Raw genomic sequence first — 230676 nt, forward strand, 5'->3', positions numbered from 1 at the left:
CCAATCCTGCGTACCTGGTATAAATCCCACTTGGCAATGGTGAATTATTTTTTTGATATGTTAGATTCTCTTGGATAGAACTTTGTTGAGGATTTTTGCATCTAAGTTCATGAAGGATGTATATAGTTTTCTTTTTTTGTGGTGTCTTTAGCTGGTTTTGGTATGAGGGATATTCTGGCTTCCTAGAATGAGTTAGGGAGTGTTCTGTCCTTTTCTATGCTCTGAAATACCTTTAGTAATAGTGGTGTTACTGCTTCTCTGAATGTCTGGTAGTATTCTGCAGTGAAGCCATCTGGGCCAGGGCTTTTTTTTTTGTTAGGAGTTTTTTGATTACCTTTTCAATCTCTTTTTTGTTATGGGTCTATTTAGTTGTTCTACCTCTGTTTGTGCGGCCAGAATGCCCCTTACAGGCAAGGATGGCGAGACTGCGTCTTACATACTTTGGACATGTTGTCAGGAGGGATCAGTCCCTGGAGAAGGACCTCATGCTTGGCAGAGTACAGGGTCAGCGGAAAAGAGGAAGACCCTCAATGAGGTGGATTGACACAGTGGCTGCAACAATGAGCTCAAGCATAACAATGATTGTAAGGATGGTGCAGACTAGGCAGTGTTTTGTTCTGTAGTGCATAGGGTTGCTATGAGTTAGAACTGACTCGACAGCACCTAACAACAACACCACCTCTCTTTGTGTTAGTTTAGGTAGGTAGTCTGTTTCTAGGAATTCGTCTATTTCTTCTAGGTTTTGAAATTTGTTAGAGTACAATTTTTCATAGTAATCTGATACGTTTCTTTTAATTTCAGTTGGGTCTGTTGTGATTATCGCCCATCTCATTTCTTATTTGGATTGTTTGTTTCCTTTCCTGTTTTTCTTTTGTCATTCTGGCCAATGGTTTATCAATTCTGTTAATTTTTTCAAAGAACCAGCTTTTGGTCTTGTTAACTCTTTCAATTTTTTTTCTGTTCTCTAATTTACTTAATTCTGCTCTAATTTTTATTATTTGTTTTCTTTTGGTGTTTGAGGGTTCCTTTTGTTGCTCTCTATTTGTTAAAGTTGTGGGGACAGTTCCTTGATTTTGGCCCTTTCTTATTTTTGTATTTGTGCATTTATTGACATAAATTGACCTCTGAGCACTGCTTTCGCTGTGTCCTAAAGGTTCTGATATGAAGTGTTTTCATTCTCATTGGATTTTATGAATTTCTTTATTCCCTCCTTAATGTCTTCTGTAACCCAGTCTTTTTTGAGCAAGGTATTGTTCAGTTTCCAAGTATTTGATTTCTTTTCCCTGGTTTTTCTGTTACTGATTTCTACTTTTATGGCCTTATGAGAAGATACTTTGTAATATTCTGATGTTTTGGATTCTGCAAAGGCTTGCTTTATGACCTAATATGTGGTCTATTGTAGAGAGTGTTCCATGTGCACTAGAAAAAAAAGTATACTTTGTAGCTATTGGGTGGAGTGTTCTGTATATGACTGTGAGGTCAAGTTGATTGATTGTGGCATTTACATATTCCGTATCTTTATTGAGCTTCTTACTGGATGTCTTGTCTCTCCCAAAAGTGCTTAGTTGAAGCTTCCGACTGTAATTGTGGAGCTGTCTATCTCACTTTTCAGTGCTGTTAAAGATTTTTTAATGTATGTTGCAGCCCTCTCATTGGGTGCATAAATATTTAATATGGTCATATCTTACTGGTAATTTGTCCCTTTAATCATTATATAGTGTCCTTCTTTATCCTTTGTGGTGGATTTAAGTTTAGTCTGTTTTGTCAGAAATTAATACTGCCACTCCTGCTCGTTTTTGATTGTTCTTTGCTTGATATATTTTTTTCTATCCTTTGAGTTTTTGTGTCTCTAAGTGTAAGGTGTGTCTCTTGTAGTCAGCATATAGCTGGATTATGTTTTTTAATCCAATCTGCAACTCTCTGTCTCTTGATTGGTGCATTTAGTCCATTTACATTCAGCTTTTTTATAGATAGATATGAGTTTAGTGCTGTCATTTTGATGCCTTTGTGTGTTGTTGAAAATTTCATTTTTTCTATTAACTTTTCTGTGGTGATAGGTTTTTCCTTGTTAATTGTGTGTTCTATTTTTCATTGTAGTTGAATTTGTTTTTGCTGAGTCTTTATCTTGGTCTTCATTTTGAAGTATGGGATTGTTAGTTTTCTTTGTGGTTACCTTAATATTTATCCCTATTTTTCTAAGTATAAACCTAACTTATATCTCCCTATATTCCCTTGATTTCCTCTCCATATGGAGGATCTATGCCTCCTGTATTTAGTCCCTCTTTATTATTTTCATCTTTTACATAATGACATCAGTGATTCCCTGTTTTGAGCGTGTTTTTTTTTTAATCTTATTTTATTTTTGTGATTTCCCTGAGTTGATATGAGGATGCTGTGTTCTGTGTCTTTGTGTTGTGCTGATATCTGATATTACCGATTTTCTGACCAAAGAATTTCCTTTAGTAATTCCTGTAGCTTTGATTTGGTTTTTGCAAATTCTCCAAGCTTGTGTTTATCTGTAAATGACTTAATTTCACCTTCATATTTGAGAGAGGTTTTGCTGGATACATGATTCTTGGCTGGCAATTTTTTTCCTTCAATGCTCTATATATGTTATCCCATTGCCTCCTTCCCTGCATGGTTTCTGCCGAGCAGTCCGAACTTATTGATTCTCCTTTGTAGGTGACTTTTCGTTTATCCCTGGCTGCTTTTAAAATTTTCTCTTTACCTTTGGTTTTGAGAAGTTTCATGATAATATGCCTTGGTGATTTTCTTTTGGGATCTATCTTGTATGGTGTTCGATGAGCATCTTGGATAGATATCCTTTCATCCTTTATGATGCCAGGGAAGTTTTCTGCCACTGTATTTTGTGTTATCCCTCCCTGTTCTAGAATTCCAATCACATGCAAGTTATCCTCCTTGATAGAGTCCCACATGATTCTTAGGGTTTCTTCATTTTTTAAAATTCTTTTATCTGATTTGTCTTCAAATATATTGGTGCCAATTGCCTTATCCTCCATCTCCCCCATTCTGCATTCCCATTTCTCAGTTCTGCTCCTCTGACTTCCTATTCAGTTGTCTAATTCTGTAATTTTATTGTTAATCTTATGAATTTCTGGATGCTGTCTTGCTCTGGATTCTTGCAGCTCATTAAATTTTTTCATTATGTTCTTGAATATTTTTAATTTTTTCAACTGCTTTATCTGTTTGTTCCTGGGCTTTTTCTGTACACTGCCTGATTTCATCTCTGATGTTGTCCCTGATATCTTGAAGCATTCTGTATATTAATCTTTTGTATTCTACATCTGGCAATTCCAGGAATTCATCTTCATCTGGGAAAGATCTTGATTTTCTGTTTTGGGGGTTTGTAGAAGCAATCATGGTCTGCTTCTTTATGTGATTGGATATTGACTGCTGTCTCTGAGCCATCTATAAGTTATTGTAATAATTTATATTTGCTCACTGTGTCTTATCTTCTTGTTTTGTTTCAGTATATCCAGATGGGCCACTGGAATGCACTAACTTGATTATCAGAGCCTTTGAAGCACTAATGACCTGTTACCAGATGGTTAGAGCTGTTACCATGTATATAAGCCTATGAGTCCATTCACTATTCTTGAATAGAATCAGCTCAGGTGTCTTGACAGTTGGTCACCTAGTGTGTGGTGTAGGCTCTCACCTACTATCTCAGAGGAGTAGTGGTGATGGTTGTATGCACTGGTTCCTCATAGCAGCAGGGGTCACACTCTGAGGAGGGCAGGGTGTTGACAGCCTTCCCTCAAGTGCCAGTGAGGAAGGAACATCTCTGTTCTCTAGAGCGCTCTGGTGGGTGGGTTCTGTAGCTGTACCTTAGGCATGCAATGCTTGTACGTGTAAAGACTGGTAGGCATCACTATCCTCAGACCCCTTTTGTGGTTGGCTAGGTGGTGTGGATGTAGCCTCAGCCCTCAGGTCCCTGCTGTGGATAGGTGAGGGCTCTTTAATAAGAGTCATATCAGATCTCCAACACCTGCCTCTCCACCACTCAGCTGAAACAATTATAGTCAGACCTCTAACAGATTTGCCTTTGCATTATAATAGCCACCTGGTTCCATGTAGGGGTGAAAGCCAAAGTCTGTGGATCTCTTATGCCCGGACTGGAGCTGCTTCTGCTCTGATTTTCCAGTTTAGGGGAGTCAGGGAAGTATTTTTCCCCTGATTGTTTATCCCAGGCCATGAGAATGGGTCAGAAAAAGGCAGGGCACTCCTATCTCAGACCCAGGGAATTCAAATGTTAATGAAGCCAGCTGGGGCAGGGAGAGGGCTCAGTTAGATAGGAGGGAGTACCACAGTAAAATAGACAAAATCGCTTATCTTGTTTTATCTCAGATTCCAGAGGCCTGTGTAGCCTGTGTTTGCTGGCTGGGTCCCACTGAGATTGCCCCAGGGGGTTAGGGCTGTGTCCCCTGCTTGCTGTGTCTCAAGAAACTACCATCAGCCCCACCACATTCATACCAAAGAACAGCACCAAGGAATAGGAGCTGGGGCACTGCGCTGGCTCGGCCACTAGTCGCTGCTTCTGTGTGGTCTCTCGCTTCCCTGTCACTCAGGTCGATTCCTTAGTTCTGTGTTTCATGGTCAGAGTTCATACACTGTCATATATGTACTTGATTCACTTGTTTTTTTGAGTCTTTGTTGCAAGAGGGTTCAGCAGAAGCTTCTGCCATCTCAGCCCCGCCTCTCCATTTCTTCTTGCATGTATCTTCTTTGTTTTCTTTTCAGTAAATGTTTTAAAGAATAGTTTTAGATTTACAGAAAAATTGCAAAGACAATCCAGAGAGCTCCCATACACCCCAAACTAGTTTACCCTATTAATATCTTATGTTAATATGGTACATTTGTTATGAGAAATGAGCCAATACTGATATATCATTGTTAAGTAAAATCCATAGTTTATTCATATTTCCTTAGTTTTTACCAATGTTTCTTTTCTGTTCCAGGATCCAGTCTGTTCCTTTTCTGTTCCAGTTGTCATATCTCCTTAGGCACCTCTTGACTGAGGCACTTTCTCAGACTTTCCTTACCTTGAGAGTTTTGAGGAGTACTGGTCAGATGTTTTGTAGAGTATCCCTCAGTTGGAAACAGTTTTTTTTTTCCTCATTATTAGACTGGAGTTGTGGGCTTTTGTGAGGAAAACCATGGAGGTAAAGTACTATTCTCATCACATCATATCAAGTATACTACTACCAACATGACTTCTCATAGTTGATGTTGACCTTGATCACCTGCCTAAGGAAGAGTTTTTCAGAACGTTTCCCACTGTAAAGTTACTCTTTTTCTTCTCTTTCTAAACTGTACTCTTTGGCAGGAAGTCACTATGCACATCCCGCACTCAAGGTGTAGGGAGTTATGCTCCCCTGCCCTGAGGCTAAAGGAGCTACATCCATTATTTGGATATCTGAAGGAGAATTGTGTCTCTTCTCCCTATTCATTCAATCAGTATCCCACTGCCATCCAGTCAACTCCGACTCATAGCCACCCTGTAGGACAGAGCAGAACTGCCCCATAAGGTTTCCAAGGCTGTAAATCTTTTCTGAAGCAGACTGCCACATCCTTCTCCTGTGGACCCGTTGGCAGGTATGAACCACTGCCATTCTGACTAGCAGATGAGCGCTTTAACCACTGTGCCACCAGGGCTCCTCTATATCAATCAAGACTCATGAGTATTTATTTTATATTTTGAGTTATAAGTCTAGTTTGTTGCTCAAATTGTTCCAGCTTTGGCCACTCTTTCAGTAGTACGTCCCTTTGACATACCGCATCATTTTTTTTTTTCCAACATTTCCTTACTTTTTCACACTACAAAATGCTCCAGGCTCATTGTGTATATTTCCTGCCCTAGTCCTAGAATTAGCCATTTCTCCAAGGAGCCCTGGTTCCTTTTACTGGGGTACGAGACTGGAAACCAAGATCTATATATGTACTTTGCTACTGGGGTGTTCGAATCCCCCAGCCACTCCTTGGACAGCCTATGGGGCAATTCTACCCTGTCCTATAGGGCCGCTATGAGTCAGAATCGACTTGACGGCAGCAGGGCTTTTATTTGTTTGTTTGTTTTTACTGGGGTGTTGTTGCTTCTAGGCCCTCTCAGCTGACAGAGCAGCAAAAAATATCCATACAATGAAATATTACTCAGCAATTAAAAAATGAGCTATCAAGCCATGAAAAGACATGGATAAATCTTAAATGCACAGTGCTGAGTAAGAGAAACTACTCTGAAAATGCAACATTCTGTATAATTCTAATTATATGACACTCTGGAAAAGGCAAAACTACAGGGACAATATGGAGATCAGTGGTTTCCAGGAGTTCAGGGGGTGGGAGGTGAACAAGTGTAGAACTGGGGATTTTTTAGGGTGGCAAAACTATTCTGTATAATACTGTAAATACGGATATATGATATTATGCATCTGTCAAAACCCACTGAACTTTAAAGCACAAAGAAATTAACTTCATGCAAATTAAAAAAAAAAAAAATTAGGAGGCTGGGGGAATCCCAGAATGGAATGTAGAATGTGATAAAATAATCTAACCATATGTCTTAGTTATTTAGTGCTGCTACAAGAGATATATCACAAGTAGATGGCTTCAACAAACAAAAATTTATTCTCTCACAGTCTAAGAGGCTAGAAGTCCAAATTCAGATGGCCAGTTCCAGAAGAAGGCTTTTTCTCTCTGTCGGCTCTGGGAGAAGGTCCTTGTCATCAATCTTCCTCTGGTCTAGGAGATTCTCAGTGCAGGGACCACAGGTCTAATGGACACGCTCCCCTCCTGGTTCTTCATTCTTGGTGGTAGGAGGTCCCCCTGTCTCTCTGCTTGTTTCTCTCTTTTACATCAAAAGAGATTGACTCGAGATACAACCTAACCTTGTAGATAGAGTGCTGCCTCATTAACATAACTGCTTTTTTTCTCTAATCCTGCCTCATTAACATCATAGAGGTAGGATTCACAACACAGGAAAATCACATCAGATGGCAAAATGGTGGACAATCACATGATACTGGGAATCATGGCTTAGCCAAGTTGACACACATTTCTGGGGTACACAATGCAATCCATAACACCACACTACAAATGTATGAAACAACCTGTTAAAAAGGTTGGGGGTAAAGGTGCTGACCTAAGTAACTCTGGAAATGAATGGAGTCTGCAAAACTAAGACAAAGAAAACTGTACATAAGGACTGTAGTTTATAAAGTTGTTTCTGACATGGTCACAGGTTAACGATTCTAGTAAATATATCCCGAGAGTGAACGATAAGTAAATGGACAGTCGATGGTGGGAGCCAGATTTCTCAATGTTGGAGTTTACAGATAACCAAGGGGAAGAGGCCAAAATGATCCACCAGTCACCAGATTAGAATTGGCAACATCAGTGTGAACTCAGGTTTAGTTTAATGTAGAAACAAATGGTTACATATAGAAATATTGAGGGGTCTGTGGGAGGGCACACAGTGTGCAGTCAGCTGTTAACCTAAAGATTGGTGGCTAAACCCACCTAGCAGCTGGGTGGAAGAAATGTACTGACACAGTGGCTGCAGCAATGGGTTCAAGCGTAGCAACAATTGTGAGGATGGCACAGGTCCAGGCAGTGATTTGTTGTACATAGGGTCACTATGAGTAGGAACTGACTCGACGACACCTAACAACAACAAATAATGAAGTGTTAGGGATGTGACTGTAACAAAACAATATCCTGTAGTCTAAAATGTCGACCTTATTCCTCGTCTTCCAGTCTCTGAATAGAATAAAATGTTTGATCCCCTTCTTGGCATGTTGAATATGTGCTTTTGGGCTGATCAGGTGTCCCTGCATTCTCTTTGTTAGTATTTTGTTCTTTACATTTTCCTCTGTCCCAACAAATCTTAAATTCTCATCTCCTTTAGTATCTAATGCTTTTATGGCAGATACTGTAACTAGCTGACCCAACTCAATCTCCATTTCCAACCTCCTTTTCCCTGCTGAAACTGCTATAATAGAATGGCTAGAACCTTGATCTCCTGGCTACCCTTGTAACAGTGTTCTGGTTAATGAAATACAGGCTGAAGTCCCTGAGCAGGGCATCATTCCCTGAATAAAGAGGTAAAGCCCCACTAGGAAAAAAACCCTTTTGAAAACACAGGGTTACGACTTAGGGAAAACTCCTACTTGCCCTTTAATGCTATGTAAATTTGCCCTCACTTTGAAACGACTGAACCAACCGCTACTTGCAATAAATTTTCATCACAATCACCTTCACTTGCTGCATGTACAGCTTTTACATCACGGAAAGGGTCTTGGGCCTTTTCTTGCACTAAAGGAAGGCTAAGTAAGAACCTTATGCACCTGTTCTGACTTACCTCCAAATCGACTTAAAAGACAGAGCTAGGAATGGATTTCATTCACAACCCGGGGACTGCCTGTATTTATTTATTCACTCACTCACTCACTCTTAGGCCTCTCCGCTACCACCTCCCCCTCTTCCTAGCCAACTCTCACTTACCACTCTTTGAGAGATTTCAACTTAGAATCTTGGATTAGGTCAGGTGTGTCTATTGCATACTTTCGTAGCTCCATGTATTTCTCCTTTACAATATTTATCAGAATTAAATACTTACATGGTTAGTTGTTTAAAATCTGAACTGCAATGTAAACTCTACCTCTGTTTAGTTCACTACTATATTCCAAACATCTAATGTAGTCCCTTGCACATAGGAGGCACTCAATAAATGTTTAAATGAATGAATTTGCAAAAGAGAATGACCTAATAAAGCACAAGTCAAGTACATATAAATTAAGCAGTACTACTTTTCTCTATAGCCCCTACCCACACTAATCAGTCACATTCTTGCTACATAGCTATATACAGAATCACCAGATTAAGACTGACAAAGAATCCGAGAGACAATTGAAAAACCGCTAAAAAACAAAAATTTTAGTTTCCAGAAATAGGACTGAGTAGGTTATCTGAGCCACCCCTAAAGCCTAAAATGCTTGGATAAAATTTTTTAAAATAGATATTCTTAAAGAACAAACTGGAAAAAAAAAAAAAAAAAAGAACTGGCAAGTTCTAAAGAATCACTGGGCTAAAATCTAAGCGAAGGGATGCATCCAGAGAGGTAAGTGGAGCACTAAAGTACTGTACTAAGTGCTTATGCCAAAGTGGGCAGATGGGAGCTTTGGTCCTTATGGCCTCCCAGGGCCAAGTAGACAGAAGTCAAAGCTCAATGTCGCCCAAGGGAGATACCCTCTCTTCCTCAAAACTGAGGCCCCCTCCAGCTCCCCAACCCCCAAGGCTACAAAGAAAGGTACCTTAGAGTTTGTGGGAAAGGAGTTTGAAGAGGATGTGAGAAGTTGTAAACAAAAGCCAGTCACCAGAATGACTAAAGTAGAGCTACTAAGCATTGGTCAGGATGTGAAGCAGAAGGGAACTCTCAAATTGTTGAGTGCAGAGATAGAAATGGGTAAAGTGGCTTTGGACAATTGTTTAGCATTATTTAATAGGCTGAACAAATAAATATCATCCCATGATCCAGCAATTCTACTCTTAGGTGTAGACTCAAAAGAAGCAACATGCACATGTACTCCAAGAGACACACCTGCGACTGTTCACAGCAGCATTGTCTGTAATAGCCCAAAGCGAGAATCAACACAAACGTCCATCAACAGTACAACTGATTAATGAATTATGACAAATTCACACAGTAGAAGACAATACCACAATACAACTATATGCAACATAAACCTCACAATAAACACTGAAAAAAGTCAGATGAAGAATATATGCCATACAATTTCACTATGTAAAGGGTTTTGTTTTTATGAGGCAAACCTGCAAGGATACGTGCTTAGGTGGTAAAACCATAAAGGAAAGCAAGAAAATGATTTCCATATAAAGTCATGAAGATGATTACCTTTCTTCATTTCTCAGTTCTAGTCAGTCTGTAATTACCTTCTTTTCCAATCTCCTGAATACCTGGTACTGTGTGACATCTGGGAACCCTGGTGCTGTAGTGGTTAAGAGCTATGGCTGCTAACCAAAAGGCTGGCAGTTTGAAACCACCAGGCGCTCCTTGCAAACTCTGTGGGGCAGTTCTACTCTGTCCTATAGTTTACATACAAAAAGAAACCACCTTTGATGGTTATGAGGGAGGGGAATGGTGGGGATGGAAAAACACTTAATAGACAACAGATTAGTGGAAACTTTGGTGAAGGGTAAGGCAGTACACAATACTGGGGAAACCAGCACAACCTAAACAAGGCCAGATCATGGTAGCTCCACAGACACATCCAAACTCCCTGAGGGACTGAATTGCTGGGCCGAGGACTGTGGGAACCATGATCTTGGGGAACATCCAGCTCATTTAGCATAACATAGTTTATAAAGAATATGTTCTACCCTCTACTTTGGTGAGTAGCGTCTGAGGTCTTAAAAGCCTGTGAGTGGCCATCTAGGATACTCTGCTGATCTCACCCCTTCCAGAGCAAGGAAGAATGAAGAAAACTAATGACACTAGGGAAAGATTAGTCCAAAGGACTAATGGACCACATCTTCCACAGCCTTCATCAGACTGAGTCCAGTAGGAGGTGGTGCCTGGCTACAGTCACTGACTGCTCTGACAGGGATCACAATAGAGGGTCCCAGACACAGCTGGAGAAAAATGTAGAACAAAATTCTAACTCAGAAAGAAAGACCAGACTTGCTGGCCTGACAGAGACCGGAGAAACCTTTAGAGTATGGCCCCCAACACCCTTTCAGATCAGTAATGAGGTCACTCCTGAGGTTCATCCTTCAGCCAAAGACTAAACAGGCCCATAGAACGAAACAAAACTAAAGGGGCACACCAGCCCTGGGACAGGGACTGGAAGGCAGGAGATAACAGGGAAGCTGGTAATAGGGAACCCAGGATTGAGAAGGGAAGAGTGTTGACATGTTGTGGCGTTGTTAACCAATGTCATACAACAATATGTGTAACTGTTTGATGAGAAGCTAGCTTGTTCTATAAACCTTCATCTAAAGTACAATTAAAAAAAATATGTTACAATTTTGAGAATTGAAGGAATTAAAACGGAAATCCATTTTACCTCTATATTTAGAATATAATAATCCTTTGCCTATCAGATTTTTGTTGTTGTTAGTTGTCATCAAGTTGATTCCAACTCATGGTGACCCCGTGTGTGCAGAGTAGAACCGCTCCATAGGGTTTTCAATGCTCTGACCTTTTGGAAACAGATCACCAGGCCTGTCTTCCAAGGTGCTTCTGGGTGGGTCTGAGCTGCCAACCTTTTGGCACCACCAAATTTTCGGCTACTAGTTGAACAAGCACTTTATCATTTATGCCCCCCAGGGACTCATCCTATCCTGTTTAGTGACACTGAATTTTAGAAAATATCATATTCTCATACTATTTGGATCATCAGTGAACAATATTTCTAGAGATACATTTCAACTTATTTATTGGTTTTAACTTATAAATCCATCTAAAAACAAGGCAGAAAAGGCTATAGTTTAACATAGTTTATACCATATCATAAACTTTGAGGTCTAACAGATATCACTGAAGGTTGATAAAAGACTATCGGCTTAGTACAATCTTAAAGCTTTTTCATTAATTCAAAAGTGCTTATTAAGGGTTTATCACATGCAATGCACTGGCACTGTGATGGTGGATGCAGTGCTTGGGAGAAAGGACAGGTAGATAGACAGGAGGGCAATTCCTGCTTTCATGGGCTTGCCATCTTGTGCAATTCAAAGGTTCACACAAATGTCAAATTAAAACTAGATAGATTCCATGAAGGCAAAGTACATGATGCTAAGAGAAAAACTCCTGACCTGTTATTGTGTGCCATCGAGTAGACTGACTTACAGTGACCCTAAAGAACAGAGTAGAACTGCTTCATAGGGTTTCCTAGGCTGTTAGCTTTACAGAAGCAGACTGCCACATCTTTCTTCTGCAGAGGGGCTCGTGGGTTTGAGATGCCCACCTTCCAGTTAGCAGCTGAGCGCTTAACCACTGCACCACCAGGGCTTCTTGGTAGTGATCTAGACAAGGGTATATCAGGGAAACCGTCCTTAAGGAAAGAATGATGGAGTTGACATCTGAAAGAGAAGCAGGAGTTAACAAGGTCAAGCAAGCCGGAGTGAGTTGGAAAGCCTAAAAAAATTGGTGTGGACAAATCACAGAAAGCATAGGGGAAACACAGTGCAGTATGAGGCTGGGGAGTAGGTGGGAGCCAAACCACAGGGGCCTTACTAGGAAGATAAGGATTTGGGTCTTTATCCAAAGAATAAAGGAAGTCACTAAAATATTTCAAGCACGGACATGCTCAAATATTCATTTCTAAATGCTCACTCTAGAACAAACAGGTTGGGATGCACGGAGAACTAATTCGAGGAGCCCAGTTAGGAAGCTATCATAGCGTTGTTGTTAGGTGCCATCTAGTCGGTTCTGACTAATAGCGACCCTATGCACAACAGACCAAAACACTGCCCGATCCTGCGCCATCCTCACAATCGTTATGCTTGAGTCCGTTGTTGCAGCCACTGTGTCAGTCCACCTCGTTGAGAGTCTTCCTCTTTTCCGCTGACCCTGTACTTTGCCAAGCATGATGTCCTTCTCCAAGGACTGATCCCTCCTGACAACATGTACCAAGCACATAAGACGCAGTCTCGCCATCCTTGCTTCTAAGGAGCATTCTGGTTGTACTTCTTCCAAGACAGATTAATTTGTACCTCTGGCAGTCCACGGTATATTCAATATTCTCCGCCAACACCACAATTCAAAGGCATCGATTCTTCAGTCTTCCTTATTCATTGTCCAGGTTTCACATGCATATGATTTGCTTGAAAATACCATGGCTTGGGTCAGGTGCACCTTAGTCTTCAAGGTGACATCTTTGCTCTTCAACACTTTAAAGAGGTCCTTTGCAGCAGATTTACCCAATCCAATGCATCTTTTGATTTCTTGACTGCTGCTTCCATGGCTGTTGATTGTGGATCCAAGTAAAATGAAATCCTTGACAACTTCAATCTTTTCTCTGTTTATCATGATGTTGCTCATTGGTCCAGTTGTGAGGATTTTTGTTTTCTTTATCTTAAGGTGTGATCCACACTGAAGGCTGTGGTCTTTGATCTTCATTAGTAAGTGCTTCAAGTCCTTTTCACTTTCAGCAAGCAAGGTTGTGTCATCTGCATGATGCAGGTTGTTAATGAGTCTTCCTCCAATCCTGACGCCCTGTTCTTCATATAGTCCAGCTTCTTGAATTATTTGCTCAGCATACAGATTGAATAGGTATGGTGGAAGAATACAACCCTGGTGCACACCTTTCCTGACTTTAAACCAATTACTCTACTATTGTAGTAGTTCAGGTGAAAGCTACGGTAACATGGACTCAGGTAACTGCAATCAAATGAGTGAATCTGAAATAACTATCACTTCTTTTTTTTTTTTAATCACTAAGATGGGAAACCCTGGTGGCATAGTGGTTAAGTGCTACAGCTGCTAACCATAAAGGTCGGCAGTTCAAATCCACCAAGCGCTCCTTGGCAGCTCTATAGAACAGTTGTACTCCGTCCTATAGAGTTGCTACGAGTCGGCATCGACTCGACGGCACTGGGTTTGGGTTTGGTTTTGGTTTTGGTTTTTCACTAAAAGGAGCCCTCGTGGTGCAATGGTTAAGCATTTGGATGCTAACAGAAAGGTCAGCTGTTCAAATCCACCAGTTACTCTATGGGAGAAAAGCTGCTGATCTGCTCCTGTAAACATTATAATCTAAGAAACCCTATGCAGCAGTTCTACTCTCCCCTGTAGGGTCTCTATGAGTCGGAATTGACTCGGCAGCACATAACACTATCACTACAAGTAATTGACAGAAACTGGAAAGAAAAACATTAAGGTATTGTGTGATTAGGCTAAATTCCTCGTCTTTAATAATGGTGTGCCAAAAAGCAACGTCTAAAATATACAGACTAGTGTTAGATGGTAATTACTAGAAAACTAATACAGAAATGATTACAAGAGGTTGGGATGGTCTACGGTGAAACTGCACTTTTCGTTTTTTACTCATATAGTTTTTGAAAAATCTATATATTACTTTCATCAAACATCTTAAAAGTTTAACATAATTTTCAAAAAGTAAAAGAATTTTACCTTCGTTTCCTAAATTTCAGTCCTTCAAGCTCACTTTTTTTTCTTTTTTATTTTTATAATTTTTACTGTGCCTTAGGTGAAAGTTTACAAATCAAATCAGTCTCTCACACAAAAACTTGTATATACCTTGCAACATACTCCCAGTTACTCTCCCCCTAATGAGACAGCCCGCTCTCTCCCTCCACTCTCTCTTTCCGTGTCCATTTCGCCAGCTTCTAACCCCCTTTACCCTCTCATCTCCCCACGAGGAAGGAGATGCCAACATAATCTCGTCTCCACCTGATCCAAAAAGCTCACTACTTACCAGCATAGCTCTCCAGCCCATTGTCCAGTCCAATCCGTGTCTAAACAGTTGCCTTCAGGAATGGTTCCTCTCCTAAGCCAGCAGAAGGTCTGAGGGCCATGACCACCGGTGTCCTTCTAGTCTCAGACACACCATTAAGTCTGGCTTTTAATGAGAATTTCGGGTCTGCATAACACTGCTCTCCGGCTCCCTCAGGGGTTCTCTGTTGTGTTCCCTGTCAGGGCAGTCATCAGTTGTAGCCGGGCAGCATCTAGTTCTTCTGCTCTCAGGATGATGTGGTCTCTTAGGCTTGAAGTTACCTTGTGTCCTTGGTGTTCTTCATTCTCCTTTGATCCAGGTGGATTGAGACCAATTGATGCATCTTACATGGCTGCTTGCTAGTGTTTAAGACCCCAGACGCCACTCTTCAAAGTGGGATGCAGAATGTTTTCTTAGTAGATTTTATTATGCCAATTGACTTAGATGTCCCCTGAAACCATGCCCCAGAACCCTGCCCCTGCTACGCTGGCCTTCGAAGCATTCAGTTTATTCAGGAAACTTCTTTGCTTTTGGTTTCGTCCAATTGTGCCGACCTCCCCGGTATTGTGTGCTGTCTTTCCCTTCACCTAAAGTAGTTCTTATCTACTATCTAATTAGTGAATGCCCCTCTCTTCTGCATTCTTAATGTTTTGTATACAGTTTATGCCATGTATTAGGGTTTCAAAAGTTGTCCCTATTTTTTCTCCCATGATCTTTATCGTTTTAGATTTTACATTTAGATCATTGATCCATTTTGAGCTTGTTGTTGTGCACGGAGTGAGGTATGGGTCTTGTTTCATTTTTTTGCAGATGAATATCCAGTTATGCCAGCACCATTTGTTAAAAAGACTGTCTTTTCCCCATTTAGCTGTGTTTTTTTTTTGGGGGGGGGCTTTGTCAAATTTTCTTTTTTTTTTTTAGTGTGGATGGATTTATGCCTGGATTCTCAATTCTGTTCCATTGGTCTATGTATCTATTGTTGTACCAGTATCAGGCTGTTTTGACTACTGTGGCGATATAATCAGGTAAAGTAAGGCCTCCTACTTTCTTCTTCTTTTTCAGGAATGCCTTATTTATCCGGGGCCTCTTTCCCTTCCATATGAAGTTGGTGATTTGTTTCCCCATCTCCTTAAATAATGTCATTGGGATCTGGATCAGAATTGCATTACATGTATAGATCACCTTTGGTAGAATAGAAGTTTTTATAATGTTAAGTCTTCCTAACCATGAGCAAGGTATGTTTTTACACTCATGTTAAGTCTCTTGGTTTCTTGCAGAAGTGTACTATAGTTTCCTTTGTATAAGTCTTTTACATCTCCGGTGAGATTTATTCCTAAGTATTTTATCTTCTTGGGGGCTACTGTAAATGGTACTGATTTGGTGATTTCCTCTTCGATGTTCTTTTTGTTGGTGTAGAGGAATCCAACTGATTTTTGTATATTTATCTTATATCTCAATACTCTCCTGAACTCTTCTATTAGTTTCAGTAGTTTTCTTGATGATTCCTTAGGGTTTTCTGTGTATAAGATCATGTCATCTGCAAATAGAGATACTGTTACTTCTTCCTTTCCAATCTGGATGCCCTTTGTTTCTTTATCTAGCCTAATTGCCCTGGCTAGGAACTCCGGCACAATGTTGAATAAGAGTGGTGATAAAGGGCATCCTTGTCTGGTTCCTGATCTCAGTGGGAATGCTTTCAGGCTCTCTCCATTAAGGGTGATATTGGCTGTTGGCTTTGTATAAATGCCCTTTATTATGTTGAGGAATTTTCGTTCTATTCCTATTTTGCTGAGAGTTTTTATCATGAATGGGTGTTAACTTTGTCAAATGCCTTTTCTGCATCAACTGATAAAATCATGTGATTCTTGTCTTTTGTTTTATTTATGTGGTGGATTACATTGTTTTTCTAATGTTGTACCAGCCCTGCATACGTGTTATGAATCCCACTTAGTCATGGTGAATTATTGTCTTGATATGTTGTTGAATTCTATTGGCTAGAATTTTGTTGAGGATTTTTGCATCTACGTTCATGAGGGATAAAAAGGATATGGGTCTATAATTTTCTTTTCTTGTGGTGCCTTTACCTGGTTTTGGCATCAGGGATATGGTGGCTTCATAGAGTGAGTTTGGGAGTATTCTGTCCTTTTCTATGCTCTGAAATACCTTTAGTATTAGTAGTGTTAACTCTTCTCTGAAAGTTTGGTAGAACTCTGTAGTGAAGCCCTCTGGAACAGGGCTTTTCTTAATTGGGAGTTTTTTGATTACCTTTTCAACCTCTTCTTTTGTTATGGGTCTATTTAGTTGTTCTACCTCTGTTTGTGTTAGTTTAGGTAGGTAGTGTATTTCTAGGAATTCATCCATTTCTTCTAGGTTTTCAAATTTGTTTGAGTACAATTTTTTGTAGTAATCTGATGTGATTCTTTTAATTTCAGTTGGGTCTGTTGTAATATCGCCCATCTCATTTCTTATTCAGGTTATTTGCTTCCTCTCCTGTTTTTCTTTGTCAGTTTGGCCAGTGGTTTATCAATTTTGTTGATTTTTCCAAAAAACCAACTTTTGGTCTTGTTAATTCTTTCAATCATCTTTTCTGTTTTCTATTTCATTTAGCTCAGCTCTAATTGTTACTATTTGTTTTCTTCTGGTGCCTGTGGGTTTCTTCTGTTGCTCTCTATTTGTTCAAGTTGTGGAGATAATTCTTTGATTTTGGCCCTTTCTTCTTTTTGGATGTTTGCATTCATTGATGTAAACCGCCCTTTCAACACCGCTTTTGCTGTGTCCCAAAGGTTGATAGGAAGTGTTTTCATTCTCATTGGATTCTATGAATTTATTTTATTCTTGATGTCTTCTATAATCCAGTCTTTTTTGAGCAGGGTATTGTTCAGTTTCCAAGTGTTTGATTTCTTTTCCCTGCTTTTCCTGTTATTGATTTCCACTTTTATGGCCTTATGGTCAGAGAAGATGCTTTGTAATATTTTCAATGTTTTGGTACTAAGGCTTGCTTTATGACCTAAGATGTGGTCTATTCTAGAGAATGTTCCATGTGCACTAGAAAAGAAAGTATACTTGGTTGGTGTTGGGTGGAGTGTTCTGTATATGTCTGCGAGGTCAAGTCGGTTCACTGCAGCATTTAGATCTTCCATGTCGTTACTGAGCTTCTTTCTGGATGTCCTGTCCTTCACCGAAAGTGGCGTGTTGAAGTTTCCTACTATTATTGTGGAGCTGTCTATCTCACTTTTCGATGCTGAGTTTGTTTTATGTATCTTGCAGCCCTGTCACTGGTTGCATATTTAATATGGTTATATCTTCTTGGTGTATTGTCCCTTTAATCATTATATAGTGTCCTTCCTTATCCTTTGTGATGGATTTAACTTTAAAGTCTATTTTGTCAGAAATTAATATTACCACTCCTGCTCTTTTTTGATTGTTGTTTGCTTGATATATTTTTTCTATCCTTTGAGTTTTAGTTTGTTTGTGTCTCTAAGTCTAAAGTGTGTCTCTTGTAGGCAACGTATAGACGGATCTTGTTTTTTAATCCATTCTGCCACTCTCTGTCTCTTTATTGGTGCATTTAGTCCATTTAAATTCAGTGTAATTATGGATAGGTATGAATTTAGTGCTATCTTTTTGATGTCTTTTTTTCTGTGTTGTTGACACTTTCTTTTTCCCACTTAATTTTATGTGCTGAGTAGATCATCTTTATATATTGTATTTCCTCATATTTGTTGTTGTTGATTTTGTTTTGCTGAGTCTCTATTTTTTTCTTGTATTTTATTTTGCTGAGTAGGATAGTTTGTCTCCTTTATGGTTACTTTATTATTTACTGCTATTTTTCTAAATTTAAACTTAACTTTTATTTCTTTGTATCACCATAACTTCCTCTCCATACGGAAGCTGTATGATTACATTACTTAGTCCCTCTTTATTATTTTAATATTGTTCTGTTTTATATAATAACTTCATTGTTATCCTGTTTTGACCTTTTTTTCTTCTTTTTTTTAATAATCTTGCTTTTTTTTTTTTTTGGATTTCCCTGTCTGGGTTGACTTCTGGTTGCTCTGCCCAGTGTTCTGGTCTGGGTTGACACCTGATATTGATTTTCTAACCAAAGAACTCCCTTTAGTATTTCCTGTAGTTTTGGTTTGGTTTTTAGGAATTCCCTAGTGTTTATCTGAAAGTGTCTTAATTTCAATCTCAAATTTAAGAGACAGTTTTGTTGGAGATATGATTCTTGGCAGGGAATTTTTTTCCTTTGATTTTTTAAATATGTCATCCCATTGCTTTCTTGCCTGCATGGTTTCTCCCCAGTAGTCCAAGCTTATTCTTACTGGCTCTCCTTTGTAGGTGACTTTTCGTTTATCCCTCACTGCTCTTACAATTCTCTCTTTATCTTTGGTTTTGGCAAATTTGATTATAATATATTTTCGTAACTTTCTTTTAGTATCTACCTTATGTGGAGTTCGATGAGCATCTTGGATAGATATCTTCTCATCTTTCACGATATCAGGGAAGTTTTCTGTAAACAAATCTTTAACAGTTCTCTCTGTATTTTCTTTTATCCCTTCCTGTTCTGGTACTCCAATCACTCGTAGGTTATTTCTCTTGATAGGGTCCCACGTGATTCTTAAGGTTTCTTTTTTTAAAATTGTTTTATCTGATTTTTCTTCAAATATATTAGTGTCAAGTGATTTATCTTCGAGTTCAGAAATTCTACCTTCTACTTGCTCAATTCTGCTCCTTTGACTTTCTATTGAGTTGTCTACTTCTGTAATTTAATTGTTAATCTTCTGAATTTCTGATTGCTGTCTATGGATTTTTCCAGCATATAAAACTTTTCATTATGTTCCTGAATTATCTTTCTAATTCCTTCAATTGCTTTATCTGTGTGTTCCTTGGCTTGTTTTGCACATTGCCTCATTTCCTTCCTGATGTCTTGAAGTGTTCTGTATATTAAACTTTTGTATTCTGGCTCTGGTAATTCCAGAAATGCACTTTCATCTAGAAGATCCCTGGATTCTTTTTTTTGAGAGCCTGTTGAGGTGATCATGGTCACCTTTATGTGACTAGATATTGACTACTGTCTCCGAGCCATCTATAAGTTATTTTTAGTTTACACTTGCTTACTGTGTCGTAGCTTCTTGCTTTGTTTTGTTTTGGTATACCACTATGGGTTGCTTGAGTGAGCTTGCTTGATTATTTTCACCTTTGGAACTCTGACGTCCTATCTGCTGATGGCTAGAGCTGTTATCAGGTATATCAGCCTAGGAGTCCATTCAGTTTTCTTGTATGAATTCAGCTCAGGTTTCCAGGTAGCTGGTATCAAGTGTGTGGTACAGGCTCTGTCCTACAGTCTTAGAGGGGCAGGGGTGATTGGCGTATATACCAGTATCTGATTGCAGCAGGGGGTCACGCTCTGAACAAGGCAGGGGGCTTAGAACCGACCCCCAAGTGTCCCTGAGGAAAGCACGTCCCTGTTCCCTAGAGCATGCAGGTGGTTGGATTCTGCAGATGGGCCATGGGCACCCAAAGTTTTTTGGTTGTAAGGACTGGGAAGTACTGGTTTTCTTTGGACCCCTGTTGCAGGTGGCTGGGTGACCTGAGTGGAGCTACCAGTCCTTAGGTCCCTGATGTGGGTAGGTGAAGACTTTGTTTAATATGCAAAGAAATATCAAACATTAAACACCCACCTCTCCACCACACAGCTGTAATGGTTGGAGTCTGCCAACAAGGGCCTATTCTCCCAAAATAGGCCCACACGGGTCCATGCAGAAGGGAAAGGTGTTCAAAGTCCATGGATGGTTTATGCACAGACAGGAGCTGCTTCTGTCCTGAGCTCCCCGGTTAGTGGAGCTGGCAAATTATCTTTTACCCCAGTTGCAAATTTTTTTCTTCCCCAAGGCCAAGAGGATGGCTCTAGGTGCTCAACAGCGTCTAGCTCAGGCCCAGGGAATTCAGCTGCTGAAGCCGGCCTGGGGGTCGGGGCAGGGGGGCAGGCGGTAAAATATACGCAAGTACTTAGCTTTTGCCAGGAGCGCTGTTCTTCTCTGGTTCCCGAGGTGTGAGCAGGCTGTGTGGCTGGCTGCTTCTTCCTGAGGAACCTGCGGCCGAACGCTAGTAGCAGCCTGTCACCACCGCCACTCCAGCAATGGTGCCTGAGGGTTCCCCGCGATTCAGGTCCGGTAACTCCTCTCCGCTTCTGAATGGTGTCTTCCTCCCTCTTACCCTCAGTTCGTTTTGTAAGCTTGTCTTTGAAGCTCAGGGCTCCTAGCTTGTCACAAACATACTCGTTTCATTTGTTTTTTCGGGTCTTTGTTGTAAAGAGGGCTTGCTGGAAGCTTCTGTCTATTCTGCCGTCTTGGCTCCGCCTCCCCTCAGGTTCACTTTTAGGATTTTTGTTATATGTCGTATTGTCAATTCTCAATCAAGCTTGTTTTAACCTAAATTGATTTATTTTATGTTATTTTCAACTTAAGCTACTTGTATTTTATAACACATGTTAAAAATACAGCTATTTAAAATAAAAATGTTCAACCATGTACTACCTAAAATCATCTCATGTTCCTACAGTGGTACACAGGTCACACTTTTGGAAACACTGCCAGATAAAAGATTTGATTATTTGTCATGATGGCTTAAAGCCATATTGAACACATACTAGAAAATTAATTTGACTTTTTTTTTTTTCAATTAAATCCCTCCAAAAGTTACACCACTGATAAAATTTTAAAAAATGAGTATTTGAACTTTCCACATTGGACTGATTAAAATACACAAAACAATATGAAAATATTTCACATAGCTAAATATTAAAAATTTTAAGATACACTTTTAATGTTGCTAAATCAAATGCTTACTGATAAAAAGAAAAAAAATAATCTGGAAACTCAATTTTTCCATATAAAATTTTGCTTAAATAAAACAATATAAATTCTTTGCTTTTAATTATGGCTAAGTTGTCCAAACACAAAAATTAATTTATTTAACTAATGTTAAGCAGTGCCTATAAGCAAGGCACTCTGCTAATTACTGGGAACGTGCAGATTCGAGAGCTCTAATAATTGCTTCTTTATGCGAATTCAAAACACAAAGAAATGCCTCCCAATAATGATATTAACTTCTAAATTAAAGTGGTTCATTTCCCAATGATTTTAGTAAATAAAATAATCATAATTTCTGATATGGCTATAGAATTAAAGCTGAAAATTAGGAAAAGAGTCAACTTTGCCCAAAATCTTTGGTAAAACTTAAAACAAGATTTGTACTTATAGACTTGGTTTAAAAACCATAGTACACTAAGCCTATTTCACTGCATGCCCTAAGCATCCACAAGTATGTATGTATGCATGCATGTTTTGGTCCATATTCCAGCAGTCTATCCATGTAATAGAACTCTTAGATGTTAAACGTCTGAAGTAAACATTTTCTTAACAAGGGAGGAAAACTGAACTATTCATTAACACAAATGGACATATTTTTTATTAACCTATATAGAAGGCCACTATGAGTTGGAACTGACTCAATGGCAAGGGTTTGCTTTTGTTTGTTATTCCCCCCTTAAGATACATTCCTTCAACCCCCAATTGCTTCAATCCTCCACTCATTTCTTGCCATCCCCTCTAAGTCTTGTAAACATATTTCCCTCCAGCATCTTTCTCTATTCAGCATTCTATCTCTCACTGGAGTTAGGGGAAGGGTAGCAAACTCTCCTGTTCATGTGGCTTTAGGTGGAGAAAGAAGTCATGTGGGGAGAAAGAAGTCTCTGAAGCCTTCTCTCAAATGTGTATCAAGCACATGAAAAAGCAAAAAGTCAATAAAAAAATTCTACTGTGGAGTTGCTTTTCAAAACAGGATGAAATATTTTGGGATCAACTCACTAATGAGACATTTCCTAGTCTAATAATCTAACATAATGATCTATAAACACTCACCCAACAGAAAAGGCAGCCAAAGAGCTGCAGAGTCCACTTGGGCTGCCTGCTGGCTGTTTACCAGGGCTCAGCATCACCCTCAGCTGAGCCTCTGTAGAGCAAGTGGCTTCCCAAAAGCCTGAATGGTATTTTGGTTCCATCTGGGAAACAGGGCCTTTACTCCCTAAAACAATGTCTTTATAATGACACTTATTTTTTCAAAGTAGAGTACATCAGATTTATTTAACATTAAATGGTTTTATAAAAGAAAAGTTACTGTAAATAATCAAATAATCTCATAATGAAACTGAATATTTATTTGAATTTCTCCTGGTAATAGCACTCAACACATAAGAAAAACAAACCAAGCTGTGAGGTTTAGTTTTAAACATAGCCATTTCTTAAAAGGTGAAAAGTTGGTTTCCGTATTCAACAACAACAAGTGGGATATCTTCTATTTTAAAACTATTCAAAAAGTAGTATTTGAAGAAATATACACTATGATTAAGATGATATGTTTCATAGAATGGACACACATATCTGAGTGCCAGCCTGAATACGGAAGAGATAGATGTGTGCTAAAAACCATACTGGAAAACGAAATGTCCTTTTTAGAAATAGTGGCTTGAAATAAAAAGGAACTTCCTAGTAAACTCAATAAACATTCACACATGGGATTTAAAAAAAATATCCCCACCTTCCCAACGCCCATACCCGCCCTCGCCCCCCCACCAAAAAAAAACCATGTGGTAGACTCAAGTAGAGCCATTACATGACCCTCATTTCTGTACTGCATGTGTGGAGGCCTGGTTACACAGTCAATATTAACTTCCTAAAGTGCTTTTTTTGAAGACTTGTCTAGTGAAATTGCAATATTAAATATAAAACACTTAACACAAGACATGCAATAACAAAGCTAACATCATCATAGTGTAAAATTTTTAAAACTACTTTTAAGACTTTCAATTCACCAAAGAATAAAGATGTCCACTACAGTAGTATTGTCATTCTCCAACAGTATACACTGTACGCTTTTGTGATTTGGCAAATCTTTTGGAGTCGAACAAAAATAATGCAGTCTAAACAATATTTCTTCTGTCATTATAATACAATTCCTTGGGCAGAACAGTTCTGTGCAGAGTAAGAGTTATATTTTTGGAAGCTTTGGTGCATTAACAACAGGGTTTGCCTCCTGCAAGTGTCTCCTCCCTGCACTCTTGTAATCATAGGTGCAGCCGTGGGTTTCTGCATAGCGATGAGAGGCACAGAAGTTGTTTCCACATCTGAAGCACAAAAAAAGTTTACATGAATGGTCACATGTCTACAAAAGGCCCACTTCACTGGGAGATCTGAACTCGACTTCAGGTAGTCCAACGGGAGCCCTCTGGTTCTCTTTAGCAATTTCAGAGCTGACACTTCCCTTCCACTCACAAACAAGCACGAGCACCCTCCAAAAGAACAAGTTAATTATCTGTGAGCATGACAGTTTATAATAAAAAATTCCCTATGGGATAAAACAGAATATAGACTTTTAGGAAGTACCAAAATTGTAAAAACCGATAAACATGTCTACCATTTCTCTTTTACCTAAGAAACCTGGAAGAACGTCTAATAAATTCAGTGTCATGAGAAAATTAAATTATGTAAAATCTACCTATGACATAAAAAGTTTTAAAAAATATTTCTAGCAACAAGAAAAGTAGTTTTCATTTGAATAGAGTACAATCTAAAGAACAGCAGTTATTTTCAAGGCCTGGCCCCAACCTATGGGCAGATACCATCCTTGGAGCAAATCAATCCAATGGTAATGAACGAAATAATTATGGGTAGGAAAAAGTCAGCAATTTTTTCATTATTTCTTAAGTATGTATTATCCATCTGTTGAAATAAAAGTACAATTGTTGAAATTTATAGTACATTAACTTTAAACTTTTTTTTTTTTAAACTTTAAAGTTAGTCCTTTTTTATGTAATTTAAAATAGATTCTTGGGGAAGTGGGTTCCCAAGCTACATTAAAATAAAAACCAAGTATATCTATTGTAAGAGAAAGAATGTCTGTTCTCCTGTTGGTTTAAATCTCCTAATTTAAAGAGCAGGAGAGGCTCTGCCTTCACTTTTTGGAAACTCATGGTACTGTCTACTTGTTCTTTACTTCAGCCAGTTAGGAGTTCTACTGAGGGCTGCTGTTTGAGCGTCACCTTAATGATGGTATTATGAATAGCCAATTTAAAGAATGTTTTATTTTGCATAATCCCCACACTGGGTCACCACACAGAAAGCATTTCAGCTTCTCCCGCTGGCCAACCTGCCTGCATTCGTAGCTAGTAGCCAGTCCTGTTTTCTTCCCACAAAGAAAACACTGCTTTGCTGTTCTCTTCTTTGTTTGAACAGGGGCTTTCACAGGTGGCAGGTGATGAGTACATTCCCCTGTTTGGAGAAAGGGCATCTTGATTAACGCAGGCGTAAATTCTAAATGTAAAATACCACGCAGCAAAACACATTCCTGTCATAGTAAACTTCTTTGCCATAAAAATTAATTTGTGCTATTTTCATATCTAAAATTATTTACATACTCTGCAAGTGAAGTTGCAATAGTATTTACTGTTATATTTTTAAAGATGTGGTCTCCTACTGATTAGAATGTGTGTTTCTAAGACTTTTTGTACACACCACCACCTTTCTGATTATTTCTAAGGATAATCAGTTTATGTAAATTATACCAAATTTTGACAGAGTCCTGAAAAATGTGTAGGTCAAAGCCCTATTTGATGAGGCCTTCGAGGAACCACATAATGTGTTATACAATCACCAAGAAGGAGCACCAAAGTACTAGGAGACTGGTCTCTTAGCTCTGATCATACCACAGAAAGTAAATTCATTGAACCTTGAACAAGTTATTTATTCTCTCAAAAATTCAGTTTGTTCATTTTTTAAGATAACAGAACACATATTTTTCTCCCCAGGTTACTAAGTGTTTTAGGTCAAATCAGTTCATATACGAAAAAGCATTCCAGATTTTAAGTGTTATAATAATATAAAATATATTATCAGTAGTACAACCTATGGCATACAGCTCAATGTCTACTAAATTCTGTACTACTGTAACAACTTGATTTTTTGCCTTTAAAATAAGAGCACATCCGATATTACATAAAAAATAATTAATCCAGTTTCTTTAATTACTACGGGAAATAAATCGCTTTTAGAACTGACCAAAATTCCAACGAACCCACTCAAGCAGGGAAGCTCAAAGTCACCCTTTTAGTTATCAAAGTCCACAGCTGTTACAGTGACTGTACAGGTCCACAAGTGTGTAATGGCACCCAAAGGCCTAGCAACAAGAGGCAAACAAGGAAACAGGAAAAACGGAAGGAAAAGGCAGAAAAATGGCAGAGTGTGTATGCTACCGGCACCGCTTCTCCACTACTGGGAAGGATTTGCAATAATTGGTGTTATGCTTTTTCTACAACCCCGATTGGGTGCTGAGGGGTACACAAGCCTAATACAATTAAGACTGCTTTACAGTCTAAAATATACTCCCAGGTCTTCCACAAAAGTAGAAACAAAATTTGACTTGACTAACTGAATGCCTCCTAATGGTACCAGGGCATCAACTTAGTGCCCTTTAGTTACCAAGTTTTTATTTAAAAAAAAAAAAAAAAATTTTTGATGGTATATGTTTTCAGCACTGGAATGCATGCTTACTGTGTTTAAATATTTGGTTGGTAATATGGATTTTGAGAAATATGATCTGGTAATACAAGCCACAAATAAGGCAAGTGGCACTGTGGTGCCACCAATCTGTGGTATGACAATACACCAACAAGAACTAAATAGAGAATTTATTGTGGGTGCCTTTTTTTTTTTTTCCATTAGGTTACATGGGGAAACCTCTGGTTTTCCAAACATGACACAGAAAAATCAAAACAAACCATCAGATCCCCCTAACTATCACACAGGAAACCCATAATTATGCTTGCAAGTCTTATATCATAGACATAAAGGGAAAAAAGGCAAAAGTTTATGGAACTAACATATCCAGGAAGCATCACCTAATAGAATGCTCAACCTACACGGTGATGCTCCAACTCTGATTGCTGAGCTCCATGCGTTTCAGAAGGGACCCGCCTTGGTGCTAAATGCATTAGGGCCAGACTAACGTAGTACCTAGGAGGTCCGGAGGCATTAGGGCCAGACTAACGCAGTACCTAGGAGGTCTGGAGGCATTAAGGCCAGACTAACGTAGTACCTAGGAGGTCCGGAGGCGTTAGGGCCAGACTAACGAAGTACCTAGGAGGTCCGGAGGCGTTAGGGCCAGACTAACATAGTACCTAGGAGGCCCGGAGGCATTAGGGCCAGACTAACGTAGTACCTAGGAGGTCCGGAGGCATTAGGGCCAGACTAACGAAGTACCTAGGAGGTCTGGAGGCATTAAGGCCAGACTAACGTAGTACCTAGGAGGTCCGGAGGCATTAGGGCCAGAGTAACTTAGTACCTAGGAGGCCCGGAGGCATTAGGGCCAGACTAACGTAGTACCTAGGAGGCCCGGAGGCATGAAAAGTGGCTGCTGGTACACCATCAAACCAATATTAGCTAAAAGGTTTTAATAAGAGCTTTCTTCTTCCTCAAGTATACTTAGAAGTACCAAGAACACTTCACAAAGATAATGGGGGTACTTCGCACTTAAGAAAAATAAAAATAAGCATTTGCTCAGAATGCCGGAGGAAGGCATATACTATATCCTCTGGAAGCTCTTCCAATTGCAACTATCTTTGAAATTCAGGCTTAGGATATCCTCCCTTAAATAATGGTCAAAGAATCTGTTGATGATAATTTAGTTCAATGTAGCCACATTTTTACTTTTTTTCTTTCTTTTAGGGGTGTTTAACTTGATGTTTTCCAAACATTTTTCATTTAGGAACACAGAATGAGGGGGCACAAAAACATAACTGCAGTCTTCCCCTTATGAGAACAGTCTCCGTAAGTCCTTCCACCCATTCAGAGAAAATCACACATTAGTCATCTATCCATGCTAGCAAGGCTTCTCCCCATCAAGAACCTATAACTGCCCTGCCACCAATTGGAAAAATCCAAATTCCTTGGACTGACTTTCAAGGTTTTACATATTCAACAGGATACCTGCCTAACTTTCCAGAGTCATTTCTTGCCATTGACCACATCACATCCAACCTAAATGATGCACCAGGCCATTCACATCTGAAGTCTCTTCTTCTAAAGTGTTCTACTCCACCTTGTCAACCTGGCAGAATTCTACTTATCCTGTAAGACATCATCAATCAGCAACTCCTCTCTGAAGCCTTCTCTCAAATGTGTATCAAGCACATGAAAAAGCAAAAAGTCAATATAAAAATTCTACTGTGGAGTTGCTTTTCAGAACAGGATGAAATATTTTGGGATTAACGCACTTAGGAGACATTTCCTAGTCTAATAATCTAACACAATGATCTATAAGCACTCACCCAACAGAAAAGGCAGCCAAAGAAGTAATTGATTATTAGTGTTCTAGATGCAAGTTTGGTAGTCATCTGTAAAAAAATGAAGGCTGAAACTATCACAAATGGATAAGAATGGATAATGTTACCCAGGGAGACTCTACAGTGGAAAAAACAAGAGGACCAGTGGGGGAACTTAATAAGTCAATTAATCAAACTTACACCAAGTAGGACAGACTCTTCTAGGTAATTCAGAAGCAAGAGAAAAAAAGACATAGTTATTACTATAAGAGGAAATGGCAGAAAATTAAACAGCTCTAGTTTGGGCAATCATCAGTACAGGTGACAGCTGATGCCTTAAGCCTAAATGAATTCAACCAAACTGAGGATATATCTGGGGACAAGCAGACTGCTGGTAAAATGAGAAAACTGAAGTTAAAAAACCAAAACAAGCCAAAAATCTATAATAATCTGATAGCCCAGAGCTTAAAAAAAAAAAAAAAACTCAAAAGTATTTCCAGGAGGGCCACACAATCAAGTAAGATAAGGGTACAGAAGCGTGCACTGTATTTAAAAATATGGAGATCTTTGGTGACCTCAGAATGGCAATTTCAGAGGAGCAGTAAGAGTGGAAGTACAGAAAGCAGTGAAGGCCTGAATTAGAGCTAAGAGAGTAGAGACAGGTGAATGCAAACTTCCAAGAGGCTTAGGCATGAGTTAGGATGGGAGAGACTTCAGTGTAAGTCAAGGAAAAATAACAACTATGACATTAAAAGTGGGTATATTAAGACGTCATAATTTTGGAGCCTTACATAAGAATGAACACAAACATTAAGTATTTCTTTAAAAACATAAAACTCACAAGAAAGCCACATTATGTAAAAGCACCCTTTAACACTTTGGGCTACCAAGGTGGTACATGTTTGGAAATGAGTTTCCTGTTCCCGGCCTGGGTATTAAAAATCAGAAGATGACAGCAATGACTCCTTCCACCTCAGGAATAATGACCAGGTGGTGCACATTTAAGGTGCTATTACTGGTAGAAGAAGTGCTAAAGTTATACTCATTTCTGCTACTGTGCCTTGGAAAGAGCTAGTTCTTTCTCTGATACAGAAATAACCAGTTCATCAAAAAGAGCTTCTTTCCACCACGCAGGTATTGGACCTTTCTAGGGTAACTCCTCAAAGCCCATTCAACAGCCCATTGTGGCTCAACAGCTCAATAGCTCAGTAGTAACTATGGGTTGGGAACTACCTGTTGTTCATTTTTCATGTCTTTTCACATAGGCCATACCTCTTCTAGGAAACAGAAACCTCAGTTTCTATCTTTGTTTTATTTTCCATGTATCTCCTATGGCTAGTTCCCATAATCATTTGCTTAAGTGGAAAAAGTTTAGGGAGAACATTTACTCTGTACATACCACAAAGAATGTTCTCCCACTTTCTCTTTGAAAATTCAACAGTATGTGTAATGATGTGATTAGCCTTATGCCATTTTCAAAATACCTGTTGCTTACCTACTTTTTTTCCTGCTGCTGCATTATTTCCACTTATTCCAATACCACGGGCTGACTACAATGAAAACACAAAACATCTGCAGAGGTGAGTCAATGAAGAATAGAAGAAGAGATCACCAAATAAGAAATTTGTATTATTTTATTACCAAAATATGATCAGGCTTTCATTTAAAATTATTTAATCTAATTTGTTTAATTAACTTGGAACCTGATTCTGACATCTAGCAATATTGTGCTTATATATCTTTAAGAGAATAAAATTTGATGGCTCAAATAAAAGTTCTTATTTGGGAAAAACAGCAACAAAAATCTTTAGCATTTAAAAATATAATGACAAATTGTTTAATGAAATTATTTTCCAAATTACAGTTCTCAATTTAGGACTAAAATATTATTTACAAGTCAACTGTTAAAATATCTTTTCTACAAACTGCATAATTTTAAGAGACATTTATAAGAATGAAAAAAAATTCAACCCTCAGCCTCCTTATTTATATAAACAAAAAGGAACTTTAAATATGCTGAATCAATATAATGGTAAGTGGTGAAGCATGCTGAAAAGGAAGTACTTACTAGAAAGAAATCTGTGGGCTCTAACTGGGGAGAGCTTTTCCTAAGGCTTTCTTCCTGAAAATGCTGGAGGTTTGTAGATAGCCCAATTCCAGAAGCTCGAAGCCTGCCTGCCCCACACGTGCTCTGTAAACTGTCTCTGCTTGCGCTCCGGGCCAGCGAAGCAAGAAAACCTATATTATTTACACAACCAACGGGCTCTTTGGAAGCCTTGTTGGCCATTTCTGTAATATCCCGAGCCTCAACTTTAGAAATAATATCAGACCTTTTCCCAGGTGAATCAACTTTAACACCTCGAAAGCGAGTAGTCCTAGAGAAAGAACAATCAGTTATATTTCGAACATCCAGTGAACGGAGCACATTTTGTGAAGCAGAAGACTGGAGGTTCCCAGATTCTAAACATTTGGGCTGTCTTTGTGGTTTCACCAGAGAATTATGCAGCGACATTGGTGCAGAACAGCGAAGAGGTGACAAGAGTCTATTCTTGTGAGGGCTTAATTCACGGTGGTTAAGAACTGTAGTTTCTACTGACTCACCACTCAACACTCTTGCAACATGTTTAAGGTGTTGTTCTGTAGCTGTCAGTCCTTTATCACCATTAGTGAGTAGGAGCTCTGGATTTACCTTCCATAGACCTTCTAAGCCACTGCTCTGTTGTTCATTAGAGTTTCCTTCTGTTAACGAAGCAAATGAACCCACTTTAGGTAGAAGGGATTCTTCAGTAACACATGGTTCTGTAGTTGGAAATAAGACAGTGTCATCCTCATTATTAGATGGCAAGCTTCCTGAAAAGTGTTCTGTTCGCCTAGACAGGGATGACCCAAGATGGAGGACAGAATCAGTAAACTCTTTGTCATTTTTGAATTCCACATGAGGTATCTGAGGTGGTAGTTTGATGCTACCATTGGAATGAGACAGTGTGTTACTCTCCCAGTTATCATCTTCCTTAAGAAAATCACTAGTGATAGATGATATGGGTTTATCAGCAGGGAGCAGAGTCGCCAAACTTGAAAGCGCATTCTTGGAAGTTTCAGGTAGATATGTATTCCCAGGAGAAGGTAAGCAAGACTGTCCGATGTGGGGGAGAACCCTCAACAATCTACGGCGAGCTGCTGCCGTGGAACCACTAGAAGGTCGAGGAGCTAGAGGCGGACGAGGTTTTACCTTAACAGCTTTCTTAGGCTAAAAGAAAAGAGTGAATACATAATTCCTTTTCTTTTACATAAGTCATTTTCTCTGCCCATTAAAAATAAAAATGAAGAAAGAAAATGTTACTTACCATATTAGCATTGTGATTACTTCAATTTGAAATGTTTTAAAAAATGAAAACCTTAAGCTTATGACTGAAAATAATTTTACTATCTCCCTTATTGGGTCTCATTTTCCAAGAATGTTAAAGACAAATAATATTTTTGTTTTCCTCACTACAAATTATCTGTTAGAGTTTTACTGAGAAGAAAACTGATTATCTTAGGTATGACACTGCAAACCTATTTTAAGTCCTTAAAAACACTTCCTAGTAGGGTGAACAAGTGTATGGCTAGGTAGTTGTTCAGAAGAGTTAACAGGCGTAAACTGCTAACCTTGAAAAGGCTTACTTGCAAGGTTGGCCCTTGGCTGGCTTATAGGGACTTGGATTTGGGGAAGGTTCTCACTGCCCTGATAAGAGTGACTCACTAAGCTAGGCTATTTGTACAAATAATGTGGTTCATGTTGAACAGCAGCTTTTCTTCTGGGAGTCTAGAATGTTGATATGTGCTTAGCAGAGACTGCCTGTGTGACCGGTCTCCAGTACAAATCCTAGATACTAATGAGCTTCCCTGGTAGACAATACTTCACACATTTTGTCACAACTCATTGATGGAGGAATTAGGCATATCCTGTGGAAATCCAATGGGATAGGACTCTTGGAAGCTTGTGCCTGGCTTCCTTCGGACCCCACCTCATAAGTCTTTTCCCTTTGCTGATTTTTCTTTGTATCTTTCTGCTGTAATAAATTTTAGCCATGAATATGATTATACGCTAGTCTTTGGAGAACTCCAGTGAACCATCAAACCCAGGGGTGGTCTTGGAGAGCCCCAACATAGCAGGCTTTGATAAAGGTATCAAAAATTAATTATATTATGGATAAAGTTGAGAAGCCTTAGCTCTTAAAAACAACCAAAATGATAACCAGCAGGCATCAGGGTAGGATGAGATACCTGATGACAAACCAACACTCCCAGCTAGCACAATAAGAAAAGCTAGACAATTCAGTGCACAGCTGTTAAGGTAGGGAGAACTGGAGGAGCTAGGATTCCAAGGAGGAAAGAACCATGGAGAGATGAGCTGACTGCTTTTATTCTTAGGCCATTGTCTTGCCAACATGAAATTTTATGCCCAAGAAAAATATTCTTCAAACATGAAGGTAATGGCTTTTGGGTTACCAGAGACTAATGACAGTTGCCTAAATCTGAATTTCTTCATGCATCCTCCAAAAAACCACACAGATCAACAAAAAAAGCAAAGATAATCACACATACCCTGTGCCTTCAGCAAATCCAGGAGCAAACTTTGAAGTTTCACAAATACTTCACAGTACCTGAAAGTGGGAAAATACCCAAATCTTGCAGACTCAACTACAAAGTCTATGCCTGTAGTGAGAGACAAGCAGGAGTGTGGAGCCCCCAAAAGAGAAAATTCCACTTGATTATGAAAATACTGAAAAGAGATCTAAGATCTATCAAACACTGGCTATTAGGAAATCAAAAGAAAGTGACTTGAAATTCTTCAGGACCTGAGGAAGTAAGTTCAAGAAGGTATCACTTCTTGGGGAAAAAAGGGACAAGTTGGAAGATGATGCTTCTTGGGCACCTGATAGTGAAGGCAAAGAGAGAAGTTCAGAGGGGGGAAAGAAAGGGTCCTAGAGAAACAAAAGGGAATCACAAAATCAGAAAGCACACCAACCTCTCTCTCCTCAAAAAGGGTGCCACTGATTTAAACAGCTGCATGCCACTCTACCAACAAAAGAGGGTACTTTTTAAGTAAGAAACTTGTTTTCCCACCCAATATCCTCACTCTGTCTACATACAACTACCAATGTTTGCTCAAGAAAATTAAAAAAAAAAAAGAACCGAAAATAAACAGAAAAAGGCAGAACAAATCCATACAAAGCCACTGTACAAGTAAGAAATACAAAAACTCAAGACAAAATGGACAAAAAAATAGATATAAAATGAGACCTGACAAAACCCAGAAAATAATCTAAAGGAAACAACTAAATCATTTTAGAATCAAAGACTAAATGACAAGATACCCAAGGAAGACTAGCTCCTGGTGAACATTTAATAGAGGACACTGAGGAAAGGCAAGAAAACAGCCAAGAAAAGGAAAATAAAATAATTTAAAAGGATAAGAGAGGAAGTGGTTGTACAGCAGACAAAGAAGGTCCCATATAAAGTCCCTAAAAAAGAATATAAACAATAAAACAAACAAATTTAATACATAAACTATAATACAAAAAAAAAAAAATCCTGCAACAACAGCTGACTTGAATCTTCATATTGAAAAGGCTCAAGTGTAAAATGAAAATTGACCCAAATGGTTAACTCCAAAACATACCCCGTAAAATCATTAGGCTTAAAAAAAGACCAAAAAAAAAAAAAAAAAAATCCTCACATCCTCCAGACAAAAGACCAAGCCATTCACAAACTAAATAAAGTCAGACTGGCAATTAGATTTCTCAATGACGATATACAAAGCAAGGAACAGCTGAGGAATGTTTTAAAAAAACTTGTAGAAAAGAAGTGTGAACCAATGATTTCGTATCCAAACTCTCCTTTAAGCATTAAGACTAAAGAAAAATTTTTGAACATTCAATAACCAGGAATTATTCTATTTACAAACCTTTCTTGAGGCATTTACTAGACATGAGCTTCTTCTAACCACAAAAATATGGAGAAACTTCAGTAAAAAGACTGGTGGTACGTATGGAATATATAGATAATTCTCATTATTTGCAGTAGATACGTCCTATAAGGCTGCCACAAACACTGAGCTAACAAATATTGAGCCATTACTCCCAGGGTGTCACCTAGGGTTAGGGTTAGGTTCCTGAGAGCTGCTGGTTACAACATTTTCATCAACTGACCAGTACATAACCTTGTTCTATGTGTGCTTCTGTTTAAAGACTGCTTATTTAATATGCATTGGTGATTCACTAACATCGAACTCATGGCAAACATACTATAACTTATGCCTGAAAGAAGCTTATCTCCACAAGGTACATCACAGTCTTCTTGCACTTAGGAACACTAGACAGCACGTCAGCATTATACTTGGGGGCCATTTTAAATAGTAAAACTACCAATATACAAAAATGCAAAAAAACATGGCACTAAATAGGTTGTAAAAAGACACTTGTTTACAGCATGAGAGCTGAAAAAAAGAAGGCAGACTGCTTGCTCCCTTGTTTGACCTCAACTGGGAACACATATGTTGAATAATTCAAATTTTTTGTCACTCTGCAAAAAAAATCTTTAAATATTGAAAACTATGGAAGTACTGACTTTGAGGTTATAAATAAATTTTAGTGAGCCTGCGAATCTTAGAAGTCCTTGTGGGACAGTGGTTAAGAGCTCAGCTGCTAACCAAAAGGTCAGCAGTTTGAATCCACCAGCCGCTCCTTGGAAACCATATAGGGCAGTTCTAGTCTGTCCTATAGGGTTACTACAGGGTCAGAATCGGCTTGATGGTAACAGGTTTGGTTTTGGTTTAGGCAGTTTTGCAAATATATAATTGCAAACAGTGAGGATCAGCTATATTTCATTAAATATCTAAAATTATAATGGGGTAAGGACAAGGGAAGAAAATGATTTATAAATGTTATATTTTCTAAAAAAAAAAAAAGTAGAAATAATGCCATTTTAAAATGGAGGAAAAAGAAGAGAGAAGGGAGAGACTAAAATCAGTTTATTGACTGACAATTAGTTAAGAGGTGGGAATCAGAAGCCATCATTTAAAGTTGGCAAATATAAGAGGAAAAGGGTAAGAAGGAAAAGGTGAACCAAGGACATGACGTACACAACACAATCAGTAAAATCTTATATTTATCAAACTTTATCCCAATAATAGAGAATAAAACACCTTCTCAAGCACACAAAGAACACTCACAAAAAGTAATATTAGATCTCAAAAAATCAAACTCTATAAAGTGGAAATGAAAACAACATTCTCTGATCTCTAGGCAATAAAACTAGAAATTACAAATAAGGAAAAAACCAAAAAGTCTCTTTCATGAGAAATTTTGCAAATTCTATTAAACAACTCTTGAACAAAAAGGAACATATCAACTACAACTGCAAAATTTCTTTAAAGAAATTAATAATGAAAATACTAGAAATTGACATTATGTGGCTCCTCGTGTACTGCACTGAGGATACTGCATCATCATCTACATATTATTCCTGCCAAAAACGTTTGATCTGCATCTACTCTACTCAAGAAGAAATGATCAGGCAAAGCCAAACTGAGGGATGTTCTTCAAAAAAACTGGCCTACACGCCTCAAAACTTTCTGACATGGATGTCCAAGCTAAGAAATTGTATAAAAGGAGACTAAGAAAACGTTACAACTAAATGCAATGTTTGATTTTTTATTTGATCCCAGATTTAAAGAAAAATGATAGCAAGGGCATTATTAAGATATGGAAAAATGTGAAAACAGATGACATAATGTGCATAAATGATAAACAATGTGAGCATGACAACTATTGTAATTATACAGGAGAAGCCCTTGTTATTAGGAGGTACATGCTGAAGTATTTAGGGGGAAAGCATCATGATGTCTGCAACTAACTCTCAAGTGGATTAGAAAAAAACGTAGGAAGAGCAAATGTGGGAAAACATAACACTTGGTGAATCTAGGTAAAATGTATGTGGGTATTCAGTTCACTGTAGTACTAGTCTTATAACATTTTTTGGAGGATTGAACATGTTTCAAAATAAAAATATATAAGTTTTCAGACAGACACAGAGAGATCTCACTGCCAGGGACCCTAAATAAAAAAGAAATAATTCAGACATAAGGAAAATGATCCTTGAGAGAAACACATAAAGAAAGAAAGAAAAGGAACAGAAAAGGTAAAACGTGGGTAAATGGAAATAACAACTGAATACTGGTGTCTTAGTTATCTAGTGCTGCTATAACAGAAATACCACAAGTGGATGGCTTTAACAAAGAGAAATTTATTCTCTTACAGTCTAGTAAGTAACAAGTCCAAATTCAGGGTGTCAGCTCCAGCGGAAGGCTTTCTCTCTCTGTCAACTCTGGAGGAATATTCCTTGTCATCAATCTTCCCCTGGTCAAGTTAGGCCATGATTTCCAGTATTCTGTGGTTGTCCTCCATCTTGTGATTATGATTTTATGTTAAAGAGGATTAGGGTGGGATTGTAACACCCTTACCACGTCACATCCCTGATCTGACAAACACAGGCGAAATCAAGGAAAACACAAAGCAATGGAAGAATTCAGGAAAATAATTAAAGAACAAAATGTCAAAATAATAAGCAATCAGAAATCATAGAAAAACAGCAATTAGAAATCCAAAAGAATTTCAGAAATGGACAACACAATAGCAGGTTTTAGGAGCAAATTTGAAAAAGTGGAAGAGTTAATCGGAGAAATTGGAGACAAATCCATGTATGCCACTTTGTCTGAGGAAAAATCAGAGAAAAGAATGAAGAAAATCTAAAAACTATGTGGGATACCATAAAGAGCAAAAATTTGCACATGCTCAGGGTGCAGAACGGGGGATAAAATGGGAAACACAGAGAGGACCATTGAAGATTTGCTGACAGAAAACTTCCCTAATATCATGAAGATGAAAAGCTGACCACCCAAGAAGCTCAATGAATTCCATATAAGATAGACCCCAAAAGAAAGTCACCAAAAAAAAAGAAAAGGCATATCATAATCATACTTGCCAAAACCAAAAACAAAGAAAGAATTGTGAGAAGCAGCTTGAGAAAAATGAAAAGTAACATACAAAGGGGAAACAGTAAGACTAAGCTCTGATTACTCAACAGAAACCATGCAGGCAAGTAAACAATGGGATGACATATTTAAAACACCAAAAGAAAAAAACTGCCAACCAAGAATAATAGATCCTGCAAAACTCTCTCTCACATATGATGGAGAAGTTAGGACATTTTCAGATAAAAAGAAATTAAGGGAATTTGTAAAAATCAAACCAAACTTAAACAAGCATTATTAAAGAGAGTCCTTCAGTTATACAACCAACAACTCAGAAAACAACCTGAATCTAAGACACAAGCCAGTATCAGCCAGATACCAACTGAGATAATGAACTCTCCAAGATAAAATAAAACTAAAAAATTAAAACACGGAACTAGAGACGTCAATCTGTAAATGATGATAACATTAGAACAACAAAAGGGGAATACATAACATAGGTATAAAATTTTCAAACGGAAAGGAAGTCACGATGATATCAAGTAATAAAAAAAGACTGGATCAAACTTAGGAAGATACAGGAAAATTTCAAGGTAACACAAAGAAAGTTAAGAAATCTACTCGTGAAAATAAAGAAGAAAAACATAAAGTCTCGGTACACACAAATTCTACATTGATGAAAGGAAGAAAAACAAATTCCACAAACAAAAGGAATCCAGCACCGGAGAGTAAGAAGAACAAAGAAATCCTGAGCACCACAAAAAAAGCACTAAAAAATGACAGCAATAAACTCAAGCATACCAATAATCACACTGAATGCAAATAGTTCAAATGTACCTATAAAGAGACAAAGAGTGACAGAAAGGATAAAAAAAAATGACCCATCAATCTGCTGTCTACAAGACACAATGACAGAAGTATACTAAAAATTAAAGGATGGGGAAAAAAAAATCAAGCAAACCACAACCAAAAAAGCACCAGAGGCAATCCTAATCTCAGATAAAATGGACTTTAAAACAAAATCTACCATAAAAAACAAGGAAGGACATAATGATTAAAGGGACAATCCACCACAAGGACATAACTGTAATAAATATCTATACACCCAATGACAGGGCCCAAGATACGTAAAACAAACTAACATCACTGAAAAGAGAAATTCACGGTTCCACAATAATAGTAGGACGCTTCGACACACCACTCTTGTTAAAAGACAGAACACGCAGAAAGAAACTCAGTGAAGATACATAGGATCTTAAGGCCACAATCAACTATCTTGATCTCACAGACATATATAGAACATTCCACCCAACAACAGCAAAGTATACATTCTTTTCCGATGCATATGGTACATTCTCCACAACAGACTACATCTTAGTACACAAAGCAACCCTCAACAAAATCCGAAACAATGAAATAATACAAAGCACCTTCTCAGATCACAATGCCATTACAGCAGAAATTAGTAACAGGAAGAGCAAGGAAACAAAATCAAATACGTGGAAGCTGAATAACACCCTGCTTAAAAACCACTGGGCAACAGAAGAAATCAAAGACAGAATCAAACAATTTCTAGAATAAAATAAGAATGAAAACACATCAGACCAAAACCTATGAGACACAGCTAAGGCAATGCTCAGAGGTCAATTCACAGCATTAGGTGCAAGCATCAAAAAAGAAAAAGGGACAAAATCAAAATGTTAGTCCTACAACTCAAACAAATAGAGAAAAGCAAAAGAAGCCCACAGCCACCAGAATAAATAACAAAGACCAGAGCAGAAATAAATGAAATAGAGAACAGAAAAACAATTGAAAGAGTTAACAAGACCAAAAGCTGGTTCTCTGAAAAGATTAACAAAATCGATAAACCACTGACCAGAATGACAAAAGAAAAACAGGAGAGGAAGCAAATGAATAAGAAATGAGATGGGCAATATCACAACAGACCCAACTGACACTAAGAGAATCATAACAATATTATGAAAAACTGTACTCTAACAAATTTGAAAAGCTAGAGGAAATGGACAAATTTCTAAAAACATACTACCTACCTAAACTAACACAAACTGAGGCAGAAAATCCTAACAGACCCATAACGAAACAAGAGATTGAAAACGTAATAACAAAAAACTCCCAACAAAAAAAGTCCTGGCCAAGATGGCTTCACTAGAGAATTCTAACAAACATTCAGAGAAGGGCTCACACCAGTACTACTCAAACTGCTTCAGAATATAGGAAAGGAAGGAATACTTCTGAATTCTTTCCATGAATCCAACATAATCCTGATACCAAAACCAGGCAAAGATGCCACAAAAAAATAAAATTACATACCAGTATCTTTCATAAATATAGATGCAAAAATTCTCAACAAAATTCTAGCCAATACAATTCAGCATTTTATATTTAAAAAAAAAATCACAACCAAGTGGGACTTATACCATGTATGAAAGGATGGCTCCACGTTAGAAAATCAATTAACATAATCCAACACATAAATTTTAAAAAATCACATGATCACCTCAATCAATGCAGAAAAGGCATTTGATAAAGGCCAACATCTATTCCTGACAAAAACTATCAATAAAATAGGAATAGAAAGAAAATCTTCAACATAATAAAGGGCATCTATACAAAACCAGGAAACCCTGGTGGTGTGGTGGTTAAGTGCTACGGCTGCTAACCAAAGGGTTGGCAGTTCAAATCCACCAGGTGCTCCTTGGAAACTCTATGGGGCAGCTCTACTCTGTCCTATAGGGTCACTATGAGTCAGAATTGACCCAACAGCACTGGGTTTGGTTTTTTTTTTTTTTTTTGGATACAAAACCAACAACCAACATCATTTTCAATGGAGAGAGGCTGAAAACATTCCCCTTGAGAACAAGAACAAAGCAGGGATGCCCTTTATCTCCACTCATGTTTAACATTGTGCTGCAAGTCCTAGCTAGACTAATAAGGCAAGAAAAAGAAATAAAGGGCACCCAAATTAGTAAGGAAGAAGTAAAACTATTCCTATTCACAGATGATATGATACTATACATAGAGAACACTAAAGACTCCACAAGAAAACCACTGGAACTAATAGATTCAGCACTGTAGAAGGACAAAAGATCGACATACAAAAACTAGTTGGATTTCTACATCAATAAAGGGAACTACAAAAAGGAAAATCAGGAAAGCAATACCATTTATAATCGCCCCTAAAAAAAAAAAAAAAAAACTTAGAAATAAATCTAACTGGGGACATAAAAGGCCTATACAAAGAAAACTACAAAACACTACTGTAATAAACCAAAAGAGATCTACGTAAATGAAAAAAACATACCATGCTCATGGATAGGCAGACTCGACATTGTGAAAATGTCAATTATACCCAAAGCAATCTACGAATACAATCCAATCCCAATGCAAATACCAACAGCATTCTTTAACAAGACAGAAAAACTAATCATTAACTTTATATGGAAAGGAAAGTAGATCTGGATAAGTAAAACATTACCGAAGAAGAACAAAATAGGAGTCCTCGCACTACCTGGCCTCAGAACCTACTATACAGCTATGGTAGTCAAAACAGCCTGGTGCTGGTATAACAGACACATTAACCAATGGAACAGAATCAAGAACCCAAGTAGATCCATCTACCTACAGCCACTTGATCTTTGACAAAGCCCAAAGTCCATTAAATGAGGAAACGACAGTCTTTTTCACAAATGGTGCTGGCAGCACTGGATGTCCATCTGTGTGTAAATAAAACAGGACCCATACCTCACACCATACACAAAAACTAATTCAAAATGGATCAAAGACATAAATATAAAACCAGAAACTATAAAGATCATGGAAAGACAAATAAGGTCAACGATAGGCACCCTAATATATGACATAAATCAGATACAAACCATAAATAACAATACATAAACAACAGAAGATAAGCTAGGTATCTGGGATCTTCTAAAAATTAAACACTTATGCTCATCAAAAGACTTCACCAAGACAGTAAAAAGAGAACATCCACATTGGGGAAAAAAATGTTGGCTACAACATATCCAGCAAACTTCTAATCTAAAAGCTATAGGAAAATCCAACACCTCTATAACAAAAAGACAAATAAACCAATCGAAAAAGGGGCAAAGGATATGAAAAGACACTTCACCAAAGAAGACATTCAGGTGGCTAAGAGACACATGAGGAAATGCTCATGATCACTGGCCATTAGAGGAATGCAAACCAAAACTACAATAAGATGCCATCTCACCCCAGCAATACTGGCATGAATCAAAAAAACAGGAAATAACAAGTGTTGGAGAGGTTGTGGGGAGATTGAAATTTTTATGCACTACTGGTGGGAATGCAAAATGATACAACCATTTTGGAAGACGATATGGCACTGCCTTAGAAAGCTAGAAACAGACCATATGATCCAGTAATCCCACTCCTAGGAATATATCCAAGAGAAAGAAGAGCCGTCACACGAATAAACACATGCACACCCATGTTCACTGCAACATTATTCAGAATAGCAAAAAGATGGAAACAACCGAAGTGCCCATCAACAGATGAATGGATAAACAAACTATAGTGCACACACACAATGGAACACTATGCAACAATAAAGAACAATAATGACTCTGCAAAACACCTCACAACATGGATGAATCAGGAGGGCATTATGTAAGTGAATCACAGACAAATACCGTAAAGAGATCACTCTTATGAAAATTCAAGAAAATGTTTACACACAGAAGAAACAATCTTTGTTTGTTTACGAGGGAAGGGAGGGATGGTGAGGGAAAAACACTAACTAGATGGTAGATAAGTGGTAACTTTGGTGAAGGGTAAGACAGTACACAATACCAGGGAAGTCAGAACAACTTGGCCAAGGCAAAGTCATAGAAGCTTCACAGACACACCCAAACTCCCTGAGGGACAGAGTTACTGGGCTGAAGGTTGGGGACCATGGTCTAGGGAACATCTAGCTCAACTAGCATAACATAGGTTATAAAGAAAATGTTAATCTCCATGGAGGAATCTGGAAGGCATTATACTGAGTGAAATTAGTCAGTTGCAAAAAGACAAATATTGTACGAGACCACTATTATAAGAACTCGAGAAATAGTTTAAACAGAGTAGAAAATATTCTTTGATGGTTACGAGAGGAGGGAGGGAGGGAGGGAGGGAGGGGGTATTCACTAATAAGATAGTAGACAAGAACTGTTTTAGGTGCAAGGAAAGACAACACACAATACAGGAGAAGTCAGCACAATTGGACAAGACCAAAAGCAAAGCAATTTCCTGAATAAACCGAACGATTCAAAGCCCAGCATAGCCGGGGCAGGGGTTTGGGGATCATGGTTTCGGGGACATCTAGGTCAATTGGCACAATAAAATCTATTAAGAAAACATTCTGCATCCCACTTTGAATAGTGGCATCTGAGGTCTTAAATGCTAGCAAGTGGTCATCTAAGATACATCAATTGGTCTCAACCCACCTGGAGCAAAGGAGAATGAAGAACACCAAAGACACAAGGTAACTATGAGCCCAAGAAACAGAAAGGGCCACATAAATCAAAGACAACATGAGCCTAAGACCAGAAGAACTAGATGGTGCCCAGCTACAACCAACGACTGCCCTGAGAGGGAACACAACAGAGAACCCCTGAGGGAGCACGGCAGCAGTGGGATGCAGACCTCAAATTCTCGTAAAAGGACCAGACTTAATGGTGTTACTGAGGCTAGAAGGACGCCGGAGGTCGTGGTCCCCATACCTTCTGTTAGCCCGAGACAGGAATCATTTCCAAAACCAGCCCTTCAGACAGGGATTAGACTGGACTATAGGATAGAAAATGACACTGGTGAGGACTGAGCTTCTTGAATCAAGTAGACACATGAGACTATGTGGGCAGCTCCTGTCTGGAGGGGAGATGAGAAGGCAGAGGAGGTCAGAAGCTGGCTGAATGGACGTGAAAACAGAGGGTGGAGAGAAGGAGTGTGCTGTCTCATTAGGGGGAGAGCAACTAGGAGTATACAGCAAGGTGTATATAAATTTTTGTATGAGAGACTGACTTGATTTGTAAACTTTCACTTAAAGCACAATGAAAATAAAAAAAAAAAAAAGGAAATGTTAATCTGGAGGGCATTATGGTGAGTAAAATAAGTCAACCACAAAAGGACACATACTGTATGATACTACTATTATACAAACACATGAAAATGTTTCTACACAGAAACAATCTTTGGTGGTTATGAGTGAGGGGAGGGGTGGAAAAGGAAAAACACTAAATAGTACAAAAGTGAATTCTTCCAAATATTTCAGAAAGAAATAACACCAGTATTATACAAATTCTTCTACAGAATAATGAAGACGGAACACTTCTCAATTCTTGTAGGAGACCAGCTAAGCATGATGACAAAACACAATAAGGACATTACAAGAAAGGAAAACTATAGGCCAACCTCTCTCATGAACAAAAATCCCAAATAGAATATTCAAATTAAATCTAAAGATATAAAAAGGAAAATACATCACAACAAAGAGAGTTTCATTCAAAAAATTCAAGAGTCATTTCATATTTTTAAAAAAATTATTCACCACATTATCAGAATATTTTTATTCAGTACAAAATACTTTTTAAATTCCCTTTGGATTTCTTCTTTGACTCATGGGCTACATAAAAGTGTGTTATTTTCAAATATTATATTTACCAAATATATTTCCATTATGAGTTCTAATTTTATTCCATTGAGAGCATATTTTGTGTAAGTGAATTTTTAAAAAACATATGGGAACTTGTTCTATGACCCACAATATGGTTTATTTTGATAAATATTTCCTGTGCACTTGAAATAATATATATGCTGCTGTTCTGTAATTTTATAAAGGTCAGTGTGGTCAGTAGGCTGATAGTGTTGTTATAGTCTTCTTATATTCTTTCTGATTTTCAGTGTATCTTTTGTATAAAATGAAGAGCATGGGGTGTTGAAATCTTCAATATAAGCATGGATTTGTTTATTTCTCTTTGCAGTTTTTGCTTCATGTATTTTAAAGTTCTGTATTGGGTACCTAAATATTTGGGATTGTAGGAATAAGATATATATATTTTTAAACAGTGTTGGATCAACTGTTCTCTAGGGGGGAGGGGCACAGATATTTTGATCATACTTCACACTGTACCAAAAAAAAAAAGGGACTGTAAATCTAAATGAGAAAAGTACACTAATAAAGCTTTTGGAAGGAAAAAAAAAGGAGAATGCCTTCAGTACGTTGTTTTAAGAAAAGACTTCATTAAGTTGGTTATTTAAAAAAAGCACTAATCATAAGGAAAATATTATAATTTGAATTATGTACTAAAATTAAAATCATACATTCATCAAGAGGTACCATTAAGAGTAAGAGTAAGCCACTGAATGGTAGAAGATATCTGCAAGTCATATATCTGACAAAGAACTTGTATCCACGTATATACAAATATCCACAAATCAATAAGCAAAAGGTAGAAAAACCAATAGGAAAATGAGCAAAAGACCTGAACAGGCACTTCAGAAGAGAAGATATCCTAATATACAAATAAGCATATGAAAAGCTCAACATCATTCTTCACCAAAGAAATGTAAAATTTTTTATTTTTCTTTTTTTATTGTACTTAAGATGAAGGTTTACAGAACAAACTAGTTTCTCAACAGTCAGTATACACATTGTTCTATGACATTGGTTGACAACCCCATGACATGTCAACACTCTCCCTTCTCAACCCTGGGTTCCCTATTACCAGCTTTCCTGTTCCCTCCTGCCTTCCAATCTCTGCCCCAGGACTGGTGTGCCCCTTTAGTCTTGTTTTGTTCCATGGGCCTGTTCAGTCTTTGGCTGAAGGGTGAACCTCAGGAGTGACCTCATTACTGAGCTGAAAGGGTGTCCAGGAGCTATACTGTCAGGGTTTCTCCAGTCTCTGTCAGGCCAGCAAGTCCGGTCTTTCTTTTTGAATTAGAATTTTGTTCTACATTTTTCTCCAGCTCTGTCTGGGACCCTGTATTGTGATCCCTGTCAAAGAAGTCAGTGGTGGTAGCCAGACACCACCTCATACTGGACTCAGGCTGATGAAGGCTGTGGAAGATGCAGTCCATTAGTCCTTCAGACTATCCTTCCCTTGTGTCTTTAGTTTTCTTCATTCTTCCTTGCTCCCAAAGAGGTGAGACCAGTGGAGTATCCTAGATGGCTGTTCACAGGCTTTTAAGACCCCAGATGCTACTCACCAAAGTAGAATGTAGAACATATTCTTTATAAACTATGTTATGCCAATTGAGCTAGATATTCCCTGAGATCGGGTCCCCACAGCCCTCAGCCCAGCAATTTGGTCCCTCAGGGAGTTTGGATGTGTCTATGGGGCTACCATGACCTTGCCTTGTATAGGTTGTGCTGCCTTCCCCAGTATTGTGTACTGTATAACCCTTCACCAAAGTTTCCCATCTATCTATTGAGTGTTTTTCCACCCCCACCCCTCCCTCATAACCATCAAAGATTTTTCCTTTTTCTGTGTAAACCTTTTCATGAATATTTACAGTAGTGGTCCCATACAATATTTCTCCTTTTGTGGTTGACTTATTTCACTCAGCATAATGCCCTCCATATTCATCCATGTCATGAGATGCTTCACAGATTCATTGCTGTTCTTTATTGTTGTGTAATACTCAGTTGTGTGTATGTACCACAGTTTGTTTATCCATTCATCTGTTGATCGGCATCTAGGTTGTTTCCATTTTTCGCTATTGTGAACAATGCTGCAATGAACATGGGTGTGCATACGTCTGTCCGTGTGATGACTCCTGTTTCTCTAGGATGTACTCCTAGGAGTGGGGTTGCTGGATCATATAGTATTTCTATTTCTAGCTTTCTAAAGAAGCACCATATTGTTTTCCAAAACGGTTGAATCATTTTGCATTCCCACCAGTGGTGCATAAGAGTTCCGATCTCCCCACAGCCTCTCCAATGCTTATTATTTCCTATTTTATTGATTTGTGCCAGTAATGTCAGAGTGAGATGGTATCTCATTGTGGTTTTGATCTGCATTTCTCCAATGGCTAGAGATCTTGAGCATTTCCTCATGTGTCTGTTGGCCGCTTTAATGTCTTCTTTGTAGAAGTGTCTGTTCATTTTCTTTGCCCATCTTTTAATTGGATTGTTTGTCTTTATTGTAGAGGTGTTGGATTTTCTTTTAGATTTTAGAGATTAGGCCTTTGTCTGACATGTAATAGCCAAATTTATTTTCCCAGTCTGTAGGTTCTCTTTTTACTCTTTTGGTGACATCTTTTGATGATCATAATTGTTTAATTTTTAGAAGATTCCAGTTATCTAGCTTATCCTCTAGAGCTTGTGTGTTGTTGGTTGTGGTTTGTATCCTGTTAATGCTGTGTATTATCCCCTCTAGTGTTGATTCTTTTTTTCTTCTATGAACTTCATGGTTTTTGGCTTTATATGGTCTTTGATCCATTTTGAGTTAGTTTTTGTATGTGGTGTAAAGTATGGGTCATGTTTTATTTTTATGAAGATGGACATCCAGTTTTGCCAGCACCATTTGTTAAAAAGACTATCTTTTCCCCAACTGATGGTCACTGGGCCCTTGTATAAGCTCAGGTGACCATAGGTGAATGGATTTACATCAGTGTTCTCAACTCTGTTCCATTGGTCAATGTATCTGTTGTTGTACCAGTACCAGGCTGCTCTGACTACCGTAGCTGTATAGTAGGTTCTGAGGTCAGGTAGTGCAAGTCCTCCTACTTTATTCTTCTTCTTCAATAGTGCTTTATTTATCCAGGACTTCTTCCCCTCCCATATATAATGATAAGTTTTTCCATCTCCTTAAAGAATGTTGTTGGTATTTAGATCGGTATCACATTGTATTTGTAAATCGCTTTGGGTAGAATTATCATTTTCACAATGTTGAGTCTACCAATCCATGAACATGGTATGTTTTTCCATTTATGTAGATCTCTTTTGATTTCTTGCAGTACTGATTTGTAGTTTTCTTTGTATGGGTCCTTTACGTCCCTGGTTAGATTTATTCCCAAGTATTTTCTTTTCTTAGGGGTGATTAGAAATGATATTGTTTTCCTGACTTCCTTTTCATCATTCTCTTTATTGCTGTATAGGAATCCAACTGATTTTTTAATGTTGATCTTGTATCCCGCTACTCTGCTGAATCTTTCTATTAGTTCCAGTAGTTTTCTCTGGAGTCTTTTGGGTTTTCTGTATATAGTATCATATCACCTACAAATAAGGACAATTTAACTTCTTCATTACAAATATTCTTCTCCTTGCCTTACTGCTCTAGCTAGGACTTCCAACACAACGTTAAATAGGCCCACAAAAAACCCAGTGTAGGAGTGGTGATAAAGGGCATCCTTGTCTTGTTCCTGTTCTCAAGGGGGAATGTTTTCAGCCTCTCTCCATTACGAATGATGTTGGCCATTGGTTTTGCATATGTGCTCTTTATTATGTTGAGAAAATTTCAATATATACCTATTTTATTGAGAGTTTTTATCAGAAATAGGTGTTGGTCAAATGCCTTTTCTGCATCGATTGAGATGATCATGTGATTCTTTTTTTTTATTTATGTGGTGGATTATGTTGATTGATTTTCTAATGTTAAACCATCCTTGCATACCTGGTATGAATCCTACTTGGTTGTGGGTTTTTTTTTTTTTTTTAAATATGCTGCTGAATTCTATTGGCTAGAATTTTGAGAGTTTTTGCATCTACATTCATGAGAAATATCGGTCTGTAATTTTCTTTTTTTCTGGTTTCTTTGCCTGGTTTTGGTATCAGGGTTATGGTGGCTTCATAGAATGAATTCGAAGTATCACTTCCTTTTCTAAGTTCTGAAATAGTTTGAGTAGCACTGGTGTAAGCTCTTCTCTGAATGTTTGGTAGAATTCTACAGTAAAGCCATTGGGCCAGGGCTTTTTTTTGTTGGGAGTTTTTTTTTTTTAATTACCTTTTCTATCTCTTCTGTTGTTATGAGTCTGTTCAGATTTTCAACATCATTTTGTGTTCATTTGGGTTGGCAGTGCATTTCTAGAAATTCGTCCATCTACTCTAGGTTTTCAAATTTGTTGCAGTAGAGTTTTTCATAATACTCTGTTATGATCCTCTTTATTTCAGTTGTGTCTGTAGTAACGTCCCATTTCATTTCTTATTTGGGTTATTTGTGTCCTCTCCTGGTTTTCTTTTGTCTGTTTGGGTGGTGATTTGTTGATTTTGTGGATCCTTTCAAAGAACCAACTTTTGGTTTTGTTGATTCTTTCTATTGCTTTTCTATTCTCTGTTTCATTTATTTCTGCTCAGATCTTTACCATTTCCTTTCTTCTCGACTGTGGGCTTCTTTTTGTTCTATTTGTTTCTATTTGTTCAAGTACTGTAGCTAATGTTTTGATTTTATCCCTTTCTTCTTTTTTGATGTGTGCATCTATTGCTATAAATTGAGCTCTGAGGACTGCCTTTGCTGTGTCCCAAAGGTTTTGGTATGATGTGTTTTCATTCTTATTTGATACCAGGAATTTTTTTATTCCATCTGTGATTTCTTCTATTACCCAGTGGTTTTTAAGCAGGGTGTTATTCAGTTGCCATGTAATTGACTTTTTTTCCTTGCTCTTGCTGTCATTAATTTCTACTTTGATGGCATTGTGGTCCAAAAAGATACTTTGTATTATCTCAGTGTTTTGGATTTTGCCGAGGGTTGCCCAGTGGCCTAAGATGTGGTCTATTCTGGAGAATGTTCCATGTGCATTGGAAAAGAATGTGTACTTTGCAGCTGTTGGGTGGAGTGTTCTACATATGTCTGTGAGGTCAAGTTGGCTGACTGTGCGCTTTAGCTCTTCTGTATCTTTGATAAGCTTCTTTCTAGATGTTCTGTCCTTTACCGAGAGTGATGTGTTAGAGTCTCCTACTATTATTGTGGAACTGTCAATTTCTCTTTTCAGTGCTGTTAGAGTTTGTTTTATGTATTTTGGAGGCCTGTCACTGGGTGTGTAGATGTTTACTATGGCTATGTCTTCCTGATGGATTGTCCCCTTAATCATTATACAATGCCCTTCTTTGTCTTTTATGGTGGATTTTGTTTTAAAGTCTATTTTATCTGAGATTAGTTTTGCCACTACTGTTCTTTGCTGGTAGTTATTTGCTTGATGTATTTTTTTCCATCCTTTAATTTTTAATAAATTTCCATCTTTATTTCTAAAGTGTGTCTCTTGTACACAGCATATTGATGGATCTTGTTTTTTTATCCATTCTGTCACTTTCTGTCTCTTTATGGGTGCATTTAGGCCATTTACATTCAGTGTAATTATTGATAGGTGTGGGTTTATTGCTGTCATTTGTAGTGCTTTTTTGTGTGGTGCTAACGTTTTCTTTGTTCCTCTTGACTCTCCTGCGTTGTTTCTTTTGTTTGTGGATTACTTTTGTTTTTGTAGATTTTATTTTTATCAAGACTTTATGTTTTTCTTCTTTATTTTGATGAGTCGGTTTGTTAACTTCCTTCGTGTTTTCCTTGAAATTTACCCTTATCTTCCTCGGTTTGAACCAGTCGATTATCACTTGGTATCACCTTGCCTTCTTTTCCCTTAGAAAGTTCTATACCTACACCGTTTATTCCCTCTTTTATTGTTCTGACACTGTTGTCATTTACAGATTAACCTCTCTGGTTCCCTGTTGCAAATGTTTTGGTTTTGGATAGTCCTTGAGAGATCATTTCCTATGCTGGTATCTGGCTGGTACAATCTGGCATCCTAGATTCAGGCTGTGGTCTGATTTTATTTGTTCTCAGACTGAAGGACTCATTTTAATAATTCTTGCGGGTTTGGTTTGGTTTTTACATATTGGCTTAATTTCTGTTTATCTGGAAATGTCCTAATTTCACCATCATATCTGAATGAAAGTTTTGCAGGATATATTATTCGTGGTTGGCAATGTTTTCCTTTCAAGTTTTATATATATCATCCCATTGCATTCTTGCTTGTATGGTTCCTGCAGAATAATCAGAGCTCAGTCTTATTGTTTCTCCTCTGTATGTGAATTTTTGTTGTTCTCGAGCTGCTTTAAGGTTTTTTCTTTGTCTTTGGTTTCAGCGAGTGCGATTATGATATGCCTTGATGTTTTTCTTTCAGGGTCCATCCTATTTGGGGTTCGTTGAGCTTCTTGGATAGTCAGCTTTTCATCATTCATATTAGGGAAGTTTTCTGTCAGCAATTCTTTAATGATCCTGTCTGTGTTTTCCGTCTTCTCTCCCTGTTCTGGAACTCTGATCACTCGCAAAGTTTTGCTTTTGATTGTGTCCCATATAGTTCTCAGAGTTTCCTCATTTTTCTTCGTTTTTTTTTTTTTTTTTTCTGATTTTTCCTCAAACAGTTGTATCCAAGTGTTTGTCTTCAATTTCACTGATCCTGTCTTCCATCGTTTGAAGCCTGCTCCTCAGTCCTTCTCTAACACTATCCATTTCTGAAATCCTGTTTATCTTTCAGATTTCTAATTGTTGTTTTTGTATTATTTCTAGTTATGAATTTATTTTGACATTTTGTTCCTGTATTATTTTCCTGAATTCTTCCACCTTCTTGCCTTATTTTCCATGAATTTATCTGACTTTTCTATAAATTTGTCTATTTTTTTCCTCATTTTTGTCTGCTTTTTGCTTCAACTCTTGGATAGTTCTGGATATTAGAGACTTGAATTCCCTGTCAGGTAATTCTAGTGCATTTTCTTCTACTAGAAAGTCATCTGGTGTTTTATTTTGGACACCTACTGGAACCATCCTGTCCTATTTTATATGTTTTGACATATATTGTCTACTGTCTTTGAGGGATTCAGTAGTTATTTTCTTCATTTACTGATTGTAGATTTTTTTGTTCCATCCTGGTTTTTTGTTTCATTTGTTATGTCCGAGAAGGCAGGCTGTGCGTTCTTTGTTTTTTACTTGTCCTTAGTCATGATCTTTTTCATCTCCTTGTCCAATGGGTGGTACTGGTCACTCAGCTATGGTGCAGGAGGGCAGGTCCAGTTGTTTGTGGCACATACTAGGGCTAACAGGGCAGACCAGGAATCAGTGCCAGGCAAGTTCTGGTAGGCTGTCCCTGTGCTGCTCGGAGGTGTGATGTTCAGCATATGGTACAGGTAGGCAGGAAAGAGAAGGGAGGTTGTGATGTATGGAGCTAGTATGGGTATGGGAAAGAGAAAAGAGAAACATGAGCCAAAAACAAACAAAGGAAAAATAAAAACACACAGTGCCAAAAGGGAAAAAGCACAAAGAGAGCTTACCTTTGGAGTAGAGATGAGAACCCAAGAAATAGAGAGAACAAAAAGAAAAAAAAAAGGAAAAAAAAACTAGATAAATATTTGGAAAAGAAAAAAAAAAAGTAGAAAATAAAAGCCTCCAGGCATCCCACCAGTGAGGCTGCGAAGACTGGGGAAGTCTTCCAGGTTGCATGGTATAGCCTGGCTAGAGGGGGTACAGATGTCCCATAGCACCAGGCATTCAGGAGACTGGAAAACAAGGTAAGTATAGACAGACGAGAACTGAGAAGTGAAGAAGGACAAAAAGGGAAAAAGAGAGAAGGAAAAAATAAAAAGAAAGAAAAAAAAAGAAAAGAAATGCTCCCAGGGATTCAGCTTACACATCTGTGCAGTGCAGTCCGGCTAGAAGGGGATCCCAAGTGCGAAAAGAGAAAGAAAACAAGCAAACAAATCAAAACAGAACAAAGCAAAGCAAAAAAAAAAAAAAAAAAGCCCCAGGGATCCCAGAAACGTTGTGTCGTGTGCCAGGGGAGTGGACCCCCCCCGGTCAAGCAGAGCTTCACAGCCTTTCAAGAAGCAAAGATGGCACACGGAGCCAGGTGTTAAAGAGAAAGGAGGCAGAGCTGGTGGGAGGCACGGAAGAAATCAAAAGAGGCCGAAAGAAGCTACAGCAAGCAGCTCAGTGACCCAGCCAGTGTGGATAGGGCAAATCCAAGTGGCCTGGGGTGGAAACTGTTGCCTCCTGGCCAAGAGACTGTGGCTGGTGGAAAGCAGAGGAGGCTGAAGGGGTAGGGAGATAAGGGTGGAGATTAGGAAAGTGTGTATCTCTTCTTACTGGGTTCTCTGTCTCCTGCTGGGAACATCATGAAGCTGCTTTTCCATACTCCCTGTCCACCAATCTGTGATGTAGTGGGGGCAAATCCAAGCAACAAGGATGCTGCACTTCCTGGATGGTCGAGCCACTGTAACCAGCCAGGAAGCTCAGAGGTAGAGCAGCAGGAAGAGGACGGGGGTAAGAAAGCATTTATCAACAGTTACTGGGTGCTCTGTTTCCTGCTGCAAGCTCCAAGAAGGTACTTTCCCATGCTCCCTGTCAGCTGGTCTCTGACAGGGATCCAAGATGGTGAATCCATGCTCTGTTAGCTGAAAAGGAACCTTGACAAATATCTCTCCTTGCTCTCAGTCTTCTGTCAGTTTCTTATTGTATTTGGTGTTTGGCTGAGTTCTTTATCTCTTCATTTGACACTTCAGGTTCCAGGAATGACGTTTTTCTCTGTTTTACTTAGTTTTTCAGGTCTTTATTGTGGAGGGACAGCATAGTGCTTCCTTCTATGGCGCCATGTTGGCCGGAAGTCAGGAATGTAATTAAAGCTACCACACACTGGAGTTGCTGGGAAGATGGCGACATAAACAAATCATTGTTCCAACCTTCTGCCACAAGTAAAACAAAAAATACAAGGAAACAGTGCTCAGTGTTGAGCAACTCTGAACTTGGGAATAGAGGACAGCAGTGGGGTACTGCAGACAGGCAAGAATCAATGAATCAACAAGTGTATACAGTAGGAAAATCTCTTCTTCCATTGTCCCTGTCCCCCCAGTCACACGGTCTGCCGGATACTGTGAACTACAAAAGCAACCACTGCAAAAAGCCTGCTTCTCTAACCACCACACCCCCTGCGTGTACAAAGAGAAGAGACCTCATGTTTCTTCTCTAAAATCAACAAGGCAGACCTCCTTTGGGGCATGACAGCACCTCTACCACCCAGACACTGTCAGCTATCAGGTTTCTACAAACCTTTGATGTCCACACATCTATGGAACACCAAATAATGAAAAGAATGGAAGAATATAATACAACATTAAACATAATTAAAGACGTAAGGGAAAACACAGACAACATATAAAAGAAATAAGAAAAACAATGCATGAACGAAATGAAAATCTAAAAAAAGAGATAAAAGGAAACCAAACAAAAATATTTCAACTGCAAGGGATAATAACTGAAATGAGAACACAATGGCATAACTTAACAATAGATTTGATCAGACAGAAGAAATAATCAACAAATTAGAGGATGAGATAGTCAAAACTATGGAGTCTGAGGAGCAAGAAGAATGAAGGCTCAAGAAGGCTGAGCACAGTTTACCGGAATTATCTGAGAACATCAAGTGACCAGATAATAGTCATCATGGAAATTTCAGAAGGAGATGAGAGGAAGGGACAGAAAGAATATTTGAAGAAATAATGACAGAAAATTTCCCCAATCTGATGAAGAACATGAATCTACAAATCCAAGAAACTCAAAGAACTCCAACCAGGAAAAAGCCAAAAAGATCTACACTGAGACACACCATAGTCAGGCTCTCAAAAAGTAAAGATAAAGAGAGAATCCTGGCAGCACTGAGAGAGAAGCAAACAGAAACATAAAGGTTCCCCAATAAGATTAAATGCCAATTTCTCCTCAGAAACACTGGGGCTAGAAAGCAATGGAAAGACATATTTAAAGTAATAAAAGAAAATAACTGTCAACGAAGAATACCATACCCAGTGAAACTGTCCTTCAAGAATGAGGGTGAAATTAAAACATTCCCAAACAAGCTGAGGGAGTTCATACCCATCAAACTGACACTACCAAAAAATATTAACAGGAGTTCTGCAGATGGAAAGGACATCAGAAAGTAATTCAAAGCCATACATGAAAACAAAGATCCCTAAGTAAAGGGAATTGCACAGACAAGTATAAGAGTTAGAAATAATGTATTCATGCTTGATAATTCTAATTCTTTTGTCCCTCAGGCTTTTTAATGACAAATGTATAAAAATCAAGAATAAAATTACATTGCAGAGTACATGGAATATAAAGATGTAATTAGCAACAACAACAACAAAATGTGGGGGGAAAGAGGGCATAGGTATAGAATTTCTTGAATGTTACTGAAGTTAAGGTGGTACCAACTTATCTTAGGATGCTATAAATACAAGACGTTAAATTTAATATTCACGGTAATTACCATGAAAATAAAAAACATACATAAAAGGAAAGGAGAAGAGAACTTAAATGGCTCACTGCAGTAAACCAACAAAAGACAAAAGCAAGCAGTAGTAAAGGACAAAGGCAAAGAAGGTTTAAGACATAAGAAAAATAAGTAATAAAATGGTATAAGTAAGTCACTTCTTATTGGTAATTACAGTGAATATAAATGGACTAAATGCTTCAATCAAAAGGCAGAGAGAGTGGCAGGATGGATAAAAAACATGTTCCAACTACGTGCTGTTTACAGGAAATGCACTTAGACCCAAGGACACAAATTGGTTGAAAGTGAAAGGATGGGGAAAAAAATATTCCATGCAAACAACCAAAAGAGAGCTGGTATGGCAATCTTAATATCAGACAAAGTAGACTGTAAAACAAAATCTGTTAGAAGAAATAAAGAAGGACACTATATACTAATAAAAGGGTCAATTTATAAAGAAAGTTTAACAATCATAAATATATGAGGGTAAGTCAAAAAGTATTGCTACTAGTGTCCCAGTTCATACATGCAGGAGTTTATTCCAAACAAAACATGTTTAAACATGTCTCTGCAATCAGTGGATGGCTACAGACAAGTTCTCACTCAGTAAGTACACTTAGTTTCCTTACGGTGCCTTCAAAGAAATGAATATTTTTTGTGCCATGGAAAAAAGTAATTTTGACGTCAAGGATAATACCAAATTTTTAACAAAACTCAAATGGACATCTTCCCAAACCACTGAAGCCTTACAACAAGTTTATGGGAATGCTGCCCCACATAAAAAAGACAGGTTTTTAGATGGCTCAAGCATTCTAAGGAAGGTCAGGAAAACCTCAAAGAGGAGCCAACAGAGGGAAGACTACTCAGAAGGTTATTCTGGCTGTTTTTTTTGGGATTCTAAAAGGGTAATCTTGATAGATATTCTCAAAGGGCACAGGACAGTCACGGGGGCATTTTATGAGGAAATTTTAAGAAAACTGAAAACTGGTGATAAAAAGGCCAGGGAAGTTGTGCTGAGGAATTTTTTTTCCATCATGACAATGCACCTGCTCATCCTTTGAGGGTGGCAAAGGCTGTCCTATGAGAATTTCATTAGGAAACCCTACCCCATCTACCCTACACCCCTGATCTTGCCCTTCAGACTTCTTTTTTTCCCCAAAACTCAAAGAACATTTAAAAGGAACATACTCTGAGTCACTTGAGGATGCCAACACTGCCACTTTGACATGGTATAAATTGAAGAGTCCAGAATTCTTCAGGGAAGGATTAGAGAGATGGAAAAACTGCCCTCAGAAGTCTACAGACTTAGACGGAGGATATGTCGAGAAACAGCTTCACATTTTGATATTTTTTGTTTAATAAAGTTCCTACGATTTTGTAGCAATACTTTTTGACCTACCCTCATATATGCACCGAACAATGGAGTATCGAAATACATAAAGAAAACACTACAGAATTATAGGGAGAAATAGATAGCACACAGTAATACGTGGAGAATTCAATACACCATTTTCAACACTGGACAGAACATCTAGAAAGAAGATCAACAAGGCAACAGAGGACCTGAATGACAGTATAAATCAACCAGACTTAACAGACATATACAGAACACTCCACCCAACAACAGCACAATATATATTCTACTCCAGTGCACATGGATCATTCTCCAGGATATACCACATGATTAGGTCACAAGGCAAGTCTTGATAAATTTAAAAAGATTGAAATCATACAAATTATTTTCTCTGACCACAACAGAGTGAAGTTACAAATCAGTAACAGAAAAAAAAAAAAAAGGAAAATACACAACCCTATGGAAATTAAACAATGCACTATTAAACTATCAATGGGTCAAGGAAGAAGTCAAAAGAGAAACCACAAATTTCTTAGACTTAAATGAAAAGGACAGCACGGCATATCAAAACTTATGGGAGGAAACGAAGGAGGAACTCAGAGGGAAACTTACAGCAATAAATGGCTTCATGAAGAAAGAACAAAGATCTCAAATCAACAGCCTAACCTGACAACTCCAGGAACAAGAAAGAGAAGAACAAACCAAGGTTAAATCTATCAGAAGAAAAGAAACAACAAAGATCAAAGAAATATATGAAATTAAAAATAGAAAATGAAAAAATAATAGAAAAAATCAACAAAATCAAAAGTTGGTTCTTTGAAAAGATCAATGAAATTGACAAACCTTTAGGTAGGCTGACAAAGAAACAAGTAAGGAAAGATGCAAAGAACCAAAATAAGAAATAAAAGAGGGAACACTACAACTGATCTGAAGGGAATAAGAAAATTACGACAGAATATTACGAACAACTGCTTAACAACAAACTGGATAACCTAGATGAAATGGACAAATTCTTAGAAATCTACCCAAACTGATACAACAAAAGGAACTAGAAAATCTCAACAGACCCATAACTAGCAAAAAGATTGAATCAGTGATCAAAAACCTCCCAACGCAAAGGATATTAACAGGCACTTCACTAAAGAAGACATTCAGGTAACTAACAGATACATGAGGAAATGCTCACAATCATTAGCCATTAGAGAAATGCAAATCAAAACTACAATGAGATTCCATCTCACTCCAACAAGGCTGGCATTAATTAAAAAAAAACACAAAATAATAAATGTTGGAGAGGTTGCGGAGAGACTGGAACACTTATATACTGCTGGTGGCAATGTAAAATGGTACAACCATTTCGGCACTTCCTTAAAAAGTCAGAAATAGAAGTACCATATGATCCAGTGATCCCACTCCTTGGAATATAGCCTAGAGAAATAAGAGCCTTTACACGAACAGATATATGCACACCCATGTTCATTCCAGCACTGTTTACAATAGCAAAAAGCTGGAAACCACCAAGGTGCCCATCAAGGGATGAATGGATAAATAAATTTTGGTATATTCATATAATGGAATACTATGCATTGATAAAGACCAATGATGAATCCGTGAAACATTTCATAACATGGAGGAATCTGGAAGGCATTATGCTGAGTGAAATTAGTCAGTTGCAAAAGGACAAATATTATATGACTATTATAACAACTCAAAAAATAGTTTAAAACAGAGAAGGAAATATTCTTTGATGGTTATGAGAACAGGGAAGGAGGGAGGGAGAGGTGTTACTAGACAAGAACTATTTTATGTGAAGAGAAAGACAATACACAATACGGGAGAGGTCAGCACAATTGGACTAAACCAAAAGCCAAGAAGCTTCCTGAATAAACCGAATGCTTTGAAGGCCAGAGTAGCAGGGGTGGGGGTTTGGGAGCCATGGTTTCAGGGGACATCTAAGTCAACTGGCATAATAAAATCTATTAAATAGACATTCTGCATCCCACCTTGGCGAGTGGCCTGTGGTCTTAAACGCTACCAAGCGGCCATCTAAGGTGCATCAATTGGTCTCAACCTACCTGGAGCAAAGGAAAATGAAGAACACCAAGATTCAAGGTAATTATGAGCCCGAGAGACAGAAAGGGTCACATAAATCAGAGATTACATCAGCCTGAGACCAAAAGAACTACATGGTGCCTGGCTACAACCGATGACTGCCCTGACAGAGAACCCCTGACGGAGCAGAAGGACAGTGGGATGCAGACCTCAAATTGTCGTAAAAAGACCAGACTTAATGGTCTGAGACTAGAAGAACCCCGGAGGTCATGGTCCCCGGACCTTCTGTTAGCCCAAAGACTGGAAACATTCCCAAAGTCAACTCTTCAGACAGGGATTGGGCTGGACTATAAGACAGAAAATGATATTGGTGAAGAGTGAGCTTCTTGGGTCAAGTAGACACATAAGACTATGTGGGCAGCTCCTGGAGAGGAGATGAGAAGGCAGGGGGGGACAGGAGCTGGCTGAATGGACATGGGGAATAGAGGGTAGAGAGGAGGAGTGTGCTGTCTCATTAGGAGGAGAGCAACTAGGAGTATATAGCAACGTGTATATGAATTTTTGTATGAGAGACTGACTTGATTAGTAAGCTTTCATTTAAACCAAAAAAAATAAAAAAAAAAACCTCCCGAGAAAAAACAGTCCTGAACCAGATGGCTTCACTGATGCATCCTAATGAACATTTAGGGACTAACTGACACCAATCCTGTTTAAACTCTTCCAAAAGATAGAGATGAAAAGAATACTCCCTAACCCTAATTCACTCTATAAAGCTAACATAACCCTGATACCAAAACAAGACAAAAACACAAGAAAAGGAATCTACATGTCAATATCCCTTAGGAATATAGATGCAAAAATCTCAGCAACAAACTAGCAAACAGAATCCAACAGTATCTTAAAAGAGTCATATAACATGACCAAGTCGGATTTATTCCAGGAATGCAAGGACAGTTCAACAGTAGAAAATCAAAAACAAAGGAAAAGAACCACATGATTATCTCTGCAGGTGCAGAAAATTGCTTGATAAAATCCAACACCCTTTCTTGATAAAAATCCTAAAGAACAATGGAACAGAAGGGAAATCCCTCAATATGATTCAGGGCATATATGAAAAGACAACAGTCAACATTATACTTAATGCAGAAAGACTGACAGCCTCCCCCTTTAAACCAGCAACACGACAAGGGTGCCCACTTCTATTCAATTTTGTATTAGAAGTCCTAGCCAGAGCAGTAAGACATGAAAAAGAAATAAAAGGCATCAAGATTATAAAAGAAGTAGTAAAATTATCTCTATTACCAGATGGTATGATTCTCTATATAGAAGATTCCAAAATTTCTGCAAGAAAACGTCTAGAGCTAATAGAAGAATTTGGCGAAGTTGCAGAGTACAAGGTCAACAAGAACAGAAATCAGCTGGGTTTTCTTACACCAACAGTGAGAAATCTGAAAGTGAAATTAGGGCAACTATTCCATTTACAATAGCATCTAAGAGAATCAACACCTAGGAATAAACGTAACCAGGGACATGAAGTAGTTATACAATAAAAATTATAAAACACTGCTGAAGGCAAATAAAGACTTATATAAATGGAAAGATATCCCATGTTCATGGATTGGAAGACTTAACATTGTTAAGATGTCAGTACTACCCAAAGCAATCTATAGATTCAATACAATCCCAATCAAAATTCCAACAACCTTCTTTACAGAAATGGAAAAACCAATCTCAACTTTATATGGAATGGCAAGAGGCCCCAAATAGCTAAAGCAATGTTGAAAGAAAAGAACAAAGTAGGAGAACTCACAATACCTGATTCTAAAACATACTATACAGCTATAGTAATTAAAACAGCCTGAGAGTCCAGAGAGAGTCCAGAAATAAACCCACACATTTATGGTCAACTGATTTTTGATAAGGGTGCTAAGTCCATCCCATAGGGGAAAGAAGAGTCTCTTCAATAAATGGTATTGGGAAAATTGGATTTCCACAAGCAGAAAAATGGAACAGGATCTATGCTTCACACCAAACACAAAAACAAATTCAAATTGGATTAAGGACCTAAATGTACAAACCAAAAACATAAAATGCTTAGAAGAAAATGCAGGGATGATACTGTCGGTCCCAGCTTTTGACAATGGATTATCTAATACAATAACAAAAGCACAAACAGAAAAAAGGCAAAATAAATAAATGGAACCTCATAAAAATTAAAAATTTTGTTCACCAAAAGACTTTACCAAAAAAGTAAAAAGACAAGATACTGACTGGGAGAGTATCTTATGAAACCATATATCTGATAAGAACCTAACTACCAAAATATATATAAAACTGAAAACTTAACAACAGAAAGAGAAATAAACCAATCACGAAAATGGGCAAAGGACTTGATAGACATTTCATCAAAGAGGACATTTAAAAGGCCACCAAAAACATGAAGGATACGCAACATCATTAGGCACCAGAGAGATTCAAATCCAAACCACAATGAGATAACATTTCACTCCCAGTAGGAGAGCTAAGATTTAAAAAAGGAAAAAAAAAAAAAGCAAAAACCCAGAAAATAACAAATGTTGACGAGGATGTGCGAAAATGGCACCTTTATCCACTGCTGGTGGGAATACAAAATGGTATAGCCACTGGGTAAAACAGTGTGGCATTTCCTAGAAAAACAAATGACCTGGCAATTCCACTCCTGGTATACACCCAAAAGGCTTGAAAGCAGAGATTCAAACAGAGACTTCTACACCAATGTTCACTGCAGCACTATTCACAATAGCTAAAAGGTAGAAACAATCTAAAAGCCCATCAACAGATGAATGGATAAACTAAAGGTGATACATACATACAATGGAACACTACTCAGCCAACAGAAGAAATGAAGTCTTGATACATGCTACAATATGAATGGAGCTGGAAGACATTACGCTTGGTGATATAAGTCAGTTACAAAAGGACAAATATTGCATGACCTCACTTATATAAAAAGACAAAAAAGGCATGTATAGAGACCAAATTTTATTAATGGTTACCAGCAGAGAGAGGGAGGTGTAAAGGAGAAGTTATTGCTTATGCAGTACTGAGTTCTGGCTTACGGTGATGGAAAAAATCACACCAATTAAGGGTAGGATTGCACAAGTGATCATTTAAGTGCTGTCAATTAGTTGTACACCTGCTTAAAAGTTGAACCGGAAAAGTTGTGTGATAGACATTTACAACAATGACAGAAAAAGAGTAGCAGCTGAGACTGGTTTTGTACAACCAAACACCTCAAGGGATTTGGTTCCTTCGTTTGCAGGTTTAGGGTCATAGTTTCATGGAACAACCTGGTTAATTGGCCTAATAACGTGTTTAATGCTTCTATTCTACCTCCTATTCCACTGCATATGCCTGAGGTCCTAAAAACTTGCAAATGGACATCCAAGGAACAACAATTGGTCCCTACTCGCCTGGTGCAACAGAGGAAGGAGGACAGTCAGGAATAGGAGGAGGATATGCAATGTGTGGCTAATTGCCTCCATGAACAATTACCTCCTTTGCCGTGAGACCAGAAGAACTGGATGGTACCCGGGTACCATTACTGAACATTTCAATCATAGATTCTATAGAAGAATCCTGATGAAAAGGGGCAAAATACAAAACGGAATTTCAAATTCTCATGGAATCCAGAGTTTCTAGAGCCATGGAGGCTGGATATAGCCCCGAAACTACTGCCCTGAGATAATGTTTAAATCTGAAATCCGAAATATTCCCTGAAGTCTTCTCAAAACCAAACAATAGTTTTGCTTAACTAGTACACAGTATCTGCCTTCAGCATTATGCTCTTTTAAGAACTATCTATATGGGATTAAACTGACAACAGCAACTCAAAAAGATTGGATAGGAAGCTTAGGGGATACTATGTTTATGTTAATGGGGGAGGAACAACCCAGAAAAGGAGTGTGAGAATGGCTGCACAACTCGAAGAATGTAATCACTGTCACTGAATTATACACGTAGAAACTGTTGAATTGGTATATGCTTCGCTGTGTATATTCTCAGTAACAACAACAAAAAATTAAATAAAAAATTTTTAAAACAATGTATATTGGTTCAATCACTCTGGAAAACTGACACTATCTCATAAAGCTGAGTATGCATACATGCATGTAAACACCAGCAAAGGGAAGAGGGAATAGCCATAATGAATAAATACTAACAAGGCATTTTAAAGGTAATTATTGTATGATTAAAGTTTAGGCTACCTTTTATTATCCTTCTTATCTCTAAGGTTGTGAAATTTTTAAAAAAATCAAACTATTTTAAATTAAATTTAGTCACCTTAGATGTGTTGCTGGCCTAAATAAAATCAATTTATCACTTTTAATATCTCAATAAATAACTGAGGCCAGAAGCTTGAAATACATTTTACGGATCTTTTTTTTTTTTTTTTTCCTACAGTTACTGACAGGCCTCATTGCTGTGAGCCCTACAGGGATAAAGGAAGCTAGAGAAAGGTCGGCAGCTTCACCTTTTTGCTGAGATTCATGTTCTCCATCTTTGCCTTCAGCAGCTTCATCTTATTCATAGTTATTGAATTTTCAATTATCTGTTGCCCAGAAGGAGAAGGCTCAGTTTCTTCATCTTCATCTGTATACAAATTATACACAGAGCCTCCACTGCAAAGGAAGCAATGACCACTCGTGAAACGTGCTTGATGCCTGCATAGTGACGACTAACATACGTGCAACAGGAACCTCAGATGCTGCTAATGATAAAACCAAAATGCAAGGAAAATGTATTTCAAAAATATATCTCTAGAAGAAAAAATTAAGTGGAGATAAATACCATGATATAGCATTACTCTGAATTCAGTGCACCATCAGTCAAGATCTTTTGGCAGCCACTGTGGTGCAGTAGTTAAGAGCTCAGCTGGTAGCCCAGATTAATGGTCAGCAGTTCAAATCCACTAGTTGCTCCTCAGAAACCTTACAGGGTAGTTCTACTCTGTTGTACTGAGTTACAAGCACTGGAATTGACTCACAGCAATGGGTTTAAATTTTATATCATCACCACAGGTCAAAATATACTTCCACAAGAATGCTCTGACTTCACTTTACTCGCCAAAGCTGATAACTATGAAACCCAGACAACAGGCTGATCGATTTCCATTAACCAGACACTGGCACAGAAGTCCAGATTTTTATTCATCCTGAGGGTATTCTCACTCATATACAGGTGATGTCAGAACATTTTCTGTTCTTAAAGAACAACAACAAAAAAAAAAAAATAGGAATAACAGGGTTTCTCTAAGTTAATCTGGAAATAGAACTACTTGGAATAGCATAGATATTCACATGAAAAAAGATGCCAAGTCAAGGCATGACACAAATTTCTGAACCTGTTTGCTGAACATTTCCATTACCATTCAACCATCATGACATTTATTTACAAAGTAATTAAACTAACACTGGGATTCCCTCCTCTTTGATTGCATAACATCACGGTATTTATCACACTATCCTCATATTTATACTTGTATGTTTTTCTTTTCCCTAAACTCCCCCATAGTTAAGCAAGTTGAAAGCAGGTATTAGCTTTATTCATCTTCCTAGTTCTAGCACCTGGCACAGTGCTGAGCTGATGAACTGATCACAAACATTATTGAAATTTCATTTAGCTTTTTCAATAACGTGAAAATTAGAATGGCAAGGGTTTAAAAAAACAGCTCAGCATATTTGGTGAATGACTAAAATTTTAAATACTGCAGAAGAGAAATGAGTATTAATCACCATGCTTGATTTACTTATAGAAAAACGAAAGGATGCATCTATGCTACAGAAGTATGAGGGTTAAAACATCCTGTTCTACATGGCTGTAAGAAACGGAAACAACTTAGAAGGATAATCTTAACAGGGCATATGACACCTGGCACGCATACTACCACCAAGGGCAAAGTAGAAAGTGGATAGCCCCATTCCCAAAGTTCATATGGTGAAACTGGTGACCTTTTGACATTGCGGGCTAATTGCACGCAGAGCAGGCAGGCATGGGTATCCGAGGGAAGAATGTTAGGAACTGGTCTCCACATGATTACCACTGTTACCTACTGCCGGTGCCTCCTGGTGGATGTCGCCTGACACAACAGGCACACACTAATGTAATGCCATTGCTGCTGTGTAGCTGATGCCTACTCTGCCAGGCACTTCCTGTGCATCATTTCAAAAGTTCACATAAACTATATAAGGGAGGCATTACATCCCATTTTAGAAAAGAAGAAACTGCGGTTGAGAGAGGTAAAGCTATTTTGGTCAAGACCAAAGAGCTAGCAGATGATGGACCTAAGATTCAAATCCCCCATCTGTCTGGTTCCAAAGCCTATTCCTTCTTCTCTTGCTTCCTCAGGGACCAAGCAACAGGCTTCACTGCATCATGCCTGTGCGCCCAAATGAGAGACAGAACGTATACTATGCGAAGGTTCTTCTCTTAAGGTCAGCTAAACCTGTAAAGGAGGGCTAAGTGAAGACTTTAACCACTTCACCCTGTAGAGTTGGAAGGGATGACTTAAGTATACTCTATTTTTGGTTACCTTGTAGTATTTTAACTGTAAGTACTACTCTGTTACCTTGTAGTGTTTTAACTTTGTTGTTATTAGATGTCGTTAAGTTGTTTTTGACTCATAACGAACCCACGTGACAGAGTAGAACCATCCCACAAATTTTCTACACTGTAACCTTCACAGAAGCAGACTGCCATGTCTTTCTCCCGAAGAACAGCTGGTGGGTCAAACTACCAACCTTTTGGTTAGTAGGTGAGTGCTTAACCATTGTACCACCAGGGCTCCTTTAAATACCCATACTGAATACTGAAAGAGGTTTCTGGCTCAGCCTTCCTCTTATAAAAACCCAGTCCTTTATACACAAATAAGAAAGTACAGTCATAAATATTTCATTGAACGCATTTCAGAATATAAAACATTTTAAATTCATGTATTTTTTTCAAAGAACCACATTATTGTATTTTCCCTCACAAACCATAAATTCTTCAGATCAGTTAGAAGCCAATCACAAATTTTTTCTAAGTAAAAAATGCGATAACCAGACCAGGATAACACAGTAATTTACAAACTTAACCCCAAAACATCTTTCTCAATTTTCTTGAATGCTAAATATGTTTTCTAAATCTTTAATCTAATAATATGATCAAAGAATAAGAAGTGGATAAATGGCAATATTTATTTCAAACTAAATATTGATTATAGCATCCCAAAGTCAAGTACTCATGCGAATTTCACAGACAAGTTATCATTTAAGTCTTGCTCTATCTCCTTGTATTACGTTTCTACTTAGAAAAACAGTAAGGAGATATAATTCACTAAAAAGTTTGAGACTAAAAATGACCAATGATGAATTCTGCATCAGAATGGATCAAATAAACACCCAATTCTTCCTATTCCTTCTAGAGCAGAAGTCAACAAACTACAGCCATGGGTCAAATCTGGCCCACCATGGTTTTTTTGTGGCCCACAAGCTAAGAATGGTTTTTATACTTTTAAATGGTTGGGGAAAAAAAAATCAAAAGAATAATATTTTGTAACACAAGAAAATTATATGAAATTCAAAGTTCAGTGCTCATAAATAGTTTTCTTGGGATGCAGCCATGTTAGCTGGACCACCTACTATGTCTGCTTTCCTGCTACAACGGCAAAGTTGAGGAGCTGCGACAGAGGCTTCTGCGATGCTCTGATTGCTTTGCACTGTGACTCAGCATACCACAAATCACAGTGGCACGGTCATAAGTCCACAGCATTTTGAGTGCCATTTTTGAAAATTATCAGTGCATACCCAGCATGTCAAAACAAGAGAAGTGGACTTCAAATGTTGCAATTTTAAGCCACAGTCAATAGTAAATTATTTTGTTATCAAACTAGATAGCAAAGCATTGTGTTTATATAAGTTATACTAAAAAGAATATATCATACTTCAACATTGCCAGACTAAGCACTCACCACAGTATTCCCAACTCACAGGAAAGCAAGAGTCAGGAAATTTAAAATGAAATATCTCATCACAAAAATAAAAAAATGAAAATGAGGCTGTTATCAGTTTCCAAGTCGCTCATTTGTTAACCAAGCAAAGACAGCTGTTTACCAATAGTGAATTAATTAAACTGTGTTTGGTTGCAGCAGGGGAGGAATTGTGTCCAGAGGGGGTTAAAAGCTGTTTAAGACTACTAGCCTTTTAGCAAGAACAACTGCTCAAAGAGTTGACAACACCGGAAGTGACATCAACAGACAATTAAAAAACAGGGCAACTGATTTTGAGCTGTTTCCTTGGCTCTTGCTATGTCAACACTTGTTAACAATACTGCTCGGTCGCTATTGTTTACTCAGGGTGTCAATGCGAAGTTTGAAGTGACTAAAGAATTTGCTTCTATGAATAGTCTGTATAGAACACCTGTAAGAATATTTTCAAAGAAGTTGCTAAAACACTAATTTGCTACAACTTGAAGTGATTCTGCTGACTTATGGTGATAAAAACATATGTTAAACAGAAAAAGGCTTAGTCAGACAGACTGACAAAGCTAGTGAAGATATACGATGTACTACTCATCAGCAGGAACTGCGTAGTAAACATGTCAACCGATCATGTATTACTGAACCAGTAGTGTCAAATTCTGTTGTGATGAGATATTTCATTTTAAATGAACTTCACTTGTTCTCACGGACTTAGCCATCATCAGTTCAATGGCTTGTGGACAGTAAAATTTTACTGTGAGCTTTTTAGTTCACGGCCAAGACTGAAACTTTTCTGAATGTGAAAAACCACCCTCAACCACTATTCTCAAACACTAAAAGCCTCTGGAAATTAGTTTCTACTGTGAACTTGATAATGTTTCTTAAGGAATTCAACCTACAATCATTATGCAAAACAATCCTTATATATGAGATTTATACTGTAGTTCTGAAGTACGGCCAGAATGCTCCTTAGAAGCAAGGATGGCAAGGCTTCATCTCACACACTTTGGACACGTTATCAGGTGGGACCAGTCCCTGGAGAAAGACATCATGCTTAGTAAAGCATCAGTGAAAAAGAGGAAGACTGACAACAAGATAGACTGACACAGTGGCCGCAACAATGGGCTCAAGCATAACAATGATTGTGAGGATGACACAGGACCGGGCAGTGTTTTGTTCTGTTGTACATAGGGTCACTATGAGTCGGAATTGATTTGATGGCACCTAACAACAACAACGTAGTAAAGTCATTTTGATGACAACTAGCATTGTGATGGCGAGTTGCAACATTCCTGTATCCATGACTTTATGTCTTGACCCAAAAGTCTAAAATATTTACTATCTGGCCTTTGACAGAAAAGGTTTGCTGATCCCTGTTCTAGAGTAAGAAGGCCTCTTCTGGAATAGGTGAGACAAGTGTCCTTCAATTGATAAGCAGATAAAGTTTTATACTTCCCTTTGCCATTTACCTCATCCTATCCTTGCCCGCAAATACTTGGGCCTATTCTGCTGGGTGCATGGAAAAGATGAGAAAATAAAAAATTATCTGGAGAGAAAGAATACAATTTTAATTAAAATTCATGGCAACATTTGGGCTATGCTTTAAACACAAACATAAGTTGGCTGGGGGAAGACTAGGGCAAGAGGAGGAAATGGCGTTTCAAGCAAAGAGAAAAACGTGTTAAAAATAGGGCATAATGGAGAGACCCAAACAATCGATGATGGCAGGTCATGGATTGCCTTACAGGCTAAACTAAGGAGCTTAGATTTTATCCTTTAGGAAAGACACCAAGAGAAGGATATTAAGCAAATTTATTCTAAGAAAGAAAACCCTAACAACAGTGAGCCAGCATGTGGAGAGTTGAACGTGAAGAAGTTCTAAGGTGACAGAGACACAGGTAGCCTTCACTGCTTGTCGTTCTTTACTTTTAGCCCATGTGTTTACGCCACTTTTGTACTGTGAACTGGATCCTGACCCATTCTAGTCAACTATCAGTACTCAGCTGTCACAGGTCTGCTCTCTGCAGCCACACATGTGCGCATGAACACACAAACACACACACGCACACACAGCGTACCTTTCTTCCACACACACAGCATCTATGGTAGGCAGAATTCTGAGAAGGGCCCCATGATTCCTGATCCTTGATGTACACATACTAGATAATCTCCTCCCCTTAAGTGTGGGCAGGACTAACAGGATTTTGTAGACATAATTAAGGCCCTAAATTAGTTTTGAGTTCATCAAAAGGGAGCTGAAGGCAGCCTCTAGCCAACAGCCAGCAAAAAGCCAGGACTCTCAGTCATACAGCTGCAAGGCAATGAATTATGCCAATATTATGAATGAGCTTGAAGGTAGATTCTTCCCCAGTCAAGCTTTCAGGTAAGAAAAGACCTTGACTGCAGCCTTGTAACACTATGAATAGGGGGTCCAGCTAAGCCATGCCTAGACATCTGACCCACAGAGACTCTTCTTCAGACTACAAGCTGTTTTTTTTTCTGGGGGTAGTTTTACGACTAGATTTTTATTTTGTGGGGTTAAATTTAGTTACCTGTAATACCTTTCTTTCCTTTGTTTGGCAAACTCCTATTCCTCTTTTAAGATTACTTCCTCTCAGAGGTTGTCCCTAACTCCCCACCTCTCAGACAAAATGAAGGCCCTCTCATCTGTTTTCAGGTCTTGATATCTTTTTATAGACTCAGAAACATAATATCATAGCTACTATTTATAGTAGATTTACATTCTCCATGAAGATAGGAACAATCGTCTTTATAACCCTAGTGCCTCACTTGGTGACTTGCTATAATAGTTCAATAAATGTTTAGTGACCGATAGTGAAAGAAGACAAAGAGTCATAATAAGTCAGAGTACACAGAATCTTAGCGATTACCTAGTCTAATTTCCTAATTTTTCTACGGCCTACTAAAACATCTTAGGTTTTTTTCCTTCTAATTTTAGAAGTATTACAAATCTCCCAACCCCCACTTTATAGGTTATGAAAACAAGGTCACAGAAGTAGAGATTTATCCACTTTTAAGCAGCAGAGTTGAATTTTGAAAAGAGATCCTAACTTTAGCGTCAACCTTTTCTATTACGTCAAGACTGTAAAGACTCTGTAACCTAGTACACATCTTAGAGTTTCATAAAGTATCCTAAACAAATCTTTGTCATAGTTTATATAGGTAGAAAAAATCCTGCCCCATAAAGAAATTTCAGTTCTAGAAATTACTCTCTTGGTATCAATAAAATGAAGGACAATGTCAGAATTATATGCTCAGGGCAAGGCAAGTATGAAATTTAGACTTGGGAATAAACTAAGATTATTTTAACAGAAGGTAAATAACAATGGTTAATATAGTATACCATATGATATTCTTGTCTAAGGAAGACATGCAAATAAAAACCTGTTTACCTTAAAGATTCAGATAATGGTGTTAAAGTGCCATCTCCCCTATCTACTACACGAAAGAAATTCAATTGATCTCCTTCTCGGTATACCAAAAATGTAACTTGTTTGTTGCAGGAAGTCTTCTCCCAGACCTCCTCTCGACTGGAATCCAGGTACTCAGCCATCTCCCTAAGTGGGTCTTCCACAGGAACTACAAATGACAAAATTGATAAATAAACTTCCATATCATTTGATGCATCTTGGTACAGCGACAGAACATCATGTACTGAATCTGAACAACAGTGCTGTACATACATGATATTCTTCAAATAAATCTCTGAACTTTTTACAGTTAATATAGCACACCCTACATTACATGAGAGAAATTAAACACACTATTATATTGTTATGTCCAAATATGTGAGTATTTTCCTATGTCAGTACAGTTGGTGTATTTGCTGATTCTATGGAATTATTATATACCTATGATTATTTTCATTGCACACCTTCTGCTTCCCACACTTTCAAATACTGGCTCTAATAATAAATAATTAAAAAACAACATAAAACTTCCCACATACGTTAGATTACCAAAATACACATACACGACTAGGAGGTATATGTATGAAATTAGAAGCCAGTGAACCCCTATTTTTCTTTCTACTTTTATCAAAAGGCTGATTACCCTTAACATGAAGTTAGGTAATTAAAAATGCACTGTCGTCCAGTCAATTACAACACATAGTGACCTATAGGACAAAGTAGGACTGCCTCATAGGGTTTTCAAGGAACAGATAGTGTATTTGAGCAGCCACGCTCTTAACCACTGTGCCACCAGGGCTCCTTTTAATTACCTAACTCAGAACACAAGTGGGCCACTAGTGTACTAAAACTGCAACATGTGAAATGGTTGGTAAGTCATTTGCTGAAAGTATTCTCCCCCTAATGTCCTGGTATACAGTGAGGTGTCCAGTCAAAGCACATGAAGGTACACAGGCTGACTGGGGTCACTCCAAAGCCCCATACAGCTCCAGCGGCCCAGAGAGGTGCTCAGGACTCGAATTTTACTACAGCCATCATTGCAACACAAAGGCACAAGGGAAAAATCAGTCCAAAGGACAAATGGACCATATGTACCACAGCCTCCATTAGACTGAGTCCAGCACAACTAGATGGTGCCTGGCCACCACCACTGACTGCTCTGACAAGGAACACAACAGAGGGTCCCTGACAGAGCTGGAGAAAAATGTAGAACAAAATTCTAACTCACAAAAAAAGACCAGACTTATTGGCCTGACAGAGACTGGAGAAACCCCTAGAGTATGGCCCCTGGACACCCTCTTAGCTCAGTAATGAAGTCATTCCTGAGGTTCACCCTTCAACAAAAGATTATACAGGCCCATAAAACAAAACGAGACTAAAGGGACACATCAGCCCAGGGGCAAGTACTAGAAGGTGGGAGGAGACAGGAAAGCTGGTAATAGGAAACCCAAGGCTGTCAAGGGAAGAGTGTTAACATGTTGTGGGGTTGTTAACCTATGTCATAAAACAATATGTGGACTACTTGTTTAAGGAAAGCTCGTTTGTTTTGTAAACCTTCATCAAAAGTACAATTTAAAAAAAAGGAATGTCATCTTCACTGATCAATGGAAGAGTAATGTACAGAACCATTCTTACTGATAAACTTTGATGAGAAATGTTTGTTTTTACTTTTGCCATTGTAATTATATATGCTTTGTGATCTTATTTGGCTACTACACTGATCTTCACTTTTGCATTCAATATTAGTGGGTAACCAGTGGCAAGTGGGTAACAAAAGAGAAGTTCAGAAATATGAAGGCTGGAATAAAAAGATCTAACACATATCTAATCCAAGTCCCAGAACTGATGAACAAGTGAAGCCATGATGCAGGAAACAATAACATGTCCAAGAGGATAAGTGAAAAGAAATACATGCCTATACACACTGCAGTACAACTGAAGAATGTTAAAGACAAAGAGAAATACTAAAAGGAATCAAAGAAAAAGAGATCACCTTAAAAGTTAATTAGTAACAAGATTTCCCAACAGCAACAGGGAAAGACCAATGAGAGTGGAATTCAAAGTGTCAAGAGAAAGCAACTGAGTACCCTGTAAAATTTCAAAAATGAGGGCGAAATGATTATGTTTACAGATTAAAAAAAAAAAAAAGAATTTATACCAAAAGGTTTTGCTACAGAAAATTCTGAAGAATGTACTTCAGAAAGAAGAAAAGTAATTCCAAAAGAACAGCCCGAGCTGTTAGAACGAATGTGAGCAAATTAAAATTTATATAAACTGTCAAAAAAAAAAAAAGAGAGAGAGTGATCACCGGCTCATAGGGTAAATGTTCCAGCAGCCCCTGAACCCTGAACTTGGGAGTCTAAGTAACGGATCCAGGAAAAAAAAAAGAAGCTTGCTTCCAAAGCCATTCTCATGTTATGCTGCAGAAGCATTTGTTCTGTCCTAAAAGGTACAACAATTTCCCAAGCCGCATAACTTTCACTCAAAGAGCTTATTTACTAAAAGAATCACAGTGCTGTATTACCCTTAAAAATAAAAATAATAAAAAAAAATAGCTTCACAGAAAACTACTTGAGTTTAATAGGAAAATATTAAACTCTGAAAGTAATAAGGTAAAAACATTAAATTGTTCCCATATCCTAAATTCATTACTAAAACCCAAAAACCAAACACTGCTGTCAATTCTGAGTCACAGCAACCCTGTAAGACAGAGCAGAACTGCCTCATATGGTTTCCTAGGCTAAAATCTTTACGGAAGCAGACTATCATGTCTTGCTCCCATGGAGTAGCTGGTGGGTTCGAACCGCAGACCTTTCAAGTTAGCAGCTGAGCACTTAACCACTCTTCCACCAGGGCTCCTTAAATACAATACTACCACTAGTAAAAAACTCTTAAAGGATTTTAAAAAATAAACTTAGAAATATGACAAGATTTTGTCTTATTTTATAAACATAATTATTTGGATATTTTGATTGACTCTGTCCTACGCACAAAACGTAAATATCAAGATATTTTCAACAAAATTTTTGTTATTTTTAAGTTAATGCTACATTTTCCACATTATATTAATGGGAAAGAAATAAGAACTATCATACCAATTTACCAGCTGCTGCTACCGCCAAAAGGAGGGACTTTACTAAAATATTAAAAGAAGATTCATCCATATAGATAAGTCCTAGCTGCTGATTTTTCAATTCACAAACCAGGCATTTAAAGTTGTAGGAAAAAAATTATGGTTACAAAGCTTCAACTACTAGAGGGCACAAACAAAAAACCCGTTGCTGTCGAGCTGATTCTGAATTGCAGCAACCCTATAGGAAGAGCAGAACTGCCCCATAGGGTGCCCAAGGAACAGCTGGTGGATTCAAACTGCTGACCTTTAGGCTAGCAGCCAAGCTCTGAACCACTGTGTCACTAGAGGGTAGGGATGCCTTTAATGTTCATTTTTAAAAAATAGTAAAAATATACGTACGCTATTTAACTTAGAATCTGTAGTAGTTATAGTCCTTCTCATAAACGTACAAAATAATTTTAATCCTAGTCAGAAAATGAGGTGTTCTGATTAAATACTCTGGTTTAAAGACTGTACTATTCACAAATAACCAACTTTCAGAATATAATACAATGGAATTCACATGTCATTAAACACTTTGTAATTCAATGTAAATTTAATGGTTCTGTAAACACTTAGGGTTCTTTGACTATACTCAGAGTGGTTACTATACACATTACCTTATGTCATACAGGAAAACTTCATGAAAGCCAGTTAGCAGAAAGTCCACCATACCAGGAATGCTAGGTAACCATCTCTAACACTACCTTTTTTCCTTCCAACCTGTGCAAAACAGTTCAGCAACCTAGTAACACAGCTCACAAAATTCTCTTGAGTTAGCTAGGAAAAAGATGGTAATAACGCTATTTTCTCATCAAAGTTATGAAGCATACAGACATAATTTGACTTGAGGAATTAAGCCAACAATGGAATCAATACTTAACCTTAAGTTTTCTGGTTGGTGAAGGGTCAAACAAATTGAAGGCCTTCCCCAAAATGAGACCGACAAAGCAGGAATCTGAGCAGTCTAGGGACTCCTGTGTTTGGTTTGGATTCATGTCACATAAATGAATTATGGAACAATATGAATGCTCCGGGCTTACCACGTGGTTACAGCCATCTTGTCAATCAAGTCTCTGCTCACATGTCATCTCTGAGAGCCCCTTCGCAGTCATCTTCCTACGACCTTACTTTCACAGACACTATCACATTACCCTATTTCCTCCATAGCACTTATGACTACCTGAAATTATGTAATTTCTTTACATGTTTATTATTGTCAGCATCATACAAGCAGAGACTCTGTCTACCATGTTTACTGCACTTGAAACATTATACTGAGCAATCTAGTAAAAGCTCAATGTGTATTTGCTGAATGGATGAACAGATTCCCAGAGACTACGCACATTCTGGGAAAGGATGCAACAGGGCCGTGGCAATATCCATGAAACCCAGATGCATCCCAAACCAAACCAACATGCACCTTTGGAGTTTCCCAAAACAATCATTATTCCACAGTCTGAAGATCTAGTGGATTCAATAAGCAACAAGACTGGTATAAACCTAAACACAATGATAGCATAATATTTATACATGGCATCCTATTTCCCTTCCCTGTACTAAAACCCAGTGCCGTACACTAGTGAGGCTTATTTTGAAATCCTCCTGGGTTGAATCAGGAATCCTGAGATATTCCGAGTCTTCTAAGACCTAACAGCAGAGAGAGACCTGACTAAAACCCGAGGCTATAAAAACACTTATTGGCTTGAAGGTTATCATTAGTGAAATTGTTTGAATATATATGATTTTAAAATATGCCTACCTTTTCTAGTATTTATAGGTCCGCCACGCATAGCCAATACCAGCTTCAAGGTACAACCTTCCGAAATGCTGTGGATAGTTAACACAAGAATAAACCATAACCATCAAAATGCACTCAGTGTCAAATATACACATATTAATATGCTGGTTTATCAGGCATAGCGCCTACCCTCTCAAATATAAAAAAGATACAGCAATGTGAATAAATGTAATGTGAACTTATTTACCTGTCTAAATAATGAAAAAGTGAAAAAGTTCTCAATAGCCTTAAATCTGATATAAAATCCCCGAATAAAAATACTGGAAAGGACCTCTATAATCACTTCCCATGTAAGAAAAAAGAGGCCCAGAGAAGAAAGGAATCTTGCCTCAGATCCAAAGTGTTAGAAAAAGGTAGAGCCAAATCTACAGCGTCCTGACTCCCAGGGCTCTTCCATCTATTTTCCACACTGCCTCTCACCCCTCTGCTCTTTCCTTAAGTAAAGACTTACTCACTATGTGAGAAGGGAGAAAGACAAGTTGGCGGATATGACAATCTGCAATCGCTGGTACACGAAGTGCCAAGGAGTGCTTAAATGAAAAATGAAAGACTTACTGGAGACTAAATTCCTCTTACCCAAGACTCTGTGAAAATGGAAAGAAACGGCATTGAACCAAGTGGGAATAGATCATATTCAGAGAAGATAAAAGAAGGCAGCAAGAATAGCAAGACATAAAAAGGCAGGGGACAAACAGCCTAGCATGATAAAATGAAAAGGAAAAACAGAGTACAAGAAGGTAAGGATCAGGTAGTCTGGGGTAGCCAGCCAACAAATCTTAAAGGTCAGGATTTATATTGAACTTAAGGGATCAAAAAACTATTCAGAAGAAGAAGAGACATGATCCAAGGATTCAGAAGAAAAACACTGTGTTTGGGGCTGTTGTTGTATAATACTGAGAGTCTATAACATAGCTAATATGCAATTACACTCACTTGTAATCATTCAAGCAATAATCGTCTTCAAGTTCCATGTTATTCCAAATTAAGTGCTGCTGACAGATGGGAATACCTTAGGGAAGGTTATAAAAAAAGTTATTAAAAAGTTCAATAGAATCTACAAAAGAATCTGATATAAAGCTATTTTATTAAAGAACTAAGAGTACTAATAAACACATTTCTAAATTGGACGCTAAGTGCTTAGTTAAATTTAAAAAACCATAGGAAGAAGGCATGGCTAAAAATAGATATAGCGCAATCCACTCACTTCAGAAAAGAGGCAATTGAGGCTTAGAGCAGTGTTGTTTCGGTAACTCTCTGGCTCTGAGATAAAGTATAAGATTAGGGATTTCTTGAGGAGCCTTAAGGAGTTTCCCACAGCTCTCATGCTGCACAGACAGCAGTCTTTCCTCAGCTACAGCCACTGGTGAGGTACATCATGAACGAACCATGCACACGACAGTTTCTGTCTTTACATTTCTGTGATGTTAAATATTAAGGCAGATTCTACACTCGAGCAAAATTAAGCTTTTAATTTTTGATGAACTGCACATTTAAATGCCCAAAGAAAATTTGGACTACATTACAAGGGCATGAACGTTATTTACACAACAGAACATTTAATGGATACTGATTTTGAGAAAAATGTTTTACAAATATCTTGAATACTGGCTTCTCAAACTACTTTTGCTTCTAATGTTATAAGTCTTGAATAATAAGTACTATATGTATTACCCTTTGGAAACCCTGATGGCGTAGTGGTTAAATGCTATGGCTGCTAACCAAACGGTCAGCAGTTCAAATCCACCAGCCTCTCCCTGGAAACTCTACGGGGCAGTTCTACTCGGTCCTATAGGGTCGCTGAGCCAAAATCGACTTGACGGCAGTGGGTTTTTTTTTTTTTTTTGGTATTACCCTTTATTATCATAAGCCAGGCAATATTCTAAGTGCTTAACCTATATTTTCGCAACTTAAGCCCAACAACCTTAATAAGTGGATACCAATATTATCACCATTTCACAGGTGTTAAAATGGAAGCACAGAGAAATTACGTCACACACAGCAAGTATGTGATGGCCCAGAGGTGGGAAGCCCCGGCAGGCTGACTGCAGAGACTTCACTCTTTACGCTACTCAGTCTCTAGAAAATCAGCCTCCATAAAGCGGAAGTAGCTGCTGGGCGATACGTAGTGCTGGCTGTGAGTCGACTTGAGTGTCTGCTAAACGTTCACCAAATGTCCCAAACGACCGTCATGGAATAAAGCCCGTGGGGGTAGGGTGTAGGTACACATATCTCTCCCAAATGGAAAAATCCATGTCCTTTGCTTCCAGCTAAAAGAGAATACCAGTAAGGGAAGGTTTATAAAGCTGGAATTTATTTCACTTTAAAAGTATTTTAAATGTAAATGTACCAAGGTTATCTTTTCAAACAAACTGAGATTTCACCAGCCTAGCTTGATAAAGCAATTTGAGAAGATGACCCACGTTTACATTTAAACAACACGATATAGTATTATTTTGGAATGGCAACTTCAGAGCCGGCATGGAGACGATAACAGAACTGTTTGAACACGACTCTCTAATCACTTTTAATACACTTAGCCATCATTTAGTTGGCTAAAAAAAACAGACAGAAGGTTGGCAGGCAACACAAGTAGGTGTAAACCATCTAAGACAGAGCTGTGGTCCGGACGGCTGCTGGAGCTGCTGGATGACTTTGAGAACTTCGTCAGCCTCTTTGAACCAGGGCTCTTTAGACCACTAACACTTTTGGAATCTCGAACATAAAAGATGAGCCAACTTTGCTTTAAGGCAGGATTACCAAATTTAGCAAAGAAAATTTGGCAATCCAATTTAAGAGTGGCCCTTTGACTTTTAAACTCAACTCTTATTTCTTGTACAACTAAATCTAGATAAATTAATTTCTATAAAACAAACATGTCTCCTCCCCCAAAACATACTACTTGTATATAAATTTTTTATTTGGTGTTTTTAAACTTTTTTCAAATAAAAACATCTACTTCTTATTATAAAAATAAGTCACTCATGAAAAAAATAGACAACACAGAAATACATAAAAACTTTATGTAATCCTAACACCTGGCAGAATCTACTCGTAACATTTTTTGGTATGTATCCCTTTGAATTTTGTTTTTTTAATAAAGTTGGAACATATTTTGATAGCTGTTTAATAAGCTGCTTTTTTCACGTAATATACTGTTACATTTTTTCATGTCAAAAAAAAAATACGCATGGTTTTTAATGGCTGGATGGTATTCCAGTATGTTTCCATCGTAATTTATTTACCCAAACCCCCTACTAAGAGATATTTTCACCTACCCAATTTTTCACTTTCTCAAAAGCTGTGATAAAGTGATATCTGTGTTTGAAAACATATTTATATATGTATTAATTATTTATATACCTATAAACAATGTATACATAATAAATACATAATTACTCAAATATGCTTCTTTCTGTATTTTTTTAGAATTTTCAGATTGGTGTGTGTGTCTGAATGTGATTTTGCATACGTGTGCATGTTTGGGAACAGGTTCGTATCTGTATTTGGACTAAATCACAAAAGTAGCATCAATATGACCCCTGGGTAACTAAAGACAATGGTGGATCATAGCTCCCAATTTCCAATACTTCCTCCCAAAACAATACAGAACATGAAGTGAAAATGAATATAGACAGAAATCTCAGTGTAACCTGAAATAAGTAATTCAATTTTCAAAATGATTGTAAGTAAATAGGACAATAACCCAACCTGAGCACAGAATGTCTCATGCGTTTATCCCTACAGAGTAGACTAAGAAAAATACAGGAAAGAAAGAAGGAAGCCAGTGGTAGGCCTAAGCTATAAAACCGCCACCATCTAAGGTAACTCTAAGTCTGAATATTCTTAAAAAAGGATTCTGGTATGCCAGATTACTAACTACCACAGAGGGACTTAAAAGTCACACAATTTAAAGGAACTTCTGAGGAAGGTAAAAAACAAAAGAGGAGTGTCTTTTAGTAATTCAGTAGTCAGACGGAAAAGAACCAAGAGGTGAAAATTTAGAATCCTCAAGACAAAAAAGAACCACAAAATCAGAGGACTCACAACTCCCCTCCTCCTCCACCACCACCATATTAAACATTAAAACATCCACGAAAGTATCTGGTCTTTCGCAAAACTATACAACTTCTAAAAGATAACATAGGAGAAAGTCTAGGTGACCTTGAGTTTGGCGATGACTTAAAGCATTTGCCAAAATCCACAGGAATGTTCAACACAAGAGTGAACCATAACATGAAATACGCTTCACAGGAATGCAAGATGTTAACAGCCGGAACAAAGTGCAGGGGTAGGGAGTTATGGGAACTCTGCACTTTCTGCACAATTTTTATGTAAACCTGAAACTGCTCTAAAAAATAAAGTATATTAATTTTAAAAATCTGGTCTTTGCTATACTAACATAAAAACAGGCACCATTAAACCAAGAATCTTGTGAAACACCCCCAACCAAAACCAAACCCATGGCTGTCGAGTCGATTCCGACTCATAATGACAGGACAGAGTAGAACTACCCCACAGAGTTTCCGAGGAGCAGCTGGTGGATTTGAACTGCCAGCCTTTTGATTAGTAGCCAAGCTCTTAGCCACTACATCACCAGGGCTCCATAAAACACCCCAATACCACAAAAATGAACAAAAGAAAAATTAACAAATTCATACAGACCTAATGGTAAAAAACAGAAAACGTAATTCCACACATATGAACCAAGGAAATTTCACCCAGAAAAACAATCACGAAGTAGAAGAGAACTGTAAGGCCATACTTCTGAGTTAAGAATATTCGAATAGGCATGTGAAGATATGAAAAATCATCTCGAATCAGAAATTAAAAACCCCAAAATGGAAACTGTTGAAGAGGGGAGGGATGAAAAGAGGGTTGACTGAACTCAGAAAAGTACAAAAAAAAAAAAAAAAGGCAAAATTACCTCAGAAAGGAAGAAAAAAATTACTAGGTGCCCAAGAGATAAGAGACTATTATACATATCTAGCAGGGAACAAGGCAGCAAAACCAAGAGAATGAACATGACATAAAAAAAGAAGATGGAAGGTAGACCCCCCCTCAAAAAAACCAGAATAATATTTATATTATCAAAGTTCCTGGAAAAGAAAACCAAAACAATGGTATACAAATAGTATTCAAAACTATAATCCTGGAAAGTTTTCCAGAAATAGAAGATCTAAATCTATACACTGAAAGGATCCACTGGGTACCTGGGAAAACTAACCTGCAAATGTATGTTAAGTGTGGCCACTACCCACCTGTCAGTGCAGGCTTGTGTGCTGCTATGATGCTGAAAAGGTTTCAGAGGAGTATCTACACTAACAGAGACTAGGAAGAAAGGTCTGGTGATCTACGGAAAAATCAGCCACTGAAACTCCCATGGATCACAAAAGTCTGATCTCATTGTGCACAAGGTCACCATGGTCAGGGCCAACTCAATGGCAGCTAACAACGACCACCAACTCCAAGACATATCCTAGTAATAAAACTATTCAACTTGAGTAATAAAACTATTCAACTTGAATGATACAGATGAGAAATTCTCAACATCTCCATGAAAAGTAAAATAATTTACAATGGTAAAAGAATTAGACTGGTATCAGGCTTTTCAAAACTAGCACACAAAGCAAGCGCACAGCTGAAGCATTAAAAAAAGAGAATAAGAAGTGTGAACAGAAGATTTTATGTCTAGTCACACTGTCCTTCGAGTATCAAGATTTTTAAGAATGCTACCTAGCCAGCCAACTGGGAGGGACAGATATCTGTGCCCATTGCAAAGAAAAGTGATCCAACAGAATGAGGAAATTATCAAACAATATAATTAATATCATACGCAAGTAAAATTTTCCTGAAGATAATGCAAAAAATGGCTGCAGCCATACACTGAGAGGGAACTGACAGAAATTCAAGCTGGATTCAGATCAGGACATGGAATGAGGAACATCATTGCTGATGTCAGATGGATCTTCACTGAAAGAGGAGACCACCACCAGATAGATGTTTACACGTGTATTATTGACTATGCAAAGCCATATGACTAAGTGGATCATAACAAATTATGGATACTATTGTGAAGAATGGGAATTTTGGAACACTAAATTCTGCTCATTTGGAAACTGACATAAATCAAGAGGCAGTCCTTCAATGAGAACAAGGGGATGCTGAATGGTTTAAAATCAGAAAAGGTATGTGTCAGGGTTGTATCCTTTCACCATAACTACTCAATCTGCATGCTGAGCATACAATCCAAGAAGCTGGACTATATGAAGGTGAACATAGCATCAGTATTATAGGAAGACTCATTAACAACCTGCAATATGCAGATGATATAACCTTGCTTGACGGAAGTTAAGAGGATTTGAAGCATTTACTGATGAAGATCAAAGACTACAGCCTTCATTATGGTTTGCACCTCAACATAAAGCAAACAAAACTACTCACAACTGGACCAATAAGCGACATCATGATAAACGGAGAAAAGATTGAAGTTGTTAAGGATTTCATTTTACTTGGATCCACAATCAACAGCCATGGAAGCAGCAGTCAAGATATCAAAAGACACATTGCATTGGGTAAATCTGCTGCAAAGGACCTCTTTAAAGTTTTGAAGAGCAAAGATGTCACCTTGAAGACTAAGGTGCACCTGACCCAAGCCATGGTATTTTCGATCGCATCATATGTATGTGAAAGCTGGACAATGAATAAGGAAGACCAAAGAAGAATTGACGCCTTTGAATTGTGGTGTTGGCGAAGAATATTGAATATACCATTGACTGCCAAAAGAACGAACGAATTTGTCTTAGAAGATGTACAACCAGAATGCTCCTTAGAAGCAAGGATGGCAAATCTTACATACTTTGGACATGCTGTCAGGAAGGATCAGTCCCTGGAGAAGGACATCATGCCTGGCGAAGTACAGGGTCAGCAGAAAATAGGAAGACCCTCAACAAGGTGGATTGACGCAGTGGCTGCAACAATGAGCTCAAGCATAACAACGACTGTAAGGATGGCTCAGGACTGGGCAGTGTTTTGTTCTGTTGTGCATAGGCTCACTAGGAGTCGGAACCAACTCGACAGCCCTTAATAAGAACAACAACAATCTCTCATGAATTTAGATGCAAAAATTCTCAACAAAATTCTCACCAATAGAATTCAATATCATATCATATCATATCAAAAAAAAAAAAATACACCACGATCAAGTAGGATTCACATCAGGTATGCAAAGATGGCTCAGTGTTAGAAAATCAATCAATGTAATTCCATCACATAAATAAAAGGAAAGAAAAGAATCACATGATCATCTCAATGGATGCAGAAAAGGCATTCAACGAAGTCCAACACCCATTCCTGATAAAAACTCTGAATAAAAGAGGTATAGAAAGGAAATTTCTCAACATAATAAAGGACATCTATCATTCTTAACGAAGCGAGGCTGAAAACATTCCCCTTGAAAACAGGAACAAGAGAAGGATGCCCTTTATCACCACACCTATTTAACACTGTGCTGAAAGTTCTAGCTAGAGCAATAAGACAAGAAAAAGAAGTAAAGGGCATCCAAATTGGTAACTGTAATGGTTAAGATTGTGTGTCGACTTGCCTGGGCCATGATTCTCAGTTATTATATATGATCATTCCCATGACTAAATCTGCTGTGAGTAGCCAAGCAGTGGAATGGGAGTTTCCTTGGGGGTATGGCCTGTGTTCGAATAAAACCATTCTGGCTTTTTTTGCTCTCTCTGGATCCTGTGGCTGCCTCCTGTTCTTCTAACCTCCAGCTCTTGGGACTTGAGCTACTAGCTTATCTGCAGACCTTGGGATTCGTCAATCCTCACAGCCTGAGAGCGGAGCCCTCCTCTCCGATCTGCCAATCTTGGGTTCCCCAGTCCCTGTGGCTATGTGACTCCAAAGAAGAATCTATCCTGATCCATGGTCTTGGGACTTTCCAGCCTCTACCACTGTGTGAGCTGTTTCCTTGATATGACTCCTCTCTATATATATTTATATGGTTTACTGGTTTTGCTTCTCCAGAGAACCCAGCCTAGGACAGTAATGAAGAAGTCAAACTGTCTCTATTTGCAGATGATATGCTACTATACGTAGAAAACCCAAAAGACTCCACGAGAAAACTACTGGAACTAATAGAAAGATTCAGCAGAGTAGCACAAAACAAGATAAATACACAAAAATCCGCTGGATTCCTACACACCAATAAAGAGAACAATGAAAACAAAATCAGGAAAACAATACCATTTATAATAGCCCCTAAAAAAAATAAAATACTTAAGAATAAATCTAACCAGGGATGTAAAAGACCTATACAAAGAAAACTGCAAAACACTACTGCAAGAAACCAAAAGAGATCTACATAAATGGAAAAACACACTATGCTCATGGTTAGGTAGACTCAACATTGTGAAAATGACAATTCTACCCAAAGCAATTTACAAATACAATGCAATCCCAATCCAAATAGCAACAACATTCTTTAAAGAGATGGAAAAACTAATCATTAACTTTATATGGAAAGGGAAGAAGCCCTGGATAACTAAAGCACTACTGAATAAGAAGAATAAGGTAGGAGGACTCGTGCTACCTGACCTCAGAACCTACTATACAGCTATGGTAGTCAAAACAGCCTGGTACTGGTACGACCACAGATACATTGACCAATGGAACAGAATTGGGATCCCAGGTGTAAATCCATCTACCTACAGTCACCTGATCTTCAACAAGGGCCCAAAGTTCATTACATGAGGAAAGGACAGTCTTTTTAACAGATGGTGCTGGCAAAACTGGATGTCCAACTGCAAAAAAAATGAAACAGGACCCACACCTCACACCATACACAAAAACTAATTTAAAATGGATCAAAGACCTAAATATAAAGTCCAAAACTATAAAGTTCATAGCAGAAAAAATAGGATCAATGCTAGATGCCCTAATACACAGCATGAACAGGATACAAACCATAACCAACAACACACAAACTCCAGAAGATAAGCCAGATACCTGGGACCTTCTAAAAACCAAACACTTATGCTCACCAAAAGACTTCGCCAAAAGGGTAAAAAGAGAACCTACAGCCTGGGAAAAAAATTGGGGGTATTACAAATTAGACAAAGGTCTAAGCTCTAAAATCTACAGGAAAATCCAACACCTCTACAATAAAAAGACAAATAATCCAATTTTTGAAAATGGGCAAAGGAAATGAACAGACACTTCACCAAAGAAAACATTCAAGCATCTAACAGACACAGGAAGAAATGCTCGAGATCACTAGCCATTAGAAAAACGCAAATCAAAAACACAGTGAGATACCATCTCACCCCGACATTACTGGCATGAATAAAAAAAAAAAAAAACAGGAAATAACAAATGTTGGAGAGGCTGCGGGGAGATCGGAACTCTTATGCACTGCTGGTAAGAATGCAAAGTGATTACAACCATTTTGGAAAATGATATGGTACCTCCTTAAAAAGTTAGAAATAGAAATGCCATAGGATCCAGCAATCCCACTCCTAGGAATACATCCTAGAGAATTAAGAGTCGTCACACTAATAGAAATAGATGTATGCATACCCATGTTCATTACAATATTGTTCACAATAGCAAAAAGATGGAAACAACCTAAATGCCCATCAACAGATGAATGGATAAACAAACTACGGTACACAGACACAATGGAGTACTATGCAACCATAACGAACAATGATGAATCTGCAAAGCATCTCATAACATGGATGAATCTGGAGGGCATTATGCTGAGTGAAGTAAGTCAATCACAAAAGGACAAATATTGTATGAGATCACTACCGTAAATACTCATGAAAAGGTTCACACAAAAAGAAACAATCTTTGATGGTTAAGAGGGAGGGGAGGGGCGGGGGTGGAAAAACACTAAATAGAGAAGAGGTAAGTTTGCTGAAGGGTAAGACAGTACACAATACTGGGGAAGCCAGCACAACTTGTACAAGGTAAGGTCATGGAAACTCCATAGACACATCCAAACTTCCTGAGAGACTGAATTGCTGGGCTGAGGCTGTGCGGACTATTGTCTCAGGGACATGTAGCTCAACTGTCATAACATAATTTATAAAGAAAATGTTCTACGTTCTACTTTGGTGAGTAGTGTCTCAGGTGTTAAAAGCCTGTGAGTGGACATCTAAGATACTCCATTGGTCTCACCTCTTTGGGAGCAAGGAAGAATGAAGAAAACTAAACATACAAGGGAAAGATTAGTCCAAAGGACTAATGGACCACATCTACCATGGCCTCCACCAGACTGAGTCCAGTACAGCTAGATGGTGCCTGGCTACCTCCACAGACTGTTCCGGCACAACAGAGGGTCCCGGACAGAGCTGGAGGAAAATGTAGAAAAAAATTCTAACTCACAAAAGATCAGACTTACTGCCCTGACAGAGACTGGGGGAACCCTGACAGCATGGCCCCCGGACACCCTTTTAACTCAGTAATGAAGTCAATTCCGAGGTTCACCCTTCAGCCAAAGATTAGACAGTCCCATAAAACAAAATGAGACTAAAAAAGCACAACAGTCCAGGGGCGAGGACTAGAAAGCTGGAGGGGACAGGAAAGCAGGTAATAGGGAACCCAAGGTCAAGAAGGGAGAGTGTTCACATGTTGTGGGGTTGTTAACCAATGTCATAAAACAATATGTGTATTAACTGTTTAATGAGGCACTAGTTTATTCTGTAAACCTTCATCTAAAGTACAATAAAAAAATTAGGAAAAAAATGAAGGTGAAATAAGAGATTTTTTAGCAAATCAAAACTTAAAGTAACCTAGAAATAGAAAGGAACTTTCTCAATCTGATAAAAGATATGTATATTAAAAAAAAAACTGTACCATACTTAATGAAATATTGAATGCTTCCCCTAGACGTCAACAGCAAGGCAAGGATATCCTCTATCACAACTTCCTATTCAACATTATACTGGGGGCTTTATTCAATGCAGTAAGTTAAGAAAAAGAAATAAGAGGTATCAAGGTTAGAAAAGAAGTAAAGCTATCAGCAACCACAAGAGACATGTTTATTAATAAAAATGTTAAACCCAAAAACCACTAGAATTAACAAGTGACTGTAGCAATGTCACTGGACGCAGGGTTAATACACAAAAATCTATATTTTATACACTTTTAGCAAACAGAAAGTGAAACTGAAAAAATAATACAATGCAGGGACAGACAAAAAGGCCAATGGAAAAGAAGACTCTGAGACAGATGCACATACACGTTCAGCCATCTGAATTACAATAAAGGCCGCAATGCAATTCGGTGGAGGAGAAATGGTCTTTCTAAGTAATGGTGCTAAAGCAATTCATTATCTGATTGGAAAAAATAAATTTACTTCATAGTATATTGAAAAATTAATTCAAGGTGGATCATAGAATTAAGCTTCTAGAGAAAATATAGAATATCTTGATGACATTAGAACAGGCATATTTCTTAAAACAGAAATCAAAAAGTGGCAACAATAAAAATATCTAAATTGAACTTAATTTCAATGAAGAACTTCTGTTCATCAAATGACACAATTAAAACAGTATAAAAAAAGGCAAGTCAAAGTTTGAGAAAAGATATTCACAATAAACATATCCAACAAGGAATCATATCCAGAATACATAAAGAGCTCCTACAAATTAACATGAAAAAGACTGACATGCCAATAAAAAGACCCAGGAAAATAACTGAATATAATAAAAGAGGATATTCAAATGGTCAAAAAGCCTATGAGCAGTTTCTCAACAGCACTGTTTATTAAGGGATGCAAACTAAAATCACAATGAAGAAACACTACACTCCCACCAGAATGGCTAAAATTAAAAATTTTAAAACTATCAAGTGTTTACAAGGGTACAGGGCAATTGGAACTCAAACATCACTGGACATTGTAAACCGTTCCAGCACTCTGGGAAGCTGGCAGTATCATATTTTTATGCAAAGAATACGTGCCTCCTGCATTTATTTGCCGACCATTCTCTCCTCTCGTGAGGTATTTTTATAAGTGCGCTATGCTAATTTTTTTACAGCAACATGTGGAAAAGGACTGGCATGGCAGAGCTTGTGAAGGCGTCTCCCGGGGGGAGGGCGAAGACAGCAAACAAATGCTGTTATTTGTGTTAAAATACAATATCTACTAAAACAAATTAAATATGGCCCATAAAACTCAGCATCCCTACCCTAGAAATATACCCAAAAGATCTATGAACCTACGTGTGCCAAAAAACAAACAAAAAAACATGTACAAGGATGTTCATAGCAGCATTATTCATAACAGCTCTAAACTGGAACAACACAAATGTCCACTTAAAGTGGAATGAATCAATAAGTTTGTTATATTCACATAAAAGTATGTTGTATCACAGTAAAACTGAACAAATTATAGCTACTTGCCACTAAACCAATGTTAAGTGGAAAAGGCAGTCACAAAAGAACATGGTTCTGTTTAAGTGCAAAAACTGTCAAAATTAATCTACAGCTGTCTGTGATGCTCAAACCCAGCACATCCCAAAGTTCTGACCTTTGATGGACTCCTGGGAGATAATCTCTAAGAATATCCTGCTTGGTAAGAGTTCATCCGGGGCCTTGGGCCACACCAGACGGTTTATGATAACAATGTGATTTACAGTAGGGGCATAGGATCAACAACGCAGGTCAGTCATGAGAGCACTCCATGCCACGCGGGTAACCCCCAGTAAAAATCCTGGATACCAAGGCTCAGGTGAGTGTCCCCGAGTAGGGAAATATTTCATGAGTGTTGTCATACATCATTTCTGCAAGAATTAAGTACTGTCCATACAACTCCACTGGAAGAGGACAACTGGAATCTTGTGCCTGAGTCTCTCTTGAACTCTGCTCTATATGCCCTTTACCCTGACTGATATTAATCTGTATCTTTTTGCTGTAATAAACAGTATAGTGAGTGTGATGGTCGAGGTTGTGTATCAACTTGGCTGGGCTATGATTCTAAGTGGTCTGGCAGTTATGATGTAGTTTGGTAGCTATGCAATAATGTAATCACCTCCATGATGAGAACTGTTATGAACAGCCATATCAGCTGAAAGGAATTTTTCTTGGTGGCGTGGCCTGCATCCAATATAGGTGGACTTTCTGGCAAAGTTCGTTGGCTCTTGCTTGCTCTGGATCCTGCAGGTAGCTCCGTTCATCTGACCTCCACTTCTTGGGACTTGAGCTAGCAGCTTACCTGCTGCTCCTGGGATTCATCAGCCTCTGCAGCCTGTAAGCAAGAGGCCTGCTGTCTGACCTACTGATCTTGAGTTCGCCAGCCCCTGCAGCTATGTGAGTCAGGAGAAGCCTCCAGCCCGACCCATGGACTTGGGACTTTCCAGCCTCTACAACCATGTGGGCCATTTCCTTGATAGAAATCTACTAATCTACATATTTATACGCTTCACTGGTTTTGCTTCTCTAGAGAACTCAGCCTAAGACAGTGAGCATAGGAGTTTTTCTGAGTTCTGTGAGTTCTTCTAGTGAATCACTGAACTGGGGTGATCTTGAGGACCCTTAACAACAACGGTGTTTCAAATCAGAATGTTCCAGGTCAACCTTGGGGAGAAGGAGGAGGGTAGTGAATAACAAAGGGTGTAAAGGAGGCTTCTGCCCTCTTTCTTGTTCTGGGCAACATTACAGAGATGCATTCACTTGTGATAAGTCCTCAAGCCATACGCACGACTTTTTATGCATTTCTATGAATGTTATACTTCTAAAAAAAATCTTGTTAAAAAACAAATTGAGAAAGCCAATATATTAGAAATCATGTCCATTCTAGGTTATTTTTTATACTGAATACATGTACTCCTACTCAACACTGACAATTACCATTTTAATACTTAAGATTACATTATACGGTAAGTACATATGCTACATACAAGTTTTAAAACAAAGATCTGGAAATTAGTTTTTAAAACACTGTATGAACTTAGCCACCTCACAAACTGCAATAAATACTGGTAGAAATAAAGAGGGTTATGAGAATGAAATAGAGAAGGAATGGTATATGCTTAGAGAAGATTACATATGTAACCTCACAAATAGAAAATAATATATACCAGAAAACCACATTGTAATTAAATACAGTAAAGAACTATTAAACATCATTCTGGATTTGCTTCATTCATTCACTAAATATTTGAGTGCCTACTCTATATAAGACATTATTCCCTGAGCTAGAAATACATTGAGTTAAAATAAAAAACAACTCTGCCCTTATGAAGTTCAGGTTTTATTTGAAACTAAAAATAATAATAACTACTCTATCCATTCATCCTTATACTTATCTATAATACAATGCCAAGTTAATCAACACTTTAATACAGCAAAGTAAGGAAAAAAAGAGTGATTGCTAGTGGGTAGGAATGTATTTTTGATAAAACAGGTAAGAAAGGCTTAAGAAATTACATCTGAGAACTTAATGAAATAAAAGAAAGAACATGGAGGATACCTGGAGGAGAAGATCCCTGCACGTAGGAATAAGCTGAGCTTGTTGAAGAAAGATCAAAAATGCAAGTGTACCTCAAGTAGAATTAATAAGATGGAGAGTAATGGAAGATAGACTAAAAGATATGTGTAGGAAAGACTATATGCAACACTAGAAGTTTGGATTTTACTCTGAGTGTGACAATAAGCCAAAGGAGGGTTTCGAGCAGGGGATCGATATGATCTGCTTTTGCTTAAAAAAGAAAAAGTTACTTATATTACAGCAATGCAAATAACTTCAACATTTTTGCTTTTGACAGACTTCATTTATCCTGTTATAGGGATTTCCTGGTGGTCCGCCAACACACACACAGTAGCCCAGTTTCATACCATCACACTGCTTAAAAAAAAAAAAAACCGCCAACACACACAGTAGCCCAGTTTCACACCATCACACTGCTTATTTTTCCCAAATTACCACTTCAATCCCTCAATTCTCTACTTTCTCCATAACAATCAGAGATTTAAAAAAAAAAAAATCCTCCCATTTTTTCCATACAAACAGCTTCTTCAGGATTTTTAATATCAGTAGGGAGTAAGAAGACTGGTCCTCTGATACCCATGTTCTAAGGGACTCAACTTCTACTCCAAGAAACTTATCAATGTATTTCTCCCAAAGTTCTCTCAAAGAGAGAGAGTTGTTAATGTAATAATGTTTTCAAGCCATTATGTCAGTGATAGAAAGATATTTTCTTAGAGAAAAAAAAAAGAATCTATCAAAAAGGAAAAAATATTTCCACTAGAGAATCAGATTATAGATGAGAATTAGAAAATAAAGCATTTCCAATAACTGAGATTACAGTTAGACTAGCAGAGCTTTACTCTATTGCCTTCCCAAAAAATTCAGTGAGAAAAATTAAAACAAAAAGAAAGGAAAAAATTCCACCTTCAGAGAACGAAAGAAAAATCCATAACCTGAAATCACAAACTATGAAGACTTTATGCAAAATGCAACAGAGAAATGTGAGCCAAAACTGAGGGCAATGAGAATAAATATACTGCCTCCTCAGACCTAGGGCACAAACAAGCTTCTTTAAAAGTATACAGAGGAAACTTCTGCTTCCAGAGAAGACAGAATAACAGGGATCAGATGTACTTTCCCACTCGAAACAACAACAAAGTCAAAATATATAAAACAATGAACATCAAGACACTGGAATATCAAGAAATAAAAAGAAAGTGATCTGTCCCTTAAAGAGGAAAAGCAAATGAAGTGAGCCCTGAGATTGTCCCAGCTTACTACTTTGAAGAAATTCCAAGGCATGGTATACACAAAAAAAAAATAATAATAATCTAGTCGTTTCCGACTCATAGCGACCCTGTGCAATGCCCCATAGGGTTTCCTAGGAGCGCCTGGCAGACTTGAACTGCTGACCATTTGGTTAGCAGCCATAGCACTTAGCCGCTACGCCACCAGGGTTTCCGTGGTATATACAGGAAGGGGAAATTGAGATGAAGATCGGCAGACACTGAGATGAGAAGATGGAGCTAGAGACCAGTGAGACAAAGCCAGCTGAGTTCACAGAACAGAGTACAAGGGAGAAGAGAACTGCACACCAGTGATCTGCAGACCCCCCTCCTCCCATACATTCAGCAGAATACTGATCAGCATATGCTTTTGAGGAAACTACCTGAGGCCAGGAAAAAACATCCGAGAGAGAACAATGCCCAGCACTCACACAGGGCCTGAAATCTGGCCTATTCCCACAAGCTAGACTGGAAAAACGTCATAATTCAGGTGGCAATGGATATGTACTCAGGAAAATATTGTCTCAACAATGGGGAATGAATAGACCTAGAATGAGCACTACTCCAATGCCACCTAAAAACAAATCATAAAATCGGTCATGGAAAAAAATCAAGTGGTTTCAAAGTAACTTAAGATTTATAAGGATACAAAAACACCCAGCACCGCAAAATGATACATATCAAATAATGAAAAATAAATATCAAGATTTATCAGAATGCAAAAATACTCATCATCCAAAAATAAAAAAACTCGTGATGTTTGGCTTCCAGTCAAAGATTGTCAGGCATGTAAAGCAAGAAAATATAACCTTTAATGAGAATAATGAATCAAAGCCAACACAAAACGATACAGATGTCAGAATTATCGCAGAAAGGCATTAACAGTTACAATTGCACTATGTTTGAAAAGTTAAGCAGAGACATGAAAGATTAAAAAAAAAAAAAAAAAGACTCAAATCAAATTTCCAGACATGAAAACTACAATGGCTGGGATGAAAAAATACCCCAGGTATTAGATTAACGGGAAATTAGGTATTACAGAAGAGATTGGTGAACTTGAAGACACAGCTATGGAAAATATGCAAAATAAAACATGGAAAGAAGAAGAATGTCAAAACATGAAGAGAACATCAGTTAGCTATTGGACAGCCTCAAGAAACCTAATATAAAGGTAATTTGAGTCTATAAAGGAGATGAGAAAGGGGAAGAAACAGAAGACAGTAGATCAAAATATTTTAATGTATTGAAATTAAAAAAAAAAGTGTCAACACAGAATTCTATATCCAACAAAAAAATCTTTCAAAATAAAGGTAATTCAACTAGAAGAATGTAATCAATGTTACTAAATGGCACATGCAGAAACTGTTGAATTGGTGTATGTTTTGCTATGTATATTCTCAACAACAAAATAATTTTTTTTAAAAACTGAAAGTGATTAAGAACATGAAAAGACAAGGATTTTTATACCTGAACAAATAATGGATGAAAAATTCCAAATAAGAAGAAAACTATAAACTGAAAGATGCAAGAGGCTCAATAAACACCAAGCAACAGAAATATATATAGAAGGCATATATAATCAAGTTGCTCAAAACCAGTGACAAAGAATCTTAAAAGCAGCCAAAAAAGGGGGTGGGGGGGAAGGGCTTCTTACATCTAGGGGGAAGAAAATAAGGATGACAGATTTCTTGTCAGAAACAATTCGAGAAGACAGTAGAGCAATACATTTAATGTACTGAAATTAAAAAAACAAAATTTCAACCCAGAATTTTATATCCAGCAAAAATATCTTTCAAAAATAAAGGTGATTAAAAAAATGAAAAGACAAGCCACAGACTTGGAAAAAAAAATTGCAAAACTCATATCTGATAAAGGACTTATAGCTAATATACAAGGAATTCTTAAAACTCAACTAAAGAAAACCAACGACCCAGTTACAAAATGGGCAAAAGATCGGAACACATATCTCACCAAAGAAGATCTGTGGATGGAAAATAAGCATATGAAAACATTCTCAACATCATATGTCATTAGGAAAATGCAAATTAAAACAAGATACCAAAACCCAAACCATTCCAAACCCACTGTCATTGAGTCGATTCCAACTCACAGCAACACTACAGGGCAGAGTAGAACTGCCCCATAGGGTTTTCAAGGAGCAACTGGTGGATTCAAACTGCTAACCTTTTGGTTAGCAGCCAAGGTCTTAACCACTGTGCCACCAGGGCTCCAAAAAGATACCACTACCTAATTAAAAAAAAAAATCTTGTTGCCGTCAAGTTGATTCTGACTCATAGCAACCCTACAGGACAGAGCAGATCTGCCCCATAGTTACCAATGCTGGAAATCTTTACAGAAGCAGCCTGCCACATCTTTCTCCCATGGAGAAGCTGGTGGGTTTGAACTGTTAACCTTTTAGTTAGCAGCCGAGCACTTAACCACCGTTCCACCAGGGCTTCTCATACACCTAATAAAAAGCCAAACCCAAACCCGTTGCCTTCAAGTCAACTCCGACTCATAGTAAGCGTATCGATCAGAGTAGAACTCCCCACAGATTCTCCAAGGAGGGCCTGGTGGATTTGAACTGATTACCTTTTGGTTAGCAGCCATAGCACTTAACCACCAAGCCACCAGGGTTTCCCATATGCCTAATCAACTAGCTAAAATCCAAACACTCACAACCCCAAGTGCTGGTGAGGATGTGGAAAAATGGGAACTCTCATTAATTGCTGGTGGGAATGCAAAACGTGATAGCTACTTTGAAAGACAGTTTGGCAGTTTTCTTACAAAGCTAATATAGTCTTACCATATAATCCAGCAATTGTGCTCTTTGGTATTTACCTAAATGAGTTAAAAATTTATACAAAAACCTGCACACAAATGTTTATAGCAGCTTTATTCATAACTGTCAAACCTTGGAAGCAAATAATATCTTTCAATAGGTGAATGGATAAACAAACCACGGAACATCCATACCAAAGAATGTTATTAAGTAATAAAAAGTTAGCTAACAAGCCACAAAAAGGCACAGAAGAACCTTAAATGCATAAAGTAGAGGGTCAGCGAAAAAGAAGAAGATCGTCAATGAGATGGACTGACACAGTGGCTGCAACAAAGGGCTCAAACAAAGCAACAATTATGAGGATGGCATAGGTCCAGGCAGTGTTTCATTCTGTGGTATATAAGGTTGCCATGAGTCAGAACTGACTTGATGGCAGCTAATAAGAACAACAAGTGAAAGAAGTCAATTTCAAAAAGGCTATATAATGTATGATTCCAACTAGGGTCAGTGAAAAGATGAGTGGTAGCCAGGGATTCAAGTGGGAGGAAGGGAGGAAGGAATGAATAAGTAGAGTACAAAATATTCTTAGACAGTGAAACAATTCTGCATGATACTGTAATTGGGGACACATGACATTATAGAATTGTCTAAATCCATTGTTGATGCATGAAAAGTTTTGTAGTCTAAATTGAGTTAAAATAAAGAGGTTTATTAAAGATCCAAGACAGTTTGAACCGGGGATCTCCTTGAACCATGAAAATGGAGCTGCTAAGTCCAAGGCACAGCAATTACAAAGATATTTTCTGTAGGGCTAAAACAAAGAATAAGTGCTTCAATATTCTCATTGGTTTACAGTGACTGAGGTCAATTAAAGGTGGGACAAAGCAAAGCATGATTTCTAACATTACTGGTTATGTTAATACAACTAGCATACACTGATTGCCTGAAAGACATAATTACAAGATAGGTGGTTGTGGAGGGGGTTTCATGACCAGTCACAAATGATGGCATGATGGACATTTTCATCACAAACAATGGCATGATAGATACTTTCAGGAACAGACTGTTAACCATTACCTGGCTCAGCAGATAAGATCTAACACAAAGAGTTTCGATAAGATACATAAAGGGCAGACCACGATGGCTACAGTAAGCTCCCAAAACAAAGAATCAAGAAATTTTCTGGATGAAGACAAATTCCTGGAATTACCAGAGGTAGTATGCAAAAAATTAATATATAGAGCTCTTCAAGACATTGGGAAGATCAGGCAAAATGCAGAACAAGCCAAGGAATGCAAGACATAGCATTAGAGGAACTTAAGAAAATTAGAGAAGAGCATAATGACAAATTTAATAGGGTGGAAGAATCCATAGAGAAACAGAACTGCAGAATATTAACAATAAAATTTCAGAATGAGACAACTCAATAGAAACTCACAGGAGCAGAGCTGGGATGATGGAAGTCAGAATTAGTGATACTGAAGATAAAGTACTTGACATCAACATATTTAAGGAAAAATCATATAAAACAATTATAAAAAATGAAGAAAGCCTAAGAATTATGTGGGACCCTACAAAAAGAAATAATCTACTAGTGATTGGAGTACCAGAACAGGGAGATAACATAAAATACAAAGAGAACTGTTGAAGGTTTTTTGGCAGAAAACTTCCCTGATATTGTAAAAGATGAGAACATAGCTATCCACGATGCTCACTGAATCCCAAAATAAAGTCACCAAGACATATTATAATCACATTTGCCAAAACCAAAGATAAAGAGAGAATTTGAAAAGTGGCTAGGGATAGACGAAAAGTCACCTAGAAAGGAGGATCAATGAGGCTAAACTCAGACTACTCTGAAGAAACCATGCTGGCAAGAATGCAATGAGATGACATACATAAACCCTTGAAGGAAAACAACTGCATGCCAAGAATGTCTCTCAAATATGAAGGCAAATTTAGGATGTCTCCAGATAAACAGAAGATTAGGGAATTAGCAAAAACCAAAACAAAATTACAAGAAATACTAAACGGAGTCCTCCAGTCATAAAATCAATAACATCACACACCCCAAGGCTAGAACACAGCAGAGAGCAACCACATATCAACCCAGATAGCGAAATCTCAAAAATAAATCAAAGCTAAATTGCTTTGGTTTATTTGATTTTCACTATGTAAAAGATGATAACATTAAATCAAAAAAGAGGGACTAAAAGCTGTAGTCATATATCTTTCATACGGAGAGGAAGTCAAGGTGATATAAATAAAAGGGTTATTTAAACTTAGAAAAAAAGGTAAACATTAAGGTAAGCACAAAGGAAACTAAGAATCCTACACATCAAAACAAAAAGCAAGGAGAACATAAAGACTCAGCAAACACTAAAGCCACAACAAAGAAAACGAGGAAAAAAAAACGACTCAGCACAGAAAATTAAGTGGAGCAAAGAAACTGTCAACAACACACAAAAAAAGACATTTAAATGACAGAGCAATAAAAAATATCTATCAACAATTAAACTGAATGTAACTGGACTAAGTGAACCAATAAAGAGACAGAGAGTGGCAGAATGGATAAAAAACACAACCCATCTATATGCTGCCTAGAAGACACACACCTTAAAGACACAAACTAAAACTAAAAAGAAAAAAGTAAGATAAACTAAAAGCATGGAAAAAATATATCAAGCAAATAACAATAAAAAAAAAAAAAGCAGGACTGGCAATATAAATTTCTGAGAAAATAGTCTTTAAAGTAAAATCCAGCACAAAGGATAAGGCAGAACACTATAAAATGATTAAGGGGTCAATATACCAGGAAGACATAACCATAATAAATATATGCACTCAACGACGGGGCTCCAAAACACATGAACTCTAACAACATTGAAAAAACAGACGCCTCCGCAATACTAGGAAGACACTTCAATGCAACACTTTCGGAGAAGAACAGAACATCCAAATGCCACAATCAACCAACTTGACCTCATAGACATACACAGAACATTCCACCGAACAAAAGCCAACTACACTTTCTTTTCCAGTGCACGTGGACCATCCTCCAGAATAGGCCACATAATAGGTCATAAAGCAAGCCTTAACAGAATCCAAAACATCAAAATATTAGAAAGCATCTTTTCTGACCATAAAGCCATAAAAGTACAAATAACAGAAAAACAAGGGAAAAAAATCAAACACATGAAAAATAAACAACACCTTGCTCAAAAACTACTGGATTATAGAAGAAATTAAGGACAGAATAAAGAAATTCACAGACTCTAATGAGAATGAAAACCTCTTCTACCAGAACCTTTGGGAAACAGCAAAAGCAGTGCTCAGAGGTCAATTTATAGCAATAAATGCACACATCCAAAAAGAAGAAAGGGACAAAATCAAAGAATTATCCCTACAACTCGAACAAACAGAGAGCAGCAAAAGAAGTCCTTGGGCACCAGAAGAAAGCAAATAATAAAAATTAGAGTAGAATTAAATGAAACAGAGAACAGAAAAAAAAATTGAAAAAGTTAACAAGACCAAAAGCCAGTATTTTGAAAAGATCAACACAATAGATAAATCACTGCCCAAACAGACAAAAGAAAAACCAGAGAAGAAGCGTGTAACCGAATAAGAAATGACACGGGCCATATTACAACAGACCCAACTGAAATTAAAAGAATCATAACAGAATACTAGGAAAAACTGTACTATAACAAACTTGAAAACCTAGAGGAAATGGACAAATTTCTAGAAACATACTACCTACCTAAACTAACATAAACAGAGAGAGAACAACTAAATAAATCTATAACAAAAGACGAAATTGAAAAGGTAATTTAAAAACTCCCAACAGAAAAAAAGCCCTGGCCCCGATGGCCTCACTGGAGAATTCTACCAAACCTTCAAAGAAGAGTTAACACCACCACTACTAGAGGTATTCCAGAGCGTAGAAAAGGGTGGAATACTCCCACTCATTCTATGAAGCCAGAATAATCCTGATATCAAAACCAGGTAAAGACACAACACAAAAGAAAACTACTGACCAATATCCCTCATGAACATAGACACAAAAATCCTCAACAAAATTCTAGCCAATAGAATTCAACAACAAATCAAAACAATACTTCACCATGACCAAGTGGGATTCATAGCAGGTATGATGGTTCAACATTAGAAGCAATCAATGTAATCCATCACATAAATAAAACAAGAACCACATGATTTTAGCAATTAAAGCAGAAAAGGCACTTGACAAAGTCCAACAACAATTAATGATAAAAGCTCTGAGCAAAATCGGAATAAAAAGGAAATTCCTCAGCAAAATAAAGGGCATTTGTACAAAGCCAACAGCCAACATCATCCTAAATGGAGTATGAAAGCATTTCCCCTGAGAAGGGGAACCAGACAAGGATGCCCTTTATTGCCACTCTTATTCAACACTGTGCTGGAGGACCTTACCAGAGCAATTAGGCTGGAAAAAGAAATAAAGGGCATCCAAAGTGGTAAGAAAGAAGTAAAAGTATCTCTATTTACAAATGATACGATCTTATACACAGAAAACCCTATAGAATCCACAAGAAAACTACTAGAACTAATAGAAGATTTCAGCAAAGTATCAGGATACAAGATAAACACTCAAAGATCAGTTGGATTCCTCTACACCAACAAAGAGAACGTCAAAGAGGAAATCACCAAATTGATACCATTTACAATAGCCCCCGAGAAGATAAATACTTAGGAATAAATCTTACCAGAGACGTAAAAGACCTATACAAAGAAAACTACAAGACACTACTGCAAGAAACCAAAAGAGACCTGCATAAGTGGAAAAACATACGTTGCTCATGGATACGAAGACTCAACATTGTGAAAATGTCTATCCTAACCAAAGCGATCTATAGATACAATGCAATCCCGATCCAAATTCCAATGACATTTTTTTAAATGAGATAGAGAAACAAATCACCAGCATCAAATGGAAAGGGAAGAAACCCCAGAGAAGTAAAGCATTACTGAAAAAGAAGAACAAACTGGGAGTCCTCACTCTACCTGATTTTAGAACCTATTATACTGTCACAGTAGACAAAACAGCCTAGTACTGGTTACAACAGTTATATACACCAAAGGAACAGAATTGAGAATACAGACGTAAATTCATCAACCTATCAGCAGCTGATACTTGACAATGGCCCAACGTCCATTAAATGGGGAAAAGACAGTCTCTTTAACAAATGGTGGTGGCATAACTGGCTATCCATCGGCAAAAAAATGAAACAAGACCCGTACTTCACACCATGCATAAAAACTAACTTAAAAGGGATCAAAGACCTAAACATAAAATCTAAAATGATAAATATCATGGAATAAAAAATAGGGATAATGCTCGTAGCCCTAAGACATTCCATGAACAGTATACAAAACATTACTAACAATGCACAAACGCTAGAAGACAAACTAGATAACTGGGAACTCCTAAAAATCAAACACTTATGTTCATCCAAAGACAGCACCAAAAGAGTAAAAAGAAAACCTACAGAGTGGGAAAAAAAATTTGGCTATGACAAATCGGATCAGCGTCCAATCTCTAAAATCTACAAGATAATCCAAAACGTCAACAACAAAAAGACAAATAACCCAATTAAAAAATGGGCAAAAGATATGAACAGACACTTCACTAAAGAAGATATTCATGCGGCTAATAGATATATGAGGAAATGCTCACGGTATTAGCCACTGGAGAAATGCAAATCAAAACTACAATGAGATACCATATCACCCCAAAAAGGCTAGCATTAATCCCAAAATGGCAAAATAATAAATGTTGGAGAGGTCGCACTTACACACTGCCCGTGGGACCATAAAATGGTATAAGCACGTTGGAAATCGATTTGATGCTTCGTTAAAAAGCTAGAAATAGAAGTACCATATGATCCAGCAATCCCACTACTTGGAATATAACCTAGAGTAATAACAGTTCTCACATGAATAGATATATGCATACCCATGTTCACTGCAGCACTGTTTACAACAGCAAAAAGATGGAAACAACCAAGGTGCCCATCAATGGATAAATGGATCAAATTATAGTATATTCACACAATGAAGTAATATGCCACAATAAAGAAAAATGATGAATCCATGAAACATTTCATAACATGGATGAACCTGGAAGTCATTACCCCGATTGCAATTAGTCAGTCGCAAAAGGACAAATATTATACGAGACCATTATTATCAGAACTCAAGAAAAGGTTTAAACACAGAAGAAAACATTCTTTGGTGGTTACGAGAGTGGGGAGGGTGGCAGAGGGGTATTCACTAAATGCATAGAATACAAGAATTATTTTACATGAAGGGAAGGTCAACACACAACGCAGAGGTAGTCAGCACAATTGGACTAAACCAAAAGCTAAGAAGTTTCCTGAACACAGCCAAACACTTTGAGGGGTAGGCGTAGCAGGGGTAGGGACCATGTTTCTGGGGGACATCTAGGTCAATCGACATAACAAAGTGTATTAAGAAAATGTTCTGCATCCCACATTGGTAAGTCGTGTGTGGGGTATTAAAAGCTAGCAAGTGGCTATCTAAGATGTATCAATTGATCTCAAGCCACCTGGAGCAAAGCAGAATGAAGAACACCAAAGACACAAGGAAAATACGAGCCCAAGAGACAGAAAGGGCTACATAAGCCAAGACTCCATCAGCCTGAGACGGAAGAACTAGATGGGGCCTGGCTACCACCAATGACTGCCCTGACATGGAACACAGCAGAGAATCCCTGATGGAACAGGAGAAAAGTGGGAGGCAGAACTCAAATTCTTGTAAAAAAGACCAGACTTAATGGTGTGACTGAGGCTGGAGGGACCCTGGAGGACATGGCTTCCAGACACACTGTTAGCCCGAAACTAAAACTATTCCCGAAGTCAACTCTTCAGACAAAGATTAGAGTGGACTATAAGACATAAAATGATACTGGTGAGGAGTGTGCTTCTTAGCTCAAGTACACACATGAGACTATGTGGGCTGCTCCTGTCCGAAGGCAAGATGAGAAGGCAGAGGGGGACAGGAACTGGTTGAATGGACAGGGGAAATACAGGGTGAAGAGGAGGTGTGTGCTGTCACATTGTAGGGAGAGCAACTACGGTCACCTAACAATGTGTGTATACATTTTTGTATGAAAAACTGACTTGAATTGTAAATTTTCATGTAAAGTACAAAAAAAAAAAGAACCCAGTGGTACAGAAGGAAGAAGTTCAAGCTGAACTAAAGGCATTGGCAAAGAACAAGGCTCCAGGAATTGATGAAATAACAATTGAGATGTTTCAACAAATGGATATAGCACTGGAAGTGCTCACTTGTCTATGTCAACTGACTGGAGGAGATTCATATTTCTGTCTATTCCAAAGAAAGGTGATCCAACAGAATGCAGAAATTATCAAACAATATCATTAATATCACACACAAGTAAACTTTTGCTGAAGATCATTCAAGAGCGGTTGAAGCAGCACATCGACAGAGAACTGCCAGAAACTCAGGCTGGATTCAGAAGAGAATATGGAACCAAGGATATCATTGCTGATGTCAAACGAATCGTGGCTGAAAGTAGAGAATACCAGGAAGATGTTTACCCGTGTTTTATCGACTAGTATTTTTATCATCCAAAGACATTCAACTGTGGGACCATAACTAATTATGGATAACACTGTAAAAAACTGGAATTCCAGAACACTTAATTTTGCTCAAGAGGCATTTGTCAGAACAGAAAAAGGGGATACATCGTGGTTTAAGGTCAGGAAAGATGTACATCAGTGTTGTACCCTTTCCCTATATTTATTCATTCTGTATGTAGAGCAAATAATATGAGAGGCTAGACCATATGAAGAACGGAGCATCAGGACTGGAGGAAGACTCATTAACAACCTGCATTATGAACAGTACTTGAAGCACTTACTGATGAAGATCAAAGACTACAGCCTTCAGTATGGATTACATCTCAACATAAAGAAAACAAAAATCCTCACAACTGGACCAATAAGCAACATCATGATAAATCGAAAAAAGTTCAAAGTTGTCAAGAACTTCACTTTGGATCCACAATCAACACTCATGGAAGCAGAAGTCAAGAAATCAAACGATGCATTGCATTGGGACAATCTGTTGTAAAAGACTGCTTTAAAGTGTTGAAAACCAAAGATGTCACTTTGAGGACTAAGGTGTGCCTGACCCAAGCCATGGTATTTTCAATCGCCTCATATGCATGTGAAAGCTGAACAACGGCTAAGAAAGACCAGAGCTGTGGTGGTGACGAAGAATATTGGATAGACTATTCAATAGAACTATTGAGTAGACTGCCAAAAAATGAACAAATCTGTCTTGGAAGAAGGACAGCCAGAATGCTTCTTAGGAGTGAGGATGATGAGACTTCATCTCATGTACTTTGGACATGTTACCAGGAGGGACCAGTTCCTGGACAAGGACATCATGCTTGGTAAAGTGGAGGGTCAGCAAAAAAGAGGAAGACTCTCAACAAATTGAACTGACACAATGACTACAACAATGGGCTCAAGCATGGCAATGATTGTGAGGATGATGCAGAACTGGACAGTGTTTTGTTCTGCAGTGCATAGGGTCACTACGGGTTGGAACTGACTTGATGGCACCTAACAGCAACAACAACAAGGTTGTTTTAAATTAAAATGTTAATTGTAACTCCCAGTGTAACACATTAGAAAACAAGTCAAAAATACAAAATAAAAAAAACAAAAAGAGAATTTAAATGGTACAATAAAAAATATCTGAAATAAAGGCAGTAATGAAACAGAGAAACACAAAAGATACAAGATACGTAGAAAACAAATAGCAAAATGACATAAATCTTTCCTTATCAGTAATTACATTAAATGTAAATTGACTATATTCCACAATTAAAAGTAAGATTGATAGAATATATAAAACATCAGGAAGAAACTTAAAAGGAAAAAGATATGCAAACAGCGAGTAAAAGAAAGCTGGAGTAGCTATAACAATATCAGACAAAATAGACTTTAAGACAACAGTTATTATACAAGATAAAGGACATCATATAATAATAAAAGGTTAATCAATTAAAAGATATAGCAACTATAAATATATACTCACCTAACAATAGAGCCCACAAATACACAAATCAAAAACTAACAGAATTAAAGGAAGAAATAGTTAAAAATAGAAATACAACCACAAAAAAAAATACACAGCCACCAGAAGAAAGGAAACAACCCAGATAGGGAAGTCACAAAAATAAAGATAAAAAACACTGAAAATATGTAAAAGATGACAATGTTAAAACAAAAAAGAGGGACTAAATAATGTAGTCATAGATCTTTCATATGGAGAGGAAGTCAACGTGATATAAAGAAATAAAAGATTGGTTTAAACTTAGAAAAATGGGGATAAATATTAAGGTAATCACAAAGGAAACTAACAATCCTACACATCAAAAAAAAAAAAATAAAACAAGAAAAACATAAAGATTCAACAAATACTAAGGCAACAACAATGAAAAAGATGAAAAGAAAATACATAAAGAAAAACGACTCACCACAGAAAATTAAGTGGAATGAAAAAACTGTCAAAAACACAAAAAAAGACATCAAAATTACAACATTAAGCTCATACCTATCAATAATTACGCTGAATGTAAATGGACTAAATGCACCAATTAAGCGACACAGAGTGGCAGAACGGGTATTAAAAAAAAAACACAACCCATCTATATGCTGCATACAAGACACACACCTTACATTTAAAGACATGAACCAACTAAAACTCAAAGGATGGAAAAAAATATAACAAGAAAACAACAAACAAGAGCAGAAATGGCAATACTGATCTCTGGCAGAATAGACTTTAAAGCAAAATCTACCACAATGGATAAGGAAGGACACTCTGTAACAATTAAAGGGTCAATATGCCAGAACGCTATAAGCATGATAAATATTTACGCACCCAAGGACAGGGCTCCAAAATACATAAAACAAACTCTAACAGCATTGAAGAGAGAAACTGACAGCTCCACAGTAATAGTAGGAGGCTTCAACACACCACTTTCTGTGAAGAAGAGAAAATCAAGAAAGAAACTCAATAAAGACTAAGAAGATCTAGACACCAGAATCAACCAACTTTATTTCATGGACATATACAGAACACTCCACCAAATGGCAGCCAAGTGTACTTTCTTTTCCAATGTACATAGAACATTCTCGAGAATACACCACGAAATAGGCCACAAAGCAAGCCTTGACAGAATCCAAAGCATCAAAATATTACAAAGCATTTTTTTCTGACCATAAAGTCATAAGTACAAATCAATAACGGAAAAAAAAATCAAACACATAGAAACTGAACAATACCATGCTTGAAAACTACTGGGTTATAGAAGAAATTATGGATGGAATAAAGAAATTCATAGAATTGAATGAGAATGAAAACATATCCTACCAGAACCTTTGGGAAACATCAACAGCAGTGCTCAGAGATCAATTTATAGGAATAAATGCACACATCCAAAAAGGAGAAAGGGACAAAATCAAAGAATTATCCCTACAACTTGAACAAATAGAAAGACCGCACCAAATGAAGCCCTTGGACACCAGAAGAAAGCAAATAATAAAAATTAGAGCAGAATTAAATGAAATAGAGAACAGAAAAACAACTGAAAAAGTTAACAAGACCAAAAGCCAGTTCTTTCAAAAGATCAACAAAATAAATAAACCATTGCCCAAACTGACAGAAGAAATACAGAGAGAGGAAGCAAATAACGTGAATAAGAAATGAGATGGGTGATATCAAAACAGACTCAGCTGAAATTAAAAGAATCATAACAGAATACTAGGAAAAACTGTACTCCAACTAATTTGAAAACCTAGAGGAAATGGACAAATATCTAGAAAAACACTACCTACCTAAACTAACACAGAAGTAGAACATCTAAATAAGCCCATAACAAAAGAATTAAAAATCTCCCAACAAAAAAAAAAGCCCTGGCCCTGATGGCTTCACTAGAGAATTCTACCTAGCTTTCAGAGAAGAGTTAACACCACTACTACTGAAGGTACTTCAAGCACAGGAAAGGATGGAATACTCCCAAACTCATTCTATGAAAGCAGCATAACCATGACACCAAAACACAGTAAAGACACCACAAAAGAAAACTACAAACCAATATGCCTCATGAACACAGATGCAAAGATCTTCAACAAAATTCTAGCCAAAAGAATTCAACAACATATCAAAAAATAATTCACCATGACCAAGTGGGATTCCTACCAGGTACGCAGGGATGGTTCAACATGAGAAAAACAAACAATGTAATCCATCACATAAATAAAAGACAAGATCCACTTGATCTCATCAATTGACATAGAAAAGGTATTTGACAAAGTCTAAGACCCATTCATCACAAAAACTCTCAGCAAAATAGGAATAGAAGGAAAATGCTGCAACATAATAAAGGGTATTTATACAAAGCCAACAACCAACATCATCCTGAATGGAGAGAGTCTGAAAGCATTCCCCTTGAGATTGGGAACCAGACAAGGATGCCCTTTATCACCACTCTTATTCAACATTGTGCTGGAGGTCCTAGCCAGAGCAATTAACTAGAAAAAGAAATAAAGCACATTCAAACTGGTAAGGAGGAAGTAAAAGTATCTCATCTGCTGATGATGTGATCTTACACGCAGAAAACTCTGAAGAATCTACAAGAAAACTACCAGAACTAACAGAAGACTTCAGTAAAATATCAAGATACAAGGTAGACATACAAAAATCAGTTGGATTCCTCTATGCCAACAAAGATAACTTTGAAGAGGAAATCACCAAATCAATACCATTTACAACAGCCCCCAAGAAGATAAACACTTAGGAATAAATCTAACCAGAGACGTAAAAGACCTATACAAAGAAAATTACAAGACACTACTGCAAGAAACCAAAAGAGACGTTTAAGTGGAAAATCATACTTTGCTCATGGATACGAAGACTCAACATTGTGAAAATTTCTATTCTACCCAAAGGGTTCTACACATACAATGCAATCCCGATCCAAATTCCAACAATATTTTTTAATGAGATGGAGAAACAAATCACTGACTGCATATGGAAAGGGAAGAGGCTCAGGTAAGTAAAGCATTACTGAAGAAGAACAAAGTGGGAGGCATCACACTATGTGATTTTAGAACCTATTATACCGCCACAGCACTCAAAAGAGTCTGGTAGTGGTACAACAGATACATAGACCCGTGAAAAAGAATAGAGAACTCAGATGTAAATTCATCCACCTATGAACAGCTGATATTTGACAAAGGCCCAAAGTCAGTTAAATGGGGTACAGATACTCTCTTTAACAAATAGTGTTGGCATAACTGGATACTATCTGCAAAAAAAATGAAACAAGACCCATACCTTATACCATGCACAAAACTAACTCAAAATGGATCACAGACCTATATATAAAACCTTAAAACGATAAAGTCATGGAAGGAAAAACAGGGACAATGATATGAGTCCTAAAACATGGCAAAAACAGAATACAAAACATTACTAACAGTGAACGAACACCAGAAGAGAAACTAGATAACTGGGAGCTCCTAAGAATCAAACACTTATGCTCATCAAAAGACTTCACCAACAGATTGGAAAAAAAAATTGGCTGACATATCTAATCAGGGTCTAATCCCTAAAATTTACAAGATACTCCAAAACCTCAACAACAAAAAGATGAATAACCTAATTAAATATGGGCAAAGGATATGTACAGGCACTTCACTAAAGAAGACATTCAGGCAGGTAACAGACACATGAAGAAATATTCACGATCATCAGCCATTAGAGAAATGCAAATCAAAACTAAAATGAGATAACATCTTACCCCAACAAGACTAGTGTTAAACCAAAAACAATCACCCAGCTCATTTCTTATTCGCGTTATTTGCTTCCTCTCTCTGTTTTTCTTTTGTTACAAAATAAGAAATGTTAGAGAGGTTGTGGAGAGGCTGGAACACTTATACACTGCTGGTGGGTATGTAAAATGGTACAACCACTTTGGAAGGCAATTTGGCACTTCCTTAAAAAGCTAGCAATAGAAGTACCAAACGATCCAGCAATCCCACTCCTTGGAATATATCCTAGATAAATAAGAGCCGTCACACAAACAGACATATGCACACCCATGTTCACTGCAGCACTGTTTACAATAGCAAAAAGATGGAAACAACCTAAGTGCCCATTAACAGACAAATGGATAAACAAATTATGGTATATTTACACAATGGAATACTAAGCAATGATAAAGAACAATGATGAATCTGTAAAATATCTCACAACATAGATGAATTTTGAAGGCATTAAGCTCAGTGAAATTAGTTGCAAAAGGACAAATATTGTATGAGACCACTATTATAAGAACTCAAGAAAAGGTTTAAACACAGAAAAAGACATTATTTGATGGTTACGTGGGGGGGTGGCAGGGAAGAGGGTAATTCACTAACTAGATAGTAGACAAGGATTATCCTAGGTGAAGGGAAGCACAACACACATTACAGGGGAGGTCAGCACAACTAGATTAAATCAAAACCTATGAAGTTTTCTGAATACAACCAAACACTTTAAGGAACAGAGTAGCAGGGGTGGAGGTGTGGGGACCATGGTTTCAGGGGACATCTAGGTCAATTGACATAACAAAGTTTATTAAGAAAATGTTCACTCTGGCATAAATAGTATACAAAACATTACTAACGATGCAGAAGAGAAACTAGATAACTGGGAGCTCATAAAAATCAAACACCTATGCTCATCCAAAGACTCCACCAAAAGGGTAAAAAGATTACCTACAGATTGGGAAAAAGCTTTTAGCTATGACATTTCCAATCAGTGCTTGATCTCCAAAATCTACATGATACTGCAAAAACTCAACGACAAAGAGAAAAATAACCCAATTAAAAAATGGGCAAAGGATATGAACAGACACTTCAATAAAGAAGACATTCAGGTAGCTAACCGATACAGGAGGAAATGCTCATGATCATTAGCCATTAGAGAAATGCAAATCAAAACTACAATGTGATTCCATCTCACTCCAACATGGCTGGCATTAATCCAAAAAACACAGAATAATAAATGTTGGAGAGGTTGTGGAGAGACGCGAACACTTGTACTTTGCTGGTGGGAATGTCAAACGGTACAACCACTTTGGAAATTGATTTGGCGCTTCCTTAAAAAAACTAGAAATAGAACTACCATACGATCAAGCCATTCCACTCCTCAGAATATATCCTAGAGAAATAAGAGCATTTACACGAACAGATACATGCACACCCATGTTCACTGCAGCACTGTTTACAATAGCAAAAAGATGGAAGCAACCAAGGTGCCCATCAACCGATGAATGGATAAATAACAGTATATTCACACATTGGAATACTACGCATCGATAAAGAACAGTGATGAACCTGTGAAACATTTCATAACATGGAAGAATTTGGAAGGCATTATGCTAAGTGAAATTAGTCAGTTGCAAAAGGACAAATATTGTATAAGACCGCTATTATAAGAACTCGAGAAATAGTTTAAACAGAGAAGAAAACAGTCTTTGACGGTTATGAGAGGGGGGACGGAGGGAAGGAGGGAGAGGGGTATTTGCTAATTAGGTAGTAGATAAGAACCATTTTAGATGACGGGAAAGACAACACACAATACAGAAGTGGTCAGCACAACTGGACTAAACCAAAAGCAATGAAGTTTCCAGAATCAACTGAATGCTTCGAAGGCCAGCGTAGCAGGGGCGGGAGTCCGGGGACCATGGTTTCAGGGGACATCTAAGTCAATAAGCATAATAAAATCTATTAAAATCTATTAATAACACATTCTGCATCCCACTTTGGAGAGTGGCATCTGGGGTCTTAAATGCTAGCAAGCAGCCATCTCAGCCATCTAAGATGCATCAATTGGTCTCAACCTACCTGGACCAAAGGAGAATGAAGAACACCAAAGACACAAGGTAATTATGAGTCCAAGAGACAGAAAGGGTCACATAAACCAGAGACTACATCAGCCTGGAAACAGAAGAACTAGATGGTGCCCGGCTACAACAGATGACCGCCTTGACAGGGAACACAACAGAGAACCCTTGAGGGAGCAGGAAAGCAGTGGGATGCAGTCCCCAGATTCTCGTAAAAGGACCAGACTTAATGGTCTGACTGAGATTAGAAGCACTCCAGTGGTCATGGTTCCCAGACCTTCTAGTTAGCCCAGGACAGGAACTATTCCCAAAGACAACTCTTCAGACAGGGATTGGACTGGACAATGGGACAGAAAATGATACTGGTGAAGAATGAGCTTCTTTGATCAAGTAGACACATGAGACTATGTTGACATCTCCTGTCTGGAGGGGAGATGAGAGTGCAGAGGGGTCAGATGCTGGCCGAGTGGACACGAAAAGAGAGAGTGGAGGGAAGGAGTGTGTTGTCTCATTAGGGGGAGAGCAATTAGGAGTATATAGCAAGGTGTATATAAATTTTCGTATGAGAGACTGACTTGATTTGTAAACTTTCACTTACAGCACAATAAAAAAAATCAAAAAAGAAAATGTTCACTCACTTTTGTGAGTGGCATCCAGGGTCTTAAAAGCTAGCAAGCGGCCATGTAAGAGGCATCAATTGGTCCCAACCCACCTGGAGCAAAGGAAAATGAAGAACACCAAAGACACAAGGAAAATATTAGTCCAAGAAACAAAATGGGCCACATAAACCATAGACTCCATCAGCCTGAGACTGGAAGAACTAGATGGTGCCTAGCTACCACTAATGACTCCCCTAACAGGGAACACAACAGAGAATCTCTGATGATGAAGGAAAAAAGTGGGGTGCGGAACTCAAATTCTAGTAAAAAACAAACAAACAAACAAAAAAAACAGACTTAATGGTCTGACTGAGACTGGAGGAACCCCAAAAGACATGGCCTCCAGACTCTCTTTTAACACAGAACTAAAACCATTCCTGAAGCCAACTCTTCAGACAAAGATAAGACTTGAGTATAAAACATAAAATGATACTTGTGAAGAGTGTGCTTCTTAGTTCAACTAGATATATGAGACTAAATGGGCAGCTCCTGTCCAGAGGGGAGATGAGAAGGCAGAAAGGGACAGAAGCTGGTTAAATGGACACAGGAAATCTGGGGTGGAAAGGTGGAATGTCCTGACATATTATAGAAATAGCAACTAGGGTCACATAACAATGTGTGTATACATTTTTGTATAAGAAACTAACTTGAGCTGTAAACTTTCACTTAAAGCACAATTAAAAAAAAAAACAGAGTTAAAAAATAATAGTTGGAGTATTCATTATCGTACTTTTAATAATGGACAGAAAAACTAGAGAGAAGATCATCAATGAAATAAAATAAAAGATGTGAACAGCACTATAAACCAACTATATCTCGTAGAAATCTACAAGTTGTCTAAACTCTACCTAAAAACTGCAGAATACATAGTCTTCTCAAGTGAAAATGGACAGTGCTCCAGGAAAGACCATGCATTAGGCCACAAAACAAGTCTTCAAAAAAATTCACAAAGATTGAAATAATAAAAACAATGTTCTCCAAGAACATGGAATAAATTTGGGAATCAGTAAGAGAAAGAAATTCGGAAAAATTCACAAATCTGTGAATATTAAACAACACATTCCTAAAAAAATTAATGGGTAAAAGACTAAATCACAAATGAAATTAGAAAATACCTTGAGATGAATGAAAATGAAAACACAGCATACCAAAACTTACACTATTGAAACTTACACTATTCAGTGAAAAGAAGGACGTTTATAGTCATAAATGCCCACATTAAAAAACACCTCAATTCAATAACCTAAATTTTCCCCTTAAGAAACTAGAAAAAGAAGAGCAAACTGAACTCAAAGCAAGAAGGAAAGAAATAATAAAGATTAGAGCAGAAATAAACAAAACAGAGGACAGAAAAACAAAAGGGAAAAATCAACAAATTAAAATTTGTTCTTTTAAAAGATTAACAGAATTAACAAAACTTTAGCTAGTTTGACCAAGAAAAAGAGAGAAGGCTCAAATTATAAAAATCAGGAATGAAATCATGGAATTACTACTAACTTTATAGGAAAAAAAGGGAGAATTCCACCAGTCACCAAAATTTTATGTGTAAATTATGTATCTGTATTCATCAAGGATATTAGTCAGTAGTTTTATCCTGGAATGTGTCTCCCTGGTTGTGATATCAAGGTAGTACTGTCCTCATAGAATGAGTTGGGAAGTATTCCTTTCTCTGCAATTTTCTGGATAACAGTGGAATTGGTATTATATCCTCACTCGTGGATCTATCTCTTTAATAGGTATAGGGCTTTCAGGTTATCTTTTTCTTCTTGAGTGAGCTTTGGTAGTGTCTTTCGAGGATTTTGTCCAGTTCATCTAAGTTGTTTAGTTTTGTTTCCAAAGCGTTTTTCATTATACTCTTTTATGATCTATCTATATGGGATCAAGTTGACAATGGTAACTCAAGAGATTAGATAAGAACCTTAGGGAGCAGTGAGTTTATGTTAGTGGGGGAGGAAAAACTCAAAGAGGGTGAGAATGGTTGCAAAACTTGAATGTAATTGATATCACTGAACTGTACATGTAGAAATGGTTGAATTGGTGTACGTTCTGCTGCATACAGTCTCAACAACAAAATAAAATAAATTATTAAAAAAATGAAAAAGAATACTTAGGAATAAATGTAATCAAGGGAGTCCAAGATTTTACACTGAGAATTACAAAACATTATTGAAAGTTTTTTTTTTTTTTTATTGAAAGTAGTTAAGGAATATTTAAATGAATGAAAAGACACAGGTTGGAAAATTTATTGTTAAGATAGCAACAGCCCCCAAGTAATCTACAGATTAAATACATCTTTTAATTTTTTAAAAATAAAAAATCCAACTACCTTTTTTGCAAGCATGTTTTAGCTGATGCTAAAATTCATATGGAAATACAACAGACTGATGGCTAAAACAATCTTGAAAAAGAAAAACAAAGTTGGAAGACTCTCACAAATTTTAAAACTTACTAGAAAGACAGAAAATAACAAGTGTGGTACTGCTGTAAGGATAGGTATATAGATCAATGGGGTATAACTAACAGTCCAGAAATAAACCTTCACATTTAGAGTTGATTTATTTTCCCCAAGACAAGATAATTAGGAAAGAAGTCTTTTCAATAAATGGTGCTGGGACAACTGGTTATCTACTCACACCATATACAAAAAGTAACTCAAAATGTACCAAAGATCTAAATTTGAGACCAAAAGCTATAAAACTCTTAGAAGAAACATAGGGGGAAAAAATCTTCATGACCTTGGGATTGGCAATAATTTCTTAAATATGGTACCAAAAGCATAGACAACAAAGAAAAAAATAAACTGGACTTCATTACAATTAAAACAGTTGTGCTTCAAAGGACACTACCAAGAGAGTCGAAAGACAACCCACAGAATGGGAAAAAATATTTGGAAATCATGTATCTGAGAAGGGTTTAATATTCAGAACATTTAAAGAACTCTTTCCAAGCAACAACAAAAGACAAGCCAATTAGAAAATGGGCAAAGGGCTTGAAGAGACATTTCTCCTAAGAACATATACAATTGGCCAATAATCACATGAAAAGATGCTCAGTATCATTAATCATTTGGGAAATGCAAATCAAAACCACAGAGAGATCACACCACTCTCACCATTATGGCTCTATCGTGAAAAATTCATAAAATTATCAAATGTCGGTAAAGATACAGAGAAACTGAAACTCTCACACATTGATAGTAGAAAAACAAAATGAAACTGCTGTGGAAAACATTTGGGCAGTTTCTCAAATTGCTAAACACAGAGTTACCCAGCAATTCCACTCTTAAATTATACCCAAGAGATACGAAAACTTAATGTTCACACAAGAAGTTGTACACAAATATTCATAGCAGCATTATTTATAATAGCCCAAAGGTGGAAACAACCCAAATGTCCATCAGCTAATTAATGGGAATGCAAAAAATGTAACAGAATATTATATTTTGGAAACTTTGTACCTCTCAATTTTCCTCTCTCACCCAATCCCATGGCATTCATTAATATATGGGGAAAAAAACTGGGAAGTACAAGGTTTCTTTTTGGTGATGGAAAGGTCCAGGAATTAGATAGCGGTGACATTTACACGATATTGTGGAAATGCTAAGAGAGCACTGAATCGTACACTTTAAATGATAAAAGTTGTGAATTTAGGTATGTGGATTTTATCTCAATTAAAAAATTTATTGTGGAATCAGGGTAGCCAACATGGCACTATAGGCAGAAGCGCCATGCCATACCCCTGCAGCAAAGACCCAAAAATAAAGTAAAACAGAGACAAACATCAATCCTGGAACCCTAGGTACCAAACTAAGGAATAAAGGATTCGATCAAGCACCATATGCAATAAGAACAGAGACCAAGGAGAGCTACAGAGTGGAGGTGCCATACCAACTAACATGGCCAAGTTCACCATCTTGGGCTACAGCTGCCAAAGAACTCAGGCAGGAAGTATGGGAAGGCAACTTCAAAGAGCTCCCAACAGGAGGCACAGCACCCAGTAACCATGGATACATGCTTTCGCACCCCACATCCTTCTTCCTTGTACAAGGCCTCCGCTGTCTGTCAATGGGTCGCAGTCACTTGGTCAGAGAGATACCAGCTCACTGTTGCCCATATTCACCATCTTGGGCTAGAGCTGCCAAAGAACTCCAGACAGAGAGTATGGGAAGGCAATTTCATGGAGCTCCCAGCAGGGAAAAGAACATCCAGTAACCAGGGATACACGCTTCCCTACCCCGCCCCCATCCTTCTTTCCTATCTGCTGCTTGCCAATGGGCCACAGTTGCTCACCCAGAGGGCCACTAGCTCACTGCCACCAGGGTCTGTCCTGCCCCCACCAGTTAGCCTCTTCAGCGCCATTTTTTAGTTTTTTTGGTCTGTTTATTTATTTATTTATTTATTTATGTTTTGCTTCCTTTCTTGCTTCTCTCTCTCCCTTCCTTCCCTTCTTTTCTCCCACCCAGCAAGCCCTGTGTGCCATCCCCTCTCCTTGACGGGCTGTGATTTTTTTTTACCTGTTCACTTTATTAAAGTTTTATTTTTTCTTTTCTTCTTTTTTTCTGTTTCTTATTTCTCTCTCCATTCCTTTCTCCCACCCACCCAGACATATCCCAAGCCCCCACCCCTTCTGGAGGGGCTGTGCTGCACAGCTCGGTTGAAGAGTCATTGTACATGGCCTCCCCAGGTCTGTACTATCATCACTGGCCATACCCCCAGTGGCATTTTATTTATTGTTTGTTTCTTTTTTTTTTGTTGTTGTTGTTATTGTTGTTCTCTCTCCCTTCCTTGCTGTCCTTTCTCCTATCCACCCAGCCCCATGTGCCACCCCCAACTTCTTGGTGGGCTGTACTGTACTGTTTGGTTGGAGAGCCTCTGGCACTAGGCCTCTCCAGGTCTGCGCCACCCTTGCAGACCAGCTCCCTCAACATCACATAGTATATTTTTCTTTACCTCTCCCCTTCTCTTTTTCCTTCTCCCTCCCACCTATACCCTGTGCTGCCTCTGACACTTCAGGACGGACCATGCCACCCAGCAAGAGAGACATCAGCTCACCACCATCCCAATTCTACCCTGCCCACAACGGCCAGCACCCCCACAACCATATCTTCTTGTTGTTGTTTTATTATCTTTTAGTTTTTCTTCTGTCTGACTGTTGGTTTCTTCTCTCTCTTTCCCTTCTTTCCTCTCCCTTCTCCTGCCCACCTGGTCCTGTGCACCACCCACACCACTTCTTGACAGGCTGAGCCAAATCACTTGGCTAGACAACTATCACCACATGGCCTCATTAGATCTGCTCCACCCACACCTGCCAAATCCTACTGCATCACCATTATATTTACTTTTTTCTTTTTTGTTCTACTTCAATTTTTGCTTTTTTTTTTAACTTTTTTTTTGCCCTTTTTCTCTCTTCTTTCACCCATCCATTTAAATCTGCACATTACATCTTTCCCTCTTCCTCCTGCCCACGTGCACTATGCACAGAGTGCCACACCCCAGAGCAGTACCGATATAGTCCCCCGGATCCTGCCCCATACTGCACCCCAGCCCCACCCATCCACCTCCACTGGACCCATCCTGCTGCACCAAAGCTGAGCGACCAGCCCTGTCCAGCCACAGGCAAGCAACAGAAAACACCTAGCCTACCTGACCAGACATAACCAAATAAACCAAAAAAGCAGGACGAAACAATCAAATCTACTAGCAGTAAATAAAGTAAAAAATTCTGGAATGTCCCGGAGACAGCAGACAACATCAAAACATATAAAAAGAAGAAAACAAAAGAGGATGGGTCCAGAAAGCGAACAAAATAAACACCAGATGATCTTCTGCTAGAAGAAAAATCACTGGAACTAACGGATAGGGATTTCGAAACTCTAGTATTCAGGACTCTCCAAGAGATGAAGGAAAATGCAGACAGAAACAAGGAAAAAATAGACAAAACCATCGGAAACACAGATGAAATCATGGAAAAGACAGACAGAAAAACTGAACAGGAAAATAATACAAGAACAAAATGTCAAAATAAACAACCAGAAGTCCTGCAAAAACTGCAACTAGAAATCCAAAAGATAGTAAGATTTCAGAAAGGGACAGCGCAATAAAATGTTTTAGGAGCAAATTTGAAACAACGGAAGATGGGATCAGCAAAGTTGAAGACGAATCCTTGGATACCACTTTGTTTGAGGAAAAATCAAAGAAAAATGAAGAAACCCTGAGAATTATTTGGGATACAGTCAAAAGCAAAAAAGTACGTGTGATCAGAGTTCCAGAACAGGGGGAGAAAACGGAAAACACAGAGAAGATCATTGAAGATTTGCTGACAGAAAACCCTGATATCATAAAAGATGAAAAGCCGACTATAAAAGAAACTCAATGAACCTCATACAGGATAGGCACAGAAAAAAAAAACACAAAGACATATCATAACCACACTTGCTAAAATTAAAGACAAAGAAAGAATCCTGAAGAGCACCTTGAAAAAAAATGGAAAGTCACATATAAAGGGGAGACACTAAGACTAAGCTCTGATTACCCGGTAGAAACCAAACAGGCAAGAAAGCAATGGGATGACATGTATAAAATCTTGAAAGAAAAAAACTGCCAAACAAGAATAATATATCCTGCAAAACTCTCACTCAAATATGAAGGCAAAATTAGGACATTTCCAGAGGAGCAGAAATTAAGGGAATATGTAAAAACCAAACCACACTTACAAGAATTATTAACAGGAGTCCTTTGGTTAGAGAATCAACAACATGAATCTAGCACATAAGACAGCATCAGCCAGATACCAAATGAGATAATGAATCCTCAAGGATAAAACAAAACTAAAAAAACTTACAACGAGGAACCAGAGATGTCAATCTGTAAATTACAACAACATCAGAATAGTAAAAGAGGGAATAAATGGTGTAGGTTTACCACTTTCAAATGGAGAGGAAGTCAAGGCATTATCAAGTAATAAAAGACTGGTTTAAACTTAGGAAGATAGGGGTAAATTTCAGGGTAACCACATAGAAAGTTAACAAAGCTGCTAATCAAAATAAAGAAGAAAAATACAAAGTCTCAGTAAACATAAAAGCTACAAAAATGAGAGAAATGAAAAAAAAAAATACACAAAAGGAATTCATCACAGAAGAGTAAGAGAAACAAAGAAAACATAAGCACCACAAGGAAAGCACCACAAAATGACAGAAATAAACTCACACCTATTGATAATCATACTGAACATAAATGGCTTAAATGCAACCATAATGAGACACATAGTGGAAGGCATTATGCTCAGGCAAATCAGTCAGTGGCAAATGGACAAATATTGTAGGAGAACACTATTATAAGAACTCAAGAAAAGGTTTAAACAGAAAAAAACCTTACTTGATGGTTACGAGGGTAGGAAGGGATAGAGAGGGGTATTCACTAATTACATAGTAGACAAGAATTATTTTATGTGAAGGGAAGGACAACACACAACACAGGGCAAGTCCATATAACTGGACTAAACCAAAAGCTAAGAAGTCTCCTGAATACAGCCAAACACTTTGAGGGGCAGAGTAGCAGGGGCAGGGGTTTGAGGACCATGGTTTCAGGGGATACCTACATCAACTGGCATAACAAAGTGTATTAAAAAAATGTTCTGCATCCCATATTGGTGAGTGGCATCTGGGATCTTAAAAGCTAGCAAGTAGCCATCTAAGATACATCAATTGGTCTCAACATACCTGGAGCAAAGGAAAATGACAAACACCAAGACACAAGCAAAATATAAGTCCAAGAGACAGAAAGGGCCACGTAGGCCAGAGACTCCAACAGCCTGAGACGGAAGAACTAGATGGTGCCCAGCTACCACCAATGACTGCCCTTACAGAGGACACAACAGAGAATCCCTGATGGGGCAGGAGGAAAGTGGAGTGCAGAATTCAAATTCTAGGAAAAAGACCAGACTTAACGATGTGACTGAGACTGGAGGGACCCCAGAGGTCATGGCCCCTGGACACCCTGTTAGCCCAAAACTAAAACTATTCCCGAAGCCAACTCTTCAGGCAAAGATTAGAGTGGACTATAAGATATAAAATGATACTGGTAAGGAGTGTGTTTCTTATCTCAAGTAGACACATGAGACTATGTGGGCAGCTCCCATCTGGAGGCAAGATGAGAAGGCAGAGGGGGATAGAAGCTGCTTGAATGGACAGGTGAAATACAGGGTGGAGAGAAGCAGTGTACTGTTACATTGTAGAGAGAGCAACTATGGTCACTTAACAATGTGTGTATAAGTTTCTGCATGGAGAAACTGACTTGAATTGTAAACTTTCACTTAAAGCACAATAAAAAGAAACAGAAAGTGACAGAATGGATTAAAAACAGGCCCCATCAATATGCTGTCTACAAGAAACACACCTTAGAAACAAAGACATAAATTTATTAAAAATCAAAGGATGGAAAAAAATATATGAAGCAAACACCTACCAAAAAAGTACAGGAGTGGAAATACTAACCTCAGATAAAATAGACTATAAAACAAAATCCACCATAAAAGACAAAGAAAGGCATTATACAATGATTAAAGGGACAATCCACCATGAAGACATAACCATAATAAATATCTACACACCCAAATGACAGGGCTCCAAAATAAACTCTAACAGCACTGAAAAGAGAAACTTATAGTTCCACAATAATTTGAAGACTTCAACACAAGACTCTCAATAAAGGACAGAACATCTAGAAAGAAAATCAACAAACATACAGATGATCTAAAGGCCACAAGCAACCAACCTGACCTCACAGACATATACAGAACACGTTACCCAGTGGCAGCAAAATACACATTCTTTTCCAACGCACGTGGAACGTTCTCCAGAACAGACCACATCTTAGGCCACAAAGCAACCCTCAACAAAATCCAAAACACTGATATAATGTAAAGCATCTTCTCTGACCACAATGCCATCAAAGTAAAAATTAATAACAGAAAGAGCAAGGAAAAAAACAAATACATGGAAACTGAGAAACACGTTGTTTAAAAACCAATGGGTAATAGAAGAAATCAAAGATGGAATAAAAAAATATCTAGACTCAAACAAGAAGGAAAACACACCATACCAAAACCTTAAAGAAATAAATGACTTAGGAATAAATCCAACCAGAGATGTAAAAGACCTATACAAAGAAAAATACAAAACACTACTGTAAGAAATCAGAAGAGATCTAAATAAATGAAAAACATACCATGCTCATGGATAGGTAGGTTCAACATTGTGAAAATGTCAATTCTACCCAAAGCAATCTACAATGTAATCTCAATCCAAATACCAACAGCATTTTTAAAGAGATCGAAAAACCAATCATAAACTTTATATGGAAAGGAAAGAGGCCCCAAATAAGTAAAAGCACTATTGAAGAATAAAGTAGGAGGACTCGCACTACCTGACCTCAGAACCTACTATATAGCTACAGTAATCAATACAGCCTGGTACTAGTCTAAGAAAGACACGTTGACCAATGGAAAAGAATTGAGAACCCAGATGTAAATCCACCCACCTACAGTCCCTGATCTTCTACAAAGGCCCAGAGTCAATCAAATGGGGAAGAGACAGTCTTTTTAACAAATGATGCTGGCAAAACTGGGTGTTTGTCTGAAAAAAAAAAAAAAGAAAGAAAGAAACAGGACCCATATCTCACACCATACACAAAAACTAAATCAAAATGGATCAAAAACTTAAATAAAAAACCAAGAACTATGACGATCACAGTAGAAAAAACAGGGTCAACTCTAGAGGCCCTAATACACAGCATTAACAGGATACAAACCATAGCTAACAACAAATAAGCACCAGAAGATAAGCTAGAGAACTGGAATCTTCTAAAAATGAAACACTTATGTTTATCAAAAGACTTCATCAAAAGAGTAAAAAGAGAACATACAGACTGGGGGAAAAAAATTGGCTATGACAAATCCAACAAAGGCCTAATCTCTATGATCTACAGGAAAATCCAACACCTGTACAACAAAATGACAAACAGTCCAATTAAAAAATGGGCAAAGGATATGAACAGGCACTTCACCAAAGAAGGCATTCAAGCAGCTAACAGATACATGAGGAAACGCTCCCCATCACTAGCCGTTAGAGAAATGCAAATCAAAACTACAATGAGATACCACTTCAACGCAACATTACTGGCACTAATCAAAAAAAAGAAAATAACAAATGATGGAGAAGCTGCAGGAAGACTGGAATTCTTACACACTGCTGGTGGGAATGCAAAATGGTACAACCATTTTGGAAAATGATATGATGTTTCCTTAAAAACCTAGAAATAAAAATACCATATGATCCAGCAATTTCACTCAGAGAAGTAAGAGCCATCACACAAACAGACATATGCACACCCATGCTCACTGCAGCATTGTTCACAATAGCAAAAAGTTGGAAACAACCTAGATGTCCATGAACAGATGAAGAGATAAGCAAACTATGGTAAATACACACAATGGAATACTATGCAATGATAAATAACAATGATGAACTTGCGAGGCATCTCACAACATGGATGAAATCTGGTGGGCATTATGCTGAGTGAAATGTCAATCACAAAAGGACAAATATGGTATGAGACCACTACTATAAAAACTCATGAAAAGGTTTATACACAAAAAGAAACAACCTTTGATATTTACGAGGGAGGGGAGGAATGGGAGGGAAAAACACTAGACAATAGATAAGTGGTAACTTTGGTGAAGGGTAAGAGAGTGCACAACACTGGGAAAGCCAGCACAACTTGTCCAAAGCAAAGTCATGGAAACTCCATGGACACATCCAAACACCCTGAGGGACCAAAATACTGGGCTGAGGGCTGTGGGGACCATGGTATCAAGGAACATCTAGCTCAACTGGCATAACATAGTTTATAAAGAATATATTCTACATTCTACTTTGGTAAGTAGCATCTGGGGTCTTAAAAGCTTGTGAGCGGCCATCTAAAATATTCCACTGGTCTTACCCCATCTAGGGCAAGGGAGAATGAAGAAAACCAAAGACGAAAAGGAAAGATTATTTCAAAGGACTAATGGACCACAACTACCACAGCCTTGACCAGACTGAGCTCAGCACAACTAGATGGTGCCCAGCTACCACCACTGACTGCTCTGACAGGGATCACAATAGAGGGTCCCAGACAGAGGTGGAGAAGGTAGAACAAAATTCTTACTTACAAAAAAAATAAGACCAGACTTACTGGTCTGACAGAGACTGGAGAAACCCCAAGAGAAGGGCCCCCGGACACCATTATACCACAGTAATGAAGTCACTCCTGAGCTTCACCCTTCAGCCAAAGATTACACAGGCCTATAAAACAAAATGAGACTAAATGGGCACACCAGCTCAGTGGCAAGGACAAGAAGGAAGGAGTAGGCAGGAAAGCTGGTAATGGGGAACCCAAAGTCAAGAAAGGGAAAGTGTTGACGTGTCATGTGGTTCACAACCAATGTCACAAAACAATATGTATACTAGTTGTTTAATGAGAAATTAGTTTGCTCTGTAAACCATCTAAAGTATACAGCATAAAAAATTAAAAACAAAAAAAAAAAGCCAGTGGAATTTATTTAATAATCTGGATTTTTTAGGAACTCTTAAAATGATTACATTTTCAAAAATAGATTTTAATTTTTTATTGTGGTAAAATGCATATAACAAATTTTAAGATCCAACTTTGAAGTCAAAACTCCTGGGTTACAACAAGGAAAAAGTTAAACGAACTGAAAGTCAGTGACATTATATTCACCATGTTATGCGACCACCACCACTATCAATATTTCAAACCTTTAGTCGTCCCAAACTTCCAATTTTTTAAATGTTGGGAAAAAAAGGCAAAATGGGGACATTTTCAGATATATAAAAGCTCTCTATTACAACAAATATTAATGGAACTCCTTTAGTAAAAAGAAAAATGACAGAAGATGAAAATCTGGATCATATACAGAATGAACATGAGAAATGGCAAATACATGGGTAAATATATATTCTTCCCTTGTTTAAACATTTTAAAAAGACAATGAAAAAAAAAATATGTATTGTTGGGTTTATAATATATGTAAAACATATTTTTACATATAAAATGTAAAATATAAAAAATACGTAAAAGTAAAATACAAGGCAACAATAGCATAAAGGCTAAGTGGAAAGAAATAGAAGTATACTAACTTAAGGTTCATATAAAGACACTGGAAACCCTGGTGGTGTAGTGGTTAAGAGCTATGGCTGCTAACCAAAGGGCTGAGAGTTTGAATTTCCCAGGCACTCCTTGGAAACCCTATGGGGTAGTTCTACTCTGTCCTATAGGGTCGCTATGAGCCAGAATCAACTTGACAGCAGTGGGTCTTTTTTTTTTTTTTTTTTTAAGCAGGATAAAGATATTGAATTGTTATAATATCACTTAAAGATAGACTGATAAGTTAAAGATGTATCCTGTAGAACACCAAAGAAACACCCCATGATATCAAAACAGTTACAGTTGACCAATTAACCAAAGGGAATAAAATGGAATCACAAGAAATACTCGTTTGATTTAGGGTCATGGTTTGTGAGAATTCTCAGTCAACTGGCCTAATATTGTTCTTCAGTTCTTCTGTTCTACCTTCTAGTTCACTGCATAGTGCCTGGGGTCTTAAAAGCTTCCCAGTTGCCATCTAAATTATAACCATTGGTCTGCATTCACCTGGAGCAGCAGAGGAAAAAGGAGAGTCAGGAATTGGAGGAGGAAATAGAATGCATGTCTGGTTGCCTTGATAACTGGATGGTGCCTAGCTACTATGGCTGAATGTTTTCATCAAAGATTCCACAGAAGAATCCTGATCAAACAGAGGGAAAACATGAAACAGAATTTCAAACTTTTAATGGAACCCAGACTTTTTGGAGCCACTGAGTCTGGATTACCTGTGGTAATCTTTAAACTTTAAACCAAAAACATCCTCTGAAGTCTTCTTTATAAGAAACAATAATGTAGCTTAATTAGTAAAGTATGTCTGCCTTGAGCATTGTGCTCTTTAAAAGAATTATCTATGTGGGACCAAACTGACAACATCAACTTGCAAGGTTAGATAAGAAGCTTAGGGGACAGTTAGCTTATGTTAATGGTGGTAGAATAATCTGGAAAAGGACAATAAGAATGGTTGTTCAACTTGAAGAATGTAATCAATGTCACAGAATTGTACATTTTGAAATGGTGTCTCTTCTGCTGTGTACATTTTCACACACACATAAAAGAATTTATTTAATCCAAAACAAAGGTGGAAAATAGAAAAAAGGAAGAAAGAACGGATGGGAAAATGTAAGACAAATATGAAAATTACATACTCAAATCTAACCATATCTATAATTAACTTAAATGTAAATGATCTAAAAACTACAGTTAAAAGGTAGAGATTGTCAGATTGGATTAACATCAATAATAAAACACCAGAACCAACTATACGCTGGCTTCAAGAAATGCACTTTAAATATAAAGACACAAACAGATTAAAACGTAAAAGGGAGCAAAAAGCTATCTCATGTTAACCTGTAGTCAAAAGAAAGCTGGATGGCTATGTTAATGTCATACAAAGTAGATTCCATGGCAAGAGATATTTCCAGGAATAAAGAAATCTTTTCATACTGATGAAAGTGTCAATTAATTAAGAGGACATAACAATTCTAAAAGTTTATGCACCTAACAACAGAGCTCCAAAATCCATGAAGCAGAAACTGATAGAACAAAGGAGAAAAAGATAAATCCAAGATTACTTTTTGAGATGTCAATATCCCTTTCTCAGTAACTGACAGAATAGGCAATATCAACAAGGATACAGTAGACTGGGACAACACTATCAAACAACTTGCCCTGGCTGATACTTATAAAGCACTCTACCCAACAACAGAATACACATTCATCTCAAGTGCACAGGGAGTATTAACCAAGAAAAACTATATTCTGAGCTACGTAACAAGTTTCAATAAATTCAACAGTATCCAAATCATGCAATGAATATAATAACATTGGATTATAGCTGAAAGACAAGCAAGACAGACTCATTAACAAAAAGACTTCCAGAAATGTCCAAAATTTTTAGCAACTAAACAAACAACACACTTCTAAATAACACACAGATCCAAAAGCAAAAGAAAAACTAGAAAATAATTTGAATCAAATAAAAATACAAACAAGAAGTTTATGAGATGCCACTAAAGCAATACTTTTAAGAAAATGTATTGCACAAAACACAAATATTATAAAAGAAGAATTGATACATTACCTCAGCTTCTCCTTTAAGCAACTTGAAAAAAAAAACAGAGAAAATTAAACTCAATGTAAGCACAAGAATGTAATTAATAAAAACCAGGCTTCCGGCCAATGTGGTGCTATAGACAGAAGCACCATGCCATCCCTCCACAGCAAAGACCGAAATAACTAGGTGAAACAGAGACAAACATCAATCCTCGAACCATAAGTGTCAAATAAAGAGATAAAGAACTCAATAAGCACTGAATGGAATAGAAAACTAACAAAGAGAAAGAAGAGAGAGATGTGTGGAGGTCCCCTATCAGCTAACACAGCACGGATTTGACTTCTTGGACTCCTGTTGAAGATTGGCAGACAGGGAGTACGAGATAGCAGCTTCACGGAGTTCCCAGCAGGAGACAGAATACCCAGTAACCAGAAATATATGCTTTCCCATTCCCCATCCTGCTTCCCCCTGTTCGACCTCCCCTGCTTCATGGTTGGCTACAATCATTAGGCAAGTCAAGGAGAGCAGGGTCCATGTCACTTGGATTCACCTTGCCCACATCAGAGATTAGTGCACAGGGAATATGGGAAAGCAGCTTACAGGAGCTCCCGGCAGGAGACTTACAGGAGCTCCCAGCAGGAGACAGAGCACCAGGAAACCAGCAATACATACTTTCCCACCCCCCATCCTTCTCCCCACTGCTGCTCAGCCTCCTCTACATCCTGCTAGCTGCAGTCTGTTGGGTGAGAGGCACTGGCTTCAGCCCCTTGCCTCTTGGATTCCCCTGCCCACAATGACCAGCTCCCAGAATACCATTTGTTTGTTGCTGATGTTGCTTTTTTCCCCTTCTTTTGGTTTCTTAAATGCCTCTCACCACCTCCCCCTTTTTTCAAACACCTGGTTCTATGTGCCATCTTTGCTTCTTCTTGAAAGGCTGTGAAACACTGCTTGTCTGGAAAGCATCTTCCCCGGCCTGCCACCATGCTTGGGAGCCCCGTCTAGCTGGGCTATACTGTGGCTTGGGAGCCACTTCCTGGTCGGCACAGCCACACTGGTGAGATCCCTGGGGGCATTTTTTTTTTTTTCCCTTTTCTCTTTCTTCATTTCTCAGTTTCTTATCTCTCTATACTTACCTTCTTTTCCTGTCTCCTGAACACCTGGCACTCTGTGACATCTCTACCCCTTCTAGGGTTCCCTGGAGGCTTTTCTTTTCTTTCTTTCTAACTTTCATTTATTTTTTTCCTTTTCCATTTTTCTTTTTTTTTTTTTCCTCCATTTCTCAGTTTCTCATCTCTCCACTCCAACGGCAAGCATCCGTAGCGCTTCTTTTGTTTTTGGTTCTTGTTACTCTCTCCTCCATCTCCTCTTTCCCATACCCATCTTAGCTCCACACATCACAACTTCCCCCCTTCTACCTGCCCATCTGCACCATAGGCTGAACATCACACCCCCAAGCAGCACAGGTACAGCCTACCAGAACCTGCCCTGCACTGATTCCCAGCCCTCCCTGTTGGCCCTAGTAGGTGCTACAAACAACATAACCCAGCCCCTCCCATTCAGCTGGACCTGACCTGCTGCACCACAGCTGAGCTTTCCCATTGGACAAGGAGGTGACAAGTATTGTGCCCACAGACGAACAAACAACAGTGAATATATAGCTGCCTGCTCAGACATAACCAAATAAAACAAAAAAAGCAGGGTGAAACAAACAAATCTACAATCAATAAACAAAGAAAGTAACTACTGAATGCCCCAAAGACAGCAGACAATATAAGAACATATAAAAAAAACAGGACAGCATGGTTCTGGTAAGCGTCTAAAACAAAACGCCAGATGACTTTCCTGTAGAAGAAAAGGCACTGGAACTACCTCATAGGGAATTCAACTCTCTAATATTCAAGTTATACACAGCTGAAGCAAAAAGCAGACAAAAATGAGGGGGAAAAATGGGCAAATTCATGGAAATGACAGAAAAATTCATGGAAAATACAGAAAAAAACGGAAGAATTCAGGAAAATAATACAGGAACAAAATGCCAAAATAAATTCACAACTAGAAACCAGACAAAAACAACAACGAGAAATCCAAAAGGTAAAAAACAAGGTTTCAGAAATGGACAGCATCACAAAAGGGCTGAAGAGAAGATTTGGAATGATGCAGGACAGGATCAGCAAAGTTGCAGACAAACACTTTTCCCGTTTGAGGAAAAATCAGAAAAAAGAACAAAGAAAAATAAAGAAACCCTGAGAAGTATGTTGGATACAATCAAACACAAAAATTTGCAAGTGATCAGAGTTCCAGAACAGGGGGAGAAAACTGAAAACACAGAGAGGATTGTCGAAGAATTCTTGACAGAGAACTTCCCTAATATCATGAAAGACGGAAAGCTGACCATCCAAGAAGCTCAACGAACAGCATATAGGATAGACCCCAAAAGATAATCACCAAAGCACACCGTAATCACACTCGCTAAAACCAAAGACAAAGAAAGAATCCTGAGAGCAGCTCAAGAAAAACAACAAGTCACATAAAGAGGAGAAACAATAAGACTATGCTCTAATTTTTTGACAGAAACCATGTAGGCAATGGGGTGACATATAAAACCTTGAAAGAAAAAAATTGCCAACCAAGAATAATATACCCTGCAAAACTATCACTCAAATATGAGGGTGAAATTAGGACATTACCAGATAAACAGAAATTAAGAGAATATGTAAAAACCAAACCAAACTTACAAGAATTATTAAAGGGAGTCCTCCGGTCTGAGAACAAAGAATGACAGACCACAGCCTGAAGCTAGATGCAACATTGCACCAGCCAGATACCAATGTAGAAAACGAACCCAAAAGGACTATCCAAAATCAAAAGAATTACAACAGGGAACCAGAGAGGTTAATCTGTAAATGACAACAACATCAGAACAATAAAAGAGGGAATAACTGTGTAGGTATAGAACTTTCTAATAGAGAGAAAGGCAAGGAAATAAGGTAATAGTAGACTGGTCCACACCAAGGAAGATACTGGTGTATTTCAAAGTAACCACAAAGGAAGTTAAGAAAACTACTTATCAAAATAAAGAAGAAAAACATAAAGTCTCAGTAAAAACAAAATCCACACACAAAAAAAAAGAAATTTAAAAAATCCACAAACAAAAGGAATTCAGCACAGGAGAGTAAGTGGAACAAGGAAAACGTTAGCACCACAAAAAAAAAAAAAAAAAAACAACACTATAAAATGACAAAACTAAATTTACACCTATCAATAATTACTTTGAATGTAAATGGCCTAAATGTACCCATAAAGAGACAATGACAGAATGGATTAAAAAAAACAGGATCCATCAATATGCCAACTACAACAGATATACCTTAGAAACAAAGGCATAAGTTTATTAAAAGTCAAAGAATGGAAAAAAATATATAAAGCAAACAGCTACCAAAAAAGAGCAGGAATGGCAATACTAATCTCAGATAAAATATATTTTAAAACAAAATCCGCCATAAAAGACAATGAAGGGCACTATAACAATGATTAAAGGGATGATCCATCATGAAGATTTAACCATAATAAACATCTACGCTCCCGATGACAGGGCTCCAAAATACATAAACTCTTAACAGCACTGAGAAGAGAAACTGACAGTTCCACAATACTAGCAGGAGACTTCAACACACCACTCTCAATAAAAGACAGAACATCTAGAAAGAAACTCAGCAAAGACACAGAAGAGCTAAAGGGCAAAATCAGCCAATCCGACCCCACAGACATACATAAAACACTCCACCCAACAAGTGCAAAGTACACATTCTTTTCCAACGCACACAGAATATTCTCCAGAACAGACCACATCTTAGGCCACAGAGCAACCCTCAACAAAGTCCTCAGAGGTGTACTTACAGCAATAGATGCACACATTAAAAAAGAAGAAAGGGACAAAATCAAACCATTAGCTATACAACTCGAACAAACAGAGAACAGCAAAAGATGCACACAGCCACCAGAAGAAAGGAAATAATAAAGGCCAGAGCAAAAATAAATAACAGAGAATAGAAAAAAAAAAAAAAAAGGATCAACAAAAACCAAAATCTTGTATAAGATCACTAGTATAAAAATTCATGAAAAGGTTTACACACAAAAGAAACAATCTTTGATGGTTATGAGGGAGGGGAGGGGTGGGGATGGAAAACACTAAATAGACAATAGGTAAGTGGTAACTTTGGTGAAAGGTAAGACAGTACACAATACTGGAGAAGCCAGCACAACCTGTACTTTAAGGAAAGGTCATGGTACCTCCACAGACACATCTAAACTTCCCGGAGGACCAAATTGCTGGGCTGAGGGCTGTGGGGACCACGGTTTCAGGGAACATCTAGCTTAACTGGCATAACATAGTTTATAAAGAAAATGTTCTACATTCTACTTTGGTGAGCAGCATCTGGGGTCTTAAAAGGGTATGAGTAGCCACCTAAGATACAACACTGGTCTTACCCCTTTGAAAGCAAGGGAGAATGAAGAAAACTAAAGATACAAGGGAAAAATTAGTCCAAAGGACTAAGAGACCGCATCTACCATGGCCTCCACTAGACTGAGTCCAGCATAACCAGTTGGTGCCCAGCTACCACCACCAATTGCTCTGACAGAGGTCACAGTAGAGGGTACCAGACAGAGCTGGAGGAAAATGTAGAACAAAATTCTGACTCACAAAAAAAGACCAGACTTACTGGTGTAACAGAGACTGGAGAAACCCTGAGACTGTGGCCCCCAGACACCGTTTTAGCTTGGTAATGAAGTCACTCCCAAGGTTCACTCTTCAGCCAAAGATTACCCAAACCTGCCAAAGATTAGACAGGCCCATAAAGCAAAACACGACTGAAAGGGCACACCAGCCTGGGGGCAAGGACTAGAAGACAGAAGAGAACAGTAAAGCTGGTAAAATGGAACCTAAGGTCAATAAAGGGGAGTGTTGACATGTCACGGGGTGGTTAACCAATGTCATAAAACAACACATGGACTGTTTAATGAGAAACTAGTTTGTTCTGTAAACCTTCATCTAAAGTACAATAAAATAAAAGCTTTTTAAAAAAGCAGGGTCTGGTGGCATTTCTAAAGCTTGAAATTAATATCAAAAAGGAGAACAAAACATTTCTTTGGTATCTGCATAAAGAATAAATAATTGCTTTGCAAAAATAAAAATCAAATCAGGTCAAGAAATTGATACAATAACAGAAAAACAAGAGATGAAATTAATGAAAGCAAAATCAAGCTCTTTGAGAAGTTCGCTAAAACTGATAAACCCCTTTGTTAGACTGATGAAAAAGAGAAGATGTACATAAATAATATCAGGAATGAGAGGAATTCCATTACTGCAGATTTTACTGACACTGAAAAGATAAAAGAATATTACGAAAACCTTTGGAAATAAAATTCAACAACCTAGATGAAATGGACAAAATCCTCAGAAGACACAAACCACCAAAGCTCACTCAAGAAGAAAAAGTTAACTTAAATAGCCCTATACCTATTAATAAGATGGATTCATGAATAAGGATATAATACCAATTCTACTCTCATTCAGAAAATTGCAGTGGAAGGAATACTTCTCAACTCATTCTACGAGTACACCGTTGATGTTGTTAGGTGCTGTCAAGTTGGTTCCAACCCACAGCAATCCTATGTACAAAAGAACAAAACACCACCCAGTCCTGTGCCATCCTCACAATCATTGCTATGATTGAGCCCACTGTTGCAGCCACTGTGTCAATCCATCTCATTGACGGACTTCCTCTTTTTTGCTGACCCTCTAACTTTACCAAGCATGATGTCCTTCTCCAGGGACTGGTCCCTCTTGACAATATATCCAAAGTACATGAGATAAAATCTTACCATTCTTGCTTCTAAGGAACATACTAGCTGTATTTCTTCCAAGACAGATTTGTTCATTCTTTTGGCAGTCTACAGTATATTCAATATTCTTCACCAACACCATAATTCAAAGGGATCAATTCTTCTTCAGTTTTCCTTAGTCATTGACCAGCTTTTGCATGCATATGAGATGTCTAAAAATACCATGGCATGGGTCAGGTGCACCCTAGTCTTCAAAGTGACATCTTTGCTTTTTAACGCTTTAAAGAGGTCTTTTGCAGCCAATCTGCCCAATGCAGTATGTTGCTTTATTTCTTGACTACTGTAGTCAAGAAACGAGGACAGTACTACCTTGACATCACAACTAGAGAAAAACATTACAGGACAAAACTACAGACGAATATCTTTCGTGAATATAGATACATAAATTATACACAAAATTTTGGTGGCTGATGGAATCATTCTAATCATGACAGTGGTAGTGGTTACATGAAAGTAAACATTTGTCAATGCTAACAGAGCCATACACTAAAAAACGGTCAATTTTATTGTATGTAAATGATACATTCATTAACATACAGGAAAAGTTTGGTAATAACTTGGACACAAATGACAAGATGCTCCATATCATTTGTTAGAATACTGACTGTGTATAAACTATTAAAAATGGTGAAATCTATCTAAACCTATATATTGCTATAGTTCCAGAGCCCCGAATGACTTAAAATGTTTTAAGTAATGAAATAAATATTTTTGGCAAAACAAATATTTAGAATTAAATGACAGTGACATTCAACTTACAAAAACCTGTAGGATATAGCGGAAGGAATTCTTGAAAGGAAACTTTAAGTCATAATCCTTATATTAAAAATAAGGTTGAGACTTCCAGTTTCAGGTCCAACATAAACAAAGCTTTGAAGTCACAACTTCTGTCTTATAACAAGCAAAAAGCTAAACAAACTGAAAGTGAACAACTTTTCTTGGATTCATCAGAGAATTGCAGTTGCAGGACAAACCATCACCCCAAAATTTGAAGAGATAACTGAATCTAGAAAGTCAAAGCCAGTATCTGCTTAACTGAAGCAGAAACCCCTAGGGCCATAAACTGGTAGAAAAACTTAAATGGTAATTACGACAAATGGGTAAAGGCTGAGTATGGACTAGTATAAGAGTCAGAAATTCCTGGGGGTTGCCATCTTAGGAGGGACCCCATACTTTTGTGAGTTTTACATCCAGGAAACCCACCCAAGTTCCCAAGGTAAAGAGCCAAGAAAAATCCTCTTATAGCTCTATCACGGGGAAAGAAAAAATAAACACTGTGAAAAAGATCAGAGTGTTCTACAAAACAAAGACCTGCCAACTTTACCAGAGTCTTATCTCACCCGGGGGAATGACATTTCCCAACTTCAGGCCCTTCCTATCTCACCTAAACATAAGTGGAAAGGGTTGCTAAGAACACTTTGAAGGTCACAGACCGGTGGTATAGGCCCACTAAAAGACTGACATTTAATCATGAGATTACAGAGTGTTTCCCCTCCCCCCACCTTAACACCACACAAACAGGACTCCAGTATAATAATAGTGAATTACAGCTGAAAGAGAGGCAAGTCAAAGACTCTTTCTAAGGAAGAGTTCTTACGGAAATCCTAAAACAACAGGTGCGACAAAACTAAGACGCTGCAGGAATTAAAAGCCTCTGGCACTTACAACTACCAAACCAAAACCCACTGCTGTCAAGTTGATTCCGACTCATAGCAACCCTATAGGACAGAGTAGAACTGCCCCTTGGAGTTTCCAAGGAGTGCCTGGCGGATTCGAACTGCCAACACAACAGCAAACATTAAACACAGCCTAATTCCTAGCCACATTAACATAAAGTATCTTTAATGGATGATTGACTTTAGTTCCTATCACCTGATACAGCATGTCCACCTTACAACAAAAAAATGCAAGTCATGCTAAAAGGTAGGAAGAAACACAGTCTGAAGAGACAAAGCAAGCATCAGAACCAGACTCAAATATGACAGAGATTTAGGAATTACCAGAATGGACATTCAAAATAACTATGATTAATATAAGGAGCCCTAGTTTTTTTTTTAGTGGTGAGGTGGTTAAAAACTCAGCAGCTCCCCAAAAGGTCAGTGGTTTTGAGTGTGTGGATTTTTGCTGTTCTACATAAGAAACCCTGGTAGCATAGTGGTTAAGAGCTATGGCTGCTAACCAAAAGGTTGGCAGTTTGAATCCACCTAGGCACTCCTCAGAAACCCTACAGGGCAGTTCTACTCTGTCCTATAGAGTCACTATGAGTTGGCATCAACTACACGGCAAAGGGTTTGGGTTTTTGTTGGTTATTAGGTATATGAGAAGCCTTGGTGGTACAGCAGTTAAGTGTATGGCTGCTAACCAAAAGGTCTGCAGTTCAAATCCACCAGGTGCACCATGGAAGATGTGGCAGTCTGCTTCTGTAAAGATTACAGCCCTGGAAACCCTATGCGGCAGTTCCCTAGGGTCACTATGAGTTGAAATTGACTTGACAGGAATGGATTTAGGATATTCTTGTCATTAATATATTAAGAAATCTAATGTAAAAGTAGAAAATGTGCAAGAACAGATGAGTAAACAAGGGAGGTGGAAATTCTAAGAAACAATAAAAAGGAAATGCTAGAGAAAAAAAAAACTAACAGAAATAAAGACTGCCTTTGATAGGCTTATTACTAAACTAGATATACCAAAGGAAACAATAAGTGAGATTGAAGACATGTCAATAGAAACTTCACAGACGGAAAGGCGAAGAGAAGAATTAACAAGAAAAAAAGTACATCTAAGAACTGTGGGGCAGTTTTAACAAGTGTAACAATTTCAAAAGGCACAACTGAAACAGAACAAGAAAATAGAAGAAACACTTCTTTTAACTGTCTTAGTTTCTCAGTGCTGCTATAACAGAAATATCACAAGTGGGTGGGTTTAACGAACAAACTTTTATTTTCTCATAGTTTAGGAGGCAAGAAGTGCAAATTCAGGGCACTGGCTCTAGAGGAAGGCTTTCTCTGTCTACTCTGGGAAAAAACCCATGTCTCAATTTCTCCAGCATTCTTCCTTGGTTAACTCCACATGGTATCTCTCCCCCACTGGTGCTTGTTTTTTTCTGTCCCTAATCTGCTCTTTTAATAACTCAAAGGTGATCAGCTTAAGATATACCCTTCACTGATATGGTCTCATAAACATAACAAAGAAAACTCTATTCTGAAATGGGATTACATCTACAGGTAGATGGGTTAGGATTTAAAACATACAATTTTGGTGGATAAAATTCAATCCATAATAAGAAATAAAGACTAAGAATTTTACAAAATTAATGACAGAAACCAAACTACATATCTAGGAATCTCAGAGAACACCAAACAGGATAAATAACAAAATACCTACACCTGGTAATATCATGTCAACCTTCAGGAAACCAAAGACAAAGAGAAAATCTTGAAAGAAGCTACAGGGGGAAAGATCCTCACCTATAGTGGAAAAACACACGTCTGTCAGTTTGTTGTACTGTGGGGGATTCCGTGCTGCTGTGATGCTAGAAGCTATGCCACCGGAATTCAAATACCAGCAGAGTCACCCATGGCGGTGGACAGGTTTCAGCTGAGCTTCCACTCTAAGACAGACAGGGAAGAAGGACCCGGCAGTCTACTTCTGAAAAGATTTAGCCAATGAAAACCTCATGAATAGCAGCAGAACACTGTCTGATATAGTGACAGAAGACGAGCCCCTAAAGTTGGAAGGCACTCAAAAGACGACTGGGGAGGAGCTGCCTCCTGAAAGTGAGTCGACCTTAATGACATGGGTGGAGTCAAGCTTTTGAGATCTTCATCTGCTGATGTGACATGACTCAAAATGATAAGCAGCAGCTGCAAACATCTACTGATAATCAGAACATGGAATGTATGAAGTACGAATCTAGGAAAACTGGAAGTTGTCAAAAATGAAATGGAACACATAAACATTGATATCCTAGGCATTAGCAAGCTGAAATGGACTGCTTTTGGCCATTCTGAATCAGACAATCACATGGTCTACTACGCCGGGAATGACCACTGGAAGAGGAATGGCATTGCATTCATCACCAAAAAGAATATTCCAAGATCTATCCTAAAGTACAACACTGTCAGTGATAGGATAATATCCATACACCTACAAGGAAGACCAGTTAGCACAACTATTATTCAAATTTACGCACCAACCACTAAGGCCAAAGGTGAAGAAATTGAAGATTTTTACTAACTTCTGCAGTCTGACATTGATCAAACATGCAATCAGGATGCACTGAAAATTACTGGAGGTTGGAATGTGAAAGTTGGACACAAAAAAGAAGGATCGGTATTTGGAAAATATGATCTGGTGATAGAAACGCTGCCAGAATTCCCATGATAGAATTTTGTAAGACTAATGACTTCTTCATGGCAAATACCTTTTTCACCAACATAAACAGCAATTATACATGTGGACCTCGCCAGATGGAATATACAGAAATAAAATAGACTATATCTGTGAGAAAAGACAAAGGAAAAGCTCGATATCATCAGTCAGAACAAGGCTAGGGCCAACTGCGGAACAAACCATTAACCGGTCATATGTAAGTTCAAACTGAAACTGAAGAAAATAAGAACAAGGTGATGAGAGCCAAAGTACAACCTTAAGTACATCCCACTTGAATTTCGGGACCATCTCAAAAATAGACCTGACACAGTCAACGCTATTGACCGAAGACCAGACCAGCTGTGGAATGACACGAAGGTCATCATACATGATGAAAGCAAACATCATTAAAAAGACAGGAAGGTAAGAAAAGACCAAAATGGATGTCAGAAGAAGACTCTGAAACTTGCTTTTGAACATCCAGTAGCTAAAGTGAAAGGAATAAATGATGAAGTAAAAGAGTTGAACAAAAGATTTCAAAGGGTGGCTTAAGAAGACAAAGCATTATGATGATATGTGCAAAGACCTGGAGATGGAAAACCAAAAGGGAAGAACACACTCTGCATTTCTCAAGCTGAAAGAACTGAAGAAAAAATTCAAGTCTCGAGTTGTAATATTGAAGGATTCTATTGGAAAAATATTAAATGACTCAGGAAGCATCAAAAGAAGGTGGAAGAATACACAGTCACTATACCAAAAAGAATTGGTTGACATTCAACCATTTCAGGAGCTACCATATGAGCAGGAACCAACAGTACTGAAGGAAGAAGTCCAAGCTGCACTGAAGGCATTGGAAAAAAAAAAACATGCTCCAGGAACTGACAGAATACCAGTTGCAATGTTTCAACAAACGGATACAGTACTGGAGGCACTCGCTCGTCCTCATCTACGCCAAGAAATTTGGAAGACAGCTACCTGGCCAACTGACTGGAAGAGATCTATATTTATGTCTATTCCCAAGAAAGGTGATCCCACAGAATGTGGAAATTATTGAACAATATCACTAATATCACACACAAGTAAAATTTTGCTGAAGATCATTCAAAAGTGGCTGTAACAATATATCAACAGGGAACTGCCAGAAATTCAACCCAGATTCAGAAGAGTAAGCAGAACCAGGAATATCACTGGTGATGTCAGATGGGTCCTGGCTGAAAGCAGAGAATGCCAGAAAGATGTTTACCTGTGTTGCATTGACTATGCAAAGGCATTCAACTGTGTGGATCATAACAAATTATGGCTAACATTGCAAAGAATGGGAATTCAAGAACATTTAATTGTGCTCATGAGGAACCTGTACATAGATCAAGAGGCAGTCTTTTGAACAGAAAAAGGGGATACTGGGTGGGTTAAAGTCAGGAAAGGTATATATCAGGGTTGTATCCTTTCACCATACCTATTCAATCTGTATGCTGAAAAAATAATCTGAGAAGCTGGTCTGTATGAAGAACGGGGTATCAGGATTGGAGGAAGGCTCATTAACAACCTGCGTTATGCAAATAATACAACCTTGCTTGCTGAAAATGAAGAGGACCTGAAGCACTCAGTGATGAAGATCAAAGACCACAGCCTTCATTATGGATTATACCTCAACATAAAGAAAACAGAAATCCTCACAACTGGACCAATGAGCAAAATCATAAGAGATTGGAGAGAGGGGTGGAAATACTCTATTACAGGGTACTTGCACTACATGTGAAGCAGTATAGTGTTATCTAAAAGTAGACTTAGATTAGCTAAATATATTGTGAGGTGATATCACATAAAATAGCAGAGTAAGAAGATCTAGAGGTCAGTCACTACAGCAAAACAATAATTACTGGAAAGTGCAACTGAAGAAAACTCTTTGGGAACTCTGGAACCCGACGTGCCACTTATATTAACCAAGTGCTCTATGAAGGAATGGGCTGCTGATCTTTCCGAAGCCATTGGCCAACTGCAAAATTAATAGAACAGAAACTTCAGTGGCCATACACAATTAGCATATACATTCTTCAACTTTAGTTTGGAAAAGTCACTAAACAAACAGATGACTGTATCTTTCAAGTAAAAACGGAAATCTTTGAGGACTGAGAGAATCGGATTTCCAGGACTACCACATTATAATACCCGGAATTTCAAATTTCAACAAAAAAATTACCAAACATAGCAAAAAAAAAAAAAAAAATCCCACAATAAAGTAATGGCCTACACAGACAAAAAAGGGAATTTGACAGAAACCAATGTTGAGGAAACTCAGATGTTGAAATTACTGGTAAAAAATATTAAATCAATTGTCATGAGCTCAATGAGCTAAATGAAAGGATGGACCAAATAACTAAAGGAAATTAGGAAAATAATGCATGAACAAAATGAGAATATCAAAAAGAGACAGAAATTTAAAAAAGGAACCAAACAAAATACTGCAGTTCAAGAGTATAATAAATAAAATGAAAAAATTCATTGGTGGGGTTAAACAGCAGGTTAGAGCAGGAAGAGGAAGGATCAGGGAGCTTGAAGACAATTGAAATTATAAAATCTGAGAAACAGAAGAAAAACAAATGAAGAAAAATGAACAGATCCTAAGGACCTGTGGGACACCGACAAGAATACCAACATATGTATTATAAACCGAAACCAACTGTATATGTATTACAAGAGTCCCAAAAAGAGAAGAGAAAGGGGCAGAAAAAGTATTGGAAGAAATAATGGCCTGAAATTTCCCAAATCTGATGAAAAACATGACTATGTATATCCAAGAATCTCAACAAACTCCAAGCAGGATAAACACAAAAAGATCCACGCTGAGACACATCGTAACAAACTGAAAATCCTGAAAGCAGTAAAAGACAAGGAGAAAATCCTGAAAGCAACGAGAATTGAATTGTTATATACAAGGGATTCTTAATAAGATTTAAAATTGGTTTCTCATCAGAAACCATGGAGGCCAGAGGCAGTAGGAAGACATATTTAAAATACTGAAAGAAAAAAACTGTCAACCAAAAATTCTCTATCTGGCAAAAATGAAGGAGAAATTAAAATATTCCCAGATAAACAAAAGAGGAGGGAATTCACTAAGAGTACAGCTGAACCACAAGAAATGCAAAAAGGAGTCCTTCAAACTAGAACAAAGAGACACTAGATTATTAACTCAAAGCCATAGGGAGAAATAAAGAACACCGCTAATGGTAAGTACGTAGATAAATATAAAAACCAGTAAATTTGGTTTGTAACTCTTCTTTTCTTCATACATAGTTTAAAAGGCAAATGAATAAAATAAAAATTATAAATGTGTGCATGACTGTTAATGATACGTGTCAACTTGGCTAGGCCATGATCCTCAGCGGTTTGGCAGATACTGTATAGAAAGGGAGGGGGAGGGGGTTGGGTGTGACAGTAAGGGAATGGGAAATAGGAGGAAATTAAGATCTACTGATCACTAACGGTAGGCATTTCGCATGCTACCCAATAATTAATTACACAGCTTCCCAATAATTGTATTTGTTTTATACACACCTAAACTGAGGTTAGACACCCTGGTGGTGTGGAGGTTAAGCGTTTGGCTGCTAACCGAAAGGTCAGCACTTCAAACCCACCAAGGGCTCCACAGGAGAAAGGTGGCAGTCTGCTTCTGTAAAGACTACAGCCTTGGAAACCCTATGCAGCAGTTCTATTCTGTTCTATAGGGTCGCTATGAGTTGGAATTGACTCAACAGCAATGGGTTTGGTTTGGTTTTTTTGAAACTGGGATTCATCTGTCTAGTAACTAGAAAGCCAGTTTTTTTAATCCCAAAAACGTCTCCTCCTATAGAAAACAAGGAGGCTACATCGTGGCTCTGCCCTGGGTCTGTTGGTAACTATTCCCCTTGGGTGATTTGCTAATTTTCTCTAAATCCAAGTTTCTTCTGACATTAAGAGATTTAAACAGAATACTCTCTAAAGTGCTTTTACTACAAAGAGGTCATCTGGAATGCATCAAAGAGATGGGGAAAAATACAGAGGTTATTTAGAACAGAGTTTTACCTTCCTGCTCCTAAAATGGTATTATACCACTATATAAAGAAGCAGAACAAAGTCAAAGTACACTATTCCGACTCCAGGCCTCAGCAAATCCATTAAGCAGACAAAACCTTCATGTACCACTGCTAGATGTGCTCAGGTGCTCTTTGGAGTTAGCTGGTCACTGATTTCAACAGGCCCTCCCTGGGGTTGAAAGAATACCAAATATTCAGAACCTCAGGTACCAGGATCCTTGGCTTCAGAGATCAAACGTTCCAACCCTCCAGATCCTACTACAATTCTGAATTTAAACTGGGCTGGAGGATAACCCTAGTTACTACTTTTATATTATGAGCTAGTTCAAACTAGCTCGATCAACAAAGATCCACAGAGTGTTCACTGAAACAACTTAATTCTCTAATCAAACTGCATTTTAACAACTAAAAATGACAAACACCACTTATTTCAGAAATCTAAAAAGTACAATGAAAAGGTAAGATTCTAATTTATGGCACTTCTCATAACACACAAACCACAAGAGATGTTGCAAAACGTTTAGTACCCCTGCTATGCTAAGGGAAATTCAAATATATAAATGGAACCCAAAAACTCTTTACAGAAAATCTCCACATTTAAACAACCAAAAAAAAGCTGTCAAAACAGTGTACAGAAAAGGTAAGCAAGGTTTAGGAAATGCAATTAATTTTTCCAGTTAAAAGTAAGTATAAGATGGTTATGGCGGAATTTGCATGTTTTTATGCAGTGGGTTTTTTTTTTATAACCTGTTGAAGGAAGCCCTGGTGGCATACTGGTTAAGTGCTACGGCTGCTAACCAAAGGGTCGGCAGTTCGAATCCGCCAGGCGCTCCCTGGACACTCTACAGGGCAGTTCTACTCTGTTCTATACGGTCGCTATAAGTTGGAATCAACTCAACAGCACTGGGTTTGGTTTTTGGTTTTGGTATAACCTGTTGAAAAACTATTCAAAAATATTATTTTCAATCATTCACATGACACCTGGATTCGTTTCAAAAGAATCTTGTAGAAGATGGGGACCTGGGGGAAACCAAGGAGTGGAAACATGAGTCTTTAACTGTTGAAGCTGTGATAGTTATACAGGGGCTCATTATCCTATTTTCTTTCTACTTTCATATATTTGAAATTTGCTCCGTAAGAAAAGTTTAAAAATTATTATACACTCTTAATGAACAAATTTAACACTTATAACCTAAAGATAAAGACTAGTACCTTCCAATCTTTGAATTTTTGCTTTCACAGAAATGACAGCTTCAAAGGGTGAAACTCTCAGCTCAAAACATGTTCCAGTCAGTGTTTCAATGAAGAGCTCCATGGTATCATAGAAAGGAAGTTTGTAGTAAAATGATCCCACGTTATCTTCATTGAAGAATGGAGGTTCTTTTTTGTTATCCATTACTTTGACTTTTCCATTTCCTCTGGAATATGTTGTAAGCAACAGTATTCCAGCTCTAGCCAAGTCAGCTTTGAACATTGGTTACATATATCATTGTTCATGTTTTGAGTTTTGTACCTAAAAAACAAGAACATTTTTTTAACAAGTCTATCTGAAAGTCTCAGTCCTCCATAATGATTTCCCTAACAACTCAGACCCATTTCAATCATCCAGACAGCCCCAGAACTCATTTTAGCGCTTAATCATGTCTAACCCTCAGTATTTCACATCTGTCTCTGAAACTGCTCTGCTAACTAGGCTGAAAGATCACTAAGAACAGGTATAATGTCGGTAATTTTCTGTATCTTACTAGAGCTCAGCACAGTTCACAGTTCACGGTACATGCTCAAATATTTGTTGTTTTGTAGTTAATGGTATTTAAACCAACAAACTCAACATGTCAGAGGATGTTTGCAAAACTTTGAAAAATGTATGCATATCCTTTTCTAAAACATGTACAGAAGCAGCTGCTCTTTTGTTGTTGTGTTGCTGTAAATGTATCTATTACACAATTTTTGCCAATTCAACTTTTTACAGGTACAATTCAGTGACAGGTACAAAATTTTTTTACAGGTGTACAACTTACTGACAGCAATTACATTCATCGACTGAGCAACCCGTTACCCTTTTTAATGTGAATTTACCATCACCATAAACTGAAATCAGTGCTCCATAAGCAATAACCCTCCCAAATCCCTCTCTCCCACCCCTGGAAACCACTAATACATTTTGATTTCTATACATTTTTTGCCTATCCTTGTCTTTTCATAAAAGTGAGACCATTCAATATTTGTCCTTTTGTGATTGACTTATTTCACTCAGCATGTCTTAAGCTTTATCCATGTCGAAGCAGTATCAAGACTTCATTTCTCTTACTGGATCAGTAGTATTCCATCTTATGTGTGTACCACATTTTGATGGGCATTTAGGTTGTTTCCACCTTTTGGCTATTGTGAATCATATTGCAATGAACATTGGTGTACAAAGTCTGTTTGCGTCACTGCTTTCATGTTTTGGGGGTATATTCCTAGCAATAAAATTGCTGGGTCATACGGTAGTTCTATTTTCAGTTTTATATATATACATATACGTATAATTTTATTCATTTTGTTGTTGAGAATATACACAGCAAAACACACACCAACTCAACAATTTCTACATGGACAATTCAGTGACAGTGATTACATTCTTTGAATTGCATAACTCCCTCCTTTTCTGAGTTGTTCCTCCCCCATTAAATAAATTCACTGCCCCTCAAGGTTCCTATCTAATCTTTTGAGTTGTTGTTGTCAATTTGATCCCGTATAGATAGTTCTTACAAGGACATGATGCTCAAGGCATACATTCTTTACTAGTTAAGCTAAATTATTGTTTTGTTTTAAGAAGGCTTCAGGGGATATCTCATGGCAATAGTTTCAGGGGCTCATCCAACTTTCAGGGCTCCATGAAGTCTAGAGACCATGAGAACTTGAAATTCTGTTTGCATTTTCCCCCTTTTGATCAGGATTCTTCTACAGAATCTCGACCAAAATGCTCAGTAATGGTACCCGGGCGCCATCTAGTTCTTCTTGTCTCATGGCAAAAGAGGCAGCTGTTTATGGAGGCAATTAGCCACACATTCCATATCCTCCTCCTGCTCCTGACTCTCCTCCTTCCTCTGTTGTTCCAGGTGAATACAAAAGTTAACAGCTTTTTAGGGGATTCCTTAGGATTTTCTATATACAAGATCATGTCATACGCAAAAAGAGATAGTTTTACTTTTTCCTTCCAATCTAGATGCTTTTATTTCCTTTCTTTTTTTTTTTTTTTTTTGCCTAACTGCCTTGCTAGAACCTCCAGCACAAGTTGAGTAGAAGTGGCAAGAGTGGACATACTTGTTCCTGATTTTAGGAGGGAAAGCATTCAGTTTTTCACCATTAAGTATGATGTTAGCTGAGGGGATTTCACAGATACCTCTTTTCAGGTTACGGAAGTTCCCTTCTATCCCTAGTTTGTTCAGGTTTTGTTATTTTGTTTTGTTTTTTAAATCATGAAGAGGCACTGGATTTTATCATATTCTTTTTTCTGTCTATTGAGATGACCATGTGGTTTTGTATTACATTGATTGATTTTTGTATTTTGAATCAACCTTACATTCCTAGGATAAATCCCACTTGTACATAGTGTATAATCTTTTATATATCTTGTTGGATTTGGCTTGCTAGCATTTTTTTGTCTATATTCCTAACATATATTGGTCTCTAGTTTTCTTTAGATGGCTTTGTCTCATTTTGGTATCAGAGTAGTATTGGCAACATAGAATGAGTTGGGAAGTGTTCCCTAGAAGTAAGCTTCTGAATGTATTTCAGGATAAGTAAAGCCTCAGAGTGGGAGGAGGATACCAGAGAAGTAAACCTATGTGCACAGAAAGTGAACACTAGGGAGGTGCAAAGGTCAAGAAGAAATACAGGTCATAAAAATTTACATTTTTTAACCGAATAATGATATTACTTATATCTCTGCAATTTTCATAACAATGTGTTTAAAGAAGCAGGTATTTTTAAATGATTGTGGTTCGGTTCATAACCTATATCTCCATTCCATAGACATCAGAAATCTGGACACTATACAAACACTTGAAACCCAACATGTTCAAAATTATAGTCATTTTCCCCACAAACCTCATTCTTGTCCTACACTCCCCATCTTGGTAAAGAGTACCACCATACATTCAGTCACTCGATCCAGAAATCCAGGGACAATTTTGGATTTCCCTCCCCATCCCCATGACATCTAATTGACAGTATAACCTCCTAGTACTTCTATAATCTGCCACTTTCTTCATCCACACTGATGAGGGTTTAGTTCAGGCCTTCATTATCTCTCAATTGAGCAATTATGATAGCCTAGCTATGATCCCTGATTCTTGCCCTTCACTCTTCCAATCTATTTTCTATGCTGCCAATAGTTATCTTTTCAAAATGGAGAGCTGGTCATGTTATCTCTTAGCTCAGGACCCTGCAATGACTTCACACTTTTACACTGTTTACAGAATAAAATTCAGACTTATTCAAAAAGCTCTTACGATCCTGCATCTCATCTTCCAGTCCCATCTTATTTCCCCATATACCCCCCCACACACATCCCGGAACACCTTGGGAACTCCATCCTCTAATCATCTGAACCTCAGGCCTCAGCCTCTGTATCTTTCTCCTGCTCCACTCACCACCCTTGCCACCCTTGACCAGCTGACAAGCACCTAATCATCTTTTAAGACTCAGTTCAAATATCAACTATTCCACACAGCCTTTTATATTTACTCTCCTTTGCACTGCAACCTACATCATACATTGCACCCATAACAATCAATCTCATTTTTTACATGGCTTTCTTACCCTACTAAGCTATAAGGTACCTCAGGGAGAAACCATATCTGATTTACCTAACACCTAGCACAGTGTTTTGCACATGTTGGTACTCCTTAAAAATTTTGTTTAAAGAAAGAATAAGCATTCACTATCTCAATTGATCCTTAGAACAAACTTGTGATATAGGTAAATAATAATCTCTGTTTTAGAGATAGGGAAATCACTAATAGTAAATATGATTTCCTAAAAACCAAACTGTCTTAATTATTTAGTGCTGCTGTAACAGAAATGGAAACCCTGGTGGTGCAGTGATTAAGAGTCTGGTTGCTAACCAAAAGGTTGGCAGTTTGAATCCCCCAGGCACTACCTGGAAACCCCACGGGGCAGTTCTGCTCTGTCCCACAGGGTCACTATGAGTCAGAATCAACTCAACGGCAATGGGTTTGTTTTGGTTTTATAACAGAAATACCACAAGTGGATGACTTTAACAAACAGAAATTTATTTTCTCAGTTTAGGATACTAGAAGTCCAAATTCAAGGCCCTAGCTCTGGGGGAAGGCTTTCTCTGTTGGTTCTGGAGGAATGTGTTTGTCTCTTCTGAGCTTCTACTCCTGGGCAGTCTTCATGTGGCTTGGCACCTCTCTTCTCCCATCTCTGCTTGCTCAATCTCCTCATTTTATAAATCTTATAAGAGACTGACTCAAGACACACCCTACACTAATCCAGTCTCATCAACATAACAAAGACAACCCATTCTCAAATGGGATTATAACCATAGGCATGCAGGTTAGGATTTACAACACATATTTTTGGTGGACACAATTCAATCCATAGCACAAACCTACTGCCCTCGAGGAGACTCTGACTCATAGCGACCCTGTAGGACAGAGCAGAACTGCCCCATAGGGCTTCCAAGGCTGTAAATCTTTGCTGAAGCCCGCTGCCACTTCTTTCTCGCATGAAGCAGCTAGCGGCATTGAGTTGCTGAACTTTCAGTTGGCAGTCAAGCACTTAACCACTGCACTACCAGGGCTCCTTCACAATTAATTAGGAAACCTGAGTTGTACTGTACAAATCTGCTGCAAAAGACCCCTTTAAAGCGTTAAAAAGCAAAGATGTCACTTTAAGAACTAAGATGCCCCTCACCAAGCAATGGTATTTTCAATCGCCTCATACGCATGCAAAAGCTGGACAATGAATAAGGAAGGCAGAAGAAGAATTGATGCCTTTGAATTATGGTGTTGGCGAAGAATATTGAATAAACCATGGACTGCCAGAAGAACCAACAAGTCTGTCCTGGAAGAAGTACAGCCAGAGTGCTCCTTGAAAGCAAGGATGACGAAACTTCATCTCACGTACTTTGGACACGTTATCGGGGGGACCGGTCCCTGGAGAAGGACATCATACTTGGTAGAGGGTCAGACCCTCAACAAGATGGACTAACACAGTGGCTGCAACAATGTGCTCAAACGTAACAATTGTCAGGATGGCGCAGGACCGGGCAGCGTTTCGTTCTGTTGTACAAAGGGTTGCTATAAGTCCAAACTGACTTAATGGCACCTAACAGACTGTTAATAGTCCTAAAGAGACAGTATCACAAGTAGGTAGCAGAGCTGCTCTGAGTGCTGTTATGCTATTTATTAAAATGAGTAATAAATATGGTAATAGAAAGTACTGTGCTAATAATACTGCAGGCTGATAGTGGTAAAAAGCTTTTAATCTTAAATAAATAAAAAGCTGTACTGCTCAGATTTTATTATTCTTATATCTTTAATATTAAAATGCCTGCAGGAAAAATAACTTTGAAGCTCTTGAACCCTAACGGTTTTTCCCCTCCTCATTGAAATAACTTTTTATAATATGATTTCGGATAGGATGCAGATCCTTAAGCACATGCCTATCATATTATATCAAATAAGAATGTACTACAGAAATATCAGTGGGCAGACCCTCGTTCCCCCAAAGCCAACAGCACTCCAAAAGTGCTCATACTAGCAGCTCCAGCAATAGGAGTCAAGGATGACAAAATGAACATTCCAGAAATACAGGCATGGGTGATCAGTGCCTCCCCAAGGAATTTAGAGACAGAGGATATAAGAGCATTCCCTTCACCATAGTACTCTTCCATAGCAATACTCTGAAAACAGTAAACAAGCTGGGAGTGGGGAGAAGGTTATGGAAAGACAACTAGGGAAGTCCTTCATCTATAACAAAATCATTATAACAGAAAAAAAAGACTACAGACTAGAAGAAAAACAACAACCCAGTATGGCACTAAATACACTGGCACACTCACACCATAAATTTGGGCCATAATCAATAGTGTAATTTTCAATATTTGAAAAGAACTAAGGTTGGTAACTATACTAAATTCAAAACTCAAAATGTTGCCTCTATAAAATAATCATACTTCACCTCAGCAGTAGAAATCACTGTAACAGAGGATACAATGAGGCCATGAAATCTAGTTAAGCCAGAATGGAGGTATACATGCTGGCAGAGGAGAAAATGGAAGCTACAGCTGGCTGAATATCAAGCCAGTACTTAAAAGCAGAGACCACAGACAGCTTCTGAAAGTGGTATGTGGTCATGCCTGGCTGAGCCTATTATGGGACCTTATGATGCTGGAAAACAAGAGGCAATGAAGACTCACTGAAATGATGCAATGATAGGGTCAGCTACAAAAACAGAAACCAGGCCCACTGCCATCAAGTCGATTCCAACTCATAGCGACCCAACAGGGTTTCCAAGGCTGTAAATCTCTACAGAATCAGACTGCCACATCTTTCTCCCACGGAGCCACTGGTGGTTCGAACCATCAGACTTTCATTTAGCAGTCAATCACTTACAGAAAGGACAGAGGAAAGCAAAGAGGACAGAGGATAGAGAAGGAAGAAAAGCATCACACCTAGCTATTAAAAGCAATAAAACATCAAAAAACATTTCTAGAAAGAATGTTGTTATTGTTGACGTTATTGTTGATGTTAGGTGCCATCAAGTTGATTTTGCCTCATAGTGACCCCATGTGACACAGCAGAGTTGTCTCATGAAGTTTTGGGGGCTGTAATCTTTACGGGAGCGGATCACCAGATCTTTATCCCCTGGAACCGCTGGGTGGGTTCAAACCTTTCAGTTAGCAGCCAAGTGCTTATCCACTGTACCACCTGGGTTCCTTCTGGAAAAAACAGTCTCTTCAATAATGGTGCTGGGACAAATGGAACGCCACATGCAAAAGAATGAAGCTAGAACCATACCTCACAATATACAGAAGAATTAACTCAAGATGGATCGCGGACCTAAATGTAAGAACTAAAACCATAACGCTCTTAGAAGAAAATATACGGGTAATGCTTGGAGACCTAGTTTTTGACCATGGATTCTCAGATATGACCCCAAAAGCATGAACATCAAAAGATAAACTGTACTTCATCAAAATTAAGAACTTCTGCACATCAAAGGATCTTATCAAGAAAGCAAAGAGACAACTCACAAAATGAGAAAATATTTGGAAACCATATATCTGATAACGGCTTACCATGTGGAATAAACGAAGAACTCCTACAACTCAAAAACAAAAAGACAAACAACCCTATTTAAAAATGGGCAAAGGACACTGTCTTAAGATGGGTTCTCTAGAGAAGAAAAAGAAGTGCAGTATATATACACACACATATATACACATACATACATATGTACACATACACACACATACATGTATACAGGCAGAGAGAAAGAGAGATTTATATCAAGGGAATAGCTCACACAGTTGTAGCGGCTAAAAAGTCCCAAGTCCGTGGATCAAGTGTCAGGCTGGAGGCTTCTCCTGATTCATGTGGCTGAAGGGGCTGAGAACCCAAGATCAGCAGGTCAGAGAGCAGGCTACTGCCTCACGGGCTCTGGAGACTGATAATCCAAAATCCGCAGGTAAGATAGCTGCTGGCTCAAGTCCCAAGAATTGAAGTTCACATCATGACAAGCTGAATGCAGGATCCAGAGCACAGCAAAAGCCAGAAAGCTTTGCCAGAAAGTCCACATATACTGGATGCAGGCCATAATCCCGATGAAACTCCCTTTCAACTGACTGGCTGCTTACAGCAGATCTCACCATGGAGAAGATTATATCAGATCTCATTACGGAGGTGATCATATCATTACATAACTGCCACACTACATCATAATTGCCAAACCACTTAGAATCATGGCTCAGCCAAGTTATCACACCTCCTTAATCATCACAGACCTGAATAGCATTTCTCCAAAGATATACATGGCCAATATGCACATGAGAAGATGCTCAACATAATAAACCATTAGGGAAATGCAAATAAAAACCACAATGAGATACCACTTCACCCCCAGTAGGATAAATAATATCAGAGAATAAGCATTGGAGAAGATGTGGAGCAATTGGAACCCTCGACCATTGCTGGTGGGAACGTAAAATGGTGCAGCCATTGTGAAAAACTGTTTGGTGGTTCCCCAAAAAGTTAAACGTAGAATTACCATACCCGTTACCCGTTGCTGTTGAGTCGAGTCCGACTCATAGCGAATTACCATATGATCCAGCAAATCCACTTCTAGGTATATACCCAAAAGACCTGAAAGCAGGAACTTGAACAGACACTGTACGCCAGTGCTCACTGCAGCATCATTCACAACAACCAAAGTATCTATCAAACAGTGAATGGATAAACAAAATGTGGTATATCCATACGATGAAATATTAATTAGCCATAAAGAAAAATGTAGTTCTGATACATGCTACAAGTATGAACCTTGAAAACATCATGCTGCACAAAATCAGCCAGGCACAAAAAGACGAATACTGTATGATTTCACTTATATCAAATACTCAGAAGAGGAATAGAAACAAAAAGTTTATTAATGGTTACCAGAGGCTGGAGGGAAGGGGAAAGGGGGAGTTATATTGCTTATGGGGTACTGAGTTTCTGTTTAAGGGGATGAAAAACGTTTGAAAATGGGTAGTGGTGACAGCTGTACAACAAGGTAAATGTAATTAATGCCACTGAATTGTACACTTAAAAATGGTTTAAATGGCAAAAAAAAAAAAAGCTAATTTCTAAAACATTCCTCTCATCTCTTATAAAAAAGTTCTTTAAAAAGCAACGATGAAAAGGAAGTTAAAGATAGGTAAGGCAATAACAACACTGATTCAGCCGTTTCAGTAACTCAGAATTTGCTATATCCTGTTCTAAAGAAATTTAGCCACATAAGAACAGTTACCTTTTAAACTTTTCCCCTAACATAAGGATATCCCGAATGTTAGCAGTCATTAAAAATGCAACAGAGATCTATATTTACGGATGTAGAGAAATATCCTTAAGTTTTGAATGCGAGCGACGAAGTTTATCTATAAACCCACAGGACAATGCACCTCTCTGCGCTGAACTCTTGCCCGGAGCCAGCTCTCAGGTGGGACCGCCACCTCCTCAGGGTCAGCATTACAGGTGCCGTCCGCGTGCACACCTGCAGCCCCTTCCGTCAGCCCACAGCCCTTGCTTCTCCGGGCTACACTCTACTCACAGCCTGACTGGGCGGCAGCGGTCAAGCGAGCCGGAGACCGGCACCTGTCGGGGTGGCGTGGGGAGCCCCGCGACGCGCTCCACGAGGGACGAAAGCCGGGGGGCGGCCCCGGGCGAGGCGGGCCCTTCGCGCCGGTCTCCCGGGCAGCGGCGGGCCTGGCGTCGGGCAGACGGCGCAGCGGCGGCGGCAGCAGCGCGGCCCGACTCAGCGTCCCGCCGCCTCAGCAGCCCTCCCCATCCGGTCCGGACCAGGAGGAAGCAGGGGCTCGCCTCACCGGCCGTCCGCTCCCTCGCTCGCCCGCGCGCTCGCCCAGCCGCTCGCTCACCCGCTCGGCCGCCCGACCGCCCGCAGGACAACAGGGACGCGCGGCCCGCGAGCGACGCCGCCGCAGGACCGACGAGCAACGCTCCGAGGGCCGGCCTTTGTGACACCGCGTACCAATCGCACGCCGGCGCTCACGCCGCCCACCAATCAGCGAGGGCGAGGGCGGGGGCGGGGCCTCGCGCTCGACACGGCAGTTGCCGGGACACAGGGGCTTCCCTCGCAGCTCGGCGGTAGTTGCCGGTTAGGAGGTGCCCGGATGTTGAGACTTCACCGGCGACGCGGACCGCTGGTTGGGTGCCCCCTGCGCTCGGTCGGAGCGGGCTCGCTGCAGGCCGGCGGAAGCGGCGGTGTTGGCCTCTGCCTGGTGGGGATGGGCGAAAGGATGGCGGGAAAGGGCGTGGACTGCACCTTCCCTCAGGCGCTTGAGTGTCAGGGGAACGGGGCTCGGGCAGCCGCTGGCCAACCGGCGGCCCCTCCGGAGCCCAGGCCACTGCCATGGCGCCCCGGGGCTGGCCCTGCCGGCAACATTCCCCTTCCTGCGCTTCGCGGCCAGCTGACGCTCCTCGCCTCAGTTGCCTCATCTGAAAGATGGGAGAACTGCCGAGCCCATCTTTGTGCTCCTGCCTGCTTGAAGACAAGGGTGAAGGCAGACGACTTCCTTAGGCCTCTCATCCATTTATTCATTCATTCAATGAGCACCCTGGGCACCTTGGGCTGCCAAATTCCAGCGTCGGGTAAACCTAGCCACCCTTTCTTTCCTGCTCCAGTTTCCAAGCTGCTGAGCTCGGGTGCAAATCAGCTGGCCCCAAGACGGCACATGCCGTCCAACCTAAGATGGGACCCACAGCTACTTGTTCGTTCCATCCCCCACACCAGTGCTTCCAAACTCAGCCTTAGAGGTTTCCCAACCCTCGTGACACAACCTGCTCCTCAACTAGGTGTACTACTGAACTGACTTCAACCTGATCTTCCCTCCCACTGCATGTTCACTCAACCTCACCTTGTGACTCTAGGAATCAGACTGAGGTGAACCCCAATATCTGTCTCTCACTCCATCTCATTCTCTGAGATTGAGACCCCACCCAGCAATGTACCTCCACAACTCAAACTGGGGCATTATGGTGAGGCACTGGTGTTTCAGGCATCTTCAGTGTCTCCTGCCACTGGTGCTTCTTAAACTGCATAGATGCTTAATGCAAAACCGATTGGAGCCCTGGAGGATATATCTCAGCCACTTTGTATACCATAGCCTAAAATAGCACCTGTGATGTAGAGTCTTACCAATCACACATCCAGCTTCTCAGCCCTGCTTCCCCACTTCAGTCACAGGCAGAATGGAGAGCACAGGCTTTAAGAGTCAGGCAGATTAGAGTCTGGGTTCCAACATGGAAGCTGTTACCTAGGCCAAATCATTCTATCATCACCATCTACAATTTTTCAAGTTCCAGATACATAATTTATATATTCTCTGCCCATCACAATCCTACAAGGGTTGGTACTGAAACCCCTACTTTACAAAGACAGGTGAAACAGAGCAGGGGGAATAGCTGACCCATGGGAGCTCATTGTAGGTTTGAGCAACTTCCAGTTCTATCTTAATAGTGAGGCAGTAAAGACTAAAGTGCCTCAAGTTAGTGGCTTCAGGATTGGTGAGGCAAGCTGGCTGGTCTACAAGATTGTGTCATGGTTCCAGACTGAATACTCAGCACCAAGATAGCACACCACAGGAAAATACACAAAAATGGGGGTAGGCCACAGGTGTGGCAAGTAGCTACCATATCCAACAACACAGATTCAGAACATTCCCATCGGTGTAGAAAGTTAAACTGACAGTGCTGCTCTAGAGGGGGGCATTTATTTATATCCTAAAGTACTTTCCTCTGCTATTAAAACTCTGCCTCCTCTGTAAGACAATGCAAAGTTCCAAGGACACTTTAGGTCAAGGGTCTGCAACTTCTCCACAGGGCCAGACGAAACACTTTTAGGCTTTGTAAGCTCTGGTGGCACAGTGGTTAAAGCACTCAGCTGCTAACTGAAAGGATGGTGGTTTGAACCCACCAGCTGCTGTTGGGGGAAAAAGATGTCGCAGTCTGCTTCCATAAAGATTACTGTATTTTCACATAAATAATACATGCCTTCTACATTTGTTTACCAACCTTACCCTCCCTCCACGAAGTATTTTCATAAGCACACTATACCAATTTTTTTTTATACCCAGAAAATTTTATACAGCAACATGTAAAAAACTTGGCATAGCTGTGCTTAAAAAAATACTTGGGGGGGGGGGCGGGTAAGGTGTCGTTGGCAAACAAACGTAGAAGACACGCGTAATCTGCATAAAAGCACAGTACAGCTTTGGAAAGCCTGTGGGGCAGTTCTACTGGGTCCTACAGGGTTCTGAGTTGGAATCAACTGAGGACAAACCAGCAATGGGTTTGGCCAGTTTTAAGCTCTCCAGTCTGTGGCAGCCATAAGCACTATGTAAATGAACGGGTGTGGTTGTGTTCCAATAAACTCAGATCTTCAAAATGGTTCAGTAATTGTGGACATAAACAAGGACAATGTATGGGATGCATACCAACCAAATCTGTTGCCTGACAGATTCTGACCTACGTTGGAAACAGCTATGCCCCACTCAAAATGGCAGCTGACCAGGGTACTCTGAAGGTGTGTTCTACCAATAATCCAATCTCCCGCATCAGACTCCTGAAACTTTCGTGATCCATGTGGGAAACTGCATTATTGGCAGGTCTGTGGAAAGTGACACACATTCAAAGTGGCAGAGTCGGCTGACATCTTAGAGTGGGGCACAGCTGTTTCCTCCTCAGGTCAAAATCTGAGGGGCAACAGATTTGGTTGCTGTATGCGTCGCATACATTGCCCTTGTTTACATCCGCAAATACAGTACCATTTTGATTTGGTTAGAAGCCCTGAATAAAACTTTAGTTATAAAAACAGGCAGTGGAGGGCCATAGTTTGCAGATCCCTGTCTTAAATGACTTGAAGCAGCATCTTCAAAATTCCGTGGCATTAGTGGAAACCTCCTCTCATATTGCTCAGACTCATGAAGAATACATCATCTCTCACACCCAGGAAAATCTGGTCATCTGCCTAGCATCCATTACCTCTATGATTCCCTGGCCACCCATGAAAGCCACAAGCAGGCTTGTTCTCTAACTTGTCCTAAATCATACTGTGGTCCTACCATGACTAATTAAAAAAACAAACATCACTGTGAAACATTTATTTTTGTTTTGCAGTATTAAGTATGATTATTAAAACAAGTGCAGAAAAATACTACGTACATTGGGTAAGAGGAGCTAGCTATTTTAGCATTTGCTTTTTGTAATTCAGTGAAGACAATGATCATACAAGACAGCATTATTAACTCAGGGCTGCAGCTTGAAGGATGAGATCTGGATACCCTGTACATTCTACTGGCCTCCAGAAGCGTTCAGGGGGTCATCAAATATGTTGGATACCTTGTGTTCAGATCTTGGTTCAGGCACTGCCTGTGCAGACTGGCTTTTTGGTTTGGTTGTCTTAGCCTGGGTACCGGAGGAGAAGATATCATCTTTAATATGTAAAAAAGAAAAGAAGAGAAAAAATTACTTAATAGGTGAGACAATGAGTGCTTTTAAGATACAGCCACACAAACCACCAAAGACTCGATTTTAGTAACAGTACTAAGGTCCTTAGGTGAAGCAAGTGGTTTGCATTCAGCTGCTAACCTAAAGGTTGGCAGTTCAAACTTACCCAGTGGTACCACGATCTGCTTCCATTAAGATTTTTGTTGTTACGTGTCGTCGAGTTGATTTCAAGTCATAGCAACCCCGTGTGACAAAGCAGAACTGCTCCATAGAGTTTTCTAGACCGTTATCTTAATGAGAGCAAGCCACCAGGCTTTCTCCCAGAGTTGCTCGGTGGGTTGGAACCACCAACCTTTCAGCAGCCAAGCACTTAACCACTGTGCCACCACAAATGAGCTCAACAGCAACTAAGGACAACTGGGTACTAAAAAACATTAATATGGGAGTTGAGCCTCTTGGGTTCTAGTCCAAGCTTTGCCACTAATTAAATTTTACGGTCACATGTAAGTCACAGGTTCTCTCTGATCATAATTTTATCAGCTACAAAAGTGTGTGCGTGTGTGTGTGTGTGTGCGTGTACGTACATGCACACACTTACACAGGAGAGGGAATGGGGAAGGACAACTGGATCTCCAGTCCAGTCCATGACCTCACTACCTGTGACATTATATTTATTTCTGTATTCTTTTCACACTCTGGAAACCCTGGTGGCTGTACTGGTTAAGTACTACAGCTGCTAACCAAAGGGTCGGCAGTTCAAATCTGCCAGGCGCTCCTTGGAAACTCTATGGGGCAGTTCTACTCTGTCCTATAGGGTCATTACGAGTTGGAATCGACTCGATGGCACTGAGTGAGTTTTTTGTTTTTCACACTGGATTTTAAAGGGGCAATAAAAATAAGCAAAGGGAAACCCAATATAGGACTCGCCCTCTTTCAGAATAAATGCATCTATATGTGAGGCATCGCAATGCTACAGACGTAAGTCTTTGTGATGACATTTTTGTCTGTGACCCAGTAATGTTACCGCTTGTATTCTATCCTAAGAGATTTTAGCATGTGTACATAGAGATATGTGTACACAGATGGTAAAGACCACATCATATAATAGTAAAAACTGAAGAAACAATCTAAAACCAAACCAAACCCAGTGCCATCGGGTCAATTCCGACTCATAGCAACCCTATAGGACAGAGTAGAACTGCCCCATAGAGTTTCCAAGAGGCGCCTGGTGGATTCGAACTGCCGACCCTTTGGTTAGTAGCCATAGCACTTAACCACTACGCCACCAGGGTTTCCAGAAAAAAAAAATCTAGACAAATAGGCTAATATGAAAATACTACATAACCACTAAAAAGAAGGTAGATCTCTAGGTACTGACATGAAGGACATCTATTAAATGAATATTAAATGACTAAAAGGAACAGGGTAACAGGTATAGTACAGCCTCACTTTTGAAAAAATGGGTATATATTTATATGTTTAAGCCTATATTAATATCAACATGTCTGAAAGATAAATGCTAAACTATTAGTAATGGTTACCTCTGGGGTTTTTTACATTTTCTGAATTGCCTCAATCTATATTAATGCACTTGTGTTACTTTTTTTATAATGAAACGAACGAGTACAGCCTCTTCTGTGTCCTGTGTGGTGTGAAGCAGGTGGACTCGGAGCACAGGCCTGGCTGGGGGAGTACACCCAGTGCTGCAGTACACCACCAGCTCTCTTCCAGTCACACCCAAGGGCTAGATCTGGGAGGGGGGAGGAGGAAATGTATACCTGGCTCAGGCCCAAGTCTTATCCACCAAACACAGAAGCCCTACATTAGGTTTATTAATAAAGTAGATGATACACCATGGAGGGAAAATAAGCAATTTTGCAGACACTGAAAATCTTTGGTGAAATGCAAAGCTTGATTTATAACCTACTTTTCTGTATGCTACACTCCTCCTGCACTGCCCCTCGATTCTCTGAACCACTGACACTCTCCAGCTAGAACTCCGTTGCAACCAGCTGCAGCACACATCCAAGTCATCCACCTTCAGCCTGCGTTAGCACCTGGCTAGTTCCTGGTCCTCCTTTTACAATACCAGAGTGGTGTTCACATTTGTCACAGACGGCTGGAAGCAGGTATGCTGAGGTAAAGGTTATATAAAACTTAAAGGTCAAATTCTGGGCTCCTGCGAACTCTCTGATGTCTGTCCATCATACCAAAAAGTTGCTTCACCTAAAATACTAGCGCATGTATTTATCAGCCTAACTCAGGGATTACAGAGCAAAGCAAAAGAAACCCACCAGGAACCTTTTCCAGGAAAGGATCAAGACAAATTTGGCAGGAGAAGTATCAAGGACTGAATGGTAACAATTCTCTGTCTTGTGTAGAAAAGCACACTTACCCATATCATCATCAAATATAGACTTAGCTTCCACTTTCTTTTTGGACTTTTCTTTTGGTTTTACAGTTAAGTCAGCAAAGATATCAATGTTATCATCAAATAAGTTGCATTCCAATGTTCTTTCCTTCTCTTTTGTTTTTTGTGAGGGTTTAATTGCTTCTGTGGCAAATATATCATCCTGGTTTAGCCAAAAAGCAAGCAAAACAATTTTAAATCAACAATCTGTTTCACTAAACATACTAATTTTAACAAGATACTGAAACGCAAACTGCCAGAGATGTGGGCCTCTCATCTGGAGCAGCCACCCCACCTGCCCCCTCTGCCTGGAATGCTCCACCCCAGATCTCTGCATGGCAGGAGCCTTATCTCTTCTAGTCTCAAGTCAAACGCCACCAGCTCTGCAGAGGCCTACTCTACCAACCCTCTCTCTCAAGTAGCACCTACCAGCCTGACACCATCACCTCTGCCCCACTGCCCTGGGCTATTTGAAAACATCTTAATTGTCTGTTGCTGTTTATATCCTCTTTCCCTCCCTGAGAGCTCTGGGAGAGCCAAACACCTTGTACCTCCTGTACCCAGAAGCTCAACAAACATCTGCCAAGCAAGTGTCTCTGAAGGCCTTACTGCTTGCACACAACCTTCACACCTCCAGCCAGTGCCTATTTCCCCATGTCCAGAGATTAAACAGTCAAGCTGGACCAATATACCCTTATATATGTCCCAGAGTACCATTCCAAGGAAGATAATTATATCAACAGCCTGCTAGAAACTATAAAAATCAAGACCTGTATCAATCATTATGACCACCCAAGAACTAGGCCCTGACACAACAACAAAAATACACTTCTGAGTAGATTTCAAAATTATTAACAGGAGAACCTAATTATAATTACTAAGTAAACAGGCAACACGCATGCATGAAACAAGCCTAACATGATCTATGGTTCAAATGAGCTGACCAGGTATTCTCCTTAAGACAGAGCCAGGCGTAAATGTATGACAATGTCCTGTTACCTCAAAAATATCTTGTGTTTTGAATATAACATCTTGCTGACTGTTGGATTTTAACTCATTCTTCTTGCCTTTCTCATCCGTAAAGAGATCGTCATCATCTTCCAGGAGAGGAAAGGGGCTGGCTTTCTTTGCTGGTTTTGCTTTGACAGACTGGAAGAGATCATCATCACTGCCTGCCTCATCGAGAGCAGAGAAAAGACCACTCTGTTCTCTCCTCGCCCCCGGCTGGCTGGCCCGGGCCTCTGCTGCCTTCTCCTTGGCTTTTGTTCTCCCCGTGGACTGAGATCCAGTGCTCTTGGAAAAGATATCCCCAGAATCAAAAAGGTCATCCTCAAGAGGCTGATCCAGAGATTTTGCAAAGGGGCTTCTGTCCACTTCAAGCACAGGACTGCCTTCCCAAGTAGGAGTGGCAGCTGCCACAGAGCTGTCTTCCCCACCCGCTGCCTTGGGCTGTGGCTGGTGGAGAGCTGGTGAAATGGTGCCGTCTCCTAATTGTGCAGTTGGTCCTCTGGGGACACTCACGTCCTCTGCCTCACTGGACTCTTGGGCAGCCAGCCGCCGAGCTGCACGGGTCTGGGGTCTGCGTTTCCCTCTCATTTTGACTCGGCTCTGCAACGGCATAAAATCACACGTTGATCTGATGACAAAGGAAAAAAAAAAAGTACTCAAAGCTAACATAGCAAAGAATCAGTGCCTTAAAATAGTGTTAGTTTATCTAGTCCACTGCAATCAAGATACTATCTAAGGCACAGAAGAAGTTACTTCTGAAGAAGGATTTTCGCTACTACCAGGGCTCTAAGACTAAAGCACTCTTAGTCCTTCAGTTTCTCATTTTTTGAGTCTTTTGAGTATAGTTTCAGTCCAGATTCACACAAATGGCTTCATCTGCCACTGGAACCCCAGAGAGCGGACATGCTGGCACTGTGTCCCTCAACGCTCCCTCCTGCCCCTATTCTCTCCTGAATTTAAATTTAGGTATTTTTCAAGATAAGAAAGAATCAGGGGAAATTCTGGTAGTAACCATTTTATTGGGGAGCTAATGTAAAATCAGGAGCCCTGGTGCTCCAGTGGTTAAAGCACTCAGCAGCTAACCAAAAAGGCAGCTGTTCAAACCCACCACTTACTCCGTAGATTTACAGCCTTGGAAACACTATGGGGCAGCTCTACTCCATCCTACAGGGTCACTATGAGTTGGAACCGACTTGATGGCAGTGGGTTTTTTGGGTTAGTATAACATCGGGCTTCAGGAACAGGGAGATGTAAGATAATAAAGAAAGGTAATCTAGGGTGCTGTTTTCTTCAAATCAACAAACACTAAATTCATGTAAAAAATATGGATTAGAAATCAGAACTCTTAATATAATTTTAAAACTTTAGTCAGTTATAACCAATAATACAGTATTTGTGAAATTTTCCAAAATGTACAGTCAAGCAGAGTTTTGAGAAGGCATAACCTCCTCTGGACAAAGTACTTGACTGGACTGCATTTGCCTATTTCAAATATATTTCACAAATAATTTTAAGAAACAGCCAATTCAAACTTAACCAAAAAAAGTTTATGAGAAAAAATCTACCACAAAGATGACCGGCGTTTTCCTTTTGCACATGCCTTCCGGAGGGAAAGCATCTTTGTAAATAGTTGGTGTGAATGTATTTGCCAGGCCTATCCTCCATCCTGTGGCTTATTCAGAGATCAGCTAAGACTTTCTAGAGAAGGGAGAGGTGATAGAAGGAAGAACACCAACTAAAATGAAAACAAAGCCTAGAGTGTCTGGCAGTCCACTGGGAGACACTGGTACTGGGTGACGGGGCTGCACTAGGCTGTGAGTGACTGCCAGGGGATCTCAGAGGAGGAGCCTGGGGTGGGGGAAGACAGGGAAAACTTCACAGAATGGTGACCTCTGAGCAGAGCTGCAGGTGAGAAAGAGTAACCCAGTCAGAGAAAGTGGATGAGCCGAGGGGCAGCACAACAGGGCCTGTGTGTCCAGGGAGTGGTGCCTAGTGCCACTGGAGTCCAGGTTGTGAATGGGCAACTCCCTTGAAATGTCAGTTGGCATGGACTGTCAAGGCTTTTATACCAACCAAGGAGTGGAATGTTCTCTGGGCTGTGAGGAGCCAAGAGAGGAATGACAAGAGATGCTTCCTTCAAATGGGGAGTCAGAAGACCGTGTGTAATTGATGGGCTAAAAACAGATGTACAAGTTGTTCTAGTTTAAAAAAAAAAAAAGGAAAAAAAAAATCAAAGCAAAGATGGTTTTATTACCTTGTTTGCACTATGTAAGGTGTCTGCCTGAGCTGGAAGATCAAAACTCACACCAGCCTCCGCACTTCTGGATTCCGATGGAGGAAAAGACAATTTGGACAACACAGGCTTTGCTGCAGAGATCTGGGGAGCTGCTGCAGGCAGCAAGGCTGCTGGGTTAATCGCTAAATTTGCCTGAAAAAGAAAAATGAAACTTGTTCTGTGTTCTTTCTTAAACACAGCAATCTAGTACCATTACTGTGACATATGATAAGAGACTCAGTGAACATAATGCATAGTACCAGAGGAGAAACAGAAATGCGGAAAAATCTGATCGAGTCCAGAATTGAGACAGAAAATCATACGACTGTACTCACCACTGGGATCAAAAAGAAAATGTTAAAGATTCAGCACACAAGAAGCGACAACTAGAGGATGGGGCAGAGACGGGAAAAAGCTTGGCAGCAGCTGACAAAAAGAAAAACCCAAAAAAGTTTAGAGACGCCACAAGGCAGGGAATGAGGAGTCCAGAGGTGTTATAATTACTTGTATTTTCCCGATCCGAGCGGACGGCTCTTTGGTTTTAAACGGAACGGGGCCTGACGAGTCCTGTATGAAATTATATTCAGTTAAAATCCACTGAGGCAACAGTAAGAGAAGTGTCTCTTGGATTATACTAACGCCTGTAATTCCTCTAGGGTGGAATAAAGCCCGTCACTTTCTGTAGCTCTGTAATGGAAAAGGCATTCAAATCTCTCCTGGGGCCTCCAACATTTCACTAACATCAATGCACTTATCCCTCCTCATCTGAAACGCAGGTGGAAGGAGCTGTATCTCACAGAGAGTCAAGACAGACAGAGATGACAGATGAGATTCACAAGAGGTACGTTTATCAGAGCATCGAAACCTAACCAACTGGCAGAAATACCATGTTGGTTATCAACAAACACAGAAAAATTCACCCATGGCCTAATGCACCGAGTACAGCAGCAACAGAGTCTCAGGCTTGAGAAGGGTCACTGGACATCTGCCAGTCCAAGTGTCTCATTTCAGGACACTGCAGCCTCAGGGAGACATCCAGGGGCACCTGGCCAGCCAGAACTCACATCCCCAGTCCTGGCCTCTTCCAAAGAGGAGCTTTGCTGAGGAGGGAGGTCTAACAACAATAATCCCAGAAGAAGTAATAGTGAGCAGCACCTAAGATATCAGATTTAATTTACATTTAATTATACTCCAAGGTACCCCAGAGGAAACACTGGGGGTTCTAGTCTGAAGAAGACTATCGTCCTCTCTTAAGTATACCCTGGAATGAAATACGGTAACAACTCTGAAAATGAAGATGACAAGTATAGATTCATGACACCTGGAACATAGAGTGAAGAGCAGAGGTGAAGGGGGGTTCAAAGTACAGGCAGTTCCCAGGTCACCTACAGGATCCGTCCTTAAGTCACAGGTAAGTCAGAGCAGGTGCACCTGGCTCTCAGCTAACCTTACGTTGAAATCACAGGTGAGTCAGAGCAGGTGCACCTGGCTCTCAGCTAGCCTTACTTTGGTGCCAAGAAAAGGCTGGAAGCAGCCTCAGTGATTCAAAAGCTGCACCTGGGCAAGGGTGGACGACTGTGATGAAGAATTTGCTGAGCGTGGGGACTGGTTCAGTCGTTTCAAAGTGAGGACACATTTGTGTAACATTCAAGGACAAGATGAAGTTGCCTGTCAGCTGGACGTCGGTAACCTAGGGACTTAATGTACGGGAACGAAACACAGGAAGTCCAAGTTACCACTTCCTCCTTATGAAGAGAACTCTGAAAACTCCGAATGATTTGGGGTTTGATTAACGGAGTTTATCTGTACTGAGATGCAAACAAGAACTGAAAATCCTTGAAGCGATCAGTTCTTACCTGAGGTGTTTCCAGTTTCCGTATGTTTTTTTCTTTGATACCTTGGGTGGATTCAGGATGTTTCTGGCTCTTGGAAGAGGAGACAGGGTGGTCTTTTTTCACTACCCTCTTCTTTTCTGGTATCTTCAAAAGAAAATGAGGATCTAAAATCTGTCAAGTATCTTGGGAATTCTTTTTTTAAATCATAATACAAAAAAGGAACCTGGCTTCTGAGTTTGGAAAGGTTTTTCCCAGATGAGGCTTCACTAACTCAAAGGCAGCTAATCTGAAAGCACACTCTACAGACTGACCTTCTCAGGAGTCCTCTCGACAATAAAAAGGAAAAGAGAGGGCACTTACAAACTCTACCAGGGCAGAGAGAAGGACACACAGGCTCAGACATAATGCTCTGCGCCTGAAACGCATGCACATTTAAGTCACCATATTAAATGCATTTGTCTTTCAATAAACAATTTTAAAATCAAACAAGTGTATGCCACCCTAAGAGAGCCTGGATTGTCTTAGATTTTGAAAGAGCTAGGTAACGTAGGATGGAGAACAAGAACTGAGAGTCACATCCTGTGTGCACCATCTCACCAGCACACTGGTTGCCATTCTTTTACTGGTGAGCACCACAAGCCTCTGTGATGCCCCGTAGTCATGTAGCTGGACATTCGTTTCCTTTCCCAGAAGCCTTCCCGCACACCCCAGTATGGAGAACAAACGGCTGGTACCAAAGGCTGGGACTTGGCAGAGCTGAAGAGATCATCATCTTCATCATCCTCGAACAGGCTCCCAACACAAGGCTCCAACAACTAGAAGAAACAGACAAAACTCAAATTCAATACCTAAAGCAAACATGATCTAAGCAACAATTAGATGTTACTGAGACAATACCTAATACAAGAGCAAAGATATAACGTGGGAAACTGACCCCGGTTTTTTTCCTGCCAGCGAAAAGGTCAACATCTGGGTCATTGTCCTTTTGCAGTTTGTGACTAAAAAGGAGTTCTTCATCCTGAAAGACACCTGTGCTCTTGGGGCGGGCCTCAGGATCGGAATTCTGGGAAAACAGAGAGAATGTCACTCGTGTTCAAAACTCATAAGAATTTATCTCAATAAAATCAGACAGAGAAGCATGGACACAGTAATGACGTCCCTTCCAGCTTTGCTTACAATGGCAAAAACCTGGACACAGCCCAAGTGCCAATCAGTAAGGACTTGAATACATTTGTGCAATGGAACACAATGCAGCTGTCAAAATGAGTGAAAAGTATGTTCACATTACCTACCCATTGCCATCAAGTCGATTCCGACTCACAGCAAGCCTACGGGACAGAGTAAAAGTGCCCCATAGGGTTTCCAAGAAGTGGCTGGTGGATTCAAACCGCTGACCTTTTGTTTAGCAGCTGAGCTCTTAACTACTGCGCCACCAGGGCTCCTACTCACACGTATAAACAGTATATATATATGTACACACGCACACATATATATATAGTCACCTATAACATAACATCTGTTTGGACGATGTCCGACCAAGTGTATGTCCGTGGTCCCATAAGGTTTTTGCCCTTTTTAAAAAAAGGCAAAGCAGCTGTCCTTTTATTATTTCCCTTTAATGGTTTTAAAGACCCCAAGCCCCTGGAGTGAATAAGCAGTGGGGCTCCAGGGCACATCCCAATCCCCGTAGCACCTCTGCCTCCTTCCCGCCCTCCTGGCTTCATTCGCCCACCCTGCTGCACATCATCGGCCACCCTTCCAGCACCTGCACACTTGCTCCCCGCCAGGTCCCCACGGCCACCTCTCTGCACCGTCCCCATATGTCCCCCACCACCCTGCACCCCGGCCCACAGCCACACACCCAGCAAGGCTGGCCTCCTGTATCCAGTGGATACAGCTCTCAGGCTTTGTCGGGCAGGCAGGCAGTGGAGGGCCTGGGCTGTTCCTGCTCCTCATGTGGTGGGACAGTTGGCAGGGCTGGGGACTGCCTGTATATAACACGGTGTTCATACAACGTCCAAACGTCTCACGATGTCTTATTTCACAGAACATATTGCGGACATTAAGCGACACATAACTATATAATCTAGAAAGATCTTCCTTCAGCCTTATGATGTCTGAACCTTCTGTTTAAAAATCAATTAGCTCAATAACGAGAAGCATTTTAGGAGTGAAAGCACACAAAATTAAACAAATTCTATCTCATTCCCAAAGAAGAGTTAACAGCTAGCTTAATCCCAGACACTGTGCAGAGCAGTCAAGTGTGTATTCCTAAACCAGCAGCATGAGCCCCAGGGTCTACCGGAACCTGGCAGATGTGGGACAGCAAACCTTCCCCTATGTTCTCCCATCATACAAAGCAAATTATTCATGTTCACTGAATGCAGCTCTCATTTACACAATGGGATTATATTACTGGGATCATAAAAAAAATTCAGAAAACTTTTTTTTTTGTTAGAAATCAACAAACACTTTCCTGGGTTTGATATGGAAAAGGGAATGGCCATCTACAAACTGCCACCTATTTGTTGTTTTTTTAAAAATACCTTCATTTAGATAAAATTCACATACCATGAAATTCACCCAAAGTGTATAATTCAGTGATTTTTAGTATATTCAAAGTTTGCAAACATCACCCCAATCAAAGTTTAGAACATTTTTATCACCCTAAAAAGACAACTGAATCCATTAGCAGTCACTCCTCATCTCCCCGCAAACCTAGGCCACCACTAGTCTACCTTCTGTCTCTATAAATTTGCCCGTTCTGGACATTTCACAGATATGGAATGGTACAACATGCGGTCTTTTGTGACTGGCTTCTTTCAATTTGCATGTTTTCAAGGCTCACTCATACTGTAGCACATATCAGTACTTCGTGCCATTTTACTGCCAAATGATATTCCAGTGTATGGATGTACCACGTGTCGTCAATCCATTCATCAGCTGATGGGCTTCTGGCTTGTTTCCACTTTGTGAAATGGGAAATTATTCAAATTATGAATAATGCTGCTGTGAAAATTTGTATACAAGTTTTTGTGTGAACGTATGTTTTCATTTCTCTTGGATACACACCTGGGACTAGAATGGCTAGGTCATGTGGTAACTACTTTACGTTTAACAGTTTGAGGAACCACCAAACTGTTTTCCAAGGTAACTGCACCATTTTATATTTACATCTTCGACAGCATTTGAATGAGGATTCTATTCCTCCACACCCTCACCAACACCCGCCGTTTTCATTTTTTATTGTATCTACCCAGACGTGTGCAAGTGGCTTCTAAAGGCAGTTTTGATGTGCATTTTCCTACAGACCAATGGCGTGGGGCATCTTTTCATACATGTATTGGCCATCAGTAGATCTTCTTCAGAAAAATGTCCATTCAGACTCTTGGACCATTTTTAATTGGCATATTTGCCTTTTTATTGTTGAGTTGTAGAAGTTTTTTTTTATATATTCTGGAGCTAAGTCTCTTATCAAATACATGATTTGTAAATATTTTCACCCACTCCTCCACTGTCTTTTCACTTTCATAGTGTCATCTGAAGCACAGAAGTTTTTAATTTTGATGGATTCCAATGTGAGTATTTAGTCTTTCATCTCTTGTGCTTTCAGTGTCCTATTTAAGGCAGCTTTGCCTAATCCAAGGTCTGGAAGATTTAGGCACATATTTTCTTCTATTCTGGTTCTTTACATTTACGTTTATGGCCTACTCGGAGTTTATTCTTGTGTATGGTATGAAGTAGAGGTCCAATTTCACTCGTTTGCATATGGAAACCCAGTTTTTCCAGCACCATTTGCTGAAAACACTATTCTGTCTCCCATTGACCTGTCTTGGCACCCAAACCAATGAACCATAAATGTGAGGGTTTATTTCTGGACTCTGTATCCTATTTCACTGATTTATATATCTACTCTAATCATTTTTAGATTGTTCATTGCTGTTGTACAGACATAGAATTTCATATGTTGATCTTATACCCTACAACCTTGATGAACTTGTTTATTAATGTTCTGAACAATTTTTTAGTGGATGCCTAAGGATTTTCTTTGTCATCTGCAAAACAGTGTTTTGTATCTTCCTTTCCAATCTGGATTCCTTTTCTTTTTCTTGCCTAACTGCTCTCCCCAGAAGTGGCAAGAGCAGACATCTCTGTCTTGTTCCTGATCTTAGGGAGTAATAACATCCAGTCTCTAACCATTGAGTATGATGTTGGCGGTGGGTTTTCAAAGCTGCCCTTTATTTATCAGGTTGGAAAAAAAAATTTTTTTTTTTTTATGCCTAGTATGTTGAGTTTTTTGATCATGAAGGGTGTTGAATTCTGTCAAATGCTTTCCTGTGTCTACTGAAAGGACCGTGTGAGTTTTGTCCTTTATTCTATTGATACAATGTATTATATCAATTGATTTTCAGATATTGAATCAACCTTGCATTTTTGGGATAAATCTCACTTATAATGGTGTGTAATCCTTTTTATGTTTTGCTGAATTCTGTTTGCTTGTATTTTGTTGAGGACTTCTGTACCTATATTCATAAGAGATATTTGTCTGTAGTACTTCTGATATCTCTGTCTTGTTCTGATATCAGGGTAATACTGGCTTCATACACTATCACCTTTTTTTAATTGTACTTTAGATGAAGGTTTACAGACAAACGAGTTTCTAATTAAACACTTGGTACACATATTGTTTTACGACATTGGTTAACAAACCCATGACATGTCAACACTCTCCCTTCTCAACCTTGGGTTCCCTATTACCAGCTTTCCTGTCCCCTCCTGCCTTCTAGTCCCTGCCCCTGGGTTGGTATGCCCCTTTAGTCTTGTTTTATGGGTGTGTTCAATCTTTGGCTGAAGGGTGAACTTCAAGAGCAACTTCATTATACTGAGGTAAAAGGGTGTCCGGTGGCCCTATCACCTCTTCTTATAAATAAAATTTTATTAGAACACAATGACGCCCTATTATTTTCATATGTTCTGTGGATGCTTTCACGCTACTAATGGAGCAGCACTGGACAGGTGTGAGAGAGACCATATGGCCTGCAAAGCCTCAAGTGTTTACTGTCTGACCCTTTGCAGAAAAAACTGTTGACATGGGATAAAGGTTCCTCTGCAACATCTGTTCCTAAAACTGAACACTGGAAATAGATCTGGCCTTACTTCTCTTTCTTTTTGCTCATACCCTATAACTGAGCAAGGGGCAAAGGTTTTGTAGGAGGCGCAAAACCCACGGGAAGCAGGCACAATTCTAATCCCCTTGACAGCAATGCCACTTGGGAAAAGGGTCACTGATTTAGATTCCCAAACATCTATACAACTAAAGTGAACTGCAATCTGTACCCTAGACTAAGATTTCTTCAGCGAATGACATGAGAGAACTGACAGCATCATGTAAGATTATTTTATCTTTCTAAAAACCTTTATTTGCTTTTTGCTCACCTTTCCTACTTCTTTCTGTGGAGCTTGGATGCTGCTTTGGTCTCCGGCTTTATCCCCCTCCTCATCAAACAAGCTAAGAACGGTTTTGGTTCTACCCTTGGCTCCTTTCTCCGATGGGGGTGATGAAGAAAATAAATCAGAATGTTTGACTGCTGCCTGAGCAGACGTGGGCAAAGGCCCTTCCTGAAAATCGAAGTAAGGAAAAAACAAATAAGACCTAAAAACACAAATACTACCATGTGGCCTCCTACGCTCCTCAGTGCTTCAGTTAGCAGCCACATCTGCACGACAGCTAATCACACCTATTCCCAGGTCATAAAACAGCGAGGTTAATTCTTGAGTGAATGCTCCAATGGAGAGTCTTACACAGATATTCAATTTTTCCAATCAGTTTTGAGCCATAGGTACCCCCCGTATCGAGTGAAGGGACATTGTAACCCTGATTCACATAGCTGCTCATGAGCTGGAAACAATTTCTGTCACAGAGATAACACAAATGCCAATACCTGAGAGCTGATCATAAATTTCTAATATTTACTTAATACATAAGTCCCAAAGGAAAACCTAATCGGCAAGATCAGACACTCAACTCTTAGGAGGCTTACACTGTACATGTAATTAGAACGATCTCTAACATAATCCTGGAATGCAGCATTTGTTCATTAAACAGCTGATCTACTAGCTCATTTCAGCTAATATACCACTGACCCTAAGAGGTACCATTAATGTACCACCAAGAAAGAAAAACAGCTCCCATTTAAACCATAACATGCCACCAATGTGACATACATCCCAATTTCAGAGTGGCTAAATGGTGAAACAAAACACTTCTTAGAAGGAATATGTTATTATACAGTGCGTACTGTGTATAAGGCAATGTGCTAAATGTAAATGTCACAGATATAATGGTGATCAAGACAGACCTAGTGCCAACTCTCCAGGAGCTCACACTCGGCAGGGGAGAGGACTACAACAAGCAACTACAGCCAAGTGGGGAACAGGCTATGACGGGGTAAGTGAGGTGCTGCAGGAACATAAAAAGAGGTATATACTGCAACTGCAGGGAAGAGAACATTACACAATGACCCAGCTACAAAGAAAATGCATAATCACTACAGCTTTAAGGAGGTTTAACAGCAAAAGTAAAAGCAGCATTCTTGATACAGGCTCTAAGAGCAAGATTAACCTCAGTAGGTGGACAGAGCGCAGTACACAGGGTACAAGAAACGTCACAGGGAGAAGTGAACCCAGACGGAAGGCAATCGTGGGTACCAGATCCCCACACACGGCCAGCAGCGCCAGCCACTGGGCTCCTGCAGGAGATGAGAAGGCTAAGAAGAAAACCAAATTTCACTTATTCTGTAATTCCCAGCGTGGTGAAACGAATTCCTTTATGTGGCTTTTTGCTTTGGTTCTCTGGAAAAACAGGTTGAGGGATTTTTCCCCTAATCCCTGAGGAGTTACCTTTGCCCTAATTTGCTACCCCAGAGGATTTGTTACATTTCCTGGGTAAACTGTAAACAATGTGATTTGATACTTTTTCTCTGATTTGGGCTGCAGCTTACCCTGTGATCGGTATGCACCTAGCAGGGATTGGTCAATACACCATGCAAATAATGTGACAATAGCTTACTATGCAAATGAAGTGTCTGTGGCCTACCAAGAGGGGACTGGTCAGTTTGTGGCCCCCCGGTGGAAGGGGCTATGCCTTGAAATTGACCACAAGTTTGTGTATATAAGCAGGCAGCCCCACAGAGGTTTTAGAGACAGAAAGAAGCAAAAGGAAGAAGAAGGATGAATCAGAGAGAGAGGAGGCAAAGAACCTCCTAAAAGAGCTATGACACAAGTCAAGGCTATAACACTGAAGACAGCAAGCAGTCCAGAAGGGAACCGGTGCCAGCGTCAGTGGCAACAGGCCCAGAAGGGGCCCAGCAGCAAAGTCGGTGGTGACAAATAGCAGGGCCAAAACAAGTGTATCCTCAGGGGGCTGAGAAGAGCCTGTCCTCAGGGGGCGGGGAGGAGCCTGTCCTGAGGGAGCCGAGGGGAGCCTGTCCTGAGCGAGCCGAAAGGAGACCTGTCCTCAGGGGACCGGGAGGAACCTGTCCCCAGGAGGCCGGGAGGAGCCTGTCCCGAGGGAGCCAAGGGGAGCCTGTCCTCAGGGGGCCGAGAGGAGACCTGTCCTCAGGGGGCCGAGAGGAGCCTGTCCTGAGGGGGCTGAGAGGAGGCTGTTCTGAGTGGGTTGAAAGGAGGCCTATACAGTCAAGGGGAGCTGAGAGCTGTCCTGCACTGAAAGAGGGAGGCTTTGCCTTCCTGCTTCCTGACCCTGATCCTGATCCTGAGTTGTAGCCTGTTGATCCTCATCCCACATTGTAGCCTGTTACCACCTCAACAAACCACTTAACTCTAAGTATGGTCTGTGAGTTTTATGAGGCCATTTCAACAGATTACTAAACCCAGAAGAGAAGCAGAAAGTGCTGTGGGTGGGACGACTGGTGTCAGAATTAGTAAAAACAGTGGACGGTGAAGGTATGTCTGACCTCCACCTCACAGGGATGAGCCTTGGACTGGTCTTGATTCCCATTATCCCTCTTGAAGGCAGGACAGGTTCTGATGCTGATACTACAAACATGCCGTTTTTACACATAGTAAATATAAAAGAATGGTCAACTAAAATCCTCTTATAACTGGATCATTCATTTTAACTCAAGTACAGGTACTGACTAGAAGGGAACCAAGGATACCAGAAAAGCCACAGAGAAAAGAACAAGCTGGAAATGGCAAACACACAGACAGAAAGCCAAAATAAAAACAAAGATGTGGAGAGAAAAAGGCAAAATGCACATCCATACAATATGACAATAATGTAAAAAGGCAAAACATACATCCACACAGTATGAGACTAACATAAAAAGGGAAAATGTACATTGCTCTGCATGCATGTATGCCTAGAAGACCACTAAAAACAAAGGGCACATGTTAAAGGTTTCCCTGAATGGTGGGACCATAAACTTTCTTCTTCATATTTTTCAGTGTTTTCAAAATGTTCTACAAACCAACTCTTTATTTTCTGTAGTGGAAAATCTTAAAGCTTTTTTGTTTGCTTGTTTTAAACATGACATGAGAACCACACACATTAGAGCACACAGAAGGAACAGAGTTCACCTTTCCCGACTCCGCAGTGGCATCATCTACCCCAACATCTGACGACCCCATGGCACCACCAACATTCTCATCCATAGGCTTCACTCCAAGTGGTGCCTCCCTCTCTTCTTCATCGCTGAACAGCAAAGGTCGTTCCTGAGCAACTGTCTCTTTTTTCTACCAAAAGAAGAAGAGTAAATGACATCCTGAAAAACAAAAAGTTATGCCTGACTGGAAGGGCAACGTACAGACCAAGTCAAAACCACAACCCTCCTTACGACGCTGGCTGACATGGTGGTGGGATAGAGAGATGATGATGGTGAAGCTGGCACAAAAATCAGACACAACAAATACTACAACCCTGCACCTGCAAGATGGCACGTTACCGCTTCTGCCACCATCTTCTGCAGTCTCCTCTCCTCTGTCACGTCCGTTGGTTCTGCCCTAGCTTAAGTCCTTGCTCTGCACACAATTACTCACCATTCCTTTCTGCCTCCTTCCCCTGAAATTTTAACTACACCCGCCACACTTGGCCAGAGCCGTCCTGCTAAAATAAACATCCACCAGATCACTTCATCCCAATCCCAAACCTGCACTGTTTGCATTAAGCAGATACTAAACATGACAACACTCACCCCATTCTTCTCTCCACCTGCACAACCACTATCACTCGTACACCACAGCCGCTCCCAGGCCCCTCAGCCAGAGATTAGGAAACTGAGGGGCTCGGTTTATCGACCTCCCTGGGCCAAGTGATCAGCGAGTTCTTGAGAAAAAACTACCATACTAACTGGAATAGATGATGTTAGGAAGCAGGCTTTTAAACAATGTCTAAGGCATCACTTAAGGCAAATTTAGGAAACCATAAGGACAACACTACGTATGGTACAGAAAAAAAGTTACAAATAAAGTTAAAAAGAATGGAATAAAGGAACTTATAGGTATTGTTAGGAACAGGTCCTTAAAATGCAAGATCATTTGAACTTGAAATAAAAAACTGAAAGCTTGCAAATAAATTTCAGAAAAAAATCTGTTAACAATGAAGTGATTAAAATGAAACAAAATTGTGGAATGTGCTGAGCTCACTGAAAACTATTTATGTTAGGTTCAAGTTAACTGGAATAAAGAAGATACTGCGTACAGGGGAACACATTCTCCCTTCACAGAACTATGGTTCTTAAACCTAGGAAAATGCCACCCGAACTACTGGTTTTACATCCTCCTAAAGAAAAGCTGACTCCTCATCTTCATCATAAAATTAATGTCCTTAATAGGCTTCTATGAGTCCAGTTTTAACTTAATATAAAATATTCTAGGGTCACTAACCTATGGAAGCAGCAGTTAAGAAATCAAACGATGCATTGCATTGGACAAATCTGCCGCAAAAGACCTCTTTAAAGTGTTGGAAAGCAAAAATGTCACCTTGAAGACTAAGGTGTGGCTGACCCAAACCATGGTATTTACAATCACCTCATATGCATGAGAAAGCTGGACAATGAATAACGAAGGCCGAAGAATTGATGCCTTTGAATTATGCTGTTGGCAGAGAATATTGAACATACCATGGACTACCACAAAAATGAAAAAATCTGTTTTGGAAGAAGTACGGCTAGAATGCCCAAGCGAGAATGGTGAGACTGTCTCACATACTTTGGGCATGTTATCAGGAGGGACCAGTCCCTGGAGAAGGACATCACGCTTGTTAAAGCAGAGGGTCAGCGCAAAAGAAGACGACTTTCAATGAGGTGGACTGACAAGGTGGCAGCAATAATGGGCAGAAACAAAGCAACGATTGTGAGGGTGGTGCAGTGTTTCTTTGTGTTATACGTAGGGTTGCTATGAGTCAGAAATGACACAACGGCACCTAACAACAACAACAACCAGGTCACTAACCAGAAAACACCTTTTTTATACCGTCGTCTGACGGTGGCTGTGTCTCACGGACGGTTTATACCGTCATCTGACAGTGGTTGTGTCTCACGGACGGTTTATACCGTCGTCTGACGGTGGTTGTGTCTCACGGACGGGAAACTCACGTGTGCAGGCTGCTGAGACACTCAGATGCACGTCCTGGCCTTTGGTTTAACCGTCCAAATTACCACGGGTTGACTGAAGTTTTACGTTTCTAAAGCCTTTAAAATTAAATTATTTATTTATCCAGTGCAGAAGTTGAATTTGTAATTTAGAAAGAAAACAAAATCGTGTCGTCTCTTTTAACCATGGAGCATGTCCAGGTGAGTCCAGGGAAGGATTATGAGCATCTCAGGAGCCCAGAGTCCCAGAAAGGCCACACGCTCTCCCAACGCTAAAAGCTTCTAGTGCGAGCTATGAAATGCACATACGAAAACACGGCGAGGAAAAGTGTTAATTCATTAACGGGTAGCTGGCCTGGGAAGATTTCATAGGACAGATTAACACCTATACTAAGTCTGAAAATACAAGGATGTTTTCAGACAAAACAGACAACGACCTCCTTCAGAAGTATTCTTGGGCAGGACGAGGTACCTGTATCTCAAGTGCACAGAGCAAGCAAGGCTGGAAAGCTGGGATGTGTTGGGAACAAGATTACAGGTGGCACTGCAAGCTAAGCTATGGCATTTTAACAAGGGGATGAAAGAACCAGACCTGTCTTTAAGAGAACTAAGGCAACAGCAAGTAGACCAGGCTACAGAGAAAGAGCACTCACGGAGAAGTCAGACAAGACTTATCTTGGTAGTCACGACTAAAGATGATGAGACAGTAGGTATGGGAAGAAACACCTCTTAACATAACACTGGCAGGAATGGTGACTGGTCATCACAGGACTCACATGCCCCAGCACAGGTCTACTAGAGAATACCACACAGCAGTGAAAACGAACTAGATAGAGGTAATCCAAGTAAAAACCTGCTGTAGTACAAGAAAAATACGTGAAAATGTATAGACGATCTCATTTTAATAAAAAACCAACACAAATACACGTGAATCCCTAGAAACAGGCGTGAAATGGCAGGCAACACATTGTTACCAATGATTACCTTTAGGGAGGGGTGTGGAATGGGGTCTTTTACTCCATATATATTTTTTAAAAATCTTTCTTAAGAACATGTTCATTTGTAACTGTGTAATTAACAACAAACTTTAAACAAAAACTATTTAGGAGGTACAGAAGAATCAAGCACCAGCCTCTAGAGAACGGGAAGTTCCAGGCCCCTCTACTCCCGCATCCCACTTTCACTGCACCCCGCAGGACTAGGAATTCCTAGGGCTATGCAGGTGTCAGGTCCTTCATCGTCAGGGTCACCATGGTGGGAGAGACAAGATTTTCTTCTGTCCTTCTGGACTCTATGGCTGTTTGCACATGTGGAAAGGCCCAGGGCTCATTCCTCCATCCCTGTCTTGCACATCTTTCTTCTTTTAACATATGCTATTACACTGGAGTGGTTTGAGGCTGGAGTTGAAAGCAGTCCAAGCAGGCTTTGTAGTCTGCTCTGATTCTGGGCCTTTCAGGCTAACCCAGCGTTGGTAATGGAGGTCTCCATAGCATTTAGGAGCCCGCGTGCCATAGTGGTTAAGGGCTGGGCTGCTAACCAAAAGGCCAGCAGTTCCACTACACCAGCCGCTCCTTGGAAACCCTATGTGACAGTTCTACTCTGTCCTATAGGGTTGCTACGAGTTGGAATCAACTCAAAGGCATCTAACAACAACATAGGGTTTAACGTATGGAATTCTTAATATCCCTTTAAGGCTGGTAGCAATCGCCAGTTGGCAATAAAATATTCCTTGGCTTCACTTTGATCCACATGCATATATTCACATACGCCCACCTACACAGGGAATGTGTTGGGGAGGGACGAGTGACGGGCCACAGACACAGTTCCAGCATGCCTAGGTTCACCGGACAAATACTATAATGCCAATCTACTTTCATCCTTTAACAGCCTTTTTGATATAACTAACGTCAAGGATGGGAGCCCCTGGGTGGTGCAAACAGCTAACCCACTCAACTGCTAACTGACAGACTGAAGGTTCGAGTCCGTCCAAAGGTGCCACTTCCAAAATATCAGCCACTGAAACCCCACGGAGCACATTCGAATCTGACACACACAGGGTCACCACGATTTCGAGCTGACACAACAGCCACTGTTTCTTTTTAACGTGGAGGATAACTGAATTTTTTAGTTCAGGTGATCTGTGGTAGCGACGTCATTCAAACATAATCACCAGAAGGGTACTCAGGCTATGGAGCCACTGAATGCCTATTTATATGAGCCAGGGACAAAGCACCAGTGTTTGAAACACGAACCAAAAAGGTGTAAGTTGTGCCTTAGCTGGCTTAGTGTAATGCCAGAAGAATGGACAAACAAACAGGGGCTTAGCCTGGAAATTCCCCTCTGAGAACCGGGGCAGTACCTTCCCCCAAGACTCCAGTTTCTCGCCCCTCCCCTTGGCACTGAGTGGCTCTACAGCACAGAGAAACCCTTCCTCGAGGCTTCACTTCGTCTGTGAAACACCGTCACCAGACCTCTTTCTAAACTAGGCAGGTGAGTTTTCCCATAAAGACTCAGCCTACAAAGTCAAGTCTAAAGACCTGATTCAGAGTAGTGGCACCATTCATGTAACCAGGGGTACCTCGAGGATCTAAGAGGTGAAGAATACCTTTGCTGAAGGAGGGACGGATGTGGGAGGAGAGGTCAGCAGAGAGCCTCCACTATCAGCATCGTCTTCAAAGAGGAGCGACACTCTCTGGGTCTTCTTTTGGCTACAAAACAAAAGATTAAACACAAATCTGAGAAGAGGCAGGGCCAAGACAGCTGAATACCCAGATGCTTCTAGCACTCCCTCTTAAAAGAAAGACCCAAAAAAACAAATGAAACAATTACATTTATTACAAGTTAGGAGTCCTGAACATCAATGGCAAAGTCAGAAAATGGACTGGGTGGCAAGGGGTGGCAGAGACGGTTCAGAAGCAGACAGAAGCTGCCAGACCTGAATCACCGGAAGCCCTCAGGCATCATTCCTGGGAGCGGTGGCAGCAGCTGGCGGTAGTGTTCCGCCACAGTTTCCTCAAGAAGGAGCAGCCAGCCACACACTCTACTCACACATCCGGAACCAGAGAAGAACGGCATTCTCGGCAAAAGCTAAGATTTTCCGTATATTTTGCCACGCCCCCAGCCCCCAAGCCAGCTTCAGAGGCTGTTGATTTCCCTGGGCCTGAGATAGGCCCTGCTTAGCTCCTGAACCCATTCTTCCAGCCTTGGAGAAGGAATAAATTCGCAAATGGGGGGAAAGATAATTTGCGAGCTCCACTAACTTAGGGAGCTCCGGAGAGAAACGGCTCCCACCCAGGCCTAAACGATCCGTGGACTTTGAATACCATTCCCCTCTGCATGGACCTCTATGGGCCTATTTCATGAGACTAGGCCTTTGTTGGCAGACTGCAACTATCTCAGCTCTGCGATGGAAAGGTAGGAGTTTGATGATTGACACCACTTTGTCTATTAAACAGGGTCCTCACCTACCCACATCAGGGGCCTAAGGACTGGTGGCTCCACTCAGGTCACCCACCCACCCATGACACGGGTCCAAGGTTAACTAGTCCCTCCTAGTCCTTACAACCAAAAGCACTGGGTGCCCGATGTGTGTCTGTAGAACCCACCCACCTGTACACTCTAGGGAAGAGGGACACGTTTTCCTGAGTCACCTGGGGGACAGTTGTCAGGCCACTGCCTTGTTGAAAGTGTGACCCCGAGCTGAAATCAGATACCAGTACCCACACTAATCAACCCTGCCCCTCTAAGACTACAGAACAGACCCAATACCACATACTTGATGACCAGCTACCTGGACACCTGAGATGAATCCATACAAGAAAACTGAATGGACTCCTAAGAATGATATACCTGGTAACAGCTCTAGCCACCTGGTGACAGGAAGTCAGAGCTTTAGAGGCAAAACTAATCAACCTAGCTCACTCAAGCAACCCATGTGGCCATATCAAAACAAAACGAAGAATCAAGGGATCTTCTAGATGAAAGTGCATTCCTGGAATTACCAGATGCAAAATACAAAAGATTAATATACAGAACTATTCAAGACATCAAGAACAAGATCAGGCAATACATAGAACAAGCCAAGGAACACACAGATAGAACAGTTGAAGAAATTAAAAAGGTTATTCAAGACCATAATGAAAAATTTAATAAGATCCAAGAATCCATAGACATACAGCAATCAGAAATTCAGAAGATTAACAATAAAACTACAGAATTATAAAACTCAACAGAAGGTCAAAGGGGCAGAACTGAGCAAGTGGAATGCAGAACTGGTAAGCCTGAAGATAAAGCACTTGGGACCAATATATTTGAAGAAAAATCAGATAAAAGAATTTTTTTTTTTTTTTTTTTTTTTAAATTTTTATTAAGCTTCAAGTGAACATTTACCATTCCAATCAGTCTGTCACATGTAGGTTTACATACATCTTACTCCCTTCTCCCACTTGCTCTCCCCCTATTGAGTCAGCCCTTACAGTCTCTCGTTTCGTGCCAATTTTACCTTCTTCCCTCTCTCTCTATCTTCCCATCCCCCCTCCAGTCAAGAGTTGCCAACACACTCTCCCGTGTCCACCTGATTTAATTAGCTCACTCTTCATCAGTATCTCTCTCCCCCCCACTGACCAGTCCTTTTCATGCCTGATGATTTGTCTTCGGGGTTGGTTCCTTTCCTGTGCCATCAGAAGTTCTGGGGAGCATTGTCTCTGGGATTCCTCTAGTCGCAATCATACCATTAGGTGTGGTCTTTTAATGAGAATTTGGGGTCTGTATCCCATTGGTCTCCTGCTCCCTCAGGAGTTGTCTCTTGTGCTCCCTGACAGGGCAGACATCGATTGTGGCCGGGCACCAACTAGTTCTTCTGGTCTCAGGATATTGTAGGTCTCTGGTTCAAGTGGCCCTTTCTGTCTCTTGGGTTCCAGATAAAAGAATTTTAAAAAATGAAGAAACCTCAAGAATCACGTGGGACTCTATCAACAGAAATAACCTACAAGTGACTGAAGTACCAAAACAGGAAGAGAGAACAGGAAATTCAGGGAGAATTGTTGAAGATTTGTTGGCAGAAAACTTTCCTGATACCGTGAAAGACGAGAAGATCCCTATCCAAGATTCTCATTGAACTCCACATAAGGTAGATTTTAAAAGAAACTCACCAAGACATATTATAATCAAATTTGCCAAAACCAAAGATAAAGAGAATTTTAAGAGCACCTAGGGATAAAAGAAAAGTTATCTACAAAGAAGAGTAGATAATAAGCTCGGACTACTCGGCAGAAACTATGCAGAAAAAACGCAATGGAAGACTTATATGAAGCACTGAAAGAAAAAAATTGCCAGACAAGAACCATACATCCAGGAAAACTGTATCTCAAATATGAAGGTGAAAGTACAACATTTCCACATAAACAGAGTTTTAGAGAATTCTTATAAGCCAAACCAAAACTACAAGAAATACTAAAGGGAGTTCTTTGGTTAGAAAACCAATAACATCAAGTATCAACGCAAGACTAGAACACTCAACAGAGCAATCAAAAGTTAACCCAGATAGGAAAATCACAAAAATAAATCAAAATAAAAAAAACACTTACAACAGGGCAATAGTGACACTATTATGTAAAAGAAGACAACATTAAAACAATAAAGAGGAACTAAGAAATGTAGGCATAGATCTTTCAAAGAGAGAAGCAGCAGCTGGCTTGGGGGATGGGGGCATGGTAAAATATACAGAAAAACTTGGCTCTTGCCAAGAACACCGTTCTTCTCTGGTTCGGATGTGTGAGTACAGTATGTGGCTGGCTGCTTCTGAGGAAACTGTGGCCGAACACTACCATCAGCTGCTGCCACTGCTCCCAGGAATGATGCCTGAGGGCTTCTGGTGATTCAGGTCCGGCAGCTCCTGTCTGCTTCTGAACCGTCTCTGCCACCCCTTGCCACCCAGTCTATATTCTGACTTTACCGTTGATGTTCAGGACTCCTAACCTGTCATAAATACAATTATTTCATTTGTTTTTTCAGGTCTAAACAGTATACAAAACATCACTAACAACGCAGAAGAGAAACTAGACATTTCAGAGCTCCTAAAAATAGAACAACTACGCTCATCCAAACACTTCACCAAAGGAGTAAAAAGATTACCTACAGACTGGAAAAAAGTTTTTAGCTGTGGCATTTCTGATCAGCGCCTGATGTCTAAAATCTACATGATATTGCAAAAACTCAACTACAAAAAGACAACCCAATTCAAAAATGGGCAAAAGATATGAACAGGCACTTCACTAAAGAATACATTCAAGAGGCGAACAGATACATGAGGAAATGCTCAAGATCATCAGCCACTAGAGAAACGCAAATCAAAACTACAATGAGATTCCACGTCACCCCAACAAGGATGTCATTAATCCAAAAAAACACGAAATAATAAACACTGGAGAGGTTGTGGAGACTGGAACACTTATACACGGCCGGTGGGAATGTACACTGGTACAACCACTTTGAAATTGATTTGGTACTTCCTTAAAAAGCTAGAAATACAACTACCATACAATCCAGCCTTTGCTCTCCTTGGAATATATCCTAGAAAAATAAGAGCCTTTACACAAACAGACGTATGCACACCCAAGTTCACTGCAGCACTGTTTACAATAGCAAAAAATCGAAGCAACCAAGGTGCCCATCAATGCATGAATGGATAAACAAATTACGGTATATTCACACAATGCAATACCACACATTGATGAAGAACAATGACGAATCCATGAAACATTTCATAACATGGAGGAATCTGGAAGGCATTATGCTGGGTGAAATTAGTTGCAAAAGGACAAATACTGTATAAGGCCACTATTATAAGAACTCCAGAAATATTTTAAACAGAGAAGAAAATAGTCTTTGATGGTTGTGGGGCGGGGAGGAAGGGAGAACGGTTTTCACTAATTAGATAGTAGATAAGAACTATTTTAAGTGAAGGGAGAGACAACACATAATACAGGAGAGGTCAGAACAACTGGACTAAACCAAAAGCAAAGAAGTTTCCTGAATAAACTGAATGCTCCGAAGACCAGCATAGCAGGGGCAGGGGTTTGGAGACCATGGTTTTGGGGGACATCTAAGTCAACTGGCATAATAAAATCTATTAAGAAAACATTCTGCATCCCACTTTGGAGAGTGGCGTCTGGGGTCTTAAACACTAGCAAGCGACCTCATTTAAGATGCATCAATGGGTCTCAACCCACCTGGAGCAAAGGACAATGAAGAACACCAAAGACACAAGATAATTATGAGCCCAGAAGACAGAAAGGGCCACATAAACCAGAGACTACATTAGCCTGAGACCAGAAGAACTAGATGGTGCCTGGCTACAACCGACGACTACTCTGACAGGGAACACAACAGAGAACCCCTGAGGGAGCAGGAGAGCAGTGGGATAAATGCAGATCCCAAAATCACGAAAAAAAACCAGACTTAATGGTCTGACTAAGACTAGAAGGTTCCCTGTGGTCATGGTCCCCAGACCTTCTGTTAGCCCAAGAAAGGAACCATTCCCAAAGCCAATTCTTCAGACAGGGATTGGACTGGACAATGGGATAGAAAATGATACTGGTGAAGAACGAGCTCCTTGGATCAAGTAGACACATGAGACTATGTGGGCAGCTCCTGTCTGGAGGGGACATGGGAGGACAGAGGGGTTCAAAAGCTGGCCAAATGGAAACAAAGAGAGAGAGTGGAGGGAAGGAGCATGCTGTCTCATTAGGGGGAGAGCAATTAAGAGTATATAGCAAGGTGTATATAAATTTTTGTATGAGAGACTGACTTGATTGGTAAACTTTCACTTAAAGCACAATAAAAATTTTTTTTAAAAGACGACAAATCTGATTAAAAAAAAATATATTCCTTCTAGCTCATACTTACAGAAAACCCCCTACTGCCGAAACACCCGAGTCGTCTCTTGAATTTACAGTGAAAATGAACAGGAAAAGCCTTTGAAGTGTGTGAAATTTGTTTCTAGTGGGTGAAATTTGTTTCTAGTGGACCGGCAGCCTCTGTCCTTCACTTGTTCTTACGCAGAGGAGTACAGCGTCCTCCTAATCTTGCCCTCTTGCAGTTACTGTTAATCCAGTGTAGGCCCGCTGCCTGTTAGCTTTGCCAAAGGCACAGAAAACTCTCAGTGTCCGCAAGCTTAGATTTCTCTCTCCCCATCTCCTCCGGCAGAAGAACCAGAGAAAGGTGCCTGTTCCCAGACTGGTGAGGTAGGCAGCTGTCAACAGACATCCCAGGTCTGGGTTCAGCTCTGGCTGAGAGCCTGTGGCCTAGCACCTCCTTGGCCACTTTATCCTGTTTTTCTAAGCACCTCTTTCTTCCATTCCCTGCCTGAATGAGAGCAGGTTTACCCTTCTCCTCAGTCCCTAGACCCACTGCTATCATACCCTCTCTAAGGACTTGGGAACCTCAGAGCTAATTTTCATTTATCTCATCAATATTCTCCAACTATAACACCAAACCAAACCCGTGGCGGTCAAGTTGATTCTGACTCACAGTGACTCTATAGAACAGAGTAGAACTGCCCCACAGGGCTTTCAAGGAGCAGCTGGTGGATTCAAAATGCAGACCTTTTGGTTAGCAGCCGAGCTCTGCACCACAATACCACCAGGGCTCCTCTCTAACTATAACCACAACCTAAATCTAGCCACAGCCCCCTCACTACCTTCCTCGGGTTTGTCTTCACCTGCCTCCTCACCTAGATTTCTGCCCTGGTGGTCAACAACTGTTTGCCAAAACAAATACTGATCAGGGCCCTTTAGAGAACAGAAATGAAAAAACACTAGACTAGAAAGTGTTGTAATTACTGAGCGTCAAGTTCTATTTTTTCAGTACACAAGGAGGAATCATCTAGGAGTCCCTGGGTGAGGCAAACGGTTAAGTGCTTGGCTACCAACCCAAAGGCTGGCAGTTAGACAAATAACCCAGCTAAAAAATGGGCAAAGGATATGAACAGGCACTTTACCAAAAAAGACATTCAGGCTAACAGATACATGAGGAAATGCTCACAATCATTAACCATTAGAGAAATGCAAATGGAAACTACAGTGAGATTTCATTTCATCCCAACAAGACCGGCATTAATCCAAAAAGCACAAAATAATAAACATTGGAGAGGTTGTGGAGAGATTGGAAACTCATACACTGCTAGTGGGAATGTAAAATGGTACGACCACTTTGGAAATCAATCTGGCACTTCCTTAAAATGCTAGAAATAGAACTACCATATGACCCGGCAATTCCACTCCTTGAAATACTCTAACGAAATAAGAGCCTTCACACGAACAGATATATGCACATGCATGCTCACTGCAGCACCGCTTACAATAGCAAAAAGATGGAAGCAACCAAGGTACCCATTAATGGATGAATGGATAAATAAATTATGGTATATTCGCACAACAATGAAATCTGTGAAACATTTCATACCATGGAAGAATCTGGAAGACATTATGCTGAAATTAGTTGCAAAAGGACAAATATTGTATGAGACCACTATTAGAACTCAAGAAATAGTTTAAACAGAGATGAAAATATTGTTTGATGGTTACGAGAGTGGGGAGGGAAGGAGGGAAAGGGGTATTCAGTAATTAGATAGTATACAAGAACTAATTTGGGTGAAGGGAAAGACACACAATACAGGAGAGGTCAGCAAAACTGGACTAAACCCAAAAGCAAAGAAGTTTCCTGAATAAACTAAAAGCTTCAAAGGCTACCCTAGGAGAGGTGGGGGTTTGGGGACCATGGTCAATTGCCATAATAAAATCTAATAAGAAAACATTCTGCATCCCACTTTGGAGAGCGCCGTCTGGGGTCTTAAACACTGGCAAGTGGCCATCTAAGATGCATCAATTGGCCTCAACCTACCTGGAAAATAAAGAGCATCAAAGACACAAGGAAAATACTAGCCCAAGAGACAGAAAGGGCCACATAAATCAGAGACTACATCAGCCTGAGACCAGAAGAACTAGATGATGCCCAGCTACAACCAAGGAATATAACAGAGAATCCCTGATGGAGCAGAACAGTGGGATGCAGACCTCAAATTCTCATAAAAAGACCAGACTTAATGGTCTGACTGAGACTAGAGGGAACCCGGAGGTCATGGTCCCTGGACCTCCTGTTGGCCCAAGGCTGGAACCATTCCTGAAGCCAACTCTTCAGACAGGGATTGGAATGGACTGTAAGACAGAAAACGATACTGGTGAGGAGTGAGCTTCTTGGCTCAAGTAGACACATGAGTCTATGTGGGCAACTCCTGTCTGGTGGTGAGATGAGAAGAAGAGTGGGACAGGAGCTGGCTGAATGGACACAGGAATACAGGGTGCAGAGGAGGAATGTGATCTCGTTAGGAGGAGAGCAGCTGGGAGCACACATCAAGGTGTGTATTAACTTTTTGTATGAGATGATAACTTGAATTGTGAACTTTCACCTGAAGCACAATAAATAAATAAGGCCGGCAGCTGGAACCTACCCAGAGGCACCTCCGAAGAAAGACCTATTTTCAAAAGGTGACAGCTATTGAAAACCCTACTCTGAAAAGTTCTACTCTGAAACACATAGGGTAGGTATTAGTCAGAATTGCCTCCACAGCAGTTTTTTCTTTTTAAACAATCACCCAATATTAGCGATGACTATTTACACACACTAGAAAATTAACCCAGCAATACTTTTCAATTTTAGCCGGATAAAAGTCATTTCAGTAAACTGGTCACCACAGTTATCTAGTTACTGTAGAACATAATTAGTGTGTGCGTGTGTGTGTGTATATATATATATATATATATATCGATAAAAGAACTCTGGTGGCACAGTGGTTTAGCACTCAGCTACCAACCAACCTTTACATAGAACAGAACGATACACTCCCCGGTCCTTTGCCATCCTCACAATCATTGCTATGTTTCAGCCCATTGTTGCAGCTACTGTGTCAATCCATCTCGTCTAGGATTTTCCTTTTTGCTGACCTTCTACTTTATCGAGCATGATGTCCTTCTCCGGGGACTGGTCCCTCCTGATAACATGTTCAAAGTATGTGAGACGAAGTCTCGCCATCCTTGTTTCCAAGGAGCACTCTGGCCGAACTTCTTCGAAGACAGACTTCTTCGTTCTTCTGGCAATCCATGGTATATTCAATATTCTTCGCCAACATCACAATTCAAAGGCATCAATTCTTTTTGTCTTCCTTATTCACTGTCCAGCTTTCAAATGCATATGAGGCGACTGAAAATACCATGGCTTGGGACAGGAGCACCTTAGTCCTCAAAGTGACATCTTCACTTTTAAAACCTTTAAAGAGGTCTTTTGCAGCAGATTTACCCAATGCAATACATCATTTGATTTCTTGACCACTGCTTCCATAGGTTTTGATTGTAGATGCAAGTAAAATGAAATCCTTGACAACTTCAATCTTTTCTCCATTTATCATGATGTTGCTTATTGGTCCAGGTGTGAAGATTTTTGTTTTCTCTGTGTTAAGGTGTAATCATACTGAAGGCTGTAGTCTTTGATCTTCATCAGTGAGTGCTTCGATATTATAGCCTTGGAAATCCTATGGGGCAGTTCTACTCTCTTCTACAGGGTCACTATCAGTTGGAATCAACTCAACAGCAATGGGTTTTATATATCAATAAATAACACATATCGTTCTTTTTTTGTAATTTAACTATTCACCAGGCACAAACTGCATGGCTTATTGGTTAATTTAATACTGACATCTGACCGCATCTTAAAAACACACAGGAAAAAAGTACAAGTGGTTCAGGAGTTGAGTGCGCTTACACTGGACGTGTACACTGAAGGACAGGTAAAATGTAAGCCAACACCTTGAAGAAGTCATAAAAGCAAATGGCCAATACTTAGTGACACAGTAACGTAATACCTGATTTGCCTTTAGGGATACATACCAAGAAATGCTTACATAAAATATACTTTAAAAGACTCCTTAATAACCTGAGTTAGAAAATGACACAACCTTGCTTCTAAAAGTCAAGAGGACTTGAAGCACTTAGTGATGAAGAGCAAAGACTACAGCCTTCAGTATAGATTACACTTCAACATAAAGAAAATAAAAATCCTCACAACTGGACCAATAAATGACATCATGATAAATGAAGAAAACATTGAAGTTGTCAAGGACTTCATTTTACTTGGATCTACAATCAACGCCCGTGGAAGCAGCAGTCAAAAAATCAAATAATACACTGCATTGGGCAAATCTGCTGCAAACCCCTATAAAGTGTTAAAAAGCAAAGATGTCACTTTAAGGACTAAGGTGCGGCTGACCAAAGCCATGGTGTTTTCAGTCACCTCATATACATGTGAAAACTGGACAACAAATAAGGAAGACCGAAGATTTGATGCCTGTGAATTATGGTGCTGATGAAAAACACTGAACATACCATGGACTGCCAAAAGAACAAACAAATCTGTCTTGGAAGAAGTAACGTCAGAATGTTCCTTAGAAGCAAGCACGGTGAGACTTCATCTCACATACTTTGGATGTGTTATCAAGAGGAATCAGTCCCCTGGAGAAGAACATTATCCTTGGTAAAGTGGAGGGTCAGAGAAAAAGAGGAAGACGCTCAAGGAGATGGACTGACAGAGTGGCTGCAACAATGGGCTCAAGCACAGCAATGACTGTAAGCACAGGACCAAGCAGTGTTTCGTTCTGTTGTACACAGGGTCGCTATGAGTCACAACTGACTCGGTGGCACTTAACAACAACAACGTAACTAAAAAAAAAATCATACGGTATTAAGGAACTAACTACATCAGGTACCCAAAAAAATACCGGAAACTTCATTAAGAAGCTATGAGAAGAGAAAATCTCGTGTATGATTTTCTGCACAATTAAAAAAATAACTAATCTACAAAAAACTTTGGTGACAGATTCTGAGGAGATAACATACAGAAACCACTGTTTTGCCCTCTGGACGTAGCTATGAGAGGATACAACCGTGAGCCCAAAGCAGCCCCTTTGCCCTCAGTTCACTGCTTGACCACTGGTAGTTAAACCTGGGCCTCCCCTGGGGATCTGTCCTCAGTAGCAGGAGGAGCATTTCTCATTACAAGTAGAGTTAGGATTATTTGCAAACATACAGATGGTCATATAACCTACGGTCTAACCAGGACACTTCTGAGAGTGAAAGGGAATGCTGCTAATAACTATGCTGGAACGACCAGCACAGGCCAGGGCTGTCCAGGCAAGCCAGGATGTTTGGGTTTTCAGAGAGGAGCCTGCAGGCTGGAATGTAAATTAAGGTATTTCGATTCCAGAGCCTACGTTCAAAGTCACTGCCATACTGCCAGAGGCCAACGATGTTCAAGCTTCGCCACACCGACGCACAAGATTCACAAGCCCAAGCAACTGAATTCTAATGTAATCATTTAAGGCTCTCAGGGGAAAAAGTAGTATCTCCGGGGGCGTTCTTCTGAATCCACAGGAATCTGGCAGCAGGTTACAGTACCAGCCACACCCCATGCTCACTCTAAAATCCTTCTAGCTGCAGTGCAAGTGTTAGTATGGTGAAGCACTTGGAGCAGCGAAAGGATACAGCAGACCTCTGCAGAGAATCACACCGTGAGCAGGACAGTGTCCAATGCTGAGCAATATGCCATCTGAATAACCAAGTTAAGAACAGTCAACATGACCAAACTTCACATTATTTTATCAGGTAGCCAAGGAGAGAAACAAAAACAAACTGTACCTACACCCCTGACAAGCTAAGAAACAAATATTGTGAGGTTAAGAAAAAATAAGACATGATTGGTAGAACAAATGGTGAGGATATGGGGGGACAAAAAAAAAAAAAAGTTTTCCAGTCACAAGAGCACCTGGCAAGTGAAAAGACAGTCCCAGACCTTCCCATTTGTGTGGTTCCTCCATGGTGACTGATTAGAAAGTCATCCAAAGGAATGAGAGCAGGCACATCAAATGGCCATTGCTCAGCACCACAGACACTGGTGAGAGGATTTCTCACTGACCACTTCACCTGTCTTTAGCAATAGCAAACAGGTCATCTTCATCATCCTCTTCAAAGAGACCAGTCTTTTTCACAGCCTTCTTAGCTCCCTGGCCCTGGCTGGTGCCCGAGTCCCTTAGCTCTCCTTTAGGCCTGCTGTCAGATGCTGAGTTGGTCTGTGAATCAGTAATACTCCACTGGTCCTTAAAAAATAAAAAGCATATGAAAAATCCCATGACAACTGAGATTAAGAAACACAGTAAGTAAAATTATTAACACTTCAACTAAGTGTATTTAAACTAATCTTATCACTGTTAAAAGAAATTCATGTCCAGTACTTTTCTTTGTACTCAAATCTTGAAACTGAACTCTCTGATCTAACAAACATTCTCACGGTCCTCCCCTACTGTCTCTCCATGATGTTTCTCTCGTCCATCGATCTGCTGAATATTAGGACAAAGAAACTTGCCCATTTTAGGAGATCAAAATTAATTACAGAAGGGAGAGAAGAGGAACGTAAAAGAAATCAGGAACTCTTAACTTTGGGGGGAGAATGAAATTTTAACTTAAAAACCCCAAAGCAGCCTTAAAAAAAAAAAAAAAGTATAGAAAGCTCATGCAATTCACATGCCAAGAAGACACAATGAAAGCTGCTAATGATACTTTTCCCACAAAAGCCTGAATGTGGCTTTTACAAAGCATTTAATAAAATACTACCCGGCCATTCTCATCCAGAAACTCCTGTTCACTTGTTTAATTGGTTCTCCACTGTCTACAGGCTAAAGGTTCGCAAAGTAAAGTGAGGTCCACAAAGCAGCAGAATCTGCTTGTTTGAACGGCAGACTCTCAGGGGCCACCAGACTGTCTGAATCAGAACCTGCATTTTTCCCTCAATCCCCAGGTGATTTGTCTGCACATCCAGGTTTTAGAAGCACCCTTCAGACCAGTGACGTTCAATGGTGACTGCGTACTAGAACCCCAAGGACAGGCCATGCCCCAAGCCAATTAATTCACAATCTCTGGGGGTGAGAAACAGGCATCAGCATTTTTTAAAGTTCCCACGTGATTCCCATGGGCAGCCAAGGTTGACAGTCACCGTTTGGGTTCCCTGGTTATCTCTACTCTGCATCCACTTCTGCCAGCTTCTGCTAGTATGTTTATTGTTCCTGTAATGATGGTCTCAACTACAGGAGATCAACCACTAACACTGCCTAAAAAAAAATAAATAAAAAGGATAAGCCATCATCAGTTCACACTTCAGTAGAAAAAGCAAATTGTGCTGTGCCTTTTTAAGTTGCTTTCAGTAAGAACATTAACACATCTCAGATTTATCTATCAGAACATACCCTCGTATCTTGCCCACAGTATTATAATAGTATTATAATAATAAAGAACAATTATTACAAAACAGGAAGATTTTGTAATGGTCAGGGCTTTTCATATTATTATTAATATAATCTATAACTAATCATACATTTATTAGTTATTATTTATAATATATATTATTAATATAAAAGTAATATCATTATATTTGAAGCCTCTTTCTATATAGCTAAATTTGAAAAGGGGCTAAATCATCTTCACTACTGATTTTGCCACTGTGTATCCAGAGAGCAGATGGAAATATTGTTAAGATGTCTATGAAGGAGTTAAACTCGCACAGGACACTCTTACCAGGTCTAGCTACAGCTCTAGATTAATGAAATGCAATAAACATTTAACAAGATAAAACAAGGCTAATTCATTTGAATTAGCATATACTATTTTTTTTTATATAGTTTTTTATATAGTTTGGCGCTACAGCTGCTAACCAAGAGGTCAACAGTTCAAATCCGCCAGGCTCTCCTTGGAAACTCTATGGGGCAGTTCTACTCTGTCCTATAGGGTCGCTATGAGTCGGAATCGACCTGACGGTCCTGGGTTTGGTTTGGTTTGGTTTATATAGTTTGGGGGCACCCTGATGGCTCAGTGGTTAAGAGCTCTGTTGCTAAGCAAAAGGTCGGCAATTCAAATCCACCACCTGCCCCTTGGAAATACTATCAGGCAGCTCTACTCTGTCCTATAGGGTCGCTATGAGTCAGAATTTACCCGACCGCAACAAGTATATAGGTTGGCGGCCATATTTATTCCTACTTTGAAAAGATTAATCTGTAAATTAACACAGTCTACTAAATAATTTTAAGAAAAGAAAGAGTCTTGTGAACAGTCTTCGATAACTGAACTTCACTAGGTATAAAGCATATTTGCAAAAAAACACGTTTTGGACAGCTGTGACTCTTTAATTCCATCAGCAACCTCTCCTGCTCCTTAGGACAGACCTGCACCTACCTCCTCATCACTGCTGAACAGTAAGGCAGGTGCTTTCTTCTTAGACGGCTCAGGGAGTTTTGTTTTCTCTTGACTTGGAGTTAACAGAGATGATGTCTGCTTTTTAGCAGCTTTAGCCCCAAAAAGATTATCCTGGAAAACCAAAGACAGGGTATACGACAACTTTATGTACATAAAATGCAGTCAGAAAACTAAGACGCTCCCCCACAGCACACTGTAGGTCCTAAGTCTCCAGTCACGTACAGAATATAACACCTTTGGGAAAAAGAATCACAAAATGCTAGTAAATGCCACTCCCCATCTTAGGTGTAACTCTACAACAGCCTATATATAGTTTGTTCTAACTGTATTCTCCATCCACAGAAGGAGAAGAAATTACCCCAGAACTCAAAGGTAGAACACCTGGTGGGGTGGAGGGGGGAGGCAACATGAGGACGGGTCCCAGAAGTAGAGCTAGGAAACACGGTGGCCGCTCTATTATACTCAAGGGGGGTCTACAATCTGGAATTAGAAAGACAGCAGAACAGCCCCCTGTAGCAGCCAGCAATCTACAACTTTGTCTATGAGTTAGAAACTGAAACAATCGGTTAAAGGAGAGAAAAACAGGGGCTTTCTCTCCTCTTTTACATCTACAAAACACACCTGGGACCAAGGAAAGGAATGACCTGTGTTTCTAACTGATTTTAAAGAGACAATACAAATTTAAGAAATAGGTTACTAAATAACATCGCCAGCCATTTTAAGGGCCGATTCTTTGAGGCTCAATGTCGTTTGTAAATTCTTGTATAGTCAAGCACTTTTATTAAGGTAATAAGAACTAAACAATTAGAGAACCTGAGACAGGGTCAGGATGGAAGAACACTCTCAACAACATACTGCAGCAAGGGGACAGTCCTGAAATGTAAGGAGATATAGGCAGCCTTCTGGGAGGGGGCAGTGAAAAAGGTCTCAAAAATGAAGAGCTGATGTCAAAAGGAGATACCAGTGATAGCCAAGATCTATCACCTCCCTACTGCATGCCAGGCACTGTGCTAAGTGTTTTACAAGAGTTACTGGTTTTCATCACCACAATGACCCTAAATACTGTTAATCATAGGAGATTCAGAAAGCTTAAATTACTTGCCCATGGTACATGGTCTACAGGTGGTAGAGCAAGACTATAAACCCGGGGTCTGACTGCAAAGCCTACGAACGTAGCCATGGTACAGCGCTGTGGAGAGGTTAAGACGTGATTCGTCATCCCTCTTACTTCTCTCCCGCACATTTCTCTCACAGTCCAGGGTGAGAAAGAAAGGTGGGGTCAGGACATGGCCTTCTCTTCCTCTCCATCTCCAGGTTATCCAAGACATTCGGTGTAGACCACTAGGTGTAACAAAGACACATTCCCTGCAAATAATTTTTTTTTTTAATTTTCACTGTGTTTTCAGTGAAAGTTTACAAATCAAGTCAGTCTCTCACATAAAAACTTATACATCTTGCTACATTCTCCCAACTGCTCTCCCCCTAATGAGACAGCCTGCTACCTCCCTCCACTCTCTTTTCCTGTCCATTTTGACAGCTTCTAACCCCCTGTAGCCTCTCATCTCCCCTCCAGAGAGGGGATGTCAACATACTCTCAAGTGTCCACCTGATCCAAGAAGCTCAATCCTCACCAGCATCCCTTTCCATCCCATTGTTCAGTCCAATCCCTGTCTGAAGAGTTGGCTTTGGGAATGGTTCCTCTCCTGGGACAACAGAAGGTCTGGGGGCCATGAGCACCGTGGTCCTTCCAGTCTCAGTCAGACCATTAACTCTGGTCTTTTTATGAGAATTTGGAGTCTGCATCCCACTGCTCTCCTGCTCCCTCAGGGGTTCTCTGTTGTGTTCCCGGTCAGGGCAGTCATCGGTTGTAGCCGGGCACCATCTAGTATCTCTGGTCTCAAGCTCATGTAGTGTCTGGTTTATTTGGCCCTTTCTGTTTCCTGGGCTCGTAATTACCTTGTGTACTTGGTGTTCTTCATTCTCCTTTGCTCCAGGTGGGTTAAGACCAACTGATGCATCTTAGATGGCAGATTCCCAGTGTTTAGGACCCCCGACGCCACTCTCCAAAGTGGGATGCAGAATGTATTCTTAATACATTTTATTATGCCAAATGACTTACATATCCCCTGAAACCATGGTCCACAAACCCCCACGCCTCCTACACTAGTCTTCGAAGCATTCAGTTTATTCAGGAAACTTCTTTGCTTTTGGTTTAATCCAGTTGTGCTAACCTCTCCTGTATTGTGTGTTGTCTTTCCCTTCACATAAAATAGTTGTTGTCTACTAACCTCTCTTCCTCCTTCCCTCACTGCTCTCGTAACAAAGAATATTATCTTCTCTGTTTAAACTACTTCTTGAGTTCTCGTAATAGTGGTCTTATACAATACTTGTCCCTTTGCAACTAATTTCACTCAAAGCATGATGCCTTCCAGATTCCTCCATGTTACGAAATGTTTCACAGATTCATCACTGTTCTTTATCAATGCGCAGTATTCCACTGTGAATATACCATAATTTAAACATTCGTCCGTTGATAGGCACCTTGGTTGCTTCCGTCTTTTTGCTACTGTAAACAGTGCTGCAATGAACATGGGTGTGCACATATCTGTTCATATACAGGCTCTTATTTCTCTAGGATATATTCCAAGGAGTGGTACTGCTGGATCCTATGGTAGTTCTATTTCTAGTTTTTTAAGGAAGCACCAAATCAATTTCCAAAGTGGTTGTACCATTTTACATTCCCACCAGCAGTGTATAAGTGTTCCAGTCTCTCCACAGCCTTTCCAACATTTATTATTTTGTGTTTTTTGGATTAATGCCAGCCTTGTTGGAGTGAGGTGGAATCTCATTGCAGTTTTGATCTGCATTTCTCTAATGGCTATTGATCGTGAATGTTTTCTCGTGTATCTGTTAGCTACCCGAACGTCTTCTTTAGTGAGGTGTCTGTTCATATCTTTTGCCCATCTTTTAATTGGGTTATTTGTCTTTTTGTAGTTGAGTTTTTGCAGTATCATGTAGATTTTAGAAATCAGGCTCCAATTGGAAATGTCATAGCTAAAAACTTTTTCCCGGTCTGTAGGTAGTCTTTTTACTCTTTTAGTGAAGTCTTTGGATGAGCATAGGTGTTTGATTTTTAGGAGCTCCCAGTTATCTACTTTCTCTAGTAATGTTTTGTATACTGTTAGTAATGTTTTGTATACACTTTATGCCATATATTAGGGATCCTAACGTTGTCCCTGTTCTTTCTTCCATGATCTTTATCGTTTTAGATTTTATATTTGGGTCTTTGATGCATTTTGAGCTTGTTTTTGTGCACAGTGTGAGCTATGGGTCTTCTTTCATTGTTTTGCAGATGGATATTCAGTTATGCCAGCACCATTTGTTAAAAGGACTGTATTTTCCCCCATTTAACTGCTTTGGGGACTTTGTCAAATATCAACTGCTCATATGTGGATGGATTTATGTCTGGGTTCTCAATTCTATTCCACTGGTCTATGTAATCTGTTCTTGTATCAGACTCAGGCTCTTTTGACTCCTGTGGCAGTTGTTGTTGTTGTTGCTGTTAGCTTGGCGGAGAGTTGGTTCCAACTCATTGCGGCCCCATGCACAACAGAACGAAACAATGCCCAGTCCTGAGCAATCCTTACAATTGTTCTATCCTTGACTTCACTGTTGCAGCCACTGTGTCAATCCACCTCATTGAGGGTCTTCCTCTTTTCCACTGACCCGGTACTCTGCCAAGCATGATGTCCTTCTCCAGGGACTAATCCCTCCTGACATGTCCGAAGTACGTGAGATGCAGTCTCACCATCCTTGCTTCTAAGGAGCATTCCGGTTGTACTTCTTCTAAGACAGATTTGTTCGTTCCTCTGGCAGTCCATGGTATATTCAACAACACCACAATTCAAAGGTGTCTACTCTTCTTCGGCTTCCTCATTCATTATCCAGCTATCATATGCATATGATGCAATTGAAAATACCATGGCTTCGGTCAGGTGCACCTTAGTCTTCGAGGTGACATCTTTGCTCTTCAACACTTTGAAGAGGTCCTTCGCAGCAGATTTACCCAATGCAATACGTCTTTTGATCTCTTGACTGCTGCTTCCATGGCTGTTGATTGTGGGTCCAAGTAAAATGAAATCCTTGACAACTTCAATCTTTTCTCCATTTATCATGATGCTGCTCATTGGTCCAGTTGTGAGGATTTTTGTTTTCTTTATGTTGAGGTGCAATCCATACTGAAGGCTGTGGTCTTTGATCTTCATTAGTAAGTGCTTCAAGTCCTCTTCACTTTCAGCAAGCAAGGTTGTATCATCTGCATAACACAAGTTGTTACTGCGTCTTCCTCCAATCCTGATGCCCCGTTCTTCTTCATATAGTCCAGCTTCTCGGATTATTTGCTCAGCATACAGATTAAACGGGTATGGTGAAAGAATACAACCCTGACCCACACCTTTCCTCACTTTAAACCAGTCAGTATCCCCTTGTTCTTTCCGAACAACTGCCTCTGGATCTGTGTAAAGGTTCCTCATGAGCACAATTAAGCGTTCTGGAATTCCCATTTTTCTCAACATTATCCATAATTTGTCATGACCCACACAGCCGAATGCCTCTGCATAGTCAATAAAACACAGGTAAACATCCTTCTGCAATTCTTTGCTTTCAGCCAGGGTCCATCTGACATCAGCGATAATATCCCTGGTTCCACATCCTCTTCTGAAACCAGCCTGAATTTCTGGCAGTTCCCTGTCGATACACTGCTACAGCCGTTTTTGAATGATCTCAGCAAAATTTTGCTTGCGTGTGATGTTAATGGAATTGTTCTATAATTTCCACGTTCAGTTGGACCACCTTTCTTGGGAAAAGGCATAAATATGGATCTCTTCCAGTCAGTTGCCAAGGAAGCTGTCTTCCACATTTCTTGGCACAGACGAGTGAGCGCCTCCAGCACTGCATTTATTTGCTGAAACATCTCAATTGATATTTCATCAATTCCTGGAGCCTTGTTTTTCACCAACGCCTTCAGCTCACCTTGGACTTCTTCCTTCAGTACCATCGGTTCCTAATCACATCCCACCTCTTGAAATGGTTGAACATCAACTAATTCTTTTTGGTATAATGACTCTGTGTATTCCTTCCATCTTCTTTTGATGCTTCCTGTGTCATTTAATATTTTCCCCATAGGATCCTTCACTATTGCAACTTGAGGCTTTAATTTTTTCTTCAGTTCCTTCAGCTTGAGAAATGCCGAGCGTGTTCTTCCCTTTTAGTTTTCCATCTCCAGCTGTTTGGACGTGTCATTATAATACCTGACTTTGTCTTCCCGAGACGCCCTTTAAAATCTTCTCTTCAGTTCTTTACTTCATCAGTTCTTCCTTTTGCTTAAGCTGCTCGACGTTCGAGAGCAAGTTTCAGAGTCTCCTCTGACATCCACCTTGGTCTTTCTTTTCAATGACCTCTTGCTTTCTTCATGTATGACATCTTTCATGTCATTCCACAACTCATCTGGTCTTCGGTCACCAGTGTTCAGTGAGTCAAATCTATTCTTCAGATGGTCTCTAAATTCAGGTGGGATATACTCAAGGTCATATTTTGGCTCTCGTGCACTTGCTCTGATCTTCTTCGGTTTCAGCTTGAGTTTGCATATGAGCAATTGATGTTCTGTTCCACAGTCGGCCCCTGGCCTTGTTGGGACTGATGATATCGAGCTTTTCCGTCGTCTCTTTCCACAGATGTAATCAATTTGATTTCTGTGTGTTCTGCCTGGCGAGGTCCATGGGTATAGTCGCCGTTTATGTTGGTGAAACAAGGTATTTGTAATAAAGTCATCGTTGGTCTTTCAAAATTCTATCATCTGATCGCTGGCATTGTTTCTGTCACCGAGGCCATATTTTCCAACTACTGATCCTTCTTCGTTTCCAACTTTTGCATTCCAATCGCCAGTAACTATCAGTGCATCTTAACTGCATGTTTGATCAATTTCATACTGCAGCAGCTGATAAAAAATCTTCTATTTCTTCATCTTCAGCCCTTATTTGGTGCATAAATTTGAATAACAGTTGCATTAACTGGTCTTCCCTGTAGGTGTAGAGATGTTATCCTATCACTGACAGTGTTGTACTTCAGGATAGATCTTGAAACATTCTCTTTGATGATGAATACAACACCACTCCTCTTCGAGCTTTCATTCCCAGCATAGCAGGCTATATGACTGTCCGATTCAAAATGTCCAATACCAGTCCATTTCAGCTCACTAATGCCTAGGATATTGATGTTTATGCATTCCATTTCATTTTTGATGATTTCCAATTTTCCTAGATTCATACTTCATACATTCCAGGTTCCAATTATTAGTGGTTGTTTGCAGCTGTTTCTTCTCATTTTGACTCATGCCACATCAGCGAATGAAGGTCCTGAAAGCTTTACTCCATCCACGTCATTAAGGTCGACTCTACTTTAAGGAGACAGCTCTTCCCCAGTCAACTTTTGTGTGCCTTCCAAGCAGGGGGGCTCATCTTCCAACACTATATCAGACAATGTTCTGCTGCTATTCATAAGGTTTTCACTGGCTAATGCTTTTCAGAAGTAGACTGCCAGGTCCTTCTTCCTAGTCTGTCAGTCTGGAGCTCAGCTGAAACCTGTCCTCCATGGGTGACCGTGCTGGTATCTCAATACCGGTGGCATAGCTTCCAGCATCACAGCAACACCCAAGCCCCCACGGGATGACAAACTGACAGACATGTGGTGGTATAACAGGTTCTAAAATCAGGTAGAATAAGGTCTACTTTGTTCTTCTTTTTCAGTAATGCTTTACTTATCCAGGGCCTCTTTCCCTTCCATAGGAAGTTAGTGATTTGTTTCTCCATCTCATTAAAAAAAAGTCGTTCCAGTTTGGATCGGAATTACATTAAATCTATAGACCGCTTTTGTTAGACTAGGCATTTTTACAATGTTAAGTCTTCCTATCCACGAGCAAGGTATGTTTTTCCACTTATGTAGGTCTCTTTTGGTTTCCTGCAGAAATGTATTTTACTTTTCTTTGTATAAGTCTTTTACATCTCTGGTTACATTTATTCCTAAGTATTTTATCTTTTTGGGGGCTACTGTAAATGGTATTGATTCGGTTGTTTCCCCTTCAATATTCTTTTTGTTATAGAGGAACCCAACTGGTTTTTGTATGTTTATCTTGTATCCTGATGCTCCTCTGAACTCTTCTATTAGTTTCAATATTTTTCTTGAGTATTCTTTAGGGTTTTCTGTGTATAAGATTATATCATCTGCAAATAGAGATACTTTCACGTCTTCCTTGCCAATCTGGATGCTCTTTATTTCTTTATTTAGCCTAATTGCTCTGGCTAGGACCTCCACCACAATGTTGAATAAGAATGATGATAAAGGGCATCCTTGTCTAGTTCCCCATCTCAATGGGAATGCTTTAAGGATCTGCTTAAGGTGATGTTGGCTACTGGCTTTGTATAAATGCCCTTCATTATATTGAAGAATTTTCCTTCTATTCTTATTTTACTGAGAGTTTTTTATCATGAATGGGTGTTGAACTTTGTCGATCGCCTTTTCTGCATCAATTGATAAAATCATGTGGGGTTCTTATCTTTCACTCATATGATGGATTACATTAATTATTTTTTTTAATGTTGAACCATCCCTGCATACCTGGTACGAATCCCACTTTGTCATGGTGAATTATTTCTTTGATATGTTGTTAAAATCTATTGGCTAGAATTCTGTTGAGGATTTTTGCACCTAAGTTCATGAGGGATATACAACTGTAATTTTCTTTTTTTGTGGTGTCTTTACCTGATTTTGGTATCAGGGATATGCTGGCTTCAAAGAATGAGTTTGGGAGTATTCTGTCCTTTTCTATGCTCTGAAATACCTTTAGTAGCAGTGGTGTTAACAGTTCTCTGAAAGTTTGGTAGAACTCTGCAACGAAGCTGTCCAGGCCAGGGCTTTTTTTTTTTTTTTTTACCTTTTCAATCTCTTCTTTTTTATGTATCTATTATCTCTGTCTGTATTGGTTTCAGGACAGTGTTTTTCTAGGAATTCATCCATTTCTTCTAGGTTTTCACGTTTTTTTAGAGTATAATTTTTCATAGTAATCTGACATGATTCTTTTAATTTCGGTTGGGTCTGCTGTGATATCACCCATCTCATTTCTTTTTTTAGTTATTTGTTTCCTCTCCTGTTTTTCTTCTGTCAGTTTGAGCAATGGTTTATCAAATTTGTTGACTTTTTTCAAAGAACCAGCTTTTGGTCTTGTTAATTCTTTCAATTGTTTTTCTGTTTTCTATTTCATTTAGTTCTGCCCTAATTTTTATTATTTGCTTTCTCCTGGTGCCTGTGGGTTTCTTTTGTTGGTCTATTTGTTCAACTTGTAAGGATCATTCTTTGATTTTGGCCCTTTATTCTTTTTTGTATGTGTGCATTTATTGATATAAATTGGCCTCTGAGCGCTGCTTTCATTGCGTCCCAAAGGTTCTGATAGGAAGTGTTTCCATTCTCATTGGATTCTATGAATTTCTTTATTCCGTCTTGAATGTCTTCCATAATCCAGTCTTTCTTGAGCAGGGTATTGTTTAGTTTCCAAGTGTTTGATTTCTTTTCCCTGCTTTTTGTTACTGATTTCTACCTTTATAGCCTTACGGTCAGAGAAGATGCTTTGTAATATTTCAATGTTTTGGATTCTGCTAAGGCTTGCTTTTTGACCTAATATGTGGTCTATTCTAGAGAATGTTCCATGTGCACTAGAAAAGAAAGTATACTTGACTGCTCTTGCGTAGAGTGTTCTGTGTATGTCTATAAGGTCAAGTTGGTTGACTGTAGCATGTATATCTTCTGTGTCTTTACTGAGCTTCTTTCTGGATATCCTGTCCTTCGCTGAGAGTGGTGTGTTGAAGTCTCCTATTGTTAATTGTGGTGCTATCTCACTTTTCAATGCTGTTAGTTTTTTCATGTATCTTGCAGCCCTGTCACTGGGTGCGTAAATACTTAATATGGTTCTATCCTCCTGATATATTATTCCTTTGATCATTATATAGTGTTCTTCCCTATCCTTTGTGGTGGATTTCACTTTAAAGTCTGTTTTTGTCAGAAATTAATATTGCTACCCCTGCTCTTTTTTGACTGTTGTTTGCTTGATATATTTTTTTCTATACTCTGAGTTTTAGTTTGTTTGTGTCTCTAAATCTAAGATATGTCTCTTGTAGGCACCATATAGACGGATTGTGTTTTTTTATCCATTCTGCCACTGTCTGTCTCTTTATTGGTGCATTTAGTCCATTTACATTCAGCGTAATTATGGATAGGTATAAGTTTAGTAGTGTCATTTTGATGTCTTTTTTGTGTATCGTTGAGAGTTTCTTTTTCCCACCTAATTTTTTGTGCTGAGTAGTTTATCTGTAGATATTGTCTTTTCCTCTCATTCGTTTTTGTTGATTTTGTTTCTGCTGAGTCTCTATTTTTGTCTCGTGTTTTTGTTTAATGAGCAGGATAGTTAGTCTCCTTTTTGGTTACCTTAATATTTACCCGTTTTTCTAAATTTTAACGTAACTTTTATTTCTTTATATTGCCTCATCTTCCTCTCCATATGAAAGATCTATGACTACATTTCTTAGTGCCTCTTTTTTGTTTTAATGTTGTCTTCTTTTACATAACAACACCTGTTTCCCTGTTGTAAGCATTGTTTTATCTTGATTTATTTTTGTGATTTCCCTGTCTGGGTTGACATCTGATTGCTCTGCCCAGGATTCTAGTCTTGGGTTGATACTTGATATTATTGATTTTCTGACCAAAGAACTCCGTTTAGTATTTCTTGTAGTTTTGGTTTGGTTTTTATGAATTCCCTAAACTTCTGTTTATCTGGAAATGTCCCAATTTCGCCTTCATATCTGAGAGACAGTTTTGCTGGATATATGATTCTTGGCTGGCAATTTTTTTCCATCAATGCTTTGCGTAAGTCATCCCATTGCCTTCTCGTCTGCATGGTTTCTCCCAAGTAGTCCGAACTTATTCTCATCAACTCTCCTTTGCAGGTGACCTTTCCTTCATCACTAGCTGCTCTTAAAATTCTCCCTCTATCTTTGGTTTTGGTTAAGTTTGATTATGTCTTGTTGCGTTTCTTTTCACATCTACCTCATGTGGAGTCTGATAAGCATCTTGGATAGATATCTTCTCATCTTTCACAACATCAGGGAAGTTTTCTGCCAACAAATCTTCAACAATTCTCTGTGTGTTTTCCGTTATCCCTCCCTGTTCTGGTATTCCAGTCACTAGTAGGTTATTTCCCTTGATAGAGTTCCACATGATTCTTAAGATTTCTTCATTTCTTTAAATTCTTTTATCTGATTTTTTTCAAATATATGGGTGCCATGTGCTTTATCTTCAACCTCACCAATTCTGCCTTTCACTTACTCAATTCAAGCTCCTCTTTCTATTGAATTGTCTAATTCTGTAATTTTATTGTTAATCTTCTCAATTTTTGATTGTTATCCCTCCATGGATTCTTCCAGCTTATTAAATTTTTCATTATGTTTCTGAATAACCTTTTTAACTTCTTCAACTGCTTTATCTGTGTGTTCCTTGGCTTGTTCTGCATATTGCCTGATCTCCTTCCTGATGTCTTGAAGGATTCTGTATATTAATCTTTTGTAATCTGCATCTGGTAATGCCAGGAAGGTACTTTCATCTGGAAGATCCCTTGATTCTTTTTTTTTTTTTTGGAGAGCTTGTTAATTTGATCATGGTCTGTTTCTTTATGGAATTTGATATTGACTGTTGTCTCCGAGCCATCTGTAAGTTATTGCATTAGTTTATTTTATGTTTACTTACTATATCCTAGCTTCTTACTTTGTTTTCTTTTGATATGCCCAAGTGGGTTGTTTGAGTGAGCTAGCTTATTTTTCACCTTTTGAAGCACTGATGTCCTGTCACTAGATAGACAGAGCCGTTATCAGGTATTTCAGTCTAGGAGTCCATTCGCTTTTCTTGTACCGATTCAGCTCATGTGTCCAGGTAGCTGGTTATCACGTCTCTGGTACAGGATCTGTCCTACAGTCTTACAGGGGCAGGGGAGATGGGTGTAGGTATCGGTATCTGCTTGCAGCAGGGGGTCACACTCTGACCAAGACGGGGGCTGAGATTCATCCCCCGCATTTCTGAGGAAACCACAACCCTCTTCTGTAGCACATAAAGGTGGGCGGGTTCTACAGATGGACCATGGACACCAAACGTTTTTGGTTGTAAGGACTGGGAGGTACCAGTTTTCCCTGGACCCCTGTCGCAGGTGGCTGGGTGACCTGAGTGGAACCACCAATCCTTAGGCCCCTGATGTGGGTAGGTGAGGACCCTGTTTAATAGGCAAAGTGACGTCAAAGATCAAACACCCACCTGTCCACCGCACAGTTGCAGTCTGCCAACAAGGGCCTCTTCTCCTGAAACAGGCCCACACATGTCCATGCAGGGGGAAAGCTACTCAAAGTCCACAGACTATTTATGTCTGGACAGGAGCTGCTTCTGTCCTGTGCCTCCCCCGGTTAGTAGAGCTGGCAAATTACGTTTTCCTCCAACTGAGAATTTATTCCTTTTCCAAGGCTGGGAGGATGGCTCTAGGCACTCAACAGGGCCTATTTCAGACTCAAGGAAATCAACAGCCACTGAAGCTGGCTTGGAGCAGAGGGCGTGGGGTGATAAAATACACACAAGTACTTAGCTTTTGCAATAGCACCGTTCTTCTCTGGTTCTGGAGGTGTGAGTAGGCTGTGAGGCTGGCTGCTTCTCCCTGAGGAAACTGCAGCTGAACCCTAGTACGGACCCGCCCAGCTGCTCCCAGGAATGGTGCCTAAGGGCTCCCGCTTCTGAACCATCTTTTCCTCCCCATGCCGCTGAATACCTTTTCTAACTTGGCCTTTGATGTTCAGGGCTCTTAGCTTGTCATAAATATAATCATTTCACTTGTTTTTTTGGGTCTTTGTGGTAAAAGGGCTCGCTGGAAGCATCTGACTATTCTGCCATCTTGACCCCGCCTCTGCGATGTATTTCTTAAATGCAGATTTTTTAAATGAAATCTATAAAGCCTTCCAATAATAACTGAGTCAAGAATCTAATGTTCTCCCCATTGTATATCTAAGAAAAGAAAGGAGACCCTGAAATAAATGCAGAAACATTTGCATGATATAAGCCCCCGATGGTGTAGCTGCTTCCCTATTCACCTTTCCCTGGTGAACAAGCCTCTGGATGTAAAGCGAAATCAACAAGAGTTTTCTACTAACCTAAAAATTAGTTAACTAATGCTTTAATGACAATGTTTACCTCTTCATCTTCATCATCGAAAAGTGAGACTGAGGTGGGGAGTTTGCTGGGCAGGAGAGATGCACCTTTTGACTTACTTGCATTTTGAGAAGAAAACAAGTCCTGTTGGACGGAAATTAAGGTTGCTGGTTAACATGATATACAGTTTTGTTTTCTTTTTAATATAATTTTATTTTTTGTTGTTGTTGAGAATATTCACAGCAAAATATACACCAATCCACGTTTCTTCATGTACCATTTAGTAACACTGATTATATTTGAGTTGTGTAACCATTCTCACCCTCTGTTTCTGGAATTATTCCTCACCCATTAACATAAATTCACTGCCCCCTAAGGTTCCTATCAAATCTTTTGAGTTGTTGTTGTCAATTTAATCCCATATAGATAGTTCTTAAAAGAACATAATGTTCAAGGCAGACTTTTTTTTACAAGTTAAGCTAAACTCTGTTCGGTTTTAAGACTTCCAGGGACATTTCTGGTTTGTTTAAAGATTATCTCAGAGCAATAGTTTTAGAGGTTTGCCTAACCTTCACAGAAGTCTGGAGTCCATAAGAATGTGAGTCTGGAGTCCACAAGAATGTGAAATTCTGTTCTACTTTTCCCCCCTTTGATCAGAATTCTCCTACGGACTCTTTGATCAGAAAGGATATACACAGTTTTAAAAATATGAGTTCAATATAAGGCACTAAAGACTTGAACATGATGGCTGCCTTAGGTACCGATCTATTTTGATCTCTTTGGTGACTACACAGAGAGTGAACTGGCTAGTAAGAGTCCCTAAAGAAACACGAAGGACCAATGTCTGATGGATAAGAAGGACCCACGCTGGAACTCCGGGTGGCCTCAGGAACCCAGAGGTTTCTATGCTACAACTGGAATTACTTTGCTGTTTTTGTTAGCTGCTATCAAGTCAGTTCTGACTCATAGTGATCCCATGTACTAGAGAACAAAACACTGCCCAGTCCTGTGCCATCCTCACAGTTGTTGCTATGCTTGAGCCCATTGTTGTAACCCCTGAGCCAATCCATCTCGTTGAGGGTCTTCCTCTTTTTCACTGACCCTCTAACTTTACCAAGCATGATGTCCTTCTCTAAGAACTGGTCCCTCCTGATAACATGTCCAAAGAAGGAAATTTTCCAAATCGATGCCCTACCATGGTAAAAAAACAAGAATGACCTCCTTTTTCTATCCAAAGAATAGGAGAAACTGGATGATTCTATTATAATGGAAACAAAGGCCAATTCCCAAATTCCTCCAACCTTTATGACACCGTTTTATTTAGTAACCCCTTTTCTCCTTCTATGAGACTATGATTACTGCATCTTTAAATAAATAAAAATTAAACTTTTATTCTAAAATTTCTGCTATTCAACTTGAACTTCAGCTACGGGATAAATCAAACCAGGGAATAGATCCTGAAGACATTTTCAAAATGCCAAGGAGCGTCAGCCTGTACTGCAAAGGGAGATCTGCTGGTTGAGCTGTAAGAGCGTCAACATAAACTAGGACAACTACCCGCTTGGGAGGGGAAACCAGAAGCTACAAGAGCCAGAGATTTAGAAAGGCCAGACATATTTCCCAAGACTTCTTCGAATAATTGTTTTTATTACGGGATCCTTAGATACTTAAGTACTCCTCAATACGGATTAATTAGTTCCTTACTGAGAAGCACGCTCATTCCGGACCCCGATTCTTGCTGGTGCTCCCTGCTGCCCCCAGGGTTTGTTTAGAAAGGTCCATGTCCCCCGTGCATTTTACACACTGGCAAGATTCCATTTAAAGAAAGGACTCTGCTGCTTTAAAAAAACAAAACTAAGACAAAGAAAAAAGCAAATTTCAGCACCACGGTTTTGGACCCTTAACTGATACCTTTCTTAATGTTGAAAACTAAGACATTTCCATTATCTCAAACACGTCCCCTAAAAGATACTCCCCAAAATGATTTCACATGGCAGGCTTTGGCTCCACACTTGAGATACAGAGGCAAAAGTCTGGAATCAGCCCTTTTGGTCCACAGCTTTATCTCCTAGACTACACGGTTTTGCTTCTCCTTGCCTGCATATCCTGACGGCATCTGATAAAAACATTCTGTCTATGACGCACAGGAGGTTAATCCTTTGATGGTGGTTTTAAAACATGTCCAGAAATAAGCTCTTTTATACCCCTAGAATTAATAAATGGAGTCTATGCCCCCTTCCCTTGACCCTGAGAGGGCCTCTGTGACTACCTCCACTTCCAGAATGGGCCAGAAGTGACATCGTATGACCTCCAAGGCCAGGTAAAGAAGAGATACAGCATCCGCTCAGCTCTCCAAGTCTCCCTTTGGAGCTCTGGGACACCAGGTAAGAAGTCCCACTTTCCTGAAGCCGCCATGCTGAGGACCCATGGAAACAGAGATGCCACACAGGCCCCAGTGTCTACGTCTTTCCAGCCCAGGCACCAGGCACATGTGGAGATGATTCTCACCCTGCCGCCTTCAGACAGAAACCCCATGAGAGACCCGAAGTCAGAACTGCCTAGATAGGCCCAGTCAACCTCCAGGACCATAAGAAATAATGTTTCATAAGCCACTAAATTTGGGGGTGACTTGATCCACATCAACAGATAGCTGGAACACCTCTTACATCACTGAAATTGCTCACATTCGGTTTCTTCACGCAGCCGCCAGCTATCTGACAGCTTACCACCTGCCGCACACTAGTCCAGGTGTGAAAGACACAGGCAGGGAACAAACGTCTTCACCCCGGCGGAGCTTATTCTAACTGGGAATGGAGAAAATAACCACCGCCTGAGTAAACAGTATCGTAGGTGATAAGCACTGTGGTGAAAACTGAACTGAGGAGGGGATAAGGAGTTCAGTGTGGTGTGCAGGGTCTTCAGGGGGCCCTGCAGGGACTGGAAGAAGGGAAGATGCAAACCCTACAGATTCTATAAAGTGTTCAAGGCCGGGGGAAGAGCCGTGCAAGGGTCCAGGCGGAGTGTGCCTGGTGTGCTTCAGGGACAGTGGTGAGCCAGTGTGGCTGCTACAAGGTGACCAGGTGACACAGGAGAATGGCAGCAGTGCGTGACCAACATGCCATGCTCGTGCGATAGGAGTCTGGCTTAAGCATTCTGTGTTAGTTCCTGTCTTCTCTACACCAGCCTTGCAATGCAATCTAGGTCTCAGAGCTTTCTCTTATGTTAGGGATAATCCCTCTACTTCCAAATGTTGTATGTTCATCCTGGCTATTACAAACTCTAACGAGACTTAACCCAGGGCCCACAATTTCTTGAAATTATAAGCAAATTTTGGTATGTCCACAGATTTTTCGGAGGAGGGCATTTATTACTTCCCATGACATCTCACAGGTCTCCAATCCCCTAAAACACTAGCCAGAAAAAAAAGCAAGGCTTCTGAGAGTTGGCGCTGACCTGCCTGAAAGGGCTGAAGCGGTCTAAACACCAGTGCCAGCCACAAACTGTTCTCGGGCCACAGCTAGACCAAGGGAAAGGTCTTTTACCTTGTGCCAGAATACAAAGGCCACATCACTGGGCACATTCCCTAGTAAGGCTGTCCGTGAAGGAGCAGCACGTTGACTTCCACTCTGGTTCGAGAGCCTCACTGCGTCGTGGGCCAACAAACAGCTCACAGCCTGGAGCAGCACCGTTTCCCCATGAGAACCACAGTCCCTTCAACAGTCTCTCAAGGATGTTTCCTGTGCAAAACATAACCCTGAGGTGAGAGTATTTTCCCCCAGGAGACACACTGGGTTCAAACCCAAGAGTGGAAAGTGCTGCATCTACACTGATTTCTAAAGACTATGTTCTCAAAAAATGATTTTCAAAGAAACAACTGAAGTACTTAATATGAAGCCTTGCATCTCACTGAGAAAACCCTGATTCAGAAATCGTTTCTAATGCTCCATTTATGGGCTGACACCCAAAACTGAAAAACACATTCCATACCTCAGTATCCTCCTCATCTGAAAATACGCTCTTCTGAGTCTTTGTTTCTGACACAAGCTTGAGATGTTTGCTGGAAGGCAGGGTAACCTTTGTTGAAAAAACAATGAGAGTCAAGAAATGAGACACCTGGAAATGAGGGTTTCTCAATCATCCACTCAGAAAATTCAGGGTTATTTTACTAGGATAAGACACCATACCGTGAGCTGGGGGAACAGAGATGCCATGGACCCTGGATGTGTGTAAAACCAACACAAAGGAGACTGATCAGGAGAGACAATAGAAAAACTGGTAAGTCAGGAAAGGAGGAAGACAGCTCCTTGAGAAAGTATGACCTGTGCCTGGGACCAGGCCTGGGCACAGGGAGATGGTAGAAGCAAGGACATTCCAAACAGAGGGAACTGTGTAAGAAAAGAAGAAAGAGCAGAGGGCAACAATGGAGGATCGGGGAGCAGTACAGACTGGCTGCATTATACAGTGCTCAGGGAGGGTGTGTACAGCTCTAGGCAGAGCAGAAAGAAAGACAGGAGCCAGCCGGTTCTGAGTTGGGACTTCATGAGATCAGCGACAGGTCAGGATTTCATAGCAAGGACATGACAAGCTTTAGGAAGAGGAGGCACCAAGCTGTGCAGATGGCAGAGGAAGGGGCAGCAGCCAGAGCACTTACAGCCTGATGGGGACACATCCCATTGGCCAAACACAGGACAACTTCACCATCAAAAAGAATAGTGATGGTAAGGGGTTATAATACAAGGACTTAAAAACCCAGGACCCTTCGTGACACTAAGGGAAGTGGGGAGGAGAAAAGCTCTTGTATCAGAGATCACTTCTCAGTGACAAAGGAGACCAGGGTAGCCTTCCAAGGGAACAATACAGCAGACACTCCTTTAACTAAGGGCTCAAACTCAGCATCTCCACCGGCGGCACAGGGACACACCATCCCTCTGAGGCAATGAGACAGGCAGTGCGTGGTCTTGCCTAGGGGTATTCTTGCCGGAAGTGTTGAATGGGAACATAATCATAGGAAATAACCAGGCAAACGCAGTGTGTGAGACATTCCACGGGATGGCCGGCCTGCCATGAAAAGGAAAGGAAAGACGTGGGGCATTACTGCAGATGAAAAGGAGACTGCAGAGGCAGGCCAGGGCCATGTGTGACCACTGCCTGGATCCTGGGCTTCTTTTAAAGAAAAAAGGCTATAACGGACATTTGGGGGCAGATGAGGAAATTGGAGTATGACCACATTTGAGATGATTTTAAATCAATACTATGCTCCTTGCGTGTGATTTTAAAAAGACGTTTTGGGCACAACTGCAATAATTTGAATATGGACTAGATATCAGATTCTACTATGGATTTACTGTTAATCTCTCAGCGTGATGACAGAATTTTGATTACGTGGGAGGTCTTTTAGAGCTGCTTGATGAAATATTTAGGGGTGAAACATCACAATGACTACAGCTTAATTTCAAACAGTTTAGAAAAAATACACTTAGAAGGTTCAAATAGATGTAACGCTTCGCAAAATATCACCTGTTGAATCTGAGCGGTAGTTATTTGGGTGTTTGTTATATACTGCTCTTTCAACTTTCGGTATATATGACGTTTTTCACAATAAATTTTAAAGGAAACAATGCTTCCCTCTGGGTTGCAGATAAACTGGCATGATACCCGAAGTTCACATTCCTACGTTCCATCTTCCCTTCCTGCTCACCTTCTTTTCTGCTCTTGCTTTATTTCCACCTGTGTGATTCGCAGCAGTTTCCGGTAAGGCTGCTTTTTCCTTAAACAGATCTTCTTCATCATCGAAGATAGCAGCAGTAGATTTGACCTTGTCTTTAAAAAGATACCACAACACAAAGTTATACTAAGGTCACAAACCTTCTGACAAAATTCACAGATTGAAAATTCTTCACTCCTGAAGAATAAACAGAGAAGTAATATTATTTCCTGCTTAGTTATGAAAAGCATTAAATGGAACTACACTGCTTACCAGCCCCCGACAACAACAGCAACAGTCTCCCTTGGAGTTTTTCCAAGAGCATGACAGCAGCTCGGATGAAATACAGGACAGTGCAGCCATCTGGCCGACACACTTATCCGAGCAGGATTAACCTACTGCTTAGAACAGCCTGGACTCGCTTAACTGGTAGAGACCTACAGAGAGAAAGGTAACATTGAAGAGAGGCACCAAGTCCATCATTCGAGGAACGTCTCTGAGAACTGAGGGTTGACATTTCCTTTTCAAAGTCAGATTATACAGAAGCATATAAAAGCAAACACTGAAATCTCTCCTCACCTCCATCCCCCTGCCCAAACCAGACAAGCCTTAGTAACAATCTGGTACAGATGCTTCCAACTCCCCCAGAGGATATTCTAAGGCACCAACTTTACTTATTCACAAGTAAGGAACTACAGCATAATTTGAACAATGCAACTTACAGTTTGCTGTTTTTGATTAATGTACCTTGGATATCCTCCCATACCAACACATATAGATCTTACATTCTTTTTACCATGGACCACAGTCACCCTCTGATCACTATTTGAGTAGTTTCCAACCTGTCATGGCAATAAGCTCATCTGCAGTCAACAAGGCACATATCATTAAAACAAGGGCACCGACTCATGAACGTCCCCAGAGAACAGCAGTTGTCAAAGTGGCATCAATTCACCTGCGACTCTAAGCCAGTCCTCAGCGATATCCATGGTACAAATTCTTCCGGCCGTGACTACCTTTACTTTCTCGTCATTCTAGTCTGCACAGGTCTGAGTGTATTCCGTATCAGCTTGCATTCCTTCTGAAACACCTGGCCTTCTATCCTTACTTTCTACACCTACCACTAAAAAGGAGAAAAAATCCAGGTAGCCTGCTTCTAAATAAATTCTGGTTGCATCTATTCCTTATGAGAAAAAGTCTTTCTTCAAGTTTCTGAAAACCAAGCACCACAGGGATCTACTCCCCTCTTCCGCAAAGGCGCCCAGTGACTCTCAGTCACCCTAACGCTCACTTCTCCAAGTCTGAGCTACAGGCCAGCAGCCTCCGCAGCGCCTGGGGACTGGTCAGATATGCAGACACTCAGGCCCCACCCCAGATTCGTGTGCAGACTCAACTACGCATCACGGGACAGTGACTGAAAGGAATGACCTCATGAACACGCTGACTTAACTTTGAGGAGAGAAAAAGGAAGAGTGTCCAGGTGGCCACACAGCAGAAAACCCTGCCATATGAGAAAAAGCCAAGGACACCTGGACCGTCAGGCAGAGAGAAGAGAAATTGAGAACAGAACAGCTAGCATGTAACGCTCTGCTCGTATAACTTACTAATGACTGCTGAAGTACACGTAGGTTAAAAAAAAAAAAAAAGTCCTCTGTAATTCCAAAGGTCAGAATGAAACTCCTGAGCAGAAATTCTAAGAGAACTGATTTCAGTTTTCTAACAGGAAGATTATCCTAGTAATTAGTTTCCAAAGCAGGAAAGATCGGTTCTTAAAATAAGAAACCTCCACATGACAGGGCTGCTTGAGTGGGGACTCTGGCAGACCCCACTTAAGCAGTCCTGTCACATGGAAGACAGGACCAGAGGAGCTTTATGCCTTTTTTCGGGTCAATGTTCTTTTTCTGGCTAAATCCTCAAAAACAGAGGCTGGACCAGGTACCTGTTCGAGAAGGTTTACTGCAGGACACTGCAAAAAAGTCGTCATCTTCATCGTCGTCATCAAAGAGGCCAGCAGGAGCCGGGATGTGTGGGCTTTTCCCTGTAGGGGGCTCCTTCAGGGATGGAGCAGAGGAGGCACCAAACACATCAGTGTCCCCTGTGGACGGAGAAGCAGGACAGCCACAGCTGTGAGCCAGTTTGGGCTCCTCAGGGAAAATAAAAGCAGCACCTCCCAAAAACTTTTAGTTTCAGTTCCTGACAAAGCACATTCTCAGGGTTCCATCAGCTCCGCCCCTTACTGTTACAGAAAGGAGCACAATGGACAATCATCTGGCCATTCCAACACAGAAAATCCAAGGCCACTGATTTCTAAAAGAACATGAGCTAACATCAGTGACCAAGGTATTGCCCTAAGCTTTTTGATGTGCCCTCTGAAGCAACCAGACACCTCCTAAGCCGGTCCTTAGAAAACAACAATTTTAAAAACGACAAAATACTTACGTAGTTTCTAGAAAAATAACCCCTGAGCTAAAAACATACCTAAAAATACAGAGACAGCTCCTGCTGGGATTTTCTTCCTGGGTTTGGAGGATGAAGGCGCTAAAGTGGGGAGAAAGAAAGGCATAAGCATTTCACAAAGAAATGACTTTCCTTAGTAAGCCCACCTTCCTGAAATACATGTGATAAAATACATAGCTAATAGAAGATCTCGTAAATTAATTTTTCCCAAACAAGACATTTAAAATTCCAGACTGCTTTCTTTTCTATCGCTGTCATGACTCCTTTTCTTGTGAGTAAGACAGTCTGAGATGTGAACCCACGGAAGATCGCTCTGACTCTGGCCAAAGAGCAGGGGCTGAGTAGGGAAGGCTAAGAAAGAGTACAGAACACACACAGGGGAGGCAGCAGCAGAACCATCAGGGCGCCTGAAATAGTTCTAACTCCGCTCATTCCACTTTGATAAGAATAAATAGAAAAGAACTGGAAAAAATTCGAGACGTTATGAAAACCTGAAGACACTAACAGCAAAGAGGGAAACGAGGCCAGTTACCACCGACAAGACGCCAAGCTGTGGAAAGCAGAAACGGCCAGCCGAGTCTGCAGGAGCATCGCAAGCATAAGTGGTCCAGACCCTGAAGGTGTGTGGCCCGGGGACACTGAGCCACTTAGTGACAAATTCCCAATTCCCAACAACCACCACAAACCTAATGGATAAATTACAGGCCTAATGCTAATGGATAAATTACAGGCCTAATGGAATAAAATCTCCAGGGATATTGAGTGAGAGTGAGAGAGTGAGAGAGAGAGTGAGTGAGAGAGAGAGAGAGAGAGAGAGAGTGTGTGTGTGTGTGTGTCTCTCTCTCTCTCTCTCTCTCTCTCTCTCTCGCACAGATGCTTTTAGTACATATCCAGGGTAATGTGTTACGGACATCCAGTGTTATATGTTACGGGCAGTGCTGTGGACTGTCCCCCCAAAAAGATATTTGAAGTCCTAACCCCGTACCTACGAACGTGACCTTGTTTGGAAATAGGGGATTTGTTTGTTTTCAGTTAAGTTAAAGGAGGTCATACCAGGGTAGGGTGCACCTAACCGTAGTCCCTTCTGAGTGGTGTCTTACAAAAGGGGAGAGGAGACACGGAGACAGAATCACAGATGGGGCAGACAGACACCACATGCAGATACGTCTACAAGCAGCAAAGGGTGCCACAAACTGCCGGAACCCACTGGGAACTTGGAAAGGGGCGTGGAAAAGTTCCTCTCTCAAAGCCGTCAGGAGGAACTGACACAGCTGAGAACCTGACTGGGATGTCTAGCCTCCAGAACTGTGAGAAAATAAATCTCTGTTCTTTAAAGCCACCTGCTCCACGGCACTTGTTATGGCAGACCCAGATTGGGGAGCTACCAATCGCCACTTTACGTGCAGAATTTTAGAAATATCTGTTTGAATTAAACTTGATTGATTTCAAAGTATCCTCAATGCTACTATTAGTATGCATTTTCTGTCAGGCTTTTTATCAATTCTTAACTAACAAAGTGGCAAAATTATGATGTGGTTTTACAGATGGCACTTTTTATTTTTTCCAAAACATGAATTAATGAAAATGAGTTACCTTTAACTAGATCAAGGGAAAAAAACAACAGCTTCCCACCTAGCCAAGAAACAAACAACTTCAAGGGTTCCACCTCTTAATGGGAAAGAAACAGTTTGGAAAAGGTGCTGACCAAACGGCAGAATCAGCCCCAATCCATACTCACCTTCCCGAACAGAGGCTGGGGCTTCCCGGTCCTTCGGGGCTTCCTTGAAGAGGTCGCTCTGTTAGAACAAGGTATACCACACAGAGTTCAAAAGAGCAAGGGAAGTGTAGCTGCATTTGGGGAGTTCTAAAGAGAAGCAGGTACCTGTGACGTTTAAAGCTACCTATTTACTGTTTTGGAAACCCTGATGACGTAGTAGTTAAAGTGCTACAGCTGCTAACCAAGAGGTCGGCAGTTCAAGTACGCCAGGCGCTCCTTGGAAACTCTATGGGGCAGTTCTACTCTGTCCTACAGGGTCACTATGAGCCAGAATCGACTCGACGGCAATGGGTTTTTTTGGTTATTTACTCTTTTGGAGCCCTGGTGGTGCAGCAGTTTAAGTGTTTGGCTGTTAACCAAAAGGCCTTCAGTTTGAATCCACCAGGTGCCCCTGGAAACCCCTACTGGGGCAGTTCTACTCTCCTACAGGGTTACTATGAGTCAGAGTCAACTCAACGGCACAGGATCATTCACTGTTCTGCCGGAAAACCAGTCAGTTCCTAGATGAAGGCCATGGCACAGTTAAACCCTCAGTCAGTTCCTAGATCAAGGCCATGGCACAGTTAAACCCTCAGTCAGTTCCTAGATCAAGGCCATGGCACAGTTAAACCCTCAGTCAGTTCCTAGATCAAGGCCATGGCACAGTTAAACCCTCAGTCAGTTCCTAGATCAAGGCCATGGCACAGTTAAACCCTCAGTCAGTTCCTAGATCAAGGCCATGGCACAGTTAAACCCTCAGTCAGTTCCTAGATCAAGGCCATGGCACAGTTAAACCCTCAGTCAGTTCCTAGATCAAGGCCATGGCACAGTTAAACCCTCAGTCAGTTCCTAGATCAAGGCCATGGCACAGTTAAACCCTCAGTCAGTTCCTAGATCAAGGCCATGGCACAGTTAAACCCTCAGTCAGTTCCTAGATCAAGGCCATGGCACAGTTAAACCCTCAGTCAGTTCCTAGATCAAGGCCATGGCACAGTTAAACCCTCAGTCAGTTCCTAGATCAAGGCCATGGCACAGTTAAACCCTCAGTCAGTTCCTAGATCAAGGCCATGGCACAGTTAAACCCTCAGTCAGTTCCTAGATCAAGGCCATGGCACAGTTAAACCCTCAGTCAGTTCCTAGATCAAGGCCATGGCACAGTTAAACCCTCAGTCAGTTCCTAGATCAAGGCCATGGCATAGTTAAACCCTCAGACAGTTGAAGACCACCCAGGATATAATCCAGGCGGAAGAGAAAAGGTAAGAAGCTGTCTCCTGACCAAGTAAATTATTAACAGTTTCACACCCTCTCCACCTAACAAGGACATCAGGATACAGTATTTTTCTCTCACTTTGTAATTCTTAGTTCAGAATGTCCCAAAATATGACACTAAAAGCAACTTCCAACTAAGAAACCACATTTTTCCCACCAAAAGAAAAAAGTGTAATTCTTTGTGGACCCAGGACACCGCATCACTAGAGAGCAGCAACGAGGACACAGCCGTGGGGAGCGCCACAGAGGACACAGCCGTGGGGAGCGCCACAGAGGACACAGCTGTGGGGAGCGTCACTGAGGACACAGCCGTGGGGAGCGCCACAGAGGACACAGCCGTGGGGAGCGTCACTGAGGACACAGCCGTGGGGAGCGCCACAGAGGACACAGCCGTGGGGAGCATCACTGAGGACACAGCCGTGGAGAGCGTCACTGAGGACACAGCCATGGGGAGTATCACTGATGACTACTGACTCACTTCATCCTCCTCATCGTCAAAAAGTCCTTTCCCTCCACTGAACAGACCACCTCTGGAGCCAAAAGGCGAGAAGTCTTCATCGGTCAGCTTGGGTGGTGCAAATAAGGTGTCTTCTTCATCTAGAGAAACGGAAAACAACGTGTCACAGATAGAATGAAAGATAAGTTTGGAACCCAAATTCCAGGTTTAGCCTCTACATCTTCTCCAGAAGTGACACACAGTTTATTTAACCACATTTACCAACAAATGCTAAAGGGCATCCTGCTGATTTCAAACAAAACCCATTAAAAGACCCACTGATTCCCTCAAAAGGCTCTGTGGATTCCCACCCGCAAGTCTGTAAACGTCCTGAGCAAGGTGAATGCTTCAGGCAACCCTCCACACCTAGATTTCCTTCTTTTGAATCAAGTTAAAGCATTGAATTGTGACATTTAAGACACATCTTACCAAGAATCAAAAGGAAAGGAGGAGAAACTGAACAGACAGATCTTCAAATTGACACAGCCACGAGCGGGAATATAGAGAATGTTCCTAGCTTAATAGCGACAGTGGTGGTTCGGTGGTAGAATTCTCGCCTTCCATACGGGAGACCCAAGTTCAATTCCCAGCCAGTGCATCTCGTGCACAGCCACCCCTCGTCTGATAGTGAAGTCTGACTTGTTGCTATGACGCAGAACAGGTTTCGGCAGAGGTTCCAGGCTAAGACAGACTAGGAAAAGGCCTCCAATCTACCTCCAAAAATTAGCCAGTGAAACCGTATGGATCACAACGGTCCGATCCACAGCCCTTCACGGGGATGGCACAGGACTGAGCAGCAGTTAGGCCCACTGTACGTGGGATTGCCATGAGCAAGGGGCCAACTCAACAGCAGCTAACAGCAACAACTAGCTTCATATGAAAGGACCTGATATACTTTATTGGAAAAATATTCTAGAGATCCCTAGATAACTTCCACAGAATTCTAGAAAGACAGGTAATGGCCTCTAAAAAAAACTGAGTCATTTAAATCTTTACGGGCATTTTTTACTCCACACCCACTCCCCTCTCTGCTCCCCTAAAGCCTTCTTGCCTTCTCTTAGATGCTTTAGAAAAAGCCAAGGGAGCCTGACCTCCTTTCTCAACATCCACAGAATCACATGAGCAACATTCCTGCATCAGGAGGCTCCTAAAACAACAGCTCTGAGGGAGAAGGCCTACCGTCTGAGGGCGCTCTCCTTTCGTTCGCTTTCAGTGTCTTCCGAGGTTTTACGTCCCCTGAGGATAAAGCTAAAAGATATTTCACAGCTTTAAACTGTGCCTCAGTCCACCCCAGTAGACACCTACTGATGCTTCACTCCTGAGCTGAGAACAAGACGTTCACCTTGTGTTTCAGCTCCACGCAGCACGGTACCCCTAGCAGGCCCTCAAAGTGCCTCTTCCCAGGCAGCGGGCTTCACCTTACACACCAGGGTCACATGCACAGCAGGACTGTACTTGCTGAGACAGTTATTTCTTCCACCTCGACAGGTGACTAGAACATACTGTACAATTTTTTTTTAATTCGAAATATAGGACACAACTGAATATTAAGCCAGTAGTTCTTTATCTGGAGTTCATGGTATACCTCTGGGGTATCCATTAATCCCCCTGAAAATACCTGTTACTACATACGTATATGTGCATTTTTCTTTGGGGTTACAGTATTCTGGTACCAACAGGAGTATGTAAACCAAAAAAAACATAGTGCTACTTTAAGCCTCTCTTGTGCCTTTGTCACTGAAAAGGGTAACATGCCCTCAGTGACACCCAGGACAGGGTCCCATCCTCTCACTCCACACTCCCCTCATAAACCCTTCCCTGGGACTGACTTACTTGTTGTTTGGCCCCCATCTACTGGACCGGTGGTATCCCCTTTGATCCGAGCTGCCAGCTCATCAGCAAACGACGTAGGTCTGCTTCTTTTCTACAGGCAGAAGAGGTCAAAGAATCATTGTTTTGGTAACATACACAATAGCCCACTTTACTTTTGGACACCTAACAAAATCATGGAAAAAATAGCAAAGACACTGACCTGAGGAGAAAACAGGATTTAAAAATAGGATTTAATTAAGTGAATTGTATGAATCCCTTGAGAAACAGGACTCATAAAACGTTCCTGCAAAAGGGAGATGCTCTCCATTTCGTTCTAATCCTGAATAATTAGATTAGAAAACTACTTGGCATGAAGTGCTTCGGGGGTCTGGTGGGGGGAGAAAAGACCATTAGGACCTTAAAACTTCTGGAACTGAATATATTCTGAATGACCTCAGCGGTGAAACTGCAATATGTGTAAGAAAATTTGGGAAGCTCATCACTATTTTCAAAAGTATAAATGAAATTACAAATCCGACGCTGGGGAAGAATAACACAAATATCAACGACCATTAGAGGGATGAGCCCTAGGTACTATTTCTAAACCCTGCCCAACAGCAGCAAACAGTCTTTCTTACAGGTCTAGCGTTTTGTTCAATGTCCTCGATATCCTCCTCCTCCTTCTCGGAGTCAGCAAAAAGGTCACAGCCATCATCCTCCTCTTCTTCCTCACTCATGTGTGCTGGGTGCTGTAGTACAAAACCACCAGATCAGACTATTAGACAGCCATCAAGCTGAAAAACAGATCCTGTAACTAGCCTTTAGGCTCCTCCAAAAAGTTAACAGCTCTTTAAAACAATAATAATACAAATAGCAGCAAAGTTACGAAGCAGTAATTATGCTAGAATAAATACACAAGATTTTTTTCAATTCAAGAATGTAACAACAAAATATTAAATATTTAAAATGCCCATCACCAGAGATTTAAATAAATTTAAAAAATTAAGTCACTTCAATACATGAACCTTACCCGGTTTTGATCATTGTCACTATGGTTGGCAAAGTCTTCATCTGACTGCTTTGAGGGGGGAAAAAAGGCTTTGTAAGCACAGAACTACTTCAGATCTAAGTCTCAGGGGCACACCGTTGTCTCTGGTGAGCACAGAACTACTTCAGATCTAAGTCTCTGGGGCACACTGTTGTCTCTGGTGAGCACAGAACTACTTCAGATCTAAGTCTCGGAGGCACACTGTTGTCTCTGTCCAGTTGAGGAAAAGCTTGATATGGATTACTGGTCATCTGACGTACCAAGGTGCAGATTAGGAGGGTAGTTGGCCATATCACTAAGGTTTGTTGAGGTTAACACGTAACATGTAAATTTTGTGGTTCATTTAAATATCTGCACTATCAACTTGGACCTGTGGATTTAAAGTAGCAAGTACATATTTAATTAACTAAGTTATCCAAAGTTAGTTGGTGATAGTTTACATTTTGTACTTGACACAGAGTTGCTATAAGTTGGAGTCAACTCGATGGCAGTGGGCGGTGGGTTACCTGACTTTCTAGGATCCCTCTAAGTAGAAAAACTACTTCTCCAGGGAAATCCAACAGTATTTGTTATCAGCAATTAGGAAAACAGCTGCACTGATGGCTAAAAAAAGAGATTCTGCTAATGACCATCTGTCACAACAAGTTATTTAGGGAAAGCTTCTTTCCTACTGATGAGTTTTTTGCTTAGAGGGCCAGGGAGATGAGGGCGGGGGGAGGGGGAAGCTACAGAGAAGGGAAGGGACGCAAAGAGAAGAGCATTCCTTCCACACTGCCTCCTGCAAGAAACCCCATGCTCAAGGACCACCTTGCAGTGTCTCTGCCCCTGGAAGGATGAAAGTTCCTTCTAAATGAACACCTCCAGACACAAGTGTGCTTAGGGCCCACCAACACAAGGACCTCAACCAGGGTTCAGACCACACTCTGCAAGCATGAAGACGCTGGGGGAAGCTGCACAGCTAGAACGTAAGCGGATGCTGTTAGCATCTTTCTCGTCTGGAAAGTTTTACAGTAAAACAATTTTAATGCGGATTTTTCCTTCCCTAGAATGATTCAAAGGTAGAACTTACTCAAAGACTTTATCTCACACAGAGATGCCACCAAAATAACCTAAGCCGCTCCCCTCAAAAAAAACCAGGAGGAAAAGGGGTGAGGTGGTGAGGTGGTGGGAGGAAGAGAAACGGTGAAAGAACTAAACACAGTTTTCCCTTTTTTGTCCTCAAGACTAAAAGGTAATTAACTACAAGGAAAAAAACTTCAGGCTCCTATCACTGCTAAAAAATTTATTCAAACAGATTTCTAATTGACAAATATATTATTCACATAGCCTGCTGAACACATCCTACATTTCCTGCCCACCGCAGCCTGGTCCCACCAAACAGCCCTTACCTCCTCTTCTTTCTCTTCTTCACTGTCCACAAAACTACCACGATCACTGCAGACAGAACCTTCTGTTTGGAACAGAGATGAGTGTTATCACCCATAGGCACAAGAAAACATCCTTATTTCCTTTCCAAGATCACAACCCACCATACGACAGTATCACAGAGGTTTTGATACAACCATCTATACTCATTACCTGGAATTAGAAACATCTTTCCTATGGTGAGGAACAGGATATTTACAACATCTCAAAGTACCTCCCCACAAACTATTTATTAGTTACAAAGAAAAAAAATAACTTGACAGGAGAACCCAAGCAGACACCACCCTGACCATGTGATCAAGGTGATCACTGCCAAGGGCAGGCTGACTTCACACACCTTCTGAGGGGGCCTGAGAAGGGGCCTTCTCATTTACAAAGAATTCTGGCCAAAAATGCATAATCTCAACCCAATTTGGAGGAAATGCCAAACAAATATAAATTGAGGGATAGTCTACAAAATAACTGCTCTGTACTTGTGATGGTTAAGGTTGTGAGTCAACTTAGCTGGGCCACAATTCTCAGTGGTTTGAGAGTTATCATGTAGTTTGGCAGCTATGTAATGATGTAATCACCTTCATGATGAGATTTGCTATGAGCAGTCAATCAGCTGAAAATGAGTCTCCTTGGGGATGGGGCCTGCATCCAACACAAGTGGACTTTCTGGCAAAGCTCACAGGCTTTTGCTCACTCTGGATTCTGCAGCTGGCTCCTGTTCATCTGACCCCTGGTTCTTGGGATTTAAGCTAGCAGCTTACCTACCATCTTGCCTGCCTGTGAGTCAGAGCCCTGCTGTCTGACCTGCCAATCTTAGGTTCACCAGCCCCTGCAGCTATGTGAGTCAGGAGCAGCCTGCAGCCTGACCCACGGACTTGGGACTTTCCAGCCTCTACAACCGTATGAGCCATTTCCTTGATATAAATCTATGTATTTACATGCTTTACGGGCTTTGCTTCTCTAGAGAACCCAGCCTAAGACAGCATGCTTCAAGGATGTTAAGGTAGTGAAAAGGCAAAAAAAGGCCTAGAAATTGTATCAAATTAAAAGAAGACTAAAGAAGTCTAACAAGTAAACATAGACTAGATAATGGATCGGGGGAAAAAAAAGTGAGAGAGACTGTAAGGGATGTTATGGGTACAACTGGAAAAAATTTTTGAGTATTACTGATAATTACATCATACTGTATATCATCTTGTACCTAGTTAAATTTCTTGAGCTTGATAACTATATTGTGGTTACGAAGAACCATGGTATATATAGGAGTTCTTAGAAAATATTCCTGTACTGTTCTTAGAAACTATGTACAGACATATTTAGCAATAATGGACATGTTGTCTGAATGGTGTCTATTAGATAGCTTCAGAAAAACATCATGACCAAAGGGAGAGGCTGATAAACCAATGTGGTGTAATGCTACAACTGGTGAACCTGGCTGAAGGGCTTTAAGGGTTCTTGCTACTATACTTATCAGCTTTAATGCAAAGTTTCAAATTATTTTAAAATAAAAAGCTAAGATATAAATGTCCAAACTAACAAAAATACTTGGTAGAAAAAAAAGAGTACCTTCACTAGACAGCTCTCCCAGACCTACGTCTTCCTGCTCCATGAACAGCTTGGATCCAATTAAATAAGGTAAGGGGCGATCAATGTAGAGGTCCTGTGAACAACGGCACAGAAAGTCATTCCGGAGGCTGACAAACAAAAGTGGTGTTTCTCTTGACCTGTTGTTCCTCTGACTACCCGAAACAAGTTGCATAACAACGGTGGATAATAACAAACAATGCAGTACTTAAAGTAAAAGAAGAAAAAATTTCACTGATATAAAAAAAAAAAAAAAAAGTGAAATTCTGGGTAAACATGACAAAGTAAAGCTAGGTCCCCCTGAAACTACGGCCCCAGACGCACTGCTGACCCAGAACTGAAGCCCCCTCTTCAGACAAAGATCAGACAGGACGACAAAACAAAATAACACACACAAGGAGCATGTTTCTTAGTTCAATCAGATACAGGAGACCAGATGGGCAGCTCCTGTCTGAAGGCAGGATGAGAAGGCAGGAAGGGACAGGACTGGCTGAAAAGACACAAGGAAGCTGGGGTAGAAAAGGGAATTGTGCTGTCACATTGTGGAAACTGAAGCTAATGTCACAAAATAGTATGTGTATCAATTTTTGTATGAGAAATTAACTTGAGCTCTGAACTTTCACCTAAAGCACAATTTAAAAAAAAAGTAAAGCTAGGTCACACAGAATCACTCTTCTCAAGTGCCCAATTACAGTAACAAAAATTTCCAGAACCAGAAGTTACCAAAAAAGGAAAGGGCACCACCTCAGTTCAAAAAGTTCAAAAAGAGGATCAAGAGAATAAACAGAAAGTTCTGGTAGGCTTTGTGAGCCCCGGCTTACTTCACCTCAGTACTGGCGAGTCAGAAAGAGCTTGAGAATCTTCAGTGACGAACTCATATCAGAGAGAAGACGCAGGAAATAACCGAGTTCCTTTCACAAGACTAAAAGCCCTGGCGGTGCAGTGGTTAAGCACTTGGCTATTAACCCAAAGGTCTCTGGGTTGAACCCACCAGCCATTCCATGGCAAAAAGACGTGGCAGTCTGCTTCTGTAAAGATGACAGCCCTGGAAACCCTATGGGGCAATTCTACTCTGTCCTATAGGGTTGCTATGAGTCAGAATGACTTGGCAGCAGTGGGTTTGGTTTTTTATGACTACGAGAAGGTACTGGGTATGTCCAAGTTGGGGAGGGGAGCTGATTGCTGCTGGGCAGTAAAGACTGTGACGATGCCAGTGTCCAGGGGTTCAGCTGCTCTGACCAAAAGCACAGGTTCTAGGGCTCCAGGCTACACTGGAAGAGCTACGAGACATCCCCCTTCCTAGGAGGTGAACTGTGCCTCTAACTAGTAAGAGTAAACCTTGCTACAGTTCAAACCATGGACTATCAGAAACAAAAGAGCAGAAGAGCCAAATTCTCCCCCTACCCCACCCACTACAATCCAAGGATATAAAAAGTGGATTAACAATCTAAGGACAAATGCAATACCAGCAGCTCAGAGAGAAGGACAAGCAGGTCACAAACAAGGTGCAGAGGGCATCGGGGAGGATTTATCCAGGCTGTACCAGGGCAAAGAGAAGCTGGGCACAGCACACATCCACGGCCACGTGGAAAGGGGCAGAAAGGCAGCTCCACAAGTATGCTACAGCACATGGAGGAACATGTCCAAGAGACTGATGAGAGTCTCTGCTTGTGGAAAAAAAAAAGGAACCCAAGGTAAAAAAAGAATACTCCTCTCCACTGTAAAATGCAGAAAAGTGAACTTGATAAAGAAAACTAGATGATACAACAACAGAATGAAAAGGAGGAGGCCGTATGTAATCACACGTATTGGACACCCTTGCATTTCAGGCCTCTACTTCTAGCCCCACCCATCACACACAGACATTAGAAAGATAGGGTTAGAAAGAACTCCACCCTAGGACCACCCCCTAGCTCCACTGCAGGAGGAAAAGCTGCCCTGTCCTCACTGAGGCATTCCCCTTTAGCCATAATCTCTCTTCCCTGTTGAAAGATGCTCGGATGTTAGTTCTGAAGCTTCAGACAGGCACAGGACATTTGGGAGTGTAATGTAAAGATACAACAGCAATCAATTTAGTGCAAAGAAAAGTACTAACTGGGTAAATTCCTTACTGACTAGAAGGCATACCCAAGTCCTCCATTAAAATAGAAAGTGGTATGGGATTTGGAAACAAGTGGGACCCAGGCAGTTAATATCCAGGGTCTGTTGCTGACTTCTAAATCCCTACAGTGAAAAAGCAAGCAAGCAAATCCACCAGTGCCAAGTGATCAGTCCCGAAGCTCAAATCAAAATGTGGCACTAAAGTGACATCAAAAAGGGCTTGATTTTGTGGCATCTTGTAATTCATAAGGTACTTGTGTCGTGAGGACAGCTACCTTTTGTGTTTACTGATGAGTGACTCTGTGTTGCCCAACAGTCTCCTTGCTCAATCTGAGAGAAAGTAACAGAAAAGCAACAAACGCCTGCAAGGCTAATAACACAGCTGTGATGACATCAGCTATCACACGTGTGATGGACTGATTTGTGCTCCCCCACCCCGACCCCCCAAAAAAGACACTTTGACATCTTAACCCCTGGGACCTGTGAACATGGCCTTGTTTGGAAACAGGGTCTTTGAAATGTTATCAGTTAACACGAGGTCATACCAGAGTAGAGTAGGTCCTAATCCCACCTGAGTGGTGTTCTTACAAAAGAGAAGAAGAGACACAGAGAGACACGCAGAGAAAGATACAGCTGCAGCCCAAGGAACACCTGGGGCTACCAGAAGACATGAGAAAGGATCTTGCCCTACAGCCTTGGGAGGGAGCATGGCTCGGCTGACACAGATTTGGACTCCCAGCCTCCAGAACTGTGAGACAGTAAATATCTGTTCTCATAAACCACCCAGTCTGTGGTATTTTGTTATGGCAGCCCTAGGAAACTAAGATGACATGTAAAAAAAATCTGCTCCAATTTCCTGCCTCATTGATGAACTGCTGTACAAAGTTAAATCATTACCACATGACCCAGCAACCGCACTCCTGGACATTTATCCCACAGAAGTGAAACTTCTGTCCCTCCACACAAAAATCTACACATGAATGTTCACACCTGCTTTACTTCTAATAGTTAAAAAGTGGAAACGACCCAAATGTCCTTCAACAGGTGTAAGGCTGAACAGTGGGATAGCCACACCAGAGGGTACTACTTAGTACTAAAAATGAGTAAACTACTGACAGAAGCAACAACTTGGATGAATCTCCAGAGAATTATTCTAAGAGAAAAAAGCTAATCTCAAAAGGTTACCCACTGTATGATTCTATTCATATACACGTCTTACATACACATACATACACATTTTGAAACAACAAAATTATAGGGAGGAGTAACAAATTATAGGTTACCAGGGGCTAGGGACTGGGCTGGGGGCTGAGGGAAAAGGGGTGGTTGACTAAAAGGGGTAGCATGAGGGAGTTCCTTATCTTGATTGTGGTGGTAGATATATAAATTTATACATGTGATAAAATGTCATTGAACGAGGACATTTAAAAAACGACTGCATACAGAAACTGGTGAAACCCAAGAATGATCCGTAGTTTACTTAACTATATTGCACCAGTGTCTCTTCCCCGGTTATGATTACGTACTATGGTTATATCGTTATATAAAACATTTTCACTGGAAAGCTGGGTAAAGGGTACACACTCGTTCTCTGTACTATTTTCACAATTCCGAGTCTAAACTTTTTCAAAATAAAAAAATCTTTGAAAAATTAAATCACGACTGACTTGTGAATAAATCATGTTTCCACTGTATTTTAAATGAAGGCTTCCCCAGAGTATGAGCTTCAGTATATTCTGGTTTAGGGCAAAAGTCAACAGAAACGAAGATTTTCTGGTTTACCAAAACAAGCGTGATTTTTAGAATTAATTTTAAAGAACTGGTCTGCAGCAAACAGATGGGACACCATGAAGATGACCAGCAGCGTGTAGAGTGCAGTGCACCCATTTTCAGACCCTTCTGCAATGCTCCTTAGCACAAGCTACAGAATTTCAGGTTCCCAACTATCTCCACCTCTTATGGGCTTCCCCATCCTTCAAAACCCAATTCAAGTCTTCTCTTCTGACTAACTCCTCAGACAGAAGTCGATTCTCTCTCAGAGTACTAATGACAGTTACTCGGGTATATGTCCCCTCTCCCACCACACTGTAATAAGCATCTAACGGTAGGAACCGTGTCTTCATCTCTGTTACCCCCAACCTGGCGCACTGCCTGGTACCTAGTGAGCACTCAGTGAAAACTCACGTAAAACAAAAAGGAAAAGCCCGTGTCTTACTAATTGTGTGCCCAAGTAAAGTACCCAAAACACAATACTCATTGCCGTCGAGTTAATCCTGACTCGTAGCAACCCTATAGGACAGAGTAGAACTGCCCACAGAGTTTCCAAGGAACACCTGGTGGATTCAAACTGCCGACCTTTTGGTTAGCAGCCTTGGCACTTGACCACTACACCAAAGAGGTTTCCAACAGGTAACAGTAAACACCTGAATTAAAGAAGTCTTTACCTTTGGTTCAAGGATCAGTTCTACCCGCTCATTAGCATCTTCTTCTTCAGAGTCCGAGTTTCCCGCTTTGATATCAAGCTGCTCAAATGCACTGTCCAATACCTGTAAACCATAGTTCACTGCCTCCTGGACTTTAGGGATCAGGTCTACTTCTTTCTGTTCCCGGGTTTTCTCCTACAAAAAAAGATGTACTGTTCAGTACAGATATTCAATATATTGACTAATATACTGGAGGTCCGTACTAAATGATATTTACTAAGTTAATTAAATTTTATTTATATAAATGTATTCATATTTTTTAAAAAATAACATCTAGCCTTTCATGCTTCAAAAACGTTAATTGAAAATGTTAACAACAGTTAGATTCTGAAGGCCTGGACACCAACTTTGATGTCAAGTTGAGATGCCTGTTTGAAATCCCAGCACCACCACTTTCTAGATGTGCTCCACACTCCCTAAGACCCTGGAGCTTCAGGGTCACTGTCTATTAAAACCAGAGCACGTGTGTGATGATCCAGCCAGCTCACTTACGGACAAGCGCTCCAACAATCAACAGCACGGCACAGGTACTCAAACAGCACTTCACTGCCTTGCTCTGGGAGGAACCAAGGGCCTAGGCATTCATCTCCACCATGACTGTAATCCCACTCACCTTAGGTAATGGTCCCTGTGACAACTGTAGGAGTGAAGACTCAGCAAAAAATACTGCAGCCAGAAATATCATTTTTCAATTACAGTTAAAAAAAAAAAAACTGGACAACTACAATTACCTTGTTAGTTTCACACCCAGAGAGGGTCACTTTCATCTTTCATCTATCTTGTACATCACCCTAGAACAATGCCCCCCTCAGAAAAAGTCTGTGCACATCACCAACCTGCTGAGAATATTCCCGAGGCCTCCCCTGCTTTAACGGTGGATATCCCCTCACAAACAAGGGCATCTGTCATCAGCGTGAGAAATACTAAAACACACTCAGTGTCGTTTTCCCCTCCTCGTAAATGTTCTGGAAGTTGATGCATAACCATAGAAGGAACCAAACAAAATACGCTGTTCTGAAGGCCAAAGGGGAAAACCCTACAAGTATTTTACCCTTTTACCTCAAGTACAAAAGTCTTTCTGATTTAACTGTTTTTTGGACAGACTGCATCTTTTTCTACTCCAGTATGCTTGGTTAAAAAGCTCACATTGTATGGAGTCTGTGAAAATATGTCAAAGGAATATACAGCGGCTTTTTAAAAACAATTCACTGAACACCTATCACTTTAGATTTTAACCCTGACTTGGCATAGCCAGAAACGACTGTATTCAAATGGCTAGCAAACCCTTGCGGACCACGAAAATTTTTTAAAAATTAAAAAAAAGACTGGGAATAGGCAGACCTGTACTAATTGTTACAGATAAGGTAACAACTTTTTCAAATGATTTATGTTTTCAGAGTAAATTAGGGCTGATTCAAAGCTGCTCCCATAGGAAAGTTACTCTTTACGCTGTGCTGCGCCTTCCTGGTGGGTGAAACAGGGTAGACTCACTGCCAGAGCAGCAGAGTCAGGATGGCTGGCGGTCCTACAACGTGCAAATACCCAAGGGAGACTGCTCATCAATAAATACCACGTGAAGCCGCAGGAACTGCTGCCTCTCAATTCCTTAGCCTAGTTCCTGACGCCCTCCCCTTTGTCTTGTCTACCTGTAGTAACTTCCACAAACAGCCCATAAAACACTGGGTACATCCCCAACTTCAAACCTTAGTTCACGTCATTTTCTCTGGCTAAAATGTTGCCCCTCCACTCCCTCAACTCCCTTAAAATCTGGCCCTTCTTTCTTCACCCAGCTAAAGACTCATCCTTGAAGCTTTTCTCTGCCATCTTATACCAGTAAGCTCTTCCTTGTCTGAACTTCCAAGATACTTAGCAGCCACACAGCTCCGAAACCTCATCCTGGACTGGAACCCCTTGACGGCAGTCTCCCTCTAAGTCACCAGCTCCCCACAGCTGTACCACTGGGTCAACAAACGTTCACGCAGTCTCCCTCTAAGTCACCAGCTCCCCACAGCTGTACCACTGGGTCAACAAACGTTCACTGTGCGTTCTGTATCCTCAGTGCTAACATACCCTGTGGCATTCAGGAGGAACTCAAATGTGTGTTGCCCAAATCAGTATTCATCTACTGTCATTTTATCCAGTAGGAGCAAGAATCAATGCACTCATGAAAGAATACAGAAACAGTCTTCAAAGGCCAGTACTGAGCTTTCTTTCCAAACGTTACTGGACTCCTGGCTTAGCTATTAACAGCACACTTAGATGTCTCGGACATTTCTATTAACATAAACTCACAAAATTGGTTTAGCTATATAGTTCTGAAAATATGAGTCAAAAAACTTATCTATATAATACTCTATTCTACAGGCTTAGAAACTACAGCCCGGATTGTGGCCTGCTGTATGGCCTAGAGTTAACAGTGGTTTTTACATTTTTACACTTACTTTAAAAAGAAAAATATGTAACAGAGACCTACATGGTTCACAAAAACTAAAATACTTACTATCTAGCCTTTTACAGAAAAAGTTTGCCATCATCTGCTCTATTCCTGAACCAGGGGGGTTCAGGAACTTAGCCTATATATTACTTAATGCACTAAAACGCAGAAACAAACAAAAGGATTCAACTGCTAGGCTGTCAGCAGCAGTCCCTCTCCTCTCCCCGGTACCCACCCCACTCCTCACCCCCACACCTCCAGCCACATCATAAATGTCTACCACTGTAAGTCAGGAGCTCAGCTGAAGGACAAATCAGACAAGTACCTGTTCTGTCTTTTCTGGCTCAGTCTTGAGTACTGGCTCCTCCACTTCTTCATCATATACCCGCTAAATATGAAAGAAAACTCATTTTAAAAAGGTCAAAACACAATTTAAAATAGATTATAATGTAAGAACTTATAAAGAAAGACAAAGATGGGCAGGGAAATGATTATACAGCAAATGGCTACAGACACTGGTTACGAACAAATAACAAAAAACAGTTCCAAAATTTCACCAAAAAAAAGGCTAGGAAACATGAAAAAAATTCAACTTCATTGTTGACCAAAGAATTGCAGGAGCAAGAAGGTACCAGTTTTCAAACCTTGTTAACGGAGCACTTCCTGCTGAGGAGAAGACATTGACACAGGTCCTCTGGTGTGAGACCACTGCTGTAAGTCATCAACTAGCTAACAGGAGTTTTAACATTCTGAGCAATGGAAACAGTAAAGATGCAATTCACTTTCATTCTTTTGCTGAATATTCTCGGTAGATTTTTATTATCCCATTTATATTAAAACAGTCCAGACAAAGCACTGATTTGCCAAAAGGCTCTCACCTCACAGGCAGGCAGGGCCCTTTTCCAAAACACATCTGTCAAACTGACTCAGTGTGATTTCCTTTTTTTTTTTTTAAACTATTTACTGCTTTTTAAACCACCAAAGTTCAATAAGCTAATTATAAAAAGTTAATATAAATGACCTGAAGAAAGTGTTCTGAAATTAGAATAGTGATAACGTCTGCAAAACTTTGTAAATATATCAAAAGCCACTAAACTGCACTTTAAAAGGGTGAATCTTATGGTATGTAAATTATATCTCAACAATTTCTTTTACATCAATATAAGCATATATTTAAAAGGAACGTATTGAAAAATAGTTTCTCTTCTTAGCTCCATCTTAACCCAGAGATAACCAAGGCTGGTGTGTGTGTCCTCCCACATCTCCCCTGGCTCTTACACAAACACGTACAAACACATGCATGCGTTCAGCGTTCTCCCACCCTATTTCCTCCCTATTTTTAAATAAAAGTGGACTCCTACTATTCACATTCCTGTGTGCTGTTTTTTCACTTCATCTTCTCGTGAACAGCTTCCTGTGTTAAGGCACACAGATTTGGCTCACTCCTTTTAATATCTGCATAAAATTATGCGGTAGAAAGTCTATCGTAGTTGATTCAATAGTTCACAATTGGTGCCAAAAGGAAAAACCAAACAACTAGTTCAATGAATCCACAGGGTTTGCTGAGGGAGAAGCAGCTAGAGCGCAGGGAGAGTCTAAAGCTGAAAGTGCTTAGGAAGGAGTTCACTCCAGCAACCCAAACACAGGGTTCTTAAAGACAGTTAGGGGGTTTCCAGTAAGGAAGTTAAATGATTGGGTCTTAGGTATATCCCTAATTGAAGGGAGGATTTTACAAAGCAGCAGTCTTTCTGTCGCTGGTTTCATAAGTATACTTGTCTGGTGGGAACTGACTGTGTGTGGTATGCTAGATCAGAAGCATCCTTCAATGTCAAACTGCTTTTCTGGGAAAGTCCCCGCTGTTAGAATACTTTGAAAACTACCTATTGTCCTATCAAGACTTGTACCTGGCACAAATGGCCATTTTGATTTACCGGTCTTGGAAAGGTCTGAACTTGACACAAAAGATCATTTTGTTCTTGACTTAACAGAAACTTGTGTACCAATGTTCGCTACAGCACTGTTCACCCCAGCCAAAAGATGGAGACAACCTAAATGTCCATCCACGGATGAATGAATAAACAAACTGTGGTCATACACACGATGGAAAACAACTCAGCCATAAAGAGAAATGAAATCTTGTACATGCTACAACATGGACGAACCCTGAAAATACGCTGAGTGAAATAAGTTAGTCACGAAAGGGGAAATATTATATGATCCCAATAACATGAAATGGGTAAATGTATAGAGACCAAAGTTTAGTGGTGGCTACTAAGGAAGGGGGAGTCATTGCTTAGGGAGCCCTGAATTTCTGGTAATGGTGGTAGAGCTACTTGGGAATGGGCAGTGGTGATGGTTGCACGGGATGAATGTGATCAATGTCACCGAACTGTATGTGTAAAGATGCTGAATTGACAGTTTTTATTAATGCTGATATATATTTCCACCACTATAAAATGATTAAAAAAAAAAAGATAATAACCCAAGACATTTTCCCAGGAAAAACAGAAACTGTGACCCAAAGACATCAGCTAAGGGCAGCTAGAAAGTGAAATATGACATCTATGAAACCAACCAGCAGAAACCTAAAACCCATGGGATCTTTAGAGGGTCAATAATATGATGCATCTGAAGTACTCAGTACACACCAGAAAATCAGTGCTAACTTCTTTCATCCTTACTATTCTGAACGCTGAGCTTCATGTGTTTTTGAAATCATTTTAAATTCAGGTAACCATACCCAGGGTTGTTAGATATCTTTGGTATATCCCATTGAAGGATCTTTTCCCCATCTGGGGAGGCAGGGTGAAAGATGAAGGTGGGGAACTGAGGAAAAAGGCATTAGGAGCAGGGGCTTTCTTTACAGGAATATACACAGCCCTGGTCCTTTTCATTTACAGTCATGTACCACTTAACATCCATTTAGGCAACAACCAACCACATTTATGTCCGTGGTCCCTGGGTTATGAAGTTCCAACTTCCGTACAACCTAAAGTTACGAACCAAACCCCATAAAGCCTGTTATATTAAAAACTCGAGGTACAAACAATGGTTCGTAACAACAAATGGGAGCTACTTTGCAACGTGCATCAAAACATTATTATTACTGTACGGCTATGTCAAAGATGTTTTAGTGTACCTGGAAGTAATTTTTTTATGTATAGAAAAGTACACTATATACTAAGACAAACATTTGACTAATTGACATTAGATATGAACTATACCTGTTTGACTTACAAATTCGACTTAAAGACAGACTTAGGAACAGAACTCGTTCGTAATCCAGGGCCTGCCTGTATATAATACGGTGTTCACAAAACGTCCAAATCACATAGCCTATTTCACAGGACATATGGTAGTCATTAGGCGATCCATGACAGCATTTGTTCTCTCATTCATTCAAATATTGAATTCCTACATACCAGGCTTGAACTGGGCTCCAGGAATACAATATTTAGCAAAACCATGGAGCTTGATTTAGTAGGGAAGTTTGACTTATCATCAATAAATGTAAATTTACAACTGTGGAAAGTGCTAAAGAACAGTACACGGTGCTTGAAGAGCTTTTATCAGGGTTTGCTCAGTGCAGAGTCAAGAAGGGCTTCCCCGAGGAAGTAGTGATTAAGCTGAGACCTGGAAGACAGGCAGGAGTCACAGAGCAGAGGCACTGCGGCAGCAGGACACACGGTACTTCCAAGGAATGAGAAGGCTAATATGGCTCGAGTGTCAAAAGCCAGGGACTCCATTCTGTAAAATAAGGTGCAAGGGGGCCGCGGGGGTAGAAAGTTATAAGCTAATATGGCTTTTGAGCTTTCTTCCATCTTACTAATTGTTGAAGATCCGTCAGTTTCAACAACTCAATCTGCATCTTCAAGGAAAAGCCGAAAAGGGGTGGGGGGAAGACAAAATGACAGCTTTTGTAGGTAGGAAGATAATCTGGGAAATTAAGTCTTATTTTGAAAAGAATTTATTTACATTTTACAAAGTGAAAGAGGTCTTTTAACAAGCTGAAATCATTAACTATGGGACTTAGTGTTCTAGGATAAAATTCCCAAATTAACAGATGAAGTTTTAAAAACTGCGCTCCCTTCTGATTAAGCACTAAAGCACCAGCCAGCATTAATGAGTATTTCTCCTCCTTCAGAAGCCCCTCGTGAGCCTTTACTGAAGGTACTAACTTCTTCTGCCCTAGAAAATCCTGAGGGTTCTTCAGTTTCACTCACTGTATGATGCTGTCTGCTACCTGGCAGCTGCTTCTGAGGTCAATTAATAAAACCCAGAAACCTACTTCAGGTAAAAAAAATCTTTCTGATAAACTACCAGAAAACCAAATGTCACCATCATCCAAGCCTAAATACTAACACATGTACTACAACTCAACTGGTAGTACACGAGAACCAGGGTCAGGGTTTGAAGAAAACACACCAAGAACCAGATGTATTCTCAGCAAGCTGATTTTTTCAGAGCTTTATTTAGGTTAGCTATTCTTTCAGGATCATCATGCTCTCTGCCCCAAATAGAAAGAACCTATATGTGGTATTATAGAGAGATCTGGAAAGCAGTTAAATTTGGCAGTGTGGCACTGGGTACATCAGAGAGGAACTCTGGCTGCAGACTGGAAAGGGAAGAGGCATAGGGCTTATGATGAAGGGAATGGAGAGAAAGTGGATGGACGGAACACAGGAAACCACACAAGTGAACAGAACTAAAGAACTATAACCAAAAAACCCCACTAGATGATGAAAAATACAGAATCTAAGAAAACTTGGCTAGGAAAAAAAGAAATGGAGGAAAAGAAAAGATGGACCTGAAGGCCGTAATTCAGAAAACGAGTTTATCATGGCCACCCTCCTCCCCACTAAAGAGCTACGGGATTGGTACAGGCACAGCAATGACAAACTCACATCAGGGACCCAGAGAAGCCCCCCAAATCTATTTCCTGTCCAGTCGCGTGCTGCCACATTGGCTTCAGAGAAAAGAACTGAGCATCTGGCCCAGTAAGAAAGGTACAAAATGAAAGTATCAAGTACACTATAGGAGAAAAAAAAAAACCACCAGATTCAGCTCAATGAAAAAGTAATTGCTGCAACAGCAGGAAGCAGAGATCGGAGTCCTCTAAACCAACTCTTCCAGCAGGAAAGCTACACTCAGAGCCAGCACCGACATTCCATGTAGACAATGAGAAAATGACCATGGATTTTACTTAAATACTTGTTACATCTTAAATTTACAAGTTTTGTTTTGCCAGAAAACACCTGGCTGAAAGATCTTTAAGACCCATTTTACACAGAACCCACCCAAAAACAGAGCTCCCCCAAAATGGCTGGAGTAGCATTTCAAACTGAAACTACTAAAAAACGTACACCTTACAACAAGGTCATGGCGTTATTTGGTCTTCTCTTAATGATGCTGAATCCTGGGCTTTTTATAATCTTGCTATTTTGAAATTCTTTTATATTACTTGGTATCTAAGAATCTCAAAACAGTTTACCTTAACAATCCTTTTCTCACAGATGGATCAACGCTGATACTCAAAAAGTCAGCCACCCTAACTCAAAGATCAGCTCAGCTACTCTGCGCCTTCCCGTATTAATACCCTCCCCCGACTGGCCTCCAGCCACACTGCTTGCCTTTTTATCCTGGAATTACCTATTTGTGGAAGATTGCATCAACCTGTGTCTTCCTAGCACCTAGCAAAAACACAGTAAATATAGACACACTTAGGTTAAAAGCTCAGTAATCTGTTTAGAGTTCATTGTGTGTCACATATGCAGTTATCATAACCAGATGTTAACCGAGAGCGTTCCAATTTCACACACACAAGCTTTTAACATAATTTATCACAACATAATGGACACAATCGTTAATTGCGGCCACATGCTGATGCTGAAGGTTAGACCAGGTATATGGCTCCCCTTACAGATCATGTCTTAATAATTCAGCACAAATGCTGACTACTCTCAAAAAAAAGTAGAGAAAAGACTGGAATATGAGAAAATTATATCATTAAATTTAAGAAAGTCCTTGTAAAAAATAACCTTAGAACTTTATTAATAAAAAACAGTGTAAATCCCAGGGAAAGATCCTCTACCTCTGCCAAAGTTTAGGAGGAAACCTAGTAACAGCTCATTTAAATTACAGTAATTCTTGCCCTCCAAAGATTATAAGTTTGATATAACAAGACTACTCACATTCTCGATGAACTGGGTATTAGACAGCATAAGAAAGTCATTGAAGACATTATGCAGGCGACAATCTGTGGCTTTAGTTTCCCGAATTAATCCGTCCACTTGTTTCTTGATTTCATGGGTCCTAGAGATAGTCTGCTGTGAGAATTCCTGTAGAAACTGTAGCAGCTGTTTTAAAAATAAATGTACAATGTCACCATCATATGCATCGATTCTCCATGTCAAAACAAATACCATTTCCCTCCACCTTTGTGTGGGGGGGCGGTGGTGTAAAATGTAGACGTGATGCTGCCTTTGACAATACTAGGACCAGGCGGTTAGTGGGTTAGGACCAAGTGGTGTTGAAAAGCATTAAGGAAGCGAGAAACTGACAACTCATCAATGGACACTTGCTATCTCGTTTCTGCAGAAATTCTAAAGTCCTGTTTGGCTGTCACATACAGATAGCACACAGGAAGGATAAAATAACAAAGCCACTGTGAGCAAAGAATCCTATTCGTCCGGGGACGCGGAGTTCTGAGTCTCCTGGCCCCCCGTTTGAAGAGTCCCACTCGAGAGTTTGTCTCCCGCTCCCACTCATTCCAGGTCCCAACACGGAATCGCCTCGTTAGTGGCTGCGGAGCAGCGAAAACGAATCCGGTCCCTTTGGGCTGGCGCTGAACGCACCACCAAGAAACCCAAACAGGGCAGAGCGCCCCGCCTCTGGGCGGCACCGAGTCCGACCTCTGGGCCGACTAGGGCCGACCGTCTCCGGCGCCTGGGTAGCGCCACAGCGGCGTTTTCGAGGACACGGACAGCACAGAGTCGGGGAGCCGCTCTGAAGCGGGGCCTCCCTCCGCAGCCCCGGCCCGGGAGGCACCGAGACGGCTCAGGCCGAGCGCGCGTCCCACGACACCGCCTCGCCCCGACCCCACACGCGGGCCTCGCTTCGCCCCGGCGCCCCAGGCGGCGCGCCCTCCCCTCCGGGCCCGGGCCCGCCGCTCACGCCCGCGTCGGCCGCCAGCGACCAGCTCTGGCTGCTCCTGCGGATCTCCTCCACCGACCAGGGCCGCTCCCACACGGGCTCGGACGACGGCGCCCGTTCCGGGTCGGCGGTCGTCCCGTTCATCTGCAGCGGGAAGGACGAGAAGAGCGGCTGAGCCGGGGGAGGCGACACGGACGGCCCAGCCAGCCTCGCCCCCTCTGCCCCGGCCCGGCCGGCCGCCCTCACCATCCCGGCCGCTCAGGGGCGACGACGCCCCGCTCGCCGAGGCCGGCAGAACTCCGGAACCCCAGCGCGCAGCCGCGCGGCTCGGGGCGCTGACCCGGCTGGCGTGCCCCGACGTCACGTGCCCCACGTCACGTGCCCCACGTCACGTGACCGTGCAGCCACGTGACCGGCCGTAAGGCGCCGCCATGTCCACCCCGCCCCCGGGGAGAGGCTGCCGCCCCGGGCTGGGACTGATACGTGGGGTCCTTCTGCGGGACGGAACCAGCACCCGACGAGAGTGGGCGCTGAGGCGGTGAGGGTCAGCTCGGCGGCGCTTCCGCCGAAGGTGTGGGTGATAATCAGGGTCTGTAGGGTGGGGGCTGTTGGGCAGCTGCGCCCAGGAGTCTGTGGCCCACCCAGCCGAGGGCTTTAACAGCCGGCGACGTGAGCAGAGGAAACGCCCCCGTCCGTTGGCTGTGTGGCGGCGCCCTATCGCGGGGCTGGCACCCGGGCCCTTGGGTCTGGAGAGCGACTCACCTGCGGGCTCGGCGTGCTCCTGATGCCCTGCTGTGTCCGGCCTACTGTGTAGGCTCCGCTTAGCCCTCCGCCACGTCGGCATTGCCTGCAGATGGAAGTCCAAAGGGAAAACCCGCCGGCTGACTCGGCCTCCGTTCTCCCCGCTCCCCACGCCCACTGGAACGCGGTGAAGTGGCTCTCCGATCTCCCGCTTCCCGAACTACTTTCTGCTGAGTCGCTCCTGTGCAAGACGAGGTTAATTTTTTTTTTTTTAATAAAAATCCAACTCGTTTTCATTCGTTTGTGACCAAGGGCAAGTTACTTAATCTCCGTGAGCTTTTCTCCTGAGTAATATGGAGACATATTTTGCAGGAATAAGGAATTAAATGTATTATCTGTAAAACAGCTAGGACGGTCCCTGGCATACAGTGTGCATTTAACATAGATCTTGTTTGTCCAACTCTTGGGCACTCAGTATTCAGTCGTCACCTCAGTGAA

General features: G+C 40.0%; 2 protein-coding genes across 16 annotated transcripts; both read right to left on the reverse strand.

Annotated features, from left to right (window-relative positions):
- Positions 1-9083: 9083 nt before the first annotated feature.
- Positions 9084-147406, reverse strand: ZFAND4 (zinc finger AN1-type containing 4). Of its 9 annotated transcripts, XM_023547157.2 has the most exons (10): positions 147044-147149; positions 137930-138230; positions 74849-74924; positions 73877-73944; positions 68985-69171; positions 62086-62233; positions 29936-31114; positions 29363-29417; positions 24703-24820; positions 9084-23676 (listed from the first exon to the last, which is right to left on the reverse strand). In XM_023547157.2, exons 2-10 carry the CDS (start codon positions 138189-138191, stop codon positions 23541-23543), a joined length of 2229 nt encoding a protein of 742 aa, XP_023402925.1. In that variant the 5' UTR covers positions 138192-138230; positions 147044-147149; the 3' UTR covers positions 9084-23540. The 9 variants fall into 9 exon arrangements, 8 of the variants coding, with proteins under 8 accessions (XP_023402925.1, XP_064125892.1, XP_023402928.1 ...); XM_064269822.1 differs by lacking the exons at positions 137930-138230; positions 147044-147149 and adding an exon at positions 147369-147406; XM_023547160.2 differs by lacking the exon at positions 137930-138230 and having other exon boundaries at positions 147044-147161.
- Positions 147407-150596: 3190 nt separating this feature from the next.
- Positions 150597-229753, reverse strand: LOC100671740 (WASH complex subunit 2). 7 transcript variants are annotated; one of them, XM_003408923.4, is made up of 31 exons: positions 229684-229753; positions 229459-229581; positions 228477-228641; positions 222611-222673; positions 219813-219986; positions 215251-215344; positions 213654-213715; positions 212248-212295; positions 211856-211966; positions 211239-211329; positions 210585-210653; positions 209388-209506; positions 207623-207680; positions 205906-205965; positions 205367-205522; positions 203422-203543; positions 201711-201797; positions 197766-197867; positions 185421-185552; positions 183123-183295; positions 171701-171803; positions 167084-167239; positions 163922-164104; positions 159420-159548; positions 159220-159300; positions 158507-158629; positions 157155-157217; positions 156630-156803; positions 154367-154975; positions 153353-153530; positions 150597-150941 (listed from the first exon to the last, which is right to left on the reverse strand). In XM_003408923.4, exons 1-31 carry the CDS (start codon positions 229684-229686, stop codon positions 150802-150804), a joined length of 3951 nt encoding a protein of 1316 aa, XP_003408971.2. In that variant the 5' UTR covers positions 229687-229753; the 3' UTR covers positions 150597-150801. The 7 variants fall into 7 exon arrangements, with proteins under 7 accessions (XP_003408971.2, XP_064125893.1, XP_064125894.1 ...); XM_064269823.1 differs by lacking the exon at positions 229684-229753 and having other exon boundaries at positions 212248-212292; XM_064269824.1 differs by lacking the exons at positions 212248-212295; positions 229684-229753.
- Between the last annotated feature and the right edge of the window lie 923 nt (positions 229754-230676).

This window comes from Loxodonta africana, chromosome 16, assembly GCF_030014295.1.
Source record: "Loxodonta africana isolate mLoxAfr1 chromosome 16, mLoxAfr1.hap2, whole genome shotgun sequence".
Taxonomy (NCBI): Eukaryota; Metazoa; Chordata; class Mammalia; order Proboscidea; family Elephantidae; genus Loxodonta; species Loxodonta africana.

Coding starts and splice junctions, on each gene's coding strand:
- ZFAND4 (XM_023547157.2), bottom strand. CDS start 138,191: ATGTTCAAAGCTGACTTGGCTAGAGCTGGAATACTGTTGCTTACAACA. Junction 24,821..29,362: donor AGCAGCAGGAAAAAAAGTAG/GTAAGCAACAGG, acceptor TTCTCCAAACAG/GGGAATGTACTCATCACCTG. Junction 23,677..24,702: donor GCTACTAGCTACGAATGCAG/GCAGGTTGGCCA, acceptor TTTGTGCTTCAG/ATGTGGAAACAACTTCTGTG.
- LOC100671740 (XM_003408923.4), bottom strand. Junction 205,966..207,622: donor CCCAGCCTCTGTTCGGGAAG/GTGAGTATGGAT, acceptor TCCCCACTTTAG/CGCCTTCATCCTCCAAACCC. Junction 159,301..159,419: donor CTGGCAGGAAAAAAACCGGG/GTCAGTTTCCCA, acceptor TGTTTCTTCTAG/TTGTTGGAGCCTTGTGTTGG.